At 43.5% G+C, this 249,023-nt stretch overlaps 8 protein-coding genes and 1 long non-coding RNA gene across 23 annotated transcripts; 5 read left to right on the top strand and 4 right to left on the bottom strand.

The window, feature by feature from the left end:
* Positions 1-10,513: 10,513 nt before the first annotated feature.
* TENT5C (terminal nucleotidyltransferase 5C) lies at positions 10,514-19,060 on the bottom strand. The gene is made up of 2 exons (XM_048295413.1): positions 19,007-19,060; positions 10,514-16,477 (listed from the first exon to the last, which is right to left on the bottom strand). Exon 2 carries the CDS (start codon positions 16,449-16,451, stop codon positions 15,276-15,278), a length of 1,176 nt encoding a protein of 391 aa, XP_048151370.1. The 5' UTR covers positions 16,452-16,477; positions 19,007-19,060; the 3' UTR covers positions 10,514-15,275.
* Positions 19,061-30,618: 11,558 nt separating this feature from the next.
* DUSP12 (dual specificity phosphatase 12) lies at positions 30,619-34,138 on the top strand. Its single transcript, XM_048294046.1, has 6 exons — positions 30,619-30,907; positions 30,988-31,101; positions 31,177-31,295; positions 32,227-32,323; positions 32,738-32,924; positions 33,436-34,138. Exons 1-6 carry the CDS (start codon positions 30,639-30,641, stop codon positions 33,595-33,597), a joined length of 948 nt encoding a protein of 315 aa, XP_048150003.1. The 5' UTR covers positions 30,619-30,638; the 3' UTR covers positions 33,598-34,138.
* Positions 34,139-34,279: 141 nt separating this feature from the next.
* Positions 34,280-64,934, bottom strand: ATP6V1A (ATPase H+ transporting V1 subunit A). Of its 2 annotated transcripts, none has more exons than XM_048294043.1 (15): positions 64,839-64,934; positions 52,294-52,388; positions 50,492-50,620; positions 48,766-48,980; positions 47,908-48,045; positions 47,253-47,404; positions 46,275-46,437; positions 44,980-45,088; positions 44,049-44,171; positions 43,845-43,959; positions 42,671-42,734; positions 41,719-41,922; positions 39,740-39,834; positions 38,403-38,574; positions 34,280-36,549 (listed from the first exon to the last, which is right to left on the bottom strand). In XM_048294043.1, exons 2-15 carry the CDS (start codon positions 52,373-52,375, stop codon positions 36,457-36,459), a joined length of 1,854 nt encoding a protein of 617 aa, XP_048150000.1. In that variant the 5' UTR covers positions 52,376-52,388; positions 64,839-64,934; the 3' UTR covers positions 34,280-36,456. The 2 variants fall into 2 exon arrangements, with proteins under 2 accessions (XP_048150000.1, XP_048150002.1); XM_048294045.1 differs by lacking the exon at positions 64,839-64,934 and adding an exon at positions 55,778-55,960.
* A 304-nt stretch (positions 64,935-65,238) lies between these two features.
* Positions 65,239-87,286, top strand: NAA50 (N-alpha-acetyltransferase 50, NatE catalytic subunit). 3 transcript variants are annotated; one of them, XM_048294412.1, is made up of 5 exons: positions 65,239-65,425; positions 79,181-79,314; positions 79,780-79,899; positions 80,862-80,928; positions 83,367-87,286. In XM_048294412.1, exons 1-5 carry the CDS (start codon positions 65,418-65,420, stop codon positions 83,545-83,547), a joined length of 510 nt encoding a protein of 169 aa, XP_048150369.1. In that variant the 5' UTR covers positions 65,239-65,417; the 3' UTR covers positions 83,548-87,286. The 3 variants fall into 3 exon arrangements, with proteins under 3 accessions (XP_048150369.1, XP_048150368.1, XP_048150367.1); XM_048294411.1 differs by having other exon boundaries at positions 79,178-79,314; XM_048294410.1 differs by lacking the exon at positions 65,239-65,425 and having other exon boundaries at positions 79,128-79,314.
* A 4,017-nt stretch (positions 87,287-91,303) lies between these two features.
* Positions 91,304-124,954, top strand: USF3 (upstream transcription factor family member 3). 4 transcript variants are annotated; one of them, XM_048294037.1, is made up of 8 exons: positions 91,306-91,386; positions 103,350-103,426; positions 104,459-104,592; positions 105,473-105,537; positions 107,477-107,505; positions 109,833-109,915; positions 110,914-111,010; positions 112,076-124,954. In XM_048294037.1, the coding sequence occupies exons 4-8, from the start codon at positions 105,491-105,493 to the stop codon at positions 118,540-118,542; spliced, it is 6,723 nt and encodes a 2,240-aa protein (XP_048149994.1). In that variant the 5' UTR covers positions 91,306-91,386; positions 103,350-103,426; positions 104,459-104,592; positions 105,473-105,490; the 3' UTR covers positions 118,543-124,954. The 4 variants fall into 4 exon arrangements, with proteins under 4 accessions (XP_048149993.1, XP_048149994.1, XP_048149996.1 ...); XM_048294039.1 differs by lacking the exon at positions 104,459-104,592; XM_048294038.1 differs by lacking the exon at positions 91,306-91,386 and having other exon boundaries at positions 99,793-103,426.
* Positions 124,955-127,604: 2,650 nt separating this feature from the next.
* SIDT1 (SID1 transmembrane family member 1) lies at positions 127,605-167,938 on the bottom strand. 3 transcript variants are annotated; one of them, XM_048294040.1, is made up of 26 exons: positions 167,378-167,938; positions 153,639-153,760; positions 152,462-152,632; positions 152,211-152,256; positions 149,332-149,433; positions 148,490-148,573; positions 148,270-148,363; positions 146,986-147,057; positions 146,522-146,615; positions 145,387-145,430; positions 141,451-141,522; positions 140,101-140,249; positions 139,396-139,469; positions 138,828-138,894; positions 138,126-138,199; positions 137,453-137,576; positions 136,308-136,425; positions 135,782-135,918; positions 134,024-134,132; positions 133,627-133,641; positions 132,786-132,862; positions 131,631-131,677; positions 130,730-130,835; positions 130,324-130,434; positions 129,461-129,574; positions 127,605-129,056 (listed from the first exon to the last, which is right to left on the bottom strand). In XM_048294040.1, exons 1-26 carry the CDS (start codon positions 167,564-167,566, stop codon positions 128,994-128,996), a joined length of 2,475 nt encoding a protein of 824 aa, XP_048149997.1. In that variant the 5' UTR covers positions 167,567-167,938; the 3' UTR covers positions 127,605-128,993. The 3 variants fall into 3 exon arrangements, with proteins under 3 accessions (XP_048149997.1, XP_048149998.1, XP_048149999.1); XM_048294041.1 differs by lacking the exon at positions 133,627-133,641; XM_048294042.1 differs by lacking the exons at positions 153,639-153,760; positions 167,378-167,938 and having other exon boundaries at positions 152,450-152,523.
* A 4,885-nt stretch (positions 167,939-172,823) lies between these two features.
* Positions 172,824-195,427, top strand: SPICE1 (spindle and centriole associated protein 1). 7 transcript variants are annotated; one of them, XM_048294806.1, is made up of 17 exons: positions 172,824-172,948; positions 173,397-173,444; positions 174,492-174,638; positions 178,555-178,657; positions 179,370-179,491; positions 181,018-181,103; positions 181,399-181,541; positions 181,776-181,916; positions 182,660-182,925; positions 186,154-186,285; positions 186,931-187,078; positions 188,537-188,761; positions 190,772-191,157; positions 192,431-192,602; positions 193,990-194,092; positions 194,424-194,511; positions 195,298-195,427. In XM_048294806.1, the coding sequence occupies exons 1-17, from the start codon at positions 172,865-172,867 to the stop codon at positions 195,349-195,351; spliced, it is 2,448 nt and encodes an 815-aa protein (XP_048150763.1). In that variant the 5' UTR covers positions 172,824-172,864; the 3' UTR covers positions 195,352-195,427. The 7 variants fall into 7 exon arrangements, with proteins under 7 accessions (XP_048150763.1, XP_048150766.1, XP_048150767.1 ...); XM_048294810.1 differs by lacking the exons at positions 172,824-172,948; positions 173,397-173,444 and adding an exon at positions 175,920-176,150 and having other exon boundaries at positions 174,557-174,638; XM_048294811.1 differs by lacking the exons at positions 172,824-172,948; positions 173,397-173,444; positions 179,370-179,491 and adding exons at positions 175,920-176,150; positions 177,150-177,186 and having other exon boundaries at positions 174,557-174,638.
* A 2,140-nt stretch (positions 195,428-197,567) lies between these two features.
* Positions 197,568-202,942, top strand: LOC125321338. Its single transcript, XR_007201517.1, has 3 exons — positions 197,568-197,863; positions 199,096-199,350; positions 200,245-202,942. It is a non-coding gene; the product is annotated as an uncharacterized LOC125321338 (long non-coding RNA).
* Positions 202,943-203,162: 220 nt separating this feature from the next.
* On the bottom strand, positions 203,163-243,639 carry DCBLD2 (discoidin, CUB and LCCL domain containing 2). Its single transcript, XM_048294035.1, has 15 exons — positions 243,487-243,639; positions 226,477-226,704; positions 222,975-223,112; positions 221,737-221,788; positions 220,314-220,386; positions 217,970-218,103; positions 217,287-217,327; positions 215,068-215,283; positions 213,363-213,487; positions 209,395-209,542; positions 208,812-208,982; positions 207,784-207,877; positions 207,355-207,404; positions 206,331-206,468; positions 203,163-205,279 (listed from the first exon to the last, which is right to left on the bottom strand). The coding sequence occupies exons 1-15, from the start codon at positions 243,605-243,607 to the stop codon at positions 204,837-204,839; spliced, it is 2,172 nt and encodes a 723-aa protein (XP_048149992.1). The 5' UTR covers positions 243,608-243,639; the 3' UTR covers positions 203,163-204,836.
* Positions 243,640-249,023: the final 5,384 nt, after the last annotated feature.

The following is a 249,023-nucleotide window of genomic DNA, read 5'->3' as shown; positions in this document are numbered from 1 at the left end:
GTAAGGGGAAGCGAAAGCCACAGGGACTGTGACACCTGTTCTACCCCGCTGTTTCGCTTGTCTCACTCTCAGGAAACCTTGAGTTGCTATATTTGAGCACTGATTACATCCTAGCTCTGTTCTTATCCTTGTTTGTGAAGTTTGACTGATTTCACACACTCTTGTGTACACAATGTGCCACCCTCTGGCTGCCAGGGAGCACTCACAGCTGGCTGGGCTTACCCCCCCTCCACCACAGGGACACAGGCTCCTGGGGAGGATGGAAATGCTGTCCCTAGGCCTTCTGCACCACTAGCATCCCAGCGCACATGGGAAACCGGAGAGGAGCTGCTGGAAGGCCAGGCTGGGTGCAGGTCTGTGATTTGACACCCCCCATGGCAAGAGGTGCCCAGAGGTGGTGGGTACTGGCCCTTGTCCTGCAGGGCAGAGCACCCTCTGGAAAAGCCAGGACAGCTGCCACAGACATAGGGGTCTGCATTTAAAGAGGGAGAGGATGGGGATGAAACCAATGCAGCTGCACAGCAGCCCCTGCAGAGGAGTGTGGCAGGGAGGCTAGCAGGGGGCAAGTGGAGGGGGGAGCAAGCAGAGGCTGTGAGGGTTGGGGCCCGTGGGAGAGGAGGGAGAATAAAGGATGGCCACTAAGCCCCAGGCCATCCTGGGTGGGTGGGTTCCTGATCTCCCGGTCGTCCACCATCAACAGCACCTTTTTATTCCTGAGGATGATAATGATGATTCATCCACGCCAGGAGACCTCCCAGCCTGGGTCATGCTGCTCCATAGTATGACCCCTCTTTCCTTTAATCCCATCTCACGGCAGCTTTTCCTCTCCATCTGTTTTTCTACTATTGAAGGGACCTTTCATTCTCCTAGGAGTCAAAGACCACTCCAAACAACTCAGGCTTTCAAGCCAACCTCCAAAACCCCTCACCCTTCTTCTCTCCAGCCAGAGGGGCTATACTGGAAGGAGGCAGCTGAGTCCTCTTTGACTGGGGGCACCAGCACAGCAGAGCACATACCCCAGTCAGAGCTTTCACAGACAGACCAAGAAAAGTCATCTGTGTATTCGTTTCTTCCACTGGCATTTCCCTGGTCAGACTGATCCAGTCATGACCTCTCTATCCTTAGTTATACACTCTCCTGATACTTTCTTTCACACACTGCTATGGCACTCTTTGGTGCAAGCATCTGCACAGGAGCCCACGCAGCACAGCCTACCCATTTTTCTTCTACCACACGTCAAGGAGATTAGAAGCTACATGTTAAAACACTGCCCAAAGAGTGCTGCAAGATTCATAATGTGGTCACAGGCCCCAGGGAGCAAACAGCCTGAAACAGGGCAGGAAGCTCACACTGAACACAGAAGAAGGGGGAACCTACTGTTCAAAACCAACATCCAGGTAAGCACAGCCTTTTGAGGGGTCTCAGCTGGCTGGAAACAAGTCTCTCATGGGTTTTGATCAGCATCCACTGGATGTAAGGTGGGAGCTGAGGTGGGAGAGCTCTTTTTCTCGTATTTGTTCTATTATAGTCCTAGACCTGAGTTATCCCTTCTGTGCAGCTGTCTGCTAAAGAGGATTTGCCTGGAGACTGCTTGTCTGTGATTCTTGAGGAAGAAGCAATGAAATCCTTGTGAGCCCATGCTGCCAGAAAAACTGCTTCACAAGAAGTATAGAGGTGAGCTTGAATGGACACAGAATAGCACGACCCAAAAAGAGGGACTTGCCTGCGTGACTATTTCCATTTTCTCCTCTTTCCTTCTCTTTTCAGGTCTCTGTCAAATAAAACTGGGGTTAAAATATTTTTCTCCTCTCGTGCTGAGAGGCAAATTAATTGGTCCTTATGAGACTCTCAGAGTGAAAGGATTGCATGAAATGGAATTAACCTTTTGTGGCTATGGAACTGCTACACATGTGCCATAGCTGTGGGCATCACAGAATACCCTGAGTTGTTAGGAAGCCACAAGGATCACTGAGTAGTTTTTGTACAGATATTGTACTGTACAGTACAGTATTTGTACAGGTGACAGGTACAAGAAAAGCCCTGAGAAGGTCGGACATGAGGCTTCATCTGGAGCTGAAGAAAGAGGCTATCTTCAGAATGACTGGTGGGAATAGCTCCTGGAAAACAGGCTCTCCCTCTAGAGCCTTCCATTCAGGCCGGGATCACATGGAACATCCCTTCCGATCTCCTTGCTGGTTAACCACCCCCGCAGCGTCTCTGCTTCATATTTTGGAGATTTCTCCATCAAATGAGAGAGCTCTTAAAAGAGTTAATTAGCTCTCTTAATTAAAGGATGTGTGCAACACCCAAACGTCCCACACACACGCGCACACCTCCCAGCCCGGCCGTGTGACCACGGCAGCCCCCGCGGGCCCGGCCGGTGTCCCGGGGGTGCCGGGCTGTCCCCGCCGAGAGCCGGGCGGGTCCCGGCGCTGTCCGCGGTCCTGAGCGCCCCGCGCCGCTCCGCGGGGCACCCCCGGGATACAGGGACGTGTCTGCTGCTCGGGCGAAGCTGGCTGACAAACCAACCAGCCAACAAGAAGGAGAAAAAAAAAAAATTAAAAATCTATATTGGAATTTATCATTGGAAAATGAATGTGATGCATGTCTTTCTCCACCCCCTACCAGCTCAGGTGTATCATCATCCTCCAATCCTAAACTAAAAAATTGTTACAGCCCAGTCCCCTGATGTACTTCCTGACATACTCAATCCATATTCTGAAGCAAATTCCCCAGCCACAGAGGGAATTCACTTCCGAATGTGAATTAGTATGAAAAACTTCCTTGGGGTGCCTTCCTGAGCTTTGCAGCAGCCTGAAGAGCAAAGTGGGGGAAGAGCGGAGGTTAAGAGTTTCAGAAAACACACTTCTGCAATAATACATAGTTAATCTCCCTTACAGCTTTTAACAAGCTGCCCTCCTTACAGACATTTACAATTTGAGTCCCTTCAGGCCTCTCTCTGCCCTGAAATTAATACAATTCTTACGATGAGGCTCATGGCAGGGGTGGCACATGTCACTGGCCCAGAGGGGCACACGCAGCTGCTGAACAGGTGGGTGCTGCGTATGAGAGGTGGCAGGCAGCAATAGAGAATGACTCAGGGATTCACCCAAAGAACACAGCAGACATGCACAAGTGGAATGAGTCATTGCTCATTCATTGAGACAATTAATCAGAGACGAAATCAAAGGAGAATGACTTATCTAAGCCTTAAAACGGGCTTCTAAATGCCTGCCTCCTTTCTACCTCTTGCCTGTAGAGCCCCTGTCTCTCTAAAGTGAGAAATTGAAAACAGAAGCTTTCCTTGTCAGAAATATTTATTTAGGGTGAGCTCATTACAGTGGCTTTTAGCTGAAGCTCTCATCTCTCTTGTATACACAGCTCTTTGTCAGTCTAACATATTCCTCCTAAAGAATTTTTGCTATTTGAAAATGTGTTTTTTCTCCACTAAGCTTTTTTCCTATCTGTCTTCCTCAAAATTTCTTCCTGTTGGGATATTAGGCTTTTAGAGACACATCACAATATACCAAACCATGGAGCACTCTGTTTCATATCCTACAGGTTCTCATGTGGATAGTCCAAAGCCAGCTTCCAGACCCCTGGATGTCTCCTGGCTGAACCAGTCTCAGGTGTATGGTCACCAGCACAGTCTCAGTGCTGACTGGTTTTCTAATTCTGGCTCCTAAATGGTTTGGAGGCAATTTCATTTGGAAATGACAGAATCCTTGAAGTTCATGGGGCTGATAATAACTTTACCCAACCAAAGATCATTGGAGAAAAATGGTTAAGAGCGTGGACTGAATGTGCTTGAAAGACGTGAATCATTCTGCGATAAAGCTCTGGCCTCTGAGTCCAACTTTTCCCCCGAACCTCTGCTCCTGCCTGGCAGCAGGACTTCCTGCTGCGTGCAGAGACACGGAAAAAACAAAAGCTAGGACAAGCGGGTCACCCAGCTTCACGTGAGAGTGGAAGACCGAAAATGCAAAGACTTCTTACCCCTGCAGGAGACGTCTCCACCCTGACCCCTGCAGACCTTCGGCTGAAGAGTCGCTAACACCCAGCCTGACAGAGCAGAGACGACTTGAGCAGCCTGCAAGAATGGACCCACGTTGTTATCACAGAGCCACAAGAAAGGGTGAAATGTCTCCACTGGGCTTGGAAGAAATTCCTGGTATTTTTGTCATATTTCTAGCCATTTGGGATAAGAAGCAAGGCTGTAAAGGTTAACCAGAAGCTGAGTTAGGGTCCCAGATAACCCAAGCCAAAGTGCCAACGAGCAGAAGAGCCCCAGACAGGTTTTGCAGCCAGGCACTGACACCGGGAGCTGCCTCAACTCACAGTAACCCCCGGCACAGGACACAACACTCTGTGAAATGCCATAAGCAGCTTATTTTACGTGGCTGTATGTCAGGAACCCTCAGCCAAAATAAACCCCTAGGCTTGCTTCAATGCATCTTTTTAAAGAAAGGAATTTATATAAATACCCTTTTGTGAAAGAAAAATATTGTTGTGAGTCTGTGCAATATTTCACAAGATTTTTTTTTAAAAATTATCTTCACTTTGGAACATAGGAAGTAAAACATTAGCCTGAATAACAGTCTTACCTACATTTTGCTGTTCTTATCACCTATGACAGGAATCTCCAGGTGATACCTGGGAGCCAGGCTACAACCAGCACCTACCTGAAGAAAAATGAAAATGGCAACTATATAATGAAAGTAAGATTTTAGCTCTTTAAAAATATAGTAAGTATATAATAAAAAATTAAATAAGTAATAAGGGTCCTCTATACATTAAAGCCCGCTCTTTACATATTTGTTTACAACATTTATAGAGCAGTTACACCTTGTTTACTCCGTGCTTGTGTTCTCTGCTCACTCAATACTGTGAGAATGAAGATTTGGTTAAAGTCTAGGTAATCTGCCAGCACTCTGGCATGTCTGGATTCTCAAGAATCCATTGCTACGGAAATAAAAAGGAAATTAAACCACTGGAAAAATTGAAAAAGTATGTTAGGTTGCTATGGAGCCCGATTAAATTTGGAGGCAAGGTTTAACTTGCCACTTCATTCACATCATTTGGAGGTAACGTTTAATTGACACTTACTTCACATCATTATGCAGTGAGAGTGGCAGGGGATTGAAGGGCCCTGTGCTGCTGCTCAGTAGCACACCAGGTGCTCTCTAAAATGACCCATGCACAGAAATCCTCTCCTCAAGATGCAGTGTGGGCACCACCACCTTTCAGTCAGCTCTGGCCACATGAACCTTAAACACCTTTCTGCAGTTTCTCACTCCTCTGGTACAATTTTTAAAAGTAGTGGCATGTCAATGGATATGAAATTCAGCCACTGAGGCTGTCAGACTCTTTCAGGTAGTGTCACGAGCCAGTGCTATTACACTGCAGCCTATTTGTGGTATATTACAATGCAATATATATAGAAATGAACCTCCTCCTCTGAGATGGTCCCTCTCACAAATTAAACATGGCTTACAATCTATCAAGCATGCCTGCAACAGCCTGAAGAACAGTAATAAAAAACCAACCAACCAAACAACAGGTTTAAATTGGTTTTTCTGTAGTTTTTCTCTTATTCAAGTATAGACCAGTATAGTGCATTGTAACAGTACTTTTCCATGAAGTCTGGGGTCTGGACCTTTTGGCAGTAGTGACATAAACTCTCTGATGGTGATCTGGTATTATAATACTGCAAATCAGTCAAATAATCCCTGAGGTGAACTAGAGACCCCTTCACTATTCATCTATTCTTTATTAGCAGTAAGTAAAACCAGTAATCAGGCAGCAAGCACCTTCAAAGTAAAAGCTGCTGCTCTGGAATTAAAAGTCATAACTTCACAAGCAGTTTCACAGCAAGGCACTTTTGTCAAGTATCACATTGCTAGTAAATGCACTCCTATTCACAAAAGAAATTTCCCTTTTTTTTTTAACTTAATGTTCTGGTACTTCAATTAAAACAAAAATTCAAGTCCTGGTCAACTGAAACTCGTAACTGCAGTTGCAATTGTACCCATACAGAAACCTTTTATTTCTAACCAGTCAACAAATTCTGGCTGAGCATTCTGAAGGCCACAGTTCACACCATGAAGTGCTGAGGAGAGCCACATGTAGCACACAGTAACAGAAGAGCACATTTACCAAGGTTTATATTGCAATTGAGTACTGCAAGAAGTTACAAATTATACTTATAGAACCTCCTAAACATGGCCATAACACAGCCCCACTGCAAGTTCTGCCAGCATGCTGCTGCAGTTTGAAGTCAGACCTGCTTGTAAGAAGATGAAACAACCTCTCTATCAGTTCCCTGGTTCATCTGTGTGGTTTTTTTAAAAACCTGCATCCTTCTATTTGATTTCTGAAGTGTCCCAGTACCATCCAGACTCACTTTCCCTTCCCACCCCATCAATAGGCAGGGCTTCCAAAATATCCACTCCTGGCCCTGCCAGCAAGTCCCTCTGTTACCAAAACATGCTTCTTCCTCTCTTCAGGGCCTATGTTTTGGTCTGGGAAATGGTATTAAATAGGAATCCTCCCTCTGCCAGAGAAATACTGCAAGGAAGGAGGCTAACCACCAATTTGAGGCATGCACATCTTTAGCTGGAATATTACTCCCCATTCAAATTTTCCTCTGCTCCAAAACAGACGCTGGGGGTATTTTTTCCTGTGAGCAGCATTTCTCTGGAGTAACTCCATGAATTTGCTGCCTGAGGCTGTGCTCCGTCTGCACATGTTGCTCCCACTTATCAAGCAGGGCTGGGGAAACACAGTCTAGTACAGCTGGGCAGCAGGACAGCTGAAACACAGGAGCCCATGTCACTCAGATCTGCCAGGCTGTTAGCAAATCCCTCACAGCACTGGACAAACTCCCACTGGTGTCACAGGGAATTTGGACAGTGGGGTCTATGGCAGGCTTTCATCCTCAGAATAATTAACTTTGTCCCAGCCTTAAGGAAAGTTGCCCAGGAGAAGAAAGTGGAAGGGAACTCATGGGGGTCTAGAGATTTACATCAGTACTGGCAATTAGACAGGGCTATGGAAAATCTGGGGAGCCCCACACGAGCAGTGAGACAGGCAAATGACTGTGATGGGTAACAGATGAGATGGCAAGAGCACAAGCATGGAGCTCTTCACTTCAGTTGTGCCAAACCAAAGACCCTTTGACTACTCATCTATTCCTTATTAACAGTAAGTAAAATCAGTAATTAGGTAGTAAGCCCCAGGGACACTTGCAACTGCAGGGTTTTAGATGTGGGGGTGCAGAGGAAAGGACTGAGGAGTTGCTGCTAAGCACAGACACAATATAAGCTCTCTTTGCTGTCTCTACTCTGTATTTGCAGAATAAATAGAAACTCCCAAAATAACCTGTGTCCAGTACCTTTGTGGACTTCATGCTGACATTGGTTTTAAACCACCTGCAGGTTTCAAAGTGCCCACAACCACGTCATGTACCCTTCAGTATGCAAGAACAATGCAAAACTGTGAGCACTATGCAACACTGAAGACAGCGTGGCAATAAACAATGAAGATGAGTTACTCTGTCCATCCACTTTGTGACTATTTGCCCACAGAATTCAGACAAAAGGTTTTTCTAATACCCCCAAGTGCAAAATACCACATCTGGAAACCAGGAGCACAGATGTTGTTGCTAGCAGATGGGAGAAGCTGCCTCAGAAAGCAGCAGATGGAATTTGAAATCACCATGGATCCTACACAAGCACTTGGCATGCCACAATGCCATGGTAAAAACGGCAGGCAGAGTTTGTGGACACAAACATCAAGAGGTTGAGAAGCAATCTTAGCACCATTTTTGGGGGGGTACGTAGAGCACCAGGCTAACAGCTGGTGCTGGGTCACGAGAAGCAGGAAGCACAAAGCTCCAGAAGAAAATGTTTCCAGCTTCTGAATTGAATGTATACAACATAAAGCTTCAAGTGCTCATTTGCTGCAGTTCATCCAAGAACTGAATAGATTAGTGGGTAGCAGGAGACCATCTGGGACTTCTCAGCCTTGTTGATAAGGATGCAGCAATCCACAGGCTGAAGATGAAGTTCAAAGCCCAATGTGAAAATGCACTTGAAATTCTCGGTAATGACCGCAATCAAATATTAGAACAGGTTCTCCCAGTACATGAAGAATTGCCACTATCTTTAGGGCAAGCTTAGGGCACTAACTTTTGGGGAGGAAGACTCAGATACAGCTTTCAGAGTAAGTTTTTCAGATAAGCAATATAGAGGGGGTGGAGAAGGGAATTGCTGCAGGTGGACAGTCAATTCTGAAGCAAGAAGGGTACCCACAAAGGCACAATTCTGTGGGTGTAATTCACATTCCACATATCTGGCACACTCAGATTTGCCTTGCTGCATAGGGACAGTGACTAAATTAGAATTCTCACACTTCAACCATTGTCTTGCAGGGGTCGGGGGCGGGGGGGGGGGGGCGGAATTTTCCCTTTGCTTGAGGTGCAATCAAGCCCTGGGAGTTTCCTGAAGAGTGCAGGAGTTTCCACAGAGATTTCTCAGTGACAAAAGGTTATTGACACAGACTAGACTAGCCAGTCCTCCACCTCAGCCAGACTTCTCCCAGCACTACTCCATTCTCCAAGCAGTGGGGTGGAATGGATTGTACCCTGATCTACTTACCAGTGACAAACACAGCACAGCATTTTGCAGTACAGTCCAGGCAACTTGTTCCTGCTGGTTTATTAAACCACTTAGCCAAGGGTCAATGGGATAACACTACTAATGTGTAGGTTTCCTTAACATACACAAAAACTACCAGCTTAGGCTCTAGCAGCTGCTTTGCACACAGTTTTTCTCAAGACTCACTTTTTCCAGCATGATGACTCAACTCTTTCCTAGGAGGAAAATCAGTCAGGTTTGGCAGGCTAAGTACTCCCTTGGCTGGGCAGTCTTGCCTATAGGATATGGAACTCATTGAGATGAAGCAGAACAGATCACAGTACTGCTACTGCAGCAAAACATGACTGCTAAGCTTTATACCCATATTCAAGTGGTATGTGCTGCTTAAATAAAAAGGCTATTTTGTTGCTGAAAATAGCAACTGCAGGTATTTAATGTATTGATGAACTAAATATGCTAATATGTAATAAGCAATATTAAATTAGCAGGAATGCACAGATTTTTTTCTCTCGTAGGACCAACTACTCTGTCTCTGTAAGGGCACTTTGAATATTCTGATTTCAAAAGTATTAAGTATTCCATCACAGCAGGAAGGAGAGCATAAGTACACCTGGCAGAACAATGGCAACAATAGTGAATACCTTGTGTCTCATGCCTCACAGCCCATGACAAGACTGAGCTCACCTTGCACAGCACAGAGACGGCAGAGTTCTAGCACTTAAAACAGAACAGGATACTTATTTTCACTAACAATACAACTGCAATGGAGCAAAAACATCTTTCTTTAGTTCCTCTGAATGTTTACCATTATATAAGCTCCATATGGAATTTATAGAGTACTCTGGCACCACTTGCCCAAGCACAGCTATTTTGTTGTTTCAGTATCTGACCCTGTGAAGCTGAGCTTGGTGTTCTAGAAACATAAGGGTGGTACCCAAAATAACTCCAAAGCTTTCATGGTGTGATAAACAGGAGTTAAGGTAAGAGAGTTTCAGGTGACAAGCAGATGGTTTGTGTTGCCCAGCTGCATTATCAGTTCTCTAGTTAAGTTCATAGGAAAGCAATTAGATCTGGAAAAGGGACTACACAAGGTTCATGATTACTTCCATGGGATCACACCGCCTCTAAATTCCACAGAAGTTTCCACTGCAGGTGTTACAAGGTCCTGGAGACTGGAATTTCTCCAGCAATACTTAACTGAGGCTAGAGTTTGTCTGAGCTCTGGAGGGGATTAGAAGCAAGCACACTTCTTAAGAGCATTTATTCTTTATTCTAGAGCAGGAGCAGCAAGAAGACTGCCACACAACCCTAGTTTTTACTTAGCTGTGATCTGCTCAACTCCCACTGACCATTGGTTAATAGTAGCATCAGCTTTTAGGACAGTGTGAAAGCAAAGACTTTCAACCTGTAAATAACCTGAAGAACAATTGCTGACTTTGTTTCTTGCCCCCTTGGCTCATGAGTTGAAGTTTGCAGTAGCATATAAAATGAAATGCATCATAGAACAGACTGGTAGGCTCTAGTTCAGACCAGACCCTACCTAACAGGCCTAGGTCATGGTTTCACCATGTCTTAAAGTTGAGACCAGATGATGGTCAGAGAGGGGAAAAAATGGTTCTCTAGAAACTGCCTCTACAATGTAAGTGAAAGATTAATCATGCCTCATTTAACCAACTAATCTTCAATAAGGTGAGGCAGATATAAAAAATGTACCTTGAATAACATCTAAAGCAAGCATTACTGTGTACCCCACACTATTACTCACCTCACAAGTACACCTGCACACACATTGGTCAAAAAGCTCTACAGATACTTTTTCAGCATTATTTAAACACAAAAATTGCTTGAGGCAAGGGTTGTTTAGCATAAGTTTATTTGCACAAGAATTTCAGCATCATTAAGGTCCAAACCCCAATTTCCAAGGATGACAAGTGAACACCACAGTGCAGAACAGTAGACAAAGTTACTGTGACCAATCTCACATTTGGGCTCATCACAAATGCAAATATTGTTTTGCCAGCTAAAGAGGGAGGGGGGCAGGGGGGGAAAAAGGAAAAAAAGAACAACTCACTTTTTCCAAAGAGATGAGAGACAGATTTGCCAAGAGCTGACTTAGTTTAACAGTAACAAATAATAGTATAAACATAGGGAAAAAGGCCTTCTACATTTCAACAGAAAGTGCAATTTTATTCAGAGAGAAAAGCCCAGTCCAGACACTTAAACGAGAAAAACCAGAGTGCTCCAACCATTGCTCCCAAAGTTTCTACTATAGACCAGCATTCCACTCTATATCTAGCTTCATTGAAATTAAAGAACATTTATGAAATACACTCAACAGTTTTCAAGAAACAATTGAGTAAGACTTAGATGTGAGGGCTAGAAATTTCACTATTCATTTGGCTCTCCCAATGCCCCAATTAGACCAAGCTGCCAATGGCTGTGGTCAACTTACTGCTTATTCCTGTGCCTAACAATTACAGAATCCTGATTGAGCTGAGTGAGAGGAATAGGAAACAAGTACCCCCAGTACACTGACAGCTTATAGTTAAGGCAATTTGTCCAGGTTCTCTTCTAAGAGGCCTTTTCCTGACTACTCATATAGTGACAAGCAGAGATCACTACCAACATCAGTGGTTATTCCAGGAATTAGGAACCCACAAAGCCTTGGCACATGCCAAATGCTTAACCCCAGAACTCAAGTCCAAAATATGTATCTTTAAGTTTCAATAAAAAGCTTTAGCTATTTGAACTAGATTTAAATACTACCTACTGCTTTGTAGAGGAGATGATTAAAGTAAAAGCATGAGGATCTTCGAAAAATGGTTACTCAGAAGCAAGCAGTAGTCTTAAACCCCCAGCTTAGTGATCGACTGACTGAGCTGAGGACAAACACAGCAATGATTAAATCTTGAGCAGAGGAAGCACAAAATATGCCTTAGCTTACAACTTGTCACAGTGACCATGGATCAGCACAGGGATTTTACCAAAGTGCCTAAAACACAGTCTTCTACCAGGTCTCCTTGGTAGCATCTCTATCAAATAAAAAGGTCTATCTTACAATGAGGAAGTAACAACAATAAACTACAAGTCAAGGGGAACATGGCAATAAATGTAACATGTCAACGGTGCTTAACCTCAGACTGGCTTTGTCCAGCAGTGCTTACAAGCTACACAAAGAAAACAGCTGTTTTATACCACAGCCTAGTTAGTAGAAGCTTGATCCTGAGGAATGGTGCACTCACTGAGTGTTCCTGCAGCTTTGTTTCAATGCCACTGCCCAGAGGGAAGGTATCAGGTAATAGTCTGAAGTACAGTAGTCTCTCTCTAACCTCCACATGACACACAAGGGGGCAACAGAGGTTAGAACAGGTTTGCAGAGGCATTATTAATGCCAACGGGTGACTGAATCAAGCAGGCATCCTCAACTCAGCCTAGGGTCACCACTTTTACCTAGTGCTCATTCTCAAATTACTCCTTGCTATAGGGGCCACCATAAACCTGAACCCAAACCAGCTAACACACAGCAAATTAAGCCACTGCCACTTGCACCATCAAGCTGCCAGGACATCCCAGAACAGAAAAGGGTAGGCTTCTTGCAGCACAGGGATGAAAAGCTACCAAGCACACCTGCTTTACCTGCCCAGCCAGGATTATTTTGCAGGCAACAGGACAAGCAGTGTCCCAGCAACCCCTGGTACTCCAGGCCCAATGCAGCAGGTGCTGTGCAGCCTCAGGATACAATTTAACCATTAGAGAGTTTAGTACCTTGCCACCAGGCTACAAAGCATCAGTATTTCCCAGGTGCCAGAGTATCTTAACAAGCAGACAGGGAACACAGAGTCCTGCAAAGCTCAAACCCGGGCACTCAGCTGTTCTGAGAGCAGCCATTCAGCGTGGAGCTTCCTTAGAGGCCTCAGCATCAAGTTGCATTAGCAAAAGCACAATTCTTATGGCAGAAAGCTTAACTTCTCCATAGCTCCATCTCACCAGGAATCCAATTCAGCCTTTTGTTCTTCTCTAGCATTTCCCTTTCCAGGAGATGCACCTGGCCTGATGTTCAGCACTCAAGGCACTAAAGACTCGTAAAACAAGCCCGTGTTTCCAGCTTGTGAGGACTCCTCCCAAGCATCTCACCACTTCTTCCACATGAGCTGATGCACAAAAACAGTTCCTAAAGATCAGCCATGACATCACAGATGACAGATACCCGAGGCTAAGCCCCTTCAGGCAACGGTTTACTTCTGCAATGGCTATAGCACAGGTTGGCTTCAAAAACATCTATGCAAGAGATGACAGCAATTACAAACTCTTCAGTCTCCTTCCTAGTGACACTCTATACTAGGCCAAGTATTGTTTTGCATGCAGGAGTTATTCTTGCCTAGGATTGCATTCCAGCAGGAAGCTTGCACTAAGTTTAACACATATGACAACACTGGCATCATGTTAGTTTTTCAAAAGTCAAAGTCTTGGATGACATGTCTTGTCTGTAAACCACACCAAGTCCAAGACACAGTTAATGAAAAAGGCCAGATTTGCTTTCAAATTTAGCCACTTTTGTTGACTAATCAGGAAGATTTTAATGAAAAAAAATCCACAATATAATCCACCAAATTATTTGTCTTTTTGCTACTGAAGTTGCCATCAAAACTGTTCAGGAAATTAAGCTTAAGGCTGCTTGGCTACTTACAGTCCACTTTGTAGATTGCATCCCTCTGTGCCTTCCTAAGCTAACTGGAGAAGTCTGAACAGAGAAGTAGCCTCACTCTCTGTTGAGAGAGTCTTTATGAAGTAGTTATGGACAGTGGAAAAAACTTGCTTTTGGTTTTATGAGGAGCAGGCAATTTTTACTGTCATTTAAGTGCTGCACTGCTGTTGTTTTCCACCTTGAACAGCAACCAAAAATTGGTGTTCCGCCTGTTTTCTGCTTTAACTTCTAAGCTTTAATAATTTGTTGGATCAGGCACTTTGGTCTTACAAGCTTGCAGAAACAGTAATAAATAGTAATAGAAGTAATAAAAAAGATTCAGTGAACAAGCATTCTTGAACATTGCACTGGCACATAATAAATAGCTCTAAGATTTGCCTTTCTAGTCTATGTCTCTGGTTAAACAAAAGAAACTCAAGGTGATTGCTATATGTATTTTACTATTGTAATTCAGTGAAAATTGTCCAGTTAATAATACCACTATATAAATAACTGAGGAATTTTTAACCTTCCTTATAAAGCCCAGGAGTCTCAAAGCAGCAAGTTCAGCACACACCCTTCAGGAAGATCAGCCCCCTATACCTCCAAGGGAGTGCATACTCTTCCAGAGGCTATTCTGAACACAGGCCCAGACTTGCAACACATACAGCTTATGTGGACAGCTCTGCTTAGGGCTTGTAGACCTCTTCAAGTGAGGGTTAAGAGCAGTAAAAAGGAAGAATTTTACTCTAACCACTCAAAATGCCATCTTACACAGTGACAGGTAACAGTGATAACCCAGTAAGCTCAACCCTTCAGCGGTGACTGAAAGGCAAACCTTCAGGACCTGCCTGAAGTTGTACAATAAGAAACTCATTTTAGGAGACACTTTTAGAATTCATACTGTGTCAGCAGTGCACATAATTCTGCAACTTATAGTGCCTTGAGATTTTTGTTTAGGCTTTTTGTTGGTTTTGCTGTGTACCTGTGAGGAAGAAAATACGGTCAAACCCCAAAGTAAGAGCTGTGCTACTTTCCAACCGTGCCAAAATTGTTTTGAAAGATAGTCAGAAAGGCTTTAGCTTAATCCTGGACTCAAGAATATTTTTCCAAGTTAAGTATTCAGGCTGTGGTTCCAATTCTATTTAAAGCTTCAATTCCTCATTTCAAGGACTTTTCACATTACTAAGTTTTAGATTGTGTTTTGGTGTGTTTTTTGAAATGCCACCTTCCAAGTTTTTGTAGTCAAGAAAAATTTAACCAGTTTATGTGTTATGAATAGACTTACTAAACTACCTTCAACTTCCAAGAAATTAATCTTGAACGCAAGGCAGGACCACACATCCATAGGCACTACAGGAAACAACATTTACATCCTCTACAAGACAGACAGTATCCATACTGTTACCAGCTCTACACGGCCACCAAGCAAAAGCAACCCCAGCATAACATGAGCCCACTCTTGGCACAATTAGTTCAATAGAAATGTGGCCAGAGCTTGGACTGAGGAAGAGTAATGAGGTTAGGGAATAGAAAGCAGAGTTTTGCTGCTACTCCAGGAGCAGCTTCTGCTTAAGGCAATTTACAGTCAATTAACCAACCCAGTTTACTGAATACTCCACTTAGATCACATGTTAAACAGCCACTTCCAGAACTAGTACAAAGTTTCTTAACTGCTTCTCTTAACGTTTGGCTGCTGGTTCTCTTCTCCGGACGAAGAGGTAATAAGGCTTTTTGGCATTTGTAGAGATATACTGAAAGGTTCATAGCAGGTCACCTGGCTGCATAATCCCACTGCACACCAGGAAATGGACAGTCTGATGCAGTCATGTTTCCATTAGAGAACGTCCAACTGACAGTTATTACTCGTCTATATATACACTCAGCATCCTGGCTTTCAGTAGCCTCCACCCAGGAGCACTCGAGGGAAGCGGTCAATTGCAAGGCAACCAAGTGGGGTAGGACTGGCCATACAGCACAGGGGCACTTGCAAGGTAGTAGTTGCTGAAGTTTGCATCACTGACATAAGGTGCTGGCTGGTAGTAACAGGTTACATTAGTGGCATTAGGGATGACATTCTGTTCTGCCAGCACCTTGAGTGCTAGCAGAGAAATCAAATTGAGAGTCTGCCTTCGCTCGTGTCCCATGAGGCAGACGGTGCTCTCGTTCACCACCCTGCGCAGAATCATGAGGTAGTCATACTTGCTCCTCTCTTCTTTGGAGAAGTGGTTCTGGAGGTAGGTCTCTAGCTTGCGCTGCTGATCCAGGATGTCTGGGAAGTCTATGAAGAATCGGGAGCACATGTAGCGCTCCAACGTTTTGATCTCATCCTTATCCATGGGCCTGAAGTCTCGTACTAAGAGGTTACTATACTTCAGAAGCCCACCACCTCGGATCTCTTCAGGATTTTTGGTAGCTATCAGCTTGTTCTGAAGGTGATCAAAAGCTGCTTCAAAGTCTCCATACATGCTCTCCCCAATCACAGTTGGATGGAAGTGCTCTGACATGGGGGTTTCTGAGTAGTCATAGTAAAAGAGCAGGGAGTCCAGTATGATTTGGAACGAGTCCACACTGAACTCAAACTGTCGTCGTATGCAGTCTACAAACTTAAGCTCCACGTTTTTGCCATGCTTATTGGAAAGTGATATCAAGCTCCAGCGGTCAGTCTCCGTGTACACTTTGACCAGCTTCTCGATATAGGCTTCCTTCAGTGTTACAGGACTGATTTTCCGCTTGCTTACTCCTTCCGGCAAGAAATTCAAGAGGGATCGCAAGACCACATCTCGAACCAACTGAAATTCTGCCTCACTTGGAAGAGAAACTTGAAAAATGAGATCCAGGTCTTTGCACCCCAGCCCATTATCCTTGACCAGGACGTGACCAGCTGCAGAGCCATTCAGACGGACATCGTGGACCACAATGCCCGCTTCGCTCAGCCGGCTCCGAACCGTGTGAACAATGTCCTTCAGAGTTATCTCCAGTGTCGGGAAGTTCCCTCGCCCGTGGATCGGAACCACCTCTGTAAGAATGTCGTGCAGGCGGCTGACCTGCTCCCAGTTCAGCACACTGCAGGACATGGAGTCTGCTCTGCTACTTCCTTTGCCTGCCATCTTAGGGCTTTTCTTCTCCAAAGAAACTGTACATAGGTAGAATAGAAAAAGAAAAAGACAAGTCAGACTTTCTGTTTGTGCTTCCTAGATCTATTCCTAGGCTCTGTTTTTTTGTCTATTCACACAAACTAGAAAGAAGTAATTGTATGTATTAATGATTACCAGCAATCCTTTCACCTGAAATGGGACACAGCTTCTCTATTGGTGCAGGCAAAAAAATGTAGTTGTCATTGTTCTTACTTTTGGTGAGGTAGAGTTACTTCAGGAAAGCAGTTTGTGTCAAATGGAAATTACCAAAGATAACACAAGCTTTACCTAAGGCTAAAGTTGTCAGCAGCACCAGCTGAAGCAAGATGAGCTGCAAAGCATTCTGAAAGTTAGTCTTTGAAGTTGTTTCGTGATGCATATAAAGCTCAAACTGCTGTCTCCAACTAACACAATAGTAGAAGACTCTCAGGTGTTAGTTTCAGGGCTTAGACATCTGATAACTCTTAAATTATGCCAGAGATACAAGATTGCTTCCTTTTCAGAGGACTCTTTCCTTTCTGAAAGATCCAGCATCTATCACTCACAGGATAAAGGCCAAGTACATCTTGCTCCTGCAAAAAGCTGCAGCTCTTCAGCATCCTGGACAGAATTTCGCTGCAACATTCGGTAACAACATTCAGTGGGCACTCCAACCTTTGTAAGCAACACTTTACCCTTCTTCAGAGACACTGCCTAAGCAAATACCTTTCTGGAAGTATTCATACATGCCCCAAGTTCTACTCACTTGTGAAGGGCAAACAAGCTTGCAAGAGCTGGGATAAATTCAGATGATGAATATCAAGTTCCTGTTACTCTTTTAACACTGAGAATCTCACTAACCATACTTGGTCACAGCTTTGTCTGAACATTTTAAGCACAAGAGAATGATCTGATTAGCTGTGACAAGGCTCCTTAAGTCACTTGTCTTTTGTAGCATGTAGATACTTACAGATGTTCTACAGTCATGCAACTCCAACTGGTATTAACACCCTTTCCTTTTTTTAAGTGTTCCAGGTTTCTGTGTAACCAGGTGCTTCCTGACAGCTACAGACTAATTGAGGCCTCACCTTCTTCTGCCCCAAGTACTCCTGAAGACTGCAGCTGCCAAGGTCAGACTAGTCAAACTTAAGCAAATTAACTCTTGCATACCAAGAATGAAAAACCAAACCCTATCATTTCCTAATGTGCAACAGCACAGTACATGGAACATTTTTAAAGCAAGTTTCAAAGAACAGCTATTGTCATCTCAGGCTTCCCCTTTTCCACCTTTTCATTTTTGAGCAACTCATTTGACCTGTCACCTCTTCGGCTGAAGAGAGCCGAATCCTAGAGCAAGCACACACTGAGGTTAAAATGCTCCTGGGGAAGTAGCTTCTGTCCTGGAGCATGAGCTGCTGCATTACAAACTGCGCTGCCGTGGATCACATCAGCACCAGCAGGCACCAAATAACCCTGTGATTTGCAAGATGATTAATCTAGGACAAATCAAGGAGCTCTTCAAGATCAATCCTTAATGCTCCAACCCAGCACAAACACAAAAGCATCAAGCCTGCCAGCAGTTGCTCTCAGGGAGTTCAAGCACATTAAAGTGTATTTCCATTGTAAACTCACTATATTTCCATTAAATCCTTCAGATCACTAAAGAACACAAGAGTCTTCTCGTGACTTCTAACTTAAGCTGCAAGTGCTTTCAGCTACTACCTCTGAAACTGTTCCCGCTCCTCCTTCCCATTTGTAGCCCTCTCCACAGCCAAGACAACACACGCAGCTCACTCACCCGGTAACCAGAAAGGACTTGGACCAGTGCTTCCAACCCCACCCCACACACTTGGTTCTGCTTGGTGACCCTCACCTAGGAGAATAATGCACATTGCTGCCCTTGGGGGGAGGAAGATGAAGTATTTCATTTCCAGTTCAATGGAGAGCTTAATTCTCAGGCGGTCAACCTCCAAAGCCTCCCACCCCCAAATCACTTGTGTGTGCTTACTCGGCAAAGTTTATGTTAGTGACAACAGACTCCTAGCGACTCCAGTGCATTTGGGATCCTAACAGCTCACATGCCTCTTGTTTCACTGCCAGCCATTCCCTCCGCAAGATCTGACACCTGAAGATGCTCACTCCTTGGGAAGAAAACCACTACGGAGGCAGGGGACACTAGCTATCTTTAGTATCGAGTGTAAAGAATGTTGCATACAACACTCAAATCCGAGGCAAAAAAGAGCGAGGACGACACACGTTCACCTTGGTCACGACCAGGTGCTTTACCCTGCAGCAGCAACTTTCCCCTGTAAGACGTATAATTTGACACAACACCCGAAGAAGTCCATGCACCTGTCCCCGCAGAGCCCAGCGGCGCTGAGGGGGGGAGGTCCGGCTCCCTTCGCGGGACGCTCATCCCCCCGCAGCGAGGAACCCGCGTTACACCGCCTTGAACACCCACAGCCACGACAAAAGCGCTGCCCAGCGCCTGCTCCCAGGCGAGCCCGCCCGCCCCGGAGAGGAGCCCGAGCCCCGGCCCCGCCGCTCACCTCAGCCGCGCCGCGCACCCCGAGCGACCGCACCAGCCCCGCTGCCGCCCGCCGCCGCCCTTTATGGCCCTTCATGGCCGCTCCGCCCCGCCCCGCCCCGCCCCGCCCGGCCCTCCCGGCCCTCCCGCCGCAGCGGGGGCGGCTCTGGCCGCCGGTCGGGCAGCCGGGCGCTCTGCCCGGGGAGCCCCGCGGCGCTCGGGCCGGGGAGGAGACGGCGGTGGCCGCCCGCGCCCTGGAACTCTCGCCCGCCACCCCGGGGGCTCGCCCGGCGAACTCCACACACAGCGCCCAGCGGCCGCTTCCCGCTCCCCCCTCCCGTGGAAATACTAACATTTCAAGGGCCCCTCAGTTCAGGAATGACATTGAGGGGCTGGAGCGACTCCAAAGAAGAGCAACGAAGCTGGGGAAGGATCTGGAGCGCAAGTCCTGTGATGAGCGGCTGAGGGATCTGGGCTTGTTTAGCGTGGAGAAAAGGAGGCTCAGGGAAGACCTTATCGCTCTCTACAACTCCCTGAAAGGAGGGTGTAGCCGAGTGGGGATCAGTCTCTTCTCCCAAGCAACAAGTGACAGGACAGGACACAGTCATAAGCTGTGGCAGGTTCAGATTGGACATTAGGAAGAAATTCTTTACTGAAAGGGAGATCAGACATTGGAATAGGCTGCCCAGGGAAATGATAGAGTCACCATCCCTGGAGTTGTTTAAGGGAAGACTGGATGTGGCACTCAGTGCCATTATCTAGTTGACGTGGTAATGTTCGGTCATAGGTTGGACTCGATGATCTCAGAGGTCTTTTCCAATCTACTTGGTTCTGTGATTCTGTGATCCTACGGGCTACAATGAAGAGCTTGACTGAAATACAACATGGTTTTCCCGAAGGCACCTTGTCCCAGACAAAGCAGCTGTCAGCAGAGATCCCAGACATCCAGCTCTGCCAAAGAGTTCTCTGTGGTGCTCCATTGGAAACAGCCGAACCAGGCGTTCATCCAGAACCTACTAGGATGGGCTCACAAGGATGTTACAGCAGTGTTGAAACAGTGTGCTACTGGAAACCGCGGCTGATGGGCTGTGGGAGACTCTGCGTACACGGACAAGGATGATAGTATGACTGGACAGGAATCAAGGTGGAGATGCAGTGTCATAAAAATCAGCTGGTGGTTTATAGCACAGGGTGCGAGATTGTGAGTTCTGGGGGCAACAGTTACACTTTTTCTGCTGAGAACACAATGTTTCATCAAATACAGGGGTATCTGCCTTTTGTTAGAATAATCAGGACTCAGTAGAAGTGGGGGGAGATAATCAACACAACCTAGGACAGGCCAGCTGACATAATCCTAGCAGAGCTAAAAAAAGTACTTACAAAGCATTGGAAAAAGAAAATCACCACTACATCTGTTATAGTGTTTGGCCATACGCAGTCAAGAAAGATGAATTAAAACCCGCACACATATGGAGAAGAGCTGACCTTGTATGAGGAAACTGGAAAGCTCCTTTTTGTCTAGCAAGCACCACAGACCTGCCTTGTTTCACCGACAAAGCCAAAGCTAAGCAGGAATAGGGATGGCTCAGATAATTATTTATTTTTCTCCAATATTGCCCCACTGGGATAAATAACAGGGAACAAAGTTACCTATTTAAATTAAAGGATAATGTTGACACAAGAATCAGACTGAAGGCAAGTTACCGTCTTGTTGTCCAATGAGATAATCATGATTTCAGAGCACTGCAGGAGGGAAGGAAATAAAACCAGGTTTAATATGAAGCTAGAAGAGAAAACATGTAATATGATTGTCTGGTATGGAGCTGGACATGAGGATCCAGATCTCTCTCAACACTTTTTTCCCCTATGTTTCTAAAATTAGAAAGAGAAATAGGGAACTCAAAGAGAAGTAGTAGCACAAATGAGAGAAGCATAACCACTTGTAAGGAAATGTCTCACTTGGAGATTAAAACAGTGAATGATCTCACCTCTTAAGAATATTTCTTCAGCAAGATTTCTGCTTTAAATAATATTGTCTTTTGACAATAACTAATGATTTTGGGCAGTATATTTTCTGTTGCTACATGGGGAGCAATTAAAGTACTTTTTGAGAAATATTTTCTATTGGGAATATTTATTAGATACCAATGTAGACAAACTGCAGCACATATTGCAATTACAGATGTTTAAGTATTAATCAAAGGTTCATACTTTACATTATTTGTTTACAAGTTCTTGTTTCACAAAAACATTTGTAAACACAAAGAGGTATCTCAACTCTATTTTAGGGTGTTTTCTTCATCCTCTGTCTTGCACACCTTGAGTATTTGTCAGGGGAAGCACAGTACTTTCTGCAGTGAACTTAGACCTCCTGACTGTACACTTGTTCTTTTTAATTGCTTCTCATGGGTGCCACAGAGAAGGTCCTTGGGATGGGAATTGGAAATGCTGTTAAAGCCAGCTGGACCAGGCTCCTGGGTAAATTGCAGGAATAATGAGGAATGCATCTTTGAGTAATGAATGCCTGGGAGAACGAGCTCATTTACCCCTGAGGAGAAGCTGCCTTCTGCTACCCATCCACTTGTGTCTGTGCAGTGGATTACGGTGCCATGAAGATGGAACACATGGACATATACAGCCCACTGCTGAGACAAGAGATTAAAAATCGTGGGCTGCTGCTCAGGTGCTGTGGCTGCTGAGGTGGCTGACACAGCCCAGACACAAGTCCAGGGCACAATCTTAATGCTTAGCATTTATTTTGGACTTTCCTGCTGCCAGCTCTAATTCTAAGTCTAGGGAGAAGCAATGAGCAATGGGTGATCCCAATCTGTGCAAGACAAACATTCTCCAAGAGTGACTGGGATACAGATAAAATCCTGCCACAAGACAGTGAGTGCTGGCAGCCACCGTGCCCCTTTGCTCTTGGACAATTGTCATCTCCCCCTTCTCTCACAGCTGCTCCATCCCTCATCTCTGCCTGTGGCTCCAGTGTTTCCTCCCAGCTTCCTTCCTCCTCCCCTCTCCTGGGATGTACCCTTCTCTAGGATACACAGCACTGGACCTGTTTCAAAGGGTTTTCAGAAAGCAGAATGAAGAAGGATCAGCTGGCTCCTGGGAAGGCAGTGTGGCAAAGGGAAAAGAGTCTGGGAGCTGCCAAAACAGAGGCAAGTATGGAGTTATATTAAAACAGTGCAAGTTATTCATTTTTATCCAGTAAATAGGGCAGCAAATCTGGCAGAAGAAACTCACTTAAAAGCCTTCAAGTCAGCTCAGTGACCTGGCACTGTCAGATTAGTTTCCTTACGTGACGCATTGCTGAACGTAATGTGTCATCTTAAATCTTGGTTGCTACAGCTGTTAAAGCCATAAAGTGAAGCAGAGTTATTAATACCCAATAGTAGTAGCTGTCAGGCTCCATTCTGTAATTGAGCATCAGATTTGCAGTTGGGAAACTCTTCTTTTTTGTCTGACATGTGGAGTTAACTTCATGTCTGCAGATGCTGAGAGAGTGGAGACAGGTAGGAACATCACACCCACGCAGGGCTATGAAGAAATCCTCTTGCAGAGTATCAAGAGTGAGCCTCTTTCTCTGTTGTTTCTCTAGCTGCCTCTGCAAGTCTTTGAGGTTTCCTGCTGGGAGATGAAGCAATTCTTCCTCCTGATACATGGATAAAGGTAAACACAGGAATATAGACAGACAGAGTGAAGTTATGCAGGGAACAGCAGCCTTTCAAAAATCAGAAGGTAAATTTGCTGCTAGAAGCACTGTGACTGCTGGAAAGTCCCTGCTCTAAGCGATGGGATGCTACCATGGAGGACTTCCCAGCTCCCACAGAGTTCTGAGCTCAGCAAAACACCCCTTCTCCAAGAGGCGAGGAATGGTACCAGGCTCCTTCACCAGCAGGCCCTGTGCAAAGTAAGTTCCTGCTGCATTTAGATGTGAGGAAGACACAGAAATCCAGAGCTGCTGTCTCTCACATACGGCTTCTTGAAGATGTCTCCACCCATTAGCCCTTTCACTACTTTGCAGTGTGCCACCTCTGGCAACCGGGCTGTGGTTGTGCAGACTCTTCTCACAAATCCTCTGATGTACAAGCCCCAAACCACCCAAAAGCCTGAAGGAGCAGAGCCACCCCACTGTGTGATGAAAGATGCAGGCCAAATTCTTCCAGGACGGAAGAGGGTGTTGTGCCTCTGCCCAGGCCCTGCCGCTTTTGCTTCCACAGCAGGAAACTGTTTTGCCAATCTGGTTGCGCTGTGAGGATCCAGAGTGGGCAGCCTGGAGAAGAAGCCTGGCATTTTCCTTTCCCTTAGGAAGCAGCAGGGCAGATACACGCAGAGATGGAATGCACTCGCTGGAGCGAGTGGGCAGCAGCCCATCATCTGATTTGCTTTTTCTTTGCACCTGAGCTCACCCCAACTGCTTAATTAGTCACACGGTTTCCTGGAACCTGGGGAAGAACATCACAATTTTCAGTGGTAGAGGAGAAGATGATGGGGGGAGGCGGAGGTGGGGGGAGAACAAGGGTTTGCAAATCAGTCTGACAAAAATATTTACTCTAATTTGGGAGTCATGAGCAAATTCAGGACACATCGCCTCAGGCTGCAGGTGGCATACATAGCAAAGGGGGGGTGCAGAGAAACAGTGAGATTTAGGGAGTGCAGTTTTTCGTCATGTGAAGCCATTAGGTACCAAGCTGTCTGTGGGCCCAGCCCCAAGGATTTTTGCTTAACCCCGCTACAGCTTTTCAGTTTGAAATCACATCTTTTTCATATTCCCTCCTTATCCATGGCTTTAGGAAGCAGCGTGGAGGACTCTAGTAGCTACACCACCTCTAGACCAACCTCTTGGCATCCTGCATCAAGCCCTGCCTGGGTTTGGTTGTAGACAGTATTGTTTGGCCCTGCATCTTCACAGATTTGAAGGTTAACAGAGATTATTAACTGCCCCTTAGTACTCTCATAATACCTGGATAATATAACCCTGCTGTAAAATTCATAGCCCCTTCAGTAACTTGCAGTTGTCTGCAGACTTTTCTCAGGTTACTCAAGAAATGAATAATCTGTTTTTTCCCCACAGTAATTTGCTATAATTGTTATCTGCTTTCACAAGTAAAGGTCCATACACAGTTTTATCTGGTTTTAATTTCCACCTGTCTTTCTTTTCAGTATGCTTTTTCCCCCCCGCTGTTATGGAAAGTTATCTGCATTTTTTAATGCTTTTTCAGTAAACCTTTCATTTCTCGCTAGTGGCAATGGCAACTGGAAAAGGACATTTTGCACAGTTATGTAGCTTAAAATAGTCTAAATGAGAGCTGTCAGAGACTTCCCATACTCAGATACACAGTCACACCCTTTGGGTTACGTTTCTGTGATTTAGAACTGATCCATCCAAAGAGGGGATCTGCCTTTCCCTGGAGCAGCTTGCCAGCTGGACTGCTGCACAATTGCACAATCACACAGGCACTACGGCAATCACGGGAGGTGAGGCAGGATGGCACCAAACTTTAAGCAGTGGTCTTGCACCTTCGGAAACCTTGGGGCCCATCTCAGCTACAAAGAGCTGTCTCAGTCTGCTCAGTGGGCCACCAGCAGCACATGGAAACTCCACAGCTCTGGAAGCCACTGTCCCACAGCCTATTTCCTAGCAAGACTGGAAACTGGTGCATGCTGTCTGCTGGCACTGGGTGAGGAAGTGTCTCGTGGGTAGCATCTTCCGCAGCATCTCTGTGGTGGCCCATCCCTCCTGCAGCACGACAGGTGCTCCGTGGTACCCCAGCTCCATCCGCCTCTCCTGTGGGAAAGGGATAACAATCTCCCTTCGCACCCAGTTTCAGTCTCAGCTTATCAGGTCTGAGGTGGCTGCCAGTCTCACCTCCTCTGTGGCTAGTCAGCATCCTGCCAGGATCCCAGAGGCCCTTGCTGATGTTTCTGTACCAGGTTTGCCTACAGCTGCCTCGCACGGAGCTGCGCTAGAACAATCCCCCCAGCGATGGTAATTAGGGCCTTCAGGCTCTTCTATCCCACATACTGGAGACAGGGTAAGGTTCTGTGTCCCAGCCATGGAGAGAGCTTTAGCAGAGGTCTTTATAATGAAATCTGGCGTTTTGCCACTATATTAAAAAGTGTGAATATTACCGCAGCCCTAGGGTATTTCACCATGTCTCGCAGCCGCAGGGAGGAGGAGAGAAGATCCAGCAGGCAGGAATTGTGCAGCAAGATTGATTTATTTAATTATTTTACAAACTCTTTTCTAGACTTTTTTCTTCATAGTCTAATTGGATAAAGGATCAGCCACCCCTTGGGTGATTGGCTAAAATCCTAAATCATCCATTGTCAAGATATTTTTCTACTGTACTATAAAAAAGACTTTTCAAGGCTGCAGGTGTTTGGTTGTTTACATAACTCTGCTACCTCCTTCGTGAGAGAGGAAAGTCTCTCACGGGCTTAGAAAATAGCAAGAAAATCCTTTCTAGCAGCATTTTCGTATCCACAATTCCTCCTTTTTGTTTGATAAGAGAACAACTCTACTATTAATCCTAAATAGAAATTTACATCAGTTATTAATTCTAAATATGTCCTTAAGGCTTTAACTATCTGACTCCATAACAAGAAATTTAAAGTTCAGTCTCTGCTTGTGGAAGGACCATCCCAGTCTCTGCTTGTAGAAGGACCATCTGCCTGATGGTTGACATCCTGGTCATCATCAGAAGAGTCATTAGGCTGATGATCTACATTCTGGTCGCCATTTGGATGGTTGGTCTTCTGGTCATCATTGGGAGGTTGCCTGTTCTGCCTCTGGTGCCGTAGGTCAGGGCGAACGCATTTTGAAGGTAGCCACCGTATCCCGGTATCTGTGGAAACGCAAGCATACCCACAACCTCAAACGATAAGCTCATGTGGGCCTTCCCACTGGTTAGTGAGGAAATTCCATACCCAGACTTTTGCCCGGGGCAGTTGTGTCTCGCCTGCAGACTGCAGTGAGAGAAAATGATTCAGAATAACAGGATTATTTGAATTTTGTGATACTATAAGGTGATTGATTGTATACAGAGCTTTCTCTAGTCAGCTTCAGTAACCAAATTCAAAGGTTCCTGTGAGAATCATTGAAAAGCCATGGTAACAGCCCTTAATTCAACTAACTGAGCAGAGTCTGACTTGGATTGGTGTGTTAATGAACCACCACAAAGGCAGGGTAGGATACTGTGCACCCTTACGCACAGTGACCCCTGATAAAAATTTGTCCCAGTCCGTACCCCCCAAGCTGCCAACACGTCCCGTCCCCAAAGGTTAAGGGAAGTGGTAGCAACATAAGGCCTAATCGTAGCTGTGTGCCCCTCTGAATCCTTCACCATCACAGGCCGTTTGCTTAAATAGCTCTGTGTGGTTCCTCCTAATCCTGCGATGGCCGATCCCACTGGGGCTAAAGGCCATGAGGGAGGCCATGCAGAGAAGGACATGATAGTTACATCAGCACCCGTATCAATCAAACCTCGAAGCTGAGTCCAGGGCAGACGGGCGTTTGGCAGGATCAGGGTACATGTCATCTGTGGCCTTTGGTCAGAGATGTCTGCAGTCCAGAAGGCCTGTGGAAGTCCCGTAGATCCACTGCCGTTATCTTTGTGAGTTGGTTGTTCCATCCTGGGGACATAAGACTTAAAAGGCACTAATTTAGCAAGGCAGGTCTTTTCAGGAATAGTTACAGGGGGTTTTTGCGTGGAGACCATAGCGCAAATCTGACCTTTAAAGTCAGCATCAATAACTCCTGAGTGCACTAAGATTCCTTGATGGGCAACATCAGGTTTTCCCACCAGCATCGCACTGGATCCCTGGGCTAGGGGTCCATATGCATCCAAGGGAACCTTATAAACACCACTAGAGTCTAAGACGACTGCGGCTGCGGTGTGGACGTCAAAGCCGTCTGATCCCTGGGTGCCGTCTGATCCCTGGGTGCTGTCTCTAGGGTGGCTGGGTAGGCCTGTGCCTGTACCTGTGCCACTCTCTGGGGGAGTGACTGCATCGGAGAGCAATTCCCCCTCCTTGCACCCCGGCGGAAGTTTCCCGACCGTCGGCATGAGTCTGGGATCTACAGCAGCCCGAGCAATGCCCTGGCCTGCCACACCTCTTGCACTGGGGGATTGGTGTGTTCTCTTTTTGGCTCGGCTTAGGCCGCTTCCGTTTCTTCACCTGTTTTGGTTGCTTTGGTTCATGACCAGAAGATGTGTGAACAGGCTGCAGGAACGCAGCCAAAGCAGACCTTTTCTGGTTCCCAGATCCCACCTTAGCGCAGGCTTCGACCATGTCTGCCACCTCAGGGTCCCCTGGTAAGGCATCTATGATTTTTCTGCACTCTTCATTTGCGTTATCTCTCACTAACTGCCTTAACAACATCTGCCCTAACCCGTCATCCTCAACCTGCTTCTCGAGAGAAGCAGCGCCTTTCTCTACAAAAGAGAGGAATGACTCTGATTTGCCTTGAACTATTTCAGTATATCGCTTTCTGGGTGCTGACAACTCTATGGTTTTCAACAGGGCAGCCATGCCGACCTGTTGAGCTTGCTGCAGGATGCTAGAGGACAAAGTACCCTGTAGGCTGGGATCAGAGAAGGGACCAGTCCCCATAAAAGCATCGGTTCCCGCTGTCCGTCTAGGATCGGCAGCAGGGAGCTGCATATTCGCTAATGTAGTCCTGTCGGCCAGCTTTCTCCAGGTTTTCTCAAAAACTGTAAATTGTATAGGATGAAATAGGATTTGACCTAAGTGTCTGATATCAAATGGAGCAAGTAAATCTGTATTTATCACCCTTATTATCTGCATAACCTCAGCAGAACGTAGCCCATGTTGTGCCACCTTGGATTGCAAATCCTGTGTAACCTTCCAAGCAATTACCTCATGCTTGTCATGCTCCCCTGAATTTGGGAGAGCCTTATACACTGGGAAAGCTTGGATCTTCCCTTTTGGGGAGTCACTACCATCCTGAACTTCTGGCACAGCCTGTGGATGGAGGGTAACAGCTTCCCAATTACCTCCAGAATCCTCAAATCTATTTGGCATTCCAAGTGTTTCCAATAGCTTCCAGTCACCCTCCTCCAAAGCTTGCATCTTAACTGACTCTAAGAAGCGACTGTAGTGGGTTGGACACACTGTTACCGTACAGTCCTAAAAGGTCCAGGGGCGAGACCGGCGCAGCCTTTTCCTTCACCACCTGGCTACAGCCGCCTGACGACCTGGGGCCAGAACCTCATCTGCCTCGCTTCCCGACGAGGAATCAATCATCAGGCAAAGGCAACTCTGAGACGCTGGGAGTGAACAGAGGTGGACGGAGAGGGGCACATTGGCTAGGTTGGCTAGAGGCAGAACAGACAGCACAGACTACAGCTGGCTGCACTGCAGTTTGAACAGCAGCGTCTTTTCGGGATGCCGTCTCGGCCGGTCCCCACCGAACTGGTACTGGAGCAGCTGCAGCCGTCTCTGGGGCTGCAGCCGCGCCCAGCGCTGTGCTCGTCTCTTGCTCCGCGGCAGCGTTCGGCGCTGTCGCTGTCCCCTGTGCCGCAGCTGCACCTGGCGCCGTGCTCGTCTCTCCCACCGCTCCGGTGCCCGGCACCGCTGCTGGCCCTTGCTCCGCGGCCGCGTTCGGGGCTGCCGCCGGCTGGGGCGTGGCCGCTGCCCCCGCCGCTTCGGGGTTCACCGCTGGCCACGCCGCTTCCTGGTTTGGAGCCACGGCTCCCGCGGGAGGCGCAGGCGGTGCGGGCGGCATGGGCGCGGTGCACCCAGCATGGCGGGATGCCTCTGTTATCTGCAGCAGCTGCTTTTGCAAGCTGAGCAGTTCCTCCAGCTTCCGTGATACGTTCAGTAACTCTGTCAGCAAAGGCAGCTGCTGTATTAGAAGGTCGATGGCTCGGTTCTGCAGCGGTGCAGGACAGTCCAGCGCCATAGAGGGCAATGGAGCACACCCAGGCAGTCTCGGTGCAGTCACACCTGGAGCGGCGCTGGCCAAGAAGGTAGATCCGGGCATTCCTGGCGCAGCCAATGCATGCACAGTCGGGCTAGGAGCCGCCACGGGGGTCCAATTCGCTAAGCCGCTAATTTGCGGCCCTGGATAAGCCGTGGCCGCCGCCGAGCCAAGCGGCAAAGCGGACTGCGCGCCCTCCCGCTGCCCCGACACCCCCGCCTCTGCTGGCGCGGGGTCCCTGGGGGCCGCGGAGTCCTGCGACTGTGCAGCGTGAGGTGGCGCAGGCTCTGCCTGTGGAGCCAGGGGGGTTTTTTTGGATCCAGCACCACATGCCCCTGGAGCCTGGCCTGGAGTGAGACTGAAAACAGCTAGCAAACAAACTTTCTAACACAAAGTATTAGAAATCAGGGATTCTTTATTATGAGCATGCTGGACACCCAGAAGGTATCTTTGCTAATTTAGGTGTGTTGTGAGATCTTACAACAGGGTAAAAATCCATCATGGCCATACATATTCATTGCAGTGTACTTCCTAGCTAATACAGAAACATCACTTTCCCTAAAACTAATTTGCATGCATCCACCTCCTGCTGGAAGTCCTTTATGATTCTAGAGGGTCATCTAAAGGGGTCTCTGGTGGTCATACTCACTGAGTGCCCCTGAGAGGAAAGTTAATGTCTTTACAAACAATTTGATGGGTGAAGGTACGGGTGTTAGTGTCTTTGAAATTGGCTACTAACTTTGGGCAGCAGGTTTGTTGCAGAGCCCAGGCAGTTTGGCTCCTGAAACAGACAAGGATCTGCACAAGCCTGAGTTTCTGAGCTTTGGGGTAAAACAGTAGGTTCGAGGGGGGAATATGTGGTAGGAGGTTCGGGAAGGCTGTACCTTCCTGGTACCTCAGACAATGGGGAAAGGAAGAGGGCAACATGCGGCCGGGAGTTTGGGATAAAAGGAGGCTGCACCCTCCGAAACCTCGAGAGAGAAAATCCCGCGGGCGTGTGCCCCGGTGGTCTCTCTCTCTTTATTTGAATAAAGTTGTAGGACTCCTCTGTCTCTTTTTTGGACATAAACCTCTGGTGTTCGTGGATTTTCCTGACACCCTCAACGTTGCAGATGACCTTGGCTTGAGCTTCTCTTAGAGCATGCGCTGTTCCTTCTTGTTACTTGGCTTTGCCACAAAACCCACTATATTCCTCATTATCTATTTATCCACTGGTTCCAGCTACGTTTCGCATCCTGTATGTCTACTTGTATACTCTTTTATCTATTTTGCTAGCTAGTATTTAAGCTCTCTTTAGCAGCTTCAAGGGGAACTGAAAATTTCTATTCTCTGTGTTGTCTGTCAGGAGTCTCCCCCACTGGAGATATTCCAGAACCGTCTGGACACAATCCTGTACCAATGTGCTCTTGGGACGACCCTGCTTGAGCAGGGAGGTTGGACCAGATGACCCACTGTGGTCCCTTCCAACCCGACCCATCCTCTGATACATATTTGTTTTCTGAGCATTTGTAAGGAGACAGAGGGGTGGGGGGAAAAAAAAGACGAGTTAAGACAGACACTCGTGGACGCAGGGAAGAGAGAATCGCACCGGTACGCACAGCTGCGTGACAATTACTACGGAAATTATTCCTCCCGTACCGGCAAGGGAAACGGAAAGCGGTGCCGTGCCGGGGGCGGTGCTTCCCGCCCGCCTCCCGCAGCCATGGCGGCTGCCGGCGGGATGGTGCCGGTGCTGCCGGGGCTCTACGTGGGCGGCGCGGAGTCGTGCTCGTCCCCGGAGGCGCTGTCGGCGGCGGGGGTGGTGGCGGTGCTGACGGTGGACGCGGAGGAGCCGCCGGCCGTGCCGGGGGTGCGAGCCATGCACGTCCGGGCGCGGGACGAGCCCGGCGCGGACCTGCTGAGCCGCCTGGATGACTGCGCCGCGTTCCTGGGCGCGGCCCGGGCGGGCGGCGGCGCCGCGCTCGTCCGCTGGTGAGCGCCGGGGCTGCGGCGGGGCCGAGCGCTCCCCGCGGCGGCGCTGCCGCGGCTGACGGGCCGCCCTTGCCTTGCAGCCACGCCGGGGTGAGCCGCAGCGTGGCCGTGGTCGCCGCCTACCTGATGAAGACGCAGGGGCTCGGCTGGGAGGAGGCGCTCGCCGCCGTCAGGGCCGCCAAGCCGGACGCACAGTGAGTGCCCCGCCCGCGCCCCCCGCGCCCGCCCGGCGCCCCCCTCACGCCGCGCCCCTCTCGCCCCCGCCGCAGGGTGAACCCGGGCTTCCAGGGGCAGCTGAAGCTCTACGAGGCGATGGGCTGTGCCGTGGACACCAGCAGCGTCCTCTACAAGCGGTACCGCCTGGAGATGCTCAGCGAGAGGTTCTCTGGTGAGTGGGAGCATCGCGGATGCGCGGAGCGAAGCGCGGGGCAGTCTCCCAAGAGGGGAGCAGGCTGTCCTGGAATGAACGCAGAAGGCCCTGTCAGAGGAGGTTGACTTCGAGTGTTGGCCTCAAAGCAGCCGAGCCTGGACTTGGCCAGGGCAAACATTCGCATTATACCGGCCCTAGAGAATCGCAGCTCATCAGTGGCAGAAAAATTGAGCCTTTGAGGTGCCTGGGAAATAAGATCTGTAAGGAGCTGCTCTCTTTAGCAAAGTGTAAAAAACCTAAAGGCCAATTTGATACTTTTTGTGATTTTTATGTCCCTGGCGAAGCAAACAACATTCTAGAAAATAGTCAATGTGATGAAAAAAATAACATGTAAAACTTGAGATAAAGTTGAAATTCAGGTAATGAAGTAAACTTTCATACTTCAATTTGCAAAAGATATGTGTGCGTATGTGTAATTTTATAATAAAATAATAATCTGTAGCTTTTCTTGCAAGATCTCAAGTGTTGCATACTCAGCGTGACAGTGCTGTCGCCCTTTATGTATCATTGTCCTTAGCAGTTCCCACTTGGAAGTTGGCTTTCTGTATTGTGGGCACTAAAGCATTGGCACTACTGCTCGGAAACCTCCTCTGCCTCTACTTTCTGTTGAAGTAAGAACATAAAGCAAAATACCATTATTTTACCATGTTTAAGGCCATAGTCTAGATCCCAGTTCATTGCATGAAGCAAATCCCAGTTTTAGGCGTAGCAGGATGAGGCTCTTTCTTTTTTAGCTTAATCTATTGGAATTGGTGAGGGAACAAATGAAAGGGAAGAAGGAGGCTCCTGCAGGCCATGACTGGGGCAGAGGCGCAGTCCTGTCTTGTTCCCAGGAATGCTGCGTGGCTGAGCTGATCTGATTCACAACATGGTCCTGACTCCTCTGCAGAACCTCAAGACTTGCCCCGAGAAGTCTTTGCAGTTGATCCTACCACTATATGTCAAACTTCGAACACAGAGGTTCTCTACAGATGCAGGAAATGCAGGTACTTTATATATTAGAAAAATGTATTTTTATGTATTTATAAAATACTTTATATTTCTCCTTAAAACGTCATTGTGAAATCAAATCAAGAGAAGAATATTCTGTGTAAATCAATGGGCATGTCATTGTTGTCAGGTCAGGGATGAGCTGTTGCCTAAGTTTCCATACAGTGTTTGCAAAAAAAAAAAAAAAAAAAAAAAAAAAAAAAAAAAAAAAAAAAAAAAATTACAAAATACAAAACTTTTTGTTCCCTGGAGTGCTGCTTGTGAACCTTCTAGGCTAATCAAAAAATGTAGAACTTGTACTCCTGTTTAATTATTCAGAGGCCCATATCCCTATTTTCTACGGTCTGTAGATTTGCCCAGTTAAAAAAACTTTTGTTTTACTTCTTTTTTCCCTGCGTCCTGGAGGGCAGACGCGCTCTGTTCCGTAGCTCCAGCATTTTGTCCCACACGGAAGGGATCGGACCGACAGCCTTTGCCCACAAGAGGATAACAGACTCTGCACGGCTTTCTGGGAATGGCCAGGAAAAGTGCACCTCGTACTTCATTGAGCCCGTGCAGTGGATGGAGCCAGCCTTGCTCGGAGTAATGGAAGGACAGGTGAAGTGGAGCATGTGCTTTATTCTTTGGATTTTTGTGTTACTGTTTTGCAAAGGCAGAAAAAACTGTGTCTCTTCCCTGAAAGGAAAACCCCCACACAAGGGTGCTAGGCCTCCCAACCTTTCTGACTTGAATTTTGCAGCTTATGGACACATTCTTAAATGTAAAATATTCTTTCACAAGGAAAGGAGCTGGTGCTCTGCTGGAGCTGACACCACCCGACAGGATGTTGGACAGGGTTTATCTGCTGTTTGGTTTTGTTACGAGGAAGGCTTGTGGGACTTCAAAAGCCTGTTGTGGTGGCTGACCAAGTCTTTCTGGACCCTGGTAAAACTGTCTTTGGAATCCCACTAGGTCCCAGCAGCTGCATTTCCACACCCTCCCTTCTGCCAGCACAGCTGCCTGCTACACCTCCGGGCTAAATGGCCCTCTCAGTTTAGCTTTTTGGCCTGTTTTTAACTAGATCCACATCAACACATGTCTTAGACTGAGTGCTGCGTTTTTCTTGCAGCTTCTGTGTCCCAAATGCACGTCAAAGCTGGGCTCCTTCAGCTGGAGGGGGGACCAGTGTTCCTGTGGCCGCTGGGTGACGCCAGCCTTCCAGATCCACAAAAGTCGAGTGGATGAAGTGAGGACGCTGCCAGTTGGTAACTTCCAAACTGCCAAAACCTGAACTCATCGCTTCAGTTGATGGATTTCTCAACATCCACTGAGAACTACTGACTAGTCCATGGTTGCCAGGAATGAGCTTGTGACTTCTGCCCCTTTGTGAGTGGCAGAATTACTTGAACACCTTCAGCTTGTGGTATCTCTTAATATAGTCTATAAAATATCAGAACACTTCCTTCAGAGGTGTTACAGAGTGGTCAAATTTACAAAATGGGCCAAATGTGATGGCTTTAGTGTATTCTTAATTTATCTGTTGCTGTTTACGGGAGGTCTCAACTCCTTATTCAAAAGGAGTTGCTGTGGCCAGCAGTGCTGCTCAGCTTCTGACCCAAAGTGCCAAGTGCCCTAAAATGGTACAATGACAGTTGTTACATTAGCATGCATGGCAGCAAAAGGCAGACTTACACTGTTATTGTATTAAAAGTAATCCTAAGAATACCTGCCCTAAGAGTATTTACTACATTGTAACTCTTTCATGTAATCTGTGAGGAGATTGTGCAAGCTGTACTGGAATGGGAGAACTGAAGTAAAGAATCCATGCCAAATTACTGCCTACAGTTTTAAAGAAATCCTTAAACTGATGAAGTAATTTTTTTTAAAGCAAGCTGTGAGCTTTTGTGATGGATTGCTGTGTACACCACTGTGGCACAGATTTGGTTTGACATAAGAAAACAGGACAGATAAAACCTAATTTAAATCAATTTTATTTTCATTGACTTGAACAATTTTTTTTAATTTATTTTTTTTTTTTACACAATTTCCAGCAACATACATTATGAAATATACAAGATAAAGTAGGTGGTGGCGTTCTGCCCATCTTGTAATTCCTCCCACAGCTGTAGAAGGAAGACTTGCAGGACACAGTGAACATCAGAATCTCAACACTGAAAACAGACACAAAACAAAAAGGACAAAAATATATATGAAACTTTGAACTGGTCACACTTTAGGGCCAGGTACAGCACAATAAATATTAGAACTGCATTATCTTAGACATCTTCTGTAAAGTTTATAACATCCTCTATTTAAAGAGATAAGAACATCTGGTTTCTAGCATGAAATGCTACATTGTACAGTGGTGAAGGGTACGAATGATGAGCCCAGCAAGGGCTTGGATGGTGACTACTCATTCACACATGCTCGTTGATAAAATAAGCAGCATACACCAAAAGTTTAGTGAGCTGTAAACTTAAGCGTTCACTACCAGAATATCAGCTGGAGGAGCAGTTTCTTTTTGGGAGAACCAAAAATAGTCAATCCCTTTAAGTTTCAGCTGGGCTCTCCCCTGACAAACAGTGGGTTCATACCATAATGGAAGTGGCAGCATTTGGTCCGTAGCACAAGATCCCTTTGCATCACTACTGTTCAAAGCTGGCGCCGGTGGAAATACTTCAGTGCAGAATTAATGCTCACGTAGGCACGGTGTCACCAACACAGGTGCTGTCTCAGGACTAACAAAGCAGTAGATGGCAGCTGGAACCCAGCTGGGCACGGGATGCCACCTGACACAATCGAGAGGGAGAGACTGGAGAGGATGCCAGCATCTCTCTCTCTTGCACTCTGGAGCAATGGGATGAGTGCTGGGCTCGGGGAGTTTGACAGAAAGGCTGCGCTCTGCTCATTCCTCATCTCAGTCTAGTTTTGCCAATAAAAAAAACCCAAGAGACAGCAGTTTCAGCTGCTTGACAGACTGGTTCCAGAGCACAGAGCAGACCAGAGCCACTGGTTTCTCTTGCACTGTAATCAACAAGGCAGGAGTAAATACATTTTGTACTCGTCAACCTTCCCCCATTCATCCCCCGCCCCCAAATGAATATCATACATTCCTCTTATACAAGAACTGGGGACCTTCTGTGCCACCACCCAACAGGCCATGTGAGCACAGGTGGAGGAAGAAGGCTAAGCACGTGTTTTCCTTTCCTTGGCATAACCTGGGCATTGCACTGAGGGCAACTGCACTGGCAGAGCACCACCAAGGAAGGACCACACTGGGGTCAGCACATGTGGCATCACTGTACCTTGCCAACCATGCCCTGCAGTACATGGCAGCAGTCACAAGCTTCACAAAGTAAAGCAGCTGAGTGTCAGGAAATTTTATGGGATGAATGGGAGCCAAGAAGGTAAAATTCTGCTGGAAGCTGAGCACCTATGGCTTTGATTTTAGCTGATGCTGAGTCCAACAGTCCTATCTATATTAAGTAGGAAGATAAAACTGTATTTCTCCAGTGTACAAAATTATACCAGTCGCTTGTATGTGCTCATCTTCTAGTTAGTCCCTTCTTGGAGAGGACCAGAACTACCACATTTCAATAACCAAAAGACTCAGCTGAGAGACTCAGAAGTGACAGAGTAGTGAAGAATTTTTGGTTGTATCAACATGTCACCAGAATATGGTCAAAAATTCTGTTTGAGAACAGGGAGTTCTATGTCTGATAGTCACTTAGCAAAGTGCCAGGTGTAAATGCCCTTACCACTGCCAGCTCGCAATGTACCGCATGACTGCATGAAGACCTACACCGTCTCTGCCAGTGCAGCTCAACTGGTTACCCGAAGTGAAAGACTGGTTACCAGGAAAGCTGGGAGAGGAAAGGTGAAAATTTTCCCACCCTAGAAGTGTACAACAGCATTTCCTCACTCAGCCAGGCCCATTCACACATCACTCACCACTTCAGACACACAAAGCAATGCCAAATACAAACGAAGAGGAATGTTTTTTGTAAAGACACTCTCTGAGTATGAACAGGGGAAACATAGGGTTATTTATCAACTCAAGTACTGTTGCATCATTCTTGTAAGGTAGGGAAGCAGAGGAGCTGAGATGAGGAACTGAGAGGACAAACTGGAGTGGTCACAGAGGTCGAGTCTAGTCTTCCAGACTGCGAAATGCATTCTGCATATCCTCAAACAGCTGAGCATAGTCCGCCTTGATTTTTGTTTCACCATCTTTGACAGGGTCCTGAAACAATACAGCACACAAACAAATCCATCAGGAAAAGCCTTGGGTACTTAAAGTCAGCCCTGGTTTGCAACTGCTGTAACCTCTTGACCTTAGGATTGTAGCTCTGTCTTTGCATCCTGTCTCACCAACACCCACAGGGTTTAAATCTCATTCTCTTCCCACATTAGTGACCCAGGCAGAATGGGTACTGGGCAGAGAATTTTTTTTCATGAGCAGTGGTTACTGCACTGAAAAGCAACTGATTTGGAAAGCAATCAACAATACTGAGGGTCTTGGTTACTGGTGTATGATTCAAGAGCTGCAGTGATTAATACCAGCTCCTCTCCTCACACCAAATGCAGTGCATCCCCAGTAGGTGGAAGAGTTACTCTGCCATTACTCAGACGTTGTTTAGTTCAAATTAAAATGTATTGTGTAATCATAAAAAGCTCAAAAATATCTTTGTACAGCTTCATTTTCTGAGAATACTTTTCATGAAAGACAAAGGCAAAAAATGGAACTATCAGCTTTGCTCTGAGGCTGCAAGGTTTTCTCTGCAAGAAGCATTAACTGTCAGGCTGTGAAATCTGTTCAATGTCTTCACCATTCTCCTCTGAGTGCTAAGATCCTCTGGGTCAGTGCAACTCTTGGGAAACACAGAGGCCTTACATGTGTGGATGCACTACTTCTTACATTGTCTCTCCAAAGTACCCAGACCACAGGATGCAGGACATCTCAGTCCTCAGACCTGTCAGACTGTTACCTGGGGAATATAATTTTCCTTTCATAACTATTAGAGCTCCAGCTCCACTTAATGTATATTCACTCTCTGGATTCCCTTTTTCAGCCATGCTGTCCACTGCTCTGCTGTACTGCAGGTGCCTGCTGGTGGGCATGTGTTTGTAGGGAGTGTTTTAATTACCCTAGCTCTACATAACCAGCTCTCAAAGAAGTTCATGTCCCCAAGTGTATCTTCTTGTGTTCTTCATGCTTTGAGAATATATACCAGGAACCCACTTATTGCAGAAACAAGCCAGTACCCTGCAGGAACAGAATACATTGGCATGGCAGAACATTTAATTCTAAACTTATTTAATCCAACGGTACATGTTCTCCAAAGATTTGCAGTATTGACTTATATGAGTTTTAACAGAGCAAGCATTGTATTTCATAGAGGATATCAGCCAGGGTCACAGGTTACTACTGTCCTACCAGTAACTGCTATACCAGCATGCTCTGGATGAATTTTAGTGAAGCTGTACCCTAAAATGATGGCTACTGAAGTTACCCAGAGCAGGTGCTCCAATCCAATTGTTTTGTCTTTAGCCCATGTTAAAGGTACTCCTCCCTTCCTCTCCTCACTTCCAGCAGTCTCTTTTATATGACACACAGATATAAGCAGCCTGAAGTTTAAATCCAGGAAAAAGTGACTGATAGAAGTGTTAATCAAGCTATTTTAAACACAAGTTAAGGAAAGAAATGCTCCTGCAATATGTGACGTGTCCCATGTCTGGCTTCAGGCTGCTTCTCTCTGATAATAGTCTCCTTAGAACATTTTATAATATTTTTACATAATTTCATCACAAACCCCCCAAAGCAAACAGCAAAAAGGTGCTTGTACTATTACCATGACTGTAAGAGACTGCTGAAGGTGGGGTTGCCAAGGCTGTGCAGTCAGCATCAACTGACTAGATTTCTGCACTGACCATTCCTGAGCTCACAAACCAATTCTTTACTGTATTCAAAATGATGGCAAAGAGTCTCTGTTCACAGACCTTTGGTCTAAAGCCTTTGGTCAACACTTGAGTCAGTCTTTCAGAGGCACCGGAAGCTCACAGGAAGCAGGACAACCCACTTCCTTACAAACATACCTTGAACTTCATGGAGGTAAGTCTGTAGAGGATTTCGCTCATGTTCTCTCGGATGATGGACCACGTGATCTTATTGTCACTCTGAGCTGTGGTTTCTACAGCACGGCGTGCCATGTCATAAAATGCAATCATGTTGGAAAGCATTCCCACTGTTTTATAGAAAGGGCAGAACCTGATGGAATCGAAGAGGACCAGTCAGGCATCTTAGAACAATTAACAGGATTCTCCCCTGACAGAAAGAGTGCCAGCCTGCTTTACTCCAGGGGTTTTTAATATGTACTGCCCAAGGAGAGGGGCTGCCTCCAGTAGGTCCCACATTTTTAAACAGGCAAATCGTAGGCCAAGACAATCATCCTGAAGCTGATTGAAGCCGAGCTTTCTGAAGCAGTATCCAAACATTCAGGCAAAACAGGAGAGAACAGGAACCATTGCTTTACAAGTCTCACATTTCAATCTGTGCCAATGCTAACAAGTAAAGGAAAACAATGAGCAGCCAACAGAATTCCTCCTTCCTGTTTTGTCCATCAAGGGAGCAGGCTTCCTCCTAACAGCCTGGGATGACAGCTCTGAGAGTTTCTTTGCTCACAGGAAAGGGAGTTTCTCTATGACAAGAGCACTTCATATACAGTTCCATTTTTAATGGGTAGGTGAGTGCCATAAAAGATACCTCATTATTATTTATGTGCTACTTCCTGTGCTTCCTATAGCATACACACAGACCTGCCCCAGTAACCTGATCAAAGGCACACACTGTTACAAAATGATGGATGTCTACATTTTCAGTGATCAAGTACTCAAGACTTCCTGATCTACCTGGGCTGGGGGGGTGAGATGAAGTACAAAAAGGCCCCTTGTCAGGCTGTTAAAACACAAGGATAGCATGGAAAGAAGAAAAGCAGAGTTCACTGGGGAGAAAGAGACAGTAAGGGTTTTTTTGATGGATCAAACTTACTCCAAAATCATGCAATAGTAACTGAAAGCAGATTCTTGCAGTCCCCTGTGTATTGATGGAATAAACAGGAAGACTTTGGATGTTGTCTGTGAAAATAAAGCAGTCCTGTCTTCCTCCTCAGATATGCTACTGCAGAAACACTGGCTAACAGAACAATAGAGGAGGACCTGTGAACCCCAAAGGGTTCTGCTTTCAGGAGGGGTCTGCATGTCTTGGGTAAGACAATGTGAATGCACTGTTCAAAGGGCTACCTAAACACAGTTCTTCCATTTCTTTATGGACAGTAACGTTAACTTCTGCCCTGGTCAGCTTCCACACAAAATAACTGTATCAATCCAGACTGCACAGGACTAAGAGGGCAGAGTGGCCAGTCAGATCGACTCACCTGTCATAAGGCGTGTAACCATTCTGCTGCAAGAAGTCATCTTTTATCAGCTTGGCAACTTCCAAGGTAATTTTATCTGTTTCTGCCAAGGAAGCCTGGAAAAGTAAGGTAAACAGTTAGTTTAGTACTCAAGTCCATGAGGGCACAGTATTTCCTGGCCAAGAACAGCTATCTTTCAGTACCTGTCTTCTTCCCACCCTCATAAGACAGCATCAAGCAGAACTCTGTCTTTTGGGTATTTCTCACTCCCTACTATAGAACAGCCAATTTAACTGATTGCCAGATTAAGATGGGCCAAACAGTCAGTAAGTCTGCTTTAGGTCTATCTGATGATAAACAGTGGGAATGAAGTTCCCTTTAAGATCATGGAAAAGCCACCAGACACTGAAAATGCACATGGCTTTGCTGTGAGGTACATTGAAACATCACCCTCCTACATAAAGCAAATTCATTTTTACCTTCCTCAGTCCTCATGGAAGAAAGACTAAATCTCAGCATGCTAGATCAAGAAGGAAGCTACAGGAAGTAGCAGCCTGCACCGTGTGGCTTTTTCTGCCTGGCGTTGAAGAAAAGAAAAGGAGTTGATGACAATGCCTGTCATACTCCACAGGACAGCCACAACCCTGCTGCACACTGCTGCTCTCAGCACTGCAGGTCGCTCTTCTCCACCTTTATCATCTTTTTGCTAAAGTGGCCCCATCCAGCTTGCTTTCTAGACTGGAAGTTTGGACCTTCTTTCATGAGGAGACTAACAGAATTCAGAGCTAGAAAGAAAAAAATACCCTAACAATTTCCACGATTCCCCCTTTCTAAAGGTTTGTTGCCAAGCCCAGACAGACAGAAACTGTCAAAGATAACATCTCTGAGAAAAAAAAAATCACCAGTTCTAGTAATTCCATCATGAAAATAATGCCTAGTCACAAGCACTGGCTTATCAATATCCCTTCCACACCAAGGAACCAATCCTACCCTGCTCTGTAAACCAGTCTTTTAGAACATGGGTTTGTAAATAGAGACCTGCAGAAGGTCCTATGACCCCACTTCATTTTTTTCAAAGACATATCAAGAGAAGAGAGCTCTACTAGGCAAGATCTGATGAAAGGTCTCATCTTAGTTGGACTAGAGCATCAGTGAAGAGACAGAGCACCATGAGCAAACTTCCTTCAAATAACTGTACTTAATACATGTTACTACACACTACTACCAATCTGTAAATCATAATAGCTCATCTGAACATCATGGAATTAAATTACTGTCAAGTACGTGCCAGGAACCTGCCAATTATCGTATTTACAGTGCTAAGCTGAAACAGAGTTTTCACTAGGTCCTTTCTGAGAGCTTTCAATGGAAATTTTCCTGTCCAAGTTTAGCTTTCTCTTCAAAACACTGAAGTGAAAAAAGGAAATTAAAGAATGACTGCAAAATGGAGCCATATGTCACAAGTTTCCAAAGAAAAAACAGATAATCACAAGTTTTTAAAAAAAGCAGACTTCACTTTGTTTCTACAGGCCAACTTGTAAATGCCAACACCTCTGTCCTGCAGCTGGCAACACGGTTTCTAATAAACTGTAACCCTTCATATGGCTTCAACAGTAAAGATCAGTTGGCATAATTTCTCTACAAAGACTGCTTCCAATGGAATACTACTTTAAGTTGCAGCAAAGGGCATTTCAACAATACTAGAACACCAAAGTGAAGTTTAAAGCAAGCAGTAGATGTCCCACTATCTAATTCACATCAGAAAAGTAGCATCAAGCCAAGGTTTAGCAAATCTGAAAAACTATTTGTCATTAGAAGTCAAACAACATGTAAGAAAATTGGAAGAAATCACAGTTTGAGGTGAGAGTGTCTGACATCTCCCAGTGATCTTTTGTGTGCAATGCAGTATCCATCGGGTCTGCTCTAAGACATGATCAAAAGCCTGCACTAACCGTAAGGAAATGGAGGATGGCTCAATGACACCACATCTGGTTACTCACCTTCCCCACAAGCTGCACAATCTCTGCAAGGTCCTCTTCCTCCTGTAGGATCTCTTTGGCCTTTGTCCTCAGAGGGACAAATTCTGTGAAATGTTTGTCGTAGTACTCGTCCAGGGCTCGCGTGTATTTGCTGTAGCTGATCAGCCAGTTCACAGATGGGAAGTGCTTGCGCTGTGCCAGCTTCTTATCCAGGCCCCAGAAAACCTGCCAGAAGCCAGAAAGGTCAACCAGCTCTCCAAATTAAAAGTGAACTAAAATAATTGAAGGCAATAAAAAGAAAAAAAAAATACAGAGAGCAAGTCGAGCAAGTTGAAGCTAATGCAGCATGGCAAAGGCTTCACAAATGGAAGCCTGGGAGCCTGTTAACTACAGCAGTGACATTCAAATAACACTTCTCAAAAAATGATGCAACTTTTAAGCTGAGTTCTGATTTATTCAGCTTGAGACTGCTCATGAGGGAGCAGTCAGCCATAGCAGTGTCAATACTGGAGTCTAAGTAAAGTGGAGACCAAATAGATGTAACTGCTTTTCCCAAAACTGCAAACAGTTGCAAGACATTCTTCTCCCAGTCAGCTTCTCTGAGGGTTTTTTTGTGGTTTCGATGCACCTAGATTAAGAGTGATTTGCTTTCCATCTCAGCTGAGAACAGATACATTTGAAGTGCAGCTCAATGGGCAGCACTGAGGAAGCACACAGATATGGCTGAGCAGGCAGTGTTGGAAGGAATTGCTGCCCTTCTCTCCCCCTTCCAAAGGGAACTCAAACACATCAGTTTGCGACCATCTCACAAGGTCGCCTTTTACACTGCTAGAACATTTTCCAAAACGCCCTACAAAGCTGCCTGTGTCAAATCAAAGCTCTCTCACCCCAGCCACTGGCACAAATGTGCTGAAGCACAACCATCTGGAGTCTAACAAAGTGGACAGAAGAGCTGCAATGCTGTGGGACGTACCTGAACAATGCCCAGGGTAGCAGATGTGACAGGATCAGAGAAGTCACCACCTGGGGGAGAGACACTGAGAAGGAAGAGATAGGGAAAACTTATCAGAGTTGCTTTCACAGTTCAAACTTAAGTACTGAACATATGACTGCACAGCTCAGTGACCCGAGAAACCAGAAAAGTCAATGTGATTTCAAGTAAATAACAGATTGCAATATGCTTGCAGAAAGTGCTTGATGCATACCCACACAGGGGTTATATCAAGCATACCATGAAATAGTTACATCAGTGACTGATTGACATATTAAGGTGTAATTTCAGTCACGTTAGCTTGAGATAGCAACTCCAGCTTGGATCACCAAACCTATCTCAATTGGAACAGATTCAGCAAGAGTACTGATAGAACATCATGAAAACACAGTGCTGTGATTTTACAAGAGACAATATCCCAATTTGAAATTTTGATATTCATCTATACAGTAGCTACTTCATTTGTGCTTGAAACTCCAATACATGCCTTCCCAGAGATAAAAAAACCAAAACAAACTTCCAATCTCGAAAGCAGAAAGCCCTTATGTATGTATGTTTTGAACAGCAGAAGTAAGCAGAGCAAAAAATGAACTCTGGGTGTTCTTGCAGATGCCAGAGGCTCTCCTGAAAGCATGGGGAATCCACTTTTCCCAGGGTATGATACACAAAACAGTATGACCTAGGAGAATGCCTGTGGACAACACAGTTTTCATGGCACATCACAGCCTGAGATATGCTGCTCCATGGAATTCTACTCTATTTGAGCATGAGAGTCATGATTCATTATGCCCCCAAGTGCACACGCTGCTGCTCTAACTGCCCTTTATTTCCTGCTCTGAGCATGCTTTGACACTTTTCAGAGAGAGCTCTAATAACATTCCTCCCTGAGCCACTTGATCCAATTGCTGCCAGTGCCTGTGATTCCACACCTCACAGAGCTACCTGTCCACATTCATTCCTTCTGCCCCCACGCACAATTTAGCAGCGCTTCTGGGAGAACAGAGACTAAGTATCTACCTACTCATTCCCATATTTTTAAGTTCTGCAGCTGCACAGAGCAACAAGACCTTTTTGTCTGAAAAATAGGTGCTGTGACATACAAAACCAGAGAGGAAGAACTGCAGTCAGCGCAGAGGCAGAACAATGCAACACTCACGCTCCAACAATGCTGACGCTGCCTTCCCTCTCAGGATTTCCCAGACACTTCACTCTCCCAGCTCGCTCATAGAAAGAGGCCAGACGGGCACCGAGGTAGGCTGGATAACCACTGTCTGCAAACACCAACACACAGAGATTCAGTCAAAGGCTCCAGATTTGAAGGGCTGCATTGACAAGACTAGACTGAAGAAAGACTACTCACCAGCTGGCATTTCAGCCAGTCGCCCTGAGATTTCCCTGAGGGCCTCAGCCCATCGGGAAGTAGAGTCTGCCATCATACTGACATGGTAGCCCATATCCCGGAAATACTCGGACAGGGTGATTCCTGTAACAAAGACAACAACGTGCTGCAGTTCAGAAAGGAATCCTATGCTTATATGTTGTCAGAAAGATGCAAAGAAACCAAATTACTGGAGTTTACATTTTGATGGAAACAGACAATGGAAGTTACTCCTTCTTCCCGCTTTATGTCCCTGTTGTCTCTTTTTTTGCTGTTGCTGTTTATTTCTTCTCATTCTCCTCATTTCTGTTTATGAACCACTCTGACTCATCTTACATTCACATGTATTTCTTTGAAGAGACACTGCAATGTCACTGATGCCACTCTCTCCCTTACTGAAACCATGAACAAAGACTCTTCTTACTGTAAAATGTCTCCTTCCCTTTCAAACCACCAGAATACAAGGGTGAGAAAAGGTCATGTTTTATCTGAATTATCTGACAACTGTTCATAAAAAAAGAACTTTAAAAAGACCTTTAAGAGGCTGCAAAGGAAAGACTAGTCTGCCAACTCGGAGAATACTATTTCTGTCCATTAAGTGGCTGTACTTGTCAGCAAAAAGCTAGTCAAAACCAAAAGCTTACAGAACTAACACATGCAGAAATCCTACGTAAGTCCTGGCACAGTAGGTTCACCTTATAAACAAAATTTATTCAATATTCAGAAATGGCAATTATATGCAAGCAAGTCAGATTCAATTAAGATACAAAGACTTGGTGCAGGCAAGGTCTGAAAGAGTTCACTTCTGAAACTAAACAGGCTTCTTGGTACGGCCATCTCAGGAACTGAAAACAGTAGAGCATGATGGCTTGCTTTATACACACAGCTTCCTCTATCCTCTTGTAAATCTTACCAGTATAGATGGAGGCTTCTCTGGCAGCCACAGGCATGTTGGAAGTATTTGCTACCAGAGCTGTTCTCTTCATGATGCTTTCTACCTTGCCATCAACTTCCATTGTTAACTAAAATGCAAGAAAAAAAAAACCAAAAACCCAACAAATTATAAGAGTAGCAAGGTTTTTTGTTAATATTTTTGTTGCTTGTTTTCTTTTACTGTTTTACTTGCCTTGTATGAGGATACTCTCCTCACAGCTATTCTACCAAGAGCAGAGATGAGACTCAAAACTTTAGGATATGTTGGTTTGTCTTTCAGACTGCACACAGCTTAACTCTTTAATGTACATGCTTCACCTCACCTTATCTTCAGCAACAGCCAAATCCCTGTTGATCCCATTCAAATAAGTAATGACAGATCTACTGCACAAGGAAGCACCTTATTCTCTCTCAGATTTCCAGGCTGAAAGAGCTAAAAATTCTTAGCCTCCTGTTATAAGTCCATCAGGAATCTGAGAGCTTTCTTCCCCCACCTACAACAAGCCAAGTTAGTATTTGACAGTTGGACATAAAACCACATTATGGTAAAAACCACATTTTACCTCAGTAAAGCCTCACAAGCACCTGAACAACAGAACGTACGCCCTGACATTTGTGTAGAATACTACTTATGAATACCCTGGGATTTATCTTCTTCAAGGCCACCTCAGCTTGACTTTCCCACCTTGTCACTGATCAACACACCCAAGCTTTTTAGCCCTTATTTCTGACAGTGAAGTTTGCACCGGCCAGTTCATACTACCAGACGCCAGCAAAACAACTTCACTAAAACATAGTAACAAGTACAAAGATTGGTAAATCTGTTGCTTGGTTGTTATTGTTTTATTAACAAGGTATTTTCTACTTCATTCTGAAGTTATTCCAAAGCTTAACGTGTCAAACTAATACCTGGTAACTGTTATCACCACCCTGCAACTTGTAAATGGATGCTGCATTTTCTATGCGTGGTCAAGTTAGAGACATGACCAGTCACAGGTAAGATGCTTACAACTGTGCTAAATTGCTCTCTGGCATTCATTCTGGCTTTATTTTAAACAACTTAGGAGGTACACCCTAAACTTGTCCAGATGTTTATTGAGGGGCCACTGAAATAATTCTTGAACAAGCCAAAAGGGATTTTTGCCAGAGCTTCAAGGGAGGCAAGATGATCTTTTGAAGTCACTCTACCAACATGATATTTTACTCAGTTACAATACCAGTACAATAGCAAGTCTTCCCAGGAAGGTTTACTCTCCATGAAATCTCCATACTAACCTCAGGGAAATCTCTCAGTACTTCAGACATTTCATTTCCTCGTTCTCCACAGCCTACATAAATGATGACATCACTGTTGGAGTACTTTGAAAGAGACTGTGAGATCACAGTCTTTCCACAACCAAATGCCCCAGGAATCGCTGTTGTACCCCCTTGTACACACCTGAGTAAAGAGAAAGGACTCTGATTTGCAAGGAACTAAAAAACAGCTCTTTCCCATCTTAGAATATATTTTCCACTAGAACTCCTTCATCAAAAGCAGAATGACAGGAGTTACATTCAGTGTTCTGGGTGAGAAGCACAGAGGTATTTCACTAAATCAAAAAATTGAGGGATTAAATCATCCTTTTCTTCTCCTGTCCCTGAAGTACATGACTTATGCTGACATAACAGCATGACTTTTGGGCTTGAAACATAGCAGATTTCACAGTTGGAAACAGCGATGGAATGCAAATGCTAAGAAAAGGACAACTGTATTTAGCTGTGTATTATAGAATAAGCAGCACAGTATTTTAGGACCAAAATAACTGAATTCAGTGTCTTAGAAGTTAGCTGCTTAAATGAGCAGTTTGTGTTACAGTTAAGTGCAACAGTTTTCCTAAGTGGCAACCTCAAAATCATTGGAAACTACACATCCTCAAGACCATGGAAAGATAGCCTACTCATGCATTAAAATGAAGATAGCAAGCTTGAAAGTTCTAGCCTTTCTGCAGTTGGAACATGGTTAAGTTTATGCATGTCCAGTCTTTTCTAAATTAATGCACTTGAACAGTTTTGCTAAACTTCCTTCTTCCACCAGTGGGTTCACCTGCCAAATAAAGCAATATGAGAAATTCAGCTGAATGTTTTTTGAGATTACCCTGTGACACACAGTGAAAGCTTACCCTTAAAAAAACCTAAGGCTCTAAGGCCTCCTGCCTCTGCTTCCCCATAAGAGAGAGAGTTCTCACACAGTAGAAAATAAAAGGAAGTACTTACGGGAAGAGGGCATCCAGGACTCGTTGGCCAGTTAATAAAGGATGATTGGCTGGCAGCTTCTCGGTAACAGGACGGACTTGACGTACAGGCCAGACCTGCACCATAGTGAACTTCTCCTTCACACCTTCAAACTCCAGCTCTAACACAACATCCTAACAGACAGCACCAGACATGAGAAGTAAGCAAACAGTTGCACATTGGACCAGGACACGAATTCTCATTTTAACTACTCTGTACAGGCCTTTGACAACACCACAGAGCTCTTAGAACCTCAACATGCAATCATCACCTCCCGAGGGATGGCTCTTTCCCGTATTTACAATCCCACTGGGGGGGAAACAGTGCAAGATACAGCCTATATTCAAAACATGCATTTGAAGAGCAACTGAATTTTATATATTCATAAGATACTGTAGATCCCCACAGAGGTCAGCAAACATGGCATAGTGAAGTGCCATTGGGAAGCCATATACATAGAAAGTAGCTGCCCAAGAGAATAATGCAATCCCTGCAGGCAGGGTAGCAGAAGTGATCATTAACTCAGACACCTTGTTGCATGAAGCATGTTAGTTGGCCTCATGCAGAACAGAAAGAGTATATCAACCTTATAAAAGAGACATGGAATATACCAGCAGCTGCTGCTTGGGAGACTTACTGAAGTGTCATAGTTTCCTGGAGGAGCAATGTATGTAACTGTACCCCTATTCCGTGGGGGCAGCATGATTTTGTGTTTGATCAGGGAGTTTTCATTCACCACACCATAAATATCTCCACCAGTGATGTGGCTGCCAATCTAAAATCAGAACAGGTCTGTTAGTCATAAATTTTAAAAAAGAACCTTGAAAAACTGTAAAAAATACTACAGCTATTAAGTCTAGCACTGTGATTACCCCTTTTATAAGCGCCTTGTTACAGCACAGAAGCCATTTACATAACTCATTACTCCAACAGCATTGCTAGCAACACTACCTGTGCTCAAGTGCTTTTCAAGGCTCAGACAGGAGCAATTACTGACAGACAGGAGGAATTTTCCTTGGTTTTTTTCCACCTCTCAGCCTAATGTGCTAAGAAGGGAAAGGATAGCATATGCTAACCTGCAGGATTGGAAAAAAGATGCTGCAAAGGGCTAAAGCCATGACATTTTCCAGCTCTAAGGCTATCTTCACCATTTGCAAAATGTGTGCTGCAGTCATTCTTTTTGCTCAGGTAACACCTGCTCCTGCTAATGCTTACTGCAATTCCACAAGTTTCTTTATGGTTTGGTAAATACATTACAACTCTGAAAACTTCTCATATGCAGCAGCAACACACAGTAAGTCACATCGAGTAAATTCTGGTGATCCCCATCCAGTCTCATACATCACTATGACCTCCTAGCACTCCTTTTTTTGCAAACTTCAATAAATGCAGCATTTACCCCATGTCCCAGCAGTCACAGCCTTAGCACACTGCTCCAGTCCTAAGCTCTGGGGGTAGAGGAGCAAGAGGGGAAGACAGGCTTGTCAGAACCTACCCGCAGACTTTTGGAAGGTGTGAAGTCCCATTTGACATCTCGGCTCAAAGCTGACACGTTGACACCTCTAGGGATATAAATACTTTTAGTCAGAGTGCTGATGTCCGAGAGAGGTCTCTGGATACCATCAAAAATAGCTCCCATAATGCCAGGCCCCAATTCCACTGATAGGGGCTTCCCAGTACGGAGCACAGGATCTCCTACAGAGACACCAGCTAAAGATTTGCTGAGGAAAAGTTCATCCAGAAGAAGGAAAAGAAACTGGGCAGAAGTCATCAGGTTCACAACATCATACCCTCAAACCCCTTTTCTGACTTTAAGGTAATACTGTTACTATGTTACACATCACCATTTGAGAAGCATACAGGCTTTATACTAAATTCTGAATTTGCCCAAGCAGCAAAGTTCACCATCCTCCAGAGAGGGAAAGTAGTGACAAATACTCTTCTTTACGATCATTTGTTCAAGTCAACTGTTGTTGGCAACTAATATGGATGAGCTCACTGGAGTGACAGGCAGTGAGATGACAAAACATCACACATTTCTTACATCTCCAAACCTAGAAAACAGATTAGGCTCCTAAAGTCAGATAATATTATGAAATACGGAATTTTTCACTTCAGAATTTGTTCAGAGATCACAACTGTTTTGATCTCGAGCCTTGCACAGCTTTTTTCAACAGCAGCCTAATTTTAAAAGGAGTTTGTCTAAGACTTATGTCTAAGCACTACTGCCCTCCCCTCTTGTACCAAGTTGTCAGGTCTGTGCACTACCTAAGCTCCAAAGATGCACAATGGACTTCTCTCTGCAAAGGGCCAGCACCTTGGCAGAAGAGCCTGCTAGAATACAAAAGAAACCTCCAAAACTTATACAAAACTCAAGAGATTAAATACAAGTTGATTTGAGAGAGGCCTATGACTGAGCTTCCTCTCAACAGGAAATTAAAAGTAAACTACACTCAAACTTGTTCCATGTACTGATGGAAAGTTACTCGATACTGTAACAATGATGCCATCTAAAATGATAAATTATTAGGTAGAGACAGGACCTAGTCTGGGCCTAGTTTACCAGCAAGCTCCTCAGAACCAAGGTCTGGGAGCCAGCACAGCCTTTTTCCTAGGCTCTACAGATACACACAACCCCCTTGGCAGAGGGGAAAGAGGCCTGGCTTCAAGTTTTATGACTTCTTTTCTGACATTCTCTCATATATATGTAATACAAAATATATTTTAAGTTGCCTAGATTTTAGAATACATGCTGCATCATAGCTGGACCAAGATGCTGTAAGCCCACTGCAGAAGTAAAAGTACAATCTATTACGCTTGGCAAAATACTCTGCCCAGAAAGAAGGCATCCTGCCCACTTTGCATTTCTTATTTAAGTGTTATACAAGCACAGCTATCAAAAGCAAAGAAAAAGATGCTACAAATATTGCTTAGTTTTGCCATTTATGATTGACATTTGTCAAGTGCTTTAACAAAGATGCATTAAAATGCACTCAAATTCTAAGGTACACATTTGGTTTCCAGTTAAGAAAGGTCTCCTCGCTACACAGCCACACAAGGTAAGGTTCACCTCTAAGCCATCAAAATTTACAAAACACATGCAGAACAGATGTGCTGCCAGAACCCAAAGTATGGCTTATTTCCATCATCTTCACCCTAATCACCACTGTGTTTTGGACTGTGTGGTCTGGCAGGCCCAGAGGGAGCAGTGAAAAGGATACATGTTTCTTCATACACCTGGACAGTTGCCAGATCACCTTCCAGCCGGATGATCTCCCCCACCAGCTCACTGTGTCCTACTCGTACCAGCTCGTACATGGCAGCACCTGCCATGTTGCAGGCCGTGACCACTGCAAAAGATGGGCACATAGGTGAGTATTTTCCCTGCAGCTCACGAAATTTGCTCATCACCAGTTAGTAAGAACTGCACAGCATGAACCTGATATCCACCCATACACACATTCTTGACTTCACAAAAGGATGCCACAACTCCTGGTATTTCTACTTTCAAAGTCAAAAGAATAAGTTTTCCTACAGTTTTCACTCTGTCCTTTATGCAGAATAAGAGAACACTATGAGAATGTAGTAATTCACAAGACAATTCATGCCATAATTCCTCTTATCTATCTTGACAGATTGTAAATGTTGAGGGTGTGAGATGCCATGAACTTTGATAAACAAGTTATATAGGCACTTCTCCCTTGCAGTGAGCTGGGCCACCCTCCCATCTGACTAAATTGAAACACACAAGAAAATGGCAAAACTTGCCTGATGCCTGGTAGTTACATAAACCTGTGGTTGGGGGCCAGCATTTTCAAGTCACTCAGACTTCTGTTTACCTTGGTAGCATCTGGATGCTGACAAACATGGATAGATCAAGCAAAGGCACCTGCTAAAGGCAGTACATCTCCTTGCATCTAAAATGATGCCTAGAAAGCTTTTAAGAAAACACTATTTTTTGCTACATTTTGTAGAAAAGTGATGCCTATCTTAGAGCACTTAAATTAACTTTCAACAGATGAAGACTGTTGTACAGCATGTTTTGGGCCTGAAACTTCCTGCTGCTTTGAGTTAGATTTCAGTAGGTCCTATATGAGGTCCTAGCTGCTTTAGAACAAAATTTATTATGTCTTGTATATTATGATATCACTAATGCACACAGGATTCACATATTTACACAAAAACACATTTTCCATTTCTTGGAAAAGAAAGCTGTGTCAGTTTAACATTGTTTCTAAGTACTACTTCTGCAGTTCAGGAATTTGCAGTTAAAAAAACCTGTGTCGCTTCAGGCAGACACAAGCCAAGGGAATTTCTTATTCATCAAGTATGTTGCATTAACAAAAATACTCGTTAATCTTCTGTTCTCACATTCCCATCCTCTCCTTCAGCTCTTGAAGAGAATGCAGGAGGGAGCAGAAAAGCCAGTAGAGTCTGCATGTATTCAAAAGCTGTTCCTATCAGAGCCTGAACTATTTCAGCTGATAAAGATGAAGGAAGAGTCCTCCTTCTCCCAGCTGCACTCCCACCACATTCTGCCACCTTGCCTGACTCTTGTGGCTCCTTGCTGAGCTCCCCCAGCCCACTGCAGTAACACAGAACATCCTGACACTGACAGGGACTGAGTATTTCAGAAATCAGAGGGGCAAACTTCCTTTGAGAATGGACTATATATTTCACACCCTTTTGAAGAAACTTAGTACACTGGGCTGGCAGATTTCCAACCAAGGGCCTTTACCTCATACAGAAAGGTTACCTTTTGTTTTATTATTGTTGTTATTATTCAACTGCCTGCTTCTGCTCATCATATTTTTTAAAAAGATTAATTAATAGTAACAAGTTTTTAGCAGTTTAATAGTTTATCAAACTGAAAGTCAGTGATCCTTCTTAAAGTCCCCCCCAAAAAAAGATAAGAAAAAGCACCAGCCAGAGCTCTTTTATACTTCTCTGCTTCCAGTGAAGAAGATTAACGAGATCCTAGATAAAACAAAATTTATGATTTCCTTTACAAAATAATACCTACCAGGTCCTGAGACTCCATAAACATAGCCAACAAACGCCTCTCTGTCCTCATCACGGATTTTGGGGAGTTTGGAAAAGTCCATTTTGCCTGTTCAACTGTACAAAAGGAAGAAATAAGCGTCAGTCCTGAGGAACAGACGTGTAGTAAGTTCCTCCTCTTCCTCCCCTCTTCTCTCTTCTTGTTTCCAGTTACAAATGATTCTGAACTCGTAGCCTGAAGCACCTTAACCACACTGATTTTAAAGCTGTAAAAAGTTAAAAAGTAACTGATTTAAACAGACAAAAGATCTGAGATTCCTTATTGCAGAAACACAGGGGTAGAACATCATAATATGCTCCACAGAACAGAATGCTACTGAATGAAAAAATTCAGGGCAACAATGCCCTAACACTGCTGCACTGTTTTTAAGCTTGGTAACATGATATTTAAACAACAGAAAATCTTTTTTGTCTTCCACATCTCATTACCCTCCTTCAAAAGATGGAGTTTTCCATGATTCTGAGTGAGCAAGATGATGTTCTGGGCCTGCTTTACTGCCACCAGTCTATAAAATGCAATACTACAAATATTAATTGAGCAAATTCAATTTTTGCTACCTTAAGCTGCTGAATATCACAGTGTTTAGAGGAGGAAACATACATTTTCAGAAGCACCAGCACACAAACACGTGAGTGCTTTCTGTGCGTCTCACAGCTACATATTACACAGTCTTTGCTCTCAGTGAAACCCACGGAGCATCACAGAAGAATTGTGCTGAATAATGGCCAAAGTCCCCAAGTTGCAACAGTTAAACAACAGGCTGTCATCTCTTGCCAGTAACTGTTTAGTGAATCTAAACAACTGGCACTGGAAAAGCAGTTTTATCAACAGACTTCCTCCATCCGTGTTTGTCCTGTGACCGACAGTTGGGCTGCCCTGCTTCCAGCGTAGATCAGAGGATTTAGTGGGTTTGCTTTGTGAGCCCTTATCATGCTGTGTGTTACCTTGGAAACAGATGGGTGTTAGAGAACTGTAAGGCCACTCTCTTCCCATTTCTCCTGTACTGACACACTTAGGACACAGCACTGGTGAAAGGTGCACTATGGCAGCCCCAACATAGAACCCTCCTGTACTAATCAACAGCAAGGCCCCTGGTTTGGTGACATGAACTGGGACGCATCTGCTGACACTCAAATCCAGTCTTTGGAAGAAGCCTGATCTAACCCAGCATCTTCCACAAGGCAGCAAATACAAAGGCATACCCAGGCTTAAAAACCTGCCCCGTGGACAATAAGCAAGGCAACAACTACATTGCCACCCTTTCCAGCACAATTGAGGGATACGTTTTTGCCTGTTCTTTGGGAGCAGTAGCTGACATCTGCTATTCTTGAAATCCTAGAACTGTTTTCCAGCTTTTTAATACAACAATACAAGTCCTCTGCTCCTCAGCCTCCTTACTGATCTCTAAGTTTTAAATTGGTGGCACTGCTCCATAAGAAAAAGATCTCCCACGATTCCAAACCCCTATTCATCCTGAAGGAATAGCTTCTTCCAGGCTCCATGTCTCTCTGGAGTGTACTGTCTATCATGGCTGCCACTGATTTATTGCACAGCAGCCACCACAACAGTTGATCATGGCTCAGTCACCAGCAGCCTGGAGCAGACCTGCTAACTGGTCTTGAGACCAAAGGCTAAGCCAGATATCCTTTCGATCCCTCTACCCTCCACAGCCATAGGTTATCTTTCACACTGCCTGTTGTTTAGACCCAGAAGACAATTCTAATTTCACTGGTTTTTTCTCAAATGCCTCCTCTGACAAATGGCAGAGGGGAGGTCCTCACAAAGCAATCTGCAGTTCCTGAGCAGCTGGTATGAGCTGGTTCTGATCTGACTAACACAACTATCTCATCTTTTTTGCTTTTAACAACTAAAACATTGCAAAACTCAAACACAATTACTGTCACACCGAAAGAAGAAGCTGTTCTTATAAATCCAAATTAAACATTTACTTCAACATACCATACAGAACAACGTCCAGTGTCCTACTACCAAAATCTTCTATAGAAGCACAGTAGAGAGTTAAAACACATTCTCATAACTGTATTACTGACACAGCCTGGCAATTAGACAATGTCCCACATGAAAGAGTCAAATTACAAAGGCAAGGAAAAACAGGAACACTGGGCCAGTTTTAAATTAACTTTTCTTCATAATCAAAACCTGCTTGAAGTGTCTGTTTATCTTTTAGGGAGGCAAGTAAGAACCTCAGAACAGCCATTCTGCAGTTAAATGGCAACATCCTGACAGCCAGCACCTGCTTCTCTTGTTCCTGTGGCTGCTCTGCTCTCTCTCTCTTCCTACAGCCACCTTTCCAAATTACTGGCCAAGCCAAGTAAAAAAGCAGGGGATTCCTCCACTAGACCACCTAGCAACACACTAATGAACCCTGTCTTTACCATGATCTCTAGCATCTGCACCAACAGCTTTTAAACACATACCTATCAACTATTTCAGGTGTAGAAGATGTGAATTCTTCCTCACCTTTGTTTTACCTCCACTATATGTCTAAACTACAGTCTACACAAAGCCAGATCCCACCCAGCCAGGCTGACCTCTTTTTTAAGGGGCTACACATCTTTTAACATTGAATACAAATTAGAAAAAAAACCAAAAAGCTGTTATTTATCTCTGCATCATTTTCTTGTGGTTGTATACTAGCACTACAGATTTTCAATTTATATGGAAAAGTCCTTGAGGGCCAAAATGCTGCCTTACCTTTCTACCCAGTTAGACATTTTCATTGCCAGTACTCACAGAAAACGAAATTCCCTAAAGCATGAACTTACCCCAGAAGCCATGGTAGCTGACCATTTTAAAAATCTATGGAGCCCGTAAGGCCTTTGAAAGGCCTACTGCCAACACAGGATATTAGGCACTATATGCAATCCCTCCTATAAAAGTCCACTAGCACACCTATGTAGGATATTAGCTTAATTTTTATTCCCTTATGACTAAAGATTCATCTTTTATCCTTTACAATTTATATCTTCCTTATCTAAAACAGTTCACCAATTGATTTCAAACGTGCTCCTAAGCTCTAGCAGTCATATTCTGATTAATAGTGCCAGAAATCAAAATATTAATTGCAGCAGAGCCTTCTCTGACTAAAAGGTGATTCATTCCACTAATTTTGAAGTCCTAATTAAACAAGAAAGAGCCCATAACCCGAGCTTTCTCTCTTGGTTTCTCCCCAGCACAGTAATCTGGTTACACAGTAGCCCCAAAAATGTAACTGCCCTGCTCTCGATGTTGGAGAAACCCATTTTCTATCACGGTTTCTGGGTTTTGCATCAAACATTTGATCAGACCCAGTATTTAGATGATGAACTGCCTTAACATAAAGATCTTTTAAGAATTCAGACTCGGATGAGATTTTTAGAAGGAGCCTTCTTGCAGCAAGGAAGAAAATCCATGACAATTTTATCACATAAACACAGATCCTTACCTTATTTTGCAGAAGCAGGGAGTAACAAAAATCCCCAGGCCTGATTCAGAAGCTAGAATTCAGCAGTTAAGCATCACCACTTGCGAAATAATTGTCCTTCTAGTGCCCCTACACAGAGGGATGAGAAAGCCTGCTGCAGAAGGGAAAGAAATTTCTGACACACAGCAGAGGCATAACCACCTGACTTGATGAGTCATCAGTCTCTCCCTCTCTCTCCCACCAGCACCGAGGAATGCCGCAATAGCAATTCCAGCCACCTCGAGCCCAGCTGAACTCCCATCTGTGCCCTCCCTACTGCACAGCACCGAGCAGAAGGAATTAAAAGGTTTCAGCATTTGCATTAAGGGCCTCCTACAAAGCCGGTGATTCCAATGTCCCGAGTGGTGCGTACAACTACACAAAAATCCTTGAAAGAGATGCATGTTTTCTGCTGGAATCCATTCACCTGCCAGCCCTCCAGTGCACTACAGCCATGTCAGTGTGTGCTCTGCTCTGGAAGAGCTTAACAGAACAACTGTTTAACAACAGACTGCACAGGGAGGCGCTGGAGACACTGCAATACTAATTGCTTGAGTATGTAGAACAGTACTGATTGCCTCCAAGAGTCTTGTGGGGCTTCCTCATGCTCAGAAGCCCTTCCCCTGGCCAGCAGAAGCAGTAATGCAATTGCACAACATCCAGCACCTCAACAAAGCAGAGTGCTGTGCCATCCTGAGTGACAGCTGCTGGAATCTGTTTTCAGAGATCGACAGGCACTGCCCTGTATGCTGCACAGAACATGAGCAGCTATGTGATCCCTCCCTAAGAACCTGCATAAAGCTGAAGAGTTCCCTGCGGTCTTCACAACTTCTCAAGTCTATCTTTGCAAGGTTCTACCAACGCTTCAAATTGGCACAAAAGCTTAGACACTAACCAAAACTGAAGTGAATAGCACAGTATCAGTAATTCAGAAGCAGCAGCATTACATTAATAAGACACCAGTGCTAGGATTCATTCTGCTGGAATAACCTTGAACTAAGGTCATAAATTTTAGTATAGCTGAAACAGACTAATGTGTTTTGATTTCCAAGGGTAGAAAAATGGAGTCAGAATATGAGTCCTTACATTTGATATCCAGGAAAGCTTAATAAGCATGAGCAGTAAAATGTAGCCAAATAAAGTTTTCCAAAGAAAATAATACCTCCTTCTCTTCTTAGTAAAAACCTAGACATTACAGGATAGTAAAGATCACCACCCACACTGGACAATCAGCTTAGTGTCACATTGGAGTGATGTTTCAGATTCAAGACTGCCGACATTTACTGTGTTCACCTGAGCAGACTCTGGCACAGTGCATAAATCCCAGTGTCCAGCTACTTGAAGATCTGTTGCAAGGGCCTCATAAGTAATAGGATAATCACTGCCACAGATTTCCTGTAACTAGGACAGTTTATACTTCCCCTTCTAACAGATGATATCTTTAAGAGGAAGTATTAAAAAAAAAAAATCAGTGCCTGAATTACTAGACAAATGCAGAAGTTTGGCAGCATTTTCGTATCTAGAATTCGAGATATTGTCCCAGAAAAAAACAACGTGAAAAAACAACAGAACTCTAACAGAGGTCACTGGGAAAGGAAGCCCAATAGTATTCTCAGGAAACCTGCTCCTTCATACCATGCAGAGTTATAATTTTACTGTAACACAGCAGGGAAAATTGCTCCAGATTTCTCAGTCACTAAACAACCGAATTGCTGAGGTTGGGAGGCACCTCTGGCAATCATTTACTTCCAATGCCCTGTGATGCAGGCTGCTCAGGGCCACATCCAGATGTTTTGATTATCTCCAAGGATGAAGACACCACAACTTTCTAGGCAACCTGTTCCAGTGTTCAGACACCCTTGCAGTAAAAAGTGTTTTCTTATGTTTAAAGGGAATTCCCTGTATTTCAGTTTGTGCCCATTGCATCATGTTACTTCAGCAGGTACCGCTGAGAAGAGTCTGGCTCCATCCTCTTTGCTCCCTCCCATCAGGTGTTTATATACCTTACAATAAGATTCTCAGAGCCTTCTTTTCCTGAGGCTACATAATCCCAGCTTTCTCATCCTCTTTTCCTATCTCCAAATGCTTAAAAGTCTTTGTGGCCCTTTTCTGGATGTATACCATTAAGCCATATCTTTCTCCTACTGGAGAACACAGAACCAGACACAGCATTCCAGATGTGGTTTCCATCAAGCTTAACCAAGGTGAAAAACCACCTCCCTGCACCTGTTGGTGGGATTCTTCCAAACACAGCCCAGGATAGTGCTGGCTGCCTTTGTCACAAGGGCACATTGCCAGCTGATGTTCAGCTTGGGGATGCCCAGCTCTTTTCAGTACTCAGTCCTCAGCCTGTAGCAGGGTATGTGCCTCAGGTGAGGCACCTCAGGCAGGTTATCCTGCCTCAGGTGCAGGACTTGGCACTTCCCTTTGTCGAACTTCATGGGATTCCTGTCAGTCTATTTTTCCAGTCTGTCCCGGTCCCTCTGTATGGCAGCACAACCCTCTGCTATGTCAAACACTGTGATATTCCAACTGTGCCATCTGCACTCTCATGAAACCAGGAAGGAGTCACGGCCCATGCTCCACACAGCAATGTGGCTCAGTCTTCTCACGACATAGACATTGTGAGGTGAATGGCACCAACCTTCCTGCCATAAGCTCTGAGCTGGAAAGATTATTTCTTTAACTCAACAATATGGACATTTTTCCATTTAGTTATTCATACGTTTTCAGTTGTCACAGGACACTTTGAGATCACCTCTACTCTGGATAAACCTGGAACCTGCTTAAGTGATGCTCAGCTATGTACTGTGGACCCATCTGCAACGCTGCAAGACAATTTATCTTTCACAGAACTTGTTCCTTGGGTTCCTATAAGCCCCTTCCTCTCACATGAGGCTTGCTTTGCTCAGCACATGTACACGTAAAATCCAGGTATTTTCAAGGAAAGAGAATTATGCTGCCACTGTCATTGCAGCACACGATGGCTACAAAGTGAGACTCTGTGACACTGAATTAATTAAGTCCATCACAAGCTCCTACTGTCCTCTTCCCAAAAACGGATGGGGACTCACCTGTGGGCATGCCAATACATACAAGTCTGATACTTCAAACAAACATCAAGCCTTGCATACAAGCTAAAGATATAACAATATATTTATATTTGATACATATATACAACATAAAGTATATATTCCTAAAGCAAGGGTGTGAAGTCTGTTCATGCAAGATGTACCACCATCACAAGTTGTTACTCAAGCACCCAAGCTTTTATTTAGCATCTTGGGAAATTCCTTCAGTCAGCCCAGAACAGTACTAGAACAAAGCTGTTTGAACATGACCAAGAAGTTAGCAGCAGAAATAAAACTAGATAGAAAGGCTGCCAAGGTGTTCATTGTGTAACTGCTTTGACCCACTGAAAATCTGATCAGCTCAGTAGATAAGCGGCCTTCAAACATTAAACACAGCTATCATGCTATATCTAGAATTGAAAAAGTTCCCAGTTAAACCCATTAAAATACTCCTGTTACTAGAGAAAACCACATTGTCCATGTGAAAAAAATGTTCATCAACTGACTCACATGCTACAGTTTTCCATACCAATTCTTTCCTCTCAGCTGAGGCTTCTCCAGAGGAGCTCCAGGGGTGGAAATTGATGAGCCTCTCCTTAGTTCTTACTTACTACACTGCTTCACAATTTTACTACTGTGAAAAATTTGACATTCCTTTCAGCCTGCCATGCAATCTGCCCTTTCTTTGCTTGATAGACTTTCATAAAAAAGAAAGATCTAATGCAACTGAAATCCAAACCATAATACAGAACACTAATACAAAATTGATTTCTGTGTTCTACAGAGACCTTTTCTTATCCTGATCCTGTCATCTAGCTGCTAGAGCTGAAAAGTTCTGCAGCCATCTGCTCAGTTGAATGCTCAGTCATTTCCTCTAGATGAACAGTTTTCATTAACCTCACTAACATTACTGCCAAACTAAAATCCATCCTAGCTTTTATTAAGTAAAAGTCACTCAATTTTCAGGTGTATTTGGCACTGTTACTTGAAATACTTTTTGTTGCTCTAACATTTAAGATGACAAACATTAAAATGAGATTAATATATAGCTGTAAGCAACTCTAACAGCAAACTTTACTACAGTTCAGCAGAGTCACTTCTGAAGAGTTGAAGAGCTTACCTCAAGAGACAAAAAGTATGCAATTTGACAAAAGAACTATTGCTAGATTTTCAAGTCAGGCTCAGTTTTACATGCAGAATCACATGAGTTGTTTGGGCTCATTAAAACACATTGTCTCCTCTTGAAGTCCCACTACTGCCTAACCCCTTTCCCCAGGTGTAATGGCTAAAATACCAAGTATGAGTTTGGAATAAGCATTTCATCATTACACTTAAGTTTCAGATCATCTTTAAAGTCAGGATATTATGGAATCTTCAGTTTATTATGCAAGGTATTTGACGGCTAGTTTGAGGAGCTGAACCAGGAGTAAGTCTGCACGAAAGTCTTTGAGAAAGATCCAACACCCCTAGCAGATAGAAGTACTCTTTTATAGCACCTTTGGTATAATGAAACACCTGGTTGGAATCACAGCACACCTATTGGCACTGGATTCCAGTAAAAGGAAATTAAGTTGAGGTTGACTTTTCCTGCAACAGAACACTGCATCTTTATGTTTTAAAGCAAGTTAAGCTACATTTGGAAATTCTATGTTCAATTACCTGAAGTATTTACAGCTTCTTTAGAACAGCCAGAGACCTTCCAACATATTAAATTTTAACATTGTTTACACTACATATTGTGGTGGCTGTCTGAATAACTACCACATGATGCAAATTTATCTCACAATAACAAAACCCTCAAAATTTCAAGGATCTATGGGCAATTCACATAATAGAATTGCCTATTGAGACATCTTTACCAATGTAGTCTGCATTTAGTCAGAAATACCATTTTAGGGTTTTTTCCGAAGAGCTGCTTTTTAAGGTCTTACTTTCAGAGTGGGAAATAAAGTAATGATACAGTGTAACAAGGACAAAAAGTTTGTCCCACTAACTGAAAGTCTTGGAAGATGCAGTTTCTTTGCTTGGCTACTAGAAAACTGTCAAGTCATTCTTCAGGCTCTTACACAAAACCTGGATACCTGAAAGCTTCTGTCCAGCTGTAATAAGTTATTCCCACACAGGCGCAGCTGTCTCTCTGTAAAGTCAATGGCTCTTCCCGCATCCTTTCTACACCTCCTCACACCCGACCATCTCAACCACAACAGGACTGCTCCTCATGCTTAGGGCACAGAACACAGACCAGCATCACAGACATCCAAACCACCTCTCTTCTACATGAGCCACCACAAACCACTTCAGTAAGCAAGCACAGCTTACAGCAGCCTAAAGATGGGACACAGCATAGCACAGCACACATTCTGGCATTTTTCTTGGGATGCTGTCTGGCAGAGACACAGTCGGGCAGACTGATCAGCTGAAACTCACCAGAGCACCAACATTTCAACTTGGCTATGAGAATCCTTACAACACGAGCACTCCTCAACTGATTAGGAAGGACAAAGATAAGGCTTTCATATTACAGAGACCCTGTAGAACATCACTTCTCTCAAGCATTTGCATCTGCAATGGGTCTATTTTCAGCAGGCTTTTTAGTTCATTTACCTGTTCAGCACAATGAGTCTCAGTTAACTGGGGCAGCTTCCCATGCTAGTGTTGGTCCTTGCTGATCACTTTTGATTTGAGCATTTGAACACAACAGATTCCCCAAAATGTTGTAAACTATGGCAAAATTAAAAGAACTGTGAAGAGGGGCCACTTTCAGACAAATTCTTCCTGAATAGAATGAACCCTGACACTGAATTTTACCGTAACACAAGCTCAGAGGAGTAGTCAAGCTGATGAAGTGAGAAAAATTCAGCAGTTAAAACTGGTCTTTATCTGCCATTTAGTTAAGTGGCAGTAACAAGGTCTGTTAGACCAGGACTTTCAGGATTTATCCATATACATCTTACTGGTTTTCAAAGTAAGTGATCATTTCAGTAAAGCCAGGCCTTGGAAGGCAAAGTCTGTTCGAATAGCCATATAATGTATAGAAGTCTAAAAAGCTGGCAGCAAATGGTCAATGTTTCTAAGATATGGGGACATTGAACTTGAGAGTTTGAAAAACACGGGAGAAGTAAATGCTTGGATGAAATAAAGTAACCAAACAAAAGATATTTATAAGGGTGTAGAACTTAATGCCAAGAGAAACGACCAAACCCAAGAATTTGGTATAAGCTTAGCTGTCCACTCTCAAAAGCAAGAATGGAGTGAGCACATCAAAGGCAAGCAAAAAGTCTTTTTATACCACAGAAGAAGGTACAACAACGACAAACAGAAGATCCAGTCTAAGCCAGCCTTGCATATTGGACATTTAGGTGATTATTGGCTTATTCTGTACAGGAAAAAAAGGCTGAAAAGTTTAAATTCATTCTGTTTCTTCTGCTAGATTAGGACCCCATTTCTCTCTGCCTAGCTGGAAGACTAAAGAAGTCAGATGTTTTAAGATGTCGAGTAGGAATGAATGAGCATGATATTCCAGTTGACTGCATGGTCTGTTTTCCTTGGTACAATTCCAGCCGAAAAAAAAATCATGTGGATACCATTGTTCAACAATACCTCAGTATTTCCAAGTCTAAAATCCTCCACTTTTTAACCAATGAAACAAGCATGGAGAAAAGAATATATTTCACGCAATGTAGTGTTGGGTTGTTGCATGGTTTGTGTTTTAGAGGGTTTTCTTAAAAAGACAAGAGGAAAAAAAACAGAGAGATTACTACTTGGTCAGCAGTCACATTCAACATTTTATGGTCAACACCAAAGTAACCAAAGACCCCAACTAGGTTATCCTTTGATCCTTTTACTCTATCTAAAAGCGTAATTAAGAATGCAGCCATAGCTCACAAACATGCAATTTAAAAGCAGGAGGGAAACCCATCAGCAGGAATTTTCAGGGCTTGAGAACCCAAAGACACAGTACCACAGCATCAAAACACAAGGGGGAATGTACAGTGCCTCTAAAAGTATCTTCAGGGGAATCATCTGGTAACCTGCTGGTCTATAGCAGCTTTGGATGACAATGTATAACACCAGCACCCATGCAAGTCTGGAAGATAAATGCATTGAGTCATACCGGGGAAAAAATTTAGACAACAGAAGGACACTTAAGGCCCACAGACTTTGTAAATCAGGGTCAATGAGGCATAAAGCTGTTAATATATACTTAGACCAAAAAAAACCTAAATTTAAGCTAATGCTCTATAAAAAGTAAGCAACAGTAATCACTCATCAACCCTATTAGCATTATCTGTAGAAAATAATTCTTGATTTGGAAAATGACAAGGCAACATTTACAGGAAACAGAGATCTTGTGTTACTCTTGCAACACAAGACTACAACCCCCCCTTTGAACAGTCAGCTGATGCCAGCCAGCAGCCATTTTCCACTGTTGCCTTAACTTCTCCTTCCCTGTTCTCTCAAGTTGATGTCCATGATGATTTAAAATTTCTGAATGTCATGCTTGGCCACCTGATCACAAAATTAAGACTAATTTTTTCCCCACATAAAAGAATAAAGCTTTCCCAGAGGGCTTCACGGAACAAACTGACAGGCACAGCAAAATAATCTGCAGTATTTTTGGTAATTCAAAGACCTGTAGATTCTGATCTCACTTCACACATTCTTACATAGAAAATAATAAAATGTAGATAGTATTAAATGTTTGTTTTTGCTGGTCATTGAAAGGGCCTTTGAAAGTACCGCACAGAGAAGGCAAACATTCGCTGCTGCAGATCTGCACAGGGCAGAAGTCAGCACAAACACAGCACAACTTACAGCATGCTGAAGATCTGCCTCAGTTACTCAAACTTCCACTTGCAAATGCCAGTTTGTATTTGACATGTTCTTGCTAACAAATCACTTCCAGCAGTCTGTTAGCAGGTTTTCCTACTTTTCTACCCCCTCTCCCCTTCATCAAGCGGAATTAGCATTTGAAATACCATGCTAGATCAAATAGCCGGTGTACTTTGCTGAAGTATTGCATTACAATGAATAAAACTATCACCAAATTGCTTTTATGCCCAGCAGGAGTGCAAATTCTCTGAGGGAAGATAGTAAAATCTTAGGATGAAAGACTTTACTTCCTTCCTAAGAAAGTAAATCACTTTGGGCAACTGCACTGAATGAATGGATCTTGACACATGCATCTCACACTCCAATGCCACAGCTACCAGTAACATTAACAATATTATCCAGAATCCAGTCATGCAAGATTTCTTGCCTTTAAGTGAATGCCAAGTCTGATGTTTGGAACACGTCATCTAAACCAGAATTTTGTCACTGGCTACAGGAATAGGAAGCACATTTGATGTGCCACCAGTATATTCAACTGCAAAACAACAGGGGGACTCTTCTGCCACGGATGGGCTGCAGTGAGAAGCCTGCAGCAACATTCCTCTTCCATAACCCTGCTGCTCGCTCTCTGCTGGGCTGGGGTCAAGGCACAGAGAGCTTCAGATCCACCCACCCAAGATGGTGGGATGACCGGGCACTGGAACCCAGCCGCTACCACCCCGTTCCTCTTCCGCGAGGAATTCTGGCATAACCCTAGAGCATCTCATTGGGCGTCTTCGAGAGCGCTCAGCAGGTTTTTCATTCAGGGGCTGCTTCGCTTTCCAGGTCTCCTCTCCCTGAGAAGAGGGGCGGGGAAGCGCAAGGCCGCCTCCAGCGGGCTGTCCTGCCGGGACACGGCTCCGTGAAGGTCGGCTGCCCAGGGTCTCGGCGACACCCGCTCCGCAGAGCCGGGAGCCGCGCTCCCTCTGGGAGCGGTTCCACGGGGAGACCGCGTCCTTCCCGGGCAGAGACCGAGCGGGGTGGGGAGCGGCGGGAGCCGACCCCCCCGTTCACCGCAGAGGACGGCAACCCCCGGGCGCAGCTCGGGAGAGGCGGAGGGAGCGGTGCAGGGCAGGGGGAGAGGGGGCCGAGCGTCTCACCTGAGGCGGCCCGGCGCGCCCGAATCCGCCCGACTCCCGGCGGCGGCGGCAAAGGAGGCGCAGGATCAGCTGACACCGGGCCCCGCGCGCATGCGCCGCGCCGCACACCGGAAGCGCCCGGCTCGAGCCGTGCCCAACTCCGGGCGGAGCTTCGCTCGCCCAGCCCGGGCCGCTTCCGGGCAGGAGTGCGGCGGGCGCAGTGGGGCGCGCTGATTGGTCGTTCCGTTTCACGTGATCGCACCCCCGCCCCGCCCCCCGAGACACGCGGGGCCTCCCCGTCCTCCCCCCGCCCCGCGTGGCGCGGCGCGTGCGCGGCGGGCGCGTGCGGGGGGGGCGGGCGGGTCATGGCGGGCGGGGCGGGGGCGCGCGCGCGGCGTGAGGTGAGGGGTCACGGGGCGGGGCGGGGCGGGCGGAGGCCCATGTGGAGCGGGAGCGGGATCAAGATCAAGATCGGGATCAGGATCGGGATCAGGAGGAGACTGAGCCGCCCGCGCTGAGCACGGGGAGGCCGGAGCCGCACCCGCACCGCCGGGCCCTGGACGCAGCCAGTGCGGACGCCGGGCAGGCCGCGGACGCACCATGAAGGGGTGAGTGCTGGGCTCGGCCCGGGCCGGGCCCGCTGAGGCTGCCCGGGAGCGGAGCGGGGAGCGGGGCGGGCCCGGGCGGCGCGGCGGGCGGGAGAGGGCCGGGCGGTGCCGCCGCTTCTGAGCTCGGGGGTGTTGCTGCGTCCCTCCCGCCCTCTAGGACAGGGCCCGCGGCGGGTGGATGCCGGGGAGGCTCTCTCGGCGAGAAAACCGGCGGTGCCACCGCTGGAGCCCTTTGGGTTAAGCAGGAGCTGCCCGGGGGGCTCCCGCACCGTCACGGTTGTGCCGCCGCCGGAGCGAGGATTCTCCGCGCTCAGCCCCGCGCTGGAGCGGGCGGGACGCGGCGGCTCCTCGTGCTCCGGGGGGATCCCGCCCTGCGGGGTCTGGCGATCTTCAGAGCGGGCGGGGGGGGGATGCTGGCCGGGCTCTCGCCCCTGTCTGGTCCTTGTCTGGCGATAGCAAAGCAGCGCCGCTCGCTCTGTGCGAAAAAGCTGCCAGCCTCGGATGTGTGTGGTTTTGCAGTGCTATTGTGTGTAACATCCTCTTAGCACTTTCGTTGGTTTTTAAGTCTTTAATTGCTACGAGGAGGCTGTACAGTGTGGATGGATGGCAAACGAGCTGTGTTCTGTGTCATGTTTCTGTAGCACACCCGCTGCTTTGGGCCTGGCTTCGCTTCTCTCTGTCTCCCGAAAACTGGAGATTTCAAATCTGGTTGGCTGAAAACACTGATTTCCTTCTCAGTGGGGGCAATGAGGTGCCGTTTTTGTACAGGAGAGTGGAGGCCTTTACACTCACAGTTGTGCTTTGGTGTCAGATGACCTGCCTGACCTTGTCCAGGTCACTTTGGGACAGGTTTTTCAGTGTTGGCTAAATCACCTTATGTTTATTAATTTCAGCATCGCTTGCGCTCCACAAAACGTGATTGTTCCAGTTCTGTGCCTCAGTTTCTTCATAGGCACAAAGGCAGCTTTCCCCAGCTGTTTCTCAAAAGAGCATTAAACCAGTCCCCTTGGAACTGGTGTTATGCAATGATGGGTATTATTTTTCCAGTTTGGCAGCTTAAGGCAGGGTGAATGGAAGCTGAATCACTTAAGCTTTTACTAAGAAATGGTAAGGGGTTTAGCTTATTAGCAATAGGGGTGAGGTCATACAAGACTGCTTGATAACAGACTCTTAGCTGGCTCTTACAACATGTAAGCAGCTTGAGACATTGTGAGGGGCTGGCAAGTGTCTGTAGAAGGAGGTTCAGGGATGATTGCAAATAAACAGACTCTCAGCTGACGTAAAATAGGTGTGTTTGGGCTGTTGGACAACCGTTTATCCACCTGCACCACCCTACATAAAACGGGGCACCCCCACTCTTAGTCACCTTGTAATGAGGACGGCGGAGTTTGCGGGAAGAGCAGCAGCACGGATCCGCCAAAATGAGGTGGCAGTTGACGCGATCGTTGTTCTGCAGCGCTCCCGATGGAACTGGGTTTCCTTTTATCCTTTGTTGACCATTCTGCTGTTTGCTACTGCTTAGCCTTGCTTTGGTTGTATGTCAGTCGTGGGACAGGGTTACTGGGACCTGGATGTGTGAGTGGGGAAGTGGCCTAGGCGTGCCAGGCTGGAGCTGTGGGGATCTCCTGTCAGGGCACGGCCAGAGCTGTCTGCCGTGCTGCGGTGCTCCCCGAGGAACTGAGCCTGGCTTTGCTTGCACTGATGAGGAGTTCTCCTTTCATGGACTTTTTCACTTCTTGTAACATTTTTTAAAAAATAAAAATATATAGAGAAAAAACCTGCATACCACTCTTCTGCTTCCAGAGCACCAAACTTAATTTCTGTTACTTTACTTTTACTTACAGGCAGCTTTATTACTGGTTCAACTTCAGGACTTACTGCTTTGGGTTCTGTACTTGGTATTTTTGCTCTTATGGTACTCTTTCATCTCTTTGAAGAACAGCATATTCCTGTCTTGCCAAAGCACTGTTAGCACCACACAGCAAGTTCTGGTGCAGAATAAATTCATATTCTTGTTCAGATTCTCATATTGAATCCAGGTGTTCTCTAAAAATTCAGTTGGAGGCAAATATGCCGACAGAGCTCAAATTGAAAAATAACCCCATTTAAATACAATGAGACTCAAAGGACTAGAGAATAGTTCAAAAGGAATGTATAAATTACACAGGGGTACTTTGGAACAATTCCAAATTGTTTTTTAAGTTACAAAGATCGGTGAAGATCCCTAAAGTACAAGTACTGTCAAAAGATGGGTCCAAAAATAGATCTAAAGCTTCAGCTCCAAGCACACAGAAACTGATGTGCTTGAAGGGATCTGGTCTCTCTTCAGTATTGAATCCAAAATTATGGACAAGTCCTTCTGAACAAACTGACTCCATCTGACTGTTTTTTTCTGGGAATGTATGCATTGCATTGTAACCCACACCACAAAGTGCAGAGGTGATTTTGGAAACCCTTAGAGCAGCTGATGTTTTATCAGCTGTAATTATGAAGAATCTACTTTGGCAGAGAAAGAATTAAAAAAGAAACTATCCAGTTCATTGACATGAACCTTCAGATCTAAAAGACTGTGTAGTCAACGTTTGTTGCTTGCAGCCTTCTTTCTTAACTCTCTGAATTCGAAATAGCGCATGGATGTGTGTTAATAATGTATAGCAGGTTGTAGTGTCTGTCATCAGGGTGTTTGAGGTTAGGTGACCTCTTCTACTTAGGACCACTGGTTTCAGAAATAACAGGAGATTCTTGTGCTTTCTCAGCTGCTTAAAATTTTGTGGGTTTTCTCTTATTTGATGAGTTAAACACCAGCTTCTGAACTAGAAACTGCCATTAGCTTCCACCTGGTTTTGTGCGACTTGGCTTTATGTTCACTCTATCTTCACCTTCTGAATGATTTTAATAGTTAAGAGTCTCATTATGTTTCCTTTTTTTTCTTAAATGTGACGTGAAAAACAGGTAATTCACTGTTCTGTTAGTGAACCTTGTGATTCTCTAGAGATTAATTTCTTTTTTCATTTATTGTATGTTATTATTGTTAGTTCTTGAATTTGAAAATGTATTTTAGAACTGTGTTTGCATGAGGAAAAATACCAGTGGAAGGTACTCAGGTTCTACTGTCTGCAGTAATTTGGCTGTTTTTATAGAGCACTTTGCTGCTTTCATGGTGTTGACTCACTTGTTGCTCAGTGTTCTTGTGTTTTTATTACAGTTATGCTGCTGATTTTAAGGAGAAAAAACTGAAAATCTTGCATTGATTCTTAAACATTTACTGATTACTGTCTGTGACATATCTTCAAGTAAGGGTGCATTTCTGAGCTGTTTCAGTTCAGATGAAACCTATGAGAATAAGGCATCCAGACTTTCCCTGATGGCCTTCCCTAAAAATCCACATTACACAAGGCTAATGCAGGACCTGTGTGCTCCATTGCGTGCATGTACCCACTGTGTGACCGGGTTTGTCACATACATGGAGCATGTAGTGCATGTTACAAGCAAGGCCCAGTGCCTGTGCACGTATTATTTTGGCACATTGACCAAATCCCTCTCCAGTTTTGATGGGAAACACCTGGAAGATTGTCATGCGGCAGCACGTGTTGAGCCATGTGATGGAAAACTGATTGAAACAGGGAGTAGAGTGTTGTGTGTTAAACCAGCCTTAGAAAGAAGTGTGCACTACTTTTGGGTAAGACACTCCTAGGAGATTGCCTCTCAACTTTTACATGTTTGCAGCTAATTCTCAGGCTTTGTAGTTTCTAAGGGTCCTGACTTGCTGTGCAAGAGTCCTACAGGCTACATCCTACACAACAGGTAGCTGCTGCCCCAGAGAACTTCCTAACCCCAAGGCTTTGCACATACTGTTCTGGCTACCTTTGTAGGAGAGACATCACAGCTGGGGAGTACTGAATATAACAGAAAAATAACTATTGTTTTTAAAGAGTGGGGAGTCATCATGGGTAAGCTCTGACACCTCTGCTTGTTTTGTCCGGATTCACGGAGTAAATCTTTCAAGGTCCTGAAGATGTGCATGTTTCTGAGGAGAACAGGGAGGGCTTTTTCTCTCCTGAGTTAGTATGACAGAGTTTGTGCAGAGCTGCTGAATTGTTTCCGTTTGCTCGGCACAGTGCTAAGCTTAACATATATGGGAGGAAGTTCCAAGTTTATGAGAAAACTGCTGAATGGTCATATGCACTGGAGGCAGGACGAAAAAGGTAATTGAGCTTGAAAATCACTTTATTTTTAGGCTTTTTCTGAACCTAGAAATGTCCGAGTGTGAGCTATAATCTGCATTTATTTTCACGGATGGTAAATTTAGACCTTGCCTATATGCAAGCTTACAAATGGCTTAACAGCTTCTAAATGAGTTTATAAAAAACTCAGTGCAGTTTATTATAGGTACTTTAACCTGATTTAGAACTCTGACCACTTTGAGTTTAATTCCATAACCAGATTAAGACATTCCATGAAGTAGGAAGGATTGGGAGAGTAGGAAGGTAGCAGAGGGGTTGTAGCCATTTAACAAGCACTTTAGAACCCAGTCTTGTGTTTTGAGTACTGTTTGACCATTCAATTCTTTCTGCATGTAGATGTGGCTTGGTAGTTTGGGACATTTCTGTGAAAAATGTAGTAACTTTAGTTAATCACCAAATGCCACAGACTCTGCTGCCATCTCCTGAGGACAAGAAATGATGCATCCCCCTTTGCCACACTAAATCTCTTTTAAAATGGGGAATAATGTATGATGGTTGAGCCAGAAAAATACTTTAATCCAAGTGGAAATCATTCAGAACTTGAAGAGCCTGCCCATTTGGCAAGCATTAGAAGTGTTCAAACCAATAATCTGAGAAGGTGCTAGATATTTTTATCCAGAGGAGGAAAGAACATAAGAAGCTGGATCTTTATATTTGTTTGGGAATTGATAAGAGAAAAGTGCAGTACTTCCTTGCATCCCTCCTGCTCTGAGACAGGCAATGTCAGGATTCCTTTCTGCTCCTGGCTGAAAAAGGGCAAGGGAAGAAGTACCCATGTGGGAGTTAGTTGTAAAGCAGCAGAAGTTTGTCAGGAGGGAGTTTGAGGTGGGGAAGCCAGGGCAAAGAGAGAGTCTGTGCATAGAATACCTGGTTACTTGGAGACTCTTGGACTTGAAGACCTGAGAGCGGAGAAGCACAGCACTGAAATGGGGTAACTGTGTATTTGTGTCAAAGCATACTGAATTAATTCATTATGAGAAGGAAATTATACTTCAGGCTTTATTGAAAATAGAGCCAAAACCATTTCCACAACACTGTCACTAGGTGACTAAGATTAAGATATATAAATTTTCCGGGGGGCAGAGTATTTCTTTCTTTAATTAATTGAAAATACTGTGCTTCATAGTAAGATCTTCATGCATGATGTACTTCCTGAGCTCACTTGGCCTTCCTTCTCCCTCTCTCTCTTCTCTTTGAGGCTCCATGTGATTTTTGGCCCTTAGCAGACTAGAATCTCTAACCCTGAAAAAAGTTCTGATTTCCACCATCTGAGCATTGTATTTATGTTTTCCTGAGAGTATGGGATGAGACCTGGGCAGCAGTTGAAGGCTTGTGAAAGTTTTCTCTACATGGCACTTAAAATTGTCAGTAAAGGTCACAAATTAAGTTGAAAATTGCAGTTAAAGGAGATTTATTTGTTTTTAGATCTTTGGCACAAGTTTTCATTTGAGAACAATTCATTCTTAGTGAAAATTAGGAGAAGGACAGGGGGAAAACGATAGTTGCCTTAGAAGTGTTTTTAAGGTAGGCACATAAAACTGATAGCACATTCAGTTATTTTTTCACAGCATGTTATTAATATAATATGTGATTTGAACACTTTACAAAACCCAACTCTGGGACTGAAATCCAAAGTATAGGTAGGAAACCCGTAATGAACTGCCTTTTTCTTTTTTTTCACTATTCTAATGGACAAAGGCATTTGTAAAGAAATGTGTTTCAGTTCCCTATAGAAATAGTTTGTGTGAAGTAGAAAAATTATTTTCTCCTGATATGTCAGTTCCATAGTTTGTTACCTGTATACGTACCAGAAGTGCCCTCAAGCTGTATTTATGTAAATAAGGTACTTTTTAAGTATCACTTCTATTTTGATTTTGAAGGTAAGCCTCTGTTCTTACCTGATGATCATCAGGTACTTCATAAACACTAATTAGCAAAGGGTCATGATCTTCTGGGAGGCAGGTAAGGGTTATAATTGTTAGATCTGGGGACACAGAGGGTATGGAAAGGGGCAGTAATCTATAAGGGGTCTCAGGATATAGTTAGTGGAGGCACAAAACTAATTTTGAGGGAAGTTGTTTCAAAATAGTGAAGTACTTCTGTTTAGCAATCATGGATCAAAATCAATGTTCTTGTGAGCTTACTTGACTAATAAGGAAAAGTGGTTAGAGCAGCAGATTTCTGGCAGCTCTTTATCTGCTATATGATTGCAGACAAAGTGTTTCCTCTTTCACCTGATATTGATGTACCTGGGATAGGCTGATGAAATATTTAGGCCTTAACCTTGTGAGGTGCTCTGGAGCAGCAGAGTGTTATGGACAACTAAGTGATGTACGTGTCTGCTTTTCTGTTCTAGACCAGCTACATTTATTTCTGATATTTTAGAGTTTGAAAATTCTGTCAGCTGGTCATAGTGGTTCCTGCTCTTTGTATCCATCTGCAGAATGGGATAGCTTATAATTTTCTTGAGAAAGTTTATTTTTCACTTGGAGATTTGAGATCTAGGACGTGTTTCAGCTGGAAAAACTGTGAAGTTATTATAGCATGATTTTACTTCTTTCATGTGAAGACTGGCCAGTCTTTTGAATGTGGTCAGGTTTTCTAGGTTGAAGCAGAGTAAATTGTATGATATCCAGATATAATGAAGAAACTTGGCTGTAATGTGCTGTGTATTTTTTTTCCTTTTTTTTAATGATAAAGGGAGAGGTAACTAGGGTCTGATGTACATCTTGGGGAATTGTGATGCATGACATTGAAACCTGTTCACAGGGAGATCCAATAGACTTGAAAGTCTTGAATGAAGTCTTCTGTTAATTCTGATTCTAAAATTGCTTCATTTTCTTCTGTACATCACTGTGCCCTTCTGCAGGCTAGAACTGGGAGTATCCTCCAGCAGGGTATCAGGTGTCGTGCAATATATGTTTTCAGTAGTAAGCAGGACTAAAGGAAATCAGGGGTCTCAGAGCAAATTGGTAAGACTTTTTGCATGCTACGTTTGTACTTATCCTTCTGATTTTCTGACAAGTGAAGCAGAGTAGATATGCAGCCCACAGATCTTTGAGATAATTGAAAACATACTGATCTGCCCACAAGAGCTAGACTAACTTGTGTGCCTAGCAAGACAGCTCATCTATTAAAAAAAAAACCCAAACAACCGAACAAAAATAAACCAGTCAAAAAAACTTCAGCAGCCCCAGACCCCAAAACACTAGAGAGGGTCTTTTGGCCTTGGAGTAGAATCTAAGCAGAGCCACACCCTTTAGGTCTATGGCCTTCATAGTTCTGGTTTGGTTTTTTTTTTATGAGTGGATTATCCTGTCTAGACTCCTGCTTTGACTTGGAAGCCAAAATAGAAGCAATAAAGCTAGCTGGCCGCTTAGCAGGTGACAAACCTTCTCTGAAGCCCTCTTAATTTGTTAGGGCCCATTTCTCCATGCTGCCTCTCCTGACTTACTCCTCAGTAAGTTTTGCAAGTTTCAGATACAGCTCTGCTAAATTTAGCCTGCCAGATGCCTTCAATAAGCCTGAGCCCAGCTATCAGTTACACGGAGATCTGTTTCAGTCAGGCACATCCCTCTGGGGAGAGACTTGCACTATTTAAAGTTGAATGAGACTGAGATTCTTACAGCATTAAGAAACTTGAAATTCGCCCTTTTTCTTCCTGATGTTGGTTCTAAAGTAGTGTTCGACACTTGGTATTCGTAGGGAATGAATTTGTGTTTCTTCTTGAACTGTAACTGGAAATTGGCTGCCTCTTGAGCTGTCATTCTGTATAGCAGTTCTCCTTTGGTAAATGTTGAGCAGCAAAAAGCAGTCTTAGCATAAGTAACACTAGTATCTCGTGTAGCCTGTGTTAATTCCACCAGTATCGATGTAAGACATTGTAGGAAAAATAGACTGTTGAAAACCCAGCCCTGTAAGCTGCAAGCAGAGCAAAACAACTGCAGCAGGACTAACTAGATTGCATTTGGTCCCACAAAACGTGTGAGGCTTTTTCTAGCCAATGCCTAGAGGATCATAGGACGCTGGCATGCAAGAGCAGGAGTGTTACTGTCAGTGTTCTGGGCATGCATCCAGTTTCAGGAACTGGTGCATGTCACCTCACTAAAGTCACACTTCTGTTAGGATTTGGCGGATCACTCTTCGCTTCCGCTCTTACATCGCTGGGCAGTGTTGCTGTGCACTTTTAACAGATAGCAGCCCATGCCCCAGGAACCGGTTCCCTTTACTAGTGAAATCTCCAAGTGTTTTTTCCCCAGTAACCAAGTCATGGAATGTAGCAGTTGTGAAAAATGCAAACATAGTCCTAGGATATGTTAGGAAAATGCTTCCAGTAGTGACAGGAAAAACTTAATGCCATTGTATACGACAATAGTATTTGGGCTGCTGTAATCAGTTTTGGTTAGCCATGTTTAAGGAAAATCAACTTTAATCAGAAGGAATGTAAGGAAGAGGTAGTGTGACAATAGTAGAAATTAAGAGCCAGTCTTACAGGAAGAAGCCAGGAGCTTGGCTTTAATTAGAAGAAAGGTATGAAGAGATCATGATAACTCTGAAAAGGCCTGTGCAGTGGTACCCATCATCTCCAGACAGCATAGAGGTAGATTTGAGTACACTGGAATAACTAACTGAGAGTAATGGTAACTTGGGAACAGCCTTACAATGGAAGGCATTCAGCTGGATTCAGAAGGCTGGTATTCCATTGAGGAAAGTGTATGAATTTGTAGAACACTGTGGTAGTAAGAGGCCTGACCTGATAAGCCGAGAGTCCCTCATTCTTCTATGCTAAAAACAATTTCTTGGGGTGGGGTGACTGACTTGTCCCAGAAACTTTGACATCTGAGATGGAGTACACCTGAGCTGACTATTGCATCCTCCATGGAGTGCCATTTGAGCTGTAGGGTGCCAGCGGTAAATGTGGATCTTCTTAGGAATATTAGTGGCATCATAGAGTCAAATAATCTGTTATGGAAGGGCATTTTCCTTCTGGGCACTTCAGGTTCTTTGCACATCTTTATGTTCTCTCATATGCTAATTTGAGCTCATAATTTAATTTTTTTCTTTGCAACAGCCGAAGATAAGTATTTCTGGTACACCCTCTACTGAGTTGAAATGCACAGGACTGGCCTAGTCAGACCTTAGCTGACATAAAAATCTTACTTAAGTTACTGATTTGGCTGAGATGTAACTTGAGGAAGCAGGTCTAGTTGTAAGCAGCTGTTAAAAACAAACTTAAAAAAAAAAAAGAAAAAAAAAAGACTGCACAAAGCTGCTTGCTTTACTCTGGTGAAAAGAAGGGAGTGATAATTTTGAGTCCTTTGTTACATACAGGTGCTTTGTCTTGGCTATTTGGAGTAGTTTTTTTAAGTCCTTAGGATCAAAGTGCATATTGTTCTGTGAATGATAAAGTGTAGCACAGTATCTCTACACTGTGTTCACAGATGTACTGGATAATCTACATCCCTGTGCTCCTCTTGCACTGTACTTCCAGTTTAAACTGGGATGAGCTGGCACTTCTGCTCAAGAACCAATTAGTTCTGCCTATGGCAACCTTTTTTCACTTCTTTATGGTGGCAGAGGACTTGTGTGGTGAACCCAGTCAGGGGACTGATGTGGGTTAAAACTAAACTTTTCTTTTTTTTGTCTAGGTTAGTTTTAATTGGTGTTGGTTCACCACATTGTTGCACAAACCTTTGTGCCAGCAAGAGGATGGAAATGAGTGGCCTGGGGACAGCAAGACTGCTGCTTTGGGCAGCAGTGCCAGTTTTCCCATGATTTTACTCAAGGCCCCAGTGGCACTTTTGCCGTACTGTACTCAGGCAAAATGATGAATTCTCATTATGTGGGTCTTCGTTTCCATGTTCTTATTTAATTTACATATTAAATGGTTTTGTGCATAATAGATGTGGTGCTGATTTAATCAGGTAGTGCTATACATTAAAGTAATTTATGGTTTGAGTACACACTATTTAAACAGATATATTTAGTGTATTGATTTATGCTTCCTGCAGTGTTTCTCAAACCTCTTTCATATTATTCTCCAGGGTAAAGTACTGTTCCTGGTGCAATTCTTGCAAGGACAAACCAGGTAGTGACAGAGTGCAGGAGACAGGCAGCAGGAGATGGCAGGAGGCAGCAGGAGATGGCAGGAGGCAGCAGTGAATGTGGCAAGTGGTGGGGGATAGAGGGAGGAAGTCCAGGGGCTCAAGGAAATGTGTCAGCAAGTGCCTTTCAGCCATCTACTAAGAGAGCTCATTTCTCTGGCCTGATGCCAGCCTCAGAGGTGATGTCTTGGCTCAGCAGCTACCAGCCTTAGACTCTGCTTCTGCGTTTATTTATTTATTCTCTGTCTGAAACCTTCTTGGTGATGGGCCATCTTCTGGCCATGTTCCCTTTCTTAGCCATCTTGTCCTGGCTGCCTGTGGTAATATATTTTTCTCCTGTTGAACTGTCATCATAAATATTTCATAATGATTGTCTTCTAATGCCTGATCTGTTTGATTAGTAACTAATCAATTTTAAAATCATACTAGAAGACACTACCTGGTGATGGGCTGTGTCAGGTATTTTTGCTCAAAAGGAGACATGCTGCATAACAACTTTGCTGTGAGTTCATCATGCTAGCACTGCTGATCTACTGAAGCTTAGAACTACTGATACTTTTTTTGTGTCACCAAGGTTAATATAGTGTTATTTGGAGAAGAGGTCTAGGCTTTCAGTGACTGAGTGTGAGGTTTGTCTCTTCCCTTTCTGACCTCCTGCACTGCAGCTCATCTGACCTAACTGGGCAGTTGAGACCTGCTCCCTTTGGTTTCTACTCTCATGCAGACTGCAGCAAAAGAGGCTCTCCAGTCTTCTCTTCCCTCCTAGTACAAGATTACTGAGGCGCCCTACTCTAGCAAAACTCTTTCACAGACACAAATATACCCAAGAGCCCACATGCCACAGTTCTGTTTCTGCCCTTTGTGAGGAAAAGGTAGCAGCACTGCTGGCCAGGATCAAAACTTGCCTTCTGTGAGCCTGAAGAAGCCCCGCCGTGCTAGGCTGAGCAGTTGTACCAAGTTGGGCATAAAACAATACTACAGTTTCTCCACCATCTAATAACTTTGACTGCATGCTTTGCACTGGGAGTACTTTTGGAGTGTGAGAACATCGTCCTTATTAGCTTGGGATTTAACTTTATGTTGGAATATAATTCTCAAAGGGACTTGCATAAATGGCCATACATGAAGAAAGGAGTCTTGAGAGCAAAAGTGATCTAGAAGATTGAAAAGGCTGTGAGACAAAGGGTTGGTTATGGTAGGACTCACAGAAAAGAGATTATTTCAGCAGAATGTAGTGGTTTTTAGCTATAAACTTTAGAAATATATCCTCTTGGGTTTGACTCTAGAATGCCTGGGTATCTTGACATGGATGAGATGAAAGAATATGGAGTCTTTTGCTTCTTCTGTCATTCCTGAAATCACTGTTGGAGAACACACTGTCCATGTAGTGAGATGTCTCTCAGGAGATTGCTGTACCACTGGGCAGAGCTGAGGGGCAAACTACAGGGACAGGGATTTGTCTCTTGGCAATTGACCTTGCAATGAGGGAGAAAAAAGATGGATGTGTGCAGTGTGGTGGGGGGAAGATAGGTGAAGAGCTGCCTGGAACTATTTGCAAGAACTCATACTGACATGAGATGCTTGACATCAGAGAGCTTTTTTATCTCTTTGGCCAACATGTGTCAAAAGGTTTGACTTTGGAGTGAGCAATGTTGATATGTAAAAAGCATCCATTAATTCGAAGTAGTAACTGGAACATACTAATCTGATGGAGAATTACAAAATCATCAATAGTCCCTTGATGCTTAGTGGTCCTCTAAAAGGTAGGCCTGACTTACAAATTGTTTAGCTTCTGTAGGGCTCACTTGGGAGATTGTCTGGTCTGGGTTATACTGGGGAGTGGGCAATGGTAAGCCTTGGTATCTATGCAAAACTGAAGACTTAATTCTTTGCTGTAAAAGAAAAGGAGAAAGTGGGTGAAGATTTATGGTTCTTGAAGTAAAAGTGAAAGGCTCCATTTCTGTAGTTTCTTCTGATAGTTTTGCAGGCTTCAGTACAATGCCTAGACAGTATTACGTATTTATCATTGGTACTGACAACTAAAACCGGTATCTGGAGGGTGTCATTTAAGAGGGTTTTTTATGTATGATCAAGGTCAGTTAGTAAAGCAGAGACAGATTATACTCTGCATTGCTTGGTAGAGTTCTTGGAAAAAAAGTTTTTGGTTATTGTATCATCTTTGTGTCACTGTATTATTTAAATTAACCTGTGCTGTTGTGTCCTAGGCATTAGCCTAGCTGAAAAAACAAGCTGCCTAGGCACAAGAGACATTGGAGATGGAAAGCAGCTGCTGCATATTACTAGAATGAACTTCAAGCTTGATGTACAAGGATTTTAGAAAGCTGCTTCTTTGAAAACAGTTAGACTTTTTTTCAAAAAGGCAAACAGTGTCTTTACTGCTGTTTGGGCAGAAAACAATCTGGTTGCCTATATGTATTCAGTAAAACAGGGCTGGTATGAACCTAGAATTGTGTGTGCACTGGCTTTGTACCTGCCTACATATCCTGGTGACCATTTGGGAAAAGATTTTGATTATCTTGGTCTTTTTTATTTTTCATTCTTGTAGTCCTTGTTAAAACTGCTTGCACTCGCCCAAGGGCAACTAATACCTTTCTTTTAAAATTTATTTTTCTTTTTTTTTTAGATTTGCTTCTGTGTATATAGTGTTTCTTTCAGGAAGGTAGTCTTAGGAAAGAGAGGAGCTTGGTCTGCTTCTCAGTACAATTCAGTGTGATTCTGCTCTCAGCAGGAAGAAAGATTTCAGTGACAATTGTAGATAGATAATTGTAGATAATTTTAGTAGATGCAGATATCACCTTGAGAAGGGCACACTTGCATAGTAACAGGCTTAATACATTTGTTGCACACAGTACTGTTGGTTTTTAGAGACAGATGTCTAGTAATTACTTTGTCTAAGCATAAGCTTTATATTGATAGGTGGTAAAATTGAGGCTGTCTTTGAAGCATGGATAAGGACTTAATTTCCTTGGTCTCTGTTCTAGCTTCCTGTTCCCCCCATATTTTCTTTGGGGTTTTTCATTTTTTTTCCTTGTGATCTTGATGATCAGAGGGGAAGTGAATGGGATAAAGTTAAAGCTAATACTTCTGCAGAGATCCGTGCTCTCCTGTCTCCCACCCAGTAAAACCACACAAATACTGTGGTACATTAGTGTTTAGTGTGGCCTGAGAAACTTCTGACTGTGCAGAACTGACTGAAAAAACTAGGTTTGGGACTTAAACCAGCATTAAACTTGATTGTATGGGTTGGATGTGGCAGTTCAAATATGTATTGAACTGAGTATTAGGTGAGACAGTTCTCTAAGCATAAACAAAATAATTAATTTTTGGTGTCCTTAAAAATGTTGCCGTATGTCAGATGTTAAGCATGTTTTGATTTGTTCCAGTAGCCGGATCGAGCTGGGAGATGTGACGCCACACAACATTAAGCAGCTGAAGAGGCTAAACCAGGTCATTTTTCCTGTCAGCTACAATGACAAGTTCTACAAGGATGTACTGGAGGTTGGCGAACTTGCCAAATTAGGTACAAATGTTCTTGCCAGTAATTGTGGGCTGTGGTGGCAGAAGTGGTCATCATTGCTATCCATCATGGTTTTGAATAGCAGCTCCTTCTATTTAGTTGTTCTACATAATGAAAAGTAACTGTTTGGGAGCATCAAAAAAGCCACAGAGGGTCTGTGTTCTAAACAGATTACATCCCACTGGGAACAGGCATGTTTTCTGTTCAAGAAGAAAACAGTTGTGCACTGCCAGCTTACCTCCTGATGTCATTGCTGGTTGGTGTGAGCAGTAATAAGCAACCACTGTGTCAAAGCAGCCCTGGTAACTTCATTCCAAATGCGAATCCACAATGTGTGTTATTTTATCTGGATAGGAGAATTAGTAAGAGGGGAGGGAGGGAGGAAGGAAGATACCGGGTGTAAATGAAAGATCTGTATGTGTAGTTTGAGACTTGTTACTGATAAACCTTTGTTTCCCTCCCTGGCAGCCTATTTCAATGATATTGCAGTGGGAGCAGTGTGTTGTAGGGTGGATCACTCCCAGAACCAGAAGAGACTGTACATCATGACACTCGGATGCCTGGCACCCTACCGAAGGCTAGGAATAGGTAAGGAGGGTCTTCTTTTGTATCTAAGTCATCAGAGAAACCAGATTGCTGTCCAGCTTTCCAAATGCTCTTTCAGATTTTTAACCAAGTTAGTGCACTTTAGACTACTGATTTCTTTGGAAGGGACCGGGGGAAAAGAGTAGTATTTATCGTGTGCTCATTTTTCCCTGCCTTTCAGAAATGAGCTTTTTGTAGTAGTATTTTTTAATTCAGGATTTCGGATTACTTTAATCTTAATCATATTATCATCCTGTGATGTAAAGACTCTTCTTCTGTGGATGTGAAAATCATTGCAGAGAGATATGAAATTATTTGTCAGTGATATGTAGCCAGTATGCAAGTTCTACTTATGTAGAACACAACATTCCTTCATTGGCTTCTCCCTTCACTCTTCTAAATGTAGGGGTTTTCTCTTTCTTTTGTCTTTATCACTACTGATTATTGCTGCTCTGGGGTAGTACCTGCTTTTTGTCTATACTGCATTTAGTTCTTTGCTCCACTTTGCAAACCCATAGGACAGATTAATCAAGACCTTAGAGTAACCTGTTTGCTTTGACAAACTGGATTGAAAACATAACTTTATTTTAAATTATTTTACTAGGTCTTTAGTAGAAAAGCTTACCAGTGTCCTTAATGCTTTATACAATGTTTTGGCTGTATTTTGAGGTGAGTTTGAGACCATGAAACTAGTATTGAAATAAGCTGATTTATACATATGCTTCTGGGCTGTTTGTGATTTTTATTTCTTCTTCAAAGAAACAATAAATTAAGGTTTATGAGCAGCCAGAGAGAGAGAAGGAAATACTTACACATCATGTTTTATTTGCCTTTCCTAGTTTTCACACTCTTATCATTTTAGTCTACCTACAGTTAACCTGCCTTTCCTCAAGGAAGTACCTTGCTAAGTATAGACTTAATTGTGCCCTTCCAGTTTTCTTAAGTATCTCTTTATCTTTTGGCAGGAACTAAAATGTTGAATCATGTCTTAAACATCTGTGAAAAAGATGGCACTTTTGACAACATCTATCTGTAAGTAAATGAGTTGCACTCATGCATTTTTGAGAGATGATAGAGGTAGATGTGGGAGCAAAGGGATGGAGATCCAAGTGTGGGTTTAGTGTATATTTTAGTGGGGTCAAGGAACATCTTGTAAGTACTAGCAGGAAAGCCAGGGGTCATATTCTGTGCTTGTTGTGTAATTCTGAGAATACCAAAAGCATGCTTGCTTTAGAAAGGGTTCTGCGGATTTGCTGAATTTGAAAGTAGTTTAGTTAGAAAATTACATTCTAGAGCAAAATTACACTGTAAGACAAAAAAAACCTTTTTAGAAAGGATTTTATTTTTATCATACAAGGTGGTCTTCAGAATGGGAAATATTGCGAGTTTTGATGCATTTGCTTTCTGTCTTTTATGACAGCACTCTGTGGGTTAGAATATCAGAGATGTTCGCAAACACTCAAAGTTTACATTCACTAATAAGGCCCAACTGCTATTCCCATTATTGCACACTGCCAGGTCAGCTGTTTGTGCGCAATAAACTAGACCAGTGCCCTGACCCAGCTGGGGAAGCTGTTTTCAGTTTTGTTTCTGGGTGTTGTTTTTGCGCTTTAGTGTGTTTTTGGGGGTTGGGGGTGGTTTTCTTGTGCTTTGTTTCGTTGGGTTTTTTTTTTAAATCAGCTGCATGTCTGCGTAAGCACTTGGCATGATGCAGACAAGAACAAGCACGGGGTGGAGGACAGTCACCCCAATAGTCCCCCTGGAAACAGAATCTGAAATCCATAAAAGCCAAAACTATGCTTTGCTGCTGGTTTCGCACTTCTGCTTTTTCCTGCGCATTGGTGTCTGTGTGGTTACCAAGTGAGCTGATGCAGTTTTTGGCCAGATCGCTTCTCTGAGCCAACTTCTTGTCCATCACTGCCTTGGCCATCACACCAGTGCAAGCATGATGTGCTGCTAGGGATAGGCCCACAGCAGCTACAGCTTGGATGGACTTACACTGCCACAGAACGACATCCTGAATACTTTCCAAGACTGTTGAAGATGCTTCATGAGGAGTGTTTCATACACTGATATCACTATAAATGGAGGGACTTTCTCCTCAAACTTAGTCCATTTCTGCCACGGAGGTGCGAACTCTTCCACGTCCTCTACTGTTGCTTTGTGCCATCTCTGTAAGAGGAATGTGTTTTAAAGGGGTGTCTGAGTAAAACTGCTTTTGGCTCGTATTCCCATTCTCCTGCCTCTGGAGAAGTGGTAATGAGCTCTCTCTTATGCTAATGGGACAGGGGCTTTCCTTTTTGCTTTTGCACATTACTTTGTGCACAGTGAAGGAACTGTTTGCTAGTTCTAATGCAAAAAAACCCCCAAATCCTTCATAATCCTTCTTTACACTTCCCAGACTAAGGATTCTGGCATGACAATAAATAGGCCCCAAAATTGGGCTGAAGTTCTTTTAGCGGCCCATTGATTTAATTACTTGTGCGTCTTCTATCCAAACATATTATGCAGCTTAGCACCGAATTTGATATCGGTGCCTAAATTTGTCATTGTAATAAAGTTCCCTTTTAGCTTTTTGGTGCATATTGGGCTTAACACTAAGATCTTTTGTTTTGTTCTGCTGTTGCTTCCACAGTTACTTTGGTTCTATGGTTATGCAGCATGTTGTCATGACAAAGTGATTCATGAACTTGTGCAGTGTCCACTGAATTTTCGGAGTGTTTAATGAATGCCTTTTGTTGAGCCAAACATTTTTCTTTCTTTTCTCTCTTTCTTATTTTTTCTTTTCTTTTTCTTTTTTTTTTTAGTGAAACTTGTGCAAATAAATGTCCTGGTCACTTAGGATAAAGAACTGATGGCTGTTTGTTTTGGAAACCTTGAAACACGCTAGCAAAATCTGTAAAACTCTAGGAGAAGTAAATACAAGGAAAAAGGGCTTTGTAATTCCATGGGGCTTTTTGATACTACAGCTTTTTGTGGGGAGAGAGGAGTAGTTAGAGTAGAGCAAGTTGTTAAAATCATATCAAACACCATTGCCAGTTATATGTTACAGTGTGTTGGGATCATCGCTGAGACATCTCTTCCGGTCATCTGCAAAATGTTATTACAGGAAGTTAAAGTTGGCTTTACAGTGAAACTCTGCTACATATTTCCACAAAATATCTGTCATATTGCTTTATTAGGATTAAGAGAAATTGAAATTACTAAGGTAGTAATGCTTCAGAGTTTCTCTGCTGTTTTGTGTTCCTTTAAAGAGTTTTACTGAGGGGAAACATTTACTACTACTGACTGCCAGGGGCCATCCAGGGGCTGAGTGTTAGCCCAGAACTGAATTGGGAAGACCAACAGTTCCAGTCCTGGATTTACACCACTGTTCCTGTCTCTATCTAGATAGCTGTGTTTCTTGTCTTTGACCGGGAGTATGGTGGCAGAGCACTGACCCCTGTCTCTCTATCCCCTTTTCTGTCCAGGCATGTCCAGATCAGCAATGAATCTGCAATTGACTTCTACAGAAAGTTTGGCTTTGAGATCATTGAGACGAAGAAGAACTACTACAAGAGGATAGAGCCAGCAGATGCTCACGTGCTGCAGAAAAACCTCAAAGCCCCTTGTCTCGGCCAGAACGCAGATGTGCAAAAGACCGACAACTGAACAAAACCCCAGCGGACACTTTCTTGCACTTGCTTGTCGCCAAATAAGGAAAGAGAGGCCTCTTGATTTTTTTTTTGGTTGGTTGGTTTTTTGTTTTGGGTTTTTTTTTTACTCCACCCCTTCATCTTCATTTTTTTTTCTTGACCTCTCTCCAACAAAATGTAATGCTTCTTCCAAGGATTGTCCAATCATGTTTGGGGTTGGGTTTTGGTTGGTTTTGGATTTTTTTTTTTTGAGCTCTCCTTTCTGGTGTTTATTTGGGGGTAGGGGGTGTTCTTTTGTTTTTGTTTTCTGTTGGGGTGGGAAAAGGTGTGCAGATCTCTTTTAAGTTTGAGGTGTGGAGAGCTTGAGCAGGTTATCCTGATGACAAGTTTCCTTCAGAATTATTCTTTCAGTAAGCAGAATGTAAATCCAATGCGGGGGGAAAAGGCAAAGCGGTATCTTGCCCTTTGACCCCTACATTATTGTGTTTTTTATAACCTACAGGGTACTTTAATCTCCCCCAACCTTTGGATGCTACTTCAGTACTTCCCACTCTTCCTCTTAATCCCCCCACCTCAAAAAAGTATATTTAGTTCTTCCCAATATTTTTGAGTATGGCTTTTTCCTCCATCTTTTGCTGAGAAGGGTGGGCTACTTTACCATACCTTTTCACTCTGCCTGGGCTGATCTTTTTGAATGCTTTTTTTAAATACTCCTCACCCAAGCTGGTGCTACACTTCTTAACTGACTGAGAGGAGGATTTAGAGTGGTCTTCGTTTTTTCTTATTTTCATTTACCCAACTCCCAGCAGACTTTTGCCAGAGTAAGAGCTAGATCTGGTGTTGGCAAGAATAACCTTGTAAAAATATGAATCCTGAGGCAAGACCCTTGCTTTAAAAATGGGTGAAATTCTGCAGGGCTCATTGAGAATTAGTTTGTCTATGTTGTTGGGATGGAAAAAGTGATTGTGACCACCTTACCAGCTTTGATGACATAAGGCAAGCTCCTGTCTCCAGACAAATCAGTTACAGCTACTGAATCTGTGGTGACAGAGGTAAGGGTTGAGGAAACCAGGCAGCAAGGCTATGAAGGCAGACGTGAATCTGACCCTAATCACATAGCTTTGCAGGGGTCTCCTGGATTTGCTTGGGGTTGGCTTGACTTGCTGTGTTTATGTGCTCCTTCGGGAGGAGGTGGTGAAGAACTGCGTGGTTTTGCTCCTTTGAAGATTATTTTCCCCCTCCCCCGTTCAGTAGTGATAATGCAGTTCTCCTCTGGTGAGAGGGTGTTTGTGGAGCACCGGAGAAAGCAGCATATATTAGAGCATTTTATGGGTTTGGAAAATAGGCTGACTGGCTTCTTCCTAGTACTGTAACTTTGAGGCTACAGTAAACTGTACTAAGCTCTGCTTTGCGTCCTTTCATGCTTTGTTTGCGTGAATACCAGTGCTCCTTTCTAGGCACTGTTGCCAGCAATTTTATGTATGCCAATATAAATACCAACTTGAGCTTGGACTCTTCTCCAAGCACCTGGGAAAGTGCACTGAGCTGAGACAACACCAACCTGCCCCATCCCCCATGTAGATGCTGAACTGTATTCTTTTCCTGTTTGTTTTTTAAAGTTTAGATCTGCATCTTGAATTCTTCCGCTCTGAAAGCCTCCAACCTTTCGTGTGCATTGCAGCATACATCTGGTTAGTAGGTGCTGTCCAGTCATTAGAGGGTGACTTGGGAACCAAGGATTCCAAGATGGAAGTTGTGGTGAGGCAAGGGATGGCACCCCTCGCTGCACATTATGTGGTCTTTGATACCCAAGGGGTGACTATATGAGCTGCTACACAACTACTCCTTCTTTCACAGAGGTCTGTAGCATTTGTTGGAGTGCATCTTGACAGACCTGTGCTGGAAAATGGCTACTTAATTTGCTGGGTTTGCACTAATGGAGTCTTGGAGACGGGCAGGTGGCGAGCACCTGTGTTTGCAACACTCGGTGGCAGACTCTGGCTAGAAAGATGCAAACGGTTCCCTTGGCCAGAGGCAGCCTAGTTCTGACAAAAGCTTGTTTTCAGTACAGCTAGGACCTGCTCATGGTGGTTATGTTGGCAGTCCAGCATCTTTCTAGAAGGGGATGTATCGAAGCACAATTAGCTTGCCATATGCCAACATAGTTTCCCTGGCCATCTGTAGACCAAACCAAGAGAAGTATGTGGAGGGAGAGAGATAGTATTGTATTTGAGGATGTTCGTGCAGCACAGCTGTAACTCAGACCATAGCTGCCTCTGGTGCCAAGCAAAGTGCTCTTCATTCTTCTAGAACTAAGTGGTAAGTGTTTGGGTTGGGTAGATGGGTGTGGGGATATGAACTCTTAGGACTTGCTGTTGTCGTAGGCTTCCACAAATCAGTGTGTTTCACAGACAGTTTTTCTTCAGGTTTAAAAGTACAAGTCTGATGTCTGAACTTACTTGGATTAACTTTTGTTTCTGTCTCTTTTTGCTTTGGGCTGCCATCGTTCTATGAATGTATCCATGAGAACAATTCTTAAAGCTCCTATTCCACAGCAGACCTGCCTCATTGTAACCTCTGATAAAATGTTTTGTAGGAGGTGGAAGAGAGAATAAATCTAAGACTCCTTTTCCCAGGCTATTAATCCTGGAAAACAGTTGTTGAATCTTGAATACGAGGTTTAATCTGAATCTTACGAAAACTGTGTTCCCTGTACATGGATAAGGGCAAGTGAAGGTCTGTAGTTCTGGATGACAAACAGTTGTATTTTATTAGTCTGTCAGTTGTGCTGAGTGAGGGAGGAGAGTGCTGTGTCTTAGTGCTGTTAGCCAGAGACACTGAAATTGTGTGAAGTATGGGCTTACTGCAGAGAACTTCAGTTACTTTGGTTGTTGCTGCAGGAGGACATCCTTCTAGCTTGAAAATAACGGTGTATGAACAACTAAATTTTTAAAAAGTTGGGAGTTTCAGTGGGGAAAGAAAACCCCACCAGCACTTCCTGTTGTGGATGAAGATCTAGCAAGAAAAATGTATGTGATTAACAGCTTTAGAGTGTAAATTGTGTATATACAAGTTATTCCTGAATCTCTGCAACTGGCTTTGTCATACATCGGTTGAAGTACGAAGATGTTACCTGCAAAAGGACTCCTACTTGAGAAAACCATGGTACAGGAGAAAAGGAATCATCCAGAAGAGAGAGATCCCTCATTTTTGGGAGGGGGAAGGGAGAGAATGTATTTTGTGTATACAGAAACTGGCTGAGTTTACATGATGCAGCTAATGGTTAAACCTGCCAACTAAATATGACATACTGTTACGATTGAAACAAACCTACGTGATATTTTGTTCAATCTTGATGGTGCCCTGTGTCTAGTAAAAATTTGATCCCCCAAATTGTTTTATTCTCCCTCATGTTGTAATCCAGGGTCAGCTGCTATGCACAATGTCTGTGTTTTGTAAAGTGTTTGCTGACTTGGATGTTTCTTTTGAATCTGCAACTGCTTCCTGATTAATTTGGCTAAGACCACCCCTGGTCTCTTGAGTTAAGATTTAGTGAAAGGTATGCTGTATGCAGTTTACAGATGCATTCTCAATGTTACAAGTTAAGTTGCAGGGGGAGCAAATTCTTTACAATAAGATGGTCCATTTTTAATCTATATCATTGCCCTTGTTGTACATCAGGAGCATGTTTTTGTTTTTCTCAAACTCTTTAGAAATACCGTTCAGAATAAACGTGCACTATTTGAGTTATGTCATTTGCAACTTGTCATGTGCATTTTTTTGCAGTCTGGCTGTTTCCTTCTGAAAGCAGATATAGACTATTCCTCAGATGTTTCATAAACTGTGTAACTCAGAAGATTTCTAACATGAACTGTGTGTTGGGCTGCTGTGATGAATGCCAAGGGTGTCTGACAACTGAGCAGAGTGAGGTCTGTTTGTTTGTTTGTTTTCCCTGGAGTTACAAGCCCTTCCTCAGAAATCCTCTGTCTTGTGGGGTAGGAGGGAGGAGAGGAACTGTTCTGGAATATTTTTGCATTGATTAGTGAGCAGTCTGGAAACAAACAGGCCAGGTGTCAAGAACTCTGGTTTGGGCTTTATAGATAAAAAGTTTAAAGTATTCACATTAGCTGCCAGTTATTGCAAATCTTGACCACAATCTTTGAAAAACTATGGTCCATACTTTTGAAACATGTCTTAACATGCAGCACATACTCTTCCATACTGACTTTTCTCAGAAAGCTATTTAAGTAAAACTCATCTCCTTAACAATTTCAGTCTCTTCTGTTAAAGCCATTTTTTGACTACTTTCACTATGCTCCTCTTCTGCTTTGAAGTGCCATTTATGAAGTGATGAAGTTGCACTGTGGCCCACGTTCTGGAGGAAAAGAAATGTTTCCCTAAATATTCTATAGTGTATCCTATTCACTTATTTAAGTTCCTCTGGAAACTGCTTTATCAACAGATGGAGTTGCTGCATTCATTAGAATAACATCCAAAAGCAAGGCTCAGGCTCTGAAACTTGTCTGTAGTCTTGAGTGGCTGCTTCCAGCTGCCTTCCCTGACCTGTGCTGGAGGGAGGCCTGGAAGGCACAGCTGGAAGTGAACTGCTACCAGAAGTGCAACCTTCATCACTCCAGCTTCACCAGCAGCTGCAGAGGCTGGAAAACCTTTGCTGGACTTAAACTGCTGCAGCTGTTCTCCAAACCATTCAGCTTTTATTGGTCTCTATCACGTTTCTTTCCTTCTTCTTCCTCATCCCAGCTGCCTCTTAGAACAACCTGTCCAATACTAGACAATTCATTTGTCCCTTACAGGGAAACTAGCAGTAATCCTGATCATTTATGTTGCCCTTTCCCAAAGCCGTGCTGGTTCTACAGGCACTCCAGGCATTCAAAATTTGGGTATTTATAGGGCCTCTCTAATCACTGAAGGTATGTTATCTCTTAGTTGTTACTGGTACAATTACTTAAAGAACAGTCACCACACCAGGATCTAGTGAGTGAGTGGTCAGTCATTCACTTGATGTGAAACACTGGGATTGTTACTTTTTCCCAGTATGTAAATCACCGTATTTACCTGTGGTGTAATTTATTTGCTGTTACAGTGCACAGTTACTTGACATTAGAAGATACACCTGCCATTCCTCATTCTTACTATGTTGAGTAGCCTCCAGCAATTTTTCACCTCACTCTACTTCATTTTTTAAAGTGTTGAGGAGTGTAAGCCCCTGCACAAATCTTTGACTCCACTACTGACTTCCCACTAGGGCGAAAATCTGATTTTTCGTTCTATGCCCTGTGATTTCTCTCTTTTAATCAGTTCTCTGTCCCTGTGAGGACATTATCCTCTGATCCTGCAGTATCTTAGATTACTTTAAAAAATCCCTGTCCAAAAGCTCTTAACGTGAAGTCCTTTCGAGAATCTACCAAACCAATCTGTCAGGTGAGCATTGTGATCTGTTTCTGGCAGTATTACTTTCCTTTCCATCAGGGTTGTCTAAGTCTATTCAGCCTGTCTAATCCAGATGCTTTGTAAGGGACAAATGCCTTGCCTTATGTTCTTTTCTCTTGCCCCTAAGGAGGCATCAATTCAAACAGATAATGGAAAGGTTACTCTATCCCTCTCTTTTCATTCTGCCTTCTTTCGTCCTCCCCAGTGCTTTAACACTGTAAAAGCATTCAGCTTTACTACCATTCTGCCTGAAGGCATTGTGGCACCACCAGCTGAAGCTCTCTAAACTGCTGAGTTGCCAGCTTTCTTTCACTCACTTGAATGTACGTGACCCATAGTCCAAGAAATTCCTGCACTGGGAAAGTTTCACTGACCTGTGTTCTCATTGCCTGTCAGCTGCTGTATCACATCATACAGACTTAGGCCACTGCTGCTCATTGAATTATTGAACCCAAACCTGCACTACAACCAAGAACTGAAAAAAAAAATTGTTCAAAAAATTGCACTGAAGATCTTGGTTAAGACTATCTGAAATAAAGCTGCAAAACCACTTGTCAAAAAACCAGCAAATTATCTATTCAATTTAAAGCTTTTCTTCCAAGTATTTGTACAAAAGCTGTTTAACCATCTTGCCATATAATTGTAAATTTATATTCTCCACTAGAGACAGGCTACTGATATTTAGCAGGTTCCTGCTGTATGTGGTTTCACCTGTGGATTTTTGCCTGCTGCTGGATTTTTGCCACAGTATTTCAGATATTTAACCCTGTACTGGTATTGACCATTTATGAACTCAAACACTATAGAGCACAACAGAGTGTCAATAGGTAAACTTGGTTTTGCTGCTTTGGATGGGGGGTGCCTATTTAGTGAAAATCTTCACCAAAAAAAGCACACTACCCTTTAGAAGAGGAAACCCCCCCCCCCCCCTCACTTTATATTGGAATAAATTGATGGAGCAGTGGTGTTTCAGCTTTTGCTTGTCTTCCAGTTTAGTCATGTCGTATCAGAACTAAAGATTATGAAAAGCGAAAAAGTGCATTTACATTCCTACATTCCTACTTTACAGCTTCAAGCTGCTATTTATAGTAACGTTAGAATTTCTCTGCATAAACAGCTCGGGCCTCAACTTTCTTCACAGCTCACAAATGGGTTTTCCACTTACTGTCAGCTGCAAGGTTATTTTGCAAGTGGCAGCTATTCAAAATAAAATGGTTTGGGTTTTTTAAGATCTGATTGCTGCTATGACTCATTTCAGCAGCAGAAGAGTTCTTGGACACTGCTTCAGAAACTTGTCCCTGCTCTATTATATTGTAGGAAGGCATATGGATATGAGATGCTTTCTCAGGGAAGCAGTTGAGGCGTGAAATGGGAAGCTGCCTTATTATGGATGGTAATTGAATTAGGTGTTAGCAGGAAGTAAAAAGTGAGGTAGTAGGGAGTTGTTAATGATCCACAGTCCCTAATTTCACGGATAAAAAACCACTTTTCCTAAACTCTGATGTAACTCAGGAGGAAGATAGATGGAGCACCCTCCTCCCCAGAACTAAGCGTGAGCACAGAGGGTGACAAAGTTAAGGAAAAATGTCTATTAAAGAATCAGCCACAGCACAGAACAGTCACGGGACGTGGTCGGGCTCCTCATGAACAGCTCCATGTGGCAAATCATTAGCCAGCCTTTATCTTTGCTCCCCATTCCTTTGCAGAACGCCGGCTGCCGAGGACGCAGGGCAGCACGCCAGTGCATAAACGCTGTTTTATGCTGGCGAGGTCTCTCATGTACCCCGCGGCTGAGGCCGGGGAAGGGCAGCGCTCGGGCGATTCTCGGGTCTGCCCGCCGCGCCGCTGCCCTGGCAGGACGGGATTGTTTCACCTGACAAGCAAAACACGCACAAGCAATGACACGCGGTCCTTTCCCCATCACCGGTGCCGCTGATGTCCCGCACAGCCAACCCACCACCACAACCCTCCCCGCCCCCGCGCGGCCGCTGCTCCTTTAAGAGCTGCCGCCCGCCCCTTCGCGCGCCTCTTCCCGCCGCGCTCATTGGCCGCCCGGGACGCCACTCCCCGCCAGTTCCTGTTTCGGCCACCTTACCTTGTTGACGCCAGTCGCAGCCTCCCTGCCCTCTGATTGGCCCGCGCCGCCAATGTTTCTGGCGGCGATTGGTCCGCGCCTGCTCCTCCCCGCCCAGTTGAGGGCGAGCGCCGCCCTCCCGGGGCTGGCCCTTGTTGATTGGCCGCGAGGGCTGGCCCCGCGCGCGGCGATTGGCTGCGGCGCGAGCAGCAGGGTGGGCTGCGCGGGCGGGCAGCGGCGCGGAGGCGGCGGCGGGGCTGGCGCGGGGTGTCCGCCCGGCGGAGGATGGTCCCGGCGCTGGGGCCGCCGCGCAGCGCGCCCGGCCCGACCGTGAGTGCCGGCGGCGGGACCGGGGACGGGAGCGGCAGCGGGACGGGAGGGACCCGGAGCGGCCGCGGCAGCGGGGCCGGGGCGCCGCGCTGGGCCGGGGCCGCGCTCGCCCCGGGATGCCGGTGGGGCCGGTGCCCCTTTGTCCGGCCCAGGTGTGCCCGGCCCGGCCCGGGCAGGGGCTGTGGGGCCGGGGCGCAGTTGCAGAGCGCGGGCGGCCCTTGGCGGTGCTGCCCCCCGGGCGGTCGTGGCTCTGGGCTTTGCTCCTCAGGAGTTGTGCGGCTGCGGGGGCTTTGGGTGCCAGGGCTGGTGTGAGGTAAAGTCGGAGAAAGCGGCGGTGAAGGTTTGGAGAGCGGCGTGTTTTTATAGCTTTGCGGTCTTGGTGCTGGAAGACGATTGAGCGTGAGTCGCCGTTCAGGGAGTTTGCTTCGGAGGCAGCGAGAGGTGGGCACTGCGCCGCAGCGTAGCATCTTCTCGGCGTAGTCCGGGATACGGGATCTTCTGCGCATCGCGGCTGTGTGCTCGTGTTGCGTGACATCCCAACGGGAAGTTAGCCCACTTCAGAGGATGCTGTACGTACAGGGCCAGCTTTTTAACTTAGAATTCGGTCACTGGTAGCTAACGTTTCTTGTTGGGCGTGTTTTAAGCTTGGTCTCCTAAGGAAGGAAGTCTGGTGGATGTGTCTGTCTATTTCTTCTTTTCTCTCCAATCAACAAGGGCTAATTTTAGCTCTCGGGCCAATTTCAGTTAAATTTGCCGGTAGAAGAGGTTTTAAAGAGTTGGAAGGCTTCAGTTTCATGGAAATCAACGTTGACAAACAGAAGTGTGTTTGTGCAACTCAGTTACTGCTCACATGAAGGGCAGGGTACTTAAAAAGCAGCTCCCTGTGGCAGACAGCACAAATTAACTGAGTCCATTGACATACCTACAGTTAGATACGGCCGTGGCACATGATGCCCGTTGTCCAGGGAAGTCTGTAGGGAAAAATTGGAAGTAAGGCGAAGAAAAAGGGAATACTGACGTGTTGAGTTTCTGTCCATAACTACAAAAATCACAAAACTGAACTTTTGCTTTTCACATAATAGCTTGGACTTCTGTTAGACTTCATCTAGACATGCAATTATTAAGTACTACTAGCAGAGATAACTTAATGATGGCACAGTTAAGCATCCAGAAGCCAGGTAATGTAACAGCTTATTTTGGAAGCACGGTATTAGCTTTACTTTTAATGTACAAGCCATTGGGAGCTTCTTATTTATATGATTGTGTTATGTAGCGCTTTAACCAGCTGCAGAGCCTTGTTTCTTGCTCGTGAATTGTGTGCAGCAGTCAGACAAATGGGAAGGAAGAAACTTCCTATGAGTAGGTGTTTATTGTTATAAAGATTTAGAACTTTTAGTTTTTTATTTTCAGTTAGAGCCATAACAATAATTCATAGGTACATTTCAGGATTAAATAGATTTGACAACTGAAAATACGTTTGCCACTGAATGGGAAATAAGCTTAGAAAAATGCTCGTGTTGTGAGCATGATTTTTAAGGTGCTTGTATTCCAAATACCCTGTCAGGTATGTGAAGCAGTACAAGAACATTGCAAATTTTGAAGTGTTTGGAAATTACTTATTCCCTTAGAGACTTACTTATTCCCTTAGGTTATGGATACATGGGAAGATTTTAACGGAATAGATGAAAAATGATGGTGGATCCTGGAGGAGTCTGACAGCTGCAAGGAGATAATTAGGATGTAAGTTTTTGGTAGTGGGTTTGCTGCTTTGATTCCTGGTTTTTTGAGTAGTGTTCTGAGGAGCTGGCCAGGGACAGACTGAAGTGACTGTCACTCGAGTGGCCCTGTGACATGTGCCTGGCCCATGCCTGCTGTGTGCATTGTGGACTCTCATTTGTAGCTGAAGTTTAGCTGTGTTCTGAAATGTCAAAGATGTCTTGGGAGCAAGAAGGCGAAGATTCTGTGAATGTGTTCTGCTGGCACTGCTGGTTGAGCTACTTCAGCTGCTTTTCACCTCAGCTCTTCTTGGGTGAATGTAGGGGATGCTCCTGACTCTTTTTAGGCAGAGGAGTTACAGAGGTACTTTTTGACCATTGTTTGGTTGTTGATGGTTTTCCCCATGTGCTGAAGTTGTAAGAACACCTCTGGCTTCCACATACTGAAGTATAATGAGTAAGGCTACAGAGAGATTCGGGATAGTGCATTCCAAATATTTAAGCATGCTTTTAATTTGCCAAGTGCTGTGATACAAGGTGTGTGACATTGTAACCAATCACATCCCGCTTGGATCTGAATTAATACAGTACGTCAGTTGAAGCTGGATGCTGTAGAAAGAAATAGGCATGCGAGGAAGTCAAGGGCTGTGACATGCTAGATTTGACAAGAGCCATTCTGTGTTTTAATTTCTTTACAGTGGTGCTTTTTAAGGTCTTAAAAATAACTTTGTAAGTGACACCTGGCTGGGGGGGGGAGATCTAAGTAGCGTAGCATTTGATTTGAAGGATTTCCCAATGAATGGTTGGTTGTGTTGCAAGAACTTGTGAAAAATACCACGAAGTCTGTGCCGCCTTGAAGGACAGTTATACCTTCCAAAATAGGAAAACATGTTCCTGAGGGACTTAATTTGAATAAAGGAGTCACAAACATGGCTGAGATGAAGAATTACAGTTAGAAAGTGACTGGCAATACTATGGATAGACAGTCCATCTGGCTGGAGGCAAGTACACTTCTTCAGAGCCCTGAGATTTATAACCGGAGTTGTTATGAAAAGATTAGGAATGTTAAAGCTGTTAGATGGTATGCATGCACACATTTACACATCCATTTTCATTTAAACATCTGGGTTGTATGCACAACTTCACTGGCATTTTCATCAGGGACATGGCTCAGTAGTGTTATTTAATTGAAAACTGTCTCATCTGAAACTCTGGGCTGTGATATGTATTCAGTCTTAATGTGAGGGGGGTGTGTGTTCAAGCGGTGTTTGAGCTATTTCAGATTACAGTAAAACATGGAAAGGTTTCAACTCCTTGATTTGGAAATGTTGTGCAGTGCCCAGTTTATGTAATGCTGACTTAACTTGCTGATTAAAATACAATTCCAGCTTTTATATGTGGATATAATGTGTCCAAAGTGTACTTTGGTTTGCTACCTTACCAGCGTAGTGCTGTTGTCATGCTTTGAGTGAGCTCGAAAGAGGTTCTGCTGTGTGCACAAGATTGACAAATTGTGTGTAAACTGGGTTTGTTTCCTGTGTGAAAAGCTATGGCTTTAGTCCTCCAAGGTGAATGAGTTACTTTTGCAGCCATGACTTGCGATGGCAATCTCTTACATCAGCCACGTTTTGTGCCATTGTGATTCAGATAAGAAGAAAGTACTAGGCTGCTAAAAGTGTTTCATGCTTCCTGGTAGCAAGTGCCTTTCTCACTCAGTTACCTGAACTTCTGTCAGGTTAACTGACCAACGTGAAAACCATGAATTGAAATCAGCTCCATCTAAAAGCACGTCTCACTCATGCTGCTACTCTGATAACCTGAATGAGTTCTTTGTGGTCCATCTCTAGTGAGGGTGGAGTGATCCAAGTATGGAGCTATTAACTTTTAGGTCTAAATACAGGTTCCTCAGTACCTGTGATCCGTTTTTCCAGCTTTTGGTGTGGTGGGCAGTGCCATGAGAAGATTATTGAAAACATTGTCCATTAGCCTGCTGACACACTTAATAGCAGTGTAGGGGTTTTATGGGGAGAGGAGAGCTTAAAGATTTGTTTATTCTTCAAGCTGAAATTTAAAGTGAAAATAATATTGTCCAGTTGGGGTGTCTGCCTCCATCCGTAGTCTGTAATGTGGTTGGCTTCAGGGACACTTAATTCATGCCAGCCTTCAACCTTTGAAGTTGGACTCTGCTTTGCTTTCATGCATCAGTGACGTTGTTAGCTAGAAATTGAACACAGTTCTTTTAAAAAGCTTCATGCTACAGCTCTTCTTGCTCATTTACTCCAATAGTAAAACAGGGCTCCAAATCAGCAACAAGGAACACCATTTCATATTTTCACTATTGGAGTATCCTTAATATTCAGAGATGCTTTAATTCAGTAATGTTTAACTATTGTGCATCTATAGCTTAATCCCTCCTTCTTCTACGTAAGTTCTTTCACCTGCTGTAAATGCTATGACTTCTTCTGTAACTGGAGAAGCTTAACTAGTTTTGGCATCATCTTGGGTCATAGTTTCACAAATATTAAGTCAGCACTGCCACTGTGAAAAGCAATCTTGTTGTTTCAGTGTACTTATTTGGGAGTGTGGGGTGTCTCTGCGATCCTTCTGCAGAGTAAAATTTAAGTTGAAGTAGTGTTCTCATCTGGCCTCCTGGGTGAGGAGTGCTCATGAACCAGGGGAGAGGCTACATCTCTCAGCATTATTTTGAAGGAGTTGGGACAGTAGGGAAGGATAACCATCTCATAGATTTTTCCCTTTATTGCTAGGAGAAATTGGCTGACAGGAATTTCATGCAGTTCAGCAAGGGCAAAATCCTGCATTTGGGGAAGAACAACTCAGTCCACCAATATATAGTGGGGGCCATGCAGCTGGAAAGCACCTTGGCAGAAAAGGACCTGGTAGACACCAAGCTGAACATGAGCCAACAAAGTGTCCTTGTGGCAAAGGTGGTGAGTGGGCTCCATTTGATACAGGAGTGTCAGTGAGCTGAGAGGGGTGATCCTTCCACTGCACTTGCCACTGGCATCCTATGTAGAGTTTTAGGTTCCCCAGGACGACAAAGACATGGATGTACCATGTCCATTGGTCCATTGAAAGGCCACAAAGATGATTAAGGTACAGCAGCATCTCTCGTCTTGAGAGCCCAAGGGATTGTTCAGCCTGAAGAAGAGAAGGCTCTGGGAGAATTGCACTTGTAAATTGTCTCAAGAGGCTTTACAGTCCATCTTACTTTGTGGTTCTTTTGTTTTATTCTGGGTGGGAATGGAAGGACACCCTGTTTCCTAGCCTGGAAGTATTAACTGTGTGAGCTATCCCTTGCTAAGGAATGCAATGGAGTTCTCCCACTCCTAGTTTCACTTTAAGGTATTTTTGCCAAGTCAGTCTTAGGTGGCCGTTGGGAGGTGTTTTCACACAGTTATAAAAGAAGAAGATAGAGTAGAGGTAAGGCATTTTCATTTTATGGAATGATTTTTTTAATGAAGTAAAACTTGCAGGATCATGGTATCAGTCTGTCCCCTTTATCCATTCCTTTCAGACCTCTGCAAAGTAGTAACTTTGAAATCTGGTTTTAGTTTCTTCTCCATTGTCAGAAATGGAGAAATTTCTGCTGTAGTCTTGTTTGCTTTTCCTAGTGCTTTCAGAACTACTTATTTACTCTGGGTAGCTCATGTAGAGTAATCCTCCTAAGCTAAATAAGTAGTTCCTAAATGGTGGAATAATTGAATTCAGGTTTTCTATGGATTTGCACCTAGTAGTTGCATTTTCTTGTGTCTAACATGCGTTGATCTTGATTTTAAATTTCCTCTTTGAAAGTGTTACAAAAGTATGCTTGCTTTCTCTGGTCAGCTGGGCTCACATATCTTTAGTTTGGGCCTGTGTGTTAAATATAATTGAAATAATGTGCAACTTTATCCCTGCCAGTATTATTCACAACTGTCAAACATCCAGATTGCAAGATGAGTCCTTTATTCTTGGAACTGAAGTAATTGTCCAGTGGACCCACTTTATGGGTCCAAGAAAAAAACCTCTGAAAAGCAAAGGTGTAATTGCACTGAGGTTCTGAAGGAGAATGAGCAACCTTCTGCCCACTAAAACCTTTTGTGAGTAGTCTGCCTATAAAATGTATGTTGCAAGGTTGGGGGGGTTTTGTTTGGTTTTCTTGGATTTGGGGGCAGAGTGTGCGTGCGCTTGTTTTTTAAAGCTCACTGAAGTGTAACTAGTGAGTTTGTTTGATGAGCTTATACATTAAAACTGAAATACTGTTTTATGGTACCTTCTTCCTCTTTTATGGTACCTTTTTTGCCTTTGGCCCCGATTCATAGGGAAACCCCTTAACTCTGTAAGGGCAGTGTTTGTAACAGAATATCAGGATTGATCTCTTCTGCATGTTGTAGAGGGGCTTTGTAGTGCAGGCCCATGGAATATTGCTTCCTATATCATGAACCCTTGATGAGTTCTTAGTTTGTGTCAGATTTCTCAAACCCCAAGCCTATAAAATATTCAAGAACTTGACTGTGTAATCCTTTGTACTGAATGACTCATATCTGAAAAGATGAATTAAAAAATTTGACACATAAACTCTCTGGATGCCCTGAACATTTTGGTTCTAGGATATTTTGCACTGCTTGTTAGTTAGAGTCCTCAGGAGAGAGCAGCAAGGCAGTTTGGCACGTGTCAAAAAATGCCTTGATACCTCCTTGGGATCATACGAAGTTTTATAAACAGACTGTGAGGATCCTTTGTAGTTGCAGAACAAAAAGAGCTCAGCTTAAAACCCAAGCAGTGAAGCAAAGAAAAGTGCTCTGGCTAAATCATTGTAGCCAAAATGAATGTTTTTATGTTGTAATTCTAAATTGGTTATTAGGCCCTGTGATGAGGTACTGCTCTTTAAATAGAGATGTCATTTGTAGATAAGGTCACATGAGAAGGTAGAATTGGACTGGCTCTGGCTGGAGCAGGTTGCCCAGGGAAGCTGCAGATGCCCTGTGCCTGGAACTGTTCGAGGCCAGGCTGGATGGGGTTCTGAGCAACCTGGTCTAGTGAGAGGTGTCCCTGCCCATGGCAGGGGGCTTGGAATGTTCCTTAAAGTTCCTTCCAACCCAAACCATTTTGTGCTTCTGTGACTTACAGCTTCTACATTTATCCAGTCAGTCTTCAGTGTTTCAAATACAGCTTTCATATATGGATGGATTTCTGTGTTATAAATAACCATCTTGGTCACAGTACTGGGAGACCATGATGACTTACACGTTTCAGCTTTTTTCAGGAAAAGAATTATTTGTTCTTTAGGCAACATGCTGCTGCAAGGTTGGGCTCACCAACAGATGCTCTGGCACAGGAGTGAGTGGGAGAGCACTCTCAGCCTCAGCCTGGTGCAGGCAATCTTTGTCATCTGATACAGGTAACCTAACCCTAACCCACACAGAGGTGATGACCCTGTTAGGAGGAAGGTGTCTGCAATTCACTTTGTATCCACTTAGTTTTCACCACCAAAACACACTTGTGGCTCCTTTGTCAAGCGCAGCATAATTAGATGTCTATCTTGTCTTTGAAAATAATTTTCTGTTTTGAAGTGTACCACGGATCATTGGGCTTTGGAAGCCAGGGAGATGAGCACTGTCTTGCAACACAGAGACATTTCTCATACTTTCTTACTTCTTAGTGAAATTGGTATGTGGTAACTTGTGAGTCTCAACATAATGCATGGAGAACAGGGGATCAGGAGGATTTCCCTGGTCATTGCTTTTTGATTTCCTAAAGAAAAGAGTGATGTTCCCCTTACTTTGATCTAAAGTAGCTGAGGACACTCTTTAAGGTGGATGAGATCTCTGGTCTTTGTGATTCTGGCTTGTGCGCTGGTTGCATAATTACAGCTCTTCAGTTCCCAAATACCTGCTTCCCTGTCACAACTCCTCCAGACCACAGGAGATTGTTCCTGTAGGCATCTTCCTTTACTTGCACTGTGTGTGCTTCAGTCTGTTTGCAGTACCAAGATCATCTGCACAATGTGTGAGGGTGGCAGCAGCTCTCATCTGGGTGCAAAACGTCCAGAGATACCTCTCCTTAAATACTTCCCAGACCATAAGCAGTGAGTAAGAGACTTGGTTCTGTGGACATGAGCTCTCTCTCTGCCCCTCGTCTGAGGTTTAAAAAGAAATGATGCTGTACTTAGGAAGACTTGGGAGGCAACAAAGTAGACAAAGAATAAATATGTCAAGTGGATCTTCAGGTGTTTAACAGGGAAGTTTCTTTTTTTTTTTTTTTTTTTTTTTTTTGCTTTCTGAAGTTTGCTTAAGCAGATCTGGTCAGGATTTCTCAGAATTACCCTACACTCGTGCTGTCCTGCAACTGCATATTAGTAAATGGTCAGAGCAATTGCCTTTGATATTTTGAAAATTACAAATAAAAACAAAACTAATGTAGATATGAGGGAATATCGCTTGAGTAATTACCCTTTCTCTTCCTCCAATGCTGTTACAAAAAAAACCCCAAACATTTTCTTTCTATTTCTCTTGCATATTCTTATATGAGCCTTACTAAAACTTTTTTACTTTAAGTCATCAGGAGGAAAAATACCAATATATTTGAGCTTATATAATCCAAACAGAAGAGGCAGAGTAAAAATATCTAAAAGCAGTGAAGTCTTCTTTCTGTTATTTGCAAGCACCTTTAAAAAAAAAAAAGTTGCCCTGTGTAACAAGTTTTAGCTTATTGGCTTTGGATTTCTTTTCCTAACTTTTGCAGAAGCTCTGGGAACAGTTTGGTTGCCCTGGGAAACTCTCAACTGGTTTGCATCAGGAATGTGTATTTTGTGACAAGTCAAAAGAAGTCTGTCATGCTGTTTAATCCCTCATGCATCTTCCTCAGCACAAGGTGGCTGTGCCTACTCTGAGCCAGAGCTGGTCACAGACCCAGCTGTGTCCAATCCCTTACCTGACCTCACTCCTCCTCCTGTGCTCACTCCCAGGTTTCTGTAAACATCTGGGAACTTCATCTCTTTGTGAGGTTGCAGTTAGGTCAGTCAGTGGACCCAGCTGTTGTTATGAGGGAGTGGATTAAGGGACACAGTAATAGGAAAACCTCAATTTCTTTGGAAACCAAATGGATAGGTAGATAGATAGATTGATATTTTATTTCTCTACCTACCAGGAAAAATAGCCTTTTTCATTTTCCTGTATGATAGTCTTTCCAGGTTACTTTGATAGGCCACAGTAGTTAATACACACAGGTAACAATCACAAAGGTAAGCTTTGAGTTACATTTCCTGCAGTCATTTTATTATGTAAATACAAAATTAGAATAGAACCATTCCAAGAGGGAATAAAGAAAGGGCAGTAAATTGTGTCTCTTGATCTCAAGGGCAGCTTGCTTGTCATTAAAAGCCTGGATTAAGTCCCTGGTTGTTCTAAAACGTGCATGGAAGATTGGAAACATCGGTTCCAGGAGTTGCTTGGATGAAGAAGACACTCTCAGAAAAAAGCATTTGAGTAGTTCTTATCTGTGCCTTGGAATTGATCTTAGCTTTACATTAAGGCTGACTACATGAGGTATAAAAAGCAGTAAGAACTCTGAAATTACAGCATAAGCTTGCTGAAGGATATTAAGAGGAAGAAAGATTTGGTCTGCTGGTAGATTTACAGAATATGTGTAGCTGCATATTAAAAAGATTCTTTCTGCCTGATACAGAAGAATGGAATGGCCTTACTAATTTGAGGAAGATTGTTTTGTACAGCCAAAGATAACAGATTGGAATAATTATTTTCTTTTTTAAAATGAATATTAAGTTTGGAAACAATTCCTAAATAAGGAGTGAAAAAATAATGCCAAATAAAATAATCTAAATTAGCTTTTTCATCAATTTGCCGAGTGCATGTTTTGAAGAAGAGATTTCATAAAATTTGCTGAATAATACCAGCAAAGATGGGTGGTAGACAAGAAGACACTTAAACAAATTGGTTTTAAGTTTTATACCCTATGTTTCAGAACTATAGAAGAGATTAAATTATGTTAAACTTAAATCTTCAGAACACAAAGTATTCTTTAATTTCTGAGGATGCCATTGCATTTAAATTAAAATCAATATTTTAGGTTGACATAAAAGCTATTAACTACATAAAGCTTGAGGGAAGCTTGGTACTAAATAAATACAAATGATGGGTTGCTGCTTCTTCATCTGTTTTAAGAATTTGGATTTTGCTATGTTTTCTCTGCAGGTGACATTCAGCTGAGTTAAGTGAGCATATTTCATGAGTGAACTTAAAATACATTTGTCTCTGAGCTTATAAGGCAAATACATGTCTTCTGCTTTAGAGAATTGGTGAAGGAATCTCGCCATGAAGAAGCATTACTTGATGTGGAAGAAGTAAAGAGAAACCCACAGTCAAAGCTCTGGTCTTCATGAGGGGAGGAAATGGAGAGAGCATAAACATTCATCAGCCCTCAGAAGTCTCCACTTAGGCAGTATTTTTATTTTCTTTTTAGTTCACAAAGCCCATCTTTTCAGCAGCCCTTAAGAAAAACCTCCTCCCTGGTGTTGCCAGCTTGAGCTGTTTTATGGAGTATCAAGTAAAAACACAAAGGTTTCTGTCCTTACAGAATAAGAATGGGAAAAAACCACTTCAGTTCGCCATGTTTCTCATGGTACAATCCATCAGTAGAAAGCCCAGAGTTTTATACAAGTGTTGTTTAACAAATTTAACCACCTCTTTTCAGTGGAACTCGAAATAAACTAGTTGGTTAATTAGATAATGTGTACAGCCTTGCTTTTTCCTATTGGGACCACAAAAGCGGGAGCATTGGTTGAGTGGTAAACTGATAAACTTCACCTAAAGTAATTCCACAGTAACGTGAAGTTAGGGTAACAGTTGCTGCATTCCTGTGCCATGTCTCCTGTATGAAATGGGCTGCAGATCCCAGTGGAACTGAAGCATATCAAATACCGACTTTAAGTTTACATTTGTGAGGCTTCTGCACCCACTGTGGCAGCAAAGGGCTTGAAATGTGCAAGGAACAGCATCACTTGGAAGAAGCTTACTGACATAATTTTTAAAAAAGGGCAGAGGAGGAAGAAAGAAGTGAGGTCTTTGACATGTAATAAAGATTTTCCATTCTTTCTCAGGATCAAAAAACAGTTAGAAACTGTATTAATAAATTACAGCACAAATTTTCACTAAGGCCTTGTCTATCTATCTATCTTCCAAAATACCGTATACAATGAATTGCTCAATCGTTTAGGCGTCTGCTCAGCATCAAGAAAGAAGGCAATTGGAATATTGTGTATATCATGACTTTGGGAGATAGGGATGCTGCTGTTAGGAAAAAGCATTTTCCTGAGTGGACACAGAGGAAGACAAAATATAGGAGTATGGAGAACTCATGTCAGGAGGGAGAAGTGGGTGCTGTGACTTAGGGCAGGGGAAAGATGGGGTTGTGAATGGAGTCAGAACAGCTGTGTCTGTTCTGGGAAAGGGTATTTGTGGGTGGGTGCTTTTTTTACACCCTTACTTTCACACAGTTGTGCTTTTTCTGTAGCCCTGCATGGTAGCTGGCCATCTAAATCCACATTAATGCTTTCTATGTTAAATACACTATAATACAGAAACAGTCCTTTGGTTCTCAAGCTGTATAAATTTGCAAAATTAAAAAAATAGGGTTGCTTGGTGAATACATTAGTCTTTCAAAAAGGCTAAGTTCACCAAAACTAAGACCTTTTTTATCTTTCTGCTCTGATTTCCAGCATCTTTGCTGTGGTCTAATAATGCCCAATAACAGACACATCAACTCTGTCTTTATAGGTGGTGCAGAAATCAAGAAACGGGGTGTGTGACTGCCACACGATACAATCCAGCATCTTCCTTTTTCTAAGCGTGTTTGAGAGCTTTGCTTTACCAGACCTATGCCCATGTACTCTGTGCTCACAACCTCACTGAACAGAAACAGTACTGTACACACTGAATTAAATGACCCCTTTGCCCCCTTGAGTAGTTGTTTCTCACCTGATACACAAGGTACTGCCTCAGTGATGGATATACAAGTGTAGTGTCACCAGGTAGCTGCTCTGCTTCTCCTGTCTCTGATGGTAGCCTTAATGGATACAGATTCTGCTGGGCTGCTCTGGCACACTGGAAACCCTGCTGAAAGGAGGTGTGCTGGCCTCAGTCAATGCACACCTGAACATCTCTCTGGTTGCCAGCAGCGCCCAAGATGGCTGAGCTCTAACCAGGTTTTATTTTTTTTCTTTATAATCAGAATCGCTCACCTGCTAAAGTCTCCCAGCTAACCCCTTCATCATCACGTGGTACAGTGAATGCAGCTAGAATCAGTGAGTAAGTACTACTGACCATCACCAGCTGTACATAGGAGGGATAAGTTATAGGTGCCTTGGGTGGGAAACTGGCTTTCCTGGCTTTCAGAGTTGTGAGTTTTCACTAACTTGGAGGACCTGGGATAACAACTGGATTAATCTTACTACATGTACACGAGAATAAATTTGTTAGTGAAATAAGCTAATTGGATTTAAAGGAGAAGAAATCTTGTTTTTAAGATGAGGTAACACAGTTTATAAGAGAGTGCATGGAAGTGCTGAAGTTGCACCACTGCTTTCTCCCACGGTAAAGGACTGTTAACTCTGTCAGGTGTTTTCATAATTTATGCAGAAGATGGTCAGTGAGCACAGAGAAAGCAAAGTCTGTGGAGGGATATAAATAGAAAGTGATATGCTCCCATTGCTGGGCTAGGGAGGGCTGGGGTGGCTGTGTTTAGGTAGGCTGTGTGTAACACCCAGTGGGGCAGTGGAATGCTGTAACCCATCTCAGAAAGGATTGTGTCCAGTTTTGTGATGGTGTGGACACTGTTGTGTAGGTGGAGTTGAATTATGTTCCTGAAATCGGCAGGTGCTTTTGAGTTCCCCGAGTTGGATTTATTCATAGGTGGTTTCCTGTTTGCTTTATTTTATGGTTTGCCAACATCTCCCACTGGAACAGAGAAAGTACTTAAAGATTAGAGTGGTAAACAGCATCAGCCCTAATGTTTCTCCTTCTTTAATCTTTACAGAATGCAGTACATTCAAATAACTTCTAGAGTATAAAGGCTGAAAAACAGTATCTGAATTCAGTTCTGGTGGAATACAGATTATTTCTGTTAGTTTGACACACACACACAGGTTTGTGCACAGAGCACTTTGTGAAGTGTGTGCTTTGTGCTTTGGGAGCTCTATAGGTGACTGGCTTTCTGGTTTGTAGTGGTATTATTTTGGGGGTTTGTTTTTGATGTCAGTGTCAGTAATGGTAGGCTCAGTTTACATTAAGAACTGCTGGGTGTTGAAAGTTATATTAAAAACCACCCCCACTTCCTTGCAGTCCAAACAAACAGACAAAAAATACCCTAAAGATATGAAGCCTGTTAAAAGAAGCCGATGAGTTTTCTGGGAGGAGCCAGGGAAAGGTGAAGCCACGAGGAGTCTGAGGGCCCATGGGAAGAGTTGCAAGAACAGGTTGGTTGTGAGAGAGTGAACAGAAGCATAAAAGTCAATATGCAGCTCAGACATCAAAAAACAGATCTATTTTTTCCTGTTGTCATCTACAGTGTATTTATGTCACTTGCTCTCTAAAATTCATTTCTCTGGAAGATATGTGTTCAACCATCATTGACAGTCTCATCTTTTGTGTATTTTTATAATTTTTTTTTTGTCTGAATAGAGACTACCTATCTGTTCAAGATGAGGACACGTTAGGTGCAATTTATTATGCTGTTGTGTATAACTTTATTTCATAACTTTAATTTTAACTGAATTTCATATATCTGAGTACATTGGGGATGTCATTTTGTCTGTCTGTACCATCTTATACTAGCTGTACAGTAATTTAATAGTAAGTAAGTTTTGTAATCTGCTACATTTAGAGCACTCTAAATTTGTAGTTAATGAAATGTCCTCATTGTAGCTTGTTTTTTGATTAGCATTCATACTTTATTTTGAACTGGGAATTGAGTGCATCTTCGGTGAGGAAGGGCTGATAAGAGAGAGTTCAGCTGTTGCTCCTCCCATTTGAAAAACAATTACATACTCTTAATTTTACTTCTTGTTTGCTTATAGTGGTTTGGATTATAATTGTTTTTATATTTAAAGTAACTGAGGAAATGGAAACCAGTTCATCGCAGACCAGTTTTGCAAAACATTTTGCAAAACATAGGTAATGTGCTTAATTTTTAATGCTCAACAAATCAGCTGCTCTGAGTCAAGGGAATGGACTTGTGCCTACGCTGTAGTAGGGCCCTGTCCTTGTGGTCCAAGGCAAAGCCCTGTAACAAATGTCATGTGCTAAGAATTCAGAAGAGTGCGGGAGTTGTTGATTCCTTCCATGGTTTTTTCTCAGGCTCTCTTCTCTGAAACCATGCCAGAGATGACAGAGAATGAGACACCTACTAAGAAGCAACATCGGTGAGTTTCTGGGGGAAAATTACTATTTCGTAGTTCTGTGGTCTGCGGTCGTGTTGCAGTTACGGAGTTTCTAGCTAAAAGTTTGGCAATAAGGGTATGGACAAGAAGTTCTGAGTGTTGATCAGGGTTGATCCAAAAGTTTTCTCTTGCCCTGTCTGTTTGTTGAAGACATATCTACCTGGGTCACTTATGCAAAAGAGATTCTTTAATTATTTCACTGACTATTCTGATGTGTGTAAAACTGCTTCTCTGCCTTGGTTAGAGCGCAGCCTCTATTTTTGTGGAGGCTCCTTGTAGATATTGGGGTAACTGTACTAATTTTGACAGAGTAATTTAGATCTCTTCCTCAACTCCCAGTGGAATCTGGATCTTACATCTCAAATCTCTGCTGGAACTCAAACTGCACCTTGAGGTTGTACAGCAACACACTATGACCAAAATTTGTAACAAGGTGACTCAGTGCTCACTACAACTTTTCCAGAGTTTCATTCCATTGTAGTAGCATGGTTGATCTAATGCCTGATTGATAGGGGAGTTCTTCAGTCTTTAGTTAAATGCAGCATTCATCTCATACTAGGTAACCAGGTAGGATATGATTTATGATCAAGAAAAGCTCAGAGAGAACACTGGTTTGTCCTACAGAAAGTTTTTCAGTCTTCACGGATTTCGTGACTCTTTCTTACCCAGCTAATTCAGTATTTTATGTTCTGTATTGGTAATGTCAATCAAAGGACAGAAGGGTCTCTCCAGTCCTTATATTCTTGTGCACATTTGGTATTAATGATCATCTTTAAGCATTGTTTCCTAGCAGATATCTCTGGGTTTGACCTGTAACAGTAACATTACTGTCTCATAATCACTGTCTAAGTTACTCCAGGTGCACGCTATCTTTAGTGAGTTACCAGAAATAAGTATCAACTCAAAGCATGAAGGATACTGTGCCTCATAGTAATCACGCATCTTCCACGTGTATCTTGCATTCTTACCTCAGATTCCTTGTTACATCTGGACTGTTCTGTAACAGTTGAAGAGGACAGCAGAAGATGCTACTCTGCTTTTTGTGTACCCTAGCAGACATCTAGACTGGGAGTGTGCTGCTGGACAGAAGTTTTTTGAAATTGGTTTTTTTTTCTGGAATGTTGATTTTTCCAGAAACCACATGCTTTGCTACATTATAGTTCCTGAAGGTATTTGTCTTAGTGCATGTGTATAGTACATCTTATTTATATATGTAGAGTACACATTTGGAATTTACTGACTGCCCGCAAAGCAATTTGGGGCATTGCACAATGATTTGTTGACATCAGTCCAGTAGTCCCAGGTGAGCATCTGAAAACAAAGACAACCCTCACGTGCCCAAATTACACCTATACAGAATTTTGAGACAGTACAGAACAGCAGCTGCAGAGGAACAGTATTTCTGGTTTCTCTCATAAAGGAAGCATCTTTGAGACCAGAAGCTATGATGTTTGAAGGCAATGTGGCTGGAAAAATCAACGTGCATGGTGAAGTTTTCTCCTGTTTCAGTGATCCAGTGAATGTAAAAGCCAACATTTCAGAAAATACTTAACTGCCTTGTTCCTCAGAAACAGAACTATTTTTTAAAATCTTTGGCCTTATTGAACTCTTCATAGTGCAACAGGAACATAAAGACCCAGCTCTGCACTATAAATATGTACCAATAATCAAGTGGAATATTACACTGTGCCTTGTTATACTGAAATTGATTTAAGTCTGAGCACAAATAAATTTTTGTTAGGAACTATTTAATACCAATGTTCAAGAACATCTGATTGTGACTTCTGCTGTTCTTTTTCACAGAGCAGACTATAATGTTTAGTATTTTTAGCTGTAATAGAAATAATAAAATAAATATTTGTTCGTATGCAGATTTTTTGCCTTCAGTTTCATATCACTCTTTTTCCTTTCTATTTCACAGAAAGAAAAACCGGGAGACACATAATGCAGGTAGGAACATTATGCTTTGTTTGGTCTGGAAATAGGCACAGATACTTTGGAGTAGTAAAACATATTTTGCATGGAGAAGGTTCCTTCACAGGAGTTTAGTGCACTTAAAAAACCTCACCCTATCAAACACCTTTCTGTGTCTTTGCATAAAATATCTGTGCAGATTGTTTCTAGTTGGCTATTTTCCACACTACAAAGGTAAAGTATGAAGAAGCACCATGCGCTGCCATTCCAAAGCTAGTAAATTAAGAAGTAAACAATTTCAGCTGTGTTCAATTCCAAAGGAAAATAAGTCATTCACACACAACTAATATCCACCTCTCTCAAAATAGTGACAGGTGTCCTACCTAAGAGCTTTAGAGGCTCCCCAGATTAGAAGTATTCCTCTAGCCTCTTCCTAAGGCACCCACTTGGCTGTTGACACCCCAGAAGTTCTGTGCAGATGTTGGCTGTATGTTGCAGGAGCTGCATCCCTCAGGCAGCACCCAGTCAGTGTCTAGCGCCAATGGCATCTTCTACAAGTAGGAAAAGAGGGATGGACTGGGGAGGAGTCTGGCAGGTTTTGGCCTGGTTTATCCAGGAAATTGATGGCAGTTCTTCTTTCACTGAACAGCAGTATCACGTGGTCTTAACAAACTCACCTGGAAAAACCACTGAGCAGTTTCCATGTGAAGCCTGTGCAATGTAGTGCTTCTTGAGTGAGCTCAGGGTGTGGCCAATTTCTTAAGAAGAATCAGGAAACAGTCTTATCAGGTTTACTTCTAAGATTGCTGGCTTCACTGGAATTCCCAGTTCCTGTTTTACTTGTTGATAGCTCTTCAAAATATTTATCACCTGGGCTGAACTCTGCAGTATGTGGGGACCAGCTCCCTCCAACCCTATACTTGTTTAGTCATTAATATCTGGTCAAGCTGAGTAGAGTGTGGCAAATGTGTTCAAAACAAAAGAGTAGCACTTCACAAACACTGTGGTATCTGTATGTTTTAGTAAGATATATAAAGATTAAGTTCCAGGTGTCCTGTGTTTTAATTTTTACAGAGCTGCTCTAATTAATATGGTAAATTTCTTGCCTAAGAAACTTTGTCTTGCTGTGTTTAGTGTATTTAGGCCTGTCTCTGTCAACACCAGCAGTCTCTCCTGAAATACAAAAAAAAAAACAGTTTGAGAGCAGTAAATTGAAGTGACAGGCTACTGAAATAAGACTGTTTAAATTAAATTAGTGAGTCTTCTGTAAAGGAGCAAACTGAAATACACTCACCTGAAGGTCACAGTTTGTTTCTGTGTGCCACCAAAAGCAGAACAACTGCACAAATAAAAAGGTTCATTCAGCACAATGAATGAACAACACAATGGTTTGAATCCTGACAGAGCCATGACAGAATTTTTTCCAGGTTTTTTTTTGAAAAAAGACATCTAATAGTTTTAATTTTACATAGAGCATGAAAATATTTCAGTAAAAAAAAATAGCTACATGAGAGCTAACTATATTTGAAAGAGGCTGACTGTGGTGGATGGAAAACAGAAATACTGTCTGTAAAAAACATGCCCAGAGGTATGTACACTCCTAGACTTCAAGTGTAGACCCTTTCTGCCATATTCAGACCTATTGAATAGGTAAATGATGTCACTAAAGGACTATAAATGAAATATTTTCTGACCTTCTCCAAAACAGGTAATTAACTGGAAGTACTCTTCATTCAGTATTGTCTTTAGTCCCAGTCAGGTAGACCTTGTGGAACAGTTAAAACTTTGGACATAGAAAAGAGTAACAGATAATCCATAAAGCTAAAGTGCAGCTATGTTCAGTGTTGGCTGGCTGCTCTGTCAATATAAATTTAAAATTAAGCCTGGAGACTGATAAAATCTACATTATTTCTCTTTTGGTGCTAAATTTGACATTAGTATTTAAGAGGCATGGGTTTGCTTCCCAAATCTGAAACTGATTATTTCCATAATGTTTGTTCATTTGCTTTCTGTGTGCCTAAATTTATTCAATCTGCCTCATGAAAAGGATGTCATGAAACTGTCTTAGAAAGCAGTTTCAAAACCTGAATTTTGACTTGTAGGGACTTTTCTTTTTCATGAAGGGGTCCAAAATATCTCCACCTTTTAAAGATATTGCTCCTTACATTACAGCTCTCGTTTCCACTGAGTATTAATTCGATAACTGAGGTTTACTTTAGGGGAATTTTTTCCTCACTCAGGTTATTCCGGGTTCCAATGTGTAATGAAATAATGTATTAATGAGCCCTTACATTGTCCTAGTTGTGCTGCTGTTGTGCTGACTTGCCCAACCAGATGACACAGTCCGTATTATTTTTGCTTAGTGGAGAGACATCGGAAGAAGAAGATTAATGCTGGGATAAACAGAATTGGAGAACTCATTCCCTGCTCGCCAGCACTTAAGCAGGTGAGTGTCCATCCAGAGGTGCATACAAGTTTCCTGTCAAATGTTTAAATGTTTCTTTGTCCATAGAAGTATAAATACTAATTTTACTGTTTGTATTAGCAACAAGGCAAAACTGTCTGAATTAATATGCTCGAAAATATTACCAGTTATTAGTATTTAAAAGACTGTTTGTAATAGAATTCCTATTTGGAAGTGCAGGGTCACATAAATGTAATTACACAGATTTGAGGATTTTATCTGAAAGTGTTGCATATGACTTCTTATTTTTGTCATCTTTCATATAAGGGCCTGAAAATAATTCAGAAACTGAAATTATAATAATAGTAATTTAAGACACCCTGCTTGCAAAAGATGAAGCAAAACAAACGGTCTGAGGTTGATGCACAGAAGCATCTTTTTCAAGACAGACGAATCTTCCTACCGAACAGTGGAAGAAATTAAGAAGTGAACAAAGGTTGTGCAGGCAGAATAAGCATAGTTTCATAAAAAGATGATTGTGGATGGGTTATTTTCTTTTCCCATATTCCCCAGTATACTACTTTCAGAATTATGCATATACCTCCCTGGGTAGTTGTTTCATGTTTGTTTCTTTCCTAATAAAATATTTACAAGGCAGTATCCTGGAAATTTCATGTGATGTGTATGTTTATTAGTGAACATGAATTTTGGGCTGATGAACAAGAAATGGTGCTGGCTGTTCAGGATCTGTGGCCTTAGTATTATCCACCTCTGGGCATCAGGAAGTGTCGGCTCCAGCATTGAAAATGTTATTCTGTAAAATCTCATGGCATTTTAGAGTCAGTATCACTCAAAAAACCTGTAGTTCATCTTGCATAAACAACCTCCAAAAAAACTCAACCCAAACCAAAAGAAAACAAACCCTACCCCGTGACATTCAGAGCATATTTTTAAAGTAAAGACCTCTTGGAAAAAGTGCAGCCTCATCACTAATGGCTTTACAAATTCTAGACCTTTGTCCTGTGTATTTTCTTTTGCAGAGCAAGAACATGATCCTGGATCAGGCCTTTAAGTATATAACAGAAATGAAAAGACAGAATGATGAACTTCTGTTAAATGGAGGGAGCAATGAGCAGGGTAAGTACAGATGCTGCTGGGGGCTCTAGAATTTCTGTCCCTCACTTCTTCTGTGTCTCTGTACTGACGAACAACAAAGCCTGGATCCACAAATGGGAATCCCAAGACATCATGCACATACAGGAAAAATGCAGCTGCTTAGAATATCTTGAAACAAAAAGCCAATTGAATGCCCAAGTGAGTATTCTTGCACATAGCTATGAGTAATTACAGAGCTTACAGGTGATGTGGCATCATCTGGTAAATTCTGTCCCAGTTTATTCTACTGTAGTGACCAGAATGATTTCTGACAAACTTCAGTTAGATTTTTTTTCATCGAAAAGATGAATCTTCCTTCATTCATAAACCTTCATTTTTTTCCTTTGAAAAGCTGTAAAAGTTAAAATGGCTCGTTTTATAAAAATACAACGCATCATATAAAATTTACTTGAATAGATGTGTAAAAGTACAGTGATAGAAGTATGACAGAAATCATCTCAAAGCTAATCTTGTAGTTTGTGATTTTTCTTTCTGTTTTATTGTGATTTTCCCAGTTTGGTGAGCCATCTTTCAGGCACATTGCCAGTTTTGTGGCTTTACACAAATGCTTTGTATTTCATTTTGGCTGTAATTTTTAGATGTAATGAAACTTAATTCTCCTGGAAAGCTGTGACATTAACAATTAAATAAAAACAGTTTTGGTGTTTGCAAAAAAGCAGGAAAAAGAAAAAGATTCATGTGCTTGTCTTTCCTTCGGGAATTAAACAATTTTGATTAGCATTCAGTTTCATCCAAGTTAGTCCTGATGTTTTTTTCTAAGTAATTTGACATATCCAGCTATTGGTAATAGAATAGTCTGTGAAATTCATTCACTTCCCCACTCAGTAGAGAGATTTATCAGGACAAGAGTCTTCACTTAGGTTGTGCTAACCATTTGAAAAGAACATACATTATTAACGATTTGTTCAAATTATTTCAGCAATTTATTTCATTGCTACACAGTGTTTACTCTCTAAGTCATGTGGTAACATTATTTCATTATTTGCTCTGGTGCTGATGTAATGGAGTGCTCTCACTGTTTTGTAGCTGAAGAGATAAAAAAGCTCCGGAAACAGTTGGACGAACTGCAAAAGGAAAATGGGAGATACATTGAGCTACTGAAAGCAAATGATATTTGCCTGTATGATGATCCTACAATCCACTGGAAAGGAAACCTCAAAAATGCCAAAGTCTCGGTTGTTATTCCCAGTGATCAGGTTCAGAAGAACATCATTGTCTATTCAAATGGGACTCAACCCAATGGAAATAACCAGGGAGCATCTGTGCAGGGAATAACGTTTAATGTTGGTCATAATTTACAAAAGCAAACAGCCAATGTTGTGCCAGTTCAGAGAACTTGCAACCTAGTGACTCCTGTGACAATTGCTAGCATTTATCCCACAGAAAATAAGCCATGGACGCAACCTACAGTTTCTCCGCTGGTATCCGCTCAGACAGCTCCAGCAGGGAATGTTCCTGAGCTCTCCACCCCGGAGAGCGAGCGAGGTGTGCCCGCCGCTGCTCCTGCCAGCTCACAGAGCACACCTCAACCTGCAACAGAACAGGAACTGCAGTGTTCTTCAAGTAATGCATCACAGAATGAGCAAAATCCCCCCAAAAGTAAAAATGATGAGGAGGGCACTAAATCAACAAAGAAAACACTCCTGCAGGGAGCTAGCCTTCCTTCCAGTGCCTCCGTGGAAGCCTCCCAAGTTCAACAGGTGAATGCAACTTGCTCAAATACACACAATTCCAGGAGTGACGTCCAGGAGAGCTGTGCTATTTCAACCACAGACACAGCTTGTGTGCCACCTGTGAGACTGTCTACTGCAGAGAGCTGCTCTTCTGTAAAGGTCCTCAGAAGTATGGACATGGTCAGCAGTGCTGGGACGCCTGTGACGTCTGCAGCAGAAGGAGTTAAGGCTGTGACAGCAATAAGCACTCTGGCTGTCAGTCCCCTGGAAAACTGCTGGTCTTTTTCAGGCTCTTCAGGTGTTGGCACTTCAGACTTGAAAAACATGAGTAGCCTTACCCGGATGCCTTCAGCTGGGAACACACAGACCACGTGGACAACTTTGCAGCTGGCAGGAAACACTGTTCAGCCGCTGAGCCAAACGCCATCCGGGATAATGACTGCCCTCCTCAACGAGCCAGTCAATGGTGCTGGGACTGTGTCTTCTGCCCACAGCAGGCCTTTGACTACAAGTATCAGTTTGCATGCTTCTCTGCCTGGGGATGGCCAGGCAGCTGAACAGATTGTAGTTACCGTGCCCTCGTGCCCACCCGTACCTATACAGCCTTTAATCAGCCAGCCACAGGTTAAAGCTCAGGCTGCAGGAAATATCCTTCCATTAAACTCAGCTATGCAGGTGATTCAGATGGCTCAGCCAGTCGCCTCAGCTGTGACAGGAGCACCAGCTAACCAGAATGTCATCATTCTCCAGCCTCCAAACCCTGCTCCGTGCCCGCCCATTGTGAGAGCCGAAGTTCCCAGCCAAAATGTTAGTCAGCAAATTGTAATTATACAAGCTGCAAATCAGAATCCTCTTCCCCTCCTGTCTGCTCAGCCTTCTGCTTCTGTAAGAGTTCCCGTGAACGGGCCGACTGCAGTCGCCAACTCCAGTGGCTCCATGCAAAATGCCTCTCTTCCACAGACTTTTGGAGGGAAACACCTTGTCCATATATTACCAAGGCCATCTTCTTTGCCATCTTCTAGCTCTGCGCAGACATTTTCAGTGACAATGTCCAATCAACAGCATCCTCAGACTATCTCATTAAATGGGCAGCTTTTCGCATTGCAGCCTGTGATGTCTTCATCCGGAGCTTCAAACCAAGCCCCTATGCAAATTATTCAGCCCACCACCAGCGAGGATCCAAATACCAATGTTGCCCTCAATACATTTGGTGCTTTAGCTAACCTCAATCAAAGCATATCGCAAATGGCTGGGCAGAGCTGCTTGCACTTGTCTCTCAGCCACCCCACCAATCCTGCAACTGTCAATAACCAGATTGCCACAGTCAACTGTGTGTCATTGCCAACTTCTGTGGCATCTTCAGTGCCTGCAGAGGTTTCGGTATTAACCAGCGCATCTAATTCCATAAATGCTTCTCCGCAAAAAGCGGCTGCTGGCTTGCCATCCAGTGCAAAATCAAAAAGGACAAACAAAAAGCCAAGCACAAAGAAACACCAAGCAGTCAATAATAAAGTGTCTTGCCCAGCAGTTCCTTGCAAAGATGCAGGGAAGGTGGACTGTGCTCCTGTGGAAACGGTGGCAAAGCCTTCAAATGGCGAAGGGCCGCCAGAAAACGCCCCGGCAGCATCACAGGCTGTAACCACATCGCAGGCGGGCGGCGCGGCTGCAGCGAGCGGCGTCAGCGTTTCTGACTCTCCTTCCAAAGAGGCTGCGAGCTCTGAACAGGCAGTGAAAACCCCCTCTGCTCCCGAGCCGAGCTCAGCAGAGGCATCTGCTTCCTCACCGCTGGAGTCTGTGGTGTCAGAGCAGCTGCTGCTCGCTCCACCAGCGGCCAAAGATGCTGCTCCTCGCCAGCAGGCCCAGGGATCTCAGAGCCACCCGCCAACTGCCTCTGCCTTGTCGGAGTCTCCCAAACCCTGTGAACCTCCAAACACCTTAACATCCTCTCGTAAAGAAGCACAGGTGACACATTTGCAGGTTGCTGGGACTTTGGTAGCACAGAGCAACACAGCAGGTCACGCTTCCAAGGCAGGAATGAATTCGGAGTCCTGCAACATTGCACAGGATTCCTCAGTGGTAATGCAAGATGCAGACTTGTTGGAAGGACAGGGTCTAACCAAAATGCTGTCTGATCTCACAAAAGAAAGAACAGCTGTGGAAAAAACCTCTTCGTTTACTGTTCAGGGGGAGCATACTAATTTTCCTATGGAAAACTCTAAATCAGCAGAATCAAATGTTGATTTGCCTGAGAAGCAGGAACTCTTGCTGATGAACACGGAAAGTGACACTCTCTCCCCGCATCACTCCTGCATCTCTGATCAGGAAGTAGTCAGTGCTTCCCTTATCACTAGCAGGCAGGCAGACTCCCCGATGTCAACCAGCTCTGGCAGCAGTCGAGGCTTCTCAGTTGCATCTATGCTGCCAGACACCACCAGAGAAGATCTCACAAGCAGCACCTCAACCAGTACCTGTAACAGCTGCACGTTTTCAGAACAGACTGACATTGTAGCTCTTGCAGCGAGAGCTATTTTTGACCAGGAAAGCCTTGAGAAAGGTGGAGGGGGAATACAGGTTAACACAAGGGATATCATCTCTAAGTCTGAGGTTGCACCTTTGGAGAGAGAGCAACAGCCTTTTAAACCTCAGTCAGTGAAAGAAAACAACGCAGGGCCGCTGGAAGCAGCACCGAACAAATTCAGTGCTCATGAAACAGTACAGACAAATGTCGACAGGCAGGTTGAGAAGCCAAGCTGCTCTGTAGGAGGTGTGGAAACATCAAACACTCCTTTGCAGATTTCCACTTCCCAGACACCCAGCATAACCAGTCTAAGCGTGAATAATCTGATACACCAGAGCCGCATTGTCCATCCCCTGGTGAGTTGCTCGAGTTTATCCCAGTCTTCAGAGCCTGCAAGTGTCCCTGCAACTGTGAGCCTCTCCCTTCCATCTAGCACATACATCAATCCATCTCCGGGACCTGCTCTCATGAGTGAATATGCTCAGGAGCAACTGAATGCTATCAGGGCAAGCACCATGCAGGCTCCCCAGCTGCAGGAATCACACTTAAAGCAGCAAAACCATGAAGGTCGCAAAGACTCTGCCAAGAGGGCCGTTCAGGATGACCTTCTGCTTTCTACAGCAAAGAGGCAAAAGCAGTGCCAGACAGCACCCATAAGGCTTGAGGGGATGGCGCTGATGAACCGAGCACCAGAGGGTATTGCTGATCAAACACAGATGCTAGTCAGTCAGATTCCTCCTAATTCATCCAATTCAGTGGCACCAGTGAGCAATCAAGGGCATGCTGATGGCCTCAGTAGGTTATTCCCACCCAACAGCAATTTCGTAGCGCCAGCTTTGAGACAAACTGAAGTTCAGTGTGGTTCTCAGCCACCACTTTCAGAGCAGCCAGGCCAGGCAGGGCAGCACTTGCAGCCAATTCAACATGTCCCTGCCCAAGGCATCTCTCACCTTCACAGTAATCACCCGTACTTGAAGCAGCAGCAGGCTGGGCAGCTAAGAGAGAGGCACCACTTGTACCAGCTGCAGCACCACGTCACTCACGGGGAGAACTCCGTCCACTCTCAACCCCACAGTGTCCACCAACAGCGAACGATACAGCAGGAGGTGCAGATGCAAAAGAAACGGAATCTCATCCAGGGAACACAAGCCACACAGCTTTCTCTACAGCAAAAACACCATGGAAGTGATCAAACACGGCAAAAAGGTGGTCAGCCCCATCCTCACCACCAACAAATGCAGCAGCAGATGCAGCAACACTTTGGAGCTTCCCAGCCTGAAAAGAACTGTGAAAATCCTGCAACAAGCAGAAACCACCATAACCACCCTCAGAGCCATATCAATCAGGATATTATGCATCAACAGCAACAGGATGTTGGCAGCAGACAGCAAGGTTCCACTTCAGAACATGTGTCGGGGCACAATCAGATGCAAAGACTTATGACCTCGAGGGGCTTAGAGCAGCAAATGGTGTCCCAGGCCAGCATTGTAACCAGACCATCAGATATGACATGCACCCCTCACAGGCAGGAAAGAAACAGAGTTTCCAGCTACTCTGCTGAGGCCCTCATTGGGAAGACGCCCTCTAATTCGGAGCAGAGAATAGGAATATCTCTTCAAGGCCCTAGGGTTTCTGACCAGCTTGAAATGAGAAGCTATCTTGATGTTTCTAGAAATAAAGGGTTGGCGATTCATAATATGCAGGGCCGCTTGTCAGTTGACCACACAGTTGGCTCGGATGTGCAGCGTCTTTCTGACTGCCAAACATTTAAGCCCTCTGGACCCAATCAGCAACCGCCGGGCAATTTTGATGTACAGGCTTCAAGAAACAGTGAAATTGGCAATTCTGTGTCATCCCTCCGGGGCATGCAGTCACAAGCATTCCGAATTGGTCAGAATGCTGCACCATCCATAGAGAGACAGAAGAGACTGCCCTACCCGCCAGTACAGGGTATTCCAACGGGGAATACCCTGCCATCAAGGGAGAATGAAAACACATGCCACCAAAGTTTCATGCAGAGCTTGCTCGCCCCTCACCTTGGAGATCAAGTCAGTGGAAGCCAAAGATCAATCCCAGAACATCAAAGGAACACGCAGTGCGGTGCCTCCTCCACAATTGAGTACAACTGTCCCCCAGCGCGAGAGAGTGTCCACATCCGAAGGGATGGTGATGGCCAGAGCAGGGAAAGCTGTGACATGTCCATTGGGGCAATTAACACAAGGAACAGCTCATTGACTATTCCTTTTTCGAGTTCTTCTTCCTCAGGAGACATTCAGGGTCGCAATACAAGCCCAAACATCTCTGTGCAGAAGTCCAACCCCATGAGGATGACAGACAGTCATGGAACTAAGAACCACATGAACACACCCGTTTCCAGCAATATGCATGGAGTTGCGAGGCCAACTCACCCTCACCCTGCAGTTTCTCACGGAAATGGCGAGCAAGGGCAGCCTTCTGTTCGTCAGCCAAATTCTTCGGTCACTCAGCGCTCGAGGCATCCTCTGCAAGACAATGGAGGTTCTAAAATACGTCAGCCCGAAAGGAATCGATCCGGCAATCAGAGACACGGAAATGTCTTTGACCCTAGTCTTCCCCATCTTCCTCTGTCCACCAGTGGCAGCATGATCCTTGGGCGCCAACAGTCCACGATAGAAAAAAGAGGAAGCATTGTCCGATTTATGTCTGATGGCCCTCAAGTGTCCAACGACAACGCGGCCCCTGACCAACATACTCTCTCCCAGAATTTTGGATTCCCTTTTATTCCGGAGGGTGGCATGAATCCACCAATAAATGCTAACGCTTCTTTCATCCCACCAGTCACTCAGCCTAGTGCCACTCGGACACCAGCTCTAATCCCAGTTGATCCTCAAAATACACTGCCATCCTTCTATCCACCTTACTCTCCCGCCCACCCTACCCTCTCCAATGACATTTCTATCCCTTACTTTCCCAATCAAATGTTTCCGAACCCAAGCACGGAGAAGCCAAGCAGTGGAGGTTTAAACAATCGATTTGGATCCATTCTGTCTCCTCCCAGGCCTGTTGGTTTTGCTCAGCCGAGTTTTCCTTTGCTTCCAGATATGCCACCAATGCACATGACCAACACATCGCACTTATCCAATTTTAACTTAACTTCTTTGTTTCCAGAAATAGCCACAGCTCTTCCTCCAGATGGCTCAGCGATGTCACCTTTGCTTTCTATTGCAAACACATCTGCTTCAGATTCTTCCAAGCAGCCCTCAAACCGCCCTGCCCACAATATAAGCCATATTTTAGGTCACGACTGCAGCTCCGCTGTATGAAAACTGGCAGACTGACTTCTGGTCTGATGTGTTGTTTATATATTTAAGAAGAAGGAAGTGGATCTTACTGGCACCCCTGGAGAGACCATTCATAGCATCACTGTTTGTTTGCCTGAATGTATGTAGATGGTACTTTCCATATTTATATACACGTTGTATTTCCACCCACCTTACTAACTCTAAAGCACCAGTGCCTATAGCAATGCTTGCTTACTAGGAAACAGTAAGGATGCAACATTGAGAGCTGTGCAAATATTGGTTGTTGATTTTCCAACAATCAAGTTTGATGTCTGATTGTCCCAAGGTAAGGGCTGCCCCCAGTAGTGCATGGAGTGAGAGCATCCGTATGGGAGACAAGAAACAAGTGCTACAGGTATCGGTTTGTTCCTGATGTGTTTACCTGAAACTGCACAGGAGCTTGAAATGGTTTGGGTTTCACTTTTTCCTTTGTAAAATATCTTCAAGAGCCTCAACACAAGTCAAGTCTGTGTTAACCCAGTGCTGATTGGAAAAGGCATTTGTTGTGCAGCTTTTGTCTGTCTGAAGCTTGTCACATACACTTGACTTAAGGCTTACTTTACATGGTGAAAATTACTGTGTGCTCCCATGGTCAGCAATTAAAAATACTGTTTTAGAAAATTTAGATTTCTTTAACCCATGACTTTCTGTTTCTAAGAATCTTGTTTGGATCTGCTTCAACTGTGGCTTCAGTTACTGCTGAACTCAGTCAATGTTTTAGTGTAGCTCACAACTCCTGGTGCAGTCAGCAGAGACAGCAGCCGTGTTTGTTGCCATTTCAGTGTTGGTTGCTGCAAGTTACCTCAGGGTGGGTTTTGTACTTTGTTTAGCACCTTCTTAATGTCCTTTTCTTTTTTCCCCTCCACTTTTCTTTGGCCCATGCTCTAACACCAGCTTTCTGCTTTCTGTGAGTGACAGCCCTTTGTTGTACCAGGCAGCACATGGGAGGGGACCTCAGCCTGTCGCATCCCACAAAATGAGTGGGGATTCCTGGGGCACAGTTTTTACTTGATATTGCTGATAGGATTGAGCCTGAGTTAATATCAGTACTCTGCACTTGAATGCACCTTTTACCTAAACCTGTGTGGCTGAAGGAGGGACATGGATGAACATGGATGTGTTGAGAGTGAAACACACGGAAGACACTGGGATTTGAGGAAGGATGATGTTTGTAGATGCATGAGAGAAGGAGTGAATGTGTGTGCGCTGGCTGAGTCTCCAGTACTTTAACAAATTTTGGTCCCATTTCTTTTAAAGGAAAGGGAAGAATTAGGTAAATTTTATTTATTTAATGTCCCTGCAGTGTGCTTTTTCTCCTAACAGGGCAGAAATATGTCTTTTATGTGTTTGGAAATACCATTCTGGGTTTGATTCTTCAAACAACATGGTAACTTGAGGTTCCCTTGCATGCAGTCGTCTCCAAGCTTGAAATTCTTGTGTGTTGACCGTCAGTGCATCATCTTGCTCCTGGGACCTGTCAGAAGCTCTGGTGGGGGCATGGGGAGGAGCAGGTGCCCTGGGATTCTTTGTTTTGTTTTGTTTCTTTTTCTTTGAAAGGTGGAAAGGAAGATATTCCTTCATGTCCAAGAACAGGACCCACAAAGAGGGACCTGAAACAGTTTTCCACAGCTTGGCTGCCCAGACTTTGGTTTTGCTAAGCCCTTTTACACTGATCCAGGAAAGTACGGAGGCTTTAAAATTAAAACTAATTGGGCTGTGTCTGTAGTCTGTCCTGACAATGTCTCTGCTCTTGTAATTTGGGGTCTGGTGTTTTCCTGCAAAGGTGAAGCAAAACAGTTCTGATCGTGGTTGGGATTCCTTGTTTAATTCAGGTGGAGCTTATCTTAAGACACTAAATCTAAGTGGTGGATCAGTTCTCTGTTTCAGTTCACAGCAAGGTATTTCAGTATTTCAGTTCACAGCAAGGCAGCTTCTCTCTGCCACAGGGCAGTCACTGACCAAGTGGCAGCCACTGGCCTGTGCAGGGGGCAGGGGTTAGGAATGAGTCAGTTCTCAGCCTCAAACTGACAGCCAGCTGCAGGTCTGGGTGTGCCCTGCTGAGACTCGACCAAAGGGGTGTCTCTGGTGCAGTGGGTCTCAAAGGGTCTGCCTCAGATGGTGAGGTGAGTTCCGTAACAGTGACTGTTCCATGGGTTCTGGATGGTAAGGATAGGGGGATTGAAGCAGGAGCCACTCTGTGCATTACACACTTGTGTGGTCTTTGAGGAGGGAAGCAAACCTGCCCATTCTTGCTCTCTTTAAATGGCATTCTGTGTGCAGCAATGGGTTTGGCTTTCAGGACAAACTAGTGAAAAATTAAGACCTGGCTTCCAGGACTTTTATTATATAAAGCTGCTAATCCTGCTTATCATTCCAGACTTTCACAGAATACCACATTAGTTTCCTAAAACTACACTACTTTATGATGTCTGTGAAAGCTGGAGAGAGCTTATAAACTTAAACCTGTTGCAACACTTGAATGTCCACAGATCCACTTGGCCAGATAGGATTCATCCCAGAGTACTGAAGGAGCAAGCAGGACATACAGCAGGACCCTGCTCGGTCATCTACTGAAGGTCTGGGAGTCTGGACAGGTCCCTGCTCATGGGAAGGTAGCCAGTGTTATTCCAGTCTACAGAAAGGGCAGGAGGGAAGAATCCAGGGAACTACAGACTGTGAGTCTAGCCTGGGTTCCTGGGAAAATCGTGAAGATTATACTGGGTGCTGTTGAAAGAAGTTTAAGGAATAATGCAGCCATCAGGCACAGGCAACACGGGTTCACAAAGTTAAAGTCCTGTCTAGCTAATTTGATACTCTTCTGTGATAAGGCCACCCACCTAGTGGGTGAAGGGAAGGCAGTGGGTGTAATTTTTCTGCATTTTAGTAATGCTTTGGATACTGTCCCTCACAGCATCCATCTGCACAAGCTGTCCAGCTGTGGGATGAACAGGTTCATGGTGTGCTGGGTGAAGAACTGGCTGAAGGGCAGAGCTCAAAGGACTTACAGTGAATGGGGCTACTGGTCTGGCTGGCTACTGGTCACCAGCAGTGTTGCTCGGGGCTCAGTTCCAGGGTCAGTTCTATCCAATGTATTTATCACTGATCTGGATGCAGGAGTTGAACACACCATTGGCAAGTTTGCTGATGATACCAAACTTGGACATGCTGTTGACGGATGCTTTGGAGATGGATCTGGATAGACAGTCAACCTCCTTGCTCTCTGCAGCTCCCTGAGAGGAGAAGTGGAGAGGGAGGTGCTGATCTCTTCTCCCTGGGATCCACTGACAGGACACATGGGAATGGCTCAAAGAGGCACCAAGGGAGATTCAGACTGGACATTAGGAAGCATTTGTTTACCAGGAGGGTGCTCAGACACTGGAACAAGCTTGCTAGAGAGGTGGTTGATACCACAATCATGTTTAAGAGGCATCTGGACAACATGCTGAGTCCTGAAGTGGATGGAGGCACGCCAAGCAGCTGGAGTGGATGATCTCCGTAGGTCCCTTTCAAGTGAGATACCTGTTCTATTCTCTTATTCCTCCATATTTACTGCTGTTGTCTCAAGGTTAAGTGCAGTCCCGAGTATTCACAATAGAATATGTCAGCTGTGATTTAAATTGGGGTTTTTTCACACTGTACATCATTTTCTGAAGAGGCAGTAACTGTGTCAGTGACTTTTGCGTGCCCCCTTTCTGTTTACAAAGACAACCAAAACCAGCTCCTCCTTGCTCACAGGATGCCTGCTGTGCAGGGAATCACAGCACAGGCATTTCAGCCATACAGAGACTGCTGGGATTTTGCAGGAACTGCACGATTTTGCGGTGTGTGGCTGAGAAGTACTTACTGTGTGACCCTTGGTCTTCTCTGGAGGATTGTGTTTTGTTGTGACAGGGCACCTTCTCGTCCTTCTCAGGGCTTTTTCTGAAACCTGATGAGACCAGGATGGAGAAATATCATTTCATTCCCTTCCTTGAACATGGCAATTTCTGTTGAAGTTCTGTGTGAGTCCCTTTACATGCTGTAAGTGACACTAAATGATCCCGTTGGTGTGGGATCAGGAGACTGCTGTGAGAAGAAAGATAGGCAGACCTCTCTGCAAGGGCTTCATATCAACACATTCATCCAAATTCTGATATTTACACTGCTGACGGGCCTTCAGGTAACTTTAATTAAAGGAAAATTGGATCTGTTGTGTAGCCTTTTGGTCTGCTTGACTGTCCAAGATGGGCTTTGAATGCTGGGCCTGGCCTGGTCCCCTGGTTTGAGAGCAGCTTGTGGGTTTCATCTTCTCACATATCCACACTCTTTTGCCTTTAGGAAGAACAGTGGAGGAACTGGATATTTCACACCGAAAGAGAGGAAACTAGATATTAAATTTCTGTTAGTTTTTAATTATTAAATTGTTTGGGGTTTTCCTTGTCACTGTAAACTAATCTTGCCTGGCATTCCATATCCACCAGGCTTCTTGCACTTAGTTTTGTAGGTAAGTTTGTGGCACTGACATGTTGGTGTCTCAGTGTTTCCCCAGGGCCTCAGGTTCTGCTCTAAAGAAGAAGAGCAATTGCAACATCTTACACATCCTTCTTTTCTTTATTTTCCCTTTCCCCTCCCACTGAACTTGTGCTTAGCCATCAGGTTGATAAAGCTCACCTTACCTTGACCTGTGCTTGGAGAGGGCAGTTTGAAAAAGGAGCTTCTGCAGATGGAATGATTCTGGTTTACTTGTTATGAAAACCATTTGACAAGCAAATCCATTTTCTTCAGCAAGCATCAATGTCAACATTTATCTTTTTCTCCTGAAGACTACCCAGCAATTAACGGTTCCTTTGTTTTTCAAGATGTACTTGGAAAAGATTTTGTGGGTTTAGCTGTGATTTGTTAGCCTGAGAATTGCATTTTCTCTTCCATAATACTTTTTTTTGAAGGCTACTTACACAGGGTTTGTTTTGGCTTTGAAGGAAAGAAAAATACCCAGTACTGCTTAATTTAGAAAAATCAGCAGTGGAAGGGAAAGGTTGGGCACTACCTCTGGGGTGGGACTGCCACAGCTGACAGGCATTGTGTGGCTGTGGGTTTCAGCTTGGCCTAAATGACTCCAACAAACAATAATAAATAATATTGGGCTGGATTGCCCAATATTATTTATTATTGCCCAACATATGTCAGTGTAGTCCATATTAGTCCCTTAAACAGCCTAGGAGAGTAAGAGCAGAGATAGACTAAACTGAAAGCAGGCAATAAAATATAAATGTGTTAGTATTTATATACCTTTTTCTTGAGAGAAAGGACCTCATTTAGGAACAGTTAAAGAAAATAAGAACTGAAGTGATTTGAGCTGGGGGCTGAGCCTTACTGGGATGGGTTTTCCAGCTCATGCTTCCAGCTCATCACTGTGCTGCTGCCCAGGTGGAAGAGCACCTCTCTGAAAAAAAAATAAATGCACTGTGCGAGTCCAGAGCCTCCTGAACTTTGCACAGATTTCCTACTGCACTTTAAAGCTGTGCTGCTGCTGCTGTGGTTGGTGACTGTAGTGCTGTTGCAGGAAATAAGTCGTGTGGCAGGGCAACTTGCAGAGGGCATGGCTGGAGAAGAGGGGCCCTTTAATTATTTCTGGTGTCCTGTTGTCTTTTCACGTTTCTCTGAGGTACTTGTGCAGTCCTGGCTCAAGGACTCAGTAAACTCCCACTGTTTCTGGATGACTGAGTGTGCTAAGAGCTGTCATCTTTTGCTGTTCCCCTAGTAAGTTTCATGCTCCTCGCTTTAATAATGATCCCACTTTCACTGGCAAGACAGAGTAGAATTGAATCAGTTTGTACCAGATCAGTCATATTGGTTTTTCTGATACAGTGCTGTAAGGAGCTCCATTCCTTGCTATCACCTGACCTGTTACCACCTACTGCTGTTCCCTTCTCCCACTGCCATGATCCAGCATGGGTAGCAGACACAGGTTTGTGTGAGGGTGTTTTCAATTTCCTACTGCTTCTGCCATCCATAAATTGGAAACCTCAGAGCACCAGGGCTTTATTCCCACTCAGAGTAGGTTACTCCGTGGTGAAAGATTTAGCAGAGATTTTCAGTCCTGACAACACAAATTCATACTCTCTGCAAGCAAGCCCTGCTTAGTTACACAGACACCATTCATTATTTGTTGATACTGGTTTTTCTGAGATTAATTTTTTTTTTAAAGGCTTTTTTTTCTGCCTCACCAGAAGTATCTTTACAAGGTCTTCACATTTGCAATATGTGCTGCTGTTCTGGCAATCACAGGTGTGAAACAACAGAGCTCATGGGGGGTTGGACCCTGTTCCTGCCTGCTCACTGTGAGAAGGGAAGCAAATATGGATTTTGCCACAGGAGATTAATCAGAGATGCTGTTGCCCTCCACAATGTAAATTATTTATATTCAGTCCAGAGTATTCTGCTGTGCTTCTGTTTTATACAGCTGTAAATGACTTGGATACGGTCCCAGTGGAAAGTCCTTACTATTTTGTAATGGAAAATAGGAACTCTGCAGTAGAAATCTATAATGAATGAACAGGAACATCATCTTCCAATTGTAAATAAGATCTTGCTCTGTTTATTTTGACATCTTTTTACAAATGTGTTGCATTCAGGTGTAAATATCCCAAACCCTGATCTTGTTCAGAGTTCTGAGATTTCTATTGTTAAATGTAATACTTTGTTTAATAGTTGTAATAATTATTTGTATAGATATGAACATGATAGTATTTTATTAAAAAAAAAAGAAAAACACTCTTTGAATATTGTGTTCTTGTTGGTACAGCTTCTTTCCCCCTGGAAAGCCATGCCATTCACTCTTAAGTATAGGTCAAAATACTTAAGAGTATTACTTAGCTTTGCTTTGAGACTGGGAATTTACAGTCAAAGTTTTCCACTGATGTACATTCTCTGCCTATGCCAGAGTTATGCACCACATTATTTGGAGATACAAAACTATGTAGTTCAGGAGAAATAAATACTGATCCTGTAGTATCTAAAAAATACATGGCAAATGCTGTCCCTGCTCCAGTGACAGTGATCACTGTTGAGATACAACTTCATCTTTATAAAATGCTTCTCATCACAGTCCCTTGCATTCGTTTTGAAGTGGTCTAAGACAGCTGTTTTGTCACAGTTTGAAGCTAAAGGATGTGGTTTGGATGAGAGCAGTACAGAGACCCTGCAAGGTAAGTAAAGACTTTTTAGCGAGTTTGCACAATACTGCATTACTAGGAACCAATTCTTTTCAGAGGCTCCAGAAAACCTGGCTTGTAAACTTCAAAATTCTTGCAGGTCTGGAAGTTGCCTTTAGGGGGAAGGTCTTAATTTAAAAAAAGGCTGAGGTTTAGTATTAAGACAGAGAGGCTTCTGTTCCTTCAGTGACAGCCCCTGTGTACAGTTCAGTCATAGCAGAGGGGAGGGGAAACAGGACACAAGGCAGCTGCCTTCCTCTTCCACACTGCAGTGCATTCCCCCTGCCTTGGCTGCTCTTCTGTCAGCCCAGAGGCTCGGGGAGCACCTGGCCCTGGTAGTTTTCCTAACCTGTGAGGGGGTATTAGTATTATACAGAAGCTGTTTCCTTCTCCTTTGAGTTGTACTAGGCAGAACAACTTATACCTACATTTCCTGAGAAAACAGGAATTATATGGAATGTAAGGAAGAAGTTTTTTACAATGAGAGTGGTAAAAGACTAGAACAGGTTGTCCAGAGAGGTGGTACATGCACCATCTTTAGAAAGGCCTGGCTGGACAGGACTTTGAGCCATTTGCTCTAGTGGGAGGTGTCCCCACCTGTGGCACCGTTTGTTTGCCTTTCAGGAGTTGTGACAGCAGCTTATCCCAAGCATGAGCACAGCAGGGACTCCACTACCAGCCCATGGGCAGCAAGAGAGGCTCCCTCACCTCCCAACACAATTCCACGGTGCTGCTCTGCTTTTACCCCTACACATCCCTCTTGGAGGTGAGAAAACAACAGCATGACCCCTGCAGGCCATGGAATGATGGGCCCCCATATACCCAACAAGCTGATCATCCTTCCCGAGGGCAGGGGCCTGGAGAAGGACAGCAGCACTCCAGACAAGCTCCAGTTCTGGGGCAAGGGCTGCAGAGCCAAGCGTGCCTGGGACAGCTGGGAGCGCACACGGCCCGGGTGCCCAGCCAGACCCGCAGCAATCGAAGGCTCAGGTGGCCACTAGGTGGGAGAGCTGAAGCACGAAGAGAGCCCAGCAGGCAGGGCAGAGCTAAGAGGAGATTTTAAAAATTGATGCATCAAGCTGAAAGCACAGAAGCAGCAGGGAGACGATTCCAACCCTTCCTCCCATCTCTCAGGCTTGAGGTGCTTCTCCTTATACTTAATTGAATTCTGTCGTGGTTTTCTGTTCGTTCTGTGCTGTTCTCCAGCCTCCCTCTCCCTCCCTGCTACCACCTTACCCTTCCATGCTGTGCTCATCTGCTCAGCCCAGCGAGCCCATATGCTGTTCTGCCTCCTACGTCGAGCCTTCCAACTGCTGTTCAACATTATTTTTTCCTCACATTTCAATTTAGAGAAGATAACCAGCTTCCTGGCTAGAAACAAATACAACCTTGGAACAAGGTCTGAGAGATTATGAAAGGTCATACAGATTATGAAAGACACAGGGAGAAAGAGTGTATTTTATAAAAATGTGTTCCCAGAACTGGACAAATTTGGGGGCACACAGGTCCTCCTTCAATCTGGCATAGCTACCCCGACACCCTCCGGAGCAGCACAGCTCTGCTCGGAAAGATAAAGGCTGGCAGCCTCTTGTGTCCTTCCTCCTCCAGCCCTCTCCTCACCCTGCCCAAGGGACTACAGTGACAAATGAGTGTCTGTTCTTCATGTAGCCTCACAAAGGCAATTTGGTTAAGAGAACAAGCAGGTCATCCACACCTGTGCTCAGGAAATGCCTGTGACAGTCCCAAGGATGGTTTCAGCTGTGTGACACCACTGGGCACCCCTCTGCCACGACTGCTGTCTCTGCTGCTGCTGAGAGCACAAGCAAGAAGAATTCAGATTAACCGGCAGAGCAGGGAACCAGGAACATCCATTTTATTGACCATCTCGACAAACTCCAACTTAGAAAAAAATAAAAACCAGCTGTTGCAAAACTGTTCAAGGAGATACAGACTCTTGGAGTAAAACATCACCAGAGTCATCTGCTTTAGTAAGCAGAAGTGGAATGAAACCTTTGCATCACTGGCTACATGCACATACACCAAAGTAAAAATGCTCAGGCAATGACAAGAATAAGGACAGCAGGCCTCAAAGAACACTTTTTAATTGCAAATTAGCAAAACAGGTCCCATTTTAGATGCAAGGCCTGAAATAATTCACACCTTATTCTTGTTTTTTTAAATAACTAAGAAACTGGAAAGAATGCAGAAGCCATTAAAAAACTCATTTCAGATTCAGACAAGTTGGAGAAGAAAATTTGGTCCAGATCTTTAGCTGAAGAGCTCTACCCCAACTGCCCCAAAACCTCCTTCACACTCCCAGGCCATAAAGGAACCTGCTTTGCAAAGCAAGGTCATGGGAGGAGAAAGTCTGGGGCTGCTGGAAAACCTCCCTGTTCCACCCTGCTCCTTTGGCAAGGCACACAGCAGGAGCCAAGGGCTGCCACGGAAGGCTGTGGCTTTGCTGTGCGGTGTCTCTTAGGGTCGCTTGAGGAGAGCACTTGTGACTGACAAGTGCCAGCACTGGAGCTGCCACAGGAGTGTGGCTGAGTGACAGAGAGGCTGCAAGAGCAAGGCAGGAGGCTCTGAGTCTGGCAGCTCCAGTTCACCACCTCCCACCAACGCTGCAGCCTTGGTACCATGGCTCCCCACCAGCTACCAGAGGAGTCTCTCCAACAAAAAGAAGAAAACAGAAAGCACAGTCCTCCCACTGCCACCTCAGTTTGGAGTCCTTTGCTCCCTCAGCTGCTACAGGACAGGAACCAAATGCTCTCCCCATGCTGCTGAAGAGACTGAGGGCAGCAGCCTGCAGGCTGCAGGCATCAGCTCCCAATGCAGGAGGAGCTGCATGGCACTTCTCAAGCCTGCTCACCAGAGAGGATGCAGAGCACATCAGCAAGAAGGAAGGGAAGCAAAGGTCTCTAACATGCCTCCCCTCCTGTTTCCTCCCTCATCACTGGCTCCAGCACCCTCTGCACCCACAAGCCAGAGGGCTGTGTACTAGCCTTGGCCTCTGGATCAAGCCTACCCCAGAGGATGTGGCAGGAAAGGAGCAAACGTCATCTTCCCTCCTGGTCCCACCTCAGTTGCCACAGCACCCCTTCATGCCTGCTGTGGGATCCAGCTCTTCTGCTCCCACTGGGCTGTTGGCCACAGAAGCAGGCTCATTCCCCACAGACACCCGTGGCCCAGTGCCTTTGGCTGAGCAGTTTGGGACACCTCTGCGCCCGTGTCCCTGGGGACTCAGAACACTGGGATCTTGTCCCTGCGCACCGTATCCAGGTCATCATCCAGGGTCAGCAGGACCTGAGGAGGAAAGTGCATGTCAGATTCAGGTCTTGCTGGCCAGGGAGGTCTTCCTTTCAGATCTTCAAGCCTTGCTTTTATGGGAGGTATTCACGAATCCGTGCGTCATTGGTTACAACAGCAGCCCCTCAGCTTCCCCACAACAGCTGTGTGACCCACAGCCCCAGAGGGAACTTGAGGCCAGGAGGCACTGGGAGAGAAATAAAGGAGGAAGTCTGATCCCTGATCCCACTGACAAGGAGCATCCCACTGTGAAGGAAGTCTGGAGGTAGAGCCAAGCAGAGGAATTGGGGCACTTCTGTGGAGTTCTGGAGCAGTCACAGCTCCACGTGGATAGAGGGGAGCAAGGTGAAAGAGGAGAGGGTGAGGCCATCCAGCAGAGTAGGAGGCTCAGCAGGACTCACCAGAAAGGAGAAGAACAAGGCAGCTGCAGAGAGGAAGTGCCAGACATCATGGTCATCGAAGAATCCCAGCAGGATGCATGGCCGGTTCTTTTCCCGGGACTCTGCTGGAGTCTCCTAGGAGGGCAGGCAGAGGGTCAGGACCTGATATCCACCCATACTGGGCCCTTGCTGGCCACACTGGACCCTACAGGGATCACTCTGTCTTAACCCTTCAAGCAGGGTTCAGGAAAGGGTGCTGTGCTGGCCAGACATGTGGCAAGGGCAGGACAGGAACACAATGTTATACTTGGACCTCAAAATGGATCTGGGACCACAATCCAATATCCAAGGGGAAGCCTCTGGTCTCCACATCTGAGGTTCTGCATAGCACAAGCTGTACAGCCTCCATCAGACCACCCTGAAGCAAGCCCCTCATTTCTGTGGAGATGGATGTGACATCCTATTAGAAGGCACCCAGTCAGGATTTCATGGCCTCCCATGTCACCAAGAGCCCTAACAAGCCCAGGCAGGCTGACCTGGTTGACCCCAGGTGGCCATCTGCTCCAGGGATATCTTCCACCCAGCACTGGTCAGGATTTTCCCAGTTTTCTTTTCAGATCCCCAGCTCCTCCTCTGTCCCCTAGGAAGGACCAATCACCTCCAGATCACCTGGGTCATAAACAGCCTCTACACAGCTACAGTCATTTTTGGCTCAGCACAGCTTCCCATGCTCCTGTCACAAGTCTGCTAAATGAGTTCAGCCATTTCAACTCCCCATGAGCAGCCCAAGACTTCTCCAGAGTCTTTTTTGTGCAAAACAAACACCAGGAAGGAAAGAGAATGAGACAAAGATGGACAGAAGAACAAAAAAAATGGAAATTTACCTCCCAGCTGCTGAGGGTCTGGAAGAAGAAGTAGAGGGCAGCTGCCCACACCACTGCCGTGGCCACAATGCAGAACATGGGGATGGGCAGGAGTTTCTCAGAGCTGCGGAGCTGCAGACAGGGACACAGCCTGAGTTCTTCCCAGGGACAGAGCCATGCACAAGGCTTACACACCAGCCTGCACCATCAGCGAAAGGCTGCCCACCCCCAAAGACACAGCCCAGCCACCCTTGAAATGCCTACACACCATCCCTCCCCAACACCTTGCCCCACCCAGAGCCCCACAAAGGTTGCTCCACATCTCTCTGCAGCACCACAGGAACCCAAACTGCAGCCAGAAAAAAGGCCCATCCCTTCCCCTTTGGAGACAGGGGCATCAGGGACAGCTACAGCTGCCTCCCATTACCTTCATGATGATGTAGAAGGCCAGATACAGCAGCAGGTTACAGATGAAGATTCCCAGTATGTAGGAGGCAAAGTCCCTGGGTCGATACACCAGCCCAAAGATAGCACTGAGACAGAGGATAAAAGGGACATCAGCCAGCCTCTTTCACTGGGGACAGGGTACATCCCCAATCTGACAGCCACACACTGTTCCAACCCCCACCCAGGACTGCAGGACACAGCACCAGTGCCACAGCACCACAACTCCCTGGAAGAAATGCACTGTTTGCCTCTGCTCCCAGCCGAGGAAATTTAGCCATGGTCAGCTGCTGAAGCAACTGGAGACCCCAGAGGACAGGCAAGGGCCCTGGATTGCTTCCAGCCCATGGCCAAACACATCTCACTCAGTAGGATCTGGTCCTAGACCTGTACATTTGGCTGAAGACACATCCCTGAGAAGCAGCTTTAGCCAAAAGCAAGAGCTTGGGGCAATGGTTTTAGGTCTCATCCAAGAGCTGATCCCTCCCATGCAGTTACTGCTCAGCCAGGCTCTGTGACTCAGTGTCCGTCAGGTCTCCTGCACCTTGGCTGTGCCAGAGAGATCTCCCAGCTCTGTGGGAAGCACAACACAGCAGCACAGTACCAGGCCAGCCCTGCACAAACTCCCTCAGACACGAGCCATGAGACAGCCCGAGCTGAAAACCTCAGGGATGCTCCACGTAGCTCCATGTACTGCATCCCATGGATCTGCCTACCACCCTCAGATCAGCCTGCCTGCCAACACACGTCAGAAGGGCCCCAGCACAGGATTATTGCACAGACACTGCTGCATCTCCCCATCACTCCAGGCCACCTGTGTGCCAGTACCAAATCCTGCTGCTCACATGCACAAATACACAAGGCACCAACATGCCTGTACTTACAAGGACCAGTTGACCACGTTCCCAACAATGAGCAGCACCATCCTGTCCTGGAGAAAAGACACTGATGATCAGATGAAATGAAAAGGGTATGCAAAAAGAGGCCTTTGCCTCAGAAACTCAGGACAGCATTATGTGAGGATTTGGAGTCTGGTTCCTGCAAACACACATGTACCTGGCTCTGCAGGAGCTTTTTCTGGGTGGAAACTGCTCTGACCCTCAAAAATTTTAAGAAAGTGTTGCAAGGAGACTAAACATCGAAAAAAGGACAAGCTCAGCACTTAAGGGGCCTCAGGAGGTTCTGTGAATCCTTTGACTGCTTCTACTGTTTTTCTAGTTAGATTCCTTCCCTCCCACTGTTCTACAATAAAATTACTGCAGAGAGCAAGGATGTGCTTGAAAGAGGCAGCAGGGGAACCTTTGGACAGCATCCTGCACATATTCAGAGAGCCCCTTTTTCCTCCCATCTCACCATTAGCTAGGGAAGCACTGTAACTACAGCAGACAGAAGGATTATATTTACGAGGCATGTGCTTACAAGCTGCTTTCATGATGTAGCTATTTCAGGCTGGCCAGGCTTACTTCATGCCTGAATGGACCAAATTTGCTTATTCAGAGATGGGAGAATAAATAAAAAATTAAGAAAAAGGATGCTCATGGGTGAAAAACTCCATTTGGCCTCAAGCCCTAATTAGCACTTTATGCCAAGGAGAAAGCAATTGGGGGACACAAGGTAACAGCCACCTTTTCTTACCTTTTTGCTGTCTGCCCTGAGGTGCTGCAGAAATGGCAATTGCTTTTGCTTAAGCCACAAAACCAAAATAGCTGCAGCCTTCCCCAGAGAGGCTGCACTGCACAGAGCCTCGTACCTGTTCCTCTGAATGGATGCTCCCAGAGAGCAAGTGCAAAGGCAAATCCTGTAATGCTTGTATCACCTTTGCTCTGATGTTTTATTCACCAAGGCTGAGGTCAGGGGAGCCTTGAAAGTTGGGGGTAAACCACTCCAGCAGAGACCTACACTTACCTAACCATTTTGGGGGAGAGAGAACAAGGGAAGCAAGGACCATCCCTTCTTCAAGTAGCCCCACCTCTTTCATCCACACATTGCCTAAAGAGTGAAGAATTGCTGAGAGGTGCTGGAGATGAGAAGTCACCTACCATGTACATTGGTCGGCTGCACTGCTGGATACAGTCCGTGTACAGCACCATCACTGCTCGCCGAAATATGCCCAAGTCTGTCAAAGGAAAGGATAAAAAGCCAGAACAGCCAGCACAGTGAGCTCTAAAACACCTGTGAGGAAGAAACTGACACCTACCAGCTGACAACATAGAACCCAAGGTGTCAGCAGATTCATGTCTTGCCCTTTGGGAGCAGTCTGTGCTGAGCAGAAGGGCATCCACCAAAGGATGTGGATGGCATTTGGCCAGAACAACAGGTTACAACAAAAATAAATTTTAAAAATCTCTCTATTCAGAAGTCATGCAGGCCCTGCCTGTATGTGTAGAGGCTGGCTTTGCAACCCCATCTCTGGAAGAAAGGTGTATGTCTGTGTAGGAAGGGGGAAAAGCACCTTCCATGGAACAAGCTGCTGGAGCAGGGAAACAGCAGAAACAGGTCCCACAGGCTTTAGAGGGTCCTAGAAGGGCAGAGCACACTCAAGACACTCCTAATCTCAAAATCATTGCAGAAGCTTCACTGCAGAGCCATCAGTGGCAGTGGGGATGGACAGGCATGCATGAACAGAGATATTCCCCTTTAGCCACAAGGCAGAGCTTGAAAAGGCTCCTGCACCAAGATCTGAGCTCTCCTGTGCTGCATCAGTCCCTTCCTGCCAAGGCACAGGACTGGCAGTGCTGCTGGCAAACCAGTTTCACTTCCCAAGAGCTGACCCCAGGTGGCACACGATCCTGCCTCCCCATGCACATCCATGCAATCCCTGGCTGCTACACCTCAGCACAATGAGTTCAACAGGGAAAAAGGAAAGCTGCGGACAGTTACCTGAGTCAGGGCCGTCTGAGGCAGACAGGAGCAAAAGAGGAAGGAGAAACAGGTTTATAAGCAGGGCACAAGAGTCAGGCTCCCCAGCAGGCCCTCTCCCCCCTCACCCCGTGACAGGGTGTAGGTCACCCCTCTGAGCACAGCACTAGGGAGAGCTGCAGCTGAAGGGCAGCTCCCTCAGAGCCCAGCAGTCCTGCCACCACATAGCACACAGCTCCTGCAGATTCCCACTGCTCTGGGAAGCAGTAGCACAAGGACTTCAGAGGCCAGGAAAGCACCAGAGGGATGAGAGGACAAGGTAGCCCAGAAGAGGGGCCACAGGACTGTGCTGCACAGGCAGGTGAGGACAGGAGGCACCCGCACACCTGGGAGGAGACGGGTCAGTCACAGCACTCACCGATCTTGAAGCGGCCCATGTAGTAGATCTGGGTGCTGAGAGCCAGCGAGGCCAAAACATGGATCATTGAGAAAATAACCCAGAACCACATGTCATTTTTCCCAAACACCTGAAAGCAAAGACATTTTAAAAGCAAACTGAGCCCTCTTTCAGCAGGACAATCCTTTCCTGTCCTACATCATCATGGGACATTAAACAACTTTAGTGAACATGGAAGAGAAGCCCCTAAAACTTCCAACCAGAAAACAGATCTATAAATTCAAAACAAAGTCCAGAGAAGCAAGAGGAACTCAGCATCCTGGAGAGGAGACCACTCTTTCAGAATGCCCCTTTAGACAATACAGGAAGGACAGCAGCTGGCCCAGGGAGAAGCAGTGCAGGGACCCCCAGGCCAGGCAAGCTCTCTCTGCTGGGCTGGGCAGCAGCTCTCTGGTCAGGATGCAGATTTTTACAAAGGTGGTCAGGGAACCAACCATTACTTTAACAATTGTACCAAAGTAGACCAAAAAGGACAGAAGTGCTCTGCAGGCAATTGCTCCTACTGTGCAGTTTCATTTTATTTAAGGACTGGAAGTAACCTGCAAGCGCATGTTAATGGTATACTAAACCCCTAATCTTTCATTCGTACAATAAGGAGTCCAGAAACTCTTGATCTGCCATCAGGCTGTGACCACTCCCCTTCCCTGGGGCAAAGAACTCACCTGAACTTTTCATTTTGTGTGGGCAGAGAAAAAAAACCACACACCAAAAAACAAGCAGAAAAGCCACCTCTCCATGAATGGAACAAGGGAGACATGCTGCTTTCAAGATCCACTGAACAGCTTCGAAGCATCCCACAAAAGAAGATAGAGCAACCCATAACAAAGTCTCAGTGTTTTGAACCTGGGTTGTCAAGATTTACTACACCTATCAAGAGATTCTTGGGAAGTCCCAAGGTCACCAGCTCCTCCTGCATGCCTTATCCCACAGACAGTCTTGTAAACAAAGACCTCTCTATTATGTGGTAGTGAGGAGCTGACAGCCCACTGGGATCTAGCTGCTAGTTCAGAGCAAGAATTCCATGGATTTTGCCTGGTTACTGATGAAGGAAAATGAGTCCTTCAAAAGACAGGAAGCAGAGACCTCCAAGGTAAAGCACAGGTTGGGGATTCTGGTGAGCCCAGCTCAGTACTTGCAATGCTATGAGCAATCGGGAAAAGTCCTGTAGCTTCTGCTCCAGTGCCCTTCCATAGGCAGGTACTCCAGGAATTTGCCTGAGAGCCCCCCAGACATTATCCCAGCCTGCCCCTCTCCAAAGATTGAGAGGCCAATTGCAGGAGCTGTGCCAGACAACATGGAGTTTTCCAAAGGGAAAAAACAGGCACAAGCCATCAGGTATAAGATACTTGGTCTTGGAAGCTCAGGCAGCCTCACCCCACTTTCCTCCAATGTGAATCACGCCACAGGAAGACCATCTGTGTGCTTGGACACATACATCTGGATGCATTAATTTCTCCTCTTGAGAAGGATAGCAGGTGGTGGTCAAAGCCCAAAAAAAAAAAGCCCACCTAAAAGAAACTGCTCTGCTCTTCTCCTACCTGAAAGCTCAGGGGAAGGGAGGAGGAAAGCCCAGCAGAACTGAGCATTCAAATGCTAACAGCTGCTTAACACACTCTTATCCTACTCTGCTGTTTTTCCCAGTCATTTTCACACCTAAGCCACATTCCCAGCCATGCCATCTCCTCCCCAGAGAAGCAGGTGGGTAAGAAGGAGCCATACCACTCCAAGGACAGCCAGGGAGATCACCACAGCAAAGGAGGCATAGGCAGAGTAGGCGCTGGCATTGATGTCTGGGTGCCGGGTCTGGTAGAGCTTGAGCATGCACAGTCCTGCGATCATGTACATGAAGGAGGTGTCTGTGGAGGGACACAACAGAAACAGTGCAAACAGCTACTGCCAGTGGCCTCAGAAAGCTGCTCCAAGGGCACACAAGGCATCAGGGATCTGTGCCTGCCAGCCTTGGGCTTGGCCCTGCTGCTGCACTGCACTGTACAGCACTTTGTGCTTTGCCACCTTGCAGTACATCTTGCACGCTCTGGGGCAACAAAAACTAAAGGGGATCAGAAAATAAGTGCCAGAAAATCAGAAAATAAGGGCATCACAACCTCCTGACTGAGCTTTGAAACAGGCAGGCTCCAGGGACACTTGCAAGGGTAGAGGGATGGGAAACGTCAGCAATTCGGTGGGGGACACAACATGGCAAATCCTAGCTCCAGCTCAAAAGGGGAAAGGAAACTCAGCTTACCAAACTGGAAATTGGAGTAATTAGGGCAGACGTGGTAACAGGCACTGAGCACTCCTTCCATCATCAGAGCAATGCCCATAGCATAAAAGAGACCAAAATGCTTTGGGATCCCATAGTCCTGGAAGAGAGCAGAGCTGTGTAGTTAATTATCCTCACTGTCCTGATCACAGGCAAGCTTCCATTCTCCATCACTTCATCCCTCCTAACTCCTAGACAAGTCCTCCAGTCACCAGTGCAGCACAGTGCCCTGTGTGCAACCACAGGCTCTGGATTTAGACACATGGCATAGCCAGGTGAATCCACAGGCAACAAACCCAGGCTAACCATGCTGAAAGTTCAGGTCTGAAGACCTCAGTGTCTTGGAAGTGACATCATGAGACTGAAAATCTCTGTCCTGTATCTCATGCTGTGTTACATCCTCCCCAAAACTGAGAGAGGACTGTGGACCCAGAACTGCTCTTGTGGTCAGTAGGGTGTTAGAAGCACCTGAGGAGCAGAGCCCATCAGCCCATGTGAGAAGGCATTTCCATCACAATTTGACCAACATTGCACCTGAAAACCACAAGCAGCAGACTCTTACAACTGCTAATGCCTTTACTTGCTACCAAGCCCATGAAAACAGAGCTGTTTGTCTCCACAAACCCCCAGCTCCTCTGCCCAAAGAGCTGCAGATTTCTCCATCCTCTCCCATGAGAGACTACAAAAGCTCTGGCTACCAGCAGCTCTGCCTCAGACACTGAGGCAGCCAAATTCCTCTGACTTATCAAAAGCAGCTCTTGTGTTAAGACAAATCAAACTTCACTATAAAGAGAAGCATCTTGAGACTCTCCTACTGTCCCAGTTCCTCCACAGCGAGTGCTGCAGGAAAAGCCAGAGCCATGGGAGCCCTTCCTCTATTAAATAATCTTGTCTTCAAAAGCCCAGGCTGGGTCACCACAGCACTCTGGACATACTATAAGCAGTAAAGCACTGGGGTGTGCAGGAACATAAGCATCCCATCCAGACCTTTCTGCACAGGAGGAAGAAAAGAGGATTCAACCCTCCAGCAAGGAGGGCAAGTGGAAACCCATTGTGTATCACTCTGGTTTTTGAGTTCACTCCATCTTCCCTGCCTCCACTCAGCCCCAGGCAATCACGCTTCCTACCAGGGTGTAGATATCTTTCATCTCCATGGCCCGGCGGTGGAGGATGTCCCTGCGCAACACAATGAGGAGGAAGAGAAAGCCCAGCATCATGTGGCCCACATTGCTGAGGATGTTGTTGAAGGCACTGCAGGAAAGAAGAATATGTAAGGCAAAGGCAGCACAGCAGCAGGAAGCTGAATGCTGGGTTGTGATAAGCTGAGTCCGTTTTGCTCCCCCTCCACCACCCTTCACCTCAGCAGCTGCCGAACTGCAATTTTACATTCTAGGTAACAATTTTAGTTTGAATAGTTCACCTGTCCCAGTTAACACTTCTTCTAAGAGCCCAACTCTGGGCTTTCTTTGCACTCCCACATTAATTTAGAGAAATGCTACACTGAAAAGACTGAACTTCTTTGCAGAGCTGCTGCACCTTGGATACAAGTGTCCAATAGAGCACGGGAGCACCTCAATGCTGTGCCAACGATTTCCAAGGGGTGCCCAGGTGCCAGAAGTTCGAGGGTGCATGTGTCTCACTGCAACAGAGCACCACTACTGAGCAAAACAGAAAGATCAGAGTCCTAAACTCCCAGTGATCTTATCAACACTGCTACTGTGAGCCTGGCAAGCATAAAATCCTGACCTGGGCACAGCACAAACACTCAGGAGGCACACAGGGACGAAAGGGGTCACTCACCTCAGCACCCCAAGGGGATGAGCACACAGGAAGTTGTAGTAGCAGATGTCCTGATTGCCCGTCACATTCACTACCTGGACACAGAGCAGGTGGGAGACTCGGTGTTAGCAAATCCTCCCTGCTCTGGGGCGTTTGCCCCATGCAAACACTGCACAAACACAAGGTGTACCAGGACACAGCCTAGCTCAGGGGAGTACTGACATCTGCAAGCAAAGCTTCTAGGGTAGGACAAGATGTTGTCACGGGCCACAAACCTGATAACAGTCTTCAGAGGAAACACTGTGTGCTCTCAACCCCCCCACCAACAGATGTGCTTGCAGATATCTGCATAACAGCAGGATAGCAAGGGCTGGGAGAAGGGAGGAGAAATCATAGCACACACTACTTGTTTTCGGCTGTTTCTTAGAGATAAAATCAAATTCCTCCTGTCTCTAAAATGAAACAGGACCCAAATGAGACGTCAGTTGAGCAGGAAAACAGCAGCACTCCCAGTTCCCAAGCAAAAACTGCAGAACTGCAAGCCCGGTGAGCTAAGCTCACTGTAACATCAACACAGTGTGGAGAGCACAGCTAAGGTAAACTGCTCCTCACACAGAGCAGAACTCCTGGGTGATGCCAGTTTCACTGTGACTGTCATCCTTGCACAACACAAGCACAGAGCCAGTTTAAAGCAAGAGGGAACAGCTGTGGAGCCAAACGCACCGTCTGGTAAGTGATGACGAGCTGGATGACTGGCAGGGCATAGAACACCGCAATGGTGATGATGTTCCTGCAGAGGGGAGACAGCAGCAGCAGTTAAACACACACCAAAACTGGGGGTGCACACCCAGGAGAGAGCCCCACAGTGCTTGTGGAGGAACGTGCACACCCCACTGCTCTGGGGCTATGATCTCATTATGACCTCCTGAAGCAGAGGAGCACATGCGCTCATGCACACAGGAGGCAAATGCTAAGGGCACAGGATGCTGGCCACAAGTTCATGGGTTTGAGTGCCAGTTTCTCCTTCTTCCCACTATGTTCCAGTACACTGGTTGTTACCACGCTTAAAAGCAATGATGCAAAGTATAATCCATTGCCAGGATCATGTGTGCACTGGTCCACAGATGTCCTTACTTGAGGTATGTGGGGTCTGCAGTTACTGGCTGGAACAGGGTCAGAATGGGTAACAGGATAGTTCGGAAGTGGTTCAGAAGAAGGGCATGTGGACAGACTCCACAACCAGAGACTCTGGGTCCAGAGTTTGGGCCTTACCAGTTTGCCTTCTCCTTACCAGAAATAGATTTTGTATTTTTTGCTGACAATCCTTCGGTCTTTCCTGGACAAGTCTGATAGATAGAGGAACACCTAAAACATTAGTGGGTGGGGAAGGCAGGGGAGAAAACACAAGAAAACCAATGAAGATTACAGATGGCAGTAGAAGATCTTGACATGTTTGCAGCTTGGTGGTATTTGGACTGGTTTTACACAGTGAACTCACTGTGTCCCTTGATTCTACTTGAGTAAGTTCTGCAAAATCCTCTGACCTCCAGGAATGGCTCCAACCACACAGAGAAGTGTGGGATGACAAAAGGAGGCAGTTTGAGAGCTGCTGGCTTAAAGCCCCTCCGCACATCCAGTGTAGTCACATTACTGGTACTCAATAGCCACCTACTGTTGCAGATTATTTTCTCCCTATCTTCCTTGAACCTTCTTGAACTTTCTGGGATGCTCTATGGGCATTTTCCTCCTTTCTCAGTAGTTCCCAATACATTTTGATTTTCCACATTAAAGCACTCATTTCAGCAGCACTCTCAGCACAGTGGGAAAACTTTCATTGACTGAAAAAAGACTAAGAAGCACATTTGGCTTTATTAGATGAAATCTACCCTGAAAGGGAACAGGATTTTTGAGATTTCACTGAAGTGACCAGTGCTGGTCGTGGCCAAGATGTGCCCACGGCCCAGCATGAGGGCCACAGCTGCAACACCAGCCATACCTTCGTGCGGATGATGTTCTTATCGCTCTCAATTTCTGGCATGGTGTCAAAGTCGCTCTCCTCCTCCACGGAGCTGTCTGTGTCAGAACCAGCAGGGGGCCGGTGCTCGGGGGACGACAGCTGACGTCCACCGCTGGAGCTGGACTCATCTGGGCCAGAGTGGGGAGAAGGAGACAGGCAGGGTAAAGGCTAAATCCCTCTGTGCACAGCAAGAATAAAGCTGTCCCAGATGCTTTGGCAAGCTGATACGGCCAGTTCAGAGAAAAAGTTTTTCCATGATCCCAAACCTTCCTAAAAGTATCAGGTTATCAGCTAAGAGCAATTTGAAGGACCATTATCTCCCCCTCTCTGCAGCATTTTAGTTCTTACTCTGCTTCCATTCTACTACTTTTCATCTCTTAACATTTTCTACTCTCTACTAGCCTGGGCTCTGAAATCTGGAATTTTGAGACAAGACAAAATGCTCTAGAGAAAGAAGCAGACTGTTAGGGGTCAAACCCACACTCACCTAGTTAACCTTTAGATTTTATGTAAGCTTTATATATATCTAAGCTTTTCTAAAAATATTGTAGAACAAAAGACAAAGAAGAAAGTCGATTTTTCAAAGCAGGCAGAGTACCAGCTTTGCTCCCACTGCATGCCCAGTAAGGTCAGCAGGACCTGCCTGCACTTCTCACAGGCTGGGCAACTCCCAGCTCATTGCCCATATGGGCAGAAGACAAGTTTCCTCCTCATTTCCCAAATGCTTTGAAAAGATTTCTTTGGAAAAAGGGGAAGGAAGGGTAAAGTGGTCATTAAGCCCTCAGGAAGTTTTTTTCTCCTCTGCTGCCAGGGCATAATTCACCTGTTGACAGTATGACATTATTTCTTCCCTAGTGAAACCCCCGGAGGCAAGAAACTCCGATTCTGTCTTGCTTTATGGCACACAACCCCTCAGCCTCCCAGGGATAGGCATGCTTTGGTATAATGGCAGGCTGTGAGCTACTAACAGGCTCCTACTTGCTTGCTTGCAAGGAACCTTTTTCAGTCACTAGTAAATGTCCTGTCTGAAGCAGCATTGTCACCCACAGTTGTCAGGGGACCGTAGCTTTGTCTAAGACAAACATTTCCAGTGACAGTCTCTCAGAGCACCTTTTTCAGATTTGCCAGTTTTATTATACAGATGCTTTTCCCTGAAGTACAATCTGAACCTCATAAACTGCAATTTGGTTAGTTTTTTGTTTTAAATATTTGCAAGATGCTCCTAAAGCTTGCAGCTTTATTCTCCTCTGGTGTTAAATCACCCTAAAAGTGCCTTCCCCTACCCCAGGCAGAAGCCTCCCTGTGCCCCAGTTCTGGAATATACTGTACCAATAGCACCATAGCTGCTTCCCTCAGGAGTGCTGGCTGAGATGGGGTGTGAAGAAGTCATCATCCCAGATCCTGCAATGGAAACAGACCCAAGAGGGACAGTTAGTTTCACATCAGTGCTTCAAAACATCTCTGAGGTGAATACAAACAGCTTGAAGAGCTGGAGAGGCTTGGGAAAAGCAACATTTCTCCTAAACAGATGGCAGTCTCCCTCTAGAGCATACTGTGCAAAAGGGAAACCCTTGTTTTACAGTGTGAAGCAAACCCATTCCCTTCAGCCTCCCCACACAGGTTGCCAGTGAGACTGGCAGTGTGAGCCCCCCTCCAGCACTCTGTAGGGATCACACTGTGGGGCTGCAAGACTTGGTAAATGTTAGAGCGAGTCTCATTATGTTCTTAACAGCCTTATGAATTTCTAATTCTTCTCCTTCCCCATCTCATGCAACTCTTCAAATCTCTTCAAATATTGCTACCTACAGCTGTCCCTGCAAGAGTCACAGACACTGGAAAGACAGCTGCTACATAATTTTAACCAACCAAGCAGAAAGAAAAAAATGCTCTGTGCAAAAAGTGGTAATGATCTTGTGTTGATGACAAGAAGGGCAAGTCTTTGAGGGCTAGGAACATCCTGCCTTCTGCCCACATATATGAAGCAAAAAGGAGTGCTCTCCTGCCTCCACATTCCCTCTTTTTGCCTCCCATGGTGGAGCTCAGCAGCTGAACTCGCACCAGACAACACGGCAGGGAACAGCCAGCTGAATCCCCTCACTGAGAGATCAGACACCCATAGCCACAAAAGGGAGGGAAGCAAGGCCAGCACGAGCAGGACCACATTTTCCAGTGCTGGCACACAGTGAGACAGATTCAGTTGCTTTAAAGTTCCACCCTTCCAACAACATCATGTGGTCAGTCAGCAGCAAAGCAAGGCAGAACGTGGCATAGTATTTAAAGCCTTACTGCAGCCTGCCAATGGCCAGGCTTCCCAAGCTGCATCTCTGGCTTCCCAGTGCATGACTGGCCTCAAAGTGACTGGCACAGGCAGAGTCCTCTTTCCAGCTGGAAATTCTGGGCAGTTCTGTAACACCTGGCATAGGTTTTTATACCATTTTCATTAGCCACTTATGTAAAGAGATCTAAAACTTCTCCCTGACTGAGCCCAAGTCAGGGAAACACCAATACAGCAATGCTATTTGATGTTTCAAGTCCCAATTACTGCTTTTCTTTGGCATGTCTGCTGTGCTTGTTGGCCTGGGGGCTAAGACTTGGTCTCAATTTCGGCTCCTTTACACTCCTGCCCCATGCCTTTAACAGAGAAAGCAACAGCTCAGAGGAGAATCAGAAGCATGGGCTGAGCACCAGAGGGAGGGCTCTGGCACCCTGCAGCTCCCCAGGTGACAGCCCTTGAGCCCTGAGCTGAGACTGGCAGGATGTTGTTGTAGGTTGCTGCAGGAGCAACATGCAGCTTCTGCTCATCACCTCCAATCTAACCTCCCTCTCTCAAGGAAGCTCTTCCTGTTGCTTTAAAAGTCATTTGGAAATCCAGATCACTGCAAAGAGGGCAAAAGCATTTCCCTATGCTCACGGCACCAAGGCACATGCACAATTCCTAGTCCTGCCAGCCCTGTCCCACAGGGATACTCTTAAATTTGGACCGGGCTTTATTCTCTCAAGTGACCTGTCAACCTTCTCTCCCCAGTAACCAAAGGAAGATTTAAACCTGGACAAAGCAGGCAAGCCAAGGAGAAAAGGCACTCTGTCATGTCTCTAACAGCCACTTTGGACCTAGCTCACCCACTAATTTCAGTCCCACTTCCCACTGTGAGAGTGAGTCAGCAAAGTAAATGTACCACACCAGGCATGGTTCCTCCAGCTCTTGCCTCCACCAGATAGTGAGGATGTGGAAGGGAAGGTGTGCCATGGGATTGAAAAAAAAAAATGAACCACAGAAGCCAGACATAGGATGGGTAACAGGAGCAAAGGGGTACATGGAGTAGCAGGATATTCAAAGACAAATGGCTAAGACAGATTGCTGAGCACTTCCATCCAGTTCCTTGGTGGGGAAAAAGAGTGGGGAGTAATGAACAAGCCAAGATCCAGGGGTACTTGGGAGAGAAGGAAATTCCAACAGGTGGGAAGTGGAGAAAAAAAAACAAAACCGAGAAAGCCAGGGTGTCCACTGATCTGGAAGACAGGGAAGATGCTAATTACCATTTTATAAGCATCAGTCAGACACACCCTGAAGAGACAACAGATGAAGAAACAGTGTGTGGGTAGGACATGATTCCTCCCAAGAAGAAAGGACGTGGCTGCAACATGCAGTGCCAGGTACGTGAAAGTAGCAATGGATTACAAGGGAGAGGACAGGTCACAGAAGCAGCAGGTGCCTCTGAGAGGGAAGCTGTAAACTATGAAGGAACTGTGCTCCTCTCTCCCTTCACAGGGAGGCTGTTCGGCAATCCTCCCTGCTCAGCAACCCAGTTCTCTACTCTCCAGGTCCATACTAAGTACAGCATCTGTGCCCTGCAGCTTCTTTGGGAACTTTCCAAGCACCAGAATTTAACTTCCACCTCTCACCAGGGCAGCTCAGAAGGCAGCTTCTAAGCTGGATTCAGCACATTAAACCTCAGCTGCAGCATCAGCAGCACTCCCTGGGACTTCTCATCTCACCTGGCTGAGACTGTGCCTCCTTGTCTTAGACAGTGATTCCTTGTCAGCACCCTGGAGCTCTTCCAAAGCCTTGGACAGGTCCCTTCAGCTTACCCAAACTCCCCAACACACAGGCCTTTCCCATTTCTTCAGTGCCTTAAGACCTGCTCTTGTTTTACAGCAGGATCCCAAATGATATAAAATTAGAATATATTTACCAACATTTTTACAGTTCCCTGTTCATGTTGTGAAAAAAATCTTTCACACAGATTCCACATACAGGGATACATGTGGATCTTACTGGTTGACAAAGCAAGTCTAAGAATTCAAATGCCCCCAGGTACTCAGCAGAAATATTAAGCCCATTAATGCCAGTCAGAGTGAAGTTCCACTGCTGATCCTCTAAACACAGCTCAGTTATGCTACCATGCTTATCTGATGGTATGCAGCAGACTAGAGAGACTGAAAAAGCTCGGCATCAAAAAAAGAAATAACATCAAGAACCTTTCAATGCTGCCAAAACAATGTCCTCCCTTCCTCCAGGAGAGAGGCACAAATGACCTCAGCACCAACGCTTTGAACTACTTTGCAGGCACTAAATATTTAATCAAAATGAAAAGACTCCCACACTTCACCAGAAAGCAAGAACTCCCAGTGCCCCTCATCCACATGACAAAACCTTCCATCTTTCACTGGCAGCTTCTTAGATGCAGCTCTGTTTTTATAAGGCAGACAGCTGCAGTTCGTGGAAATGTGGGTGCAGCACAAAGTAAACTGAATCCAATGCCAACACAAACATCATAAACACCACTACCTAACTCTACTAGTCATTCATTCACCTGGCTGTCTGCAACTTCCAGTGAAAAATTAACATTTAAATTCAATTAAGATATTAAAAGACGCCATGCTTAAACCAGGCAGAGGAGTTCTTAAAGCATAAGAGCTAGCATACGCAAAAGTGCCTCGTTTGAAAATCAACAGGCATTGATTTTTTTCATGTCTAATCAGGAACATTAGGTCTAGGCAAGGTTTGGCCTGCCTCCAGCCCTTTAAAAGGCAGCTGCTAGGGGTAGGGGTCAGCTCCAGGTTCAGGGCAGCAGGCTTCAAAGGCCCTCTCTTGTGAGGGCAGAGAGGAAGCTCTAACATCTTTCCTCAGCACCAGAGACTACGTGAGGTACCAGGGAAGGTAGCTCCAGGACAGAAGGTACTTGACTGACAGCCTGTCCTATGCCTGGCCTGGGGCCTGTGCTGTTCACTCAAAGCTGTCACACAACAGAGGAGAGACCTTACCATGCTCAGGACTCAATCTCCCAGCTGAAGCCTTCCTCTGAACCCTGAAAAGCAATAGACAGCACTCATGAGACAGCCAACAAATCTCATCACCTGCCAGCCATAGCAAGATTATCTAGGACACCCATAGGTAAGTATGGTGAAAGCTCTGAAAAAACAAATAAAACCAACAAAAAGAAGCACAAAAGAAACACACACAACCACAAAAAAAGAAAAATACTGTTTGGACTAGACACAACTCAGTCATGACTGTTTGCTGTCCACCTCTCTAACTTCCAAAGCAACAGAGGGCTTTTTTACCCCCTCACCTATCCACCAGAGGCACGACAACCATTTCCATTACTTATCCCATCCTACACTGCTCAGTACGTTGGGAGGGAGCCTCACATCACCTTTCCAAACCCAAGTTCCCTGCTCAGGGGACCAAGCTCATATGAGTCTACTAAAGGGGCAGCAGGAGGTAGAGGCACTCACATCACCTCTGTTAATGCAGATGTCCAGAAGGAGATGGTAAAAAAAACCCCAAAAAACAACATATTCTCACAACACAGAAAAGTAACAGCAAATTAAGAGCATGCACTTAAGTAATTTCATTGAATTGTTCCAACGAAATGTTGTTTCATTGATGTGTCTTGAAGTTAAACCATGCCCATGCAGAGATTCTTCTCAACACAAGCCCAGACACCAAAGTCTGGGGCAGGGGAGGCAGTGAGGAAGGAAACCAGCATTCTTGGGACTCCAAGGAAGTATTCAAGTCACTGCCATTTATTGCAGTACTCAGTCCAGCAACAAAGTACCTCCGTTCCTCAATGCTCTCACACTCCACATCTCACATCAGCCCCTTCACAATTCCCACCTGTTGCCCAGTGTCCTTATAAAAGGAAACACAGGGGTGGGGCACCACAAGATGTAGAGGGCAGACCCTTAGATTTTCATCCTTCCATGGGTCCCATAGCAAAGGAAGAAGTATTTTCTGGCTGATGGTCAGTAGGAGCCCACTGAGTAGTCATGGACTTCTTCAGCTGCTCTGTTTAGATGCTTGCCACCCCACTCACCCCCAATTTTCTGCAGGGTGTGGTGTCCCTGAGGATGATTAGAAACAGGAAGGCTGTTCTTGTATAACCCCTGGACTCACCTAATGTAGTGCACAAAAGCAACAACCACTGAGCCCAGGTAAAAAGAGAGGAAACTCAGGAAGCTGAAGAACATGGCCTGGATGTAATCAGACTCTGAGGAAAGAGAAGGGATCAGTGAGCTCACAGAGCAGGAACAGCACCTCTCAGGGTCAGCACTCCTGTCCTGCTCTTCCCAATACCACCTGCTAACAATGCCCAGCCCCAAACAGCCCTTCCAAAGCCATCTGCTTTCTTCAAAAGGAATTGACAGAACCTGTTGCAAGATTTCCCCCCATTTCTTCACCCCCAGTGCCAGCTGGTGCACCACACAGCCTTTCCTGGAAGGGACCAGGGCTCCAGGTGGTTTTGTCTCTTTTGCTGGTGCTTTCTGCACCAGTCCTTCAGAGGATGCTGGCCCAGTCATACCCCTCTATTCAGCAGTGCCAAGTTCCCCTGTAAAGCTACTCAGCCCAAAGACACTGACTTTTAATGGAGGGCACAATCGTCACTTGAAGGTTCTTTGTCCGCTGCAGGTTCCAGGTACGGTTGACATTTCCTGTGAGATGCACAGTGTACAGAAAATATAAAAACAAGCAACATTAGTGATTTTCAGCACTGATCTTGGTTCTCTGAACTTGCACAACGAACAGGGTCTGGCTTTTTACTAAAATGTGTGTGTGGTTTTGCTTTAAACTGTTCTCTGATCTGTCAATATACAGCCTTTCTCATATGTTTCCCCTCTCCCTTCCCTATTCACCACCTGTTTTTTAGACTAGAAATCCCTGCTTGAGCCTTCCATACATTGCTTAAGTCTGGATGTCTGAATCCCAAAGGCATCTCATCCCCTATTCATTTAATCCCCAAAGGAGAGATTCTCTCACTACAGGTAGTGGGAGTCCATTTTTGCCTTTGGCCAAATCTCTGTGAGTAAAACACTTCTGTGCAGGATGCCACTCTAGAAACTCACTCTGTTTCTGCAGGGCTAAGCACACCTGGCCAGTACAGCTCTGCTGACAGCACTGGGATGAGAGAATGACACTCCAAAGGGCACAGTTCTCTCTTTTTTTTTGGGAAAACTGGAGCAGAAAGGTGGCAGGGGAGTAGTAAAAAGCTGTTGAGGGAGCCCAGTATATCTGTTGGTTGCAGTCTTGCTCTTTCTACAGGGAGGAAACCTTGGGGCTTTGAGGATAGGAATGTTCCCACTCCAGTTACAGTCATCACATGACTGGTGGAAACCTTGCTTTTATCACTGCCCAGCAACTGGACAGAGTGTTTTCTGGTTGGAAAAGACATTAGAACAAGTCTTTTGTAAAATTCTTCTCCCAAAATTACCAATCTTTCCTGTTCCCCCAAGTTCAGGGCTGTCACAGATCCCAAGATAGCAGTGGGAGAAGATGCTCTCTGCAGGAACTGAGCCTTCATGGAGCCAGGAGGATACTACAGCAGCAGGGAGCAGGGGTGAGGACCAAACAAAAAGCTGTAAGCAGCATTGCCTGGATGTCTCCAGCGTCTCCAAAGACACCAGTGGTGCTGCTGAAAAGGGCATAACCACAGCATGCCAGGCACTGTACTAGCCAGCCACCTCTTACATTCATCAAGACTTATAACCTGCCCAACATCAAATTTATACTTCACTCTTCCTCACAACTACCTGGGTAAGACAGACCTACATCATCACCTGGTGGCATCCCACAGGAAGGTCCCAAAGGACACCCACTGCTCCATTACTCAGATGCAGCCATCAAATCCAACTCCCAGAACAACTTACCATGAATTGAAGAAGGCACAGAGCCCCCACAGGCATAATCCTCCGGCTTGATGACGAACACAACAAAGAACTGCTCACCTGGGAAATCTTTTCTCTGCACAGAAGGATGGAAGAAGACAGAATCCATGAGACACAAAGCCTCTCCCCTCCAATAGGCCAGCAATGAGGGCTTTTTTGCTAGGCAGGCACCAGAAAACACTGGGACACAAATCAATCTCACCTGCACTGTTATGGCTGCCTGCTTTGTCATAGACTGATAAACTCCATTGAACTCCACATTATGGTCCAGGTCATACACTGGGCACTAAAACAGACACAGCAAAGGGTTAAACCAGGAACAACATCCAAACTATTTTCAAAGAAAACCAGCTGGAAAACACAGCACAGAACAGGAAGAAAGAGCCCCAGATGGGCTATCAAAGGGAACAAAACATCTTGCATCTCTGTCTGCTCCCGCACTGCAGGACCCTGCATTATTCAGGGAGGTGGGAAAGGAGAATAAATATGGGGCTATTTCCCTGCTGCAATATATTCCATGCCAGCCCCCATGGGAGGGAACACCCCAGGAATGGGGATGAAATACACAGAAAGAAAATCAAAATTGAAAAGCAGGGAGGACAACATGTCTAAAAATCAGAAGTTCCCCAAGCTGCCATGAGCTAAGGGAGAGTCAAGGGAACAGCACTGTTCCCTCTCTCACCCACCAACATTCCACCCAACACCCTCCCATGGAGAGACAGACCCATCTCACAGGGCAGCAGGGAACCTCACAAGGGGGACAAAAATTCCCTGTGTGGAATGTGTTCCCTGTGGATAGGCTAGAAAGGAACAGCTTGTTCACCTATTTACAACAAAGATTTCTGTATGAGCTGCTTGAACTCAGCATCTCCGTCTTGGCCTCCTTCCAACAGACTTTTCATTCCTCTTCTAGGGGCTCCCTTCACTACCAGCACCATCAGGGCAAAGCTCTGCCTTGGGCTTTTCCCTCTGCAAGGCACAGACCCCTCACAACTGGACACAGCTCCAGCAGGCAGCTCCTTGCCCTTCTCTGCTCAGACTTACCACAATATCCTGGACAGAGACAACTGAGCATGGGTAGGCTGCATCAGACACCACGTTAATAATGACTGAATCGACATCCTGAGGAAATTTGTACAGAAAATACTGCAGAGAAAGCAGAGTACAAGAGTTATGATCCAGAAATCACCCTTGGAAGTATCTTCAGCACCTTTCTAAGCTACCTGCACAGCCCTCGATGGGCTTTGGGGTTGTATGTGGATGGCTTTCACAAAAAAACAGATTTCAAGTATCAGGGTCTTACACTACAGAAGAGCAGATTAAATACATGCAGGCAACTGTCCCCCTTGCACAGTATGCTGTTAGACACAAGCATCTTCAACATGCAAAACACAGCATGGCTTCTGCTCCCTTAAGCTGAAGTGACTTCATTTTACACCCCATTCCATTTTATGTTGAATGAGCAATTTCCAGATGTTTCCATACTGCTGGCTCTACTTTTATATATGGAACACATCATGGAGCTTTCTCAAATGGGTTGCCTCAAAGATAGACTGAAAACAGTCAAATAGCTGAAACTCTGTCAAGAGTTTCATAAATAAATTATATCAGTTGTAGGATTTAGGGTTTTTTGTTTGTTTTCTTTGATGGCAAAGCATAATGGGGGTTTCTCTTTGCACGTCAGCACTGAATATAATTCAGCTGTAGCTCTGAAAAAAATCTGTGAGACACTAACATCTGGCAATATTCCTACTTTTCCTGTGGGGGGAAGGAATGGCATCTCTTGTGCTTCCATGGTTTGAGCAGGCCCACAGGACAGTTTTTGGGGTCAGAAAAAGCTGTTTCTACAGATGTGGGCCTTTTCATATCTGGGCAAAAGATGTCCCAGGCAATATCATTATTTATACATTTTTCCAGTAAAAAGTTTGATGCACTCCCCCAGCCAGCTGCTGGAGAAGTGGGTTCCTGTGCCTGCCCCAGCAAGCAGGCTTGTTGTGAGGGCTCCCATCATCCCACTTGGAGGCCAGACCGTGAGAGCTCAGGCTCCAAGCCACAGCTACCGTGAGGGGCTGATGGGCACCTCAGGCCCCCTCGGAGGGACACAAGGCTGAGGACTGCCACCAGCCACCTTCCTCCCTTCCAGATGGTCACCAGGCAATCACTGCTGCCACACTGGAAGCTACCACCATCCCCACTCCAAAACCATCATCTGAGACTTTCCAACTGTAGAACTCCCTTTATGGCACATAAACCTTAGTGCTGAGCAAGGCCAGCTGCTTCCTATTTCCCTTCCCCCATGCCAATCCCAGGAATTGGGGCCCCCAAGTGGAAGGGCAGGGATAAACAGGAAATCACCCAAGCCTTTTCTAAGTTGCCCACTTCTACTAAAGCATTTATTCCCATCACCCTTCTCCAAGCAGGGTTCCTTCCCTGCTAAAGGAGCGCTGGCTCCAACCACAAGTCCCTACAAAGTGCAAACTCACCGAGCCAGTTTCCTTAGCAGAGCATGTTTTGTCTGCACCAAGCAAGGACACAGGCACACTGAGCTCCTTGGTTTCCCAGGGGCACTTTTTCCCCTTGGAAAGTTTTAGGTGCATGAGGACCACCTCTTAGTTCATGAGGACTCTTCTATCATTTCCTTTAAGCCATGCTTGCATCAGGGTACAGAATTAACACAAGGGCATTGAGGCCGGCAGTTCTCTGCTGCACACACTGCAAGTGTTATAAACACATCCAGCCAACACTTCTGACCTAGACAAGCATATCCAATTTCTGCTTCTGCCCTCAGGCACAAGCTGGGTTTCAGACAACATCTCCTTCAATTGTTATGTCTTTCTCCAGCACCCATCTAGATTTGGAATAATCGTTTTTTTCTTACCCCTGTAAACTGCTTAATACTTTGATTTACAAAAACCTCAGCATTATACCAATTAAGAAGCAGTCTTCTACTCCATACATCTGTTTTTAAATTAAAATTCACAAATCTCATATTATTGTCACAAAAAATCAGACCCTAGTCACAAAGTTAATTCCACATCCTAAACACTCTATATTCAAATTACAAAATCCCAAGTATTATTTATAAAGAGTCCATCATTCCCTCTGCTCCTACAGTACAAAATACTGCATGAAACTGCAAACCAGATTAAGACATTTGACAGCAAAAAGGATTAGCTAGGGATGCCTGGTAATAGGAAACCTAAAATTAAATGGTGTTATTAACAGTGAAAGCAACAAGAAAAACAGAATCCCAGACAGCCTGGGTAAATTACACACCTTCCCAGCTATACATGTTCCTGTATCTCTATAGTTACTGCCAATATCATTTTCATTCAAGAGAGGATTTGTATCTGCAGGGCTTTAAGCAAAGCTGTTCAGCTGGAGGTACTGCTCACACATGCTTCCTTCTGAACTAACACACATACCAGGCATTTCATTTATCACTTTGCAGCCTGACCTGCTGCCCTGAGCAAGGAATAGCAGCCTGAGTTCTGCTGCACCTTTACAGCTTATTTATCTTTGTGTTTATTTTTTTCCAGTAAAGACTGCATCTTGACAAGTCATGCTCAGGCAAGTGAGCCAGAACTGGCAGGAACACAACACTGGTGTGTACCACCTCACGGAAGTTCAGCAGTCCAATGACTTCTGGACTTCTGGACATTTCCGGGATTTCCTGAAGTGCCAGTACCATTCATTTCCTCCGCTCATGGGTTTTGGGAGGACCCAAATGTGTCCCTAGAGTGACTGAAGCACTCTTACCTCTTCGCTGTTATCCACAGAAAATTCAACAGTAAGGAAGTTTCCCTGCAACCTAAGAGGGAAACTACCTAGTCATAAAAGACTTGCTATCTCTAACAAAAGATCATGTCAGTCCCTTGGATGTGGTAAGACGTACAAGCAATCTACACAGGATTCCTCCTTACCTGGGGCTGGGAAGGGCTGGCAGTGAAGTTAAAGGCTTTGTTGGTCCTAGAAAACAAATACCAGGATGTTGAAGTCTACAACTTTCAGAACTGGAATACACACAAAGCACCCTCAAATTAAACAAAAGAATTTTTTTTTTTTTCCTGGGAAGGAAAAATAAGGGAAGAGTAGGCAGATGGACCAAATCCCTTCAGTGACATTCAAGTGATACACGAAGAAATTGCATTTGTATTCTCACATGCCAGCTTACTCAAGTTGGAAGTTCTCCAGCCTGGTGACCAGCAGCTCATATGCAATATTGAATGGTGCCATGGAAGCGACATCCACAAATATAATCTGGTCAGAGGGTCTTGTTTCAGGTGTTGGCTCAGAGGGACAGAGGGTCCGACTCACTTCTTGGTAATTGTAGGTCCTCTGATAGCTACAACAGCCAGGGGAAAGAGGGAGGAGAAAGTTGGATGGGAAAGAGAGAGAGAGCGAGCAGTTAAGAAGTTGTTCAGCACTACTAAGAATGGCATCATTTTTCCCCTGCTTGCATAACTGAAATTCTCCTCTGAAAGGCCAGGAGCATTCAGTCTTTTATTCAGCATTGAAGCTCCACCTCTGTTGCTGCTTGCAGTCTGCACAAGGGACTGGTCATCCTCCACATTTCACTTCTCTCGGGGAACAGCCCATGACAGCTGTGGATATCTAACATCTGCCATTTAGTGGAGGCAAAGAGAGCAGTGACAGCCACCGCTGTAACCATCCCCTGCATCAGGCAAAACACTGCAGGACATCTGCTGCTGGCACCAGGATTCAGTCACAGGATGAAGCTTCACGTTTTAAATGGTCTAAGGTGGCTGAAAGTTGTTTTCAGAACTTGCAGCCCAAAGAGCTCTGGGGTTGATGAAGATACAAAACAGCATCACTTTTGCAAAGAAGCAGCTTCAAAACAGCCACTCCCTAGAACAAACTTAACTTAGGTGTCCCTGAGGTGAGAAACAGAGGCTCTTTTCCCCAAATGCACTGTAACACAGAAATTAGGGTGCTCTTTCAAGAGCCTGTTCAAACCCTGCTCCAAACTAGAGCCCAGGAACTACGTGCACACATGGTAGGCAACCGCGGAATGACAGCAATGACGTGTGGTAGATTCACTGACTGGGGACACAGGCAGTTCCCCCGCAGACAAGCCTCCTGGTACTCTGTGTACCTATCTGAGAGGCTAAGAGCCAAGAGCAGCCAAGAGCCAAGAGCTAAGAGCACTGCCAAGTAAGAGGTTAGCCATCAAATCCTGGTCTTCCTAAACCCAGCTGGCAGTGAGCAAGAATGCTCTGCAACCAAGCCCTGCAGTCTACACAGGTTACAAGAGGTAGGACTTGAGGGAGGCTGTTGATGAACACAGCTGGTAGATGAGTGTGTCACAAAGAAGAGACTCCAGTACTTACAGGCCTCGAAAAATCAGTGGGACCTGCCATGACAGCACTCCCTTCTGCTGGCGAACTACAAACAGGACGGGGTATTGGAGGTTCTCAGAGCTGCTGTTCACGTACACCCGCACTGCATCTACCTGTGGGAAGAGAGAGTACACGGAAGTATAAGCTGAAATTAGAAAACAAGACAGCTCCAAATGTAGGTGGGAGAAGCCTCTCCCCCTTCCTCAGTCTGACCTAGGTGCTGACAATATGCACAGGGAGATCAACAGTGTTTATCACTAGACTGATTATTTGGATCCAGACGTCATTTACAGAAGTGCCTCTCTGCTGACAGTGCAGTCCAGAATCACAGCCCTGTGCCCAGGTGAGAGCTGACTGTCAGACAAGATACAGTGGACAAATGCAGAATACGTGAGAGTTCGGTAGCTTCTGCTGGGAGCAACCTGAATAACTTCTCTTAAAAAAGTCAAGCAAACACACAGAGACACACAAGACAAAGACCCAAAGCTACAATTAAGAATTTTCTTGCTGGGACACTTACTTAACCAACTCAATCAATATTACTGGGAAAATCACAAAGATGACATCAGTAGCCAAGGACGAAAAAGCAGGTTAGCAGCTGGATCTCATGTAAACAATTCAAAGATAACCATAATCCCACCTAACAAAACAGGAATACACTTCTGACTGCCCTCAAGTGGACAAGAAAGGCTGCTTGTGAGAAAGGCAGCAACTGAAATTTCTCCCTACATTATCTAGCCAGCACATGGTTGCAGAGGTAGGACAGCTGTGGTGTAAAACACCCTCAGTTCACTATTTGAGAAGCAAGGAGTTTGTCTGCACCATGTGGAAATGTCACCATTTCCATTTGAAAACAGCATCCCTTCAGCTCCCTCTCCAGAACCGTAGATATTGATCAAGAAAACAAAATATGAGAATCCATAGCTCATCTCAATTAGAGGCCCTGAAATAATGAAAGCATATTAAGTGGATAATATATACACATTTTCAACCTGCCACATCTTGAAAGATTATAATGGACTCTCACTAGATCAGTAAAAGACTTCTCACAGGTATTCTGACTTTATACCCTCCAAGAAGAGTAAAGATGCAAGGAGGTACCACCTTCTGAAAAGGACATACAGAATTAGCAAGGTAGCAGAAGCAGAGCTACCAGAGACATCAGTTTAATTCTTACACCAAGGACACCAGCTTCAGATAAATGACTTACATCTGCAATTCCAAGTCTAAAAGAAAATTTCCTATTTATTCTTGTTTAGTGATTCTAAGCTCACATGGGAGTTGAGTCTAGTAGAACAAAACACCTTCCTGAAAGCCATAATCATTATCAGTTTTCCAGACATTAGCACCATAGTACAGAGGCAACAACCACCAAATCCTAAAAAAATAAAAGATCTTCAACAAAAAAGCAAAACAATCATAAATAATTTAATTAAAACCCTCTTGAAATAGAAAAGCAGATGTTAGAATCTTTTCCCACTGCCTTCTGGCTTCTAAACCTTTGCAAAGCACTTTTGGCCTGCCTTCCAGCTTTTCCTTCTGGTCACAGAAACTACCCATGCAGTTTTGTTTCCAAGTAAATTTCGCCATAGGGTGCTAAAATGAAGTTTAAAAAGCCGTCACCACAAAGCAAAACACACAAGGAACACCTGAAGGGTGTCACCACGGTGGGCCACCACCACCAGGCAGCATTGGAAGGTAACTCAGTGGCTTCTTTAGCGTCTGTAGCTGCCCTGAGGGAGCTGAGCCAGCCCACGTTGGTTTAACTTGGAAACACAGGGACTGGGCTGAACAAGCTGATGGTTGTAGGTGTTTGCTGAGACAAGGAATGGGGACACAAATGAAGCGACTGCAACTGAACATGAAAACAAATCTAAGGAGAGTGAAGACATGATGGCCAAGCCAGTCTCCTGCAAGGACATGGAGCAATTCTCCACCCATGGGGAAAACAACTATCATTGCAGGAAGGACACATTTCAGCTACCTGTCCAGCAGCTTTTTGCCCATGAAGCGGTTCAAGCGAGCCCACCTCCACCTCCAGGTGAAGCGATTCTCACTTGCCTAAGGTTGGACATGGCTCTGTGAACTTTCCAGGGCTCAGCACATAGCTCAATGCAATGGGGAGCTCACATATAACTCACAGCAAATAGCACTACTGGCTTATGCATCCTCAACTACCCATAAATACAAGCCAGAGATTGGGAAATTCTCTTCTCCACTGACTTCACGAATACAGAACATAACCCAGGACACGGGTTATATATATATTGCAGATAGTCAGGTTTTCTTTATTGTACATCAGTACACGTACATTAAATGAATACAATTCATTTCCAGCCCTCTCAGCCTCTCCTTATAGGAGAGATACTCCCGTGCTTTCATTGGCTTTGTGGCTCTGCACTGGACTCACTCCAGTAAGTCCATACCTTTCTTATACTGGGGAGACCCGAACTGGACACAAGCAGGAAACACCTAGAGCCAACTGACCACGGATGGAGACTCCACAACCTTTCTGGGAGATCTGTTATGGTGACTGACCATCCTCAGTAAGAAAAGAAAATTCCCCATCTATCCTAGAGAAGGGCAAGGGAAGGGAAACAAAAGCATTGGTGATTAATGCTGGTAGAGAAAAACCTGAGAGGTGGAAGAAGGTCGCTTCCCTCTGCTGTGATCCAGCAGCCAGACACCTCATTTGGTTTCCCTCTCTCCACAAAACTAAGCTGATTATACATCACCTACAACATTTATTCAGCTTTGCTGCCAATTCCATTATCTTATAATACTAGTAGCAAATAGGAATACCAGAAGAAGGAGGTAAGAGTCTCAAGACTCAATAGTCTTTTAAATCTAAGCACTTACCCACATGAAAACTGGTATATGCTATATTACTACCATAATGGCTTCTCTACATCCTTACTGTGCTCAGCACTCTGTATTTGCTCCCTGTAACAGCTGGTTATAGCTCCTTTGCCCTGTTCCCCTAAAAGTCCATATTCAGGTGCCTTGTGCTCTTTTTGGGCTGATAATATCTGGGGCAGCATCCAGCTGCATCAAGGCAGGACCACCTAGGGCCTAAGTATGTGCTCACAGGTGGGATCCCACTACACTTCCTCCCCCCCATCACATTTCTCTCTGCACTCTACACAGGCAAAGCTGCTTCCCAGGCCACATTCAAACAGGGTGTCTCTGAGAGGAACATGATAAAGTCAGACACAACAGTTACAGAGCAGCTCATCGAGAAGATTCCAGTGTACTTTAAATTGCACCTCAGTGTATCAACAATTCACTTGCAATGAACACCTCTGCTCCTCCTACATTTGCACATACCCAGATCAATCAGGAGCATCACACTCCCTAACCCCATCAACATCTTTATTATAAAGTCCAGGAAACAAACAGAGTGATTAAGAAGCTGGACAGATGGCAATTGAGGTTCCAGTCCACCTAGTTATTTACCCTGCTGCCACCACCACAGCAACACAGGGCCTCTTGTGGGCAGATCCTGCACTTCCAGTGGAGGGGGCAGATCCCAATCCCAGGATGCAGCTCTGCTCTCCCCCTCTCAGGATCTCAGGGATACAGCAGCAGCTCCCAACAGCTTTGGTTGATGGGCATCTTTCTTATACAACAGCTACTCCTCCCAAACACAGCAGTAACACAGGTGAGATTTGCCTGTTGGCCAAACCTGCACAAGAAGTCCCCAACTAATGGTTGGAGACTTGGAAATAAGCTCGGACATAAGTCCAGCAAAATGTAGGTGCAATTATGAGGAAGCTTGTGAAAGTGCAGAAAGAATTACCATTTAACTGCAAACAGGGCTTCTCTTGGCTGTTGTCACTCACTCTCCGATTCAGCGCTACAGATTAGAAGGAACCCTAACTAGGGTCTTGGAGGAAGACATCTTCCCTGGCAGGATGAACTGTCTAGCAGGAGCATCACAAGGGACAGGGATAAAAATGTAACACTTATGAGCTGATGTTTTTGCTTTTTTAGGCTGTCTTCTATTTGACATACCTTAAACTTTAAATCCATGCTTTGCTTCTAGATTCTCTTGCCTTATAGACAACATAAACATTTTCATGCTACAGATTTAATGAATTCACTATTGAGCCAATGCTAGTAATCCCATCTTTCCCTTTGAAAGTCAGCATTTGGCATTTGCCTTCAGCAAAATATTTTTAGAAGAGTGAAAAAAAGTGAGGTGAAGAACAAAAAGGTGATTTATTTACTTCAAACATGCTTCCCCCTCCACACCTTTCCAAAGGTTATTTCATTTTAAAAACAAGCAGTTCTAATGCAAGAACACTTCCCTGCTACAGAACCACTGCTCCCATCACACAGACCTCTCCCTTTCAACACAGAACTTTATGTAGAGACAAGAGGAACTCCAGCAAAAAAGCAGAGTTTTACTTTAAAATTATAATCATCACAAAGACTATGACCGTCCTCTGCATCCACCCCCACTCACTTAGCACTGGTGAGAGGAGGGGGAAGTTTTGCCTGGGCAGTAAGAGGGTCAACCAGGCTGCTGTCACTCCTGCATTGCCAGCACTGCTGTGGGACTTCACTATGGAGCAGATCATTGCCAGCACCACAGAAAGCTGGTTGTGCCTTCCCCTTCCTTGTACACTCACAGTAGGAGGCTGGCTATATCGGTGTTATAGTGCAGTGCTAGATGTCACCTGCACCCTCCAAGCTGAAACCCTCATCTTGGGAACCAAACTAGCATACCAAATGCTCCCTTTGACAAGGCAGGCCCTGCACAAATATTTGTCAGCAATAACCACACTGCTGCCTTTTGTGCTGCGGGGCTGAGGCAGGGTCAGGACTGCTTCAGAGACTTCTGCTCCTCACACTCCCTCCCAGTGCCAAGGCTCTGCTGTGTGCAGGGGCTATTCACCAGCCACACTCATGATAGTTTTGTTTCTCAGATGACTGACCTTGAAGTTTCTTCTGTGTTTCAAGGTGGACAGAGCAGTAAGACAGCTGAATAAAGAGAGAGCTCTTAGCATTGCATAAAAACGTGTTAGACCAGGAAAGACAAATATTTGTCCTCAGTTCCACCACCATCATGGAGATAGGGGGAGGGAAGAAAAGAAAAGGAAAAAAGTACACCTGAATTCCATTCTCTAGATGGGAACAGGCAGAAGCAGCTGGTCTCAAATTCACCCAGCTGAACAGAACCACCATGGCTGCAAACATGAAGCAAAATAAACCAGGCTCTTGTTGACATGAAAGAATCCTTGGACTGATTATTAAATCGGCATTTCCCACAGAGATTACACATCATCTTAAGACTGTGGGGATGTGAATTTAAGGGCAAGGCAGGAGGTTGCAACAACAATTTGTGCTGCAAGCAAAGGTTTTCCAGGGCTTTACCATGGATTCCTTTCCAAAAGCTCTTGCTAAGCAAAGCCTTTGAGTCACACCAGGGCTCCACCACGCTCTCCGCCGCACCCACACGCCAGCCGCTCCTTGTGAGCCCGTTGGGATTATCAGTCCATGTTGCGACAGCGCTTGGTTGTGGGCCTGCCAAGGCACCAGGCCAAGCCTGTGGGCAGGGAACACATCCGGCAGGCAAACACAGAGGCTGCTGCCTACAATGAAAGGTCTCAGCACAGGGTACATGTACAAAAGCCACTGAACAGCTGCTGCACAAGAAAGAGGTGTTTCATTTTTATAAAAACCCTGAAATTAAGTGAAGTAGGATTGAGCCAGATGGACTAGAGCAATTGAGGCAGTGAATGAATACCCCATCAGCACCGAACTCTCCTGCTCTTCCCACTGACAACACAACAGAGGGAAGCTGAGACCCAGAAGGAAAATAGTCAGGAGACAGTGACAGGTTTTAGAGAACCTCTTTGCTGCTGTCTTATGAGATACGAGCACCACTCCTGGCTGACAACAAAACAAGTGGAGCTCAGAGGATCACTCTCTTCCAGCCTTTCTCTGTCTCTGCGCTCCAATGTCAATAAGTGTTAATTGCCAAAAGCAATCTGTCAAATAACCCCAGCCCACAGTATTTTCTTCCAGTATTTCTGCCAGGAGTATTAAATACCCAAAGCAGCATAAATGAAGAGACAGACTCTAGGTATGTCAAGCACGGCCTCGGACACATTAACATAATTGCTCCAGGATTAGTATTTTTCATTTAAATGTTTCACTCTGTGCAAACATTCTGTGTGGACTTACAGTCGGCCATGGACTTGCCCATGAGTTCACTTGTTTGCAACAGTATCTGTGAAGCATAAATGGAAGCAAGACAAATATAAAGCACGATAATATTTACCTTTTTCCATTTTTGAAATTTTGTCCTCTAACCAATGTCACTAGGGAGTCTCCAAGACAGCCAGAAAGAGAAACTGGGAGTTGCCATGCTGGATGAAGTAGGTACCTGTTTCTGAACACCCTCAGACTTTAGGAAGACGTTAAAAATAAAAAATCCTTTTTTGAACAGTCAGTTAAGGAACAAACTACTCTACAATAATTGCATCTTCCTAAACCACAGCAGCTGGAACCCTGGGCCAGGCCAGCCCTTGAAACAAAAAGGTTTGTAACCTTTCCAAATTTGCTGTAACTTCAAGCTCCTGGCAGTAACTCCAGGGATTGCTGTCAGAACACAGATACCTGGTTCTTTCTTGGGTCCCAAGTTCTTCACTTCAGTAACACTTTGGATGTGGATTGAATTATGTCTTGTAATTCAAGCTGTCTTCTTTTTAAACAATTTTTCATTTATTTTAAACTGCACTGAAGTAGCTATTTCTATGCTCAAAGAAAAACATCAGTGTAAAAAAGTAAGGAAGGCTCTTTCTGAAATCCTCTGTGGTTCTCCAAGTATGCACAGCATGAAATTATGTTTGCTTATGCAAATGTACTAAACTATATTTTCAAACTGAGCAGATGGCACACCCTTGCAATATACCTTTTACAGTCTGCACTGAGATTCCTTAAATATCCCCTGAAATAGCAGATGAGATCCATACAGGAAAAGCATACCTCCCTACCAACAACTTCTGCACAAGTTATTTGAGGACATTTCAGCCTCTACTTACAATGCAAATGTATAACAAATTGCTCCACTGTTCTTGGAAAGAGTTCAAACTGAGAAGAGGCATTTTGATGAAGTTACTCTTATGCAGAATTTGTTTTCTTTTTTAATCTAAACATCTTGGGGGTGCGGAGGGAACAACAAAACCTGATCAGCTTTGATTTTAAACATGACAGCCCAACAAGAAGAGAATGACTAAGACTTAGAACAACATTCAAATTCAAAAGAGATGCTTTAGTTCAAGGACAAGTTATTGAGCTTGACAGCATTAGCTTACACATTAGAAATAAAAATAAAACTCTTGCCAGCACCGCAGTCACCATCTGAAGGTGTGCGGGCTACCCTGCAAGAAACCAGAGCAGCTTTCAGTTCTCTTCCCTAAAGCCTGCAAACTGATAGCCTCTGACAAGATGTACTCTCTTTTTGCCTCCTGGGTAGGGAAACCCATGAAGTGCAAAATCCTAGAAAGATAAAGAATAATTTAAGTTTGAGGGGATCTCAGTTGCTCCTATCCCCAGCCCAAAGCAAAGCCGCCTCCCACACCATTCTCTCACTCAAGATATCCCACTTTTGTTGGAGGGTTTTCAAGACTGTATTTTCTGAAACAAAAAACAACAGTCAAGTTTGTGTTTTTAGTAGATCCCCATACCATTTCTCTCATAGTTTACTTTTGTTTTCCCCTGCAAGTAAAAGCTTTTTGTGTGACCCTGGGCAGGGTGGGGAGAGTTCAAGAGAACACACTGAGCAGCAGCAAGTACATTCCAAGTGCTGTGTACTCTACACTGCCTATGCTGTCACCTCCTAGGGTTGGCTGTATTCTTTAAGAAATATAAATTATATACACAAGTTACTCCAAAGAGATTTTGTTGAACCTTGCTTGGCTTCAGACATCATATACTATAATTTGCTTTGGTTTTTTTTGGATTTGACACTGTCCCTACATTCCTGTCTCATAAGGCAGTTACTATTAGGTTCCAGAAATGGTGTGCTGAGGCTCTTCCAGTGTCCTGTGGTGAACAGACTAGAGCCAGCAACCAAAGAGCAATAGTGTGGCCCTGGAGATCCTGCAGTAACAGCAGCTCTAATGACATCAGGAGATCTTCTCATGCAAGCATTTGTAGTCTTCCCAGTTTCTTTGATTTTTACCTGCATCTTTGTGGCTAAACTGGTGGGCTTCCACTCAGCATTAAGGAAAGACAGAACTTAACCTGCTGTCCTCACTATAGCTCAGGCTCCGCCATCTCCAAACAGTAGAATAAGGTTTTATTGCATGCACAGTGTAGCTGTGGACTGAAAGCTGGGCTGGAGCCAAGACTAACACTATGGAGAACATGTGCAGGACACCATGCAAATACTTTGAGGTAGTTTATTCCAGCCTGAAAGGTCCTACATGTGGAACCCAAAGCCAGCTTAGAAGCAAGAGGTGAAAAAATTGCTCCTAGAGTTGTTATAATAGACATGGGTGCTGCTGGAGTGGGACCTATACTAGCATGGCAAACAGCAGAGAACAGCAAACACAGATTTGATCACGGCCTCTTATTAAACCAGGCTGCCCTGTGTAGCAGATCAAGGAGTTTCCCTGCAGCTAGGACAGATGGCTTTGGACTGAGCAAGTGACTCATCACACAGTTCCAGAGGAATACACAAGTGAATTCCTGTTCTGGCTTCTTTCCTGGAGGAAAGCAAGTGCAACTACCATCCACACCTAGGAAACAAGAGACCCATTCACTAGAGGTCAGAGGAACACAACTGACACCATGCTCTTTGGCTGGAAAAGGCACTTGGTCACAAAATTTAAGGCATGTAATTGGGAGACTTCTGATCTTCTTGCTAGTGTTGATACCACTCTTCCTTTAGGACAGTCAACTTTTTCCTAATCTGCAATCATGAAAAAACAAAGGGCAATGACATTAGGAACCCTCCCTAGCAGCACAAAGCCGCTCATAGTCTGAGGGCAATCTTTTACCCATCACTCCTCAGATAGACTTCACAGACAAGACACTCACTCCAGGGCTATACGTCCTCACACTGCACAACTGCTCAGCAGAGAAGCCACAGCTTAATCTACTGTCAATCACGATGTATGGTGAGCTGGGCCATATGGGAACTGAGACTGGGGCTCTGTTCCTAGTCCTGGCAAGGGAGAAGGAGGGAAATAGCACCCACTCTTACTCTTAAAATAGGTGCAGCCCACTGCTCAGCTTCGGAGCTCATCGCAACCAACATATACTGCATGAATGTCCAAGAGCTGTGTCTGGATTGCAGCAGCTTTGCCTACAAACAGCAAGTTGGAAACTTGTTCTCCTAAGGGATACTTGGTTTTCTAAATATAGTCCAAATATTTCCCAAATTATACATTCAGCTAATCTGAGCTCCAATTCGGAAAAAGAACTTCTCTTGTCTTCTTCCTCATGATATTCTCCTGGACCACTTACAATTTGGTACAGGACACACCAACATGCACAATGTTAGTGTAATTTGTGTTTTCATCAAATTAACCATTAGCAACTGCCAGATCTTACAGTGGTGGAAAGTCTCATTCACTCTGAACTCCTTCAGTACTCACACACATGCTATTCTTTTTGAAAACCCTTGTATTACTGCAAACATAGAACTAAGCAGATTCCCTTCCTTGTCACATAAAGCCTTCTCCATTCAACAGCAAATCCAGCAGAAACATTCTACGCACTTTCTCAGTCTTCTTGGCAGGAATACACTGCACAGGCAGCTCCAGCAAACCAGCAAGTGTCTCCTTCCTTTCTCCCTCCCAAGTAGGGACATGTTGAATATGTGGAATGAGTGTGTTATTTTTTTACCCCCTCATCCTGGATGTCTTCAATGTAAATAATCCTAAAATAAAATAATCCTGTTGCCCAACTAATTGTTCACCAGATATTGTTCACTTCTAACAGTGCACATCTGCCTTTGCTGTTAGAGTATGAGGGCATAGCAACAAGTGACACAGCTGGGCTTATTACTATATTTTTTACACTCAGTTAAACATTAAACAGCAATACAGGGGGGTGGGGGAGGGTGGGGGGGAATTTCAAAGAGTATCTAGAAGGAAAAAAAGGGAATTCAAAAAACAGTAAGACTACCCCACTACAAATCAAGAGTTCCCACCACAAGGAAGGAGTCTGTTACGTTGTTCACAGCCCAACCCTACAAGACCCTTGCAGCAGAGGTGGCTGTGCTTCTCCTCAGCACAGCATTACCTTCAGAGTTCAACCTCAACAATTAAGGCCTAAATCCTAGTACATAAAAGACTGTCAGCTCTCCTGCCTCAAGACAACACGGTGAAGTGCTTCTGCACAGCACATAGGAAGGTTTTTCCCCGTCCACGGACGGAGAGAAGAGACCTGGCAATGTATCTACCCATAGAAGTTTCAGCTAGGTGATTTGGTCAGCATATAAGTATCATCATTCTCATTTTACTCACAAGTTGCACAGAAGGGAAGCCACATGTCTCAAAACAGCTCTGCTGCAGAGCCCTGAGTTGTGGCTTCTTCACCTTGTATACATCTGCCTTGTGAGTACTCTCATGGGACTCGCTTTTTCCCTCCCATCTTGTATGCACCCCCATATCCCAAGGAGTAAGGATGATGATGTGGATGGAGAACATCCTCTGAGATCAGGCAAGCACAACACTTTTCAGAAAGCTGCAAGTCTCTAAAGCACCAAACAGGAGAAAAGGTCCTGTTCCCTCCTTTCTCTCATCCATCATTCAAGCACTGCTCTATTCAGCTGCATTTTCAGATGTGCCTGTGCAGCCACAGCACGTGAGTAACCAAAACATTTACAGAGGGCTGATGGATCACAAGCCAGCCCCCACATTTTGTTCTTGTCCCCGAGTTTTCCCTTGTTTTGTAGGCCTGGATTCATAAGAAAGAGCAGCAGAGGGGAAAACAGCAGAATTTGCAGCATCATGAAAACAAATTCCTGTTTTCAGAGCCAGATCACTCCAGACTTGACTTTTTTTCAGAGGGGAAAGCAATTAAACTCATCCACTGCAGCCCTTCCATATGCTCTTTTTATTCAATTAGCTTTCCTGTAACTAAGGTTAATCACCCATGTGGTATCTGCCTTGAGTTATCAGAGGCTTCTGGCTAAACTGCCATCACCACAGAGACAGGAAGAGACCAAAAAGACCAGGAAGAGTGGAGAGCTCACAAGTGGCAGGCAACTGGCAAACACTGGCTGGCATTCCCTCACTATGAGCTCAAGGTTAAAAACTGTAGCAAAAGGCAAGGACTAATACACTGAGTTTTTGCAGGACTTACACTCCTTCACAAGACCCAACACCAAGAAGACAGCATGTCCCTAAACATCTTCCCATCTCTTGCATAAGAAAACCCTGCCCACAAGAACTCAGTCCCAGATTAAAGCCAAGATTTCCACTACCAAGCTTCTAAATCTTGAGCAATTCTCAACAACAGGGAGATACAGGACCACCAGGACAGATCAACACCAGGCAGATCGATCGTGCCAGTAAGAGGAGACCCAGTCATGTTTGCCTCTCATGGGTTCAGGGCTGCAGCTGGGGAAGGGGCTGCAGACAGCCACAGCCAATCACCCCAACTAGGTCAGTCCCCTTCTGGCCAGTTTCCAGTGGCTCATCTCAGGAATGGCACCTGAGGAATCACAGAATTGGAAGATCATCTTCAGAGATCACCTAGCTCAAACACCCTGCCATGGGCAGGGAGGTATCTTCACTGGATCAGGTTGCTCAAAGCCCTGTCCAACCTGACTATGAACACTCCCAATGATGTGTACCCACAACTTCTCTGGACAACCTGTTCCAGTGTCTCACCATAAAAAAAGTTTTTTCCTTATGTCCTACTGAAATCTACAGTCTTTCAGTTCAAAACTGTTGCCCCATGTCCTGTCATTACAGAACACTGTAAAAAGCTTTTCTCGATCATTTTCAGAATCTTTTTTATACTGAAAGGCCATAATAGGGTCTCTCTCTGGAGCCCTCTCTATCCTCAGAATCTGTTCTAGGCATCCTTCATCAGAAAACTTCCGATGAAAGTCCATCTTTATTTAAAGAGTTTTTGTCTTCCAAACATTTTTTCCTAACAGGAGCTGGTTGCATGGCACTCTAAGCATATTCATGTGAGTGCTTGATGAGTTCTGCATTGAAAAAAATATTAAATCTCAAACCTGAATTTTCCCTTTTTAGATATGTTCTTGCCCATATCTCTGCAGAGATTTCACGTTTCAGCACACAGGACCATGGAGATTAGTCCATTAAAGTAACTTCTTAAGCGAGGCAGTAGCCTGTAGTGAGTAGTCTGTACTTCACAGCCACAGGAACAACTCAGTGTCTAGAAGTAGCCCAGAAGTTGCATTTAGGTACCTGCAAACACCACTGAGCAGCCATGGGCTTCCTCCCTGCCTCCTCCCACTGTGCTTTCACTGTACTTCTCCAGAAGAGAAAGCTTTTTTTGCAGAAGCTGCCCAGGAAAAACACATGGCTTCAAAAAGCACATTAAATTGAAGGAACCAGATTTAATTTTAACTGTAGTCAGTATTCATGCTCTCTCTGCTAGCAAGCCACAGACCTGCCAATAGGTCCTCATCATAAATACCCCATACTTGTAACACCTGAAGAATCTTAACTTACACCATAACCAGCTTCCAAAAGGAGGCTCAACCCCAAAGTGTGCTTTTGACCTCCTGGGATCACTGGTGACACCCAACAGTTAAGTAAGGCTGGGCTCCTTTGCATCATAGCCCAGACAGCCAACTGCTGCCCCATAAATACCAGGTGCATTTTATTACATAGTACATCGTGTGGGAAAAAGCTGTGGTTTCCATTTTCTCTTGTTCTGTGCAACTGAGGCCAGGAGGGAAGATTCATCTACCCAGTTCATCATCTTTTGGTACATCAGATCATCTTACTCAGCAATTAACACCCAATCCAAACAACGGGGGCAGAGTTTCCAAGGTACCACTTAGCTACTTGAGATAAACACGACACAAAAAGTGGGGAGGGGGGAACCCGCAATAACTGGGTATACATAAATGACAGGTTTCTTTCCACCATCAAACAGCCATGGATAGCCCCGGCCACGCTGCCCTGCAGCCTCCTCACGACACACCTCACCTGCACAGCCCTGCCTCACCTCCCAGGCTACCAGGGGAGAGCACCCTGATCCTAAGGAAATGCACAGTGAAGAAAACGGCATTTAAGGCTTATTAAGTGCACACACACACATATACACTTTTTTTTTTTTTTGGTCGTTTGGCTTTTTGTGTGGGTTTTGTGTTGGGGTTTTAAAATTATTTTAATGTAGTACTGTTATCCTCACAACTCCCTTCTAGGCTTCAAACCCGTTCTGCTGCTAGAAATGCTAGATATCAAAGCCCCCTTCGCGGGTGGGGGGCACCAAACCACCTGCCCATCCCGCAGCTCCCGGGACGCCGGCACCCTCCCAGCCCGCAGCCGCGGGGAAGGTGGAAGGGAGCCCGCAGGTGCACTGCGGCTCCCGACCACCGCGGCGGCGGGAGGATGCGGGCAGGACAGAGGGAGAGCCCGGCCCGCTCCCGCACAGCGGCGGAGCCGCAGCAGCACCGGCACCACCCCGGCACACATCCCCCCCCACACCCGGGAGGGCGAGAGGGGCACACAGTGCTCGCCCAGCCGCGGGGAACCCGGCGCTCCGGGGATCGCTCCTACCTGCCCGGGCTCGCTGCGGTAGGCGAAGGCGTAGACCCGCTCCGCGCTGATGTTCACGGCGCCCCGGTAGACGCGGCCGAAGGCGCCGGGAGCGGGGTTGTCCCCGGGGCCGCCCCCCGCTGCCGCCGCTGCCGCCCAGAGCAGGGCGCAGAGCAGAGCCCCGGGGGCCGGGGCTGCCCTCCCGGCCATGGGCTCCTTCCTGCCGGCCCCGCGGGGCGCCCGGACTGTGTGTCCCCGGCAGGGCGGGCGGCGAGGCGCTTTATCTGCGATTTAAATAAACAGCTCGGCGACACGGACCGGAGGCGGCGGGGGCAGCCCCGCACACCCCCGCCCCTCGCCCGGGGGACGCCGAGCAACTTTCCCCGGGGAAGGACCCTCCGCCGGCCGGCGGGGCGGAGAGGGGAGGGGAAGGAAGGCCGGCCGGCGGGCTGGCCAGCCCAGGGGAGGAGGGTCTCCTCTCTGTGACCGGCCCCAAATTCTGAGCCCGGCTTAGCAGTCGATTGTCAGGGAGTTGTTCCTTTTGGGGAGCTGTGCCGTGAGTGCAGGGACACGCTGGCATCGTCAGGCGCGTGGGGATCAGCATCTGCAGGGCTTCAACATTCCCTGCCCACCGCGTTAGGGTGTTCTCGCCCCGCACTCTGCCGGCTTGCTGGAGCTGCAGCTCGCACCTGCAATCCTGTATAGGGCGCTCCCCAATCTTTATTTTTGGCTTCTCATAACTTTGGGATAAATGCCTTCGTTTTTTAGTTCACCCTAAAGGTGCGAAAGGCAGCAGCAAATGTAATTTCATTAATCTGAAAATGGCTTGTTGCATCTATTCTTTGCGTCATCCATGGAACTGGCTACAAACAATACTGTGATGCTCTTAGCCTTTTCAGCAAGATGAGAGTGATACTGTTGTGCTGTGAAAAGGCAAGCGATCTCTCTCGCACGGCTTAACCCTCCTATCGTCCTCTGTTGAAAACACACCTAGGAAATGTGTCAGATCCCACGGTGCAGGGATGCACTTTTAAGTCAGAAAATAGAGTGTTACTTGTAAAGCAATCGGAAGGGTTTTTCAGGAGCCACAGTTTTATAAAGTCAGCCTGCCGTCTCCAAGTGCAGTGACTCTGACCCCAGAAGCTTTCCACAAGTTTTGGGTTTTGTTTTCAAGGCTGAGAGATTTCCTGGGGAGCCACTTGGTGTCTTTGGAGGAAAAGTTGCAAAGCTCAGCAAAACGAGCTGGCATGCCTTGTGCTGCCGTTTTGATCTCCAGGCCCTTGAGTGATTTCTGCCAAGAGAAAAAACTAAACAATTGTCAGTGAGTTCTGTTCGTCTTGAAGCAAGGTTCAAGTCACCCTGCCTTTTGTCAGAGTCCCAAGAAGTATCATTAAGGGTAAAATAAACCACTTTGTGATCTGCTGGAAGATGGACACTCCAACACAAAGATTTTGCCTTTCGGCCTGGAGTATCAGCTCTGCAGACCAGGAGACTTTGTGACTCTATCTTGCCTCTTAACAGGATGTGGCGTGACCTGTCCTGGGGGACTTCAAACAGTGGTGGCACTGGGGGACTTGTGGCTTCCCCTCCTTACCCTGTAGAGTCCAGGGCTCCTGAACCCTACAGCTCTTTCCTCACTCCCTGCTCTCTGCAGAAACACAGGTCTCTCTGCCAGGGCCAGCAGCCCTCTAGCATGTGCTGGAGGGAGGACACTAGGAAACTCATCTTCTCCCAGAGAGGAGACTTCAAGCAGCAGGAGGAGGTACAGCAAAACAAGAGCAGGTAAGGGCCATGCCTGGTTGCTCAGAGCAACAATGGCACAAAGATGGCGTTCTGCAAACCAAGGTAGCTGTGGCAGCTGCAAATAATTTTTGTGTCATTTGGTATTCCAGATTGGGATATCAGTGCATTGCCGCTCTCTAGTTGTGTTGGTTTTGTGGCAAAAAAGTGGCTCTTCGTATAGTCCACATTTTCCAATGCAGAGTTATGTTATTCTTAAAGTGCTTTCTCTGACTGGATGTACATTATGGTATCTTACCAAAGACTACACATTTTCCCTCATTTTTAATTTGAGAATTCAAGTTTTCCAAGTGTCATACTTCGTTCTTATCTTAATTTCATCTCACTATTTTGGGGCTCTTTCTGTGATTCAGCAATGGTAAACCTTTGTTCAAATCTTTGCCTCCGAAGTGTGGTACTGCCCAACTTGCTGTATTTGTGGAAGCTTGAAGTCAAAGGTCAACTCCACCATTCAAGTTGCTAATGAAAGTAAAAAATGCTAGTAGACAGATCAGATCTCTTAGTTTGATATACCTTCCTGTTGACAGGAAAACATCCACTGCACCGGTTTGGGAATCGCTTTTAAATCACACACTCCTCTCATGTTAATACCATCTGAGACCAATTTGCCTTTATGGGAGTGATATTCAAGGCAATGTCAAAAGCCCTACTGAAGTCAAAACATGTTTCACCTATTCCTTTCAGCACTTACTAAGTCAGTTATCTTGGAAAAGAAATAAATTAGGTTAGTTTGACATGATTTGTTCTGGACAAATGCACAGTGCCTGCTGCTCATCACTTTATTGTTATTTAGTTGGTTGCACACTGATTGCTGAACAGCTTGTTTCATTATCTTTCCAGATAACAAATGGAGGTTGGCTGACTTATAACACTTCACTCAGACACTTTGATAAAGATGAATAGCACATTTTCCCTTTTCATTACACCTGGATTTTGTTCTTGAAGGGCAGCATGTATTTGGGAAGAAAGAACCAATCCCTCTAAAAGACAGTATTCTCATCCAGACAGACAATGGATCTGAGTCGGTGGAAGTGATCTATGCTTGTATGTGCCACAGCACTCTGGCGTCAGGAGCCAGCAAGGACCAGATGCTCCCTGAAGGAGAGGGATCCGAGTGCCATAACACAGCCAGCAGAGCAGGGATCTCACCAGCCAGGGCCCCATCCCACAGGATCTGAGCAAGACAAGCAGGGCAGGCCTGGATATGGAATCAACAGAGTCCAGATCGGCAGACAAGTCAATAGCAATGGGAGAGGTCTGAGGTCAACATAAGTTAGTGACTCAGGTCTGGTGATGGCAGCCAGAGACAGATACAGTCCCATCAGCAGCAGACAAGTCCCCAGCAGTGAGGCAGATCTGAGGTCTGGCCAGGAAGCTGGTCAGGGGGTCCAGGCCAAAGGGATACAGACAGGGCTGCCACACAGTTGTAGCTCCAGCTCCAGCAGAGGCAAGGCCTGCAGCCTCACCTGAAGTGCAGCTCCCATGTGAGGGACAAGAGAGCCCTCGCTGAAGCCTCCCCATAGCCCTGATGCCAAAGTCACGGTAGGGAAGAGGGGCCTTCACAGCCCTCAGCTGTGCTGTCTCTGGGCCCAGGGTGCCACACCTCCAGAAAAGGGAATGATGCTCTTGGGGCCCTTGTCTCTGGCTGTGTGGAGGGCATGTATTTCATAACAGGACCCATTTTTCCAGTATAAACAAAGCCCAGGGTTGTGAGTGTCTCAAGGGAAGGAGGAACTGTGCTGGGTGAGAGGCTCACAAGAGTAGTTTTGAGGTTTTTGTTTCTTTTTTTTTCTCTGTAGCACAAAAGCAGAAAATCTCCTTGCTGTTGGGAACAAAATATTAAAAAAGCCCCAAACCAGTAAAGAAATTGCATTTCTCCTGGTAACCATGGCTGCAAAAATATCCAGGATAGACAAAATTACAAAGGCATCCTCTAAATCATACTAACTTAGAAAGGGAAAGAGTATAAATGTATATAACAAACCAAACTGTTTGGAAACTGGATGACTTAAAATTACTGTTTGCATTATGTAGTCTCTGTCTTATGTAAGCTCCTCTGCAAGTTAATAGATGCTGTAGATGCTCAGCTGGCTTCTGCAGAGATAATGCCACATTTTCAGGCTCTGCTGAAAATGCAGTGTGAAGAATAACAAGAAGTGAAATGTAGACATGCTTTAAAGATGTCTGATAGAACTTGGTCCGACTTTTCTTATAGGTGGCCAAAGTGTTTGAGAATAGGCTGCTTGAATGAGAATTGTCTCTGGCTTGTATTATATGTGCATGTATTAGGTATTTAACATTCATATTTGATTGTAATTAATAATAGCAGAGAGGTTTAAGAGGTTTCAAAAGAGAGGATTTAATGATGCAATTATGCCTTTATTGTTTTTTTTCTTCAGTAAGCCTTGTTCTTCAAGACAATTTAAAGCCATGTTAAGAGAGAATTCCAGATGTGCCCTTGATTTATACCTTTGGTTTCCAAATATTCAGACCAATGCAGATTAATGAATTGCTTCGCATGGATTTCTCTTCCCATAGGCTGAACTCTGATGTTCACTTTCAGGTGCATGCGGTACCTATGGTGAGTGTCTAGATAGAAACTGAAGTCCAGGTGCAACCTCCACATTTGCAACACTTCATTAGAGGCAATTGCTGAGAGTATTTCTCTGATGCTTTTTTCTCCCCTCATGATTTCAATCTTCTTGTATCCCATGCAAAACAATTCCTTCCCTCAATACATTAACCAATACCATCTGCAACTTCACATGAAGTTTTTGCAGTGATGCTGGTAAAGCCAGAATTACCTTGATGGGGACCTTAAGCACCAGAAAATCTTTGTGAAAGGGAAAAAGTTTTGAATGAAAAGTTGATAAACCCCATGCCTTCACTTTCCAGCTCCCACAGACAAAATATTATGCTCACACTGCAAGACAAAATGTTAACTCTAACCCTTTGGAGGAATTACATCTTGTCTTCACCTATGTGGCAGGGAAGTGGAAGATCTGTTGCATGTTCTGGGGTAAGTCTATAGGGAATATATTGCACTTGTGCGTAAGCTAAATGAGTCGTTTCAGAACTACCAGGTGCTTTATGAAAACCAGAAATTCGTTGTTGGGAGGGAGGTACAGTCTTCCTCGGTGGCACAGCTAACGAGATCTGTTTGTTAAATTTAAACAAGAGTCACTCTTTAACTTCTTATCACCTTAATTTCATGGTTTGTGTGACATTGTGTTCTGAACCACCCATAACAGCATCTGAAATACATTTTCACACGGGGAAATTTCCAAGGCTTCCTCAGAGCGACATTGAAAGATGTCTTGGGAGGGTATTTGCAGCGAGAAGGGAAAACAGTGAAATGAGCGAGTAGAAAAATTAAAGTGAGGCGAGAAGGAAGACGAGTGACAATGTCAGGAACAGTTCACGTGGAGTGGACTGGAGCGGCCAAGGCACTGCTTTACTTGAACGAAGTGGGGGGGGGGGGGGGGGGGGGGGGGGGGCAGCCCTGAGGGAGGGCGGGAGCAGAGGCTGCTCCCTCACAAAAAGCCCGAGCGGAGCGGGAGCCGACGACACCGGCGCTGCCTTTTCGGCGGGGGCAGGAAGGAGGAGGAGGAGGAGGCGGAGGATGTGGCCGGGCTCCGCTCCTCCCTCAGGGCGGGCCGAGTAAAACCGCCTCCGGCCGCGGCCTCTCCCGCCCCGTGCGCGGCCGTGATGTCGCTGCTCCGCGGGCCGCGGCCCCGCGCCGCCGGCAGGAAGGGCCCCAGGAAGGCGGTGGTGGCCAAGCGGGACTGGGATGTAAGTGCTCCCCGCTCTGGGCTGCCGGGCGGCCTCAGCTGGGAGAAGGGCCCGGGAGCCTCCGTGCCCGCGGCTGGGGGAGCCACCGCCCTCCGTAGGGGCTGCCCCGAGGAGACCCCCGGGTTGCGTGGGGGTTCGTGCGGGCAGACACGCTGTGTGCAGGGGGACACGGCCCCTTTGGTTCCTTTGGCCCTGCTGGAGGCCCGGCCTCCTTCGTCTCCTGTGGGAAGAGCGCGCCCAGGCTTGGTGGAGGTGTTTTTTTTGGTGGCTGCCTCGCCGAGGCTGGAACGCTCTGCAGCGCCGTAAAAGTGCAGCGGAGTGTACTGTTAGGCTAACTGTATTGTATTTTAAAAGTTATTTGGGGTTTTTAAAAAATATAGCTAAAAAAACCCAGAACAGTTTGCTCTCAGTTATGACTTTTGACGTGTTCCCTGGTTCCTGTTCGCAGAGTACCGTCCATGACTTGACAGTGCACCGTGCAACTCCTGAGGATATTGTAAGTTTAATAGCAATCACTAATCTGTCCCTGTGGCGAGGGCATTTAGCTGCTTGTCTGACATAAAAAGTGCTTACCATGTTTACGGGGATATCTTCTGCCAATGTTTAATCTCCTTTTTAAGCTTCTGAACATGCTGGCTCTTTAGTGCTGGTTTTTTGTTTATGACATTGAGCATCCCCAGGTCTGACAGTTGGTGTTTCTCAGTTTTCTGTTCCCACTGGGAAGCAGTCGCTGCAGTGTTCATTTCAATAAACTGCATGCCATCATAAAAGCGTAAAAATGTAAATACATAACAGCTCAGTGGATTAGTTGAAGGTCTCATCTCTGCTGGGAAGGACTGAAAGATGTGCTTTATCTGAGGAGGCGCTCTAATTCTGAAAATACTTAATTTTTATTTAAACAATTTAACACAATTTCTTTATACTGAGTGATCTGTTCATTGCAAAGTATGTGGATTCCATTTACATTTTCTTGGTAGCATTAATTACCAGGATGGAAGAGGCAGTTTGAGCTATAGGTTTGTCAGGAGAGATGGTCACAGCAGCAGAGAGAGACTTGATTCTACAAGTGTTTGGCTTGATAGCTTCTAGAGACTTTAACAAGCTCCTCACACATTTAATTTCTTTAATTTGTATTTAAACTATTTATTTTTGTATATACCTTGTTGTTAGAAGAAGAGAAACACTATGTCTGGTGACTGACAGTATTAAATCAGAAGGCATTATGTCTTTTTATGCACCTTATAGGTAGTAGTGTTTGGGTTTTGCCTCCCTTTACAGCTGATAAAACTCTTGCTGAGCAAGGGGTGTAGGGCAGGTGGAAACAGACTTTTCCCATTTACCTTTGGAGCTGCTTTAAATTTGACTGGTACTGGAGGACTTTTACACTTGTGGGTGTTTGTGAGGCTGTCATTGGTACTACCATGAAGTTAACATAAATAATGTTCAGTGCACAAATGATAAAATCAAGAGGAGCTTGTTAGCATTGCCCGACAAACTTTGCCTAAGATTGATTTTTGAAATGGTTTCTTTTATGTTTCCATAGCTGCGTCGCCGTGAAATACACAAATCAAAAAACAAAGCGCTGGCACATCTGGAACTCCAAGAGAAAGCACTGAACAGAAAATGGAAGAAGCAAAAGCAACTGGATTTGGATTCCTTGGAGAAAAGGAAATTGGCTCTGATGCGTGAGGTGAGAACTAAATTTGCACTTGCATCCTGCTGCAAGTGATCTGCAGCAGTATTGGAAAACTGCTCTTGCACATAGAGCAACAGTTGCTCCTCTTGTTGGATAACTTAGTTTTGTATATGCATACACTCCGTGTGCTGCATGCGTGCCGTGGTTGGAGCAGACTGCCTGACATACCAACTGTTATGTATAGTTGCACATTTGACACATGTTGCCTGGCTGTGCCCTCTGTCATTCTGCAGGCCTCTTTTCATCTGAACAGGAACTGTTTGCAGAGTTCAACTGTTGTAGAAAGTTTGTGTGTTCTTTGAGTTCTCATTGCCAGCTTGCCTTTTCTTCCTCGTGTCTAGCATTTTTCTTTGATGCAAACATGAACGTTTCTGGGAGGGACGCTGCTTATTTAAACAGAGAAAGTGCAGAGTCAATGGGGCTGAAAGGGTGAGGCAAGAAGTTGGTAAGGGAGGAAAACTGACAAAGATTGATGAGCTGTGGCTGACAGGCTTCTCATCTGAGGATTGAAAAGCTTGTTCTCTCAGCATTCTAAAGTGCTCTGACTGTAAATATATTATTTAATTTGCTTTTGAATATTGAACTGTAGCAGTAAACCTAAGCCTAGTTAACAGAGAGAGTAGCTGGCACTGAAAAGTGGTGGTAGATCTCGTTCTGTTTCACATAGCAGGTCACTCCTTGCCATGTGTTATGAAAACTAATCTGAAAATTAGCTTTCAGACCTCTGTACTTGAACAGACTGAGAATTCTTCTTGTTGGTAAAGAATGGTGACGAACAATGTTCACCTAGCAGTTAAAATAAACATGATCTGGTAGTTCTGTAAATGTGCAGTGGATTAACCGTCACAGACTTCATTGTTTTGTGTTCTGTAATTTTTCAGAAGTCTTTTTCTGATCTCTGAGAACATTCAAGCATAGACAAACAAGTAAAAATACTTAGAATTGAAGATCACCCCCTTGTTTTCTATTTGACCCCAAATATTTGACCCTATTTGACATCTGCGGTCACAGTAGAATTTTTGTGTTATGGATATTTTGCTAATCAAGCCTCAGACTTTGACTTTTGTTACTTAGGTACTTTTCTGCCAAGTGCATTTCAGCAGAGTATTCAGAAAATCCCCCGTGGACCTCTAAATGAGTTTCCCTAAAGTAGTAGCAGCCTAGTTGCAACAATGCTTCCATGCAGAAATCAATTATGTGTCACAAAAGGTAGATTAGACCACCCGTTCTAAGATTCGTCTGGACTACCTATTATGTGACTTCATTCTTTTGCAGATGTGAAACTCATGTTTGGGAAATAGTCTTCTATATTTGTTGCTGTTTCTAATGAAAGTGCACAAATCTCAATTCCTCCTGAGTGGCTCTGCCCTTTATATTTAAGATACTACTTTATGCAGTTTGCTCTGTGTCTACTTCTGAATCAGAGAAAAGGAAGACAAAAGGAAAAGATGCCAGGCACGATGAAACAGATCTGGCTGTTGCTGTTTGAAACGTGGGCATCCTCTTGTGAGTAGAGAAAAACAAAATAAATAGAGGAAAGTTACCATTTCCCCCTCTCCCTAGCTTAAATCTTGTTAATTGCCAGGTCCTGTTGTTCAGAGTAACTGTGGAGACTCTGTGTCTCTCAGTAGAGCAAAACCACTGCCAGTTGTTTCCTTGTCTCTGTTACCTTGGTGATCTTTTACTGCTGTCAGTGTAACTTTCTAAGCCTCTTGAATCCTCCTCAACTGCAAAATACTCGGAGACAAAAGCTAGGAAGGTGCTGCTATTAGTGTTGTTTCTCTTGTAGTTGTGTGTTGAACAGAAAGACTTTACAAAAGAGTTACAAAATGGATAAGCAGAATTTTAATGTTTTGGGGATTTGTCTGCCTAAAAATCTGAACAAAAAAATAATGTAAGTTCACCTCTGTGATTGGGGAGTTTGAATGTGCAGGTACTACACTGATTGGTCCTGTAACAGCTTATTTTTTAAATAATGTTAGTGTATTGCACCAAAGGGTAGTGCTGAATGGGTTATTGTAGTGGGGAGATTTTAGGATGAGTCCAGTTTTTATTTTTCTTCGGTAACAATCTGAAACAGGAGGGAATGTGATTTTTAATGAAATTCGTAGGTGGTACCAAACTGGGACAAAGTACACTGCTCAATGAATTTGTTCAGGGTGTGTAAATGGGCCTAGAGGGGTTACAAGATGATTTCACTTTTTCTTCTCATCACATGCAAAGGTGAGCTAATCTACCTTGGGAGCAATGCTCTAAAAATGTTCATAACGTGTTCAGCAGGAGGGTAGAGCTTAGGAACCTGCTGATGCCAAAAAAGATCTAGTGAGGAGGGTAAAAACAAACTAGTCAGGATAATTTTTCTGATTGTACACATCACTCTAATTCTAATTGCCTTCAGGAAAGGAGTAATATAAACTTTTTTCCTTTTTTTCTTTCTATATTTTTTTTCTTCTGCCAATCTGGTATGATGACTTTGTCAAAAAACCTGCATTGCTTTGATGTCAGATGGCTAAATGGAAAGACAAGATTTAGTTTGTATCAGGTATGAAAATTCAGTAGTGGTCTGGGAAAGGAGATATGTGAAGTGATTGAAAGATGAATATTCACTGATTTGCTAAATGATTGTGAGACTAATCTCCTGCAGTGTAATGCAAGCTCAGAAGACTAGAAAAACACGGAAACTCAGATATGTAGGGAAACTTTGTGATGTAACAAAGCACGTAGTAAAATAGGGGGTTGAGGAGAAACAAGTGAAATGCCATTTGCTAGAATGTTTTGTATGAGGCTAAATGTAAGCCAGCAAACTTACCAATGGACATTGAAAGGAACTCTGGAGATAATGGCGTAGAGTGCTCTGAAACTGTTGCAAAACAGTCTGTCTTATGATTCCTGGGGGAACAAAAATTGTCACTCTGTTTTCAAAGACATGAGCCTTTTCTGGGAGGTCTTCTAAAGTACTTGTAGTCTCTGGATCAATTTGATGAACCACGATGAAGTGAAGGTCACTTACATATCTCCTCTCAGGTGTTCAAGAATAACTACCTTCTCCCCAGGTGGTGGGATATAATTTTACTAGTTTTCCATTTCCAGCTTTGTGAATGAAACCAGGAGTCAGCGAGGAGTTCTAAATTGTGTTCTGCCTACAAAGCCACATCCCCAGTCAGCTCCATTTGGCTCATGGTGGCTGGATGCCTCTTGCCTTGCCCTGCAAGACATCCTTCCTTAGGAAGCACTTGTTGTGATAGACTTCAAAAGCTAGAGAGAGACTTTGGGAGAAACAATTTGAATACAGAAGCTGTATCTTCTGGAGATTCCAAAAATGTCTTCTGATGCCAGATGCAGTCAGCTGTGTTTACCTCTGCTGGAGCTTTTGGTGGTATGTGGCTTAAGTTTTAGGTAGTATTTTCAGGAGCCAAGACTGAGTGAAACAAGTCTGCTTGAATTGGTTTGAATCTAATCAAATAGTACATGTTTTGGGTGTCAGATACATGTAAGTGTTCTATGCCGTAACAACTTTGAGATCAAATGATTTGAGGATGCATACTGATTTATTTTTAAATTGCTAGATGTGTCTTTATTTTGATGAGCGTGTCATAAATACCCAGCTTCTTGTGTTAGGCTGAGAGGAGAAGGGAGTGAGAGGATTTGTTCTAAAGACAGTCAATTCTGATGGGAGCCCCAGAAGTAATAACTATTTAATTTTTCAGAAAAACAGTATGAATTCTAGTTACTCAGAATGAAGTATGGTTTTTTGATGTATCTTATTTAGGATCTAATTGCACAATACCAACTTGGCAGACGTTGTCCTGTTGGCTGTTCTCTTGGTGACAGTGTGGAATAACAATACCAGAAAGAAAGGAAAAAACTCAGTCTGCCCAGTGTAAAGTTTCCTTATACACTGTACTTTCAGATTCTGTCTGATCAGTACCGTTTGCAAGATGTATTGGAACGATCTGGTCAGGTTATGGCTGTGGCAAAAGGCTTGTTTGGGGATGCTCCTCGCACACGAACAGGTAGAACATCTCATCTGTATGTGGTAGTACATTTAAGATTATCTCTTTGCTTTCCATAAATAGTCTTGCTTTGCAAAGTGTTCTTTTTAACTGCTTTCATCTTATCCTCTAACATAGTATGATTGATCCTGCTCATATTGCAGGGGAGGGTGGCTGATGGCTGGTTATTCCACTGTGGAATTTCACATCTTGTACTCTGAAGCACCTCATGCTCACCATTTCACAGCCAAGCTACTGGCCTGTGCAGGGCACCAGTTGGAGCTGCTGCAGTGGTTCTCATTGCTGCATGGGCTGACTCTTTGCTCTTGGATATTGCTGAAGATTTATCAGCAATTCCTGAATGAGGCTTTTCTTAATATGGCTTGTGGATCCTTGTGCTGATGGAAGGCTGGACTGGCTGTCTGCATGTGAAATCTTAAACCTAGGGGTTTTTTCTCTGTAGGCTGCCGTTCCCTTTTGTTCCCAGTGGCTGTTTGATCCTGCAAGCTGCTTTTGCACAAGTGTATTTATGCAGGTGGGAAGGACAAAAGCCGGGTATGTGGCCCAGTGTATTTAGTTAACCCTATGGTTGGTCTTTGGTTGTTGTTTAAAGTGACATCCCTGTGACCCTTTTTTTGTGAAGTACAGGAGCTTGATTTTCAGTACAAAGTGCTGCAACATAAGTACAGACCAAGCCCTCTGTGTTCTTCCCTGTGTTGTCTAATTCCTCTAGGTTTCCCTAATGTAACAATGGCTCCTAACTGTGACCTAGAATCATCTCAAGGACCCATTGTACAAAAAAGTCATCCTCCCAGTCAGCTTTCCATCCTTAGTGAATCTGTCATGGACTCCCAGGTAACGTATGTTTTGTTCATGCATGTCCTGTGGCTTTTTTGTTTGCACAAAATAAGAATATTCAAAGATAAGAGTTTCCAAGCAGAACTAAACAGGTTTTTGTTGATAACATTCATAGAAGACAAGATTAATTAGAGGCAAGTTTGTTTTGTGAGACTCTGGAAATTGTGAATTTTTGATTTCTTAACCTTTGGATATGAGAAACAAGCATCGTTATGTCTTGTAGAAGCTCTCTCACATTAGCACACCCTCCTTTTTAAATTCTGGAATTCTCAGGAAGAGTACAATGTAATTCTAGTCTAAGAGAAGAACTTCTGTATCACTTAACTAATTGCTACATTTCAGATTTACCAGTTATGTGTGAGTATATGGGGACACAGCCATTTGTACCCCAATTCACTCCATAGCCTTGATGAATCCTACAAATTTAACTTTTACTATTTTGCATGATTTTGCATTTATTCACATTTGTTGTAAACAATTTTAAAATTGTTTAAAATTTAATTTAGTTTGCCTTTGTGTTCTCTTTTCTTTTAATAACATGTTGTACCAGGAATGCTCACTGGGGTTTTGAGAACAGGCATATGATGCTCCCAGAAAACTTCCCACTGATGAAGACCAAACAGGCTGTTGGGAACAAAAGTGATGGTGTCATATTCCTGTGGTTCTCTACTCCTGTTTCCTACTAACTTGCACAAATATCTGTAATTTGAGCTGTAGTACCTCTGTGTTACATATTTTGGTGTGGTATTTGTTTTTCAGTTTTTTTAATATGAGGAGTTAACTGCAGCATCTTTGTAAGCTGTGTCACTGGATGCATGCTGCAGGATAAGCTGAAATTTTTAAAAGAAACACGTACTGATTGTCTGCCAAGCTTCTGTGAGTTCTTCTTCTGTGCCTACGACAGTCATAATTAAAGGCTCTCTGGTGAAACCTACCCAGAAGCAGATAAACCTGGTTTGAGGAACCCTAATTCCAAATTTGGTTGCTTGGATTTAGCTATAAATGTAGGACGTAGGATTGTATTTTGTTCTGGTTGCATTTTACACATAGAATATAAATGTAATTGTGGAGGTCTCATTATGAGGTTGTTTACCTTGTAATGACTGACTTTCGAATGACTGAAATTTTATAAATGCTGTGATTTAGGTTGCTTTTCTGTATTTTGCCTGCTGTATCTGTGCTTTGGTACAGCCTTAACAGCTTTTATTTTATCCTCTAGTTTGCATGGGTTTTCATATTTAATATAAGTCGTACAAAGAAAAGGTTGGATATTGAATTGGTCACTTGCTGTGTTGTTTTCAGAGACAATTGTCAGTATCAGTATTTCTTAGGTACTAAAGTCCCCCAGAACTTCCCACAAAGGGTTTGGGTTTTCTTTCTGTGTGGTATTTTTATTTTAAGTATGTTTTGGAGGGGAAGACTAAAAGAAATGTTTCTGGTTTTTTTCTTGAAACAATTCCTTAAAATTGGTCTCTTAAGTTATCCTGAAGTCCCTTTTGTTTTCTTTGTTGTCTCTTGAAAAGGCTCTTAATGAAGAGGAGGAGGAAGCATTATCAGAAGATGGACACCATGACATTTTGGGTTTCAAATCCAACATCAATTCTGACAGGTCAGTATAAATACATCCATTCAGGTTTTCACCTGCTTTACACTGGAAACAGGTGGTGTTAAAAGGGTGTTGAATGGGTACAGTTAAGTCAGTTCTTCTGTTTCCCTTTGCCCTCCTTTCCTGATCTCAGAATTTCAGGGAAAGGCCTTGTTGTAACATTGAGACTGGGAATGAAAGTGAGCAGGGATCTCACCTGAGCAGTTGTAGATAATTCTAGAAGCTCTGTCTGGACAGATAATCTGGAATCATGCCATTGTCCTGTTACAGTTCACTGTTATGCTTGTTTTGAATGCAGGCTACTTCGGTTGTTGAGAGAAGAAAATTCCTTGGTGAATTCTCAGCTGTGGGTTGATAAGGATGTGAGAAAAACCACCTTATCAAAGGAATCAAATGTGCCTTTGACTCCAACAATTGTTTCTCCTTCATTGGATCAGTCAGGTGGGATTTACTAAATCACAGCAAATTTGTTAAGCTCTTCACAGGATCCTGTCTGGAATTCCTTTCCTGGGTGGGGGTGAGAGACAGAAATGTATGCTAATTTGGCTCAGATGAATTTCCAGACTAAAAAGCCAGCTCTTAACCATAAAATTACTCTGGAACGTATTACTATTAAGAACCTACCTGAAATATTTCACGTGTGCATTTTTTTGTTTTGTTTTGTGTTTAAATCAGCCCTCAATGCTACCAGTGTAATCAAGAGAACCCGTTCAAGACTTCAGAATGAAGATGAAGAAGAGTCTGTAGACTCCACTGACACTGTGAGACAAGTGCTGAATCCAAACTCAAGGAAACAGAAGCATATTGCAGCAAAGAGTTTAGTACTTTTAAAAATAATATACCCTTTGTCCAAGGTCCTTTAGTGTCATAAGAAAATGTGAATTGGAAGGGATTTTTGGAAGTCATTGCAGGGCTAATGCCAAAGTTTAGGTGGTCCTTGAGTCTTGAGCATATCTAAGGATGGATGTTCCACAGCTCCTTGCCTACTTCGCCTGTGTTCTGCATGTTTATCAGCAAAACCAAGTCTGTAGGAATCTGGGAACCTTAAATACGGCCCTTTGATGCTGCCCATTACCGTGCTGGTCATGGAGTTCTCTTCAGGGCTTTTCTAGTTCTGATACAGGTTAAAATGCATTTCAATCCCCAGATCCAACACACATTTGTATGAGGGGACTGATAATCAGATACAAGCTGTAACATGAAGGGATTGTTGTAAGAGAGTTGCTTACTAAAGGTGAGAAAGCAGGTGATGTGGGTTAGCAGTAGAAAACTATTTCCATGCATTTAACTGGAAAGGAGAAAAGTACAAACAGGAGTATCCAAGAGAAAAGCACAAAGCAGTCATACTTGGGAGGTACTGTGGCTGCAGAAAATGTGGTTTTTGAGGATCTGAAAATAGGTGGAATGACTGGGGGACATTCTTTGATGGTCTGTTTCATCTTACAGCAAGAAAGGGCATTTCCTTTGATTTACTTCAATAAACAATGCAATTTCCTTGGTACTGGGAAGATCTCTATACAAGTTGAAATTCCAGTGACCCTTTTTTTCTTTTCCTTCAGTGAAAAGAAAGCAAGCTGCACAAAACTCTGCAAGACAGAAGAGAGGTGATTCTCCAGGTAATTTAATCCAGACTGACCTTCAGAGGGACAACAAACCCAGCCTAGATGTTCTCAACCACATGATCCATGAAGTGGAGCGTGAACTGGAGGAATATGAGCGATGTACAGGTCGTGAGGTCCAAAAAAAAGAGAGAAGTGAAGGCCTCTCTGGGTTTACACTGTCACTGGTGAACGCTCTCTGTCGTTTGATGCGCTACCTCAAAGAGGTGAGACACTTAGAACTGCTCCTGGAGAGTGAATGAAGGAGGGTGTAAAGTTACTTGACAGATGTGAACTGTGGTCTTTTCTGGCTTCCAGTCATTTTACATTGTACTCTGATTATCACTGCTTATTGCTTGGCTTGCATGCAATTAGGAGTTAAAACTTCTCCCAGCTTTTTGTTGGGAACTGGTTTGTTAGGAATTAGTATCCCTGGTGAAAATGGAGGAGTTGACCACAGTGAAAGTCTCTGTGTCTAAGAGCAGAAAATGCCGATTGAAGTATTTTTAAATTTGTTATTTACATATGCTCAGAGTTGTAGCAGGGTATTAACTACAGCATTGTTTACAAAATCATTTTCTTCCTTTGCCTCCCAAAGGTGATGCTATTGTCACTGGAGCAGTGGACCCAAATCCCCTATTTTCGTTGAGGGATTCCTTAGCCCTCTTTTTCTATCCATAACAGCAACTTTACCTTAAGGAAGAATGACCTGAAGTGCTCACTGTTACAGTGCACAGCTGGGAGTTAATGGAATTCCATAAAGAAGACCACCTGTGTGCCATGTAGAAGGTTTCTTTTAAAGAAGAAAAGGAAAATAAAGTGTATTCTATTTCATCTGTATCCCAGAGCTATCAATAGGCAGCAGTGCCTCCCAGATTCATTTGGTCTATGTGACATTTTAAACCTGATTATCGCAGTTCCTGCACTCTTAATAGGTGCAGCAGAGTATATTATGGAAATCCTAATGCTCTATTTCATAGCAAAGGTCATAGATCTCTAATGTATGTGGGACTGTCTTATTTTGGTTCCTTTTCAGAGTGTATAATAAGTGAAAGGGGGAAACCCATCTTAGGTTAAAATTCTATTTTTTTTTCTTACTGGATGTATGATAACTTAATCCTTGTATTACTCTGTATTTAATCTGTATGAAAGAATTTATTTTGATTAAGTCCTGGAAGCTAACAGTAAATAATCAATCCAAGAGTGAACAGCAGCTACCAGCAGGAGATGGACTTCAGCTGAGAAAGTCTTGTGTTTTAAAGCAAGTTAGTACTGCTTGGCCTTGGTTAAAATTGTAATACCAAAACAGGGAATTAAAATTGGTTCTTTTGCAGCTATAAGAAGGGGTCTTAGAATTCCAGTAGAATGTTTATTAGGAGTACATCAATTTAATAGCATCAAATTCATGTTGTAAATGTAATGGCAGTTATAATCCTATTTAGATTGTCTTTAATTTGTTTTCTACAGAAATGAGTTATTCCTGATCCTCAGACTTCTTCTAAAGCTAATCCCATGTTTTTTCTTGTGTTACCATTCCATCCTTCCAGAAGTTGATTATTGCTTTCAGAATTGTCTGCAACACTCATAAATTTACTACTTAAATTCTGAAGTAGCAATCTGAAGAAGTCACTCAAGCTGCATAATGTAATTAATTGTATTCAGGCTTGCTTGAGATAGACACTGCATTCATAATCTAAAGTGACTTTTCTCCTTTTCGGGGAGGTTTAATTACAATTAGAATTTGAGAATTTGCTGGGAAGAAGTACACCTTGTCTTGAACTTTTCCTAAAACCTGGTCCCTGTCATGGCAGACATAAATCAAGCACTTACGTGCACAGTCTGTCTTGCCTAGCCAGCAGAGTTAGGAGAATTCCAATGCCTGAAATATAACTGGCAGTGCCTTTTAAGAAAATGGCTTTGCAGGGGATATTTTAAAGGCCCAATTTTAGTTAGACAGTCAGTCTTCATGAGGTTTCAAAGATTTTAGATTCTCTTCATCATCTTCCAGTTTTGCTGCAGAAAAGCAGAAGGATTACAATAAAGGATGTTGCTTAATTTATTCTCAAAATTGTATCTAAAAAGTAGGAAGAGAAACTTGAATTTAGTAATATTTCATGAAATATTATTATTAAGTGATTTAAAAACCAACACCCATAAGAAGGAAATTGTGAATACAGAAGAGGCTAGAGAAAAGGAGAAAAAGAAACTTCTGGTATGTTTGCAAAACCATACAAAATTCTTGAAGGAAAATGGATAAGTCTGACTTGGTTTCTAAACTAATTTTTGTATCAACTTCCAAATTTAGAATGAATCGTTCCCTCCCCATCCCTATTCTGCTAAGAATACTGTTTCTTTGCCAGGCCCACATAGCAAAGAGAGTATGGGCATATTCCCTGAATCTGTGCTCCTCTGTTCTCCCTCTCTGCTGCATGTTCTGGTGCAGTGGTAAAGCTCATGTGGTTAGTTCCACATCTGGCAGTGGGCTGGGATAAAGATACTTCTTCCAGGGTAGACCAGACCCAAATCCTACCTGGTGGTAGGAATGGATATTAACCTGATATTTTCCCCATGCCTAAATGTAAGACAGAGCTGCTTGGCAGCTTTTGCTCCAAGACTAGGTCAGTGCTGTGCAGGATTAGTAGATACAGTAGCTCATTCAGATGATCTAAGGCATCAGTAGGCTTCATCACTGCTATCAGGGTAGAAGTGCTTATTTTGTGCTTTGGTTTCTGAAAAAGAGGGGACCATGTACAGTTTTTTTTAATCAATTTTCTGAGCCAGCATGCTTCACTTGGATCAATACAAAAAACCCTGTTCTCTCTAGCTGGAAGAGAAATGGAAAATGGATGCCTTGTCTCTCATATACTTCAGGGAGGTGTGTCTAGTAGCAGTGCCTGTGAGTTAGTCTCAAAAATATTTATTCATCCATTTCATGTGCATGCAGAGCTGTTTTGTCATAACACTTCTGAAACCCTCTAGAACTTTTTCTCTCTAATGGAAAACATTAGAAAGCAAGTACTTTCTCCTTACTTAGTCAAATTTGTCTTCATTAATGAATTAGGGAAGCTAAAGAATAGGCACAAGCAGAACAGGATGCTGACAAGCATCAGTACACCTGGAATTATTTGATTCCTGCATGAACATTCAGTGACTTAAGAAACTGTATCAGTGCAGAAAGAAAATGCTTGTAGTTACATCCTGTAAAAATTGTAAAGGCAGAAGAACAAGGATGTCTAGGATTCCCTACAGTGTCCTGAAGTAATAAAGAAAAAACAGTAAGCTCTCTGACAGGTCTCAAGCCCTGACAATTGGATTTTGTCATGAAAGTGATGAAGTCAATTTACAAATAGTGGGAAGAGTTGTTACATGATGATGTCATAATGACTTATTCCTGTTTTCAGATATGAGTCTGGATTGGTTTATAGTAGGTTTTTGGGTTTTTTCTCCCTCTTTAGACTGAAATGCAGCTGCATGAGAAAGAGATGATGAGGCAGCAGCAGCAGGAGATGTTGAATGAACACAGAGAACTGATTGATGCTCTGACTGCAGAAGTACTTCAAGTAAGGGAAGAAAACATTACTATGCAGGTACTGAGCCCCTCTTGCTCCTTACCCATCAGGATGACTTGTTAGAATTCTGAGTTCTGTTGCAAATATGGGCTGAGATGCATTGTCTCATGTTCTGGAGATTTTAACAATAAACCGAAAGAAAATGATAAAATTGAATGAGGAGCCTGAGAATTGCAGTAGCAGGTATGGGTATGGAATGTTTGGAAAATTGTGTCGTTTTATATAACTTCAAAGCCTGAGAAAGTGCTGGTTCTGTGAAACTGGGCTTTACTTTATCCACCTACAAGTTTAGGCACGTTCCTTCATAGTTCTATACTGTTAACACTACTGGAGCAATAAGTAGATGTAATACCACATTTTCCTTTTTTTAGTTTGCAGTGCAGGTAGATTTGATCAATGGCTACATTTGGGAATGGAGGGATTAAGAAACCTTAGAAAGGAAGTGAGGTCATGAGTAAGAAAAGGGAAAGCAAATAATTTATAAATGAGAAACATGGAGACAATAGTATTTAATACCTCACTGGAATCCTACAGACTCGCGCAGTAGTATTGAGAGGCCAAATTTCTTCTCAGGGCTGCTTGTAGTATATAATTTTCTAATTTATGTTGGTAGAACAAATATTTCTGTAATTCTGTGTATGGTTTTTTTTTTTCCTCCTTTAGAAGAAGCTTCAGCAATACATGACAGTAACAGATGAAAAGCTGATTTGTCTCACACAAGCATTTAAAGGCCTCCCTTTGGTAGAACCTGAAAGAGAACAAAGTCCAAAACATTTTGGAATTGCAGGCAAAGGTCCAGCAAACAGCCAAGGTGTGTACATGAATGTGTGAAGGATGAAAGAAGAGTTGTGGCTAATTTATCCCTGTAGTGGAAAATCTGGTGTTTAATAGATGTCTGCTTGCACAAGTACCTCTTGCATGAGCGTGAATGTCACTTCTGTAAATTCCCATGCCATGGGTTCTGCTGGGAGCACAAGCAAAGGAGGAGAATAGCTTTCCCCCATTAAGATGGCTTCCAAAGTCAGTTTCATTCTGAGGGTTGTGAAAAAACTCCAGAAACCCAAAGAAATCAAACCCAACAGAACCAGGATCTCAGCTTCCTGTTGCTGAGCAGGCTGACAGTCTGAGACTGGCTCTTCCATAAGACACTGGAGGTTGCTGCTGGCCAAAACAGCAGCAGCTGAGGCCCAGAAACCAACCAGTCAGAGAGGTCTGGTACTTGGTATTTGTGACTTTGTGAGAGGGGAGTGACCAGCTGAGTGCTGTGTGACATGGGGACAGGCTAAGCTAAGGCAGCAGCATTGGTGGCCAGATTACCCAAAGATGATTCACCTTGGACTGTTAACCACCTTTCACCACTGAGTTTTCTCCCAGCTGTTTTTCCTGGTTGGTTGTTTAAATGCATTGCTTTTGCTCTCAGGGTCAGTAACTTCTTGTGAATCCCAAGATTTCTCAGAGTTATTTGTATTCCATAGTTAAATGTTGGTTTTGTGAATCTTTTTGTACCTAAAAGCTTTCTCCTGGAAGAATTTTCTTCTTGGAAAGAAGCCACATACCAGATCCTTTTTATTTTGTGCTTGACCCAGGCCTTGTAAAAGCAAACAAAAGGAAATCATCCCCCAAAATACAAAATCCAAACAGTCAGAAAAGCACCCCTCAAAAAAACTCCAACGTAACACCCAAACCTTTACATTCAAAAATTCTGCGGCACTAGAATTTCCAAATCTTCTTTCCTTACATTCCTTAGTTAAATACAGAAGAATAGCTTTTTTTTTTTTACTGACAAGATATGTCATTTGAATTAAATGATAAGAAGATCAGCAGAGCTCCAAAAAGCCTTGAATTGTTTTCTACACCATTGTTGCCATCAAATTTATATTACGGGGCGTTAGGACAAGTGCATAAGTCTGAGTTTCCCAAGAGAATGTTACCAAATGCAGGTCAAATACCTGTTCAAGTCACATATCTGTAAGTCTTGTGCATGAGCTACAAACAGATCTCATACTACTATCCTGAAATTTTGAGGCTATGTGTAAGTGTTGTACTTGCTCTTAAGGCCAGTAAAAATTTATAATATGCTTGAGTGAAAGAATGCTGTTCCTGCAGATGAGAGAAAAGGTAGGAGTGTGTGTGGAACATCCTCTACTCTAGTCTGTCTTTTCAGATACCTGAACATAAGAGTTGTCATTGAGATTTTTTCCTATTTCACTATGACTAATTTTTTTTTTTCATTTGTTTAACTTTTATCCTTGGTTTGTTTTTTCTTTAGAAAAACCTGATTTGACCTGTTCTGAGCCCAGAACTGGTGCAGGCAATAGGGAAAATATGCTGAAATTTCCACAGGGAGAACTACCTTTCACGTTTCCTCCAGGGCCAGGTGCCTCAGGTGATATGAGACCTGGTAGAAGCTTCCCAGCTCACATCTTCCAGCCAGCTGTGCTGTTGTCACCACCTCAGCAGAAGAGCAGTCAGGAATTGTCTTCCTTCCAGAATGGTGAGATCTCTGACTGCTGTAGACCTAGGAGTCTGTGTTGTGTGTTACTGTTTCAATCTCACAGTACCTTTGAAGATGTATTTTCTATGGAAAATTTTTAATCTGTATGCCTAGACATATTGGCCCTATAGCTGGAATATCCTACTGCTGCACCCAGATATGCGTTTCTTTTGTTACTATGCCTGCTGCTAGACAGCCTGTACACTTCCTGTTTTCCATGTCCTGGCAGCAATCCTGTCAGTGGCAGTCCAGACTGACATTTTTATTTGGTATTCATTTTGATTATCATATCTGTGTGATTGCTGAAGCTCTTTGTCGATGACCTACAGCACATCATTTCAGATTTCCATCTGCTGATGGTGTGTAATCCAGCCTCCATCACCTTCAGTGGTGGGACCACTGAAGCCTGGAACTTCTGTTTCTGCAATCCATGTTGCAGACACACCAGGATGTCTGTAGGCTGTGTGCTCCTGCTTTGAGCCCATCTTCCCAGCAAAGGGTTTTTTGGAAGCTGTGGGAGCCAGGTTCCCATTGGGTTTCATTTAATACACAGGAAGTAGTTGAGGAAATTTTGGGTGAAATTATGTGGTGCCAGATAACCAGGTAGCTCAGTCTTGTGTCAGTATCCATAGGCTCTAGGGGTTTCATATTTTTAGCTCAGTTCTGGTGAACGGGAGGAAAAAAGTTCATCAGGGTGATTAGGGAAGGTATTTCTCATTTATCCTTACTGAAGTGAGCAGAAGGAAGCACCCTTTGTGATTCTCAAAATGAGCTGTTTCCTACTGCAGCTGTTACTGTAACCACAAGCATCCCACTGAACATGCCAGGGCCCTGGATAACACCCTTGTTGAGAGGCAGATAATGGTTGCTGACAAGAAGGAGGGTGCAGGAGTGGGTTTTGGGGTTTTCCTCCTTTTTCCTCCCTTTCAGCTGTGTTGCTTTGTAAGCCTTTTCCAAGACAGAATAATAACCAGAAGTCCTTTCGATTTTTAAGGAGTTAGCAGGGCAATTGGAAGTTTATGTCTAATTCAGCCACTTGGTGGGCTTCTGTGCTGTGAGGAGGTACATAAAAAATCTGGAAGAAATGAACTAAAGGTCTTGTTCTACAAAGAGCAATGTCTGGTTTCAGTCCCATTGAGAGCTGTCAGATGTCTTTTGTCATTTGAAACAATAATGCAGAACTGTATTCCAAGACTTCTCTAAAATACATTGTTACTCTCTTAAGACTGATGCTAAATAGCTCAACAAATGTTCAACTTAATGAATGTTTCTTTATGCTCAATGATTCATAAAACACACTTGAGTGTAAATTTGTAAGTGTTCATGTCTGCTCAAGAGGCTAAAGCTTGTGATGGATTGGGCTATTGGTGTATGAAGCATAGAAAATCTAGTTTTGGTCACAGAATTCAACTTGGACTTAGCATGTAGCAGCTGACAGTGCTGTAACTTGAGTCATGTCTCTGTGGTGTGTTATCTCTTTGCTGATGATGATGACCAAAAAAATACCTAACTACTTTTGTTGGCCACAGTGCTTTCTCTTTAGGGGCTGAGTAAATAGTTTATTATCATGCAAAAAATCTTGAATTTTTTTGTTTTAGTATCCTAAAAGTTTTGTTAATAACCCAATATAAGTATCAGAACTGAAACAAAAACTTAGTTTATCAAGTAAGGTGACTGAATTTTGGAAAATAGGGGACTAACTAAGAAGTAGTATTTGATCTGTCAGCTAAGAAATTGAAGACAATTATCTTCTTCTCAGGGACTTCTCTCTCAATCTCTAATTAAATATTTAAATGTAAGACTGTTTGCAATAGGAAATACTAACCTGGTGAGTTCTTATGGCAGGATTTTGCATGGACTGGATTTGATCAGTAATATAACACCTTTCAGACCAGATGTTCAATTCAAATTCCTGCTTGATTATTAGTAACCTGATGCAATAAAGTCACTCTTTCCTCAGTGAGGATCACATATCCCTGTCCTTACTCTTCCTTCATTTCGTGTTTGTAGTGTTTGCAGCCATTTCCCAGTCTACTGAAAGAGAGCCATGCAAGGAAAGGAGCTTACCTTCCTCCCTGAGAACACAGAGCACAACTGAGGAAAACTGTCCCATCTCTCAAAGGCAGCCAGTTCCTCCTGCAGCCAAAGACTTGGAGAGTTCCCACAAGAAAATCAATCTGTCCTGTCCAGGTGACACTGGGAAAAACAGCACAGCTGAAGAGTTACTTCAAAATGGTGATCTGCTGGGACAGATAGCTGAGCTCACACGGCAGAATGCTCTAATTAAAGCTCAGCTGAGCAAATTCAGAGGTGTCTCTGGAGACAAAAGTGATTGCCTACATCAGCCAGACCCAACACAAAATGCAGATCCTAGTCCAGACTCTTCACAAGGGCAGGTGAGAAAAGGAAGGATCTCCCTTCTGCTTTCCTGTAGTTTACTGATGCTTTTGTGTCTTTCCTGTTGGTTATTATTTTCATTTGTTTGCTTGAGGGCTTGTGATTTTTTTTTTTAAGTTATTATTCCATAAACAGATCAGCAGTAGTTCCTCATATTGGGCCTATGTTGTATACGGGTTCTGAGAAGTGTACAGCACATTTATAAGTTTAGGATAAGACTATTCTGCAAAAAGAGGTGTGCTCAGTGCAATGTGATCAGGTGTACCTCTTGTAGTTCGGGTAATATTAGCAGTGAAAGCACTGCACCAACCTACAGGTTCTCGTCAAGCTTGTAAAATGCTTATTTAAAGCCATGTCATACATATCCTCTGCTACCGTGACCCTAAAGCACATGAGATTAAAGTTAGTGTAGATACATCTTCTGCAAATGTTTGATGATAGTGTATGTGCTTGTTGGGTCTGTCTTGTCAGTCCTCTTCTGTGAAAATCCCAAAGATTTTGGGAAAGAGAGACCTGGAAGGCTTCAGTTTATATGGAAAAACTTTAACCTGCAACTAAGCAGTTACTCAGTGGATCCCAGTGAGTGAAGTTGACATCACAAAAACATCCCTGCCTTTGCTACTGTCTTGCTGTTATGTGTTTCATCACAGTGACTGATTGATTGTTCAATTAAGGATCCTAAAGATTAAAATTTCCTCATTTAAATGTAGGCTGATAGTGTTGTCACTTTCCACATTGTGTTATGTTGTGTAATATTTAGTCATCTGGTTGTACAGGGTGCTGCAAACTTTTAGTAAGTGGTGTTTTTGTGGAAGCAGTTGCTGAGAGGGAGGGGAAGAGGTCAAAGCAGATCAGGCCTGGCTTAAAGATGAGCTCCAGGACTTTCTGCTAGAAACCTGCTTTTGCTTCCCTGAGTATGTCTCTCTGATTAAGTATATTCTTAATTGTAGTTAATTGCTGGATGTTTGGTGGGTTTGGTTTGGTGGTTTGTTTGGGGTTTTTTTTCCTTTCTCAAATTATTTGGACAATAGCTGTATTTTTCCTACTTGAAGGAAGACCAGTAAAAAGTATTGTAATGTTTAATCAGTTAAGGACTTAGATACAGGACAGCAAAAGGGACAAAACCAGATTTTTCACAGGAACTGCTATATAATTATATTCACTTTCAGTTTGAAAACTAAATGCTTAGAAGTTGAAATATATTGTGTGCCCTCCTTGAGGGTGCCAGTTGTAAATTTTTCATTGGAAGTAATTATCCCATTATTCAAGTAGAGTCATCTCATGGTATCGAGGAGCTTGGAGGAAAGAATAGCAGAGCTGAACCGCCAGAGTACAGAAGCACGGGATAAACTCTTGCAGTTGATAGACCAGCAGAAATCAGCTGCTGCTGACATGGTCCCTCCAGTGCTGCCTCCTGTTCCAGCCCCATCCCTGAATTACACTGGTAAGTACCCAGCTTCAGGAGAAACAGAAACTAGTAAAACAGTGTTTTTCTCCTTTTGAGAGTCCTTATCTTACTGTATTAGTGGTTGTGGTCAGCAGTACACTTGCTGTTACTGACTGTGTGGGTACAAACACTCCTTACTTCGGAGAGCTAAAAACACATCAGCTAAACCTCTTCTAAGTTACCTTCTTAGTAATTAGTCTGCTGCAAGTACTGTGCTTCATGTTAAATCTGTTCTTTGCTGCGTTCTTGTCTGAAGAACAGGTACTGCATTTGGACATTAGTAGGAATTTCTCCACAGAAAGGGTTGTCAGGCATTAGAATGGGCTGCCCAGGGACATGGTGGAGTCACCATCCCTGGAGGTGTTAAGGAAAGACTGGCACACAGTGCCTTGGTCTGTTGGACAAGGTGGTGTTCAAAGGTTGGACTCGATGATCTCAGATTTTCAACTTCATTGATTCTGATATTCACTGGTGGGCAGCACTGGCCTTTTTAACCCATCCTCTATTGTGCTGCAGAATCTTGGGTGAAAAGACTGAAGTATTTATATAAGACTTCTAAAAATCATGGCAGAGTGGTTATCCTGTTCTCAACCACATTTTAGTTTTTGGTCTTTTGGGTACTCTTCCCATCAGACTGTCTTGCTCAGTTACTGCCAGTGCTAATAGAAAGGGATAACTGGAGCTTCCAGTCATGTAAAGAGATAAGTTAGCTTAGGGAATATTCTTGCTGATTCAAGATTCATAGATTAGCTGCCATATGTAACTATAAAAAAAATTACTTTCTAGGAGGTCAGGGCTGCTTTACCTTTTCATGGAGTCATTGTCATTACAAGCAGAACTGCATGTGACCATGTACACATGCTCTGTCTGGGACACCTGTCCTTTCCCCTTGTGAAACCAGAGGGATGTATAAAGGGGGAAGGACTTGGAGAGAGGAAGGAGGGGGAGGAGGGAACCAGTGTGTGTGCATTTGCATGCAGGTGCAGATGCAGTGACTCATGGGTTGGGTCATAACACTTTCAGTGCTTCTTTGGCTGTTGTCATGTAAATTCAGCATGGTAAGTAAAATCTTAAAGGAACAAAGGTGAGAGATCAGAAGTCGCTAAACCTCTAATTGCCAAAAACCACAGAAAATTTAACCATGGAAGAATCATTCAGTATCTGTGAGCATTGTCTGTAGTTGCTCTGAATATCTGCTCCCCATGTCAGTCATTTTCAGAAAGTGAGTATGGGGTTGATGTTTAACCTGATGTTTTACTTCTGGTCTGTATATTCTATGCAATTGGGAAGAGGTTGTGATACCTCTGAAAAAAATGGTAAAGTGAATGTTGTTGTGCAATGTTGCTGTGTTCTCATCAGAATCAAGCAATTATTTATTGCCTAGAACATGCAAGGAGGACAGTTGAAGTCTCTGTTCCTGGGGCAGTGGCTGTGGACAGCTCCAAGGATGACAGTGTTTCCCATGCCAGTATGACCAGTATAAGAAGGTAAAAGTTCACCCTTTACTATTTCATTTTTGTAGTATCTTAATTACCCATGCAGCAGAAATTGAACACAATGGAGAAATTGCCACATGCTTTTTGGCTTTGTGGGTTTTCCCTGACTTTCTCACATTAAATCTGTGGAAGTGGGACAAAGGTCTGTCAGCTTTTTCACAACTTCCTTGGTTTTTATTTAAAATATCTGCAATCTGACATGAGACAGATGACCTGTGTTGTTGAAGACTGCTGATGAGGAGTCCTAACTCAGGATCAGAGATGCTGTTCTAGTAGTCACGTCCATTTTTCACTTTTTCAATCTTATTTTGACTATTTCCAGGTCTGTAGGAGACTCCAGCAAGCCTTGTTCACCTTTAAGTGCCACGTCAGAAAGTGCCAAATTAAATTCTGTCAGCCAGAGACCAAAGGTGAGACTGAAAAATTTTATTATGTTGTCATAAAAGGAAGAAGATGATCATAATATGGATGAAGGGAGGAGAGCTCTGTCCTGTTTTAAATATCCTAAGGCTAGTATTAATCAATTCATGGCAGTTTGGATTATAGACAATTGGTAGGAAGAGACCTGAGAACTAGTGACATTCATTATTTTCTGCCACAGAGTTGTGTACAAGTGAATAACCCTTTTCTGCTGCAGCATCTTTGTGTGTTAGAACTGGAAACCTTTGGAAGTCTTTCCCTGGTGGCTCCAGAGAACCTCAAGCCATGATTATGATGTACTGGTAGAGCCACAGTCAAGAGGCAGGCAAGCTCTTACCTAGCTGTTGCACAAGTCAGTTGCTGAAGGATGAATAAATCCAAATGTAAAGAAAAAGCCCCAGTCTAGATTTCTGACTCCTGATGTGCAAAGAAAAGGATAGCCCACAGTGAGATGCTTTCACAGGGAACTCTGCAGGGGTACAATCTGATAAACCAGTCAGAGAGCTGTTTATAGGCTTGAAAGCAACCATGAGGACATAACCTACTTCCTGGTGTCCAAAACAACCTAAATTAGGAGTGATAAAGAGAGCAGAGTTAGGGTCTAGGACTCCCTATCCTGACAGCAAACTATACATCCCCAGAGGCAAAATTTGAAATTATTAAGGTTGAAGTAGGTGGTGTGACTCCCTCCATGGTGCTGATGGCAAACAGTCCTAACACACAGGTCTGTGGGAAGTTTACTGTGTATGAATCTGAACTGGTTTCTTTTTTTACAGGTAGAAAAGCAGAAAGAAGAAGGATGGTTTGCATTGTCAATGCACATTATGTAACAGAAGCTGAGCTCAAGTCCTGTATTTTTTAAATACTTTTTTATGGACCACAAATAAATCACAATTTCCCTCTACAGGTACATCTACAGATGTACGGTTTAACTCTGAAGTGTTTTCATGTCAGTGCCATTAGTATGGCAAGGTCCATGTGCTTATCGTATTTGTACCCTACAGAGCACTCTAGGAAGCCCTGGGAATGAGTTTCTGAGCTGGATGCATTGCTGTGATCTTACACCTTTTCACCAAAAATTCTTTCCTGAGGTTGTAAACTCAGGCTGCTGGAGCTTTACAAGTAAGGACCTGGTTGCTCTGTTAAGTGTGCTGAAGGCAGGAGGTTTTAGAAATGGCCTGTGAAACTTTCTGGAGCATTTATTTGCACAAGATACAGGAATAAAATGTTGGGGAGAACTGAGATGAGGGAAGGTACCTGCATTGAAAAGGAACCTGGAGATTAGGAAGCCGTTCTGTTTCTGGTGGATAAGGATTTGTTCCTTCTGTGGTGTCTTGGGAATGTTTGTTTTTATCCCATACCATTTTTGTTTCTTTGTGTTGTGTCCAGGGTGGTCACTGCCACCCCCTGGCTCTGGGATTGTTGTGATGGGTGAGAGCCAGACTGGGATTTCCTGTGAGAGTTGGGAGGGGAGCAGCCACAGCTTCTTCCTTCTGGGCAGGTGTATTGGTTTTGCATGGGCTGGTTTTTGGTAGCGGGGGGCCACAGAAGTGGCTTCTGTGAGAAGCTGCTGGAAGCTTCATTCACGTCTGGCAGAGCCAATCCCTGATGGCTCTGAAGATGGACATGCTGCTGGCCAAACCTGGGCCAATGAGAGAGGTTGGGAACGCCTCAGTGATAACATATTTAAGAAAAAAATCAAAACAAAGTGCACACAATTTTTCTTCTAGTCAGAGAAGAGGAGGAGGTGAGAACATGTGAGGGAAAACAACAGGCTGACACCCAGGTCAGTGGAGAAGGAGGGGGAGGAGGTGCTCCAGGCATTGGAGCTGAGATGCCTCTGCAGGCCCTGGTGAGGACCATGGTGAGGCAGCTGTGCCCCTGCAGCCCTTGGGGATCCATGGGGGATGCAGAGATCCACCCGCAGCCCCTGAGGGAGGTGCCCATGCCAGAGTGGGTGGATGCCTGGAGAAGGCTGTGATCCAGTGGGGCATCCAGTGGAGAGAGGGGCCCCTGCTTCCAGGCTGGAGCAGCCTGTCCTTGGAGGACTGCACCCCGGAGAAGAGCGGCCGACATCGCAGCAGTTTTGGGAGGGCTGTGTGCCCGTGGGGGAATTCACATTGCAGCAGGTGTGGCAGGACTGCTGCTCGTGAGAGTGGACCCACGCTGGAGAAGTTCATGGAGAACTGTCTCCCGTTGGAAGGACCCCACGGTCTCACAGGGGAAGGACTCCTCTCTCTGAGCAGTGGGAAAAAATCTCAGGTGATGGACTGACCAAAACCCCCATGCCCTTGCATCAGGGTGAGAAGGGGGAAGCAGAGGTTAAATGATTTGCTAAGAAGGTGTTAAAAACAATGCATACAGCTTGCTCAACACTTATTGTGTCTACCAAAGCATGATGAGAAGATATAAGACTATTGACAAAGGGAAGGAATCTGGACCAAAGATCCTGTTTTTGAACCTAAAACTGAGTTAAACCAGCCTTGAAGTTTGGACTTGGGCCAGGGACATAAAGAGCATGCACAGGGAAGCAAGGTAAAAAGTTCATAATGAGGAAGACCCTTTACTTCATCTGAGGAAGACCCTTACTTCATCCCGGAGACCCCTGCCCACGACCACCAGACGACACTGCGCAAGCACAACGCGGATGTGACTTTCGGGCTCATTGTAATATGAGGCGGGGCTAGGTAATGAATATGTATAGGTGCATTGGGAAACTTAATGAATATGGAGTTTGTAACCCGATATATACCAAGCTGAATGCAGCATGACTTTGGAGGAATTATCCCCCATGGGACACATACCTACTTTACTCCTTATTCCAGTAGTGGAGTCTTTTCTGCATATCACCCTGTCTTCCTGCGCTGTGGGAAGGACGGAGGGGCTGGGGGGGAAAAAAGATGTTTTAAGGGCTTGTTTTACTTACCATTATCCTCTTCTGATTCTGTTAGTAATAAATACACTTTGTAACTTTAAGGTAAGCCTGTTTTGCCCTTGGAGTGTTTTTCTCCTGGTCCTTATCTCAGCCCATGAACCCTTGGTTAATATTTTTTTTCTCTCGCCTAGCCAGCTGTGGCAGGGGAGGGTGAGTGAGCGACTCTCGTGGGTGCCTGGCATTGGGCCAGCATCAAATGACAGTGGGCGACTTGCCTGGCCACACAGTGTGGTGTCTCTCACCGGGGACTTTGTTGCTTTGTGGTTTTTGCCCATTTCTTTTCCTTTGGCACTGTGACTGGGCTTACTGGCTTGCTTCTCTGCTGTTTGGGAGCCCCGAGCCAGCGCATGCCGGGTTGCCCTCCACTTGCCTCTGCACAGCCCAGACCCAGGGACCAGCCATCGCAGGTGAGCTACCCAGGGGAGCGATTCCCTGCTCAGCCCCGCTGTTTTTCTGCCACTACGCCCGGTTTTTCTCCACACTTCAACCCAACACGCACTGCCGGCCGGGCAGGCTCACCCCGCGGAGTTTCTGCTGCCCACGGGGTGAGCCAGCCCCTGCTGTCCCAGCCGCTGCTCCGAGGCTCCTGCCACAGCCCATTTCGGCGCCCAGCCCGCCCGCCATTACCGTGAAGGAGACGCGGCTGAGCTGGCACCAGGCGCGGGGGAGCCACGGCACCTGCCCTGCCGGGAGCCACCGGCGCCCCTGCCGGCTGTGGCCGGAACCGCACCCGAGGGGAAAGGGCCCGACAGCCGAGAGAGGCCGGCACGGGGTTCAGGTTCAGGTTCTGTTTGTTGTCGCTTGTTTGCCGTGTTGTCCATGTGCATACTAGTAAAGAACTGTTATTTCTTTTCCCGTATCTTTGTCAGAAAGCCCCTTAATTTCGAAGTTATAGTAATTCACTGGGAAGGGGGTCATATTTTGCATTCCAAGGGAGGTTCCCGCCTTCCTTGGCAGACACCTGTCTTTCAAACCAAGACTGATTTTGGTGCCCAGTGTAGGGCCTGAGGGCAGCAAGAGGAAAGGGTGAAAAAGGAATACCAGTTCCTGGGTAACATCTTCTGTGTGCTGAATACAGAAACCTTGTTAAGCAGCCCCATGTGGTCTAGCATACCCTGCTTTGGCTGGCACATGGTTGAAAGGAGTAAGATGAATGTGTCTTTACAAACAGACTGTGTGAATCTGCTTGTGGATAGGGCTGGGAGCTTAGAGACAGGGCAGTAACAGAAGAAAACTCTCAGTTCTGGAAGATGTTACTAATCAACACAGACTGGTGCTCAAGCCAAGGCCATGTTAAATTGCTGAACCTAGAGAAAAAGAACAAAGACTTAACAGAATTATGAATAGGTTTTTTTCTTTTATATAACAAAAAGGGGGGTGCTTATTAGAGGGGGGCATAGAATAGATGATTGAAGAAGTCTGTACCTTCTGAGTACCTCAGCCAATGGGCAAAGGAAGAGGGTGTTGCGGCCAGGATTAGGATAAAAAGGGGGTTGCATCCCCCAACAATTCCAGAGACCCCATAGAAAATGCCCATGGTGTCTCCCTTTATTCAAAAAAAGTTACAGGAGTCCTCTGTCTCCTTTTTGGACATAAACCACTGGTGTTTGTTAATTAATTTTCCTTCTGTGCATGAAAGGCTGCTGTGAAAGTAAACCCACAGGCTCCCAAGTCACAGCAGAAGTCACTTGGCAGAATTGGTAACATCTGAACACCCTGAAGTGGTTCCATCTGGCATGGTGCTGCCTCCCCGTGCCTCCACAAGACAGGAAAAAGTAAAAGACAAATACAAGACAAGAGGATGTGACAGCTGCATCCCAACCACTTTCCCACACCTCCCATCTTCTAGGCTGAGATTTACATCACTGCATTAACCTGGCTGCCTGTGAAAGAGGTACATTTTTTACTAGAATAGAATCAAGGAAATGTCTTGTTTAAGCATAAAAAAATTATGCCTCCAACTCGGTTCACATATAGCATGTGTGATCCTCACTGATCAATTAAGTGCCTGTGAGGAAAATGCTAGATTGATCCTGACATTTTTCCAAGCATTAGCACTTTCCTACTCTAGTAGGAAGAGTAGGAAGTCTGCGGTGTGCTTATTTTTGAGGTCTTCTGAATACAGTTTTTTTTCTGAAAAGTTATGTTAGTAAACAGATGTACAATTTTTTTTGTCATAATACATAATATGAAGTCCTTTTTTGTATAAATAATTATGTTCTGAGCTGAAGAATACCTCACTTACTTGATATGAAAGCAAAAATTTTTTCTTTTTTAAGCTGCAATAACCCACATTCAGGATTTGGGCAACTTTTGACTTGGTAGGGTTTTTTGTAAGCATTTGCCATTGCATATTTAGATTATACAGTCACAGTCTTACTTTGCTAATCAACCTCCAAGTAGCTGCTAACAAAATCTCCTTGTTTCCATGGAATTGTCAATGCTATAAGGAAATAAACTTCAGTGCAGCTGTACTAGAGAAGCTGATTAAGACAGTGGTATTTTTGTTTAATTGGTTGTATAGAAAAAATAGGACTTCATATGCTGTTTTTCCTCAAATTAAGTGAGAATAACAGTTTGGTTTCATTTTTCAAAACTTAGGAATACTATCTTCAATTGGAACCACATATGGCATCTAGCTAATAACTAACTATATGTAGTTATATTTACTGTATACTTGTAAGCAAATATTGTATATACATTCCTTGTGCATGTGTTTGTAGATAAAGGATCAGTTAAGGAAAAATACCTTTTTTAATGTTAAATTTCTGTTTTGTTCTCTATGCAGTTTCATGGTTAGGAGACATGAAAACCATCTGAGGTGAAGTCTGAAGACACACAAAAAGGAATGCCAGGTAAGGTTTTTTACCGAGTGAATGAAGATCTGAAAATATTTGTGTTTGAACTGCAGAACTTGAGAACAGTGAATTTGTCAGATGTATCTTACCGTGCAAAATGAAAGGAGAAAAAAATTGGTTGAAACAACATAAAATTGTATATACAGCTCCTTGGAACTGTTCAGTGTCAGTCTGCTGGCTCTAAGACGTTCTGCATCCAAGATCCTGAAAAAATGTGAAGTTTCATAACTAGTCATTTAAAAAAACCCCCAAACTCTGAAGTATAATGGTGTGCCCATGGGAAAACAGCTTCCTTGCACCCCTCTCTGCTTGTACCAACAAAGCAATTCATCACTAGAGAGTGTTTTTAAACTGTTGCATTTATGAAGGAGGATGTAACTGGTATGCAGTGGATCACCAACACTTGTTTTAATTCTTGCCTAAGGAACAGACAACTCATAAAGCTGACTGCCACTGGACTATCATGTGCAGTAGAATTCCTTAGTCTTCATCTCCCTGCAGGTCAGCATCACCAGCTTTAATTATGTGCATTCTTTGATGTTTTAAGAGACATTTAAGTGCCTGGTAGAGCACCAGCAGTTTCTTCCAGCTTGCAGCTGAACTCACACCGCCTTTACTCATAAAAAAAGAGTAATTGTGACTGCATTCTTTATTGAGGCACTGCAGTGCTGGAATTCATATGAAAGGGAAAAAGCACAAGCAGCATCAGCTTTACTCGGTAACTGGAAATAGCCATGGTCTAGTTGAAGGCTGAACCAGCAGCCTCTCCAGCAGTGCAGAGGTGGTGTGCTGACTGGGGACAGGGACCAGCCCACCTCCTGCCAGGAAGCTCCTGAGACAGAGCATGACCCTGTGTAACTCACAAATAACCTCAGCATTTCCAGACTGCAAATCAATTAGATAAAAGGTAGGTGTTAACTGCAAACATACCGAGTAGTAAGTATGTACAGTTTATTTAAAATACTTCTTAACATATAAAACCCCCTCACTATTTATACAGTCTAAGTCCTAGCAACATATACAAATACTGAGCAACTACAGTACATGCTGAGGTAAGAACATACATTCTGGGAGAATACTCAAGCCAAACAAGAGTGAAATACATATTATATACATGTCTTCACATATAAGAGAGACCCATGAAATGTACCTTTGCTTTATTGTACACAGGCAAATTCTAGTCTTAGTGTGTCATGCAATTAAACCCAACTGTTTACATATTCAAATGTATCTCAGCCCTAGCAGATAACATGTTCAAAGTCTGAGGCAGGAGCATAGCCTGGGACCAAATTCCTTCAGAAAAGGGGCTTAAATTTTAAAAACATCAATTTCTTTAACAGCTCATGCTCCTCAGATGATGAAGTTGCATTATGTTTTCTTAAAAAATAACCCACTGTAGACAAACTGTTTAATTCTTGCACCACCTTAGCTTGCAGCTATCCACAGTTCTACCATTCCTGGTCTGAAGTAAAAATTAAATCCAGGTGTGTTTACACTGACTTCAACATATCCATTTGTTTTTATGGTAATTTTTCTAAGCCTAAACTGGTGCACGTTGAGAATGGAGAGGATTCTTAACTTGGCTGTAATCGTATTGTCACATCTCAATAGAAACCAACAACTTCCCACCCCTTTCAAACAGAATCAGCTCAGGTAATTTCAGTTATACTTGCTGCTGATAGCTAAGAACACTTACTCACCTGTTTAAGCAAAACTACAAAGATTGCAGACTATTTTTGTCAGGCAGAAAAAGCTGCAGTAACATCAAAAGTACAAGTATAGGCAGGAATTTGCTGTTCACAAATGGGTCTTAATTACCATCCTTCCTTACATTGACATTTACGCTTAAGACACCCAACTCTAAAATAAGTAATTAAGAAAAAGTCAGTGAATGAGAAAGAATGATCAGGAATTGTAGAATTGGGCTTTAAGGTAGCACAGAGTATTTTCAGCATCTTTGTTGGCTACAGGGACAGTGGGACTGAGCACACCCTCAGCGAGTTTGCCAACACCACCAAGCTGTGAGGTGCAGTGAAGATGCTGGAGGGAAGGGATGCCATCCAGAGGGAGCTGGACAGGCCTGAGAGCTGGCACCTCATGAACAAGGTATTGTCCTACACCTGGATCAGGGCAATCCCAGGCACATGTACAGGCTGGGCAGAGAAGTGATTGAGAGCAGCCCTGCAGAGAAGGACTGGGGGGTGTTGGTTGATGAAAAACTCAAAATGAGCCAGCAGTGTGCTCTCACAGCCCAGAAAGCCAGTGGAATCCTGGGCTGCATCAAAAGGGGCATGGCCAGCAGGGTGAGGGAAAGGATTCTCCTCTGGTGAGACCCGACCTGCAGTGCTGCATCCAGCTCTGGTGCCCACAACATAAGGACATGGAACTGTTGGAGCGAGTCCAGAGGAGGCCATGAGGTTGGTAAGAGGACTGGAGCCCCTCCCCTATGGAGACAGGCTGAGAAGGTTGGGGCTGTTCAGTCTGCAGAAGAGGAGGTTGTGTGGAACCTCATTACAACCTCCCAGGATCTGAAGGGGCCTGCAGGGAAGCCGGAGAGGGACTCTTTGTCAGGAACTGCAGTGACAGGACAAGGGGAAATGGGTACAGACTGAAAGAGGGGAAGTTTAGGTGAGATATAAGGAAGAAATTCTTTACTGTGAGGGTGGTGAGACACTGGAACAGGTTGCTCAAAGAACGTATGGACACCCCATCCCTGGAAGTGTTTAAAGCTGGGTTCAGTGGAGCTCTGAGCAACCTGATCTAGTGGAAGGTGTTCCTGCCCATGGCAGGGGATTGGAACTAGATGATCTTTAAGGCCCATTCCAACCCCAGCCATTCTATGATTCTATGTAACATATTACAGATGCTGAACAGGCCACAAGTAATTTTTGAGAGCTTATATACAGCCCCTCTGCAAACAGGTTTTCAAGTGCTAAGTGAGGATACTGTACTGGTATTAAGGCATGGTGGCAGCCCCTTGAACAGCACTGCAATCTCCATTTAGATGTTCTCCACAGTGTTTAAGGACCTGGGCAGTAAACAAGGCTTTGAATTACATCACAAAAACAAACATTAACTCCTGCAGTCCATAAAACTGGGCTACTGTGTAGGGAGGGGGTCTCACGTGTACGAATTAATTCAGCATCCTTCCAACAGTGCTGTTAGAATAAAAATACAGCATTTTGATAGTGGGGTTTTTTCCTCCTACTTAGGTAAGAAAGCTGTGCTTTTTTTTCTAACAAGATAAAAAATGGCAAATACGACATTCATATTGGTTTCATTTTGTGATTACCTAGCTAAAATGAGTCTACATTACCCCAATTAATGACTGACTGCAATGTTTTCATAGTACAGAACACTGGAACATTCAAAAGACACAAATTCCAATAAATACATTTGAAATGGACACTCTTTGGAAAAGTACTGGTTCTTTTGCAAAGGTTTTGGAATCTTTCATGCTTCTAATAAGAACAATCATTAAAAAAGCCCTAAGGCTAAATTTTGTCAGTTGTGCTAAAACGTACCATATGTGCTAAATGCATGTCTAACACAAAATGTGCACCATTAGAATATTTGTGTGCTTCCTTAAGCACTCACAAAAGTATGTACAGATCTTTGTATAAACTCACACCTGAACACAGAATAATGGGACACTCTGGGGAAGGGCAGGGCAGGGCCTTTCTCAATTCAAGTCACCTCCGAGCCCTGGATGCTTCTTGCACTGAGCATCAGGGAAGTCTGACTTGGAGGCAGATGCTATTCAAGTGGCCCTCACAGCACAGGAAAAATGTAAAAGCAATTGCCAGTATTTGCTTGTGCCACTCTGTGCCTCCTGGGTTCCCCAGGAAAGAATAAGACTGAGTGGCTTAAGGAGAAGAGGCAGAAAAGAGATTGTACACACAGCAGCTTGTAGTTTTGGAAGGCTAACCAAGAAGGCAGGAACCTTCTGAGGAACACACAGCTGACAATTCCCAATTCTGTTAACAAAAGCTGAAATAATACCATTCGGAATCAAAACTATTTTACGCCATGAAGCTAAAGGGATTTTTAGCTTGTTAAGTCCAAAGTTGTGCAGACGTTTTATAAGGAAAGAGGAATTTTAGAAGCTGTAGTGCTTGCACAGAAATTAAGGGCTTTGGGGTGGGGGTTTTTTCCCGAACAAATAGTACCATTAGGAAGAAATGACTGGCTTTTGTACTCCAACTGTTTCTCCCAATTGATCATTCACATCTGTGAATTACTGAAGCTAATCATGAAGAGTTCTTCTCTCATGTCAGACAGACAATTGTACAGTAGTAATAAAAAAGTCCACGGTTCTGCAGGAGACAAGCTGTTAATTGTACAGACAACTTGAGGAAAGGCAGAATTACTGTTTTCCCAGACCTCCCACACCACATCTTTTGGATCAACATTGTATTATTTAAGACTAACACTATCGAAACAATGGAATTAAAAGAATGAAACTGTGAGCTTTATGGAACTGGCTTTTAGAAACAAGCCATCATTCTACCTTCCTCGTGAGCTAACTTTGTTCATCCTTACTCCCGCCAGGATGGGCCACGCTCTGCGGCACCTGGTACACGAGTTGGTCGGCACTGCCTGGCCCCAGCTGCCCCTTTGGTATATCGTACAGTGCCTGTGCTGAGGATGCACTGTCTGTCCTGGATAACAGTTTATTGCACGTTCCAACCAGTGGAGGAGCTTGAGTCCCTGCAGCTTTGAAGGTGGAAATGGAAGAAGCGCCAAGAGGTGTGCTGGGATGGCTGGACATGTCCATGATGATTGGAGTGGCGTACTCGGGTCCAGTGACAGGCAGTGGCTCGGCATAGGCGTGGTAAACTTCTTGGATGGGGGAATTGTAAGGGTCCAAGTCAGCATAACTGGCTTCTTTTCCTTCCTCTGGTCTGAAGGTTGATCTCTGGTGAAGTGTGCCCACAATTCCCCCTACCAGGGGCTGAGCATATTCTGTGTTGCAAGCCCCAACAAAACAAAATATAAACATGGTTAATGGATTGTTTTACAGACAACCTGCCAGTAGTCTCACAGAGATCATTATCCCACAGTGGCAGTGGTCCATCTCTGTCCACCAATGCCAATCGCTTTGGAAAAGGATTCCTTTCCACTCAACAGGTAAAGCCATTGGAATAGCCAAAACATTCCCACTTCTCTGATTTACACTTCTTCCCAGGTGAGCTGCAATTTTCCATGCTGCAAATCTGCCTGAAAATAAAGCTTATTGAAGTGTTCTTCTTTTTAAATTAGATTCAAATAAAATTATTCTGCCTGTGTCTGGATGAAAAGTGGTCCTTGGGCTGGGGGGTTTGTCCTTTGAGGGGACATGCATGTAGTCAGGCTGAGGTGTTTTAGCTCAACAGATAATCTGAGTTACAAAAGCTGGAAGTGAAAAGCCTAACTTTTTTAGCTGGGTAAAAACAGACAAGCAGCCACAAGGAGAAAAGTAATTCTGCCTGCCATGAAGCTGTAACTCCTGCACATCTGCCCAATTCTGCCATCAGCAGGTAAGCACAGAACCAAAGGCACAGTCAGTCATCCTCCTCTCCTGCCTGGGTCACCAGGGAAAGGGCATGTGCCACTATCCATAAATCCTCCTTTTCTAGATCAAAAGTACGATTTAACCCTTATAGTGAGGGTAGAGAATCAGGTATCACATTTCAGATCTGTGCATAAAAATATTGTGATCAAATTATTATATAGTGCATGAAAATATAATCAAAAGAATTCTTTAACCCTTTATGAGGTTTAAAAACAAGTTAAGAACTGCATTAACTTGGGCAAGTGTCTATCTACAGCACATCGAATGAGAGAACAGACCTGAAAAAGCCTGCATTTTAAGATATATGCTTACCCACAGAACTACTCATTTCTCCTGTTTCCCCCCAAAAACCAGAAAATAACTAAATGTAGCCAGATTCCTGACATTTTTTGCCATGTCATATATATATGACATTAATATATATATATATATATATATATTAAAAAATGGCCCACAAAGTACCTGCAGAATCTGTTTGCAACATTGTTGGGACCTCTCTTGGTCTTAGGTGACTGATTTCACTGCTGCTGTAGCGTACAGGAGTTTCTTCATGTTCTGCTGATTTGGTTGGGAGAAACTGCTTCATTCCTTTCCACCATCCTTCACATGGGTTAAAAAAAACAACAAACAAACCACCCAAGATTGTGTATATACTGTGTTTTAAGCTACTAAAATATTTTTCAGCACAGCTTGTATTTTGTTGAAGCAGGTAAATAACTCAATTATCACTATTTGGATTAATACCTTAAGACAACAAAGCTGTGACTTTTCAGAAACAGACACGTAACAAATCAAAGTGAGGGCATTAAAAGGTTCCTTGTCTAAAGGGTAAGACACACTTAAGATTGCCAGTAAGCAGACACACAGATGTGCAAGTTTTCAACACGAGGCCAGAGAAGTGAAGCACAGTCATACAGCAGTACCAACCCAACCACTGCAGCTGCCCTTTGCACTGGGGCACAGGCAGTTTCAGGACCACTGCAAAGGGCTCCTTGGTGCAATTGTCTCACCCCAAGTTTGTGAAGCCCAAGACAATATGATGGAAGATATACCTAAATCCCACATGCTTACTAGGGCAATGAAAACAAATTTTGACAGAATTTATACACCAAGATGAAAGATTTTTTCCAGGACAAAAAAAGTAGCAAAGAAATGATTATGGAATGTATAAAGACATTCCTTATAAATTTTTTTCCTCTCGTGTTGTGTAATTAAGAGGTTCTATACTTTGTTCACTAAAAAAACCCCATGAAGCTGTCAGCTCTAACAGGAGTCACGACATTTACTATTTCTGAAAAAAAAAAAAGAAATCAGAGAAAGAAGGAGTGAAGTTTGTCCAGAAAAGACATTCAGTGTTTGCTATGCCTCCCTCAGTTAGCATTAGAGAAGCTTCTGCTTCTGCATCTGGAAGATGTGTTAGTGCAATCTGAAATGCACATCGAACAAAACAAGCTGAGTCAGTGGTTTCATAAAACCATTTTGTTACCTGCACGATCCCAGTAAGGTAGATCATATGTGCCCTCAGTTTTTTTCTTGCTGTGAAAGAAAAAAAAGAAAGAAAAAAGGGTTATTTTAGCTAGTCTGCTTATCAAAAGATGCATTAATTAATGCTGACCAACTACCACCTTGGCTGTAACTGGTCCTCAAATTTAATGTATAAGCACCAGTAACCTGGCTTGCCTTCACCAGTCTGCTGCTACCAGAGAAACCAGATTTTAGTCAAAACACTTCTAATGAAAACAGTTACAAAGAGCTGTTTTGTCCTTGCTATTCAAGAGAGTATTTTCTCAGAAAGAATGCAATTCTTTCCACAAATGCAGACCACAGAGTTCCCACAGCAACACATGCAGTATTTCATTCCCACACATCCAGGCTAACATTCATTTAAAGCACTTTCATCCATCTGTTCATTTACCGGTTTCTCCAATGCCACGCACAAACTAAGACAAGAATCAGAGTAGTGAAGACCATCACCAGCACTGGAACCAGAACTGCTGCCAATGCCACATCTGAAAGCCATTAAATTGAGTGGTGTCAGACAGAAAGAGCTTCTCATAAATCAGTTTTTGATTTGAAAATTACTTGGGTAAAGCACAGAGTTTTCACTTTTAGTGTCTATCACACCAGATCCCCCAGCTAAGCTACTCTGCTGGATGCTCCCACAATGCAGGCTTCAATTAACATCTGGCTCTTCTACATGCATGCACAGCTGGTGGTTTTGAAGGGTTTTTCATCATAATCAACCAGTTTGTTTTAATATATGGTTTTTCCATTACAACAATGTATTCTGTTATTTATGCAGAAGATCCCTTAGTGCCACCACTTAAGTTTGAACCTACTTTAAGAAGTAAATTCCACAGTACCTTACCAGTTAATCCCAATCAGCCTGTGCTGGGTCTGTGTGTGATCCTGTCCCCTGCCATCCAAAGGACACTTCAGCAGTGACCACATCTGCAGTGACTTTGCTCCCTTTTCTGACCGTTTTCTTCGATAAATGAAATGACTACACCAGGTGACATTTTTCAAATTTCATGTCAACAAGACTGCTCCAGAAAATATTTTCTATGTCAAAGGTGTTTTATTCTAATTATTAAATAAAGCAGTTACACCTGATTAATTCAGAAGGGAAGTCCAAGTTGCAAAAGCTGAACTCAGTTTGAACAGGTTCTGGAAGATGGAAGTATTTTATATATATATATATATATATAAAATATATATATTTATATATTACTTGGCAGATTATTTTTGTTTCTGCATGCAGTATGCAACTGTACATCTTTTATCATATTTGTATTTAATAACTGGTAAGCATTAGAAATCAAATATTGATGATCTGCTGTAGTATGTTAAGTTTTGAGAAAATTTCAATTCAGAAAGCACACTTAATATAGGCCAAAGCACTATCAGGAGTTCCAAACACTTCTACTGTTTAACTGTGGATACCTTTGGTTACACTTGGAGTCACTGTAGTGTTTTTTATTTCAGGTGTGAAAGTTGTTTTATCTGTCTGCAGTGAAGTCTTCACTGAATGAATGAAGTCATCCATGAAGTCAGCATTCTTCTCATCATTCTTGTTCTGAGGTGGTGGTGGCAAGGTGAGTTTAGGAGCACGACCTTCAGAAGAAAAGAATTTATAAGGTAAGTTCTTGGAAGTGCTAGTTTTCCATATCTCCTTTTTAGGACAAGACAGCTGGAACAGTTTGCTATAAAGCTTTTGTTCACATTACATAATGAGGAAACCCCCTCCAGGAATCAATGACATGGAAAGCAAGTGATTGGCGTCTTTCGACATACTTATTTTGTAAACTACCTTGTGTACACCAAAATTCAGTATTTTCCTGGTTAAGTGTAGTAACTTTTGGATAAACTCAGACGTACCAGTTACAGAATGATTATGCAGCCAAAAAGTACTTCAATCTCATTGAAAATATACCCACGATATAACTTTTAACCTTAACAATTTCACTTACAACCTTACAAGTTTCATTTCTTATCTTGCACAGTTGAAAGCTTTCAGTTGTCTTACCTATACTAAACTGACATCCTAGCAATTCTACTTTCATTGCAATTTTCTGGTGCCATTTTACGGGGTTAATCCTAAAAAAACGTGCAATAATAGGCGGAATGAAATTATTGCGAACTTCCTGGTACAATTCAGTATTCCCTTGGAATATCTAGAAAAGAAGGTGAAAAAAGAGAGAAACATTATGTTCTACAAACACAATAGCAATTAAGTAACTACTACCAATTTTGATGTTTTATTTAGGAAGAATAAGCAGTGAAGGATCCAGTTCACCCCAGAACAGTGCTGCTGCCTGCACTTGTCCATTCCCTTGGCCCCATTAAATTTACAACTAAATAAAATAAAGAAAGCTGTGTGCACATGCATACACACAGCTACATAGTTCAGAGTAAAGGTACCATATAGTATCCTACTGATGCTCCCCAGGCAGTGCCTGCTGTTACACATCTCACATGTTTATGGTACTGAGTCATTCCAACTTGGGTCCTTTCTTGGGATTTTGCTCTTAACTTTTCAAGCATACATGGATAGCAAGGAGCTGTGACACTGTGCAAGCAGGAATTGAGCAGTGCCCTCACACAGCCCAGCAGTTCAGCACTGTCTGTCTGAGGATGGTATTCATTAGAAAGCATTGGGAGGCACCCTCAAGTGTGTAACCACACTGTGCTCTCGTGGCTGCTGCCTGTAAGTGCTGAGCCACAGCCAAAGAATTTGGGCTCAGAACGTGAAAGCTCTTCTCAGTCTCATCCGGAGCCATGAGGTTCTGCAAGAGAAGGGCACCGGCTGTGTGAAGGATGAGCTCAAGCTGGTCCTTCACTGCCATGCTTGCACACAAAGAACTCATCAAAATGTGACAATACAGAATGAGTCTGGTTGAAGTTTAAAAGCAGTGAGCAGAGTCCCTGCAAGATGCAATGGAAGCACACTCACAAATTTACAGCTAACCATGGGTTTTTCACCCCCAAGCTGCTTAAAACAATACAGCAGCTTGGCCCAGTACTCCAACCCTCCCTCTCCTTTAGCAGGACTGGTTTGGCACCATCCCTTTTGGTAGGAAGTGAGCTGTCCCTCCATGTTAGTGCACAGCAGTGGGGCTTTGGCCCTGCCCATGCAACTCGGTGGTGCTGCTGCACCACTGAAGTGACAGTAAATGAGTTCTTTCTTTTGAAGGCATTTTTGATACAGCAAATCACAGTGGACACAGTGCAGAACTGAATTATGACACTTGCCAGGAAAAAGTCATTATTACAAGGAATTTTCTGCTCACTCACACCACTTGGTAACCAATAAAGCACCCTGCCATTCTTAAGGACAAGCACTGCATTGTGTAACAGCTGATGTGTCTGCCTAACATGGAGCAGTCAAGAGCTTTTAGCACATTTCTGATCAATGCAAATCACTGCTGTTTCAACCTTGATACACAAGAGAAGAGATTTCTGTATTGCACTCCTGAGTTTAAGGTATTTGAACAAAATGACTAGAACATCCCTACAGGTCTGAAAAATTATTCCAGGAAAGTATCCATTCAGAAGAAGTCCCCTGCCCTGAATTTAAGCTTATTGTTCTAAAATATACTTAGCAGCAACAAATGAAGACAAAGTAAATGCAGGGGGCAAGCCTATGATGTTATTTTGGAAATAAATGAATAACACCAAGTAGTTAGTTGTATTTCATGTGTCCACAGCAGACTGGGTTTCAATTTACAGCCACTTTTCCCTTACTACTTTTTTTTTCCTTTTTTTTTTTTTTAATGACAGGCTTGTAGCTCCAGATCTCACCAAATAATTATTTGTTTTGGTAAGGATGCGAGGGAGAAGCAAATTACAGAAGTGACTTCCTGTGGGGATGCTGTACTGCATCCTTGCTTGTGCTGTGCCTGCCAGTGCCCATTACCAAAAGAAGGCACATCTGGCTGCCCAAGCAACACATGCAGAAGTTACAGATTAGGGAGAGATGCCCAACTCTGAAAGTTAAATCTCATGTCAGGTTTCTGAGGCTGAGGTTTCTGAGCATATAACAGCAAGGGCAAAAAGAATCAATGATGACTCTTACCTTCAAGAAAGATTAACAGTAAAGATCTTTAGTCCAGGCTTTTATCAATCAAGCTTTTCATGTCTGGTGTTACAGAAGTAACTTAACTTTACCTGCACCTCCGTATTTTTTGTTACCCTAATTTTTGCATTAAAAAAAAATTTGCTTATGAGATCAATGCAATACAAACTTCTTCAGGAGAAATCACTTTCATATTCTTTTTATTATTAAACTCTTTCCATTTCCCTCTGTGCTGTTAGACAAAGCTTTTCCAACCTGCAACTCTGATTTGTCTTTTTTCCCCCAATTCAAACATTTTACTTTTTTTCATATATGAAAAGTTAAGAAAAGTTTTTCTTGAGCACTGCCGAACCTATAAAAGGTATTTGCAAAAAGGACTATAGGAAAATCTTGGAAAGCTTCTATTCTCTTGAAAAATGTTAGGAATTTCAAATATGTTTCAAAAAAACAGGGAATAGCACCTCCCAGTTGGTCTGCTGTTCTCAAAGGGAGAAGCCTGCAAACAGATGCATCCAAAAGCACATTTGTTTCAAGTGAGGTGATGGCAGATGGAGAGAAAATCTGCTATTTTGAACCAAACTGAACCATTTTTTCTGTCATTTAAATACAGCTGCCACTTCTGGGTACCTCTGATTCTTCATGCCCTGTCCCTTTAATGACACACAAAGTGCAAAGAAAGATCTGTTGCCTGTAATTTCAGGCTCCACAATTTGTTTCATTTCATGAGCATGCAAGAGGAACAAAACATTCAAATTCAAGGCAAGAGCTGCAAAGATTTTTTAAGAAAATTATCAAACTACCACTGAAGCCTAAATCCAGGCAGCTTGCTAACTGAGATCTTATTTTATGGCCATAAGAGGGCACTCAAAACTAGCAAAATATGCTGGATTTTTCCTTGAGTATTTCACACCAACAGTCACTCTAGTTCACATGTAGGCTCAGACCCACCTGTAAATTCTCCTCCTCTCTTTCAAGGGTTTCCTACTGCAATTATGTTCAGTGTTCAAAAATCTCTTAATTTAACAAACTTCAGCCTTTTACTTCATCCACAGGATGCTACATCCTACCTTGAAACATTCTTAACCCAGAGTAAAGAGAAGATGACCAAGGACAGCCAAAGAGTGACCATTCTTAAAGCCTGTTTCTAAAAAACTACCAGGCTAGTAGTTACAGTTACATGTATGTAATACCACAGGCCTACAGAACTAAGGTAAAATAAAACCAAGGATTTTAAAAACAAGAAGAAGGAAAATCTAGCTGCAGTCACATTACCAGGAATCCTGTCATTTCTTTTAAGAAAATCTGATCTGAACCACTGGAAAGACACAGGTTTTCTCATTTTTACTGTCTATTAAATACTGCAGAGCTTTAAACACAGGGGAAAGAAATAAGATTATCTTGCTGCTAACATTAGGGACTTTTTCTGTGTGGCAAAACATTTGCAGTCTGAACATATACCCTCTGCAAAGGCTACTCTCTTATATAAGAAACTTAACAACATTTGGTTAAAAATTGAGATTGACAGAAACATAAAACATGAAAAATTATACAACCCCTAACATTTATTCCGTAACCACAAGAGGATAAGAAAGTAAAGCTTAATTTTAAAACATGTAGCCTGTTTTAAAAGAAATACAATTATTCTTGAAGTGATGCAGTACCACGCAGACTACCGTTGGCAACAGAAGTTTCTTGTATAGAATATTCCCACCCCAAATAGTAATAAAAATAATATCTGAGCTTTAGAACTGTCTAAATTCTCACATATTTGCATATGGTCATATTTTCCTGCTGTTTATGATTCAAAATAACACTGAAAAGAAGAGTTATTTAATGATTCTTCACCATACCAAAATGAGTTGTATTTACAATTGTGAAATCTCTATAGAACATACCTACAAGGCATGTGGTATTTTTACCTTATCTTTATCCATGCCAGGTTCTCTGTACACTGTCCACTTCTGTGCATCATCACTGTATAAAATTCTGTAGGCTGAGACATAATAGTAGTGCTCTGCTAAAGTTGATCCAGTAGTTATAATACCTGTGAAAATTGAAGCGCCCAGTTAAGACCAAAAACTGGTACCATTTTGTAAAAATTAACAGATCAGTTTTTGAATCCAAAGTTGCATAGCTGAGAGTCTTCACAGGTCCAGTTAATTTCAAGAAGTTTTACCCAAAGTATCAGGGTCTGAAACTTCCACAGTAACTGAAACTTAGTAATCATTTTACTTACTCTATGTTTTAATTTTCATGACATAACCTTGCTAAGCCCTTTTCCCCCCATTTCTTGATGGAAACAGCCCGTTCATTTGACCACAGCCCACTCCTGTCCCCTGCTGCTGACACAGCCCTTCTTGTACTGCCAACCTAAAGGCACCACTGAAAGAACTGCAGCTTCCTACAGCTGATGCTGCAGCACAACTCACACAGGAAAGCTGTTTTGGAAAAGCTTATTAGCACAGGAATTAGAGGAGTAATGCAAAATCCAAAGAGTCCCCAGGGAGGTAATAACAAAGGCCACTGGTAAACCCAAGTTGCTTAATGGCAGGAAGCCATGCTGCTGATATGAGGGTGTGCAGCTGAGGTTACAGAGACCAGCTCAGGCATTTTGGAAAGACAAACCCAAACTGATCAGCAGAACATGTTTCACAATAGCCTTTAAGCCCTGGACCCTATGAAGCCCTCCACCTAAATCCAATTTATTTTTGATTTACATCAGATGACAAACATGCCCATTAACAACAGCAAATCACCTCTGAACAATGAAACCAGAAAACACTAACATTGGCACTGAAGATACAACAGCTGCACAGCTACCCTGGAGATTAAACCCAAAATGCCAACACCTCATGAAGATTAAACCCAAAAAGCCAACCAGTGCTTCACTACTTGGAATGGGCAACACTGCAGTCAACAGGAATTGGTAACCATGAGCTGGCTGCTCAACTCCCAGTACAGAAAACAAACCATCCAGAGCAGCCCAGGAAACAGCACCTACAGCCGTCTCTCCAAATCAACGCAGCTGCTAAAATCACCCCCTCTGTGAAGGAGCACAGCCTAACCTGCCTAAGCTTGCACTGCGTGGCCTGTTTTCTCTGGAAAGGCCCAGCAGAGACTGCGAGGGGGCTGCAGTCCCCAGCTCTGGGCCCAGCCCCATTTGAGGCAAGGAGGTGAAGGGAAGGCTGCCAGCAGCCTTCCTGTGTCTGCTGCTTCCTCACACTGCACTGGAACTGCTCCTACCCCTGCTGTCGGATTCACTGCGGCCGTGACGGGCAGTAGGGGAAGCCTAGGAACACAATCAGTACACCTGCATCAGAGGTACCAGTGGGCTGAGCTGACTGGATTTCCATCTGCACCTTCAAGGAGACAGTAAGGAGGAAAAGGGAAATACCAAGGATCCAGTAAAACCACAGGAAACACTTCAACAAATTCTGATGGAAGAGATGTCTTCTGCTATGAAACTACACCTCTTCAGCTCCAGGTTCCTCAGTGTATATACCTAGGACATGGAACCAAATTCAGTGCCACCCGAGCTTTATCTAAAGGCCCAGAACTGGAAAAAAGGATGTCTGTAACCAAACTTTTAGAAAGCTGCTGAGAAGCCACATCAGATTCACTCACCTGTTATTTTCTTTTCTTTATTCAAGTCAATCTGCAACCACTGATGTTCATCATTGATAAAAGCAGCCCAAGGAGGTCCAAGCCTTTTTAGTCTGGCATTTTCAGGTTTCCAAATGTTTACTTGTCCTGTTTGGTTAGGCCACTCAAGAATAGATGATGATGTGATGTGGGAATCAGGAATCACTCCAGATTCCATCCCCAGTGTCCCATAGCAACCTGAACAATAGAAAAGGTGACGACTGAAAATGAGATATGACGTTACGCTGCTTGGATTTTAAGATTTTACATGCAAATATTAAACTGCTGTCTAAATTTATTCCGTAACAACAATACCAACAAAACACACTGTCTTTTGCTTTCTAACAGGGATTCTAGAACCAAACTAGTCATGAGAATGCCATGATTTATGCCTGTTCCAAGAGCAATGTGGATATTCTCTCCCTCACCACAGTCACACAGAGCACTCGACGAGAAGCACCGGGGACCTTTCATGGTTTAAGAGTATCTATGGTTCATGCAGGAATGGCAAACAGACTACTGGTTCATTTGTTCCTTTTTCGTGTCTATATAATTTCCTGGGTTTTTAGAACAACCCCAGGATCACAGTGTTAATTTGAAAAAAACCAAAGCATGTAGGAAGTCATGTCATAATCCTGGCCTTGAGCTCAAATACATCTTTGAAATTAGTTACATTTTTCTGGTCATCATTCTTACTAGTTTCTTCCCACACTGAATTCTGCTAGTGGCTAAAGAACATCTCCTGAATTCAGGGCTCAATTTCTTGTCCTGTAATACCAACAGTTTTCCCCTCTCAAATGCACAGTCCCCAGAAGTATCAGCACAGAGCAATCTTTGCCTTCAGTCAGGCCTGTGGAACAACCCAGCCTAGTTTCCCTTCTCCTTCCCTTCCCTGCACCTTGTCTCTAGCTTATTCAATAATTTCTCACATCACTGAAATTCAGAGTCCAGATCAGCGTTTTGTCCTATCTCTTCCAATTTCCAGGCCATTTAATTACTTTCATACACACTGTCAGATCATATTCTGAAAGACAAAAGAACCCAGCAAACCCTGCCTGGGATCACTGTGTTTAATATTCTTTATGCATAAGGACACCAGATATGTAATTCTTTCTTTCAGCTCTTGCAGAGGTCTGGGAGAGAAATAATTTTAATATTATATGCATTGTATTTTCTAATTTTTGCTTGTTTATACATTTCCATCACCAAACACTCCTGCCTATCAGATTCCTCTCTTTATATCCCCATTCACTGTCCCTTTTATTTATGTATTAGGAAAAGTATTTGTTTACTTTTGAAGAGTAGGTGCATGACTCCCCCTCTTTCCTTTTTTAACTTTATCTTTGTGAAAAGCAGACATGATGATTTATGGTTTTTACATTGTTATTAAAACAGTTAAAGAGACTAAGGAAAGGCCCCTGTCTTCACAGTGTTTCCAACATCCACTCAGAGATGGCATTTAAAGTGACCTACAGGAAAACTACCTTCCACTTAGAAAACTACAGCCAATTTATTTGAAAACCAGGTAAGACAGAAAGAAAAACATGCAAAGCAGTAAAGCTTCAAAAAGGGTCAACACTTGTTACACCAATCATCAACCTGGTACACATGGACAAAACAAAACATAGCAGCCAAGAAAGGACACAACTTAGAGCAAGGCCCAAGATGCCCTTCCAGAGCGAGAGAGACAGTCATTTATCACATAGCATCCAGTTGCACAAAAATGGGAGATAAAGAAGCCAAAAGGGGGTGGACAAAAGTGAGGAATCATTTTGAGATTTCTTCCAGCTTTCTAAATAGACAACCAGGAAAGTAAGGAGTAAACCTGGAAGAAAACTAGAACATACAGTTTTTATAAATAGAGAGCAACTCTCAAGTGCCCAGCTCTGCTTTAGCAGTGTGTTTTAAGTGTGAGAGTCAAGGCACTTTATAGACTACAACAGGGAACATAACCTGAAAGAATCTCTTCCTGCAGATAAGCAAGGCTTACTTTAAATATCACTGTACCTATAAATGGGGTGATGATGAATCATCAAATTGAGCTAGTAAAACAATTAAAAAATATACATTATTGAGGAATGCACTAAAAAAAAGTCTCACAAATGAGAACAAAAATTAAGAAATCAAATGCCTGCACATTTATTTCTATTCACAAAGTTTGTATGAAAGCTATAACATGTAATACATGTGATAACACTTACCACTCGTCTTAAAGGTGAAGAGACTTGTAGATAAGGGTCCCCTGCAGAGAACAAAAGATGATGTTTTGCAGTACCCAGTGAGGAAAACTGAAACAAATTGTCTTCAATTTATTTTTCTTGTCTGACTGCTGGCCACTGAAACCTATGCACATATGCCTGAACAAGCACTTAACATCCTGCCAGCAAGTTGCAGCGCTTTCAGTACAAACACCTTCTCAACTGAAATCTAGTCCAGAGATACTGGGTTAAAGAATTTCAAACAAACATCTACCCAGCAAAGTGCAAGACTTCAGTTAAAATGCTTTCCTTTCAAATTAAGCTAATCACAATAACACAAATCAATCTCCTGTGATTGCTTTCATTCATGGGACGTAAAATACAATGACAAGCTACACTCTTTCCCTGCAACTGAAAAGCTGCCATTAAATTACTGGTTTTCCACAGACCAGGAGGAATTTATGGCCAAGATGGTAAAAACTCCTTGCAGAATTAGGAAAATGATAATTTCTGGTCTAGAGATTAAAGATACTTGGTAAAACAATTAAACCACAGCAAAAGTGTGAGAAACTTAGCGAAGAGAACCTGTTCAGGGAACACGGAGCTGCACTAGCTGAAATTAATCCTTCAGTGAGACACTACCTCTAAGGTGCTAAAGATAAGGAAATCATAGAAAGGACACTTACACTTCTGAGGTGACATTGTTAGCCAAGGAACCTTCATAGTATGGAATGCCCTTGCTGATTACAACATTAATTTGACCACCCAGAGTATTTGACACGACGCCTGCATGAACACCAGCCATACAAAGTGATGATGACTTGAAGAAGGGAGGGAAAGAAAAATTTAATACTACTAAGTAAATAAATTAAACACTACAACACATATTGTAAGTGTTACACTGTCCAATTACATGTTACTGTTACATTAAAAGACTCTTCTTAGTTAACTGTTACCTTGGTTATTTAGAAACCATTCACCTTTATTTAATATTGAATTTATGAAAAAACATAAAAAGAAGGCCCTACATTTCACTGTGTCCTTGCCCAGATGTATTTGGAATGTAACTGTTGTAATCAAATAACCTCAAACCAACACCAAGGTGAATCAGTCTGAAGAAGCCAGACAGCCAGGCTCAGCCTGTAACAAATTATGTTAGACAACAGAAGTTGAAGATGTAAATACATAGACAACCTTTTAAGAGAAAGCACATTGAAAGTATGTTTGTTTATTTTCTCAAAATTAAGGGGTGATGCACTGCAGATTTTGTAGCTTTTTGCCAAGGGGTTGTATTTTTTAATCTTAAATTGGGGTTAAACATGGTTTAACCATCCAGCACTCTCATCCATATAAAGCCATGGTAATGCATACAACTCATCCTAAACAAGTCAATTACCTATGTTGTACAAGGCAGTGAAGATCATTGATAAAAAATGTTTTTGCATAGTATCATGTTCTTGCCTTCTCTCCCTGGGTGACAGAATCTACTAACAAATGTCACAGTGACACTTCCCTGGCTTGCAGGCTGCCTGTGCCACAGTGAGTGGGACTCATGACACCAAGTCCTTCAGGCTTGCACAGAGTAAGCTCACATCCAGCAGGTCTGGGATCCTCTTTCCATTCAAGCAAGAGTACAGGATTCTGCAGGAGATGCAGCTCTCACCTCCCCACTCACCAGATGTCAGCAATGAGAGCTCCGAGCCCTCAAGGACTGTGGACATTAGGGTCACACAGGAAAGAGTCAAGATTTTGGGTATTTTTTAAAGCAGCAACCAGTTCCTGTACATTTGAAAGAGATGCATGAGAAACCTCTACCTGAAACTTGGTCTAAAGTGCTGGACAATTTCATTTCTTTCCACACAGCCTGACTTCTGGGAAATTCTCTGCCTTTTCTGAGTGATAAAGTATACAAAAAGAAAGTCACAAGGCATTTATTTCCTTAAGTTTCCTTTTCTTCCATAGAAAACAATTATTCCAGATTTTGGCAAAAAAACTCCCAACAAGCAGAACTCCCACAGATGCTGCAAATTTGTGAGGCAGAGAATCAATTTCATCTTGTTACCAGCTACAAAAATGACCTTGCAGCCATTTAGTGAGGACTCACTGTGGACCAGGACATATAACACAGTTACACTGTGGTGACATTTTTACATGGAGGTGATTGTTTAAGCAAGTAGCCTTGGATTTACAAATATTTGGGAAAGAAAACCAGACAGACACATTTCAAGTTCATATTTAATACTAAAATCTTTGATTACTAACATTTTTACATTGTCTTTCCTCTGTGCTCGATCTAAGGGCTTATCAAAAGAGTATTTTAAGATAAAAAGCAGAGATTTCATGTAATTTTTAGTAGAGTGCTAGCAAAATTATAATCACTTAAAAATAAACAAAGTGAACATCCTCCCATCCTATGGCAAGCTCATTAATTGACCTGCAAAGGCTTACATTAGAAAAATACTGTATAGGGTTTTGCAGTGTTTTAAGTAAATAGTACATTATTAAAGATGCTCATTACCAATTTATAGAACTACTGTTACAGTATTAACTTTGTTGTGCAAATTATTTTATAGCTGCTGAGCATAAACAATATTTCATCTCTCAAGTGTAACAAAAATTAAGATAGCCACTGAGACACTGCTGAGAGAGGCATTACAGTGTCAAAAACAAGAGGACATCATTGAAAGAACTGGTTCTTTCATTATAAATCTCACTTTTCTAACCTGAGAAAACCAACAAAAACAAAACAGGAAGTAGAAAAACCACCTAAACTTTTCATTGATCCACCCTTGTCTGCAGGCCTTACAAAAATATTTAAGACTCCACTACACCACTCCTTGGAGATGTTACCATCTGAAGCACCTGTCATTTAGCACCAGTGCTCAAAAATGAGTACCATATTATTCACTTTCAGGAGGTACAAATCCCAGCATACAGGAAGGACAACCAATGCCAACAACTAAAACTGACTTGTATTATCCACCACGTGTTTTACCAAAACTCCCTTGAGCCCGTGGGGTTTTTACTTACATCTCTGTATCCATGAGGAATAGTGCCTGAAATACCAGCAAAAGGAATCACACATCCAGCTGGACAATACTTACTGAAAGAGAACGAAATATCAAGTCAGGATATGCGTGCACCTACAAGTCTCCTACTGTTATAGAACAGTTACTATGTTTTGGATCTACAACACTCTGCTATTCATGTATCACCATGTAATGATACCTTCTAATGGAAGGCCTATCAAACCAGACCAAAAATACTCACAAGTACGCAACAGCAGAACAGACCTTTGAAAATGTTTTAAGTTTCAGCTGAAAGTACAGTCCCAATCTCGATATAATGAATTAATAAAGCTGGCATTTTATAATATAAATACCACATGGCTCCTGTAAATTCAAAGTCATATAAGTAACAATATTAATGAATTTTATTTTATGAACTAGACACCTGCATATCTATTTGTTTTGCATCCTTAAATAAAACATCTGAAAAGTAATGTTATTTTGTAACAGCTTTTGGCAATGCTTTAATAATAAAAATCTGGCCAAATTACCACTAGCTCATGAAAAGCAAGAGGCAAGACACCAGCACCTCTGGAGCAAGCCTGTGTTCATGTTCCAGGGCCATTTCATACTGCACACATGAAAATTATTACATCTTCAAGAGCTAAAAGTAAAGTGGAGTAAACTCATTAACATTTTCACCACAGTTCAACAACAGCTGAAGCAACGTTGTAGGTTCCATGAAAACAGTGGGATTCAGAGACTTCGTCACATGTTAAGGTCAGAACCTACAGTTACAGCCCTATTTTGAAACCTAAGAAAATGAAGGAGAAATGCAAAGGTTGTACTTTGGAATGTTTCATGATGCCATGGCTTAAGTTCTCCAAAAAGTAAGCTTAGATACTCCACAACAGTCTGTAGCTTTAAACACTGTCTTTGCTTTAGATGGAAATGGAGAAGGAGAAAACAGGGAAATGACACATTTCCCCCATCAGAATGTACAGCATTCTGTGTCTCCACAGAACCTCATTAATGAGCATCAAACTGTGAAATGGGTTTGCAATTTCTAACACATTCCATTATTTAGTGCTCCTTAGGTAACTGTAATGTGAATTTCAGTAATTAAGTTGTGTACCTGCTGTAATATGTTTACAAAAGCAATATTCTTTCTATGGAAATGAGATATTAGCTCCTATGTGTTAGTGCAAATTAACGAGGTTCTACTGTATACTGCATGTATATAACACAAATGGGAGAGACAGGAAGAGGAAGGAGGAGTGCAAATATCAAAATTCTTCAGCTCTAACTCTAATTAGTTTGTGTCTCAAGTTCTCTGGATGGCCAATTTTCAAGCTGCATCAGATATAAGTAACAAAGCCAAGTAGAAACACTAAAATTACTTCATTAAAGAGACTGAGAAGGAAACAGGTAAAAATCAGTCTTACTTGAATTCTGGTTCGGAAAAGTGACTTGCATAGTCTAAACAGGTAATTAAGTCTGGAAAGAAAAAATGTTAGGTCAAGAGGATGATAAAAAGACAACAAGCTTGAGTATGCTTTTTAAAGTGCAGGAAAACATACATTTGAGCCTCTGAGGCTTAACCAAAAGTCTCAGAATGAAAAGAAAAAAAATCCTACTGTATTTTCTTGCAACAGATTTTGTATTACAGTAGAACCTTGCTAATTTGTCTGAGTAACTGGGAAATCTACCGAGAATATGACAAAAGGTAAGGTTACATACTACAAAAATTCATTTTCTGTGCAGCTTAATTTTAATTTATAGCTATACTTCAGAGTAAATCAGAGGCAGAAACATATGCTCTTTTCACAAAATTAAATTAATAAGCTAAAGAGGCCTGTGTTTCCAGCATTTAATGGTTCTGCAGTGCTGAACCCAAGCACCACAGTGAACAAAAGTTAGAATGCCATGTTATTGGCATTCATGACTGATAACACAAATTTCATGTTTGTGTCTGCTGTGTATCAACACATACAGTCCAAAATAAAGAAAGGAAAGCATCAAAACCCCTACAAAATTAAAAACTGAAACTCTTTATCTGCTCTTTTTAGAATAACTTCCAGATAGGATTTTTGCCTTCTGAAGCAGTTGCTGGCACTCCTTCACTTCCTTGCAGACCACATATATCACTCACCTTTACAATGAGTGGGAGGAGATGCAAAACAAATACAGCAACCTCTTTCAGAGGCTTAAAGTAATCAAAACCATGTAAAAAACCATGAAAAAGACAAAAAACTAGTCAGCAAATTATGTAATAAAAGAGCTGAGGGAGTAGAGGATACTGCTACTGAAATAAAAATTTCCATGAGGTTAGTCTGTGTAACACATAGACAGTTTGATAAGAAAACTTGTTAGCTATCTGCCACCTTGACTACTGCCTGAAAAAAATGCATTTTGTCCTGAATCTGAAGCAGTTCTTTCATTTATAAGACAACTGACATTTTTCCTCTGCTATGCAAGGCAAGCTTTGATACCATTTCTTTAAAATTACAGCAACTTTTAGGTAGCTGGCAGTCTAATTTTCTACACAGAAGTATCATGAAAAGTATATTAAATTTTTAGAAGTTATTTTTGAGAATGTGAGAGTAAATTATTTAGTTCTGTGTTTCTACTAGATAGCTCTAATTTTGCCAGTGAAGAAAAATTACTAAATAATTATAAATACCTGATTTGTCAGTGGTTGAATAAGCTGCAAGAAATCCACGTCCAGAAGTGTGAATTCCACTCATGAACTGTACTGTGACTTCATTACTTTTTGAAATAATTAAACCATCCATTTGAAATCCAAAACCACAGTATTTTCCTGTGAAGAGATGAAGGAGAACAAATATTGACTTAAAACAACAAGTGTAATAAGCATCTTATTCAATTTTGAGCATCTTATTTCATCTGCAACATAGGCTCACATTAGTTCTGGTGTATATTCAAAAGCAAATACATGAGCATGACACTAAATAATGTGCTTAGTGACCATTTAAAGCACATGGCAGACTGTGAGTTCCACATTTGTTTTGTCACTGTCATCAGGTCTCCCACACCCCAACACTTGCAGATAAATGTGACCTTATCCCATTCACCTCTAGCCATGCGTAATCTCCACAGTCAGTGCTTCAAAGAACATGAGGAATCTCTCAAGGAAAAGGATCAAGTTAGGACAATGAGAAGCATCTACAGAAGCAAATGAGAAAAAAGCCCTCCTTTCCCCTCAGCTGCTGGAGCACTCCTTCCTCATAGACTCTTTCATGGTTTCTGTCAAGTACTTCCCTTAATTCTGGACAACAGCAAGCACAACTCACTGCATTTCAGCAGTATCATACATGTATCATATCACAGGTGAGCACCATTAATACACATTACCAGTTAGTTCTCTTTCTGTTTTGTCACACCAAAAAAATCCAACAGAAGTTCTGTACCTGGGTACTTCTCTTGCCATACAAAATGAACAAAAGTAACACAATTTCAGCTGCTGCGGTCTGCAGATGTTGATAGTATTTACCCTACAAAGTTCTACAACTGCTACCAAATCACATTCATGGATGAATGGCTGTTACACGGACCCCAGTCAATGGGGAATTCTCCAGTCCTACTAACTAGAAACTTCAGAAAAGGTACTGAGCAGTTAATTAACTTGTTAAGAAAATAATAATCTTCCGTTCTACAGGCTACCTTGATCATTTGATATTGTAAAAACCATCTGTAACCCTATTTAAGATTCTGCAGTAGATAATCAAAGTGGATAATCACCAGCAGTAAATGACACTGCCTCTGTTTTAGCTAATCACTCCATTTGCTTTCCTTGTAATAAGTATGTTACCATATTGTAAAATAGCAGAAAAAGAGGCAAGACTCCTTCCTCAAATAAAGGCAAATTACAATACCAAAGTAAAGGCAGTGGAGTAGCATCGTCCTGCAGGAATAGCTCTTAACAAATATAATACAAAATAAATAGAATATGTCAATTTCCTTTAAAAAGTGATCTGCACTCCCAAACACCAATAAAACAATGTTAAAAAATTTTAGAAGTTAAAATACAAATTCCTATCATTATTCAGAGCTTTCCAGATGTTACTTATTCAGGTAGGTTTTTTTTAACAAAGCAAGGGTATCTTCAAATAAAACCCAGAAAACAGATTTTACAATACTTAAATGCAATTTATATTATACCAACACCACCTTTTCTTTTCCCTTTTTAAAGTTTTGTTTCCAGCCACTGGATCTTGTTACGTGATTGACCATCATGACCATCCTCTCAAAACACCATTTATCCCCTTCTTCAGGCAAACACACAGTGCAAGCCATTTAAATCTAGCTTGGATAAACTCTCCAGTGCTGCTTGGTGCCATGGACATATGGCCTTTGACAAACTGTAGAGTGATGCACCTTATGATTCACAGCAAGACATACTTTTGAGACTATAAATCATTTTTCTACCTCTTCCCTGGCCTCCTGCCCGATTTTTGTCAATCTTTGAAAAAGCAAGCACCAGGAATGGACAAAGCATGACTGCAGTAACACCTCTGTCACCTGTATGTGCAGAAGATGTAATATTGCTCTTCTGTCTGTATGACTGAAGGACCCCGCGTGCTTTTGTACAGCAACATTACAGCAGGAGAGGGAACTCCCATGTCTTAAATAAGTACATCTGCCTGCAGATGCACAGTGATTGGACTGTAATGAAATCTAATAAAAAACTCCTCTAGATCTTACTTATACTAGAGACAAACCTAACACTGAGCATTTGAATCTTCTTTTGATTTCTTAATAAATACTCAACAGGCTTGGAATAAGCACTAGCCCTTAAAAGCTTCATTAGAAACCCTCTCTGTTTATCAATGAACCCAATAACAATTTATTTTTTAATCGAACCAGCCAACCTTTAAGTCATTTTAGGTTAAAAAAGGTATGACTGAATTTCAGATTTTATTTAAAACAAGTATTTTAGTGTTAGACCATGTCAGTAGTCTTGAATGGAAAAACTTAGGATAAATCCAGATTTCTCCCAAGAAAATTCAAGTCACTGTTTAATCTCTCCAGTGTCTGTTGCTTCAAACACGAAAAAACCCCAAACCCTGTATGATCTGTATTTGTCATTGTTAACATCACTGTTTGTCCTGTGATTTAATTTCTTAAGAGCAGAACAACACACACATTTGCTTGACATACTGTGCTGCTACACCAGCAGGCCACAGCTGAAAAGCAAGAGAAACAAATGAAGCAGGCATTTACTCGAACCCATGAAGTCCCTTGTAAAAGTGAGTAATAGACTTATCAGAACTTGACGTTCCTTGCCATTTAAGGCATTCAGTGTTTCCTATTTTAGACCAAGTCTGGCTCAGCAGCTCCAAGCACATACTCATTTTCACACACACCTAGGTAACAGTTGGAAAAGAGGTTAACAAAGCTAACAGTCCACTAGCCTCTTTAGAAAAAGACTCAATTTAGCGGGATCAGCATTTGAACTGCACAAAAACAGTCTCAGTGAGTAAATCTCTCTTTCTCTCTCTCCAAATTAAAGCTTCAGGAAAGAAAATAAAGTTAATCTGCATAATAACAACTAATTTTAGAGAAGGAAGAATGACAACTCATTTTGAGTTTTATGCAAAGTAACCACAAGAGCCTTAACACTCTACATATACCTTGATGTAGATGATAACATCACACTGCTATATGAAAAAAACCCAACTGACTTCTAATCATCAAATTCTCCTGAAGAGAACAAAATCTAAGAACATTATCAGAAGATGGAGGATATTTGCACTACACACCTGAAGCCTGACAGCCTTTAACACCACCAAGATGAACAGCTAAAGTCAGAGTGAATCCATATAAAAAGAAAGGCATTTCAGGTAAGATATGTATCTATATATAGCTATAGATATAGATACATATATATACATACGTCTTTCTTTAAAAATGAAGATGCTTCTAGTTTTACAGTTCCCTCTCCATTGCTTACAAGAACTTTGCAAGCTACTGGGAAACGTCAGAGAAAAAACCCCTACATTGCAGTAGAGCTTCCTTTGAGAATCTCAAGAATGAAAGATTATTACAGGATCTGTGTTGCGTTTAGCACACAGTTGTTGTCAAAAAGTAACAAAAGTACCAACAGTACACCTGAGTCCTATACAAGACAACAGTTCTCAAATAGTGATAATTAAAGCTCCTACCTATCTCTGTCCTGTTGGGGCCAATGCCATTATGAACTCTTAGGTAACTGGAATGACAGGAATCTGAGTCATCAATATCAAAATCACCAAACTTGAGCTGAACTCGCTGCCCAGGCTTCACACGGATTTCCCATTCGCAAACAGTGCTGTTGGGAGAGGTCCGGGGGTAGTTTATGGAGGCCAGGGTCCCACTCTCAGGGCCCAGCACAGTGTGTCCACACCCATCACCTAGGAAAGAAGAAAAAGAAATCAGCTCCCATGTTCATCTTCAAAGCCTCACGTGACACCACACCAACCATGGTGCAAGAAAACAGGCAAATGACACAGCAATGGTGAGAAAAAACCATCTAACTAATGTTTTTTGCTTAGCTTATCATCAGAGAGGGCTGCTACAGCTTCCTCAGTGAGATGGAAATTTACCCGTAATGGCTTAAAAAATGGCATGGACAGTACAGGAAGTGTCCCTGCTACTTTATATTCCCTCAACACCACAGTACAGAAGGAAACAGATGCTGAAAAGGACAGAGAAACCTGACAGTAAAACAAGAGCACATTGGTTTTACTGCATTACTGTACTGACAACATAATGAAAAAGAAGTAGAAAGCCAATGGACAGCAAATAAAATGCAGCAACTTAAATACAGCTCTGACATTACCAAACTGCTAATATGTTGTTTCCTGCTGTACCACTATTTAAATGCTGCAATTCACATACTCGATTTTTTGGAATTTGCACAACAAATGAAATCCTAACTCCAGCCTGGAGCCCTCTACCTAACATTTGAGTATTAATTTTAAACAGCTGTAACAGTACTAAAACCAGTTTGTTTAACAAATGGAAAACAAGGCCACAAATTGTATATTGTCAATATAAAATTATAAAGAGCAAACGGATAAATTCAATTACTCAACATCTAGACATGTTTCTCCCCCAGTAAGCAGCACAAAAAGTGTAAGAATTTCTGTGCTGGTTTAGAAGGGTGAATGTTCTCAGAGTAACGTTCACAATGATCACCATGATTTGTATTGACAGAAGTTTGTTTTGACAGCTAGAAGTGTTTCATATTATACAACAATATGTGTAGTTTCTCTACTAAATACGAAAAGGTAAGCCAAGCTTTAGGTACAAAAATTGTACACATATTGAAGAATTTTAAGTACATTTCAAAATGCTTAAATGTATTACATGTTAGACTGAGTGGATAAGTAAGTCTAATGCACTGAAGTGATGTGGAACAAAACCCCTGTGATTAATTTAACCAGGTCTGATTAATCTGTTGGCAAACACACCTAATTTCTGCTAACAAAAACTAGTCTCCTTGTAATTTGAGCACATTAAAGGATAGTTGCATGTTATAAAAGCTAAAGTGCTGTTGGTATACACAGAATCATAAACAGATGCAGATGTAAACTGCAGCTTTTTACCTTGCTAGCAGTCTTGAATGAAAATGATACATCTTCAGAAAAGTTAACTGCAATATCTGCTAAGTAAGATCAAAATTTTTATTTCTAAAGCTGTTGTTCAGCCATGTTTTTATTACTGTGATTTGCTTTAAAACACTTTGCTCTATCCCATGGCAAATATTATTTCCTTTTGGGGGATAGCTGATAAAATTACTCTTGTAAGTTAGGGTTTTTCTAACATGAAACACCATTGTCCAACGTTACAAAGAGGTAACTTAAACCGCATGCTTTATGTATCATTGTAATCCTGGTTTCTTTCAAAAGGCATGTTATAAACCTAAGAAAAGTGAAAGTTTTATCATGCAGAACCTGTATGGCCTTGGTTTATTAGCCACTAAGCATTCAAATGTCAGATTCCTGATTAGTCTTAACATGTTACACTTAACAATAAAAGATTCCTTTTCTAGTAAAATGGCTTTTCACAAGCAAGTACTCACACACACTACAAAATGCATGGAATTTATTATATTAACAACAACAAAAACAACAAATATATTAATGGTGAATATATTTGGGGTTAGAATTTTAAAACTCTTTATATTGCAGACATAAAAATAATTATCAACACAAGCAGCAGTCAGTTTTAAGTTATGTCCTAAACAAAAGCAACGAGCCATTAACCAATTCTGTGTTTTTCCTACTCCATGGTAAACAACTGCTTATTAACTCATAAATTGAAAATACTCTGCAGATACACTGACACAGGGGCCTTTTGAACATGAAATCATAGTAGCTTTCACCTGTGTGCGCAGATACACTGTTCTGAGTGCATTTTAAGGAAAATAAAAATGCTTGCATGAACTACAACGCTCAAAAGTTAATTATTTCTCATTTCTATAGGGCTGTTATTGCAATGCAGTAACCACACAAATACTATTTCTTAAAACCAGGAATACCAATAGTGCACATGATTCTGTATCTTTGATTCTTCCCCACATTCTTCCATCTCAAGCCTATACTGCTGGAAATCAAAGGAGAGCTTGGGTCTCCTCTTTGACCCAAAATGTAAATTTCTCCAGTTAAAAGTAGAAAAGATCATTCCTAACATTCATTTAAACACTTCTCTCCACTAGATTGCTGTTTAGCTGTCTCAAGCATCAAACAATACCTGCACTGTGCTTGCATGATGAACAAACACGGCACAGCTTTCTGATGGGAGAAGCAAAAGAACTCCAAAATAACTAAACACATTCAGGTGATAAAATACAAATAAAATATTTTAAGTTTTTAAAAAACATTGGGCTTTTTCTTTTAAAGACACATCACTAAAAAATGACAACATTACCCCCTGTAGTTTGGAACAATGTCTTGTTTCCCATGGCTGGAGAAAAAAAACTTTCTAATTTTCCTCACACAGTTTAACAGAAATGCCAGTCTCAAACCTCCCTTTTATTATAGGCTTTCTTGAAAACTTGAGAGGAAAAGTACTCCTCTACTCTTATTAAAAGAACCTGCTGTCAAATCATACTAGAAAGGTAGGGAAAGGAAAAAACAGTTGTGCTGAACTGCAGCATCTTTACTATAAAGTCAATTTTTAAAAGTAGCTCGTTCTGAATGGACATATTAGATCTTTTTATTGTATTTCACTTAGGTTAGTGATAACAGAAATGCCAGACACTTCATGCCTGAAGAATTTGAAGGTTACCATGGCATATGCAGTCTGCTAAGGGCAGCAGCATCACTCATGACCTGTTTGGAAAATTTTCAAAATCACAATTCCAGTGAAACTCGCAGAACAACGAAACCACGTTCTGTTGTATTGGTACTATAAAAGGGCAGTTCTTGAGCCTCTCCATGAAACATGGTGCTTCATCATTTCTGCCATACTTATTTAAACACCAGTGATGAACTCCAGAGACACGTACACACATCCAGCATTAGGGGAGCAATCTGCAATACTTGGCCATTTCTCCAAGAAAAAGTACAATTCTTTGCACTACAGCAGCACGTATAGGACAGCAGTCACTTCGTTCATTTGGAGATCATTAAGTGCCACAGAATCTTTTGCTTCTGTTAATCTGTGCATGTGAGAGCAGAATATTTGAGAACACACTGAAGAGAGACATCAATTCCCTAATTAATTATTCCTGAATGGGCTAACAACCTCTGTTGTCAGTATATGGCTGAACAAGCCTCCTGCTCTCTTTCAGACTTCCCTGTCACACCACAGACCCCCTGCACCTGCAGGATAGATAAAGCCCTTTGTTGAAGCACCAGATCTCTTGTGTGCACACATCACACCTGACACTTAAAAGGCCTGCAGATGTGCATCCAATTTCACATGTCCTGGGGACCAAGTTCACAGCGAAGAGGAAAAGCTCAGCTCTTCACCAAAACTTGTGTTAGAAACACGGGCACCTCTTAATCAGCTGGCAGAAGAAGGCAGACTGCTGTCATCAGGAGAATGATCCATCTCTGGATGCATCTGCAGGCACCTCTGAATGCAGTCTGGATGAAGCCTCCTGACAGATCCCATATGACCCCGAGGCCATGGGACATTGATGTCTGATGCAATCATGCAGATAATTGAAAATGATTTCTTAAAGCCAAGTTCTTTACATCAACAAAATAGAGGACTCAGACCAACACAAACATACCAAATCCACAGGATTTTGATAATTGAAGAAAATGTGGAATTTAATAAAATGAAAGAACACTGAACATGCAGGAGTGGGTCCTAAGTAGTCTATTAATACCCACAAAAAAAAAGATTTATAGTTGTGGAAGTCAATTAATCAGAACTTTCCCCCCACTAAGAACAGTTGCTGTTAGTGACTGCTAACCTTGTTCTCATTATCAAAACATGTTAAAAAATAATTTTTTAGACCAGTGAATACTTTCCCATTCCTTACTTAGAGAAGAGTGAGTGAGAGACATTAGACAGTTCAATATTATAACCTATAAAGCATATCAAAACACCCATCTCAGTCTCAACACATGGCACTGCCTTTTGAACGGGATCAATTTAACCAGTGGATTTCCTGAGAAGACTTTACATACATTTTATATAAGCTATGATTTTCTGTATGTTTGTGACTAAATATTGGATGTAATTAAAACTGTTTTAACTAAGCAAAGTTAGAATCAAATCTAGTAGAGTTATGTAAGCAAAAAAGGGTGTTTTAAAGCATTTATTTTAACTTTAAATACACAACTCTTTCTGATTCAATGCTGCTGATTCAACGCACTACTATAATTTCTCCTCTTCTGTTCAGCCCCTGTGCTCTGCATTTCCCTGCTTTTTATCAGCATACCACTAAAAGATACTACATCTGCTTTTTGCTTTTTTCAGTGTGGGCATGAAAGTTTACACAAAGAACAAAAGAGTTCCATGAATAAGAAACAGAGGAATTAAGACCACAGAGACATCACATTCTAAATAGCTTTTCCAAGTGTTTTTAAATGCCCTTATTTGTGTCCTCCAAACTCATTGCTGTTTCCACCGAATTCCACAGAGTGATGTTCTTCAGGAAGGAATCCGTTCCTCTGTCAGAATTAATTTTCTTAACAAGCCAACAAGCACACAGTCCACTTTGATCTTTATGCCATTTATTTGCCTCAGTAACACACTGGTTTGGGCATTTCATCCCACTACAGACGTTTCACAACATAAAATACCCCACACTGCCACAAGTGAGGTCACAGGTCAATAAACACTTGAAGGCACTTTAAATTAGCACAGCCACACACAAAAGCAAGCCTTGTCTGCCTCTCCCTTTTGGCCACATGTTCTCACACCCTTCCTGGTACTGGAGGCAAACACTTATGCAGCCACATGGCCAACCAGAGCAGGGATTTGGCATAAAAACAGCTGCTAGGTTTAACCTAGAGCAACCCCCTAACTTATTTGAGTATGCACATGCAGCAGCACCTTCCTCGACAGAGGGATAAGACAGTGTGAGAGAAGGGAAACACCAGCAACTGCTTATTTCACCAGCACTGCCAACCTGTGCTTGCATTTTAAACAACCTTGAATGCCAACCAGAGAGGCAGAAACCATCCCAATCCTGGGAAGAGCAGTCACACAGGAGTAGTGCACTGGCTTGAGGAACCAAGCTGGCTACAGAGAGTGCCTGACCCACTGCCACCACACAGCGCTGGGTTTCACCAACCCACCCTTCTGAGGCAGCTCTTGGCGCCACTGCCAGTGGCAGGGCAAGGAATGGAGGACAGGTGGGATTATGGCTGCCTCAGCTTGGATTGATTTACCTGCTGTGGGGCACCCTTAGCAGTTAATGAAGTTATGGGCTGAGGTTTAACAAAGACAGGAACAGGACAAGAGTACAGTAAGCATTTGCTTTTCAAGATGTTGGCAGCTCAGTGGGGTGACAGGAGAGGGTGAGAGGAGACAGAGGCTGATTCTTGTTCTTACAGCAAAAGTACAAAATTTAATATGCCATTACAACAAAATTTTACTGTTTTCATTTACAACACTGGTCACATGCTGGGCTAGTGATAATTAGCACTTTATTATTTTTATCTGTACATGCAGGTTTATAATTGTATCTCTGGAACTCCAGTCTTAGCTTTCAGCCCCTGAATTTTACACAAAAGAGTAACACTTAGGAATCCTAAATTGAGCATCCAGAATATGATAACATCTTAAAATAAATTATCTAAAATTATTAAGTTGTTAGAGCAGGTAAGATGTGTTCCTCTGCTGCCGTGTACTAACTGGACTGACTACTTCAAAAGAACAGAAGAAAGATCAGCTGTGTAAGACTGCTGCAAAGCTTTTACTTACTGATGTCAGGGAAACTATATGAATCCTCAGGAACAGTTTTGACTTGCTTATATAGTATGCTGGCAAAAGGAGCCTATGAAGACAGGCTAGGCATGGTGAAAAGTGATTTACACAAGGACTCTGTGCTCAATGGTACATAATGCAGAAGCCCTTCTGATCTGCTGCCCAGGCTGACTCACAGTGACAGCTCATGTTGTATGTCTTTGTTTGGCTCGCACACGCAGCTTGCCCACTTCCCAAGACACAGCATTTACTTTGCAGTCTGCACCAACACTTTCTTAAAAATAAACACTGTTGTGCTTCAGTGCTTTAAGCGCTACACAGCAGAAACACAGATGATGAATAAATGAAAAATAACACACAGATGGTCATGCAAAACACTACAAGAATAAGCAATAGTCACGGTCAGAATGAGCTGCAAACCTCCTGAAAAGTTCTTCAAACTCTTCACCACACTAGGACCCCATGAAATTTCACAAGCCTCGCATATGTCAACTAAGAGGCAAAAAGTTCTCCAATCATACCAATAATTCACACACTAAATTAACACTACACTCAACATTTTCTCCCTTCCATTTCCAGTTCATACATGAGACTGCACACGCTGAACTGCAGATCCATGGTGGCAGCACCATGGATCTTGCCTTTCATGAGCAGCTGTCCCTTCCCTGCCCCATCCACTGCCAGCGCTCACTGTACCCCTGCTGGGCTGCACCACAGTTCTGTGCCCAGGTTCCTATCCCAGCTGCCTTCTGCTGGGTGAGGGATGGGTATGGCCCACCAGCCACAGGAGTCTGAACAATGCAGAGGATGCATGGTAGGGACAGGGAGGAGGCAGCAGCTGTCACAGGTAAGAATAATTTTTGGTACCATGGAGTCGACAGAAGCTGGCAGGGAGGAAGCTCATGGTTTGGGTACCTGAAAAAAAAAGCCAAACCAAGTGTGGATGCTTTCAAAAAGAAAACCTCAAAACACACTTGTCATTATTTGCACCCCACAGCTGCACCAAGAAGAGACTTTAAGCATATTTCTAACCCTCTTGAAAGTCTGTCATCCAGCTGATGAAACAGTCCCACTCTACATCTCTGCACCAGCAGTTCCTTCTCCCAGTGTAGGTGGCACACACCATCATCTTGACTTCTAACAATCATTTTCTAATCTAATTTCAAAATTACCACGGGGACTGTTTGGAGTTTCCCCATTTTGAACAACTTGGCTTCATTCTAGCATCATAAAGTTTAATACACAATCTGTTCTAAAAGGCATTTCATGCCTAATTTTGCCATGTAGATATTCCCTTAAAACAAAGATGTTTTCACACTTTTGACCCTCTATAAAAACAATCAATAAAATAAATATTATGTATTACTGAATAACAATATTATTAACTAGGAAGATGACAGTAAATTTAAACGTTTGAGCCACCATTTTTTAAGTGCTAAATTTATCATTAAAAGTACAGCAAGAGCATGTAGGAAGTCAGTGTGTGAAGCTTCAGTAGAAACTATCTGTGAACTTTAAGCTTGCCCATGACCTTGGCTGTATCTTCTTTGTAGCAGGAAGAAAATGATGTTTTGTGTAAGAGGACTGGAGAACTTGAAAACATCATTTAAAAAATGAAGATATAAAGTAATGCAAATGCTTTATTTGAAATTTTCAAATATACTTAGGAAAAAGACAAAAACTGATCATCACTAGCCTGTGTACACAAGTGTTCAAAAGCATTCAATTTAATGCATTCCTCTTTCTACTCTTGTGATAATGAGATGTACCTTGACACCTGTAGACAATTGCATAAAAATAGAATTTAACAGATAATGTGGTTTAGGGCCTCTTGGTTTATCACAAAACTCACAGATTTGCAAAAGAAAAATTTAGTACTTAAGGCTTCTTTCCACCACACTGAACAAGGCAAGACATCTTTCTCCACATCTTAACCATTCTGGAGCAAAGTTAAAATAACCAGATGTGGTCTTTAACTGGCCACAGTCCTGCTAAAGATGCAGCGGCTGCCAGCTAAGAAACCCTGTGTGGAACCTGCAGGCCAACATTCATGCACAACACACTCAGCATACAGGCTGCATCTCTGCGGTGAACAACCCTTTCAGAGGCAAAAGCTCTGAACTCTGAGGAGTAACCAAGCAAAATTGCACCACTGTAATTCATCTTTCCACTCAAGACGTTGAGGATCTTTCACCGGCCTCATTCTTGTGGGGCTTCTCTCCAGAAAAAAACCCCATGTTTACATGCAAGTAGCTATACAAGTGGCTTGTCTTGCCATTTTACATTTTACACACCCCATTTTTGCATTTTTAATTTTATATTGGGGTGAAACTAAAGAGAACTGTGGCACAACCAGTTCAGTGTTATCCTTCAACATCCAAAGCTGCAACTGGGCACTGAAAGAGCTACTACTTCTACTTCAAGAATTTGCAATTAAGAGGTCATAATAAACAGTGTGATATGACTGACAGCATCACCCTGGGAAGCTTTTACACCATCATCAATTTTAGAAACCATGACAGAAGAATCATCTGCTCTCAACCATTTTCAGAAGCATGCCAAGCTTTTAAAGTTCCCTTTTCCACCATTAACAGTATCCATCAAGGATGTATCAAATTATTACCTCTGACAGCACTTCAATTAAAGAACTAAGAAAATCAGAGGGTTTTTTTTTTAAGAAATGGGTCTATCAGAAAAGCCATTGTAGGGAAAAAAATTTGAAAAGAGCATCCATGTGACCTCATGCACAATCCATCAAATTCCAGCAAGACTGACAATCCAAAGATGAGCTGCTGGCAAGGATTGTCATTCTGATGGATAATATTCCAATCCTAGATAACAAAACTTCTTCCTTGAGCTAAAAGTAAATTTGGAAAACTTCAAAAATCTAGGAGGAAGATTTAGAGGGAGGATTAACAAGGGAAGATATAAAGTGGGAAGAGAAGTGTTTAATAAAGTACATAGATGATCTGACCATTGATTTTATTTTCATTTTTCAGTACATAAATGATGTGTGATCTCTGCAATAAGGTTAATAAGGTGGTATCCTGTGATTAGCTGAATTAAGCTTTCACATCATGAAGAACGTTAAAATGTACTACACTGACTTAAAACTTTTACTGAACAATGAAAAAATGTTAACAAAGATACCTACACAGAACAACAACAACAAAAAATCTTGAAATAGCTGTTTGGTTTTTTCCTTAATACTACAATTAACAAAACCACTCTAATACAGTCTTGCCAATGAAAGACAAACTCTGGCATAAAGAAAATGTCAGAGAAATATTTCCTAAAAAAAAAAAAAAAAAAAAAAAAGAGAAACATAGAAAAATTACACAAATAAAAAACTTCCAGAGTCTCTCTCTCATAAAGAAAAAAAAGCAGCAAGTTTGAACCTGTTTGATCTTAATTCATAAGTAATTTTAAAGAATGATGGATTCATAGAGTACTGAAGACCAGAAGGGCCTTTTTAAGTATGATTTCTTGTACACCTTGACTACTTAGAGTTGGCTAGTCACTATTCTAACTAAGGGGAATTCAGGATGTTGCATTAAATTTCTTTCCAGAAAGCTTTCAGACGTGAGGAAAGGCATCTCGAGAAAGAGACTTTAAAACTATTTCTATTAAAGCAAGCATGCTTTAAACACTCGGAGAAGGAAACAAATAAACAAAATACAAAAACAACCCCCCACCCCATCTGTTTCTAAGACATTCTTAAAAGCACACCTACTGGTACTGCCAAAAATGACACAAGTGAGTTCACAAACTTGGTTCAGCTTCCACACCAACATTTACTAATGTGATAGTAATGTATGCTATCGCAGCCGTGGTGCAGAACTGGGACCTCCTAGCTGTGACACCACTCAAAAACCAGGGGCATGCAATTTCTACTAACAGGACAAAAGTTAGTATTTTCAGTAATATACTGAGAACAGAGTCAAGTAACTGTAGGAAAGTAACATCAGGAGTCAAGTAACTGTAGGAAAACAGTGATTACCTGAGTCACAATGCACAAGACATTGTACAGAGACCTCTAGTACAGAGACCAGTGAAGAGGCCAAAACATCCTCCTCACGTCAGCAAACATTAAAAGCAAGCACGGCTGACATGTACATAGTCAGTCCCCATTTATACATATTCTGCTTCCAGGACTCCTTTTGCTTCAAAAGGATGTACTTTTTTAGAAGCAATTGCCAATAGCTGCTAAGAATACTTGCACTTCTAATGGTTCATGGACTTGTATTTCATATTGCTACTGCAAGCATATTCCCACTGTGTTGTAGCTAGAGAGGTCAATTCAAATCACAGTCTCACTGCAAACTTGCAACAAAATATTTAGAAGTATGAGTTGCCACTTACTGCAAAGATAAACACTTACATGCTTGATTTTTCAGGATGCAACTAATCTCACCAAAATCAAGAAGATAACTAATTTCTGAGCTTCAGTATCCACCAGCTGAGCTGGTCTAAATCTTGCAGACTGCTAACTCACTGAAAATTATTTTTATTTTGGTATTTGCAGAGAAAAAAAGAATATAACCAAACAGAAGTGACAACTGCAAACACAGATTTTGTAAGAAATGCCAACAGGAAGCATCCAAATGCCATAAGCAGTACCAAATGACTGTGCTACAGTTCCACAATCCAACTGATTGAAATACTGAGATAGCTAAACAAGTATTAACTATCTGCTTTAATTTCATTTTTAAAGAGTTCAGCAACCATAAATATATGTTATCCTCTTGCAACTCTTCACCAAGGGAAACTAAGTGGTCATGCAGGGAAGCACCAGAAATTACATGCCTGAAAAGAAAGCATCAGTTAAATGCTTCTTACCCATGCCAGGGCTGGTGGTTTTGTGGGGGGTAGGGGGGGGTGTTTCAGGCACTAGACAAAAAATTCCTTAACCAGAAGCCATTTTCAAAATCAGTGTTATTCTGTGGTCCAAATGTCAAGTCACTATCAGATTTTCAAGTATAATTTTTGTTTCAAGTAACATAAAATGTTCAGTTATAAAGCAACAAGCTCAAACAGAATATGAATAACACAGCTCAAGCTGTTTGCCTCCAGTAATGGATGGCAAAGGACATAGCTTAGCAAAATCTGGTGTTTCAGTCTTGCTGCATTAATGAACAAGCTTCACAGATAACGACCTACCACTCTGTATAAAAAAAACCCCAGCACTGAAAATTTTATAGATCCTATCTTAGTGCAGGTTACCACATGGGCTTCTACATTAATCCTACTCCTGCTCCCTCTCCACCTCCCCTCACTTCAGTTTAGTAACAAATCCACACTCTATGCTTGGATCATGGTTTCAACTACACTATTTTAAATAGAAGTACCACGGATATTCCATGTTATTTTAGAGAAATTAATCTAAAAGCAACTCTTATCAGAAAATGTAAGAGGAGAAGGAAATTCTTTGACTACAAAACAAATTCCAGATAATCCTAAGTGCTTTCCCCAAAGCACAGGGTGCAGTTATAAAAGTGGGAGTGACAAGCAACGTTTTTTTTTTAAAACCTTTCAAAATATGGATAAAATTGCCAATATAGAAACACTTCGCAATACACTGAGCAGCAATTCCAACAAGGATTGCATTTGAACTGATGACTATCTGAGCTATGAGAGCTGATGCATTCAAGGCAGCCTTTAACCAGCTGATGACTGAAACTACATAGAGCAGCAGTGATCACATTAAAATCCTAATGCATCATTTCTCACAGCATAAAGCAAGTTGGCAGAACTGCAGAAAAAGGAGACGGATTATTTTTCTCTTACATGAATAACATAAGAAAACATTCCTGAAAGTCTTGAAAGCTGAACATCCCCATTCAGTAGCAGGACAATAATTTTCCTAAAGACTGCACTAACATGCTGGAAGGTCACTGGCTTGAGATGCACACAGTAACAGCATACAAGCTTCTGAAAGAACATTTACATTGCCTTTTTAACACTAGCTCAGATGCTTGATTTTTATAGCCACACAGACACAGACATATATATATATAAAACCAATATGCATTGTACTGCTTAAATACAAAATGCAGTACATTCTTATGAGAGCTCCAAAGAGTATTTACACAAAAGGGTGATTCCTGCATTCTTTACAGGAATGGACTAGGCTAGCACAACCGCAAAAGGCTCCCAAATGAGCTGGACTAAACCAAGCCAGTACTGCAAGGCAACCTCCCAGGAAGGATGTTCTGCAGAACACATGGATGTACCTTTTGCCCACCAGATCCACATACCCGCTTCAAATAAGGCTCATTAAATAGAGGAGGAGAAATAATGTTACTGAGGTTCTGGTTTTCAAAAGCAAAGAATATTCACTCTTTTTAGGTCTATACTTCCAATACCAGCTCACTTCCCTTCAGGAACAGCACTCCTCCTCGAAATTCTTTATGGCATTGTTCTCCTCTCTAAATCTATCTTCAAGGTGCAATACTGGGAAGTTAAAAAGAGCATCAGAAAACCTAAATAAGCCTACCCTAACTTTAAGCCCTGGTCTTGAAAAATTCTTCCATGCTTCTCAACACAGGGATGGAAAGGGATTTGCCTCAGCAATCCTGCCTAAATGGTACCAATCCCTGAATCCTCAAGCTGCACAATTGCATCTTCAAAACACTCTGAACTCTTAAGTAAAACTGTCCCATTAAAAAAGCAAAACAGTTCATTAGAGCATTGCCCTCCTCATCATAAAACACTTAATCTGATGTTAATTTGAGGGACAATAAATCCCTCATGCAAAGATCTGAGGGTCTTTTTAATCAAAATAATTCCTCGTGGTTTTGGCTGTGACTCCCTCCCAGAAGAGCCCAGCCAAGGAGGAGGAATACAAAAGGCAGTGAGACACCACCCAATCTAATTTAGCAAGAATAGCAAACAGCACTGTGTGCAAGGCAGCACATGGCAATTGCTCATGTGACAGATGGCTCTGTGGTAGTGCTTTGTATTCACGTGCACAGAGCTCTCTGCAGCAGGAAAAGACACACCTGCAATGGGCTACCCTGGCAGCTGGAACCCTTGTCAGTCCCCTGTTCTAGAAGGAAATCATCTCTTCCAGGACCCTGAGGGATAAGCTGCAGTCTCTTGCACAGATGATGGATATGTAGCTAGAGCCATCTTCTCTTTGCCTGATTCCTTCTCCCCAAACTTCGGCTGACGGATCAGCACATGCCCCATTCTGGACTGGCCACAGCCAGAGCCACCACTGTCTACTGCCCTGCAGGAGGGACCAGCAGAGGTGACACCAGGAGCGCTGCGGAGAGGAGAGCACACCGAGGAACTGAAGAGAAGCAGGGAACACACAAATGATCCACAAATACTGCAGCTGAGTCCCAAAACACAAGGCCACAGAAAACCATTTCATGAGGCTCAATGTGCACAGAGCCATTAGTTCTTTCACTTCACTCTTCAGATGATGGCAACTCAGTACAAGACATTCAGAAGTTAATTTTCTCTGCTACACCAGAGCAAACATTTGTCAACTACAGTGGTGAATCACTTTTTTGCACTTTCTTCAGTGAGGTTTGAGCATATAACAACATCCTCATGAGCCGCTATTTCTTTAGAACAAAATGTGGGAATCACATTCAAAAACAAGCATCCAGCAATAGTTTTTTAAAATAGAAGACTGCAAACAAATCTGTTTCAAGTCACTGGGGAATCAGTTTCAGAATAAAAGGTTACTTTTAACTTTGAGCACTTTTTTCCACTTTTACAGGTACATTGGTATCCACTAGGAATCCCAACAGATGGCTACCAAACTACATGTGTGATAACAAAGTTCTTGCTCTACAGACCCTACAAGCTTCATTATTTCAGAATTACGGACACATTATTCAACTTCTGCTTGGATGAAAGCTAAGCAACCATTGCTCCTGTAGCTGTGTTTTTCTAAATTAAAAAAAAAAAAAAAAAGAGGTTAAACTTAGCTAATGAACAGACCATACCAAATTTATGTTAACACTTAAACATCTGCTAAGAGCACTGTTTCTCAAAATGCAATCCACAAAGAGCAGGAAACTTACATGGTGCTGGCTTGCTTTCATTCACACCTGCCTAATTACATGAAAAACAAAAAAAGACGTATTTTTCAAATATCACTTTCCTTGCAACCAGGAGCTAGAATCACTACAGAACTGTTTCAAAAATCACAAGAGCTGACTTGCGCAGCCATCGGCCGGACCAAGGCACAAGATTATGAAATGCAGCACAGGGCACTTCTGAAGGTGTTTGAGCTAAAAAAAAATGCTCATAATTTTCCAAGACGGCAACACACTCAAGTTCAAGCCCTTGACCGAGGAATTCTGAACTACATAAACAGAATGATTTGAAATATGACAGACTGAAAAGAATCCCACATGATTCCTACAAGATAATACAGTGGGCTACTAAGTGAAAGACGTATTCACCACTGAAATACCTGCAATTTTCATTTCTCAGTTTGCTGCTGTCTGGAAGGAGAGGATAACAACATCTGACCCAATATTAAAAACAAGCTTCACACTGACCAAAATAATGCTCTTTTTAAATCAGTTCGTACCAGGAAGGTGCTCTAAAGAAAAGCATGTGAGAAATGAAAACACTATCTTCAGAAAAAGATTTAAACAACATGTTGTATGTGAGGCTTAGAGCTGCTGAATGAACAGTAGAAAAGAAAATGAACAATTGCTTACTGAGAGAGGACCAGCCTCTCTAACATAATGAATGAGGCTAGGTTCCTACTCACTGTACTTTTATAAAAGAGCTTAAAAGCAACCTTAATTGTGGAATTCCCAAGTCTTGGCTTTCATTGTCAATTAAGATCTTCTCTTAAAAGCCTGTTCACATATTTAATGCCCTAATTGAGTAATAGCTTTGTGCTGACCAATCAAGAACAGCTTCATTTCTGTATGGGACTACTCACCAAATTAGAATTATGCCAGCATTTAGAGATACAGGATATGGGCTCCCCAACCTTCTCTGGAGTAAGATAAATGAAAATATTTTGGCAAGGAAACAGTCCCTCACTAGCAGAACTCTTCTTAGAAGCTCTAGCAGTTTCTCATACTGAAACATTGTATTCAACAACACCAGAGCCTCTCACTTTAAAAGAAGCTCTCCTTTTTGTTGGCAAATAAAATGAAGCTTGTCAGTAAAGAGGTTCCCCTCTTGCTCAAAAGTGAGACTTCTGAGCAAACTTTAAGCATTAACTAGAGAAACACTGCAAATTGAAATGCGGCTTAGGAGCTCTTCAGTAGTTTCTCGAAGTACAGAAAGACAAAGTTTCACTCATTCCTAAAAGCCTGCTGTCCTTGCAGCGCCACTTCTTGTTGCATGGTCCCGCCCCCTCTAACACATCCCTGACTACTCGGAGAGCCAATTCGACTCAGTCATCTAGAGGTAAATTATGACTCTTCTCTACCCCCCCCAGTTATTTCAGTTCTCTCCTAGAATAACAAACTCAGTCTGCTCACCAAAAGGTCGGACAAGTGTCGGGTCAGCACAAGTGTGACGCTCCTACAGCATGAACTAACACCTTGCTGCTACCTGCCTCACCCAGCAGCAACCTTCCAAAGACTAAATGTTAAAATAGCCCAATTTCCTCTCAAACGCAAATGGGCCTTCTCCTCCTCCAGTATAAATTACAATAAAACAAAACCAGGTGTGTCAAATGCTTATTAGTAATAGTTTTGTGTGCGTATAGGAACATACTTAAATGAAATTAGCTGGAAATACTAGGAAAAGATATGTCCACACAACTAGCTTGGTCTATGGACACACTGCTGAACTTTTTCCATTCAATTAATTAATTTTAATTATTTAAATATTTAATTTATATGCAACAACAGTAGCGTGCATATAGTTCCTGTTCCCTTTGTGTATTTAAATATAGCATTTCTGAAATTCAACAGTATTTCCATCTCTGAGATGGAAAAAACCAGAAAGTTACGTGACAACTTAGAACAGTTTCTGAGGAGATCAGTTTCTGAAACGATGCAAGACCAGCGCAAGAAGCAAATGGCATTGAAAACCACTAAATTAATCTTCTCAATCCCTTCCCAATCCCAGAAGTGAGTTTCAAGATGCTGTCAAAACACTCCCACCACTTTGTCCCAAGCGCATGATCAAAGTGACAGTCACAGTGGCATCCTCTGATCTTCTGCCATGAAGTGACCAAGCTGTGCCTCGTAATTTTCACAGTGCTAAAACTTGATCACTAATTCCACCCGAGAAGAAATCTCGTCGATTTCTCTAAACAAGAAAACCCAAACAACCCAGAAATCCAACAACGCCTACTCAAGTCTGTCACACGTTCAGAACTCTCACCCCTATATACACTTCTGCATACTCTGGGGCGAGCGTAAGTTTATTTTCACAATTAGCAGAATCTCCCCTTTATCCGCCTCCTGGCTCACAGCCTACAAGAGGGGGTCACCCGCAGATGGGGCAAACCAAACCCCACACACGCCCTGCCCTGCCCCTGTGCCCCGAGCTGCCTCCACAGCCCCGGCTCCCTGCCGAGCCCCGGTCGCGCCCCTGCCGGGAGAAGCCCTCCCGCCGCCGCCTCCCCGGGGAGTGCGGGAGCGGGGAGGAAAAAAGGTTGCTGTTTAGTTTTGTTCGTTATTTTTTCTTCAAAACGGGGCTCTTCTCTCGCTCTTTGTTGGCCAGCAAGAGGGCAGGTTCGACGTGTGGGGCCACATGCCGAGGGGCTCCCCCTCCCAGCAGCAGAGCCCCGGAGGGTTGGTTTCCCACCCGCGGCCGCCGGGGCTACGGGGCTCGCCCGCCGCCGCCGCTCCCGCACCCACCTTTCTGCGCCTCGGTGCCCCGCAACAGCAGCAGCAGCAGGAGGAGGAGGAAGAGGCTGGGGCGGAGCAGCGAGGCCGCCCGCCGGGTCCCCGCGGGGAGCGGCCGCCCCGGACTCACCATGCCCCGCGGCGTGGCCGGCGCGCCCGGCGGTCCCAGGGCATCGCGGGCAGCGGGGCGGCCGCGCCGGGCCGCGTCTGAGCCCTGCGCGCCCGCCAGCCCGCCCGTCCCCCGCAGCCGCCCAACCGCTTCCGGGGGCGCGGCGGGGCCGCCCCGCTTCCTGCCGCCCCCTCCGCCGCGGCCGGCCGGCCCCCGGCGCCGCCGAGCCCGGGCAGCGGCAGCGGCTCCGGCGCGGCCCCGCCGAGCGTGGGGCCCCCTCCGCTCCCCGCCCCGAGCCGCGCCCTCCCGGGCGGCCTGCGCGGGGCTCACGGCCCCAAACCGAGTCCTCAGTAGACAGCCCCTGAATTCCCGCTCTAGTTCGCCTCCGTCCTCCTCTGCGAGCTGGCTAGGAATATTTCAGGGGGTTTTGTGTCTTTTTTTCCCCAAAGTAGAGATTGAGGCAAAATTTCTGGGAAAAACCCAAACAAAAGTCCTTGGAAACACGAGTATTAATGTTGTTAATAGAAGAGGATAATCTGGTGTCATAGAGCACCACACACAATGTGAATGCAGCTCTAGATGTGGGAGGGCTTGGCTATGGGGTCTCAAGCCATTGCAGCTTTAGTCCTTGTCCTCAGCTTTTGAGCACGCACAGTGTGTGATCGGAGAGCTTGCCCTAAAGGCTGAAGTCACCCTTGAGAAATAAATACTTGGGGGGGGGGGGGGGGGGGGGGAAGAGGTAACTCTCAAGTCATTAAGCACTGGTAGGATAAAAGAATCATCTTTCTAGTACCATCATTATGGAAAGAGCACTTTGTTAAGTGTTTTTCAGTGATAGATGAATGTAATTTTCAAATGGTGATAAAATCTCATGTTCATGCTTCCACAGCTGCAGTCACCACCCAGATTCCTCCCAGCAAGGTTTAAGGGTGAAGAGGAAGGGTGGGAACCACACCTACACAGACATCATTTCACATTTCTCTCAGCTTCATGATTGAAACCTACTCAGCACTCCACTGAGCACACTGTCTCTCACCGCAAAGCAGAAGGGACTTGGGACAGCACAGCTTCCCAAGATCAGCCTCTCAGCCAGTATAGGCCTCATGGTTCATCCTTTCTGCTGTGGAAGGGCTGTTGCAAGTCAGCCCCTGGTGGCATCCAGATCCAGTGGTTGCACTGTAAAACATGTCTTAAGGAAGAAATTGTTACTTCTCTCAAACAGCTCTATGGAACAGCAGGAGTGCCCAGTGCTGGCCCCACCAAAATGGCAGGAAAACCATCTCAGGAGTCAGTCTTAGGCAGTCCACTTGAAGAAGTATTTAGATTATGTTTAGTAATTGTTTTACCATTACTATTCCTTATTAAGATGCTGAAAACAGAACTATGTCCAAGGATATGCTTACAGCTTATTAAGGGCTTTGTATAAGGTCTATTACAGCCTGTTCACAAAGAAACACAAAGGCTCTCCTTCCTTGAGCATATCATCCATACCACTTGTGCCACATCACAGAAGATTCCAGAATAGATTTGGTTGCTCAGACTAAAGACAGCAAAATTCTGTTGCACATATTTTATTTGTTTGGCCCATACTTGTGCGACAGCTCCTAGGAGGTGGCTTCTTGTATAATCAGGGAATGATAAATGTGAGGATGTTAGAACATTTCATATTTTTCCCCTTTTGAAACCATTTAATGACATGGGAAGAGATCCCAATGAAAGCAAAGTCAATGGAAGGAAATCACAGATGAGTCTGTTTTAAGTCATCTTGTAAGATGTAATAGTCACCAAGGCATCTCACAACACATAATGGAAGGTGAATTAAAAACAATTTACATACATTCCTTTGTCTTCCATTCACCAGACACAGAAGTTCATGCCATAGGTCACATGAAGCAGTTATATCACTACAATAACATCCTTTCTGTACTACAGAGACCACATTCCTAAGATCACCAATCATTAGTGGTATTTGTTGTGAACTGGAAAAATCACTCCTTGAATAGTTTGTGGTTTAGTAGTGCTGTTCATTAAGAGGAGCATCTGAACATCCTACACGGAATTCAGTAACAGTCTCTGGTGGACCTGACAGAGGTTTCCTCCTGCGTTATGTTCTGTTGTCAAGGTATTTTGTTAACTTGATTTGACTATTCTAAATGTTCTTATTTGTGCATGTAAAAAAGGAGCATCTGAATCTGTGAAATGGTTGATTTCTAAATGCAGTGTGAAAACTTGCAGAATTCCTAAGAGCAGCCAGAGGCCAAATTTGCCTAATCTATCTTGGAAGTTTATCCCAAAGCTACATTCCCTGACCACAAACAGTTTTTGTGACAGACCCTAGCTTACATATTTTGCAGAGGGAACACCACCATCCTGACAGAAGCAATTACAAACTATTGAAGGTAATACACCTTAAAAGACTCACAGATATTATAGAATCTACAGAGACAAAGGATTAGCAATGCAACTGTTTGAAAGGCTTGTCTTAAAACACGGTTTTCATGCAATAGAACAATCTGAAGAATTAGATAAATTCAGATGGTCACTATGGCTTTCAGAATCTTCCTTCTGAGAAGATTCCAGCACAAAATGAGTTTAGGTACACCAGCTGCAGAGTACTGCATATTTTGGTCTGTGAGAGTTCCCAGGCAGCTCCTCTGGGGCGAAAAATTGTGTAAGAAAAGCTCCATTTTAGTTTGCGACTTAGAACTGTCACTGTCATCAAATCAAAACATACAAAATTAAAATGCTGTGGGAAGCAAATACAAATATAATAACATATGATACCAATCTCATAAGGCAAGTTGCCAACACCTCTTATGAAATCAGCACAAATACTGTTTTTTTCAATATAGTAAGACAGAAGACCAAACCAGCTCCTTAGTGCTGACAGAAGAATGTTTAGCCAACTAAGCATTTCTGTAATATTTCCTTCCCATTGTGAGTAACTTCTAGAGGTAACTGAAACTATCATCTCCATCTGGTTCTCTCATTTCCCTCGAGAAGCTTCTGAGCGCTGGGCTTCTTTCCCACCGTAGCTCTCTAGATTTTACATTCTTTTGTTGCATTTCGAAAGCTGAATTCAGCTGGAGGGCAGGGCTGCTACTCAGAGAGAGCTCCAAAAGAGCAGTTCCAAGGTCTTGCATCTGGGAAGGAATACCCCCTTGCAACAGTACAGGCTGGGAGCTGCTTGGAAGTGCAAAAGGACCTGGGTGTCCTAGTGGACAGTTTGGATGTGTGTCAGCACTGTGCCCTTGCAGCAAAGGTGGCCAGCAGTGTCTTGAGCTGTATTAATGTGAGGGCCAGGGGGATGATCTTCCATAACACCTCATCTCAGTACTGTCACTAGTTTGGGGGCTCCCTCCAGTACAAGAACTATATTGGCAAATGGAACAGAGTCAATGAAAATGCCTCCAAAGCAGGCAGGGCTGGAGACCATGATGTGCATGAGGAGGCTGATAGAGCTGGATATTTTCAGCTCAGAGAAGAAAATGCTAAAAGGAGATCTTGTTGCTGCTTACAACTACCAGACTGCAGGACAGGACTGGAAAATGGAACCAGCCTCTTTTCAGAGGTAGCACTGTGATGACACAAGAGCCAACAGACACAAATTACAACACAGTAAATTCCATATTCTAGATGAAGGGGGGGAAATACACCATGAGGATGGTCAAACACTGGACTAGGCTGCTCAAAGAAGTTGTAGAACCTCCCTATGTAGAGATGTTCAGGACTCCCTTGGCCCTGATCAACTTGATCTGATGAGGTGTTTTGAGCAAGGAGCTGAACTAGATAACCCCTGAAGGTCCCTTCCGACCTGAGTTATGACTGTATGATTCTAAGATACCAGATAACGTGCTATGGGTCAAAGTCCTATAGTTCCAGGTGACGGTCTAGAACCTGGCTTTTGTTGCTCTTGGCTACTCATTTTCATCTCATTTGGGATTTTTAGTTTTTGATATAGCTTTCGGTAAAAATCCTTCTCCTCTCTTTGCTCTCATTTTTCCTTTGCTCCAGTCTTTATTGCCTATTATGCTGATTTTTTTAAAAGAATAACAACAAAGTTTTAGTTGCAGAATGGGTTTAAATTCATCCTTTTAGAAAGGAAAATGGGTATTGATTATATATTACTCAATCAATGTACATAATTAGTCTCATCCTCAGAAACACATTTATAAAGCTATCATGATATATTTACCTGAGGTTAATTATTAATTCACTTCAGATAGGAGCCTCATGACTGTACATAAAGCACATTTATTTGACACTCTAGAGTTATTTGGTTGTTGAGTGGTTTGTGTTTTTAAAAGAGAATAAACACTTAACATTTAGTTCTGGGTTATTTTGGTAAGAAACATCTGTTAATTTTACTGTGCCGAAAGTCATTATCAGGGGAAAATGGTAGCATAAATTTCAAGAACAATTTTTTTTACATTTTTACTGCACTGTATGTATGAAAAAATTCAGGGGTGCTGGGAATAAAAATAAGCTATTTTTTGCTTATTTAAACATGGTAAATAGAGAAGGAAAATATTAGGGAGGATCTCTTACTGTCTTCTGCTCTTGAACATGTTCATGTTTATTGGATCAATGCCCAGTACTACTAAGATCCTTCAAGCAAAAACAGTTAGAAAAGCATTAAAGATGAATTGTATCTTGTAACTGTGGGTTTTATACATTTAAATAAAAGCAGTATTTCAAAGTACTGAGCAATTTAAATTCCCAGGATACAGCAATCCTATGTCTCAGTGAAAACTGAAGGAGGAGCCTATGATTACTATAAGATTAATTAAGCACTTAAGCACAGGCAAAATTTTAATCATGGCTTTAGCTTCTGTGGGAATTAAGAGCATACTTAAATCTGTATCTATTTTGCTGAATCAGGAACTATGAGTCTCCTAATTCAGTTATTTCCATACATTTCATCTCTATTTTATAGTTAAGATACTGTTCTTCACATTCTCTTCTATATGTTGCAGTTTTGTCAGGATTTTAGTTTTGTCTTTTAGCTTTTCTTCTTTCATGCAAAGCCCAGGTTGAAACAATCTTTCATGACTTACACCTCCTCCAAATTCTATATATTGCCTGTATTGTTCTAGTTCTCTTCTCTGCCAGCATTCTTATTTGTTCTTACCTCTGAATTAATTTAATCACTGTGCCAGGTTGAATCATGATTTGATTTATACTGATTTCTGTTTCCAACCTCACTGACCAGTGGCAACTAGAAAAATTTTAGATGTCTGGCTCCTCAAATGCTGCAGCTCTACTGATATATTTACATGCTTGACGAGATCACATTTATGATTAGGAAAATAATTAAGAGCACCCTTTCTTTTGTCCTTTTGAAAGTGAAAGAGCGGAATTAAGTGTGGCACGTTTCATGGCTTTCGATCCAGTCTAAAGAAAATATTATTTCCATACATCAATGTCAGAGACCAATGCA

The sequence above is a fragment of the Corvus hawaiiensis genome, chromosome 2 (genome assembly GCF_020740725.1).
Source record: "Corvus hawaiiensis isolate bCorHaw1 chromosome 2, bCorHaw1.pri.cur, whole genome shotgun sequence".
In the NCBI taxonomy this organism is placed as follows: domain Eukaryota; kingdom Metazoa; phylum Chordata; class Aves; order Passeriformes; family Corvidae; genus Corvus; species Corvus hawaiiensis.
Note: the sequence above shows the minus strand (reverse complement) of the source record. Positions and strands in the feature narration are given on the sequence as shown.

Bases quoted from the DNA above. Each gene is read 5' to 3' on its own strand.
- TENT5C (XM_048295413.1), bottom strand. From the start codon at position 16,451: ATGGCAGGCAAAGGAAGTAGCAGAGCAGACTCCATGTCCTGCAGTGTG.
- DUSP12 (XM_048294046.1), top strand. From the start codon at position 30,639: ATGGCGGCTGCCGGCGGGATGGTGCCGGTGCTGCCGGGGCTCTACGTG. The intron at 32,324-32,737 runs GTACTTTATATA...CCTGGAGGGCAG, and splicing joins TACAGATGCAGGAAATGCAG to ACGCGCTCTGTTCCGTAGCT. The intron at 32,925-33,435 runs GTGAAGTGGAGC...TTTTTCTTGCAG, and splicing joins TCGGAGTAATGGAAGGACAG to CTTCTGTGTCCCAAATGCAC.
- ATP6V1A (XM_048294043.1), bottom strand. From the start codon at position 52,375: ATGGACTTTTCCAAACTCCCCAAAATCCGTGATGAGGACAGAGAGGCG. The intron at 42,735-43,844 runs GTGAGTGTTGCA...CTTCCTTCTCAG, and splicing joins AGCGTCAGCATTGTTGGAGC to TGTCTCTCCCCCAGGTGGTG. The intron at 36,550-38,402 runs GTATGTTTGTAA...GTATTGTTTCAG, and splicing joins TTACCTCCATGAAGTTCAAG to GACCCTGTCAAAGATGGTGA.
- NAA50 (XM_048294410.1), top strand. From the start codon at position 79,143: ATGTCAGATGTTAAGCATGTTTTGATTTGTTCCAGTAGCCGGATCGAG. The intron at 79,315-79,779 runs GTACAAATGTTC...CCTCCCTGGCAG, and splicing joins TGGCGAACTTGCCAAATTAG to CCTATTTCAATGATATTGCA. The intron at 79,900-80,861 runs GTAAGGAGGGTC...ATCTTTTGGCAG, and splicing joins CTACCGAAGGCTAGGAATAG to GAACTAAAATGTTGAATCAT.
- USF3 (XM_048294036.1), top strand. From the start codon at position 91,342: ATGGTCCCGGCGCTGGGGCCGCCGCGCAGCGCGCCCGGCCCGACC. The intron at 109,916-110,913 runs GTGAGTGTCCAT...TTTCTTTTGCAG, and splicing joins GCTCGCCAGCACTTAAGCAG to AGCAAGAACATGATCCTGGA. The intron at 111,011-112,075 runs GTAAGTACAGAT...ACTGTTTTGTAG, and splicing joins TGGAGGGAGCAATGAGCAGG to CTGAAGAGATAAAAAAGCTC.
- SIDT1 (XM_048294040.1), bottom strand. From the start codon at position 167,566: ATGGCCGGGAGGGCAGCCCCGGCCCCCGGGGCTCTGCTCTGCGCCCTG. The intron at 153,761-167,377 runs GTAGGAGCGATC...CTCTTCCCACAG, and splicing joins ACCGCAGCGAGCCCGGGCAG to GTAGATGCAGTGCGGGTGTA. The intron at 139,470-140,100 runs GTATGGCTGGTG...CTAATGTTTTAG, and splicing joins AGAACATCATCCGCACGAAG to GTGTTCCTCTATCTATCAGA.
- SPICE1 (XM_048294806.1), top strand. From the start codon at position 172,865: ATGTCGCTGCTCCGCGGGCCGCGGCCCCGCGCCGCCGGCAGGAAGGGC. The intron at 174,639-178,554 runs GTGAGAACTAAA...CTGTACTTTCAG, and splicing joins AATTGGCTCTGATGCGTGAG to ATTCTGTCTGATCAGTACCG. The intron at 182,926-186,153 runs GTGAGACACTTA...CTCCCTCTTTAG, and splicing joins TGATGCGCTACCTCAAAGAG to ACTGAAATGCAGCTGCATGA.
- DCBLD2 (XM_048294035.1), bottom strand. From the start codon at position 243,607: ATGGTGAGTCCGGGGCGGCCGCTCCCCGCGGGGACCCGGCGGGCGGCC. The intron at 226,705-243,486 runs GTGGGTGCGGGA...CTTCTTTCCTAG, and splicing joins GGGCACCGAGGCGCAGAAAG to GTGATGGGTGTGGACACACT. The intron at 220,387-221,736 runs GTAAGACTGATT...GTTCTCTTTCAG, and splicing joins TTTTCCGAACCAGAATTCAA to TAAGTATTGTCCAGCTGGAT.